General features: G+C 45.4%; 1 protein-coding gene across 1 annotated transcript; it reads left to right on the plus strand.

The window, feature by feature from the left end:
• The first annotated feature begins 12,258 nt into the window (after positions 1-12,258).
• ANKFN1 (ankyrin repeat and fibronectin type III domain containing 1) lies at positions 12,259-233,001 on the plus strand. Its single transcript, XM_048487371.1, has 19 exons — positions 12,259-12,400; positions 12,601-12,730; positions 34,324-34,525; positions 50,224-50,434; positions 62,516-62,710; positions 64,715-64,828; positions 103,311-103,408; positions 110,261-110,351; positions 129,027-129,134; positions 153,386-153,485; positions 165,374-165,506; positions 168,451-168,567; positions 179,098-179,313; positions 184,378-184,544; positions 189,957-190,104; positions 201,906-202,074; positions 214,512-214,678; positions 228,171-228,381; positions 232,031-233,001. Exons 3-19 carry the CDS (start codon positions 34,334-34,336, stop codon positions 232,825-232,827), a joined length of 3,234 nt encoding a protein of 1,077 aa, XP_048343328.1. The 5' UTR covers positions 12,259-12,400; positions 12,601-12,730; positions 34,324-34,333; the 3' UTR covers positions 232,828-233,001.
• The last annotated feature ends 39,679 nt before the right edge of the window (positions 233,002-272,680 follow it).

Genomic DNA, 272,680 nt, shown 5'->3' on the forward strand with positions numbered 1-272,680 from the left:
CCCTAAGCCTCTCTTCTTAGGGCATGGATTCCAAACCTTTTTACCATTTTGGTTGCTCTCCCCTGGACACATTCCAGCTTGTCAATAACCTTCTTAAATTGTTGGTTGTCTCTCATCCAAATACCAACTGAGGCCAACTCTGCTCAGCTTTCAAGATCTGATGAAGTTAGGTTTGCCTGGGCCATCCAAGTCAGGGCATACAAATACCAGTCCCTCTAGTGGTCATTAGCTGCTGGAGGAGGCAAGTCCTGAGCACCAGTGGTGTCTGAACTGAGTGGATACATGGGTGGCTCTGGGCTTACCCCAGTAGAAACATCACCAGCATTCAGCTACCCCCAAGATAAGTTAGTGGGGGGGAGGAAGGGGAGAAGGAGGAGGAGGAGGATGTGGCATTCCCCCCCTCACCCAGGCCCTTTGGGTGGTGTATCCTTCCCTCCTCCCTAACCTGGGGGTTGGTCTCCCCAGACCAGGGGTCTTCAAACTATGGCCCTCCAGATGTTCATGGACTACAATTCCCATCAGCCCCTGCCAGCATGGCCAAGTGGTAGGGCTCATGGGAATTGTAGTCTATGAACATCTGGAGGGCCATAGTTTGAAGACCCCTGCCCCAGACGATGACCTTCCCGATTGGCCCAAGGGGCCAAGAAACCACCGCACCCACAAAGCACTGGGTGCACGGGGCAGCCCTTGCCCACGCCACCCTCCTCCTAGCAGGCCTCCTTGCCTCCCTTCCCCTGTCTGGCTTGAGAGTTCGCACCCTCCCTCTCACTCTCCCTTGTTGCTTTACAGGGAGAGGAGTTTCCAGGGCCTTGTCTCTCCCCTGTGGCCTCACAGGGAGAGGTGTTTACAGCTTGTGGGAACAACCCCCACCCTGTTACTGCACAGGGTGGGGACCAGCTTGAACCGCGGTCTAGGTTCTCAAAAAGGATCTGGGCTTCAGAGTTCCCTCCTTCCCACTTCCCACCACTGAGCTGTCCCTTTCCCTTGTCTCTTCACACCACCACCCACATTTCCTGCTGCTGCGGCAGCTCCAGACTCGCCCTTTCCCACTTCCTTATATCCCTTCTGCCCTCTCATTCCTCTTCCTCGTCCCAGCTGCTTCTTCAGCCCATCTTCTACAGCCGCCTCAGCTGTGGGCTTGCTGGGCCTAAGCCTCCTCTCTTCCCTTCCCCTTTGAACAAGGTATTTGAGGCCTCTAAGGCCTCCACCCTCCCTGCAAGAGGCTCCTCTGCAGCCTTCCCATCTCCCACAGTGCCAGCTGGTGCGGGACTAAGTGGGGTAAGTCCGGGCGCTGCAGCCGAGCCCAGACAGAGGAGGAGGAGAAAGGGGAGGAGGAGGAGAAGGAGCAGCAGCAGCAGAACAAGAAGATATGCCATCAGGGGGATGTTGCAGCCCTCTAGGATGTGCACACATGGTGCTGGGTGCCATAAGTCATAAGTCCATTCAGCATAAGTCCATTCAGCCATGCTGCCAACAGCCCTGTTGGCACAGCAGAGGAATGCTGGAGGCATTCCCAGGGGTGGAGCTGACATTAGTCTGCTTCCACCCCAGCTTTGTGGCCAGTTACCCCATGACCCAGTGCTTGGATATATGCCACCCTTTTGTATGGCATAAGTCCATTCAGCCCTATGGAGGGCTTTCCAGAGGCCGGCCAGGGGAGAGGGTGTTTTGTTTTTCTGCATCTCTACATTATTGGAAAGACCTTTGGGGCAGTGGCATGATAGCAGCACCATCCATGGCCACCTGGGGTTCTAGAATGGGCTCTCTGAATGGAAATTCTCTGAAGCCTTCATATTATACAAATGGACGTAGACTTTCCCCCAAAGTTTACATTTGATAAACAGGCTCCTTTCATAAGTGGGTGTGAAGGAAGACAAAGAGTCAGGCATTGGCAGACAAAATAGATGTTACTTAAATCTTCTTTCATTATTGCACAGTTCTCCGGCTCCTTGTCTTTGAAATTTCCTTAGAAATGTTCGTAAAATAAATACACTGAGGTCAGAAAGCTGTAAATGCTAAGCAGGTTCTTATTTCTTCATTTGCTCCTGTGTCTGCCCCAGCAGTACACAATTGTTATTATTAGGATATTCCAAGTGGTTACTGGTAAAATTGTCACACAGAATAGACCAAAATAATAAGGTACTGGCCAGGCTACAATGAACTGAAAGGTTGAATACAATTGCTTTCTGCACACTGCTATATCCAAAGTGCCCTGAGTTGTGAATTTTACAAAACATATTCCAGGACTAAATAATGTGTTCTGAGCAATCATTCTCCGTTTTTGACCTTCGCTATTTCAAGCTCCTTTGCCTGGGCTGAAGTAGATCCATAGTGCAAGTAAACACTCAATGCAGGGTTTCTTTCACTACGCTAGCAACAACATTAGTATATTACTGCCAGTTGTACTGCTGGCGATGGTGGCAATAGTATTGGCATAATCCAGCCAAAGTTACATACTTCTAATTTCTGTTTATTCCAATGGATTAATAACGCATGTTTGAATATAAATGGGATTTTAAAATGCCAATCTGCTTCCAGGATTGTGCCCAAAGTTATTAATATTATCCTTGCTAAGCATTTCCATAGCACTTCAGACTGGACAAATTTATACACTGTCCAAAATAACCTAGCATCCCTACAGCCCAATCCAGAGGGGCGACAAATTCCCCTCTGGAGCTGGTGCACCCCTGCTCTGGTGTGGGTGCCCACTCCACCAGCACAAGGGGCAAATGCGCTGGGGAAAGGGCAAGTTACCTGGGCTGCCTGGCAGAGTCACCAGCAGAGATATGCCACATTTCTGTGGCATATTTCTACTCACCCCCCATGGGGAATTCTCAAAGCTTAAAAAAGCATTTTTGGGCTTCCTGTGCTGTGGGGAAGCCCTTTGGAGAGGGTAGGGCAGTGCCAAAGCAGTGCCACAGTGGTTCCATCCTTGCCCGCACGGCCCCTCTGGATTGGGCTGTGTGTCATGTATTCATTTCTAATGGAAAGGGGCACAGGTTTGGGGCCATTTCTGCAGGTGCCATTTACAACATTTTAAGGTTGGAAATAAAACATTTTCTCTGTGGAATTCTGCATTGCTTTCCTCATCCCTTTGTTTAGGAAACATTTCTGAAACACTTTTCCTCCATTTATTTTGAAAACGCATTTATCACGTTTTTCGCTGAACCTTTTCCAAATCGGTCTTCCTCACGGCGCAGTGATATTTAAAACGTTTTACTTTTCCCACTGGAAAAGTTGGCCATTTTCCACACCTCTGTGCCATCACCCAACTTCCCCTCAGTGCCCGGTCCACCATTTGCCCTTTGACTTGCTCAGAAGCAGCAGCACAGACTGTACTCTCTGAGACCAGGGGAAAAGAAAATGGGAAAAAAGGGGGAGCTCTGTTTTTGTGTGTGTGTGTGTGTGTGGGGGGGGGGGTATTCGTAATGCTCAATCCTTATCTGGTGTGTGTAGTTTTGAGGACTTGCGTGTTGGTTTTTTGGAGGGCTTGGGGAAGCTGTTTTCTGTGTGGGAGGCTCCATTGTTGTTGGCATGTTGGCCTACGGTGCACGCAGTTCTCCCGAATAAGGTCCCATCTTCGGGGAGATAGCAAAACATAAGGTAGTGACTAGGGGCAAAAGTATTCAATCCTTAGGTCACGGTCTGGAGCTCAGTGAGCAGGGCTGGGTTATAAAGAAGCAAGGCTAACTTGGATTTTTGGTGGTCAAGAATAGAAGGGGACTTTTGAAAGGGACGCCCAAAAATCAAGGAGTTGGATCATCAAGGAGTTGCTGCTGTCACCTGCAACAGCTGTGGAATGTTTTTCCCCCGCGGAAGATATGGGTAGCTAAACCTGCAGCAAGTGCAAGTTGATTGGTAGAAGAGAAGGTACAGCAGCTTGAAACACAAGTATCTACACTTCAGCACATTAAGGGCGATTCCGCACACGAGTAAAATAGGTTTGACCCAGTTCCCTGAGAAGGGTACTAACCTAGGTCGAAGCCATTGTTGTTCCCCACTGCAACCAGCTTGATCCCAGCTCAGAGGGCGGAATCATCCTGTGCCTCTTTGCCGCTCCGTTCCCATTGGCTACTGTTCTACGGCCATGTTCCGTCTATCCCCACACATGTTATACAAAAAACTGCCATAGGAATGGAGGGACGAAGGTGGCGTTTTTTGATTGGCCGCTTACATTGGTACGTGGAAATTGTGCACCATTTGTGCGACCAGCCATCGCTTCGAATGCAAGAAAGAAGAGGGGAAAAAATAGGCGCGATTTTCATCGCGGCGGTTCTCCAGCTGTACGCATGCCTGAAACACTCAGCTGTGATTGACTGAATGGGGGACTCCTGGCACCAGAGATTCCACACTTTACTGGAATCAAGCTGAGTTCGAGCATGGTTCCCTGAAAAAGTAGTAGTTCCCAACCGGAGACGGAAATTTGACCGTTACACGGGGTGAAGCTGGTACAAAACCACGTTGATCCCAGTGGTTGTGCGGAGCACTTAGATCGAACGCAGCTCGAACTTAGGTCGATAACTCAAGTGCAGAATTGACCTAAGAAGAAGAAGACTTTCCTGGACAGAATGGAGCAGTCGAAACTGGTTGGAGAACACACCAGGGACATCTCTGAGGAGTACGGCAGCTCTCAAACAGAGGAGGTGGGCAGTAGGAGAAATGTAACCCATAGAAGCAGAAGGACCAGGGAGCATTCCGTGAATTTGAAACTACAAAATCGTTTGATGGTTCTCTCCTTTTTTTGATGAGGATAAGGAACAGGCACAGGAGGAATGGACTCAGCTCTCAGAGTATGCCCAAGTGACAAAAGGTTCAACCCATGAAATGCCATCTGCAAAACCCCAGAGGAGATGTGTGGTGGTAGTCGAGGACAGCTGAGGGGGACAGAAGCAGCAATTTGCCGGCCTGACAAGATGTATCGCGAGGTGTGATATCTCCTTGGGGCAAAAGTCCATGATGTCACAGAGAGGCTGAGAAGACTTGTCAAGTCCACTGACCATTATCTCTTCCTTTTAATTCATGTTGGAACAAATGACAGTACTAGACATAGCTTTCAGGACATCAAAAAGGATTTTGAGGCTCTCTGAAGGAAGCTGAAGGAACTGCATGCACAGATTGTCATTTAATCTCTACTTCCAGTTGAAAGATATGGGCCCAGGCGGGGAAGAAGAATAGTGGAGGTGAATAGCTGGCTTCGCAGGTGGTGCCACCAGAAATGTTTTGGCTTCTTGGACCATGGTCTGTGGTTTCATGAAGAGGGACTACTGGCAAGGAATGGGTTGCACCTCATGGCTGTGGGGAAGAGCATTTTTGCTAGGAGATTTGACAAACCTTATCAGGAGGGCTTTAAACTGAGTGAAGTGGGGAAGGGAGACAATATTCAAGTGGGAAGGAGTTCACCTAGAACTAGAGAGAATAGGCTGAAGGTTATACAGAGAACTGAATGAATAGATCAAAAACCCAGCAGTGAGGGAGATAAAAAAAACTTAAATAAGCACCCAAGGGGCATGAACCCAAGCCTTAGATGTCTCTACACTAATGCCCAAAGCATGGATGAGAGACAACCAAGGAATACCAGGGTCACTACACAGAGGCAGACAATAGCAAACCACCTCTGTTTATCTCTAGCCTTGAAGACCCAATGGGGTTGCCATAAGTTGGCTGTAACCTAACACTTTCTACCACCATCCCTGGGTACAGCTTGAATGTTGCAGACCACTCACATGGGAAGTCTTTTCTACTCAAGTCCGCCTCTAGTAAAGAGCTGGAGCCAAATTTCAGGTACTCGCGTTTCTGCCAGCTGCAACCAGCAACTGTTTATCAGAGGTGTGTGGCAAATCCTGACTCCAGTCTGGTTGATGGCTGGTCAGGTGGCTGCCATAGGGACTCTGCTCTTCAAAGCACCATCTGACCCACAGCGGAGCCCCCTGGCCTGCTTGCCAGCTGTTTGGCAATGGCCTATTGCAGGGGTCTGCAACTTGCGGCTCTCCAAATGCTCATGGACTACAAATCCCATCAGCCCCTGCCAGTATGGCCAATTGGCTATGCTGGCAGAGCTGAAGGGAATTGTAGTCCATGAATATCTGGAGAGCCGCAGGTTGCAGACCCCTGGCCTATTGCATAGGTGTCAAACTCGTGGCCCTCCAGATGTTATGGACTACAGTTCCCATCATCCCCTGCCAGCATGGCTAATTGCGCATGCTGGCAGGGATGATGGAGACTTATGATCAACATCTGGAGGAACACAGTTGGCCTGGCTAATGGGAGCAGAGGGAAGGAGTATAGTGACGTCCTGGAAATGGGCACTAGTTTCAACCCTGCATTCAGGAGGAGGGAGGGAGAGGGCAGAGTGGGATGTCCTGGCTTTGGCTTCAGGCAGTGCGGGAGAAGAACCAGGGAAGAGTAAGAGGCGGAGGATCACGGTACCCTGCCAAATCCTGTCCCTTCTTTGTCCAAGCCCTCAGGTGCAGAGATCTGAAGGGCAAATGTGGTCAAGTCAACAACAACAACAACAACCTTTATTTGGCATTTAAAAATAGGTTCTAGAGCAGTGGTGGCGAACCTTTGGCACTCCAGATGTTATGGACTACAATTCCCATCAGTCCCTGCCAGCATGGCCAATTGACCCGTGCTACTGGCAGGGCTGATAATAGTCCACAACATCTGGAAGTCAAATTACCGCCACAGCTCTAAGCGTTACCGGACATTTTAGAATACAATACAAAAAATCATGAGAGTACATTCAAAGTGCAGACAGGAGACTGTATATAGCAGTATACATTACTTAGAAAGTTCTGTCCTTGTAAAATAAATGTGCTACTTTTCCAAGAGCATGACATCTGTGTTGTTTTAACAGAACTCCCACAACAGAGCAGTCAGAGTAACTTTTCAGATTTGTCTAGAGCTGGGCCAGCCTGGGGAGAGAAATTCCTGATGCCCACATATCTCCAGACAGTCAAGAATAATGAGCAAGAGTCTCTGCTTGATTTTTTTTACAGTGTGGACAAAACCCCCCGATCCTGGAGAGGGATGGATAAATAACGACCCACTTTGTAATGGCGATGGGAAGGTATTGGATGGCCCTTGTGGTAATCCATCTTTGTTGGGAGTTCCGGGTTAATAATTCCAAGATATTTGGCTATGTGCCCCTGTTCTGGTATTATTCTGACAGAGAGGGGTGAGCATGATTTATTTGCTTGCCCCAATGTGGTCAAGTCATGATTGCCAACTCTGGATTGGAAAATCCCTGGAGATTTTGGGAGTGGAGGTTAGAAAGGGGGGAGCATAATGCCATAGATTCTTCCCTCCTGGCCGTTAGTACGCCCAGGGGACAGAGTCTCTGTGGGCAAGAGATCTGTTGTAATTCTGGGAGATTTCCAGACTTCCTTATCTGCAACTATCTTTTTTTAACCAAAGGGGCATTTGATGATAAAGATTCATGGACACTGATCAGCTAAGGTCCAAAGCCCCAATCAGGAAGTACTCCCCAACAAGACTTGGGGTTAAATAACAATCGCCAGAACCATCTCAGGCCTCATCAGTTAACTTGATCCATCATAATCAGATCAATAATTACATCTGGAGGCCTCACTTCAAAAAGCATGTGGACAGAATGGAGCATGTGCAGAGGAAAGTGATGCGAATGATCGGGGGCCAGGAGGTCAACCTCTGTGAGGAAAGGCCAAGGGATTTGGGAATGTTTAGTCTGGAGAAGAGGGGATTGAGGGGGATTGCTCCTTTAAGTATTGAAGAGACTGTGTATCACTTAGAGGAGGGCAGGGAGCTGTTCTTGTTGGCAGCAGAGGATAGGACTCACAATAATGGGTTTAAATTACCAGGAGAAAGGTTCCTACTAGATGTTAGGAAAAATGTTTATAAGAAGAGTTTTGCAGCAGTGGAATTAGCTACCTAGGGAGGTGGGGAGCTCTCCCTCATGCGAGACCTTGGGGATTTCCGCAGGGCCTGTAAGACTGAGTTGTTCCACCAGGCCTTTGGAGACGGCCTGAGGGTGCCCTGCTCCCTCCTCTTGCCCCACCCCATGGGGCCCTAATACCATCAGGACCCATTATTTCACATTAGGAGGGTTTCGTAAGGGCGCGGGCAATGTTTTAAGATATTACTGTTTTAATTATATGTATGTTTTTAGCTGATGTTTTATCTGTACACTGCCCTGAGTCCTTCGGGGATAGGGCGGTATACTAAATCTAATTAATTAATGTTTATAATAATAATAATAATAATAATAATAATAATAATAATAATAATAATAATAATAATAATAATAATAATAATCCTGCATTGAACAGGGGGTTGGACTAGATGGCTTGTCTGCCCCCTAACAAGTCTATGGTTTTATGATTCCATCCTTTTTTCTATTAAGGTGGAGGAGAAGGTGCTTTTATACTCAGACAGAGGTGTAGCTAGGGAAAATGGAGGCTGGTGCAAAATCTGAGTTTTGAGCCCCCACCCTGGTATGGGTAGCCCCCCACGACCAAAGGCCACCCTCCCCCACTACGGCCAAAGAAAAAATTTTTTGCACCAGGTCATCTCAAAGTCACCATCACATTATAGAACATGCCCCAACTCACAAATCTGAACACACCCAGGGTTCCCTAGTTTAAACAACATTGAAAATTATGCTGCTTTTTTGTCGGGGGGGGGGGATCCCCCCGGAGTATCATTTTCAATGTTGTTTAAACTAGGGAGCCCCGACTCTCCTTTTAAATCCTCCTTAAAGGGAGAATCCATCCTGAAACAGCATCACTTTCAATGTTATTTAGACTAGAGAGCCCAGATTCTCCTAGAGAATTCAGATTCTCCTTTTAAATCCACCCTAAAGGGAGAAGCCGGGCTCTCTAGCTGAAACAACATTGAAATGATGCTGTTTCAGGAGAACCCTCACCCCAACAGCATGTCACTTTCAATGGCTGGTAGACAAGGGATCCTAGATTCTCTTTTTTAAAATCCACGTAAAGAAAGAATCTGGGCTCCTAGTTTTAACAACTTTATTGAAAATGATGCTGTTCAAGAAATGGAATTCCCCACCCATCCCCAAACAAGATCACTTTCAATGTTGGTGGTTGTGGGTTTTCGGGCTGTGTGACGTGATCTGAGTAGATCTTGTTCCTAGCGTTTCCACCTGCATCTGTGGCTGACATCTTCAAGGGTATATCACAGAAAAACTCTGTTATCTGCATGGCCAGACTTCTCTTATAACAGACTTTCTCTGCAATACACCTCTGAAGATGCCAACCTAGATACAGGGTCAAACTATTAAGACAAGATCCTAGACTCCCATGACTCCACAACCGAGGAAAACTCTGCTCTTTCAGATGAATCTAGCTGTGAAAACCTTCAACCACTTTCAATGTTTTTTTATAACCTAGGGAACCCAGATTCTCCCTTTAAATCCACTCAGAAGGGATTTAAAGGGAGAATCTAATGAGATACCTGTCAGCAATGTTTAAGTTAGCAGTACCAAAATTTCAGGCTACCTTCAGGAGACTCTCCTGGTGATACCACCCAGGTTTGGTGAAGTGTGGTTCAGGGGGTCCAAAATTATGGACCCTCAAAGAATTCAGCCCCATTTACTATTAGCTCCCATTGGAAACAATGGGGGGATGGGGTATACCCTTTGGGGGTCCGCGTTGGACCCCTGAATACTCCTGAAACCTGCCTGTATCATCAGGGAGTGTCTCCCTGAGGAAGCCTGAAATGTTGAGGTGCTGCTAACCTAAAACTGCACTTGGCTGGCCAACGAAGAAAAAAACATAAAAATATTTTTAAGAGCTGTTTCCCCAACTCCGGTGCGCCGGTTAGCGATACCCCAACTTCCCTGGTAGCTACACCTCTGTACTCAGATACTTGGCTTTTCTCTGACCAGGGGAGGCAGCTGGTAGCTAGGTAAGTCAACTACTAGTTAACCTCCAATTAGCCTTGCCTCTAGAAATAATGGAGAGGAATATATCTGATTTATATGTATTCAGGTAATGCCACTTGTTTCATCTCCCTTGCTCTTTCTCTGTTCTGTGGAACTTCCATATTTGTTTGTACACAGCATAAACATGTTGAAACATGGATAGTACAGTATCCAAGATCATGTGAGCGCACAGTAGTGACGTAAATAAATACCAGGAGTATGGAGTTGTGACTAGAAGCGCCAACCTCCAGGGAGGACCTGGGAATCTTCTGGAATCACAGTTTATCTCCAAACTTCACAGAACAGTTCTCCTGGAGAAAATGGCTGCTTTGGAGGGTGGAGTCTATGACATTGTACCCTACTGAGGTCACTGTCCTCCCCAGGTTCCATCCCCAAATCTCCAGAAGTTTCCCAACCTGGATCTGATAACCCTACACCCTGTCCCCTGACTGTGGCTGTAACATACAGAAAAGAAGAAGAAGAGTTGGATTTATATCCCCCCTTTCTCTCCTGTAAGGAGACTCAAAGGAGCTTACAAACTCCTTTCCTTTCCCCCCCCCCCCTCACAATAAACACCCTGTGAGGTGGGTGGGGCTGAGAGAGCTCCAAAGAACTCTGACTAGCCCAAGGTCACGCAGCTGGCATGTGTTGGAGTGCACAAGCTAATCTAGTTCACTAGATAAGCCTCCACAGCTCAAGTGGCAGAGCAGGGAATCAAACCCGGTTCTCCAGATTAGAGTGCACCTACTCTTAACCACTACGCCACACTGTTCTACCTGTTTTGGAAAGTTTCTCAGGACCAGGTCTAGATTGGACAGCTTAGCCTTATGCAGTGTCCATAACCCTTGACAAGGGTATAGAAAGCAACTGTGTCTCAGTGAGATGATCTTAGGCCTGAAATACATGGATACCACTTGTATAAATGGTTCTCCAGAAGCCCAGGTGGCAATAACATGACCAAACATATAAAGCAGGGTGCCAGATAGACACAGGAAAAAGCACCCATGATTAAGTGATTTTTCTGCCCATGAACTGCACTGAAATGTGTGGAGAGGAGGGACAGTTGATGGAATTTGAGTTAACAACAATAAATCTAAAATGGGTAAGGGAGGGTGACAGAATTTAGCAAGCGAGAGTTCAGGTTTGCCGAAGACATCCCTGTTCAAAGTGATTAAAACCCCAAGCTTCTGAAATGCAGGCAATTGTCAATCTGCATTTCTGTTTGTTGTGATCGTAGATCAACGAAGAGTGACACACAGCCAGAGTCCTATGCAATTGTCAAGTCTGATCAGATTGCATAAAGATAGAGTGTGTGTCACTGATCCCTATATATGGAAGATCAGCTGATTCGATTGTATTTTCATTGTTCCAAGTTTCAATCTTGTACTCATCCATGAAGATTCGGATCTGTACACCCAAACATTAACTGGAATCTCTGCTTTCTCATTTTCATTTGACATGGTGGCTGAAGTTTATTACAGAATGGTAAATCCACGTCAAGGAATTCTGAGGATGTGCTTGATAAAAGTTTCCAAAGGCAGTCAAAGCTGACAAGATGAGTTGGCTTAGTCTTCGGTATCCAAACAGTTCTGCTTAAACCGATGCTGCATTTGTTATCTCACATAACTGAGCTGTGGAAACCACGCCGAAGCATTATAAACAGTATTGCAGACAATTGAAAATGGCATGCTCCAAAATGAATTTTCTCCCGGCTCTCTTAATTTTATTCTGTTGCTAGGTGCTTAATAGGAGTTGGCTGAAATGTTCCAAGAATGAATAGTACAATCTTGGATTGTTTGCATCGGAGATAAAACACAAAGCTGATTTTATTTTATTTTTTAGCAGTTTGCACATTTTGTAATCCTAGTCGGGCTGGGAGAGGCATTAAATTTTTTGAAGACTTTATTGCTCTTGAAAATGCTGGAAAAAAATGTTTCGGGAGGATTTGCTGTGGCTTTAACTGAAGAGAAAGAGCTAAGGACGATTGGAGCTGCGTTGTTTCGGTTTGCGGGAACAGGTTTCATAACCTTTTTCTGAAAGCAAACAGGTTTAGTGCCGGCTGGGTGCTTTCAACTGAACTTGCAGATATCCCAGAGCTATGGATGAAGTTCTTGCTTTTGTTGCTGTGATAGCAGACAGCTGGATTGGTCGCTTGGCAAAGGAGACATCACTCCATCAGATGTGAGCGGGACGCGTTAGACCGACAGCCAAATCAGATTTGTTTCCTTCTTATGGATTTCACATTTAAGAAACTGATTTTTTTTTTTAAAAAAATGGCTATCCTAATGCTTATTTGACCAGACTGAGTGATGGTTGATTACTCTTCTAGTTCTGTTTACTCTGGGCAAAGATTATTCCTCCCCCCGCACTTCGCGTGCCGATCAGTTCTGTTTAAGAGACACAGAGACAATTGGTAACGGCATATAGCGACGTTTAGCTAGGGGCTTCCTTGACAACCCAAACAAGACTCTTTGATGCGAGGTATCAGCTACATAGCCACAAGGGCACGAAGTGCGAAAGAATCCAATTATGTTCATTTTGATATCGTCTCATGCTGTTGCTTGGGGTTTTGTTGTTGTTTCTTTCCTGGCTTCATGTTTGCATAAAGCTTTTACTGCTGGCAGTCTTCAACTTCAGCAATTGCTTGCAGCGAGTCTGATGTGTGTGTGTTTCATTCGTAGGAAACAGGTTTGATGCCTTTCTATCCAGAAGGCTTAAATGCAAGAAACACCAAAGTGATCTTATCGGATGAAACTCGTGGACATTTGCCACCGACGTCCTGCTTCTCTTTAGCTTCGAACTACTAAATTGGTGAGTGAAATTCAATCCTCCAATGATCACATCTTCTGGCTAATATAGAGAAATGAAAGGGGGGGGGGGAAATCTGGCAAAGAGGTAACTGGAGCGTGTAGAAATGTTGTGTGTGTTATCCTACCTGTTGTGCATGCCCCTTGCAGACTTTGCTATTAAGCTGACAATTCCATGTGCCAATTTGACTCGTATTTGAGAACTGACAACTGTACATCAAATTGAAGAATTTCTCTCTCCAAACTGATTTAGAAAATGATGTAGATTGCCCATCACGGGAAAGACAGTGGCATTGCAAAAATCATATTACAGTTGACATATATATTCAGATCGATATAAGCTGCATATTCCTATTGACAAAAGCTGTATAAATGTTGGCAGTGGGGGAAGGGGCAGGAGACTGTTGTCTCAGATGTTATTTTTTTGCGATGTGTGATGAGTATCAAGAGGTTTGCTGACTGGTGTTCAATTACTGTAATGGTGACAGGAACCGCACAACGCTGTGAGACCTCCCCCCCATCCCAGTCTCCGAGCGGTATAAGGTATCTGCAGTAGTCCAGTTACTGAAATATTTATCAACATTATCACCCTTTATTACCCCTGTGGTATTAATTCTCTGCAAAAGGCAGAGGTTCCGAAAAGAACAGCAGCTAAATGCAATTCACATACGAGGAACTGGAATGCACACCCTCCTGCTGAGTTCTGCAGATGGCCCAGCAATTTGACCTGCTCTGATAAGTACCCTGAGTAGGATGAAATACTGTAATGAGCACGAGGTGCTGCTAGAATAATATACTTGAATCCCGTCTCTTAAGCTGTGGCCCAAGGTCTCCAGGGACAACAGCCTCTTGTTCATTGGCTCGTGGCACCACCTAGCGTTGAGTCAGGTAGGTTTTCATAAGGAACTTGCTGCCAGACAGCAATTGGATCCATGTATGTGTGCAGTAAAATGGTCCATTTGGGGCTAGCAAGTTCACGAAGCACTTGAATGTTCAGTTTGGAGCAGAGGAGATCAAGGGGAGGCGCGCCAGTTATTTCTCACAGAGTATTTGAAGGAGACTGTCATTTAGGCCCGCTCGCACGTAATGCGAGCAGCACCTCCACTGGCATGAAGTATGCCGGTGGAGGTGCAGGGACTGTTCACACACTAGCATGTGTGCAGCCCTGACTTCCCTCTCGGTGGTCCCCCTCCACTCACCATCTTGTGCAGCATCCTCTGGATGACTGAGAACCCTGCGGTGCCCTACATGACCTCAAATTAGCGGAGACGGCGATAGACAGGTAGCCCTCAGAAGGACGTTACCTAAGGCGGTAGATGGAGACAACGAGGAAAGCAGTGGCTTCCCGGTATGGTTTGCACCAGCTGCTGAAACGCTGTTTCTCAATAACCTCGCTTGTTTAGCGCAGCAACAACGCGTCCTGTGCAAACGGCCTCCCAGGGACGGCATTTTTGCCATCCCTGGGACGCTGTATAGAGGAGTTCAGGGAGCTGTTCCTGTTGACAGCAAAGGATAGGACTCACAACAATGGGGATAGGCTGGGCAGCTTCAGTGCGTGGTAAGAGTTTGTTTGTTTTTTTTGCAATAGGAGTTGCGCGAAGTGGAATTTGGTCACTACCAGTCAGCAAAGCAGCGGTTGGCCAACATCACCAGGATAACTCTATGCCTGTGGTAGCGAACCTGTAGCACTCAGATGGTATGGACCACAATTCCCATCAGCCTACCAGTGGCCATGCTGGCAGGGGCTGATGAAGTAACATCTAAGGTCCTGGGGTCGCCCTACTCTATGCTGATCCTGCATTGAGCAGGGAATTGGACTAGGTAGCCTGTATGGCCCCTTCCAACTCTATGATTTTATGCCATTATGGCCAGCAACAGGGCATTGTTTTTGTGCACATTCAGGAAAAGGCAATGAAGTTGTAGCAGACTAGTTAGCAGCTATAGGAACTGGGGTTGTTGGAGGAAAAGGGGGAAAGTGGAGCATCCCATTGACTATTTGGTGAAGGGGGAGTGACAGCAGAGTGCATTAGAGATGTTAGGAAGAGTACCTACAAATGGTGGCATACTCTAAAGTTTAAGGACATTGACCCTCTCTGTTACAGAATACCTTTAAAGGTAGCAAAAATGTACCTCTTGAAGATATCTGAGTGATGCCATAAGATGGGCACAAAAAAGGAAAATGGGAATGAAGTCCTCCCTCTGCAAATGTTTGAAATTTCCAAAGCTCTCAATAGAGATGCATAATTCTGAGCTGGAATGTGTTAGGCCTGGTCTAGGCAACAAATTGGTCATGTGTCTGGCTAGTGACATAACAGCTGGCAAGAGTGCTTGCTATGAGCATTGATTGTTGGACTGGTTGAAGGTGGACAAGTTGAAACTTAATCCTGACAAAACAGGTTCTCTGAGTTAGTAGAAAGGCAGACCAAGGACTTGAGATCCCTCCTATCTTGGAAGGGGTTATACTTCACTTGAGAAGACAAGCGTGCAGCTTGGGAATTCTACCTGAGACAGTGGTCACCTCAGAAAACTGGATGACTTTTATCGACCTTCAGCTGGTATGTCCATTCCGAAGTCAGTCAAGCCTAAGTCAATCAAGTGATCTACACCTTAGTCACATGTAGACTGGACCATTGCTAGGAGCTCTACTTGGGGCTACCCTTAAAAAAATGTTCAGAAGCTGCAGATAGTATGGAATGTTGTGGCTAGACCCATGGTGGCAAACCTTTGGCACTCCAGATGTTATGGACTACAATTCCCATCAGCCCCTTCCAGCATGGCCAATTGGACATGCTGGAAGGGGCTGATGGGAATTGTAGTCCATAACATCTGGAGTGCCAAAGGTTCGCCACCATTGGGCTAGACTGCTAGTTAGGGCTAGTTACCGGCAGCACACAATCCTGATGCTACAGTGATTACCCTGACTACCAATCTGCTCCTGTGCCCAGTTCAAGGTGACGGTCCTTTAAAGCTGTACATGGCTTGGGACAGGGTTATCTTGTCCCATATGTTCCTGCCCCAGAATGAAAATCACAGGGAGAGGCTCTCCTGAATCTCCCACCAGCCACATAAGTTCACCTGGTGGGCAGAAAGGAGAAGGCCATTTCAGGGACAGCCCCACAGTTAAGGACAACCTCCTCCTTCCCAGCCCCCTCAGTTTCAATCTTCAGAAGGCAGCTGAAGTTTTATTTAGGACTGCACTGACTAATTTAGTTTTATTTATTGGCAGTCCTACTTGAGATTTAAGCTGCCATCTTTTACATGTTTGTAACCATTGTAACAACCTAATCCAGAGCAGGCTGGTGGGTGAGGACAGAGCTACTCCAGCATTGCCCCACCCTCTCCCCAGGGCTTTCCTGTGGTGCAGGAAGTCCCAAAATGCAAGAAAAAGAGAGAGAAAACCCAGATAACCCCCACAGGGGATAATAGAGATACACCACAAAAAATGTGGTGTATCTCCAACACCAGCTCTGCTGGCACACAGGGTTGAACGAGCAGTAGGAGCCGACTAAGGTTGGTTCCACCACTCTGTCTGCCAGGGGCGTAACGAGGCAGCCCTGGGCAAACTGTAGCCCTGGGCAAAACCTGAATTGGATGCCCCCCCCCATGGGCAGCCACTCCACCATGACCAAATTTCTTTTTGCACCAGGACATTGGTGCCTGCAGGGGATGCATTTTTAGACATATCAGCACCACAATTTCAGCATATCATCAGGAGACTGTCCTTATGCTACTCCCCAGGCTTGGTGAGGTTTGGTTCAGGGAGTCCAAAGTTATGGACTCCCAAAGGGGGTGCCCCCATTCCCCATTGTTTCCAATGGGAGCTAATAGGAGATGGGGCTACAGTTTTGAGGGTCCATAACTTTGGGCCCCCTGAACCAAACTGCACCAAACCTGGGGGGGAGGGGGTATCATCAGGGCAGTCTCCTGATGAGACCCTGAAAGTTTTGAGACTGTGCCTTCAGAAATGTCCCCCCCCAGCCTGCAACCCCCATGGACAGCAATACAGAAAACTCAATGCAGAACAAAGATTCTTGGGCAAATTTCTGGGATGTTCCTGCAGGGGGTGCATTTTTGGATGTATCTGGCACCAAAATTTCAGGGTATCATCTGGAAACTGTCCTTATGGCACCTCCCAAGTTTCGTGCACTTTGGTTTTAGGGGGGGTCCCAAAGTTGTAATACCCTGAAAGGGGGTGCCCCATCCCCCATTCTTTGCCTTCTAGAGGAGATGGGGGGCTGCCCTTTTGAGGGTCCATAACTTTGGACTCCCTAAACCTGAAGCTGCACCAAACCTAGGGAATGCCATCCTGTTGATCTCCAGATGATGCAAAGAAACGTGGTGCTGATACATCCAAGAATACCTCCCTGCAAGAACATCCCAAAATTTGCCCAAGAATCTTTGTTCTGCATTGAGTTTTCTGCATTGCTGTCCATGGGGGTTGCAGGCTGGCTGGGGGGGCACATTTCTGAAGGCACAGTCTCAGAACTTTCAGGGTCTCATCAGGAGACTGCCCTAATGATACCCCCCAGGTTTGGTGCAGTTTGGTTCAGGGGGCCCAAAGTTATGGACCCTCAAAACTGTAGCCCCATCTCCTATTAGTTCCCATTGGAAACAATGGGGGATAGGGGCACCCCCTTTGGGAGTCCATAACTTTGGACTCCCTGAACCAAACCTCACCAAACTTGGGGGGTATCATAAGGACAGCCCCCTGATGATACCCTGAAATTTTGGTGCCGCTAGCCTAAAATCTGCACCCCCTCCAGGCCACAAATGGAGAACCACTAAAAATACCCAAAAACAAACCCAGCATTTTGATGCCCCCCCAAGGTGATGCCCTGGGCAGCTGCCCACCTTGCCCAATGGGCATTACGCCAGTGCTGTCTGCCCCTGGAATGCCCTGGCTATGCTGGTGCAGTTTGTTGTGCCAGTGGGCCTAGGGACAAGTGACGGCTTCCAGGTCAGGTGCCACCAGAGACGTAGCTGGGCCGTGCTGTGCCCGGCGTGCACTCTGTGTTTTCCACACACACCCCCCCATGGCGCCCTGCCTCCCCATCATGCCCCCCCACACTTATCATAGTGAAACAGTGCAGGCTGGAAAATTGGCCTGTTCCCTTCAAGCTGAAAATGGCCTGTGGGAACAACACTTCCCAGGAGACCTTTGGGCTCACAAGCTCTCCTGGGAAGTGTAGTTCCCACCAGGCCATTTTCAGTCTGAAGGGAACAGGCCAATTCTCCAGCCTGCACTGTTTCACTATGGTAAGTGTGGGGGACGGGGGCACCACGGGAGGGCAGGGGTGATTTTCCACCCCCAAGCACATGTTTGGTGCAACACGCCCTCCCGCCCCCTGGTAGCTCTGCCTCTGGGTGCCACAGAGTTGCATGACACTTGGCTGCTCGGGTAAGTTGCCCCTCTGCCAGTTCATTTGCCCCTTGTGCCAGCAGGGTGGGTACCCATACTGGTGCAGGACTATGCCAACTCCAAAGAGGAGTCCCCCCCTCCAGAGGCGTATCCATGGAAAATGGAGCCTGAGAGCAAAATCTGAGTTTTGTGCCCCCCTTATGGGTGGCTGCCCTCCCCACCACAACCACCAAGCAATTATTTTTTGCACCAGGTCATCACATTATAGAACATGCCCCAACTCACAAACCTGAACACAGCAATAATTCATGCCACACAGCAGAAATAACAATTTTTGACAATGTTTTCAAAATGCTTTCAAAATATATTGTCAAAGGCTTTCATGGCTGGAATCACAGCTGGAATCACTGGGGTGTTGTATGGTTTCCAGACTGCATGGCCATGTTCTAGTAGCATTGTCTTCTAATGTTTTGCCTGCATCTGTGGTTGGCATCTTCAGAGGAACTGATGGTAGTAAAGCAAGTGGAGTATATATACCTGTGGAATGTCATTATATGGTTATATCCAGCACCCCCAATTGCCCCCCAGTATTGAAAACACAGCACAGAGCCAAGGAAGGAAGGAAGGAAGGAAGGAAGGAAGGAAGGAAGGAAGGAAGGAAGGAAGGAAGGAAGGAAGGAAGGAAGGAAGGAAGGAAGGAAGGAAGGAAGGAAGGAAGGAAGGAAGGAAGGAAGGAAGGAAGGACCAGAGACAAATTTCAAGTCATGTTTTTCACAGTAGTTGCACACTTTGAATTTTGATACTAACAATGTAAGGCACTTACTAACATGAACTGACAGTCTTTACAAAATAACTTCTCTTGTAATACTCAGAATAAAATATAAAGATTTCTGTAAGACAAGGTGGAAGTAGTCTTCTATGGTATGAATTTGTTAAAGTCACAAACCTGTATCCTAACCACTCCGTCATACTGATTCTCCCAGTGGTAATGCCTACACAATTCCAGTCTACTTTATTTAATGCATTTATTTCATTCAGTTTACATGCTACCCCTCCCACCCCCAGCGTCAAAACTTTGCCTGTCAGTGCCAAATGGCAGGTAAGTCAGGGGGAGGCAGTGTACCATCCTCTGATGTGGGCCGAAAGCCCGGCATCTTCCCCTTGGCGCCCCCGGGTATCCCGGACACAGATCGTATCAAAGGAAGGTGTGAACTGTTCCCAGGCTCACAATGCTTTGTAGTGAATACTTTGTAGTTTGTAGAGGAGAGTGGGATCCGTTTGGCTCGGTGGTAGAGGGCAACGGGATATAGGTAAGGGGTTTGCGCGGGAATCGCCAGATTCCTCTTTTACGATGTTACCTACACTCTGAATTAAAGGCTTTAGAACTAATCTACAGTTTCTGTGATTTCCAGATCCGAGGTTTGACACCCAGGCTCAGGGCAGCTTCCAGTACATAATAAACAATAAAATAATCACATTAAATATTATTCAAAACACAGATGGCAACTAAAAACATCCATCTTAAATTCATTAAACCTCAAGCAACTATTGCATTGTTGTCAGATCATTGGTTTATCAGTGTAACAGAATAACTCCTTCTCAACTGGGTCAAGGAGCAGCAGTGGCGTAGGAGGTTAAGAGCTCATGTATCTAATCTGGAGGAACCGGGTTTGATTCCCAGCTCTGCCGACTGAGCTGTGGAGGCTTATCTGGGGAATTCAAATTAGCCTGTGCACTCCCACACACGCCAGCTGGGTGACCTTGGGCTAGTCACAGCTTCTCGGAGCTCTCTCAGCCCCACCTACCTCACAGGGTGTTTGTTGTGAGGGGGGAAGGGCAAGGAGATTGTCAGCCCCTTTGAGTCTCCTGCAGGAGAGAAAGGGGGGATATAAATCCAAACTCTTCTTCTTATTCTTCTTCAAAGGTGTACCCTGCTTTTAATACAAAGGTAGCGCAGCCTGCATTTGGCTAAACACTGAAACTTTCAAGGGTTTTTCCTTTCACCCTATAGTCACCAAACCACTTCTTCTTTTTGCAACACATTTATAGCCAATGTGTAGCCACCCATATTCCCTGGCAGAAAAACAAACATTCCATAGCTGTTGCAGGTAACTCCTTGATGATCCATTTTTAGGTGTCTTAAATTCTGGATACACAGGTTGTCCTTTAATCTCTGCTTCCAGTTGAAGGATATGGCCCAGGTGGGAAAGAAGAATAGTGGAGATGAATAACTGGATTCGCAGGTCGTGCCACCAGGAATGTTTGGGTTTCTTGGACCATGGTCTGTGGTTTCATGAAGAGGGACTAAAAGAGCATTTTTGCTAGGAGATTTGACAAACCTTATCAGGAGGGCTTTAAACTGAGTGAAGTGGAGGAGGGAGACAATGGCCATTTCCCCACTTACAAAATGGTGACGATATGCTGCGGTTTCCTTTGCTGCGGGACCTTTTGATTGCGGGCTCATGGTCCCCACTGCAGCGTCCGCCCCCTTGTTCAAATGAATGCTGCAGCCACGCAGCCACTACGCAGGACTCCCAGCAGTGACCCTCCATTGTAAGGAGGAGTTGAGTGACATCAGCATCCGTAGCTCCGTACCAATGGGGCCAGGGTTTGCATGAATATGTTAAATAAAATTGGGGAAAGGATGGCTCCCTGCAGCACCCTACACTTGATGGGGTGTTGCTACACTTGATACATCCCCCCCCCCCCAGCTATCACCTGCAGGAAAGAGGGGAAAACATGCCGACGAGCAGTTGCTGCAGCCCCCTGGGATGCCCAGACACGGCGCTGAGCACTGCATCAGGACTCCTGTGCTGCTGCCAGCCCTATAGAGGGCCTTCTTGTGGCAGGGAGGGGTTTTTCATTTCTTCTTCCTCACATCCCTGAAAAGCTCTCTGGAGGTGGTGACATGACAGCAACAACCCCCCCCCCCCTTGCCAGTGGCTCTGAACTGGCTTTAAGAATGCCAACGATATTCTGAATTTTGAACCGTTGGAATTTATATATTAAAATATATTTATCTTGCTTTCAGCTCATGAGCTCCCTTCACATAAAAGCCATGTCAGAAGGATACATTTTGCCCACTGAGATTACCAGTCTCCACTTTGCCCCCTCACCTCTACCTTTACCTAGGAGCCTGCAACGCTACTTCTCCTTGTCCTTTCTCTCCTTGATTCCTTTTGAAAAATAGTGAAGCAAAGTGTTCATGCCCTATAGGAACTTCCCAGACTCTCATGAGAGTCTCTCCTCTCACAGAAGGTCAGACATAATTTTTGGTTGCCTTGGCAACCCTACAGATTAGGTAACCAAATGATGGCTTCCCTCTCAGGCAGGAATGGGAACAGGGGATCCACCACCCATACCTCCACCTGAAAGCTTGAATGATGAATGAATACTATCTTACTCTAGCTCCCCTCAGTCTTCTGTAAAAACAGTGGGGAAGCTACACATGCCACGTCCTCACAAGATTCCTGCACTGACCCTGTTGAGTGTCTGAGATCTGCAAGATTAGGCTGTAGCTATACCACGTTGTCTGGTGTTCCAGCTGAGCCACAAACCTATTTGGTGGCCCCTGTAAAACTACTGTTGTTGTAGCCTGCTGCCTACATCATGGAAATCAAGTTAACAGTTTGGCCTTTTCCACACAAGTCACTTGGAACATTTCCAGAATGTCTTCTATCTCTCCCCCTGCTTCCCTTAACCATGATTTCTATCCACACTCACCTCCTCCAGATATTTTAGGGGAGGGGGTTGCTTATTCATTGAAACAATTCTTTTTTACTGGTTGTTGTGGGTTTTCCGGGCTATGTGGCCATGGTCTAGTGCCGTGGTGGCGAACCTTTGGCACTCCAGATGTTATGGACTACAATTCCCATGAGCCCCTGCCAGCATGGTCAATTGGCCATGCTGGCAGGGACTGATGGGAATTGTAGTCCATAGCATCTGGAGTGCCAAAGGTTCGCCACCACTGTTCTAGTAGATCTTGTTCCTAACGTTTTGCCTGCATCTGTGACTGGCATCTTCAGAGGTGTATCACAGCGAGAAGTCTGTGTCCAGTGAGAAGGGCCTTCTTTTTTAATCCATTGCTTTGATGCTTTGTGACTCCATTTGATTGATATTTCATTAATTCAACCCCCCCCCCCCAAGAAACCCCTCACAAAATGACAAAAATGAAGAGGCAAAGGGGGGGAAGGAGTGAGGTGAGGGATGTGAAAAAATGGCAGACCAGGTGCTGTTGGGAAAGTTGAGCTTTGGCACAGTCATGTGGGAAATGGCCAGGCTTTTTGGCGGGAAAGATAAAATGTTTCAAATATGACCACACCTCGAGGGAAGCCGGCTTGGAAATGTTTCAATGATAAGCAACATAGTAAAAAAATTTCAAAAAGAATGAGGCAGAAAATGCTAGGAAATGCAACAAAATGGGGGGAATAACGGGCAGAACTACATGAAGAAAATGGAAGTGATGTAAATGGCTTATGCAGAAAAGGCCTTTATTTTGCTGAGTTGTGATAAGGATTACAGACCTAGGGCACATGAAGACAAGAATCTGACATGGTGTGTGTGTGGGGGGGGGGTCTTAAGGGAGGCAAAATGTCAGGTAGGAGCCTGGCAGTCTGGGACCACGGGAGGATGGTAGGGGTACAAGAGTCTTTTCTTCTCTGTAGGTGTCCGGTTATCTCTGCCGCTTGGTGCAGCCTGGGTGACAGGAACTATACTCCTTTACCAAGTATGAAAATGTTGCTTTGTTTTTGTTTTGTAGAGTAGCGCCTTTTGGCTAGGGTGCTGGGGTGCTGAGGGGATTATATACTAGGGGTTTATGTGGACTTTTCAGAAATTTCTTTGCTGATGTTATCCATCAGGTTCTAAATAAAGACTACTGATCAGATATGCAGTTTATTCTATCTTCGGACCCGAAATCTGACATTTGACACCAGCATAGAGTTTCCCTTCCTATGGGCGCCAGTTCCAATTCTTCATGTAAATAACCTCAGAGACAAAAACTGTGGTATGTTTTTGGAATAGAAAACATTACTATCCATAGAGGGACCTTTGACCAGCATGGATCAATCTTACTTTAAGGCTGAGATTGACAATACCAAGAAGTATGGGCGTAATGAGGCAAACTGCAGCCCTGGGCAAAACCTGAGCTGGATGCCCCCCCCCCTCCCATGGGCGGCCACTCCACCATGACCAAATTTTTTCCCCCAGGACATTGGTGCCTTCAGGGGGTGCATTTTTAGACATATCAGCACCAAAATTTCAGCGTATCATAAGGAGACTGTCCTTATGCTACCCCCCAGGTTTGGTGAGGTTTGGTTCAGGGAGTCCAAAGGGGGTGCCCCATCCCCCATTCTTTGCTAAGGGGATGGGGGCTACCCTTTTGAGGGTCCATAACTTTGGACCCCCTGAATCAAACTGCACCAAACTTGGGGGGTCCCATCAGGACAGTCTCCAGATGATATCCTGAAATTTTGGTGCTGATACGACCAAAAATGCATCCCTTGCAGGAACATCCCAGAAATTTGCCCAAGAATTTTTGTTCTGTATTGAGTTTTCTGCATTGCTGTCAATGGGGGTTGCAGGCTGGGGGGCACGTTTCTGAAGGCACAGTCTCAAAACTTTCATGGTCTCATCAGGAGACGGCCCTAATGATACTCCCCGGGTTTGGTGCAGTTTGGTTCAGGGGGGCCAAAGTTATGGACCCTCAAAACTGTAGCTCCCATCTCCTATTAGCTCCCATTGGAAACAATGGGGGATGGGGCACCCCCTTTGGGAGTCCATAACTTTGGACTCCCTGAACCAAACCTCACCAAACCTGGGGAGTAGCATAAGGACAGTCTCCTGATGATATGCTGAAATTTTGGTGCCGCTAGCCCAGGGGTATTGGCCATGCTGGTAGGGGCTGATGGGAATTGTAGTTCCTGAACATCTGGTTCCCTACCCCTGCACTAGCCTAAAAACTGCGCCCCCTCCAGGCCACAAATGGAAAACCACTAAAAATACCCAAAAACAAACCCTGCATTTTGATGCCCCCCACGAGGTGGTGCCCTGGGCAGCTGCCCACCTTGCCCAATGGGCATTATGCCCCTGCCAAGAAGCAGCTTGTCTTTAGGTAGTTCTAGAGGAGTCCCTGTGATTTTCTTGGTCAGTAGGTGGTTCTCTCTAGAGTAGGGATTCCCAAAGTGAGCAGTACTGCCTTCCTGGGGGCAGGGGCTTGGGGGGCAGTAGGGAGGCAGGGATTCCTGGGCCAGCTGGGAGGAGAAAGATCTTGTGCTTCCATAATTGCCATGTGGCGACTAGTGAGTTTTAAAGAAAAACCAGCAGCACTGTCCTCACTGTGTAACCTGGGATGGGGGGCAGGGAACCAAGGCAGAGAGCCCTATCATTGCTGCTTTTCAGGGCCAGATAGGGAGGGGGAATTATATAAAGGGATTAATACAGAAAAGAAAAAAAGAAGGCAAAAAGGGGGATGCAGTAGGAACAATAACAGGATCTGTTGAACTGAAAACCCATCAGTTATTTTCAAAATGGAAAAGAAGCTGAATACGTTCATTTACCAACTTCTATAGATTACCACACTCGTATAAATAATTCACTTCAAATTATTTATGATCATTAAAGCCATGTCTCTTAAAGACACATTGATTTGTGTTCCTACATTTCCCAATTATATTAGCAAAATGTAAGCTTAATATTAATGTATAAAGAAATTAATATAGATTTCCATTCTACTTTAGGATTATATGTCCCAAATAGGCCTCTGCGTTCTGCAGAGGCCAATTTGCTGGTAGTCCCCTGCCCCTCGTTGATACGGCTGGCCTCTACCTGGGCCAGGGCCTTTACAGCCCTGGCCCCGTCCTGGTGGAATGCTTTACCATCTGCTGTCCGGGCCCTGCAGGACCTTGGTGAGTTCCGCAGGGCCTGTAAGACCGAGTTATTCCACCGGGCCTTTGGGGAGGCCAGCCACAGACTGCCTGCCCTCTCTGTAGCCCCCACGACAGTTTTGCCATCTTCAGCATCGTCTGATCGCTGATACCATCCATTTTTGGGCAATGCTGGCCCTCCTGGCCTTTGGGTTGGGCGCCATCTGTGCATGCATCTGGGCATGTATTTTTATTTGCAATCTCTGGAACTGCAATCTCTGGAATTGCTGCTATAATGTATTTTAATGAATTTTAATGTTTTATCGTTATATTGTATTTATGAGACCTTATATTGTATTTGTTTTATGTCTCATTGTACACCGCCCAGAGCCCTTCGGGGGTTGGGCGGTCTATTAAGCTGAATAAAATAATAATGACATTTTCTATTCATAAAATTAGTCAGATTTTTTTTTTTTTGCAGTAGCAGTTCTCTCTATGCTGTTCAACTCTAGTGGGCGGAGGGAGCCAAGGCAAAAAAGTCCCATTGTCAGTACTTTGCAAGGCAAGATATTTTTTTAAAAAAAAGGGAAAAGCAGCACGCTCCTCACTCTGTAGCCTGTAGCAGGAAGGGGTGCGGCATGTGAGCCTCTGTGCGTGGGTGTGCGCATGTTGGTCTGAGCGGATGAGGGAGTGGATTGCCGAGCCGTGGGCAGCTGCGCAGTCATGGTGGGCTAGCCGGCTGGCTACTTTGCAAGGCAAGATTTTTTTAAAAGGAGAATTGGCACCACTCTTCTCGTTCTGTGGCTTGGTGGGAGGAGCCAAAGCAAACAGCCCCATTGCCATTGCTTTGCAAGGCAAGATTTTTTTTAAAGGAGAAGCAGCAGCATTCTCCTCACTATTGTTTTTAATTTGTAGCTGACCTAACACCAAGAAAGAGATGTGTGTTCGTAAGTGTGTGTGTGTGTGGGGGGGGGGCACTAGGGATCTAACCTGGAAGTCAAGGGGGCAGCAGCCGCAAAAAGCTTGGGATCCACTGCTTTAGAGTTTTATGGATTCCCGTATAGATATATCCTTAATGGTTGTCTACAACAGGGGTCTGCAACCAGTGGTGGGATCCAAAAATGTTAGTAACAGGTTCCCATGGTGGTGGGATTCAAACAGTGGCGTAGCGCCAATGGGAGGCCTGGAGTGGGGCACTGACGGGGGGCATGTGCCAGGCATTCGAGGTGGGGCATTAATAATTTCTCTGTTACCTGTGGGGTAAAAGCTCTTTACTTGTAAAAAAAAAAGTTCCTAATTTCCAGCTCGTATCTTTCTGTCCATAATTTAAACTCATTATAGCAAGTCCTATCATCTACTGCCAACAGAAACAACTACTTCTCCTCTAATTGACTGCCTGTCAAATACTTAATACTTTCAAATACTTAATTTTGTTTCTAGAAATCAAAAGAAGGATACTTTCCTTAAACAAGGAACTTTACCATATTTCTAAAACAGGTTTTTAAAACAGCCCAACCGGGAGAATTATCCAGTTTTCTACCTTCGCTAACCAGCCACATAGGAAACAACAGGACTTTATGATTTTTGGACCTAATGGAATTTCTAACGGAAAATTAGTAACCCCCTCTCGACACACACAAATAATTAGTAACCCACTCGGGAACTGGTGAGAACCTGCTGGATCCCACCTCTGTCTGCAACCTGCGGCTGAGCATGGGCTGAGGGAAATTGTAGTCCATGAGCATCTGGAGAGCCACAGGTTGCAGACCCCTGGTCTACAAGGAAGTTGTCTCTCCGTGTGTGTGTCTGTGGATATATATTTTAAATGGTCATTTAGACCAAAACAGAGTTACAGTCAAATGTTATGCAAATAACATGATATTTTAAAAAAAATCTAAACCAGAAAAGCTTGAAATGTATATCACTAGTTTTTTATAAGAAACTTTTTATAAGGAATCCCAGTTTGAAAGGTCTACAAATATTATAAAAGCATTGGTTTGTATCAGCCTGCCATACTGTTACAAATTCTAATTGCAGCCCCACAAAATTTAGAAGTATTAACTGTGGCCAGAGAATTCTCATCTTTCAAATGCTTCTTAATCTGCTCAAAATCAGTTCAGTTCTGAAACTTATTTAATGCTGGGAAGATCAGTTTACTATATATGTCATTATAAATTGGGCAATATCATAAAATGTGATCTAATTCTTCTACTTGCCCCATACCACGCAGGCAGACTTTCTCAGGAATAGGGATTTTTTTATGCCAACTCTCCAAAAGAGCAGATGGCAAAGCAAAGCAAGCAGGTTATGTGAATGATCGCAAAATGTTTTCACATGATGTGCCCACCGGGAGCAAATCACTTGATGCTAAATATTCCTTTGCAGATACAAATATTCCTTTGTATCACAGATGTTAAATATTCCTTTGCAGCTGATCTCAAAGAGGAGTATCAAGGGATGAAGTTCTAGACAGATTAAACGCTAACAAGTCATCAAGGTCCAGATGGCATACCGTCAAGGATTCTTAAAGAACTTAAATGCAAAATAGCTAATCTAAAAAAAAAAAACCTTTCCAAAAACACAACTTATCACTAGTGGCCAGAGGCGCACCATGGGTAGATGGCGCCCAGAGACAAATTGTCTCCAGGATGCCCCCCCAGGCTCTGCCCCACCGCCACCCAGGCTCCACCCCCCACTGACCTTGACCCTGCCCATGTCACCATGGACATGGGCAAGGTGTAGGGTGCCCACTTCCCCTCCCCCTGCCGGCTGGGCTCCCAGCCAGCAGCCTGCAGTCTCTTCTGACTGGGGAGGGGAAGAAGGAAGGAAAGGGGGAGTCCAGGGGGGGTCGAGGGTGCTTGGAGGCAGCAGGAAGTCCTGCTATCTCATCATTTTTGCATGCCTCGACTGACACGGATAGGTTGAGGCACGCGAAAACGACAAGGCAGCAGGACTTCCTAGTCACGTGGGGGGCCAATTTTGTGCCCCCCACGTGACCAGAAGAGTGGCGCCCGGGGACAAGGGGTACCCCTTGTCCCTAGGGAGATACGCCACTGCTAGTGGCTGATTACCCACTGGTGCTCTGGTGCACAGTGGGATCAGAAGCACATCAGGGCAAGAAATCTCGTCCCAATGAGCTTCCTGTTTGCAGCACGCTGAGAGAGGAGGCTCGTTGGGGCAAAACATCTTGTCCCAACAGGCTTCCTGTTTCTGGCACGCTGGCAAGAAGACATGATGGGGCAAGATTTCCAACATGCTTCCTCTTGCCCTGCACATGCTTCTTGCTTTCTGCAAGGAAAGCAAGAGCACTTCTGGTGTGACTTTTCACACCATAGCAGAGCGAGGTTGGGGAACCGCCAGGAGTGGGTAACCAGCCACTGAGATATGCCTCAGATGACGGGAAGGTAGCAAATGTACCTCCAGTTTTCATAAAAGAATCCAAGGCGAATTCCTCATGGGCCAAAAACAGCGGTGTGAAAATGGTGTGAAAATGGTGTAAACCCTTTTACACCATTTTAAACCATTTTACACCATTTTCACACCATTTTTACACCACTGTTTTTGACCCATGCGGAATCCGCCTAACAGAGATCCAGGAAATTACAGGTCAGTTAACACAATGCAAATTGGTGGAAACTGTTATCATAGGTAATATAGTCCACAAAGGAACAATCCCTGCTTTACCTCATTAGGGCTTCTGTAAATAGTTGTTGTTGTTGTTGTTGTTGTTGTTGTTGTTGTTGTTGTTGTTGTTGTTATTTATTAAATTTAATAGACCAAAACAATCAACATTTGAATGCAGCAAATAGTTTCAATTAAAACAATAAATACATGAAATAAAGGGGAGTCATACCTCACTAACCTTTTGGACTTCTTTGAGATTGTTGACAATTAATTTCTTCTTTTGATCTAATATCCTTTGACCTCCAGAAAGTTTCTGGCCATAGCCTTCACCAAGGGCTTTCAAGTAAATGTACCGGGATAAGATGAAAAGTTCTCTTGTGGATTAGAAATTGGTTGAACTGCAGTAATGGTTCTTGGTATCAAAGTGGATTCTGAACAACTCCGAAACTATCCATCTTCTCACTGGTAATAATTAGACAAATTAGTTCCAGTGTCAGTGTGAAGGAATGTACGAGAGGGCAAATGAAATCCCAGTTTTATATATATACAGTGGTGGGATTCCATTAATCTACCGGTTCAGTAGATTCCGCCCCCGCCCCCCGCCTCACACTTACCTGGCTGCTGTGGAAGGAGCCAGACTTCAATCAGTGCCAGGCATCTCCGGGGTCTTAAAGGCCCAAGGGCCCTTACAAACCCCGGAGAAGCCTGGTGCTTCTGCAGCAGGCTTCTCCAGGGTTCTAACAGCCCCCTTGTTACTGCTGCCATGCCGTGAAGCGAGGCGCCTTTGGAAGCCTTGCAGAAGTCGGCTGCCTCGGCAGCCAGCTTCTGTGAGGCTTTGAAAGGCCCCTCGCTTCCTACTGCCATGGCAGGAAGTGAGGGGCTTTTCAGCAGCCAGTTCGGTGAACCAAGCTATGTTTAGCTACCGGTTCTACCGAACCGGTGTGAACCGGCTGAATCCCACCTCTGCATATATAATCTGGGATTTGAACTGGTGGTGGCAGACCACTTGTCTAATGAGGGGGGGCATTTGATAGAATGTACAGCCCAGTCTCATGGAGCAGAGCAAGCATACCTATCTCCGATCCTACAGTGCACTTGCAAAGGTCCGCAATCAGATCTCCAGTAGCGGGTCAAAAGATTACCCTGTGCCAGGTGAAATCTCTTTTGCGTGTGCGAATTGGAAATATTTTGCACCAACCACAAAGCTCTCTAGTGTGAAAGCACCCTGGGACTGAAATATGGCACAGAATAATTATTATATTTTAAAATGGTGATAATGTTTTCCTGCATTTCCCTGCTGTCTCGGCAGCTAGCCAAGACTAATTTCTGGCTATAATCCCAGAATACTCAGAATGTCTACCTTTTTTTCCTCACTTATTTTATTCCAGGAAAGCATCTCTTGCAAAATTTTGTCCCACTGATGGGCACTCTCGTTTGTTTTTAATGCGGTGCTCTTCTCGTCGCATGTCCTAGTTATTGCCTCTCAGCATGTGTTTGTCATCCCGGAGGCTCACTGTTTATGGTAGTTCATGAGTCTTGGGAGTATCGAGGGTTGTTTGTGAACAAATGATTTCATGTTCCAAATGTCTGCTTTGCTGCTGCCACTCAGAACAGAGAGAGGGAAATTAAAGAGGAGTTTGTGAAACTGAAAGGTCCAATTAAGAGGGAAACAGAAGCGATCTGCTTCAACAACAAAAGTGAAAAGTATTCAACAAAGGCAAAGAAATCCTCTCTGTATCAAATAATCCCAAGCAAAGTTGGGACTTGAGCCATGGTCTGGATTGGAATTGAAGGTATCACAAACCTTTTTTAAAGTGCTCTTTTCACGATGGTTGACTGAAGCTAGTTGTTTTGCTTGTAATCCAAAACAAATTTGAAGAGAGAGAGAGAGAAACAACTATTTACCCAGTTTGCTAAACATACTGTCATTTGGATTTCCCCCCATTTTTCCCCATTAGGGTTACTAGCCCCACACCAGGGGCAGGGGCTTACCAGCAGGGGAGGGCAGCCTAAGGGCGATTCTGCACATGAGTAAAATAGGTTCGACCCAGTTCCCTGAGAAGGGTACTAACCTAGGTCGAAGCCATTGTTGTTCCCCACTGCAACCAGCTTGATCCCAGCTCAGAGGGCGGAATCATCCTGTGCCTCTTTGCTGCTCCGTTCCGATTGGCTACTGTTCTACGGCCATGTTCCGTCTATCCCCACACACGTTATTTAAAAAACTGCCACAGGAATGGAGGGATGAAGGTGGCGTTTTTTGATTGGCCGCTTACATTGGTACGCGGAAATTGTGCACCGTTTGTGTGACCAGCCATCGCTTCGAACGCAAGAAAGAAGAGGGGGGAAAAATTAGGAGTGATTTTCGCCGCGGCGGTTCTCCAGCTGTACGTGTGCCCAAAACACTCAGCTGTGATTGGCTGAATGGGGGACTCCTGGCACCAGAGATTCCACACTTTACTGGAATCGAGCTGAGTTCGAGCGTGGTTCCCTGAAAAAGTAGTAGTTCCCAACTGGAGTTGGAAATTTGATCGTTACACGGGCTGAAGCTGGTACAAAACCACGTTGATCCCAGTGGTTGTGTAGAGCACTTAGGTCGAACGCAGCTTGAACTTAGGTCAATAACGCAAGTGCGGAATGGACCTCAGTCACTGTTGCTGGAAATGTGGTGACGTCACTTCTGGTGCATGCCAGGAGTGATGTCATTGTGGCGCAGCAAGACTCTAGTATTTTGAACGAAAACTGTATGGTAGCAGCCATTTTTATGACAGCGTTTTTGGCCAAATACCAGAGTATTGCCAGAGTACTAGTGATGTGATGACATTTCTTCTGGTGCATGCTAGAAGTGGAATCACCGCATTACCAATGTTGGCACTTAGATGTCTCTCCCTTTCCTGGTGAGTCCCTAATGAGGACCTGGGAACCTGGGAACCCAATGCTGGATATTGCTTCACATGTGTATACCTGACAGTATAAATTCCCAATGCGTGTTCTAAAGCAAATATGTGTATTTTTCTTATGTAGAAGAGTTTGGATTTATACCCCATCTTTCTCTCCTGTAAGGAGACTCAAGGTGGCTTACAAGCTCCTTTCCCTTCCTCTCATCACAAGAGACACCTTGTGAGGTAGATGGGGCTGAGAGAGTTCCAAAGAACTGTGACTAGCTCAAGGTCACCCAGCAGGAGAGTAGGAGTGAAGAAACACATCTGGTTCACCGGATAACCCTCTGCCATTCAGGTGGAGGAGTGGGGAATCAAACCCGGTTCTCTAGATTAGAATCCACACTGCTCTTAACCACTACACCACCTGCTGCACCATGCTGTAGCGGTGTGTACCCTTGGCTTTTTTTGCTGCATGAGTGTAAGATCCACAAAATAAAGTTCTTCCTGTGATGTGCCTCTACATCTTCGCAAGAACACAATTTTGGGGAAGACGCAGTAAGCAGGTAGAGCTATCCTGATGACAGACGAGTACTGGGTCATGTTTAAAGTTTTGGTATTGATCTTTAAAGAAGAAGAAGAAGAAGAGTTTGGATGTATATCCCCCCTTTCTCTCCTGTAGGAGACTCAAAGGGGCTTATTAATCTTTTGTTATTCTTCCTTCAATAATTTCACAACAACAAACATTCTTGTGAGGTAGGTGGGGTTGAGAGTTTCTGAGAAGCTGTGACTAGCCCAAGCGTCACCCTGTTGACGCAGAGTACTGCGTTGTCCTGAATTCCCCAGATAAGCCTCCACAGCTCAGGAGGCAGAGCTGGGAATCAAACCCGGTTCCTCCAGATTAGATACACGAGCTCTTAACTTCCTACGCCACTGCTGCTCCTAAAGCCATTAATGGCCTTGGCCCTGCATATCTGAGGGACCGTCTTTCCATGTACAGACCTTCTAGGCCCCTCCGCTCGTCGGAAGTGGACCTCCTGGTGATCTCTGGCCCCAAGGCGATCCGGCTGGCCTCTACAAGGGCCAGGGCTTTTACGGCCCTGGCCCCTACTTGGTGGAACAGGCTCCCGGGTGAAATTAGGGCCCTGCGGGACTTTCGAAGTTTATCCCGGTTCCTGCAAAACGGTCCTGTTAGCCAGGCATTTACGTTCCGTCCAGCGTAAGATCAACTTCTCACCATGGAATGAGTTCTTCCGCATCCGTTCCGTACAAGTCATCGGCAAGGGAGAGCTGCACCCATCAATGAATGATGCATATCGTCGTCCGAATAGGATTTTAGTTATTACTTGTTTTAATTGTAACTGTTTTATGGCTAATGTTGGACACCGCCCTGAGCCCTTCAGGGGAGGGTGGTATAGAAATGTGATGAAATGAATGAATGAATGAAATGGAAACGAATTGTTTAAATGAAATGAATTGAACAATTGAACAATCAAACTTTCTCCAGTGCCATGTTCGAACTTCGCCTTTGCAAGCTGTGGTTTCGCCAGGTCCATAAGGCTGTTCATGCTACATGGCAGTGACGGAAGCGAACCTTTTCGAGACCGAGTGCCTAAATTGCAACCCAAAACCCACTTATTTATTGCAAAGTGTCAACACGGTAAATTAACCTGAATACTGAGGTTTTAGTTTAGCGTCGTCTTCAAGGCGCCGCTAACCAGGTGAAAGCGTTCTGCCCAGTAGTCAGTGGCTTTGCTGAAGCAACCGTGCAACTCTTCCAATGGGTGAATCACGACCCTAGGAGGGTTTACTCAGAAGCAAGCCCCATTGCCAGCAACCGAACTTACTCCCAGGTAAAGGATTGCGCTTTAGTTTAACAGCGTTTAACAGGGTTACCTACACTGCTTCCTCAAAACTAGGTCTTAGGTTTAATGCTAATAATCGAACCCAGCAGCCCAGGCCAGCCTAGTTCGGTCGACCACTCAACCAGTCCGTGCCCGGATACCGAGCGTCGCTGCCGCCCGCACTGCCACCATCCCAGCCAGGTTCGCCATCACCGCCCATGGGCTTTATTTCAGAAGGAGCAGTTAGGTTTAGGAATCAGGCAAGCTTTCATATTCAGTTGTGGAGTCAGGGGATTTAGATTGCAGTCTGGAGAGGAGGGGATATGGATTCATGGGAGTGGCATAAGGGTGCTCCGAAGCAGGTGCCCACTCTGACAGGGTAAGAGGCAAATATACTAGCAGAAGAGCACTGCAAAGCCCAGTGGCATCTAAACCCAGAAGCTGTCATCGTGCCAGTGCTTCTCTGGCAGAGGAGCCAGCCCCAGTACAGGTAAGGGCAGTCTGGGGGCATTCTCAGGGATGGAGAAGCTTCCAAAAAGCTTAACGTCTGGGATCGGCCACTTCACCATGCTGATTTATGCCACCGAAAGTGTGCCCTAGCTTCTTGTCCTGTATGGGATTTTTGGGGGGAGGCTGGGGATTTCTTTCTTTTTCCAGCTTTCTGCATCATCTGAAACACCTTTGGAGGCAGTGTGACTGTGTCGAAGCAACACTGTCCCCAGCCGTTGTGGAGCTGTCCCTTCCGGTGGATTGCACTGTTACAGGGAAATCCTAAGAACCCTTTGCTTGGGATTGAACCAGTGGTGGGATTCAGCTGGTTCGCACCGCTTCGGCAGAACCAGTTGTTAAAATGGTGCTTGTAAACAACCAGTTGTTCAATTATTTGAATCCTCCCACTGGATTGAACCCTTTGGAACAGGCCTGATTAGGATGGCACTGTCGGTGCAGGATTTCAGTGCACCCCCAAGGAACTGAATTAACACACACTGCGTATATTCTAGTGATGAACCTTGTACCTACTCTCCCTGTAGGAACTGCCACATGAAAATGACCCAGCAAATGCAGAGCTTGCAGCTTTCCCAGGCAAAAAAGAACAACCCCCCGTCTTCTCCCAATGCCGCAAAGCGACTCTATCGAAACCTCTCGGAGAAGCTGAAGGGAAGCCACTCATCTTTCGACGAGGCCTATTTCAGAGCCAGGTCTGACCGTCTCAGCCTCCGAAAGGCCTCTGTGGTAATTTCGTCATATTTGCTCAACTGTATTAATAGATTTAAAGTGACTGTTCTTTCTAGGACAGAGATGGGCGAACCTTTGGCACTCCAGATGTTATGGACTACAATTCCCATCAGCCCCTGCCAGCATGGCCAATTGACCATGCTGGAAGGGGCTGATGGGAATTGTAGTCCATAACATCTGGAGTGCCAAAGGTTCGCCACCACGGTTCTAGGATCATGCCCACCAATTCATGCATGTCCATTTCTATCCTGTATCGTCTTCTTCCACTGCATCTTTTCCTGCTTAGCTCATCCAGTCCCTATTCATCTGTGACAGATGATACTTAACATAGAGTGTGTCCATATCTGTCAAAATATGGAGGTTGGTGCTTCAGTGAATTCATCGTAAAGGTAAAGGTAGTCCTCTGTGCAAGTGTAACCTCAGCTTGTGGGTTCTGTGGGGCAGAACTTGGAATGAGTTTGCAACAACCATTTTTAAAAACAAAATGGTTTACTTTCTTAACATATAACATATGACATCAAACATCAACATTTAACATCACACTTCAAGGTCCTGTTCAGGTTGCATTTTCAAGTCCTTATATTTACAGTCTACTGATACTGCCAAGTCCAATTCTTCTTTGCAAGTGGGTTGGCTCCTGAAGACTCCAAGGGCTTGATGAACAGGATTCAACATGATGAAGGTTTCCAGGAGAACTCTCACCCATTACAACCACAAAAAGAAACCCTGAAACAATAAACTCCAACATTTACAACATAGCAAAAACAAAAAACTACCTTCCCACTAGTTCCCAACAACATTGCAGTTACCTTAACAAGGTGTTAAGGGCTTGTACAAATCAAGGTCCAAGTCTGGTAGCCTTGTCTCCTCCAAACTACATGAGGTCTGCAGCCTCTTGCTGCTTTGAGTCTCCACTTCTTACTGGGTCAACCCATTCTGAGCATGGGGTTTACACAAGCACTAGGTCATTATTGACTCATGGGGTGATGTCACATCACATTGTTTACTAGGCAGGCTGTGTTTATGAGCTTCTAGGGGCTTCCTTAGTTGTCTACAGCAAGATGGGTACTCATTTTACTTGGATGGATGGAAGGCTGAGTCAACCCTGAGCCTGCTGCATGAAGCCAACTTCCCTCAGGATCGAACTCAGGCTGTGAGCAGAGTTTTGACCGCAATACTACAGCTCACCATTCTGTGCCATGCAATTGGATTGATTGGGGGTTAGAGTTTCAGTGAATTCTAGAGCAGTCTTTTAATGTGGCTAGTTTTTGGTTTGTGGCTTGAGCTGTTATATCCTGAGAGCCAGTGGGTTAAAAAGTGGGTTTTATAAATATCCCAAATGAAAAGTAATTTAATCGATTATACTGATGGGTCTCAATTAAAACTTTTATCATTGGCTTTGTCAATATATATGTCATTCATGCCACCATCTGTTTCGGGGTGTGTGTGCTTATTTTGTTGTAAAAAATGTTGTAGTCGTATTTTAATGTCTCCTGTTAATGTGGTTCTTAGTATAATTAAACAAAGTCACCAGTAGCTTGAATGGTAGATGGTATAGTGTTCAGTGGAAGATTTGCTTTTGGTGGATTTTAGGTATCAGTTTTACAGTAAATTTCAGATGTGGAGTCAACTTGGAAAACAAGCTTCCAGAGTCCAGTGAAATGGACTTCCCTCCAGTTGAGCCTTTGAGTACTCCTGACCATTTTTGCTGAAATGGCTTTTTGTGCACTTACTGCTTGCAGCCCGGCTGTATGCTTCACTGTGGGGTTCCCCTGCTGTTTTCCATTCCAAACAAAAGTCCCACTGCCAAGTCAATCCAATCCACCATTTTGGTCTAGCAACATTTCATTGGATGATTGACGGATGGACGGACGGACAGGAGAGAGAGAGAGAGAGCTCTTCACTGCTAATGTTAAAAAAACCCCTTCAGATCACTCTTAATATAATGATAGAACTGGCAGAACTATTGCCCACCCACCACTTCCTTGATTCTGTTGCCCACTGCCTTATTTTTGTTTGTTTGCTGATTTCTCTTTGCTGACTCTTTGTTGGCTGATTTCTGCGTTACTTCGCTGGCATGGTCCTTTGTTCCACTAATAGGCCTTTAAACTTGAAACAAAAGATAAAAGAAGCCCTTCCAATTAATCTCAAGTGGTGGAACTGGGGCTGGGGAAGATGGGGTAGAGTGAGAAAACCCAAGGAGAGAGTAACATGCCACCATTGCCTTTGCTTTCCCTATGAAGGTAGGGGAAAATTCACACATTCCCCTCTTTGGGAAGCTGCAGGGATTCTCTCATCTGCAGCACGGTGAATTTAGGAGCAGGGGAAAGCCCAAAAAGAGTGAGAAAACCCAAAAAGAGAGTGATGCACACCATTATTTTCCCTGCAAAGAGAGGAGGAAATCGCATATTCCCTGCTTTCAGAAACTCCAGGGATTCTCTCATCTTCAGCATGGTGAGTGCAGGAGCAGGGAAAACATGTGTTCAATCAAGAATCTGGCCCTTTCCGCACTGCGGAAAGGGCGCCCCTACACCGGCAGGAATCCTGCCAGTGGAGGGGTGGGGGCCATTCGCACGGGAGCGTGCGAGCGGCCCCCGCAGAGGCTGGCACAGGAGAGCCTTCCCCATCCCCCCCACACTCACCTCATCATCCTGCGTCACCCTGCTGGACTACTAAGACCTGCCCATGCTGCCCTCCGACCTCCAGGGGTCGGAGGACAGCGAGGGAGGGGCTCAGCAGTCTGATAGAGCGACGCAGGATGACGAGGTGAGGGGGGACGGGGAAAACAGCGTGTTCCCGGCGGTGCCATTTGCACCATGCCGGCAGGAACACGCTGTTTTTAAAAAACCTCCCTCCAGGAGGGAGGTTTTTTGGGGCAGCCTGACGCCGCTCTGGGGGAGGTGGAGGGAAGCCAGGTTGGCGCTGCTGCGTTTCAGCAGTGCCGCCTGTGCAGAACGTGTGCAACCTTAGGGGACAGCATTTTGCCGGCCCCTACGGCGTTAAAGATTTGGGGCCATCTTGCGCGAAACTTGACCTCCTGATCCAAAGGTAATCTACACTCACTGCAGAGCAGACCACAAGTGCACAAATGGTCATTGATTTTGCCCTTCAAAATAATGCTGTATGTTGACAAGGGAAATCCAGATACGATAAATTAAACTAGCAGATTTAAAAACAAATATGCTCAGTCACTATCAAATGATGACGTTTCAGTATCAAATAAGACATTTGGTTCTATTTTTTTTCTATTTCACAATAGAAGCTAGTGTGGAATGGGATTGAATTCAAACCTTCATTCAGTCAAGAAGTTTGCTAGTAACCTAGCCACAAACACCCCTCAGCCAACCTATCTCATGGAATTGTTGTGAGGATAAAATGTGGGAGAATCACATATGGAGCCCTGAGCAAGATTCTTTGGAGGATAGGTAGGATAAAAATGTGGTACATTAGAATCATTGGAAGAAACTACAAGGGTCACCGAGTCCAACCCCTTGCCATGCAGGAAGACATAATCAAAGCACTCCTGACAGATGGCCATCCAGTTTCTGTTTCTGTTTCAGCAGTGGCGTAGTGGCTAAGAGCAGGTGCACTCTGATCTGGAGGAACCAGGTTTGATTCCCAGCTCTGCTGCTTGAGTTGTGGAGGCTTATCTGGGGAATTCAGATTAGCCTGTGCACTCCCACACATGCCAGCTGGGTGACCTTGGGCTAGTCACAGCTTCTCGGAGCTCTCTCAGCCCCACCCACCTCACAGGGTGTTTGTTGTGAGGGGGGAAGGGCAAGGAGATTATAAGCCCCTTTGAGTCTCCTGCAGGAGAGAAAGGGGGGATATAAATCCAAACTACTCTTCTTCTTCTTCTTCTTCTTCTTCTTCTTCTTCTTCTTCTTCTTCTTCTTCTTCTTCTTCTTCTTCTTCTTCTTCTTCTTCTTCTTCTTCTTCTTCTTCTTCTTCTTCTTCTTCTTCTTCTTCTTCTGCTTCTGCTTCTGCTTCTGCTGCTGCTGCTGCTGCTGCTGCTGCTGCTGCTGCTGCTGCTGCTGCTGTTTAAAAACCTCCAAAGGAGACCCCACCACCTTCTGAGGTCGCACATTCCATTGTCAAACAGCCCTTACTGTCAGGAAGTTCTTCCTGATGTTTAGGTGAAATCTCTTTTCCGGTGCCTTAAACTCATGACTACTTGCCCTAGTCTCTAAAGCAGCAGAAAACAAATTTGTTCCATCTTCTACATGACACCCTTTCAAACATTCAAACATGGCTATCATGTCACCCCTTAACCTTATTTTCTCCAGGCCTTCAATTTATTCTTGTTCCTCTGAGGTTGCCAGCCACAGGTGCAGGTGAAATGTCAGGAGAAAATGCTACTGGAATATGGCCATACAGCCTGGAAACCCCACAATACCCCAGTGATTCCAGGTGTGAAAGCCTTCGACAATACATATTCTTGTTTGATTTGCAACACACATATCTAAGGCCCTATTCACACGCGCACCAAGCAGGGGTGCGTCGGCATAAACAATGCCAACGCACACCCCCGGGATCATTCGCACGGACTGTCCCAGCAAGCCGGCAGGTGGCAGCGCAGCCTTTGCACAGGCTGCGCCGTTGCGGAACGCTGTACCTCTCCTCCTGGCTTCCAGTGTGTCACAGAGGCCAGGGGACACCCCCGCCACAGGCTGGAGCGGCGGCTCTGGAGTCGCAGGCCGGGGGGTGCATCCCCTGGCCTCTGCAATGCGCCGGAAGCCAGGAGAACAGGTACGGCGTTCCGCAACGGCGCAGCCTGTGCAAAGGCTACGCTGCCACCTGCCGGCTTGCTGGGACGTTCCGCAACGGTGTGGGGGGGATGGCGCCTTCAGCTGCTGCCGTTCGGCAGCAGTTGGAAGACGCTGCTTCCGAAAAACCTCGCTCAGGAAGCAAGGTTCAGAAGCAGCACCTTCGCACCGCTTGGGGGTGGCGAGGCTGGCGCTGCTGCAGAACTCCTCCTTGGGCCTATTTGGCCACACATTTTGACATACCTCTGAATGCAATAAGGTGCGTGCTCTATCCTTAAAAAGGGTGGGGGGCTTCCCAGTTTTGTGTCATGGTTCAGATACTCAACGCTTCCTCAAAAAAGTTTATTTGAGAATCTCTTGACAGAGTGCTGAAAAGTGCACTGCAAGTGTGCTTATTTATACTGGATAGTGTGAAAAAAGAAACACTTGGCAATACAACAACAAAAAATTAGCAAGCTTCCTTTTATGTCCTGTGCATATGTTAGACAGTTTTTGTGACAGTGATGCTAGGATTGGAGCATATTGGCTTCCTTCTGCTATTAAACTTGGGAGTCTTGTAGGCTTTTGCCATTATACAGAGATCTTCTCAATCTTGCTGCCATATGTGACAGATCTAAGCAACAGGCAGAGACAGAAAGCCAGAACGTAAAGTATTAAACCCGCACAGAGCCAGAGAGTTTGAGTGACAGGATGGGAGTAGGCAGAGTTTTAGAAGCATTTAGAGCTTCAGACAGGATTTCAGAGGAGTTCAAGTCTGAGGCCCTTTCCGCATGGGCCATAAACGGCGCCCTGGGGACGGCAAAAACGTTGTCCCCAGGGAGCCGTTCGCACAGGCGGCGCTGCAAAAACGCAGCAGCGCCGACCTGGCTCCCCTCCCCCTCCCCCAGGGCGGCCTCAGGCCGCCTCCAAAAACCTCCCTCCTGGAGGGAGGTTTTTGGAACAACAGCGCATTCCTGGCGGCGCGGTATGAACGGCACCACCGGGAATGCGCTGTTTTCCCCGTCCCTCTCCCACTCACCTCGTCGCCTTCGTTTCCCTGCTGGCCTCCGAAGACCCTCCCTCGCTGTCCTCCGACCCCTGGAGGTCAGAGGGCAGCGTGGGCGGGTCTACGGAGGCCAGCAGGGTGGCGATGGCGATGAGGTGAGTGGGAGAGGGACGGGGAAGAGGCGGCTCGGTGTGGTGCCACCTCTCCTGTGCCAGCCTCTGCGGGGGCTGCTCGCATGCTTCTGTGCGAACGCCCCCCACCCCTGCACTAGCAGAATTCCTGCCGGTGCGGGGACGCTGGAATGGCCTGTGCAGAAAGGGCCTGAGTTTCAGAGACAGCAGACATGCTGGTTCTCAGGAGTGGTGATTAGGAGGACACAGAACAAACTGTTTTGAGGGAGAGGGGCTTTGCATAGGTCCCGTCCCCAAAACGAGTCTGCACCATTTTATTTCCCTCAACCTGGGTTTTTTGAAAATTGCTAAACCAGCAATCTTTTGTAAAATCACGGGATGAAACTGCTGCTGAGTAAATAGCCAGGCAGGAGGCTCTTTACTTCCCTGCCCTTTCACCACACCGTCCGCAGTCGGGGAGAATCTGCCTGGCCCAGCAATACATTCATTGTTGCCCTGCTGGTGCAGGGAAGCTCCTTTTTCTTTTTTCTTTTAATTTTGCATGTCGCAAATGTGCAGCAATGCAGGTGCAGCCGGTCAGATTGTGGGACAGTCAGCATGGCTGTGGGAATTCATTCCTGTATGCTTGCACAGCTACTCATGTGCTATAGATTTTTTAAAACAACACATGTTTCCTTGTGAAGGTGCAAAAGCAACCCAGGTTGTTTCCATGGGCTCCAATTGCTGCCTGAACAGCACGCATGTGAACGGGGAAAAGGAAAACAGGTTCCTTTATAATGACTGCAGCCCATTCTACATTTGCTGTGGGGTATCAACCATTGCTACAGCATATCTCCTTCAATTCAATTATGCCAGCAACAAGTATCCTTGGGTTGAGCAGCAATTAAAAAAAATATATGGCCAGAATAGCCCATGGCTGTGCAGATTTTCTGTTTAGTCAAACAACTCAAAATATTGTAGTATTCCACCCACTGAGCCCCTCGCATGCTCAGCTGGGCCTTGCCTTTCAAATAATTCTTGCTGGGTTTTTTTTCTAACTGGAAGAATGGTACCAGCTAATTATCACAAAGGGATACTGAAAAGGAATCCTGAGGAACTTGGCAAGGCACTGCTACAGAGCATTACAATGATGTGCTTGTAAACAAAAACCTGCAGGCCATATTACATTTCTGCACCTGCTTCTCTCCAGTTCAATTAAAAGATGATATGTTTGTTTCCTACAGCTCGTCCTTTACTGCCTAACTCGTATACTTAGTGGCAATGAAGAAGGATATCCAGTTGTTCTTTGCTTGGCGTGGTAGTTTAGCAGTGCAGATGCTCAGACGCGGCTTTATACACTGTCTGCTCTCCCTGCATGGCTAGGATTTGTTGTCCAGATGCTACAAATCTATATCCCTGACTTGGAGGACCCAAGATTGGCTGATCTCATCAGATCTTAGAAACTGAGCAGGCTCAGCATTCGATGGGAAGCCACTAAGGAAGTTCAGGGTTGCTATGCAGAGGCACATAATGGCAAATCACCTCTGTCTGGCACTTCCCTTGAAAACCCTGTGAAGTCTTAAATCACCTGTTCCTTGATGACACTTTCCTCCTCCTCCACCACCACCACCACCACCACCAAAATATTCTCAGTATTTTCTTCTGCAATATCAAAAATCTGGGGATAATGATAGTAATGAGATCTCTCTCCCCCACTAAGGAGGTATGCTGTGTGCTTTCATAAGGAGGTGTCAGCTTAGTGTAGGTAAGTGACTCTGTTGGAGGTGCCCTGTTCTTGGCTGGGACAGAAAAGTCGAGACACAAGTAGGGTTGGAGATTCGGACGGTCCGAATCCGAGTTTGGACCAAATCTGCACTGATTCGGACTGATTTGGATGAGTTGGGTCTGAATCCGAGCTGTCCAAATCACATCTGATCTGAATCCATGGGATTTGGATCAGCAGCTGAATCGCGTTTTTATTTTTTGTGTTTTTTCACGTTTTGGCCTGCAGAGGGCACATGTTTAGATATATCGGCACCAAAAATTCAGGGTATCATCAGAAGACTGTCCTGATGATACCCCCAAAGTTTGGTGCAGTTTGGTTCAGGGGGGCCAAAGTTATGGACCCCCAAAAGGGGTGCCCCATTCCCCATTCTTTCCAATGGGAGCTAAGGAGATGGGGGCTACCCTTTTGAGGGTCCATAACTTTGGCCCCTGAACCAAACTGCACCAAACTTGGGAGGTATCATCAGGACAGTCTCCTGATGATACCCTGAAATGTTGGTGCCGATATATCTAAAAATGCGCCCCTGCAGGCACTCCCAGAAATTTGCCCAAGATTTTTTGTTCTGCAGTGACTTAGCTGCATTGCTGTCAATGGGGAATTTCTGGTGGAGGGCTGTGGGGTGCACATTTCTGAAGGTACAGTCACAAAACTTTCAGGGTATCTTCAGGAGAGTCTCTGGATGACACCATCCAGGTTTGGGGAACTTTGCTTCAGGGGGCAGTGGGAGATGGGCCTTACCCTTTTTGGGTCCCATAGAATTGAACCCCCGAATTTTTCGGATTTACCCGAATTTTGGGGTATATCCGAATTGGCTATGATTCGGACTCAGGCATACAAATCATTTTATGCCCCCAAACATCCAAATCCGAATTTTACCGAATTTTTTGAGTATCGACCAACCCTAGACACAAGCCAGTCTTAACAGTTCTAATAATGGCTTTATTAATAGAGAAAAACAAGACTCTAACTCCTCCCTGGCTCTAACTAATGGGAGTACTTGCTTGTCTTCAGGATGATAGGAGCTGCAGACTGTGTCCTTTTCTGGCTGCTTTCAGATGTATCACGGCCTCTTGCTTCCTCCCGGCTCTGTTGGTCTCGGTCTTTGCTCTAGCTGCTGAGAAACTTGGCTTGCTCTCTTTTGACCACCATATGAACATATGGACTCCTCTTTCGACCACCATATGAACACATGAACGTCACGAATATTAAGGGACCCCAGCTTCCCTTAGTACCTCTTTGAGACTGACAGACTAACTAAAAACAGGGGATACTGGGTAAAGAGAGGAAATTGCCTACTGGGAAAAGTCTTAAAGGGGATGGGACTAACTAAAATACCCTCCCAGGGAAGACTTAACAATAAGCAAAACCATACTGACTGTGGGGAAACGAAATCTTAAAGGGGAAATAACCAACGGCTCTGTGGGGGCATGACAGTAGGTGATATGAGTTATGCTTTGGGTATGCTGTTGTATTGATATTCTGATATTTAAGGAGGTACACAATGAGCTCTTTTGGAGAGCCAGCAGTGGTGTAGCAGTTAAGTGTGGTGGACTCTAGTCTGGAGGACTAGGTTTGATTCCCTACTCTTCCACATAAGCAGCGGACTGTCATCTGGTGAACTAGATTTGTTTCAGAACACAAATATACATCTCGCTAATACACAAGCAAGCCTCAATATAAAGTGCACAGCACATTTATTGTGCTAGTGCGATTTCTAAACATCAACTTATCACTATACCTAACACACTACCACTATTAACTTTTGCCTAATTCTAATACATAAATACTTATTACCAAACATACAACACTTACTCATAACATACAATTAAGACATACAATTCAATATAAAAACATACATGGTCCAAGAAGAGGAGGAAGCCAGTATAATTGGACTACATAAACTGGTGAGTTAAAGGCTAACACCCCCAACCTCTACATCAGTGGTTCTCAACCTTCCTAATGCCGCGACCCTTTAATACAGTTCCTCATGTTGTGGTGACCCCCAACCCTAACATTTATCCATTTTACAGATGGAGAACATTGATGCAGAGAGTCTTAGGCGACCCCTGGAAAGAGTCGTTCGACCCCCAAAGGGGTCCTGACCCACAGGTTGAGAACCACTGCTCTACAGGGTGTCTGTTGTGGGGAGAGGAAAGAAAAGGAGTATTGTAAGCTGCTTTGAGTTGACACAGGAGAAAAAGCGGACTAGAAATCCAATCTCTTCTTCTTTTAAGGAAATGTTGGCTAATTTCGAGGACTTACTGCACTGTTTTGTTCATCAGGAATTGGATTGGTCTAGTAGTAACAAATCTGTTTCACTTCTTTGCCTGTTGCTTCTCTTCTTTACAAATCAGGCAAGAAATATCTTGATAAAATCATTTCAATTGTCAATATTAGTTATTTTCATGGTATCCTTTTTTTTACACATTTCTGAGTTCTTCCCCCCACCCCATTATACCTTTCCACCAGTTTTAATGCAAATCTTGAGAGTTAATGCAAATCTTGAGAGACTGTAGCTATTTCAGACCACAAAATTAGAAGAGCTATTTTCTTGGCTCCGTTAGCCTTTTTGAACTGCCTAGTAAACTTATTTCATAGTGAATGATGCAACTTGAGGCTTTTATGCAAACATTTGGTCACATATTTCACTCAGAATTTTTTTTAGTGAATTATGCAATATAAGAATTCTCTTCAGACCAATCAATTGTCTGTATTTCAGGGCTAACACTGCTCTCAGTAACCATGTCATAAATTCCCCGCACTTACTCCAGCTCTGATTTATTTATATGTAAGAGCTGAATCAGAGATTAAGGTGACCTGAAAATGAGGAAAATATGTCCTGGCAGTTCCAGGGCCTCCTGGAAGCAGAAATACACAAGGAAGCAGTCTCTATCAACCTAAGGCTGTTATTAGTAAATGCAGCATTTCCTCTCACTCTTTGTAACGCATAGCCATGCAAAACTCACATGTCTTGACACTGAATACTTTCCACCTTCCCTCAGTCTGTTCCAAACCATTGGCTGCTACTGTTGGGAGCAAAGGAACATTATGTTGTTGGGGTTTATTTTGAAAAAATTTTTTTGATTATGTACCTTAGCTCAACAAAGCAGTAGAGTTGTGCAGTAAGTAACAAAATTCAGCAGCCAAAATATAACTCGGAATGTCCTCCCTGTCAAACCCATGAGCCTTGGCACCACCTAAGGTGCCTCCTCCTCAGGGTCTGAGGAGCCCTTCCTCCAGCTTCAGCTGAGGTGTCTGGGTGCAGCTTTGCTCCAGTGGCCCTTTTCCAAGGCTACCAGGGCCTGAGTTCAGCCAAAGCTACATGGGAGCATCTTCCTCAGAAGGCCGGGCCCTCACCCCAGTGGCGTACCACCAATGGGGCGGGTGTGTGTGTGTGATGCCCTGGGCACATGCCTCAGCAAGGGCATGCCCAGGGTGCAGCAGGTCATTCCAGGGTGGGACGGGGGTGGGAGGCGCTGTGGCAGGGGAGCAGGGTGCGTGTGTGCCCCATGCGCAGTTCTCCCTTGTTGTGCCCCTGCCTCACCCTTTTTACTATCTCCCCCAAAACTAAGTTCCACACTGTGCCCTTCCCCCCAGCTCTCCCCCAGAGCCTGTAAAGGTCCTCATCCAGCCCACCTGCTCCTACCTCTTCCCTGTTACTGCTCCAAGAGGGCAGAGAACTCAGTTTGGCTGAGGACCTAGACTTCTGGTGCAGCATTGGCCCATGCCTGGACATGGCTTGGCCTGCCTTCCAGGCCTCTTCTGCTGCTGTGTAGCCTTTAGAGCCCAGGCAGCTTCTGGCCCAGTGTAAGGCTCTTCCCTGTGAGTTTCCTTGCCCTGTGAGGTCTGTCCACCTCCACCATTTGCCACCTCATGTGCCCCCAGGGCCTGAGAACATCCTTCTCCTAGGGCCGTGGTGGCGAACCTTTGGCACTCCAGATGTTATGGACTACAATTCCCATCAGCCCCTTATTGGCCATGCTGGCAGGGGCTGATGGGAATTGTAGTCCTTAACATCTGGAGTGCCAAAGGTTCACCACCACTGTCCTAGGGAGTCCTCCTGGGCCAGTTGGGCCCTCTCCCAGTCTGGACAGTAGTCTGGGGGCATGGTCCCTGGACATGCCCATTGATTGGTTTGGTTTGGTTTATGAGATTTATATACCGCCCTCCCCCAGAAGGCTCAGGGCGGTAAACAACAGCTGCTAAATGACAATATGAATTATCATAACACTGAATAACAACCATAAAAATATCATCAATAACATAGAACCAATGAAAATAGCACTATAACATGTTATTCTAAACAACAATGAACATTTTAAACATAACATTATAACAACAGAAGCATCATCATAACGTCAGAAGCGTCAGTAATCATAACATAACATAATCATAACAAAACAGAGGCATCAGTAATCATAATATAACATTATAAATTACGTAAAGCAACAATACTCATCACAACAAACATCACTAGCAGCATAAACAAACAATAACAAGGTAGATGGCGACTTTCTCTTTCAGTAACATACTACCAAAAAAAAATGACCCAAGAACTAGCCCCCAATATAAACTACACTGGAACAAAAAGCCTAGCTTTAAAACAAATCTAAATGCAAAAACATATCCCTAAACTAACCTACACCTAAACTAAACTAACTGTACCTAACGCGAGCTGAATAACTTTGCAATAATCCAATAAACACTACCAAAAATGATAACCTCAGAAACGGAAGGGAAACTCAATACAATCTCACTAGCTACATTCACCCCCCATTAAAGAAACAGCACCTTAAGCTGAACAGTCCACATAAAGGTAAAGAACCCTCGAACTTCAGGAGGTGGGGTTCCGGGTCTTAAATAGTTATTCAGTCCAAAGTGGGGGGCCGGGCCCATGAATAGCTCTATCTGCTCACCAACATGCATTCCATTTAAGGGCTGCTGTTGCTGGCACCACCACCATGTTCTCCCTGGGACACACTCAGAGGTGGGATCCAGCAGGTTCTCACAGGTTCCCGAGAGTAGGTTACTAATGATTTGTGTGTGCCAAGAGGGGGTTACTAATTGGTGATTTTGCCACGTGATTGTTGCCTTAGTTACGCCCCTCCCCGCTCCTCAGCAGTAGCGCGCAGAACTTGAAGCAGTCTAGCAGGAGGTGCACTGGCATGTGTGGCAGCCTGCGCCTGCGTGCATTCGTTTCCCGCCCAAGGACCGGCACAGCAGCTGCGTCCTTGCCACAGCGCCACCCAGGAATGCCCCACCCCCCGGAATGCCCGGCCATGCCCCTGTCGTGCCCCGCCCAGCCCCATTGGCGCTATGCCACAGTTTGAATCCCGCCACCATGGGAACCTGTTACTAAAATTTTTTGATCCCACCACTGGACACACTTGATCTTGAGCAAGAGCACCCCACCCCAGCTCACTCACTGCCAGTGGGGCGCCATTGCTGCCACTGCTGCCATCACCCAGAGGTCTGCATCTCCATTCGGGTCTGGTCAGTTAATTGTTGTTTGGAGGCCTGAGCCCCCAACCCCCTGAGCCAGGCCCACCCAAGGGTTACAGGGGGGCCTCCCAGCTCATCACATCGAAGACATTGAAGATGCCCTTGCCACAAGGTGGCAGCAGGCAGGAGTAAAGGAGATATGGACAAACCGCATCGCTTCATTCTCCTTTGTTCTAAAGTACCAAAGTTTAGTTTTAAGGTTAGTAGAATAATTTTGAAAAGTCCAAATTAGTTCAATAACATCAAAATTATAGAGGTAATGAAAAACGAAACTTAACCATTCCTTGTGTCCGAAAAAGGTTGCTAAATATTCATTCATTCATTCATTTAGCCTTTATTTGGCATAAACAGTATAAAATCACATCTAAATCACATCAAAATACAACTTGCAACATATAACAAATGAAGTTGATTCATACGTACTGTTGCTTATGGGATATTTCCAGCAGAAAGTTTGCAGCCATTTTACAGAATGTAGCATAGGTTGCTAAATATAACTAATTTCCGGAGCTCTGTTACCAATAGACTGCTCTGGGCACCATTGAGTCAGCCTTCCAAAGCTACTGTAGAAAAGGTGGGTCCCGAAGGTCTTTCAGCAGGATCTAAAGAACAGGTGACTCTTGACATCCATGTGGGATGGGAGATTGTTGCATGTATCATGACAACCTGGTCAAGCAAGCTAACTTGATAGAATTCCTGCTCCAGAATCATAAGGTTGCGAACCTCCGGGTGGTGCCTGGACACCTCCCAGAATTACTCCTGACTACAAAGGTCAGTTCCCCTGGAGCAAATGGCTACTTCAGAGGGTGGGCTGATGGCATTATACCCTGCTGTGGTCCCTCTTGGCCCCAAATCCTACCACCTGTGGACCCCAGCACCAAATTTCTAGGAATTTCCCAACCCTGAATTGGCAACTCCCCTTGACTTCTCCTTACCTTCATCTTTGGAAAGCGACCACTGAATTTTGATACCACATACCAGCCGCCGCTTGGTCACCAGGGCCCCAAGCATTTTTGTCGTTTCAATCCCTCTTTTCAACAGTCCTGCTTAACATAATTAATGTTGTGTGCCTTGTGGTTGTGGGAACCAGTTAGAGAGCTCCAGTCCTAGGTCAGCAGTTTGATAAGTATGGGCCTCTTGCTTTTTGAGTTGCACCATTTGAGGAGTTTCTGCAGCTTTCCTGGTAGGCCTTCTAGTTACTTTCCAACTCATGTCCTCCAGTGGTGCTGAATGAAGCTTTTCCAGTCTGAAAAAAAACAACAGCTCTTTTCCACCAGTAGCAAGAACTGTGCCTTGAGAGGCAGTGTGGTGTGGTTAACAGCAGTGGACGCTGGAGATTTGGATTTGATTCCCTGCTTCTCCACATGAGCAGTGAACTCATATCTGGTGAACTCAGCCCCACCTACCTTGCATGGGAGGTGGGGAGAGGAAGGGAAAGGAATTTGTAAGTTTCTTTGAGACTCCTTACAGTTGAGAAAAGTGGGGTATAACTCCGAGTAGTTTTCTTCTTCTTAGCCATGTCCATGGCCCCTTCTGCACATGCAAAATAATGTGTTTTCAAACCACTTCCACAACTGTTTGCAAGTGGATTTTGCCATTCCGCACAGCTTCAAAGAGCATTGAAAGCAGTTTGAAAGTGCATTGCTGCCTGAGGAAAGCAGCTAATGCTCTCCTGCTATTAAAATAACTTTTACTACAAACAACATTTCTGTGTGGTAATAAAACATTTATTAACAAAATTGGTTCAAGGTAAACAGAAGCGTAAGGCGCAGCATGGGGGTCTGATCTTGTGGTATGTGTACTGGGCAGCCAACAGTGCTGTCCCCCAGACACCTAAATTTTTCTCAGCATGCCTGCCAATGAAAAATTATAATGCACACTGGAGCAGCTGTGAGATTCCCAGGCAGGCGATTAAGCCACTTCCTGAAGACTCCTTGCTGCCAGGGGCGCAAGCCATCTAAGCCCACGTCTGGGCAGGTGACCCCTTGGCTTGCTCCACCCCAAACCTCATGAGGAGGTTCCACCACAGCGGGTATTTTGCCCGCTGCCCCCCCAGCTAAAGATCAGTCCCCCATGCGCAAACCGCTGGATAACAACAATAAAGCACATGCATTAAAACAGAACAAAAAAGGGAGAGGTGGGTGGGAAACACGCATGCTCCGACAAATGGGGAGGTGGGGAGGCCGAGCTCCGGCCTAAATAGGCCACCCGGCCACACCTCCCTGGATGACATAAGGGCGCCAAGCGTCACTGGCAAGCTAAAGCCTCGCGAGCCTAGAAGAGCTCGCAAGGCAGGGGGAGGGGAGGAGGCAGCACCATGGAGGCTGTCCCTTCCCCATCAGCAATGGCAGCCGTGGTAAGTCACGGCTGTTCCTTATTCCGCATGTGCGGAATGAGCCTATGTTATAGGGATGTTGGGCTGGGACTAGTATTAGAATAGCACATTTTGGGAGCTGTGTGGAAAGGCCTTAAGACTCATAGTTGCATTAACTGTTCCCTTTATTTATTTAAAATATTTATTTATTTTTCCTGTTCCTGTCTGACAGAATTTCCCATGCAGTGAAGCTCTGTTTGAGGCTGTGGAACAGCAGGATGTGGATACTGTCCAGATTCTCCTCTATCAGTTCGCACCTGAGGAGTTGGACCTCAGCACTCCCAATAGTGAGGGACTGACTGTGCTCGACATCGCCATCCTGACAAATAATGTGCCTATTGCCAAGATTCTGTTGAAAGTTGGGGCAAAAGAGAGTCCACATTGTAAGTATACAAACAGCAGACACCAAATTTGACAGAACACGCCAGAAATGCAATCGCATCGGAGACATACAAAACCAGTTGTGTGGGTATTTACAGACGGTTTGGCAAACCTGCCAAGCCCCAGGACAGAAGAGAAGAAGAGTTTGCATTTATAGCCCACCTTTCTTTCATGTAAGGAGTCTCAAAGCAGCTTACAAGCTCCTTCACTTCCTCTCCCCACAACAGACACCTTGTGAGGTAAGTAGGGCTGAGAGAGTTCTGAAGAACGGTAACTAGCCCAAGGTCCCGCAACAGGAATGTAGGAGTATGTGGGGAATCTTGGTTCACCTGATAAGAGTCTGCCACTCAGGTGGGGAATAAAATGGGGAATAAAATGTGGTTCTTGGTCTGAGAGAGTTCTGAGAGAACTGGGACTTGCCCAAGGTTACCCCGCAAGCCTCATGTGTGGGAGAAAGGAAGCAACCCCATTCACCAGATTAGAATCCATCGCTCAAGTGGGAAGTGGGGAATCTAACCCAGGACTCCAAATTAGAGTCCATGGCTCTTAAACACTGTGCCACGCTGGCCCCAACCTAAGCTTCCATTGCCCATCACGACTCCAAGATACGGTGGGGGGAATGCACCAGGATTGGAAGCATGATGATGTCACTTCTGAGGAAAAGCTGTAAGTGCCATTTGTTGCTCTAAGGCAGAAAGCGCATGTAACTGTAAACTGTAAAAACTGTAAAAAAAAAAACGCTCCCGTTTCCCGCCGTAGCACAAGCTCCAATCACAGTCGAGGAGCGAAACAGGCACCAAGATGATCCCGCCCACTTAGCTCGGTTCCAGGGGGCCAACTCAGTTGCTGTGGGGACAGCCTGGAATCGCCCTCCACTGAAGGGAACCGAGTCGACCTTAGCTCCCTTCTGTAGTGGGGAAAGCCCCTAAGAATCGCCAGAAACTCTGTGGTCATCATGTCCTCACACCCAACCCACAGGTTGTCAGGCTCAACTGGACAACTCAAGCTGCAACTTGCAAGTCTTGAGTGCTCAGTCTGGATTATAAAGAGAGGGTTTGAGGTCCTGCAGTGGTATATTTTAAAAATATTTTCATAATGTTGGTGTGAGCTAGGAGTGATAGGTGTGAGCAAATTGTTCGTCGTACAGAACAGTTTGATGCCTCTGCTTGCCCCACGCAATCTTTCTTTTTTTCCCTCCACTGGGGATTCAGAATGGCTAACACAGAAACACAAAAATATAATTTAGACAATAGCTAAGCAAAAAACGTAAATGTATTGTCGAAGGCTTTCACGGCTGGAATCACTGTGGTGCTGTGTGGTTTCCGGGCTGTATGGCCGTGTTCTAGCATCATTCTCTCCTGATGTTTCGCCTGCAATTTCAACAGGAAGGAAGAAACCATGAAAATGAACAGAATTTGGCTGCCAGTGTTGAAAAACTCTATAATCAAGACAGTGACTGATCAGCTCCACACAAACACAGGACAACTATAGACTATAGCACTCAAAGGGAACAAAGACCAGGATACTTCTATTGACCTTGGTAGCTTCATTGTTACTCCCATGCTACAGACTTCTCTGTGACTCACATGCCAGGCTACTCTATTCAGATGGCCTCACCTTTTCACCTCACAGTATATATATTCCACTTGCTTTCCATTCCTACCATCAGATCCTGTGAAGATGCCAGCCACAGATGCAGGCAAAACGTCAGGAGAGAATGCTGCTAGAACACGGCCATACAGCCTGGAAACCTCACAGCACCCCAAAAAAACGTAAAGATTGTAACTGAAGGTTCCCAATCTCCAGATGGGGTTCACAGATCTTCTGGAATTTTCTCTGATTTCCAGACTACAGAGAAAATGGCTTTTGTGGAGAATAGACACTATGGAATCCTCTGAGCTTGCTTTCCCTCTGCAAACCATTCCTTCCCCACTCGACACTCCCAGATGTCCAGTTTACACTCCTAATGTTTCTCCTGCAACAACAGCTAGCATTTTCAGAGTCATGTCATGGTGAGATGTGACAATTTGCTTCAACTTGCTTCAGCAAATTTATGGCAACTTCAGAGGCATCTTGCCATGACGTGCCTTTGAAAAGGCCAGCCACAGATGTGGGTGAACTATCAGACCACAGCTACACAGCCCAGAAAATCCACAACAGCCAGTCTTCAACAATGCCGTGCCGATTTCTCTGAGCTCTCTGGAGGAAAGGTAGGGTAAAAATGTGGTTGATAGGTGTTATGCAACTATTAGACAATAAGTCTTCTGTACACCTATTAAAGCTTCTTTTAGACACAACCAACACCAAACATTCTGTTAGCACTCCATAAATATTAAGTGGCAGCATTAATTTGTTCATTTGCTTCAAGATGAGCATTGAGGGAAATGTGGAAACGTGCCAAGGGATTGCTACTTTAAGAGGGTTTTTTTTTCTGTTTGCAGCACCAAAACTGCTCAAGAGACTGAGCAACTGTGCAACAATTAAATAGACCAATGAATGTAGAATCCAGAGCCCTGGGACTGTTCTTGGTCTTGGAGGGTCTCAAAAGAAAGCCGAGGGAAGACAGTGAGGCTGTGGCTGGGAGGCAGAAAGCTAATAGCTAGCTGGAAATGAAATTCCTGTCTTCTGGTGTGCGTGCTGGGTTGGGCTGGCTGATCCTGAGGTCAACACTCATCCAATATCAGCAGTAAAGCTTATACACTAAGCGTACTTAGAGTGGCTTATGAAACTCTCCTTTGTCTTCTTTCATGGGACTGTCTTGCTGCATATATATTTAAATATATATATATATTGCTGTTTTGGTGAGGGGAGAGCAAGTGACTTGCCGAGTCCATTAATCACGTTTTAAGCCATGACACACATTCTGACGCCCTTACCTGTGGCTAAAAATACACCGATGGCTACGATTTCACTTGAAACTGTCAAAGCCTATATTTAGGCCTTTCCCAGCAAGCCCATAATGAGACTGTGTTTTCAGGGGTTCAGCTCTAACAGACTCTGCCATTAATTTGGAGTTAGTTAAATTAACAACATTTAGTACTGAGCTGTCAATCTCCGAGCTCCAGGAAATTGCACCTTGAGGCTACTAATATTACTGATTTTTTTTTCCACTGGGCTGAGTGTATATGTAAGGGTGTATACTTTTTTTTAAAAAAAAATCTAGGCTTTCCACGTTGGTGCGCCTTTATTGATTTTTTGCCTCCACAGAACTTATATTATCATTTATCCTGGCCTCCTTTAACCTTCCCTAGGGTGTATTTTTTTTCCTTGCGTAGCATAGCTGCTCAATGAAAAGAGTTGTGTGCTATATATTTATTTGTTTATTTTTTTGTCATGGTTCCTAACTGTGGGGGGAAAAAACCAAGGGTGACAGGACTCAAGGTACGTGATTGACGGCTGAAGCTGCATTCATTAGGGATGACAAATCTACAGGAAACACAGTCTTGAGTGTGCTAAACAGCATTAAAAAAACACTAAACTAATTTTTCATTGACCTCATCTGTAAATAAGTGCAGTCAGATGGCATACAAAAGTGATCGTAAATTAGTATCCATTTCCTGTCATTAATATAAACAAACTTGTGAACACCGAGAATACGGATCTATAACCGTTCTGTTAAAAACAGTGCCTACCAAATATAGGCTTATTGCAGCTTTTTGAATTGGGATCCCAATCCAGCCAAAGGCTATAGAGAAACAGAAGATGGTGGCTGTATGTATAGCTCCAGCTGGATGGGGAGCTATAGCAACAATCTTTTTATCCCACCTTTTCTCTAAGGAGTTTAGGGGATTACACACACGCTTTCCACACAGACACTTTAAAATGTTTTGAGGCAGAAAATAAAACAGTTCCTCTGTGGAGTTCCACATTGTTTTTACCCAAAAAACCTTTTATTTACAGACTCAAAACGTTTTAAATGAATCTCCTTTTAAAACGATTTTCTGGCTGAAAGGTTTCAAAAATGGCTTCATTTGCCTGTGCAGTCCCTTTAAGTCATTCCCCATATCTCTCTGCCAGCCACGCACTTCCTCATGGGTGCCATTTTGTGAGCTCACTCCTTTCCCCCTCACCTGTTTTTGGAGCATTTGGGCCAAGTTTCCTCAATTTTGGGGGGCTAATTTTTGAGGAAAGGATCATAGAAGGTGCAGAGACTTGCAGCACCCTGCTGTGAAGCACTGACACAGCGATTCCACCCTACGAATTCAAAATAAATATCTTCAGAACACTGCCTATGACAGTGATGGCGAACCTTTTTGAGACCGAGTGCCCAAATTGCAACCCAAAACCCACTTATTTATCGCAAAGTGCCAACACGGCAATTTAGCCTGATACTGAAGTTTTAGTTTAGGAAAAAAGGTTGGCTCCGAGGAGTGCGTTACTCAGGAGTAAGCTTGGTGGTAGTCGGTTTTGAAGCAACCATGCAACTCTTCCAACGGGTGAATTGTGACCCTAGGACCGTGGTGGCGAACCTTTGGCACCCCAGATGTTATGGACTACAATTCCCAGCAGCCCCATCCAACATGGCCAATTGGAATTGTAGTCCATAACATCTGGAGTGCCAAAGGTTCGCCACCACTGCCCTAGGAGGGTTCATTAGGAACAAGCCCCATTGCCAGCAACTGAGCTTACTCCCAGGTAAAGGAGCGTGCTTTAGTTCAAATTCAAATTCAAAGACCTTTATTAGGCATCAAGAGAAAATACAGATAAAACTGGCGGTAATATGATCCTGAGTTTGATAGGGTAAAACAACTGCTCATAGTTCATACAGTACAAACTTCAAGAAAATAAGTAAATAAAAGGAGAGCCAGAAACTTATTTTACAATATCGAGCAGGAACTTGGCCACCATTTTCAGCTGCCTGGGATCCTCATTGTTCAAGAGGCGGTTCAATTTGGAATATGGAGGGCACAAGTAAGTCGGTGTTGAGAAAAACAAGCTAGGTCTGAGATCTATGAATTTCGGGCAGACTAATAGAACATGCTCCAAAGATTCCTCAGAGGTTGAGCAATATGGACATGTATGTATTTTCTGTGAGTATGCCATGAATCTCTCCGGGGAGAAGGTAAGAGGGAATGTATTTGTTCTTGCTCTGGTGAATAACCACCTAGACTTTGAGTCGAGCAAGATATTTAGGTAAGCAGCTGTCCTGCAGTTCCCAGGCATGATTTCAAAGTGAAGAGGGGAAAACAGGCTCCTTGCTTTGCTAACTAGGAGTTGATGTTCCAGGTCAAATAGCCGTTCCTTAATACAGTGGTGCAGATCACTGGGGGAAAGCATAAGGAGCTGGTCCCAAGAGAAACCCAGGGAGGGTGCTTTAGTTCTTTGCATGAAAATCAGTGGGGTTTAACAGCGCTTAACAGGGTTACCTACACTGCTTCCCCAAAGCTAGTTCTTAGGATTAATGCTAATAATCGAGCCCAGTGGCCCAGGCCAGCCTAGATGTGGGGGGGGGGGGCTCTGTTTGCACGTGCCCACAGAGAGGGCTCTGAGTGCCACCTCTGGCACCCGTGCCATAGGTTCGCCACCACTGGCCTACGAGGTGAGTTTCAGTTTGGGTTGCCAAACTCCAGGTAGGGCCTGGAAACCTGGGATTACAACTGCTCTCAAGACAACAAAAATCAGTTCCCCTGGAGAAAATGGCCGTTTGGAGGGAGGAGTCTCTGACATCATATCCTGTTGAAATCCCTCCTTTCCCAAACCATACCTCCTCTGGGCTTCATGACAGTTATCCAGGGATTTCCCAGTTTGGAATTGGCAAGCCTAGTTATAGTGCAATCCTATGCGGCATTGCTCCGGTCTAGGTCCCCTGAAATCAATGAACTTAGACTGGAGTAACTCTATTAAAGACTGGAGTAACTCTACCTAAGATTGTAGTGTTAAACTCAGGACCAAAACCAGATGATATAAATGACACAAGTTGAGACAGGGGGTCCCCTAACCTGACTTGTGGACACACATGATATTGGGGAACTGGAACTCCTGGTCAGTTGAGTGCCCAATTTAACACAGGACCATGGCATGGGGAGGAGGGGCTTCAGCCTATTCTCTTTCATCTGAGCCAAAAAAGGCCCCAGCTTGCTTGGGAACCAGGTTTCCCAATGGCATATTTGTCTACAAGGTAGGTCACTCAACCTTACCTGTGTCTCACATACTTCAAGAGCCGGTGTGGTATACTGGTTAAAAGTGATGGGCTCTAATCTGAAGAACCAAGTTCGATTCCCTACTCCTCCACATGAAGCCTGCTGGGTGACCTTGGGCTAGACACAGTTCTCTCAGAATTTTCTCAGCCCCACCTCCCTGACAAGATGTCTGTTGTGGAAAGAAGAGGCAAAGGAGTTTATTAGCCGCTTTGAGATTCTTTATGACTGAGAAAAGCAAGTTATAAATCCAAAGTCGTCTTCTGTCTTCTTTTTGTTTGGCCCCAAGAGACAGTAAGTGTGGTGCAGTGATTAAGAGTAAGTGGACTCTCATTTGAAGAACTGGGTTTGATTACCCATTCCTACATTCCTGCTGGGTGACCTTGAGCTAGTCTTAGCCCCACCTATCTCACAAGGTGTCTGTGGTGAGGAGAGAGTTTGTAAGCTGCCCTGAGGGTCCTTACAGGAGAGTAAAAGCAGGGTATAAATCCAAACTCTTCCTCTTCCTCCTTCTCCTCTTATTCTTCTTTGCAGCTCAGATTCACCCAGTGAAGCCTTATACATGTGGGTTTCCCCAGTTGGCCAAATAGCCTACTTCTGGGACTACTGCAGTTGGGAAATGGTGCAGAGGAGAAAACTGAAGTCCTTTAATCAAATGGGCACCATACACATGAGAATTGAAGAGAACATACAAGTCACGTATGACTGTTGCGCAGGACACTGAGTGGGGCCCCCAGACACAACCTGTGTGCTTTATAATGTGTGTGAGACCCTTGTCTAATCGAGTAGCTTAGACTAGGCACGTGGACTCAGATATAACCGACTGAATATACAGTTGAAAGATAGCTCGATTCCCCACTCACAATTAGATGCATGCTCGCCACTCCAAATATCCAGGTTTCCTGCAGAACTCCCCACTACACCAGCGCCAAATGCGCATTCACCCCATTTCTGTCGCTCCCCCCCCCCCAGCACGTGTTATTTTAGAACCTGGAACAAAGTAGACCTTTTCAAAATACATGTGGTCAATTTGGAGCAGTGGGGAAGTGGGGGGGGGGTGAATCCGAATTCGAGCTACCCACCCTTGTGAGTGATGTGGAGCCCCCCATCCAATTTGGGTGCAGTGGGCTGCCCTTTATTTTATTTTTATTTCACGTAGCTGAAATCCATGTGGATACGTGGTGACATGGAGCTGGTTTGGAATGCTTTGTGTGAAAGGCAACACAAAGGAATGCTACACCTCGTATGCACGTGTATACGAGGAGACAAAGCAGCACAGAAACGGGGCATTGCTTTAAACGCCTGTTTCCCTGTTTCTGTGTGCAGTACTTCTGCGCATGCTCACACAGACGTGGATCCGAAGTGTAAAAAAAAAAGTCCCGCCCCAGCACAATGCAGCAGCCAATCAGGGAGCCCCTGACCAGATCACACGGCAGATCTGCGAACAGTGGGGAATTTTGCCTGGCTCAGGGGTAGGGAACCTGCGGCTCTCCAGATGTTCAGGAACTACAATTCCCATCAGCCTCTGTCAGCATGGCCAATTGGCCATGCTGGTAGGGGCTGATGGGAATTGTAGTTCCTGAACATCTGGAGAGCCGCAGGTTCCCTACCCCTGGCCTGGCTGCTGTGTTGCCTGGAGCAGGGGTCGTTTGGGGGCTGCAGGCTGCAGTGGGGACCATGAAACCATGCTGAAAAGGTCCCAAATCAAACCAAACCAGTTTGTATCCACTTTCACTTTTCCAGTGGGAAATCAACCATACTGTACTATTTTTTTTAAGCTGTCATCAGGTCTCCCATTTTGGGGGATACCAAAAAATAAATTCTGAAACATCTCTGAAATATGTGGGATTAACTGGGCATAACAGGAGTCAGCATTTGCAGGCTCCCAAGATTGTTTTCTCCTCTCCCCCATCCACCCCGACCCTGGTATTTCTGTGACTCCTGGTATTGGCTTGCCAGGTTGATTTAGATATGATTCTGTCAGTTTCAAGGGGTGTTCGCTGTTTTTAACTGGAGGGGGTTTTTTTTGCTGTAGAGTGTGTGTGTGCGTGCGTGTGCGTGTTGGGGGTTCCCCTTTTGTGGATTCCCATGTTGTGCATTGAGGTCCTCATATTTTGCGTAAGTTAAGATTCTTATATTTTATCTAATTTCAGATTCCACTGGGCAAACTCCCAATAACTATCATTGGCCCTGCTCCCTGGTTGTGGTGTTAAGTTTGTTTGTTTATATGTTTGTCTTGCATTTTTAAATTTTATATCTACTTTATTTTACATACTTTTTTCATGTTTCGATGTTTGCCTTCTTGGAGAACCTCTTTGGGTAGAAATGATTTTGATCAATTAATAAATACAATTTTGCAAAATGTTAAATCTGAATGAAATTTTTATTTCTGTTCTGATGCACAAGTTAGCAGATCATTCTGTTCTATCCCACATCACAGTGTTCATACTTCTTGAGCAGGTGGATAAACACCGCAAGTCATAATGAATCTGATTACAGGCATCCCCCACCCCAGACAGAACTTTGGATGGCTAACCACATATCTAAAGAAGAGTTGGAGAGACTCTCTCATAGCCCTGAATGAAAAACTGAATGTTTGTTTGTTTGTGTGGTTATTAAGGCATTTTTATCCCGAGGGATCCAAAATATACTGAAATTAGGGCCAAATTTCTTGATGCATTGCTGAGAGGTTTAAACTGGCAATCCAACCTTGAAAAGATGACATTATTACTATCAGGGCACTGGTTCTTATATTTTTTTGAGACAGTTTCATTTTGCAAAAACAAGAAAAAGTCAGCCTAGAACTCATAGAATGAATTTGCATGAGGGTGGATGTTTTAGGGATTAAAAACATTTTTTAAAAACAATAAAAACGCTATTTTTATTGTTGTGCTTTTAATTTTAACGTTTTAGTGTTTCTCCTGCACTTTTTTTGTCATGACTTCATTTGGCATACTGAAATTTAGATACCAAATTAACAATATATTTTCAATAACACAAATCCTGCTTTACAAGGAGGTCCCCATCCCTCCTCAGGAGTTTTAGGTCACAGAGCTATCATTCCTAGGACAAAAGAGTCGCACATGTCTTGCAGCATGGCAGCTCCACAGCCAAAGGGCTTGTGCCCTCATTGTGGCCATTACTGCATGTGGAAAGGAGCCACAAACACAGCTTAAATGTGGGGCAGTGGGCAAGATGTCCCCTCACAATTCCCTTCCCTTGATGTACAAGTCCCTGGCCAAACAGGCTGTGCATTTGGGTGTCTATGAGTGTTATCACTTCAGTACAAGCCAGGCTAACCATGTGTGTCCCCTTTATGAGGAGGCAAGGAAAAAATGCCTGTCACATCTACTGCACAAAATGACATATTGTTCTGATAAAGTTTGTTGTGAAAAACTATTACAAGATAAGAAGGAGAATATTACTAAATGGGTAGCAAAACTCTGCCTATTCATTATGAAAAAGAAAAAATGATCTGAATATGGTATCCCCCTTAGATATTTTTGTTTTGTTTAGTATTTTATGCTGTTTTGTGTGTTTACAAAGTATAATGATATATAGATGGCTAGTGCTGGAATACGGGAGAGAGATCATTTCTTGTTTGTTTGTAGAATATTTTGGAGATTTATAATATCATCAATTAATTGACTTTAATAAATAAAGTCTTCTTCTTCTTCTTCTTCTTCTTCTTCTTCTTCTTCTTCTTCTTCTTCTTCTTCTTCTTCTTCTTCTTCTTCTTCTTCTTCTTCTTCTTCTTCAGGCTAACCATGTAAACCTAAAGAGAGTTACTTCAGACTAAACCTATTCATTTTAATGGGCTTAGACTGGAGAAACTCTCCTTAGGATTGAACCAAGGATGTAGGTAAAGGGGAGTTCTCGGGTTCAACCCCCCATTAGGTGTACAAAACCCCGCCCCCGTTTGTGGGTTTTTTTGTATTTTAAGGGTTTTTTGGGGTTGCAGGGGACGTGGTTTTTAGGCTAGCAGCACTAAAATTTCAGGGATTTGTTGAGAGTCTCTCCTGATGATACCACCCTGGTTTGGTGAGGTTTGGTTCAGGGGGTCCAAAGTTATGGACTCCCGAAGGGGGTGCCCCCATCCCCCATTGTTTCCAATGGGAGCTAATAGAAGATGGGGCTACACTTTTGAGGGCCCATAACTTTGGACCCCCGGAACCAAACTTCACCAAACCTGGGTGGCATCATCAGGAGAGTCTCCTAAAGATACCCTGAAAGTTTGGTGCTGCTAGCTTAACAATTGCACCCCTGACAGCAGGCACCCCCCCAAATTTCCCCAGATTCTCCTTTTAAATCCACCCCCTTCGACTTTGGATTCCCAAAGGGAGAATCTATAGTCCGCTGTTTCAGCATTGAAAGTGGGACATTTCCCACAGGGTGGGGGATAATCCACGCCCCAAAGCAAGCATCGCAATGTTGGCCTGCTAGGGACCCCAGAGTCCCACTGGGTGGATTTAAAAGGAGACTCTGGGCTCCCTAGTTTAAACATCATTGAAAGTGATGCTGTTTGGGGGTGGATTCCAGCATCACGGTGGCCACCCATTGGGGCCCCCCCGCAAAACTCAGATGTTGCACCGTGCTCCATTTTCCCTAGCTACGCCTCTACCCGGGGGGGAGGGCAGAAGGGACTGCCAGCTGCTGGCTGGGAGCCCAGCTGGTGGGGGAGGCAGAGCGGGGCAGGGGGGCAGGGATGTCTGCCATTCCTTGCCATGGAGAGCTGCTTTTATAAGCACTGCTGGGGGCAGAGCTTGGGGAGGCGTGGCCATGCCCCCAGGGGCAGGTGGGGGCGTGGCCACACACCCCACCCTACCCCTAAAAATCTATACCTATGGCACTGGATTGAACTGTAAAGGTGCCCCAACTGCAGAAGCAACTCAAGCAGTTGCTGAGAATAGTTATATTTTGAGAGCTGTCAATGAAGCTCCATGCAGTCCTTTGACTCAGGTAAGACTTGCGCATCCAACACAAGCATCACTGTCCAGCTATGTATTTTGGCCTGCCAGGTGTCCTGCAGTCCCACACTTTTCATTCTCAAGTAGGAAAAAAGATCAGGAGATAGACTGTGGCTCTGGTGGACCACCGCAATGGCTTTGGTTGAAGCCATTGTAGCACAGCAGTTGGACTATTAGACAAGGGAGCAGCAGTGGTGTAGGAGGTTAAGAGCTCGTGTATCTAATCTGGAGGAACCGGGTTTGATTCCCAGCTCTGCCGCCTGAGCTGTGGAGGCTTATCTGGGGAATTCAGATTAGCCTGTGCACTCCCACACACGCCAGCTGGGTGACCTTGGCCTAGTCACAGTTCTTTGGAGCTCACTCAGCCCCACCTACCTCACAGGGTGTTTGTTGTGAGGGGGGAAGGGCAAGGAGATTGTAAGTCCCTTTGAGTCTCCTGCAGGAGAGAAAGGGGGGATATAAATGTTCTTCTTCTTCTTCTTCTTCTTCTTCTTCTTCTTCTTCTTCTTCTTCTTCTTCTTCTTCTTCTTCTTCTTCTTCTTCTTCTTCTTCTTCTTCTTCTTCTTCTTTAGCATCGCACTTGTCCCTGAAGTATCATTGGGTCAATCTGGGCCTCTATCTCTCTTCCTCGCTAAGACTACTATACCTCAGAGGATTGTTGTGATAATAAAATGGAGGAAGGAAAGGTCATACTTGCTGTCCTGAGAAACTTGAAGGAAGGGTGGGATTAAATTGCAGCTGATTTTTATGTGCAAAAATTTTTGTAGGTCACAGGCTTGTTACTGATGCCTTCTTCCCCAGAATATTTTGCCATATCCTGAAAGGTGTTGGGTGCATCTCTTGAATGGCATTTGTTCAGCTCAGTCAAAAAGCTTCTGGCTAGATCTGGTCAAGATGATGGCTGCTTCTTTCAAAGTGGAATTCAGGATATTTGGTTGTGCAAAATCTCGATGCTTACATTGTTCCCTTCACCTGGCAGTTGTCGATATGGAAAGCCGGTTGATCCTCCTGAGCAACTTACTGCAAGAAGCCCAGCAACGGCTGACTGATTTATCTGTGCAAGTGACGAACGAGGGGCTCGGTACAGACAGTGCAGAGAAAGAGAAGCAGCGGAAAGCTTGGGAGTGGAGATACCGGCTCTACAAGCACATGAAGGCAGGCTGTGAACACTCCAGTAAGAACAACCAAGCACATTCCAAACACCAATCGTGCGTTGTGTGAAGAAATGTTTCCTTTTATTAGTCCTAATTCTCCCCCCCCCCCCCAGGATTTTCAATGTATGCCCCCTGGTTTTAGTATTGTGATAAAAATAAAGCAGCAGTGGCGTAGGAGGTTAAGAGCTCATGTATCTAATCTGGAGGAACTGGGTTTGATTCCCAGCTCTGCCGCCTGAGCTGTGGAGGCTTATCTGGGGAATTCAGATTAGCCACTCACGCCAGCTGGGTGACCTTGGGCTAGTCACAGCTTCTCGGAGCTCTCTCAGCCCCACCCACCTCACAGGGTGTTTGTTGTGAGGAAGCAAGGGCAAGGAGATTGTAAGCCCCTTTGAGTCTCCTGCAGGAGAGAAAGGGGGGATATAAATCCAAACTCCTCTTCTTCTTCTTCTTCTTCTTCTTCTTCTTCTTCTTCTTCTTCTTCTTCTTCTTCTTCTTCTTCTTCTTCTTCTTCTTCTTCTTCTTCTTCTTCTTCTTCTTCTTCTTCTTCTTCTTCTTCTTCTTCTTCTTCTTCTTCTTCTTCTTCTTCTTCTTCTTCTTCTTCTTCTTCTTCTTCTTCTTCTTCTTCTTCTCTGTCAACATTTTCTACCCCATGCACAATTGTATAGACTTCAATCATATCCCCCTTCAGACGTCTCCTCTCCAAACTAAAGAGTCCCAAAGGCTGCTGTGAGGGCGATCTGGCTGCGACATCTGTCACCCCATCGATCACCAGGGTTGATTCGGCTGATCTGGCTGGCTAGGCGGGTGTCCCCTACCTCCCTCACTGCTCCATGTGCGTCCCTCTCGAAGCTGCACACTCGGTGGAAGAGGACGACCATCCCAGATAGAAGGAGTGTACCGTTCTTTGGTCAAGGGTCAACAACCAAGACTGAAGCGATGCAATACACCATATACTCTATATAGCAGTGATTCCCAAAGTGGGCGCCACCGCCCCCTGGTGGGTGCTGCAGCGATCCAGGGGGGTGGTGATGGCCCCAGGTAGAAACATTAATACATATATCTTTCTGTTTAATTGCTATTAAAAATTTTAAAAAAATAATTTCCAGGGGGCGCTAAGTAATATTTTTTCTGGAAAAAAGGGCGGTAGGCCAAATAAGTTTGGGAACCACTGCTATATAGGAATCCACTGGCAATTTATAGCACAGCAATTCTCCAATTATTCCTCGTTAGTATTTATCTTGAGCTGTTAACGTCAATTTTACCACTGCAAAAACTGGTACAGCCTACAACACTGACCATGTTTAAATCTCAGTGGGTAGTGGAAAAAATTATTATTTATTAGATGCATTCTTAAGTCCAGGGCTATTGTTTCCAGCAGAAAGTGAATTCTCCCCCCCCCCCCAAAAGCGGACAACACCCCCACCCCCAAATAATATGGGGTTTCGGCTTTTTTAAAAAAATCAGTTCTTTTAAATTCAAACCCACAAAATACCACTCCAAAAATGGTGCAGCCCCCTAATTGCACTGTGAATGTGACTACCAATCACATTCATGGAAAATGCAAAGTATAATTTGCAAATATTTCATTCTGAATGAAATTTGTTGCACCCTGTGTTAACCAACAAGAAGGAATTTTCTGCAAGGAAATTTTTGTTTCATCAATGTGCTTGCTTACTTGGTGATAGCTTGAATCAATTGGTGAAGTAAAAATGAGCCCTTTGGTTTCTTATCTGTCCCCTTCTTGACCTCTAAGGGTGTACATGTTCTTGATTGACTCATATTGAGGAAGCGTTTGACTGGGATGGGGTGGGGGTATCCAAAAGGTATTAAGGCCACCAGCGAGACAAATGGTGCCCATCAGATCTCATTAGCATGGGCTGCTCATTAGTGTTCAAAAGGTCAACACAAATATCTTCAGAACAAAGCTCACTACAGTTTGGGCTTGCTTCTTTGAAGATCCTGCCGACTGTTTGAACAGTATTTGTTCCACATGAGACATGATGTTTTCTCTTTGCTCCCAGGAGAACCTGAGGCACCAACCAACGTCTGCCTTATGGTAACAAGCAGTACATCACTCACTGTCACCTTCCAAGAACCTCACAGCGACAACTCAGCGGTGGTGACCAAATACAAAGGTACCCGATTTGAATAAATTGTCCGACCTTTCAGTTCCACGACGTTGTCGTTCCCTCAAGACTGATGGTACTGAGGAAATATGTTTTTATATTAATGATATTTATTTTGGAAGCTCCTAAACATTATTGTGTCACATATTTAGCTGAAGTAGTTTCAACCTGCATTTCTCCTAAAAGCACACAGTTTTCAGCCCCTCAGAGCACTTGTCCCAGATGTGTATGAGAATCGTAGAGTTGAAAGAGACCACAGGGGCAACCCAGTCCAACCCCCTGCCATGCAGGAACACACAGTCAAAGCACTCCTGACAGATAGCCATCCAGCCTCTGTTTAAAAACCCGCAAAGAAGGAGATCCCACCACACTCCGAGGCAGATTATTCCACTGTCAAACAGCCCTAACCGTCAGGAAGTTCTTCCTGTCGTTATTGCTTTATCTGTTCCTGTACAGTAAAAAGGCTGGAACTTTCTTCAGAGAACGTCCAATTTGCTCATTTTTTACAAACGATTCCACAAAAGAATGTTTATTCATTTAGAATATTTGTGTCCAGTGGTGGGATCCAAAAATAGGTAACAGGTTCCCATGGTGGTGGGATTCAAACAGTGGCGTAGCGCCAATGGGGCTGGGCGGGGCATGACGGGGGCATGGCCGGGTACTCCGGGGGAGGGGCATTAATAATTTCTCTGTTACTGTAAAAAAGTTTTACTGTAAAAAAAAAGTTCCTAATTTCCAGCTGGTATCTTTCTGTCCATAATTTAATCTCATTATAGCAAGTCCTATTGTCTACTGCCAACAGAAACAACTACTTCTCCTCTAATTGACTGCCTGTCAAATATCTTTTTTCCACCACCCACTGAGATTTAAACATGGTCAGTGTTGTAGGCTGTACCAGTTTTTGCAGCAGTAAAATTGACGTTAACAGCTCAAGATAAATACTAACGAGGAATAATTGGAGAATTGCTGTACTATAAATTGCCAGTGGATCCTATAGAGTATATGGTGTATTGCATTGCTTCAGTCTTGGTTGTTGACCCTTGACCGAAGAACGGTACACTCCTTCTATCTGGGATGGTCGTCCTCTTCCACCGAGTGCGCAGCTTCAGGAGGGATGCACATGGAGCGGTGAGGGAGGGAGGAGACACCCGCCTAGCCAGCCAGATCAGCCAAATCAACCCTCGGTTCCTCCAGATTAGAATACACCTGCTCTTAACCACTACACCACTGCTGCTCTTTAAGGCACTTAAAAGGCACTTAAAAGAATCCAGGTTGCATATCTGGTGAATCTCTGTGTGGAGAGAATTCCAAAGCATACTGGAAAAGCCCTGTCTCTTGTATTTATCCATCCAGCTTTCAAATGCGGGGACACATATTATGGTGCCTTTGAGTAATACCTTATCAAGCGGGTAGATACATAAGGGAACAGGGATCTTTTGGTACTCTGGTCTCAGACTGTGTAGGATTTTATAGGTCCAATTTGATCTTTGAACGGCACCAGTACAGAACTTATAAAACTGACAAAAATATGTAGCTGCCACGTTTTGAACATGAAGTCGTTACGTTCATCGTAAGGAATAGGCGGGACGCAGCGATATCAGGGTCCGGTGGAGAGAAGCCAGCGGCAGGTCAATCTAGCTAATCTGCCGAGCTCTGGTCCCTGGCACCTTTTATTAGGGTTTTCCAAAGGGGGCGGGAAAGCGGGAGAATATTGTACAGTACATGACTCATGGGGTCTGCGTACGTGCGGGAGGAAACATTCCTGTCTGGGCCTAATCCATACCTGGGGGTATGTACCTTTGTCCAGGGCATCCCATGACCGTGAGTCATGGGGGCCTTGTGACAGGTGAGCTCACTTGCCCAGAGGGCAACAGATTGCGCAGGCATCCCTGTGCTCTGTCTGAGGCTCTGCTGGGTTAAGCTGGCTCACCCCAACAGAACAGATTGAAGCTACCAGTCATCATGGTGACTTCCGGCGGAATGGCATTTCACCCTGGCTGTGCTCTTGAGTGCTCCCAAACGACTCTTTGCTGATAGGGGCTTTTTTTTCTCAGCTGTAGATGAAGTTTTTCTCAGCTCTCACCTCCCCAGATATTGAGATCCTTAAATTTGATGGATGGACTGAAAGGCTCTTGATTTTAGACCAACCAGTTCTGGAAAAATCCAGAATCAGCAGTGTGAGTGAGCCATTGAGCTTTTGGAAACAGCCTCCCCCTTCTCTTTGTCTTTCTTCTCATTATGGTCTCTTTCATTTTCTTTTTTTTCTTTTCCTTTTTCTTTATTTTTTTAATCAGCAGTAAGACAGTCTTCATGGCATCCCCATGTAGAGCGCATTACGGTAGTCCATCCAGGATATAATCAGAACATGTATAATAATGGCCAAAGCAGGCCTGTCAAAGTATGACTGCCATTGGTGTAGTGGTTAACAGCAGGTATACTCTTATCTGGAGGAACTGGATTTGATCCCCCGCTCTGCTGCCTGAGCTATGGAGGCTTATTTGGGGAATTCAGATTAGCCTGTGCACTCCAACACATGCTAGGTGGGTGACCTTGGGCTAGTCACAGCTCTATGGAGCTCTCTCAGCCCCATCCACCTCACAGGGTGTTTCTTGTGAGGGGGGAAGGGAAAGGAGTTTGTAAGCCCTTTTGAGTCTCCTTGCAGGAGAAAAAGGGGGGATATAAATCCAACGCTGCTGCTGCTGCTGCTGCTGCTGCTGCTGCTGCTGCTGCTGCTGCTGCTGCTGCTGCTGCTGCTGCTGCTGCTGCTGCTGCTGCTGCTTCTTCTTCATCATCATCATCATCATCACCATCGTCATCTCCTTAAGGGACAGTGCAGTGCTCTTCAATACAAGCAGACCTTGAATTGGCCTGTTCTATCTTATCCAGATTGAGGTTTGGCTTATTAACTTTTGTCCAGCTCCTTTACTGGTTTCAGAGAGACACCTGCCCATATCTACCCAACTGAGCCAGAAAATGTCAGTTTCCTGCAAACAAAAATAAAGATAGTGGCAGAAATACAAGTGAAGCTCTTCCAGACCATCCTTTCTTACTGTGGCTCTGAAAGGTAGATAATTCCTTCCTTTTTGCCACTTCTGCGCATCTGCCTCATCTCTCATTCGTATCTGTTGGCTTCTTCCCCCACCACTTGGGGAAAGAGAATGTTCTGAGCAAAAGACTTTTACAGCTGGATTCAACTGGTTGTGTAGGGTTTTCCAGGCTGTGTGGCCGTGGTCTGGTGGATCTTGTTCCTAACATTTCGCCTGCATCTGTGGCTGGCATCTTCAGAGATGCATCACAGAGAGAAGTCTGTCACACACTGTGTCCTCCATCCCTTAAGGTCACTAGACACAGTGTGTAACAGACTTCCCTCTGTGATAACCTCTGAAGATGCCAGCCACAGATGCAGGTGAAACGTTAGGAACAAGATCCACCAGACCACGACCACACAGCCCAGAAAACCCACCAGAACCAGTTCTGAGCAAACTTTATTTTCCTTTCTAGCACAGCACTGCTTCTGCTATCTGGCCCTTTTGTTCCAGTACTCCGTGTCCTCTTCAAGGCACACACAAACACCTCTCCTTGTTTCATAAGAACATAAGAACATAAGAACAAGCCAGCTGGATCAGATCAGAGTCCATCTAGTCCAGCTCTCTGCTACTCACAGTGGCCCACCAGGTGCCTTTGGGAGCTCACATGTAGGATGTGAACGCAATGGCCTTCTGCGGCTGTTGCTCCCGATTACCTGGCCTGTTGAGGCATTTGCAATCTCAGATCAAGGAGGATCAAGATTGGTAGCCATAAATCGACTTCTCGCATCCATAAAATCTGTCCAAGCCCTTTAAAGCTATCCGGGTTAGTGGCCATCACCACCTCCTGTGGCATATTCAAACACCAATCCTGCGTTGCGTGAAGAAGTGTTTCCTTTTTATTAGTCCTAATTCTTCCCCCCAGCATTTTCAATGAATGCCCCCTAGTTCTAGTATTGTGAGAAAGAGAGAAAAATTTCTCTCTGTCAACATTTTCTACCCCATGCATAATTTTATAGACATCAATCATATCACCCCTCAGCCGTCTCCTTGCCAAACTAAAGAGTCCCAAGCACTGCAGCCTCTCCTCATAAGGAAGGTGCTCCAGTCCCTCAATCATCCTTGTTGCCCTTCTCTGCACTTTTTCTATCTCCTCAATATCCTTTTTGAGATGTGGCGACCAGAACTGGACACAGTACTCCAACTGCGGTCGCACCACGGCTTTATATAAGGGCAAGACAATCTTTGCAGTTTTATTATCAACTCCTTTCCTAATGATCCCCAGCATAGAGTTTGCCTTTTTCACAGCTGCCATGCATTGAGTTGACATTCCCATGGAACTATCAACTAAGACACCCAAATCCCTTTCCTGGTGGTCTGTGACTGATAGCACTGACCCTTGTAGCTTGTATGTGAAGTTTGGATTTTTTGCCCTATGTGCATCACTTTACATTTTGCTACATTGAACTGCATTTGCTATTTCTTAGCCCACTCACCTAATTTATCAAGGTCTGCTGGGAGCTCTTCGCAATCCTTTGTGGTTCTCACCACCCTGCATAGTTTGGTATCATCTGCAAACTTGGCCACCACACTACCCACCCCTACTTCCACGTCATTTATGAATAGGTTAAAGAGCACTGGTCCCAAAATGGATCCTTGGGGGACACCTCTCACTACATCTCTCCATTGTGAGAACTTCCCATTTATACCCACCCTTTGTTTCCTGTTCCTCAACCAGTTTTTAATCCATAGGAGGACTTCCCCTCTTATTCCTTCATTGCTGAGTTTTCTCAACAGTCTCTGGTGAGGAACTTTGTCAAAAGCCTTTTGGAAATCCAAGTAGACAATATCCACTTGTTCCCCCTTATCCACATGCCTGTTTACACCCTCAAAGAACTATAGTAAGTTTGTAAGATAGGACTTGCCTCTGCAAAAGCCATGCTGACTCTTCCTCAGCAGGTCTTGCTTTTCTACATGTTTAACAAATTTATATTTAATGATAGATTCTATTAATTTACCAGGAACAGATGTCAAACTGACTGGCCTGTAATTTCCTGCGTCCCCCTCCCCCAGAGCCTTTCTTAAAGATTGGTGTGACATTGGCCATCTTCTAGTCTTCAGGGATGGAGGCAGATTTCAGGGATAAGTTGCATATTAAAGTGAGAACATCAGCAATTTCATGCTTGAGCTCTTTAAGAACTCTTGGATGAATGCAATCTGGGCTAGGGGATTTGATAGCATTTAGTTTATCAATGGCTGCCAGAACTTCTTCCTTGTCTACCACTATCTTTGCTAGTTCCTCGGATTCACCTCCTAAGAAGCTGGGTTCAGGTGCAAGAATTTTCCTCACCTCCTCTTGGGCTAAGACAGATGCAAAAAATTCAATCAGCTTCCCTGCAATTTCCCTGTCATCTTTTAGCACACCTTTTGTTCCTTCGTCATCTAATTGGCCTACCGCTTCCCTTGCTGGCTTCCTGCTTTTGATGTACTTGAAGAACTGTTTGTTGCTGGTCTTGATGTTCGCAGCCATGCGTTCCTCATAATCCTTTTTTGCCTCCCTTACAGCTAACTTGCTTCTCTATTGCCAGCATTTGTGTTCTCTCTGGTATTCTTCATCAGTTAAGTTGGACTTCCATTTTCTAAAAGACATCTTTTTTTTAATTAATTTCCTCAACCTCCCTTGTTAACCATGGTGCCTTCCTTTTGGACTGGGCACTGCCTATCCTAACCTGCGGAACACATTCCAGCTGAGCTTTTATAACTGTGTTTTTAAATGACCTCCAAGCATCTTGGACAGTTTTGACTCTCTTGATTTTCCCTTTCAGCTTCCTGCATACTATCCCCCCTCATCTTTGAGAAATATCCCTTTCTGAAGGCGAATGTAACTTCGGTAGTGGTTGCCGCTTGTTACATGCAGAGATACTGAATCTGACAGCATTGTGGTCGCTGTTCCCTATCGGCTCAACAACACTGACTTCCCGCACCAGGTCCACATAGAATTAGATATAGGATCACCTCTCCCCTGGTTGGTTCTACAACCATCTGCTCTAAGCCACAGTCATTTAGTATATCCAGGAATGTTCTCTCCTTACTATGACCTGAACCTGCATTTTTCCAGTTTATATGGCAGTGGTGGTGAACCTTTGGCACTCCAGATGTTATGGACGACAATTCCCATCAGCCCCTGCCAGCATGGCCAATTGGGGCTGATGGGAATTGTCGTCCATAACATCTGGAGTGCCAAAGGTTTGCCACCACGGTTATATAGAGATAGTTATAATCGCCCATTACCACAACATTTTTGCTTTTGTTGGCCTCTCTAATTTTTTTTCCATCTCAGAATCCTCTTGTGCACTTTGGTCAGGGGGACAATAATATATTCCTAATGTTAAACTATGCTTCACCCCTGGTATTGATATCCACAGTGCTTCTGTAGAGGAATCAGCTCCCCCTGCATTGTCTATTTTTTGTGACACTATGCTCTCTTTGATGTAGAGGGCCACCCCACCCCCAATACGCCCTGTCCTATCCTTCCTGTAGAGCCTGTAACCTGGGATAACAGCATCCCACTGGTTCTCCTCATTCCACCATGTCTCTGTGATGCCCACTATATCAATGTCCTCCTTCAAAACTCTGTACTCCAGCTCCCCCATTTTAGGTCGAAGGCTTCTACTATTAGCATAGAGACACTTGTATACTCTGTCTCTGTCCCTAACCTGGGATTTATGTGTTTTGCCCTCTAGCCTTTTGTAGACACTATCACTTATCACATTGCTATGCTCCTCGCTTGTATGTGGTTGATTTAGAAAAACCTCCCTCTCTGTCTGCATCCCCATGGACACTGAAGTCACCTCAGCTCCTGTCGGCTTTCCCTCAAGGATCAGTTTAAAAGCTGTTCTGCCACCTTTTTAATGTTGAGCGCCAGCAGCCTGGTTCCTCTTTGGTTAAGATGAAGCCCATCCCGTTTGTACAGGCCTGCCTTGTCCCAAAAGGTTCCCCAGTTCCTGACAAATCTGAAACCCTTTGCCTTACACCACCTTCTCATCCACACATTGAGACCCTGTATCTCCGCTTGCCTAGCTCGCCCTGCGTGTGGAACGGGTAGCATTTCTGAGAATGCCATCTTGGGGGTCCTGGACCTCAACCTGTCACCTAGCAGCCTAAATTTATCTTCCAGGACCTCCTGGCTACATTTCCCAATGTCATTGGTGCCAATGTGGAACACAACTGCTGATTCCACCCCAGCACTGTCTAACAGCCTATCTAGACGAAGCGTGACATCTGCAACCTTCGCACCAAGCAGGCAAGTCACCATGCGGACATCACAAACCCAACTCTCTATATTCCTAATGATCGAATTACCCACTACAAGGAGCTCCCCACCTCCCCGAGGGGTATCCTCAGTGCGAGAGGATAACTGATCACCAGCTAAAGAAGGGGTCCCATCTAAGGATCATCTTCCACCACCTCAGACTGGCACCCTCCGTCCCCAAGACTCTCATTCTCCATGACATCTGAAGAGATGTCACCTTGGGAGTGCGACCCGGCTGTTAGGTCCCTGAAAGCCTCATCTGTCACCCTCTCTGCCTCTCTCAGCTTCTCCAGGTCTGCCACCTTGGCTTCAAGAGAACGGACACATTTCCTGAGTGCCAGGAGCTCATTGCAGCGAGGGCACACCCACAACTTCTGTCCTAGTGGCAGATAGTCATGCAAAACACTGGAAAGCCCCCACCCCCCTGCTGGCTTCCTGCCTTCATATCTAATTTTGTTTAGATATTCAAATACTGATTTTAATTAGTGCCTCCCTCTTAAGGTTTCTATACCTTCTACTATCCCTTAAAATATGTTCTTATTCAGTAAACACCTGTGGGCGCCTAAAGGCGCGCACCGCTGGTTCCAGAGACTAACTGAAATGATTTAAAAATTTGAAAACCCCCACCTCTTAGCAGCCTCAGCAGCCCCCACCAACCAGCAGCCCCAGGACAAGGGGGGAAAAAGAGAAAACCCCTGTTAAAAATACACTGTTTAAAAGATGTGGCTTTGAGAAAAGCCCTCTGAAAAGAAAACCAGAGCTCACTCAGCCCTTTCTGGCCCACTCCTCTTCTCCACTGCTACTCTTCTCTGATGGTTCCAGAGAAATAGACAGAGAAAATGGTGGAGGAGAGGGAAGTAATATTCATCCCACATGTCCTTGCAGATTCCTGCTTGTAAATCTATATTTCTCACCCACCCTTGACATTTTGCAAAGTATCTGTAAACCCATTGCTCCAGTGTCATATAACATGGGCCTACAATTTACCCTTGATTTTCAAGGCTTATTCTTTGATTCCCATTTTAATTACCTTCTTTATACACAATTTCTGCAGCTTATTTTCACATAAAAAGGCATGGCCTTTAAACATGGCCGTGATAATCTAGAGTAGCCTCAAGTGAATGTGGTGTTCCGGTCTGAAAATAATGCAAAAATATTAACTGGCCTTGTATCACATCTGAGAGCAGCAATTAAGCATTTAACATGGGATTGTTTACTATGCTGCAGAGTTTGAAAAAAGCACCACATGAACTGAGAATCCCATTTGGCTCGTATTAGTCACTTGAGCAATCCCAACTTGTTTGATGGAGAGAGTAGGAAATATTCTTCTTTTTTAAAATCCACAAATGTATCAAACTGAGCACAATGTCCAGCGATGTGCAGCAAGCAAGCAAGAGCCTTCTGGCATAACCTAGATAGTCATAAGGGTAGAAAGCTACCGCATGACCATTTTCCATCCAACTTGGGTCAAGGGAAAGGAGTGTTGAAGAATTTGTTCCGCTAGACAATTTCTCACACAGTCCATCCTGTTTTTGTTGTTTTTGAGTGTCTATATAGCAGAAAGTTTTCTGGCAAACACCAACTTAAGCAGTCACCCTATATTATGACAATGTCATGATGTTTTATGAATACAGAGACAAACAAATAGCCCACCTCAGTGTGATTTGGTGCAATCTCCACATGGCACAATTCATGTGGAAGCAGGCTAAGCAAAGAGACTCTGCATACGATTGTCATCATTGCTATCAAGACACGTTGCATGGTCTCAGTTTTTTATTTGACCTTTCAGTATAGCCAGCAGTGGCGTAGGAGGTTAAGAGCTTGTGTATCTAATCTGGAGGAAGTGGGTTTGATTCCCAGCTCTGCCGCCTGAGCTGTGGAGGCTTATCTGGGGAATTCAGATTAGCCTGTGCACTCCCACACACGCCAGCTGGGTGACCTTGGGCTAGTCACAGCTTCTCAGAGCTCTCTCAGCCCCACCTACCTCACAGGGTATTTGTTGTGAGCGGGGAAGGGCAAGAAGATTGTAAGCCCCTTTGAGTCTCCTGCAGGAGAGAAAGGGGGGATATAAACCCAAGCTGCTGCTGCTGCTGCTGCTGCTGCTGTTGCTGCTGCTGCTGCTGCTGCTGCTCCTCCTCCTCCTCCTCCTCCTCCTCCTCTTCTTCTTCTTCTTCTTCTTCTTCTTCTTCTTCTTCTTCTTCTTCTTCTTCTTCTTCTTCTTCTTCTTCTTCTTCTTCTTCTTCTTCTTCTTCTTCTTCATTGAGATGCTGCCATATGGTGATATCAGAAAATCACCAAAGGTAGCTTATGATCACTCAAGGGCCTATTTCTCAACCTAAAGCTAGCAACCCTAGGAGAGATAGTGATTTAGATGCTACCAAATGCTGAGCAGAAACTTTGGTGGGCAATCCAGTCTGAAATTTCTGGAAGACAGAACAAGGTGGGAAGACAGCATTTAGATTATGGGCTACTGGGCATCCCCTCCCCACCAACCAGATTTTTAAATGAAATGATAACATGATCGTTCCTCATCTGCACGCATCCTTTTAAATTCAAAAAGGTCATGGTGTGGAATCACTTGAGTTGGTGTGCATTAAGCAAATGATGATGGATTATGTCACAATCCAAACCATGAATGAATGTGATAGACAGCCCCATCCGAAGGGGGTGGTGACTCAGCCACCAGAGGCCGCGCAGGGTTGCTCCGGCAGCTGTGGCCCTCTACGGTGGTCAAATGCGGTGCAGAATGTGGTGCCAGGGCCCCCCTTTCCACTGTCACTGTCAGCATAGTGGGGGCATGGCTGTGGGAGGAGCCCACTTGAGCCAGTGCACAGGCCTGTGAACTTACGCCATCTTTTTGGTGGCACAAATCCATAAAGCCCAATGGGGCTTTCCAACGGTGGGGAGGCTTTGTTGGGCTTTTTGCCTCCCCACGCTGCCAGAAAGACCCCTTTGGAGTGGTGACGTGGCTGCAGCACCAGGTCTGGGCACCTGGCCCTGTGGATGGGGCTGCTTCAGAGGTGGGATCAGCAGGTTCTCACAGGTTCCCGAGAGTAGGTTACTAATGATTTGTGTGAGCTGAGAGGGGGTTGCTAATTAGTGATTTTGCCACGTGATTTTTGCCTTAGTTATGCCCCTCCTCTCAGCAGTAGCGCGCAGAACTTGAAGCAGTCTAGCAGGAGGTGCGCCGGTGTGCGTGGCAGCCTGCACCTGCGTGTATTCGTTTCCCGCCCAAGGACCAGTGCAGCGGCTGCATCCTTGCCACAGCCCCGCCCAGGAATGCCCCGCCCCCGGAATGCCCAGCCATGCCCCCGTCGTGCCCCACCCAACCCCATTGGCGCTACACCACAGTTTGAATCCCACCACCATGGGAACCTGTTACTAAAATTTTTGGATCCCACCACTGAGCTGCTTTATGTTTTCTAAAGATATACGAAGACAAAAATGTCTATCTTCCTTTTGTTTATTTCCTAGAGAAAGGGTTTTTTCAGTTGCATCCTTCAGGCTAATCAGAGCAAATGCAAAGGCCTTTTAGAGATGTTGCTTGGGTCTGGGGGCGGGGAAGATGGGGGAATGGGTTGCATAATGGAGACGTAACAGATACATAAAGGCGGCAATTTTTAGTTGATGCTTCCTGCCCTCCATAGTCTGAAATAAAGTTGCCACAGAAACTTCACCTAAAGCGAAATGAACAAAAGTAGGAATTCTTTCCCTTTCTGAAGAAATTCAAAGGTTTTTCTGTTGCACCCATGAGATATCCCAGGAAAGGAGGTTCTGCCCCCCCCCCCCCCCCGTGGCTCTTACCAGATTTTACAAAGCAAAATTCAAAGCGAACGATAAGATCCTTCCTCAGGAGAGACATCTGAGGAATGCAGAGGGAAGCCAATGTGTTTTGATGGGATAATCTGTTATTTTATTTTTTTTCACTTCAACCCATTGATGGTCCACGCCTTTCAGGGTGATTGTGCTCTTAGACTCTTAAATAACAACAACAACAACCTTTATTTGGCATTTCTGGAGGGTTTTCTGGAGGACGCATCGGCCTTCGATCCCTTCCAGTCCGGCTTCCGTGCTGGGCATGGGACGGAGACTGTTCTCATCGCCGTCACAGATACGCTCCGTATACAGCTCGACCGAGGCGGATCGGCGCTGCTGGTGTTGTTGGATCTCACCGCAGCGTTTGATGTGGTCGATCACGACCTTTTGACCCACCGCCTGGCCGTTTCCGGGGTACGGGGTACTGTCCTTCAATGGATTGCCTCGTTTCTCCGGGACCGGAGTCAGCAAGTGTGGTGCGGGGACCAAGCTTCCCGGAGGTGCCCGCTTCACTGTGGTGTGCTTCAGGGAGCGCTGTTGTCCCCGTTGTTATTTAACATCTATATGCGACCCCTTGCTCAGCTGGTACGGAGCTTTGGGCTGGAGTGCCATCAGTATGCTGATGATACCCAGCTCATTCTGTCGATGGAGGGGAGCGGACACCGCCTCTGCAGCTCTACAGCATTGTTTGGAGGCGGTTGCTGGTTGGTTGACGCAGAGCAGGTTAAAAACTGAATCCAGCAAAGACGGAGATCCTGTGGCTAGGCCGTCGGGGGGGCGGGGGTTTTCCAGTCGCCGGTGTGGGAGGGGGGGTCTCATTGGCACCGGCCCCCTCGGTTCGGGCAGAAGCCTGGGGGGTCCACCTGGATTCGTCTCTTTCCATGGAGACCCAGGTGGCCCATGTAACCCGGGTTGGCGCTTTTCCATCTTCGGCCAGGCCCGGGCGGCTGGCCCCTTCCCCTCTCCCTCGGGCTGGATCTGGCCACAGTGATCCAATGCAACGGTCACCTCCAGAATTAGACTATTGCAACTCGCTTCTCACGCAGGGCCTACCCTTTGAGGCTGATTCTGAAATTGAAACTGTGGTCCAGCATGCGGCGGCTCAGGTTTGCTCACGGGAGGTGCCTTCAGAAGATCACATCACGCGCCTTCCCGTGTTGCACCGCTTGCACTGGCTCCCTGTTGAGTTCCTCGGAATCGGGCTCTTCAAGGTATTGGTGTTAACGCTTTTAAGGCCTTACACGCGGTCTGGGACGCCGTGCCTTAGGGACCGCCTGGCCCCATATGTCCCACGTCGGTCTCATGCGTTCGACAGAGGCCAATCTACTGGAGGTCCCCGCCCCCTCTATGATGCTTGGCTGGCCTCCACCAGGGCCAACTGTGGGCTTTCTAATGCCCTGGCCCCCCTGCCTGGTGGGAATGCTCTTCCACCAAAGCTGGGTCCTGGCACCTCGCGGGACCTCAGTGAATTCCGCAGGGCCTGTAAGACCGAGTTATTCCGCCGGGCCTTTGGGGAGGCCGGCTGCTGATAGGTGCCCATTAACAACTGAGATCCGCTGTTCCCCCCTCAGAGTCAGAGGAGTGAAAGGTTAGACGCCATCTGCATTTTAACTTGTATAAATTTTAGTATTTTATCTTATTATCCACTTGTATGTATTATGTTGTTAACCGCCCTGAGCCCTTTGGGGGAGGGCGGTATAAAAGTGGAATGAATAAATAAATAAATAAAAATTTAAAAATAGGTTCTAGAGCATTGCCAGACATTTTTGAAATATAAATCAAGAGTACATTCAAAGCGCAGACAGGAAGACTGTATAGCAGTATACATTACTTAGAAAGTTCTGTCACTTGTAAAAGAAATTTTGCTACTTTTTCCAAGAGCATGACATCTGTGTTGTTTAACAGAAGCTCCACAACAGAACAGTCAGAGTTTCCTTCAGATTTGTCTAGGGCCAGCCTGGGGGAGAAATTCCTAATGCCCACATATCTCGGACAGTCAAGAATAATGTGAGCAAGAGTCTCCACTTGATTTTTACAGTGTGGACAAACCCGATCCTGGAGAGGTATGGGGGGATAAGTGTTTTACCGCCTTGTAATGGCCGATGGGAAGGTATTGGATCTGGCCCTTGTGATAATCCATCTCTGTTGGGGTTCAGTTAATAATTCAAGATATTTGGCTATGTGCCCCTGTTCCGATATTATTCCGACAGAGAGTGGTGAGCATGATTTATTTGCTTGCCCCAACAAGATATGATATTCCTGTTCTAGAAGTTTACTTTTCAAGTTTTGGAAAATTTCTCTGGGTGTCAGCATACGGAGATCTTCCAGTAATAAACCTATTGAGTAAATTTTTGATTTGAGAAGTTGATACCATTCGGAGGCAAATAGGTCTGGGCGTGCTGTGTATATTAAACTGTGCATAACTCTTAAATACAGAAGAGCAAGGACCTCTCAGGTAGAAACTACTGGACTCAACTGGTCTGAATCAGTGTAAAACTGCTCCTTTATACCACTAGGTAACAGTAAGTCACATTGATAGGCTGAAGTCTGTGTTCATGTTTGTTTTAGTTTCCCTTGGCTCATCCTTTAGTCACTGAAGCCCATTCATCACCTCAAAGCTGGCACTTTTGATGGAGAAAGAAAAATTTCACCGATTAAGAGGCCCCATGCTGAGGAGAGAATTTCTTTGATCCCCAAGCACCACCTAGGAGTGCTTTAGCAAGAAGGTAGGGATTTCGTGAGAGAAAAGGGGGAAAAATCCTAAGCAGAAGTGCTAAAACGACCTTAACAAGATGAAGGTTTTATTAAAAACAGTATTCTGAAATTTGGAAAACAAATTATTACCTTTGGTGGACTGTTGAAGATGGAGAGAGTGAGCATATCAGTATGTGCTGGGCTCTTTTTCCTTGGAAGAGGCCTCCGTATTTATGCTTGTTTATTGATTTATTTGCTTCATGTGTGTCAATAGGTTGATGGTAGCCAGTTCTATTATCTCTCTGTTCAAATCTCCTGGTGATGGAGTAAAGGTAATCCACTGCCAGAGGGCTGACACTAAATGGCTAAGAATGAACAAACTGAAACATTAAACCTGGCAAGACAGAAACGGTACTGGTTGGGAAGCCAGACATCTCACAGAACATTGTGCTTCCCATTTTTGATGGGGTTCCGCTGACCTTTGCAGACTTGATTAAGAGCCTTGAGTTTATTGTGGATCCAGCATCTGCTGGAGGACCAAGCGAATGCAGCTACCAAAATCACTATTGTCCAACTTTGTTTAGCCTGGAAAATGGCCCCTGGTCTGGCCAGTCTGAACACTTGGATTTATGCCATGATACATAGACCTCTACAAAGGAAAGCAGCTTTGAGATGCTGCCACAGGAGGTGGTGATGGCCACTAACCTGGATAGCTTTAAAAGGGGCTTGGACAGATTTATGGAGGAGAAGTCGATTTATGGCTACCAGTCTTGATCCTCTTTGATCTGAGATTGCAAATGCCTTAACAGTCCAGGTGCTCAGGAGCAGCAGCCGCAGAAGGCCATTGCTTTCACATCCTGCACGTGAGCTCCCCAAGGCACCTAGTGGGCCACTGCGAGTAGCAGAGAGCTGGACTAGATGGACTCTGGTCTGATCCAGCTGGCTTGTTCTTATGTTCTTATGAGATTCCAGTTGGTGCAAAATGCTGCAGGTTGGCTATTATCAGGAGCATGCATGTTACTCCCATTTTGCAGACACACCATTGGCTTCGCGTCAGTTACCAAGTTCAATTCAGTGTTGTGTCTGCATGGCCTTAGGCCCACATATCTGTTGGGCTGCCTCCCTGGAAAGACATTCTTTGTTGTGGCTGCCACCTTGTAAAGAAGAAGGATTTGGATTTATATGCCGCTTTTCTCTGCCTCAAAGCAGCTTATAACACCCCTTCCTCTCCCCACAACAGACATGTTGCAAACTGGGTGGTGCAAGAGAATTCTGAGAGAACTGTTAAGGTCACTCAGCAGGAATGGAGGAGTGTGGAACCAAATCCAATTCACCAGATAAGAGTCTGCCATTCATGTGGAGGAGAGGGGAATCTACCCAGTGGTGGGATCCAAAGATTTTAGTAACAGGTTCCCTTGCCAGCCCCCCCTCAGCTAAGGGGGTAGAGGCTTACCTAGGCAAACCTGAGCCCTGGGCAAAACCTGAGTTGGATGCCCCCCCTCCATGGGCAGCCACCCCACCACGACCCCAAAAAATTTTTTTGCACCAGGTCATTTCTAAATCATTATCACATTATAGAAAATGCCCCAACTCACAAATCTGAACACAGCAATGGTGAAACACACAGATTCTTTGATAGAGACTGGTGAGATAAAAGGTACAAAAGGCTGAGAATCAATGAATTGCAGTACCTGAAAGGGGTTAATCCAGTTCAGGGATTTACATTATTAGTTACAATTGCTATATGGAACCTTCACGTTCAAAGGCAGTGTGCCTCTCGGGGAGGCGAGGGCGTGGAGATGGAAAAGCAGACCCAATTAGTAACCCCCTCTCGGCACACACAAATAATTAGTAACCCACTCTCGGGAACTGGTGAGAACTTGCTGGATCCCACCTCTGAATCTACCCCAGTTCTCCAGATTAGAGTCCATCTGCTCTTAATCACTACACCACTCTGGCGCTCCTTTCCCTTTTAAGGAAGTATTTAAGGGCTATTCTTTCGATACTTTCCAAACTTCCACCTGCAAGGGCATTTTGTACCTGTCTGTCTTTTAAAGTGACTTTGGCTGGAATAGTATTCAGAGATATCCAAAGGAACAGTAAAATAAGGAATCTATTCAGATATGACAAAGATGTGACAGGATTCAATGCAGAATTTCATAAACAAGAACCAGCCACTCATATGGAGGAGTTGGGAATCAAACCCAGTTCTCCAGGTTAGAGTCCACCTGCTCTTAACTACCATGCCATGCTGACCTGCTTGAAGAGTTCATCAGAACTCTCACTCTGCTTGCATTCTGCAAACAGAATTGTGTAGGAGGGCATTTGATACATACATTTCCTACATATTAACTTTTGTTGGCGTAAAAGAAAACGTATAAAGCTAACAGGGCTATACTATAATGAAAGGCTTTAGGAAGGCGATTTTTATAGGTAATGGGATTGGAGACTATACCACGGTGTATCTGTTTGCTGTGTGCATTAACCAGCTCTCCCTGCATTGCTTTCTTATTATGTAATAACATTTTATGCATTGATCTGGGAGACCCAAGGTCAAGTCCCTATTCTGCTGTGGAAGCTTGCAGAGGGACCTTGGACAACTCACACTCTCTCAGCCTAACTTCAACAAGGACATAATGGAGGGGAAAAGAATAGTGTGAGCTGCTTGGTGCTCCTCCTGGAGAAAAAGGGCAGGGAATAAGTGAATAAAGAAGTGCATATATTGAAGTCTAAAGGCATATTCCAGCAAAAGAGTGTTTAACAGCGTTCTGTTTTCAAGGACAATTTTTATCATGAGAATAATAGCTGAACAGATATAAGGATTGACAAGGTGCACTGCCAAGCTAAATGGCCATGAGTTACCCTGCTGCCAGAGGCGTAGCTCCAAGGGGACAGGGGGTGCGCAACGCACTGGGCGCACGCTCCTGTGGGGGTGTGATGAGGGAATTCCAAGGATGTTCCGGGGTGAGGCAGGGCATTCCTGGGTAGGGCAGGGCAGAGGACGCACCATAGTAACTATGCAGCCCTATGCAGTGTTACCTAGCTTAACAAGGGTTATCAATTTATAAAAAGGGAATCTCCACCAGCTGCTAAGAGTGTAACCGCACACATATAGTTTTAAAATAGCAAAGGGGAATGAATACTCAACTTGGCAGTGCGAGAGGAGGCTAGGAGGGATCTTGTAGACTATGTATACGGGGAAGGGATTTGGCAAGGAGCAAGAGTCCAAATGAGTTTTCAAATATTTATATAAATTTGGCTTAAAATACACACATACAGTAAGGCATAAGAGCACACGCATTCAAGTTCCTAGTATATGGAAAGGTTTGAAAGGTAGGTGGGAAAATAGAGAGGGAATTGGGAATTAGCAGGGTGATACGTCACCTAATGATCTTAAGCAGCGCACGAAGCAGTAGAAGGCAGGGATTCCACGCCAGCACAGAAACCCAGTAGAAGACGATATCGTGTCTCAAACTGACCAGACCAAGGGAGGCACAGGCTAGTAATGAGCAATGTGTTGCAGGTGAACTAAACTTTTATAAGGTAGATGTTCCTTGGCGGGAAAAGGAACCAATTGCACTAGGTTTCACATCTGTGCTGGGTTTGGGGTACAGAGCTAGTTAATCAGCTCAATTATTGCTAAGCCCAGGACAATGGGGCCAAATTGCTTTGTTAAGCTAAATGAGGAAACGCTGCAAGGCTTCCATGCAGATTAATTCTTTAGAGTCACTGCCCAAGATATTCAGATTTAGCTGAGACATTAGACCGGGGTGAGGTGAGTGGTTTAGGAAAGTCATAACAATGGGTAGAGGAGATGCAGAGAAGCAACCATCTGTTGCTGACCTGGTTTCCAGAAAAGATAGGGAAATGCAGAATCTGATATTAAGGTGGCTTTCCATATTCTTTGTCTTAACAGTATCTTTGCAAGGTGTGGTAATCAAGCATGCCCTTAAACAGGATGAGGCCTCCATGTTGTACAGGAGTAACTCATTCCCTTGATTAGATCATGTTAAAGCAAACTTTTGACCTTTGGCTTGCTGTCAGGTGAACATGCTGCTACCTACACAGAGAGGTGCTGTGAAAACTGGCTTCTGCCAATATGATTTAAAAGAAAATATATTGCAATAATATATGGGGGTAATTGGCGCCATAACAGCGGAGTACTCCAGTTCAAGTTCACTGAAATCAGTAGACTTACTGTAGTAATTCTGCACATGACTTCACTGCAAGTAAGTGACAGACGACTGATGCAAAATGAGACTTGGGATTTTGGTAGGGTTACCCAGCCTCCAGGTGAGACGAGGAACAAATTAAAACTTAGGCCTTGATCCCATTGGCCCACTGATGTCACTTCCTGAAGTGACATCATCACGTTGCTGATGACATGGGAGATGTTCTGGTGCATGAGCGAAACTCTGTGGTGAAAACAACTTCTACCAATGCATGATAGAAAGTATATTTTTCTTCTTTAACAGAACCATTAGAGTGCTTTTGCCTGTTACCAGACAGACCTGTGGCAGGACAGGGGGTGGAGAGGGGACTGTTTTTAGAGAGCAGTGCTCTACTGTTTCCTTTGAAGGTGTCTTGGCAATACAGGCTAAGATGGCTGCCATCTCCCCGAGTCTGTACTGTGGTGCCTATATGAAAAGAAACCGCCTGGGCAAATTCTCCAGTCTCACATTGTAATGTGTAGCTGCCAGCTACATCCTTTTCAGTCCTAAGTATTTCCCAAGTGCTTGGAAATGGCTATTAGCCCCTGGAAACTGCACATCTCTCTTGCTCCTGGTACAATCAAAGTCTCTTGCCAGTTATTCTTATCTGGCTAATCCTATCACACCTTTTCTGCCTTGCTCCCAGGAGCCACTTTACCTTACTCTGAATTGGAATAATGCCAGAATTGTGATCCCTTCCATTCCACCCTAAATCTAATCCACTGATGGACACTCCCTAGCTTTGAGTCATCAAGCCCTTGTTGACCACATTGTCCTCCTCTGGAGGACAAGAACTTTTTTTTTGTAGGAAGATTAGCTCCCTTAACATTGCTGGAGGGCTAAATTTTCCTATATCTAGGCTGCCCACACTGAGGTCTTTGCCGAGAGTTCTTTGCACTAAACTCTGGTCTAGTTATGCTGCACCCAGTTGTGTTCTGAACTGCCTTGGTTCAATGTACTGTCGAAGGCTTTCACGGCTGGAATCACTGGGGTGCTGTGTGGTTTCCGGGCTGCATGGCCGTGTTCTAGCAGCATTCTCTCCTGACGTTTTGCCTGCAACTGTGGCTGGCATCTTCAGAGGATCTCCTCTGAAGATGCCAGCCACAGATGCAGGCTGAAAGCTATCAGGAGAAAAGGCTCTTCTTAAACTATCTTCCTCAAAAGCTCCAGTAAACCACATAGCACCCCCTGCCTTGGTTCAGTTGCATTGTTTTCTGGACTTAACTCTGGTCTGATTGCATTGTGCTGCTTTACGTCTCCATGGAATTCAGTGTGGGCATTGGACCTCATCTGCTTCAAGACAGGTAGCTATAACCCTCCCCATAACAACCTACTCCATTCCTGGTCTATTTTCCCTCCCTTTTAAAATACTAAGCTTGCTGAAATCCTCTGTGTTCGTATTTTACCATATGTGTAAAATTGTTAAACTTTATTACTGGTTCCCAGAGGTTTTTCCAAGGAGAAAGACCCTGTAAACATAGGTGGGAAAGATCCCAGGTATCCCCTCTCGCATAGCAGGTCTGCCTCTCACTAATTCCCCAACCTAAGAAGGGACAGACCCAACCATTTTAGGTAACATGCCCATAGACTTTCTCCTTGTGGTGCATGGTAGTTTTCTTTATCTTTTCTCACAAAGCAATGAACCCTAGGCCAAAGTGCAAGGAAATTTATTATTATTATTATTATTATTATTATTATTATTATTATTATTATTATTATTATTATTATTATTATTATTATTATTATTATTATTATTATTAATAATAATAATAATAATAATAATAATAATAATAATAATAATAATAATAATAATAATAATAATAATAATAATAATAATAATAATAATAATAATAATAAACCACCCTCCCCCAGAGGGCTCAGGGCGGTGAACAGAACATATAGCTAGAGCACAAAATAAAATCAATAATATCAAAATTAGTTAAATAAATCATTAAGTAGTGGCTCTATACATGTTAAAAACCAACCCCATTAAAATGCAGCATCCTAATATCAGATATACCGATGGCGTCCTACTAATAAATCCCCTAAGAAAAAAGGGGAGGGGGGACGGCAGGGTCCACAGATGTTATAGAAAGGGGGGGCCATCAGCGGCCAGTCTCCCCAAAGGCCTGGTGGAACAGCTCAGTGTTGCAGGCCCTGCGAAATTCATTAAGATCCCGCAGGGCCCGCATAGCTGGGGGTAGAGCGTTCCACTAGGCAGGGGCCAGAGCTGTAAAGGCTCTAGCCCAGGTGGAGGCCAGCCGCATCATTGAGGGGCCAGGGATCACCAGCAGATTGGCCTCTGCTGACCGCAGGGGCCGATTCGGGACATATGGGGCAAGACAGTCCCGCAGGTATGGAGGTCTGCCTCTCTAGAGGAACTGGAATGCCATTGTTACTATTGTAAGCTGGGATGCCATTGTTACAATATTCTTCTTTTGCTTGCCTTTTCTCCAGGCTTTAATGCAAGAAATCTTGCAGCTAGAAATTGGTGGGGTGGGGAGGGGAGGGGAGGGTATCCTATTTCTTCAGACACAGGAGACGGAGCTATGCTCTTCAGGGCTAGGGCTAGGGGGGCTTGTAATTTTCCTGCCAGTAGAACCTGAGGTCTAAGCTGTTTCTTTTTTTCTCTAGACTCTGATGAAGAATAGCAAAGTAGGACACCCAAGAGAAAAAGCTGGGTATTTTTCACTGCAATCAGGCAGCCTAATGTTCTGTGAAATACAAAAATGTACAAATGTCACATTATCCCTAGGTCTACTGAAGAAAAAAAATACTATAATGGTGTCTGCTCTTTGATGACGCCACATCAGAATAGTTTACCCTGTCAAAACATTTCTCTATGGAAAGTTTTGTGGTGGAATAAAAATCCACAACTATGAGCAAGAATCTGGGATAGGCTGACCAGCAGTAGGGAAAGGGGAATTCTGTCACCCTAGTCCAGTGGTGGCGAACCTTTGGCACTCCAGATGTTATGGACTACAATTTCCACCAGCCCCTGCCAGCATGGCCAATTTCCATCAGCCCCTGCCAGCTGATGGGAATTGTAGTCCATAACATCTGGAGTGCCAAAGGTTCGCCATCACGGCCCTAGTCTGACTGAAGGATTGAGTGCGAGTGGTGTCAGTGCAGAGACAGCTAGTTCTATAAATTGCATGGTTTAATTTGGATGATCTGATGCAAAGGAAAAGAAGGCAATCCATTAATTAAAATTTATACCTGTTGAATAATGATGTCAATTATATAACCGAGACAACGGCCAAATTTCTATGTCTCGCCATTGAGATGCGTTTACAAACATAGAGTAAGACTTCTATAGTACTGTAGTAGATTGTCAAGATCTATATTACATATGATTGACTATTCTTCCTTTTTTTCTGTCTTTTATGCTGAGATGCCAATAACAGTTGACTTGACTTGACTTGATTTAAAATTTCATTGCAAAGGTTTCCTTCAAAATAATTTTCAGATAGAATTTCTCCTACTGCCCTTTTGGGTAGTCTTGGGTCGTGATTCATGTGCTGCTTAGGCCAGACTTCAACCCCGTCTTTAGTCCCATTGATTTCTTTGTTAATTTGTGAAGTTCCTCTGTTGTTTCTAAAAACGTGAGGGCATTCCACAGTCTTTCAGTCTTTGTCTGCAGTTATGATAGTCAAAAGCCTATATTGAAATAAGGTCAGAGGTCTGAGGCTGTCTCTTCCAAATCCCCCCCCCCTTCCAACCTTTCCATTTTTAGGCTGTTGACTCTGATGCTCTTGTTAATTTTGCTAATCGTTTCTTTTCACTGTGACATTGTATGGTGTGGTTTTTACTGTCCACGGAGACTGTGAGTGGCCCCCAAAGGGAGCCCACGTTTTTTTTTCCCTTTGGTCAGCAGATGGAAGAAGATGCTGTCTGACAAGACTGCACATTCCTTTTGTTTGAAATTAAATAACCCGAGATAGTCTTCTCCAATTTATGTTGGCACAGTAATGGAACATGTCTGGTTTGGCAGCTTGTATACCCAGCTTTCAGTCTAAGTGATTTACTGCAGCGAAAGTTATAAAGCCCAGAAAATCATGGTTTACAATGGAAAATGTGAAAGGCCATGAAGTATAATGACACTTACAGGCATGCTATAATGAAAGGCGGCTCGACACAGGCAGGACTCCTACAAGATGTCGCATTAACAGCCTCTAAATTTTCATAGTGGCGGCTGGAGATAGAATTGTAGATTCTCAACAAAGCCTGCAGCGCTTATGTTGTGAAAGCCTGGAATCTCGAGATTAATGGACTCAAGGTAAAGGTTTCTTTGACTTGGGAGTGCTGCTTCTCACATTATGTTTGAAAGGTATGGTGCACTATCAAAAGTCAGGCCTGCGTCTGAAGCGTGGTGGAAAACATCATGTTGAATCCTCTTGGCCAGGATTTTCAGTGCCGCCGAATAGTCCTCCACCCCCACCTTGCAAAATCTGCAAAGCTAAAATCAGTCAGCCAAACTAGGTGCTGCAAACATGGCACAGGGCCACAGTTGTCTATCACTTGATTTTTCTTTCCTTGCTCACACTGTCTTAACCTTAACATCTGGCAGCTACCCAGTCAGATTTAGATTACAGTCCTGTACAGAAAACCTCCGGTCTAAGGTAAGGGTATTTCAACACCTCCTGGTTTAGCTTGTATTCTGTATGCCAGTCATGAGCAGGGAGGTGGTTTTTTGATGGACTGATAGTTCATTGACCTGTCCTGGCAGTTCAGCAGGTTGATTTGACTATTTATCTTTTGCAGTATGTGGATTTGTTTATTATTTCTCTTTCGTGAGATTCTATTATTTGGAGCTAGGTTTATGCACAAGTTTATGAGGGGCCTCTCATTACAAAAAAACCCCCTAAAATTATTAAAGGACCATTTGGGGTAACACTTTGAGGCACTAGACCTCAGCATGCCTTATTCTGACCCTCCAATTATTCCTTCCTAATAGGACTGTATAGTAATTTTTGTATACAGTGGAACCTCGGTTTTCGTTGGTAATCCGTCCGAAAAGAATCGATGAAAACTGAAACCGATGAAAACCGAGGCAAACTTTTCCATAGGAATCAATGTAAATCCAATTAATCCGTTCTAGGCACTCCAAAAAACATACCAGAAACACTTTTTTTGGTGAATAAACATAGTGTTTAATGCTGAAAACAGTAACAAACAATAACACTAGGACCAGCTTCAGAGCCAGTGGACCAATGTCGCACCAGAAAGCTGTCCAAAGTTTCTGACGCCTCTTTAAGATTTGTCTGAAATGGGGCAAGACATTGTCATTACACAAGTTGCAGGCACGGCCTGCAACATCTTTGTCTGGGTGATTTTTCTCCACAAACCCCTGCACCTGACTGCAAATCGATGAAAATTGAAACAAATTTTTCACTGAAAAAAATCGATGAAAACTGAAACCGATGAAAACGAAAGGCAATGAAAACCGAGGTTCCGCTGTGTGTGTCTTCTCTCGCATTGCCCCCTATTCTTGGCCATTTCCACATGCACAGCTTACCACAGATTTTCTGAGTGGCCATACCTTTTGTCTTGGAAACATGTTCTTTGAAATCATCCTGAACGCGGCCACACACACACCATCATTTGGGGAGGGGGGAGTGATTTTGGTCCCCCCATTTCTTCTGGCTGAATGCCAGTGTGGTATAATAGTGTTGTGGTTAAGAGCAGTGGATTCTAATCGGCAGAACTGGGTTGGATTCCCCACTCCTCAGCAGGAGCAACAGACTCTTATCTGGTGAGCCAGATTTGTTTCCTCACTCCTACATTCCTGCTGGGTGATGTTATGGAAGTTTTTACTTATTAAAAACTTTACACAAGGATGGCTAATAGCAAGCTAGGTTTATTGACATGTCTGCAGACATGGAGAGAGTAATACTGTGGTACTAACTTTTTGAAGTTTGCATTGCAATGCAGCTTATTTTAAGACATTTTTGAACAGACTTTTTTGACTACTTTTGGCTAATTTTGGCTGGCTGTTTACGCAGGTTTACAATTTTGACTTGTTGCAAATTAGCATATTTTAAGATATATTTTTAAAAGAATACATTTAGCATTATTTGACTTGGTTACGTGTGGGGTTACGTATATTTTTTGTCTAGCAAGCATGATTAGCAGAAAGTTTAAATAGTTGGTTGAACTATTTTTGTATACTTTAGACTTTTAGGTTAGTGCTTACTGTTGTTTTTTTATTTATAAGCAAGTATTTGCTGGTTTTTGCAAAATAGCGAACGCAGCGGTTTTAATAGCACTCAGTCACTGATTTTCTGAGCGCAACCGCAAAATGTATTTTTATATCAGTGATTTCGGGTTAGTCACAGTTCCCTCAGCCCCACCTACCTCACAAAGTGTCTATTGTGGGGAGAGGAAGGAAAGGACTTTGTAAGCAACTTTGAGACTCTTTGCAGCAGAGAAAAGCTGGGTATAAATCCAAACTCTTCTTCTTTTTCTTCAGTTGCATTATTCCACATGCTACTTCTGAAAACATATTATTCCTGATGGTGTGGGATGCTATCTGTGACACAGAAGAACAACCCTACCCCCCCTTTTTTTCTTTTAGGCAGTTGCTCTAGTGTCACCGCGCAGTTACACTTTGAAGCAGCGATTCAAAAATGTCTCAGCCTCCACTTCTACTATTGAAAAGTACTAACACTAAATGGAAGCCAAACTGCGTCCCGTACGCAGTCTTATGTTTGGAATCTGGCCAATATTCTATAGAGGCCACTATTTGGCTGATCATTATAAAATTCTGGTTAAATATTCACTACAGAAGCTCCAGAAACTCATTGACCCAACTTACCTTGAGTGAACTCCACCATTCAAAATGGTGCACAATAGTTACAGCAAAGATCGGGGAACTGGGTTATGACAGTGACTCCTTCAACATGCTAACCTTTACTGAAACTTTTGCCCTCATTAAAGAGAGGCTGTTAGCAATGGACTATCAACAACTGCAGAGCTTGGCAAATAAATCTTGTTCACCAACAAATATGACAATTCCTTTCACGCAGGGATACCCAGCCTATTATATTACAGCGCTCACAAATCCCATACACAGGAGAGCCTATATGCTGGCTAGATTTAACATCATGCCATCTCCACTACATAGAGGAAGACTTAAAGGTCTTCCAAGCGATAAGAGGTTCTGTACCTGTAGCATAGGACAGCTGGATTCCACCCCACACATTCTCCTGAACTGCTTATTATACCAAGAACTCCAATCCAGCCTGTTATTAATTAATTAATTAATTAATTGATTGATTAATTAATTAATTATTGGGTCTTGTATACCGCCCTACCCCCGAAGGGCTCAGGGCAGTGAACAACATAAACACATATATACAATAACCCTTAAATACATTAAAACAATTTAAAAGCAGCGATCAATATCCCAAGCTATAGACTCTATGATTGATTATACTGAATCAGATAAAGTAGTTACGCTTCTAAATTGTCAGGATTTTCATTGTTGCCTTATAGTGGCAAAGTTTTTGTCAGAAGTTTGTAAACTGAATGTATGACAAACGTGAAGTTTTTTACTATTCACTTTTTAACTGGAACTGTATTTTTATACTATCATGTATATGCCAATAAAGGCTTATTGAATTGAATTAAATGGAAGCCAAACAACTCATGCAGCAGGCACCATTGCCTGAAGAAACAGAAACACGTAGCCACCTCACAAAGAACCAGCCAGATTTGATCTCCCATAAATGCACAGTCATTTCTGCAGCAGTTCCCCGACTGCATGCAGTGATCTATCCTAGTATTCTTTTCAATCACCCTCAGCTTTAAAATCACTCTGCCCTAATGTTGCATCAGTAGTTTGATAATGAAATTGACAAAGCTGATCCAGTCGACCATGTTAGTTTGTATCACTGCCTCAATGTTACATTGCTAGTTTGATATGACAAAGAGAAAAAAAATCCTTTTGAAAATGGAATGGGCAGAAAATGGCCGAAGGAGAGGTTGGTCAATTGCAGGGGCATATATAAGGACCAAGTGTTCACACAAAGTGGAAGCAAACACACAAATACCCTGCAGCAGGATCTGTTATGTGAAGGAACAGAAACACACAGTTGTCAGGGGAACGCTACTAGGTGATTGAGATACATTCCCAGAATAGTGCAACTGCTTAAAATAACAAATTACTGTTGCTAGAAAGATACATGTAACCAACCTGCTATATGTATCCACTGTCATCAGTGCATTCTTTCCTTGAAGTAAACTTTATGGCTTCACATGCTTGGTAGACAACTAGGCTTCCCCTGGTACCTCTGTCTCATGGGTAAAAGTATTGTCTTGTAGGGCAGGAAGCCAGGTGGCTTCCTCTTGCTATCTGCTGCCGACCTTGGGGCACCTTAACTCCAAAGTCTGTTTTTCACAAACTCTTGGGAAAACTGGAGGGGGTTTCTCTACAGATATAAAGGGGACTGTGAATGCCAGCTTTGTCAGAACTGAATTTGCTAAGTGTGGGGCTTCGATGCCTATTCAATAAATGCTACTGATCAATACTTCAGAGTCCATTTATTGGATTATGGTTGCAAGATCTAAAAATAACCCACTCACACATGCACACACAAAGAACCACATTTTTTTGGCCCAATTAGAGCTGCAGTAACACACAATTATTACTGCAGTAGTCCCTTGTCAATTTCCTCCTGCAAAAGCAACTTCCCTTGTCAATTTCACTGGTTCCAAATTGCAGATACAGTGAGAACACATCACTAATTTAAGATAAAATTGACAAAGCTTTCTGTGGCCTTATAATTACACTGCTAATGTGATAGAGAATTTTCTTTTTTAAAAAATTCCTTTTGAAAATGAAGGATGGGGGAGACAAAATAGCTGAAGGGGAGGGCGGACGACTATATGGGGATATGGATAATGGTGGAGTGCAGAAATAAGCACAATTTTAAGACAATTTCACGCTCAGGTGAACCTGACCCAGAAACTGATTGGGACAAAAATTGCAGTGAAAGTGCTCTAAAAAACAGTGGAAGAAAAATGAAGGGAAAACATTTCAAGTTCCCAAAGTACAAAATTAAAAGAAAAAAGTAGCTTTTGGCAGCAAAATACATTGTAAATAACTCATGTGAAAAGGCTCTTGTGTTACTGATCCTCTGAACAGCAAATTGTTGAAACAGAAAATTAAATCCATCACGAATGACATAAATACCACGCAGGAACCAGTAGAGAGGAGTAGCAGCAGTGGAGAAGAAGACTTGGCCAGGAAGAGCAGAGTGACCTGCTGGTGTTCATTTTGGAGGGCTTTTCTCAAAGCCACAGCTTTTAAAACAGTGTATTTTAACAGGGGTTATCTCTTTTTCTCCTTGTAAGGCTCCTGTGAGCTAAGGCTGCTGAATCTGGAAGGTGGGGATTAACAGGGGTTAACAGAGTTCATCTCTTGTTCCTCTTTGTCCTGGGCTCCTGAGAGGTGGGGCTTTAGTTCAGTCTCTGGAACCAGAGAGGTGGGGCTTTAGTTCAGTCTCTGGAACCAGCAGAGAGGAGTAGCAGCAGTATAAGGACATATTTGACAGATAGTACGTGCAGATAGCTCCACTGACTAAAAGCTTAATATTTAAATATCTAAACAAATCAGATATGAAGGCAGAAAGCCAGCAGGGGGGTGGGGGCTTTCCAGTGTTTTGCACTGAGTGTCACATGTATGACTATCTGCCACTAGGGCAGAAGTCATGGGTGTGCCCTCGCTACAATGAGCTCCTGGCACTCAAGGAACGTGTGCGTTCTCTTGAAGCCAAGGTGGCAGACCTGGAGAAACTGAAAGAGGCAGAGAGGGTGACAGACGAGGCTTTCAGGGACCTAACAGCCGGGTCGCACTCCCAAGGTGACATCTTTTCAGATGCCATGGAGAATGAAGGTCTTGGGGACGGAGGGTGCCAGTCTGAGGTGGGGGAAGATGCTCCCTTAGATGGGATCCCTTCCTTAACTGGTGATCAGCTATCCTCTCGCACTGAGGATACCCCTCGGGAAGGTGGGGGGCTCCTCGTAGTGGGTGATTCGATCATTAGAAATGTAGAGAGTTGGGTTTGTGAGAGGCGTGATGACCGCATGGTGACTTGCCTGCCTGGTGCGAAGGTTGCGGATGTCAAGCTTCGTCTAGCCTTTAAACAGTGCTGGGGTGGAGTCAGCAGTTGTGGTCCACATTGGCACCAACGACATTGGGAAATGTAGCCGGGAGGTTCTGGAAGCTAAATTTAGGCTGCTAGGAAACAGGTTGAAGTCCAGGACCTCCAAGGTGGCATTCTCAGAAATGCTATCCGTTCCACGCGCAGGGCGAGCTAGGCAAGCAGAGATACAGGGTCTCAATGCGTGGATGAGAAGGTGGTGTAAGGGAGAGGGTTTCAGATTTGTCAGGAACTGGGGAACCTTTTGGGACAAGGCAGGCCTGTACAAACGGGACGGGCTTCATCTTAACCAAAGAGGAACCAGGCTGCTGGCACTCAACATTAAAAAGGTGGCAGAACAGCTTTTAAACTGATCACTGGGGGAAAGCCGACAGGAGCTGAGGTGACTTCGGTTCGGAATACAGTATCTATGGGGATGCAGACAGAGAGGGAGGTTTTTCTAAATCAACCACAAACAAGCGAAGAACATAGCAATGTAGTGGTAATGGGTGATTTTAACTATCCCCATATAAACTGGAAAAATGCATGTTCAGGTCATAGTAAGGAGAGAGCATTCCTGGATATGCTAAATGACTGTGGCTTAGAGCAGATGGTTGTGGAACCAACCAGGGGAGAGGTGATCCTAGATCTAATTCTATGTGGGACCCAGGACCTGGTGCAGGAAGTCAGTGTTGTTGAGCCGATAGGGAACAGCGACCACAATGCTGTCAGATTCAGTATCTCAGCATGCGAACAAGTGGCAACTACTAATGTAGAAGAAGAAGAGTAGAGGAAGAGTTTGGATTTATATCCCCCCTTTCTCTCCTGCAGGAGACTCAAGGGGGCTTACAATTTCCTTGCCCTTCCCCCCTCACAACAAACACCCTGTGAGGTAGGTGGGGCTGAGAGAGCTCCGAGGAACTGTGACTAGCCCAAGGTCACCCAGCTGGCATGTGTGGGAGTGTACAGGCTAATCTGAATTCCCCAGATAAGCCTCCACAACTCAAGCGGCAGAGCTGGGAATCAAACCCAGTTCCTCCAGATCAGAATGCATCTGCTCTTAGCCACTGCTCTTAGCCACTACGCCACTGCTGCTCTCAGTGTAGTTACATTCGCCTTCAGAAAGGGAAATTTCTCAAAGATGAGGGGGATAGTGCGCAGGAAGCTGAAAGGGAAAATCAAGAGAGTCAAAACTGTCCAGGATGCTTGGAGGTTATTTAAAAACACAGTAATAAAAGCTCAGCTGGAATGTGTTCCACAGGTTAGGAAAGGCAGCACCCAGTCCAAAAGAAAGCCACCATGGTTAACAAGAGAGGTTGAGGAAATTATCAGAAAAAAGAAAATGTCTTTTAGAAAATGGAAGTCCAGTTTGACTGATGAAGAATATGCGAGGGAACACAAATGGTGGCAAAAGAGAAGCAAGTTAGCTGTAAGGGAGGCAAAAAAGGATTATGAGGAACGCATGGCTGCGAACATCAAGACCAGCAACAAACAGTTCTTCAAGTACATCAAAAGCAGGAAGCCAGCTAGGGAAGCGGTAGGCCTGTTAGATGACAAAGGAACAAAGGGTGTGCTAAAAGATGACAGGGAGATTGCAGAGAAGCTGAATGAATTCTTTGCATCTGTTTTAGCCCAAGAGGAGGTGAGGAACATTCCTGCACCTGAACCAAGCTTCTTAGGATGCGAATCCGAGGAACTAGCGAAGATAGTGGTAGACAAGGAAGAAGTTCTGGCAGCCATTGATAAACTAAATGTTACCAAATCCCCTGGCCCAGATTGCATTCACCCAAGAGTTCTTAAAGAGCTCAAGCATGAAATTGCTGATCTTCTCACTTTAATATGCAACTTATCCCTGAAATCAGGCTCCATCCCTGAAGACTGGAAGATGGCCAATGTCACACCAATCTTTAAGAAAGAATCTAGGGGGGACCCGGGAAATTACAGGCCAGTCAGTTTGACGTCTGTTCCTGGTAAATTAGTAGAATCTATCATTAAAGATAAAATTATAAAACATGTCGAAAAGCAAGACCTGCTGAGAAAGAGTCAGCATGGCTTTTGCAGAGGCAAATCCTGTCTTACAAACTTACTAGAGTTCTTTGAGGGCGTAAACAGGCATGTGGACAGGGGTGAACCGGTGGACATTGTCTACTTGGATTTCCAAAAGGCTTTTGACAAAGTTCCTCACCAGAGACTGTTGAGAAAACTCAACAATGAAGGAATAAGAGGGGAAGTCCTCCTATGGATTAAAAACTGGTTGAGAAACAGGAAACAAAGAGTGGGTGTAAATGGGAAGTTCTCACAATGGAGAGATGTAGGGAGTGGTGTCCCCCAAGGATCCGTATTGGGACCAGTACTCTTTAACCTATTCATAACTGACCTGGAAGTAGGGGTGGGTAGTGTGGTGGCCAAGTTTGCAGATGATACCAAATTATGTAGGGTGGTGAGAACCACAAAGGATTGCGAAGAGCTCCAAGCGGACCTTGATAAATTAGGTGAGTGGGGTCAGAAATGGCAAATGCAGTTCAATGTAGCAAAATGTAAAGTGATGCACATAGGGGCAAAAAATCCAAACTTCACATACACGCTACAGGGGTCAGTGCTATCAGTCACAGACCAGGAAAGGGATTTAGGCGTCTTAGTTGATAGTTCCATGGGAATGTCAACTCAATGCATGGCAGCTGTAAAAAAGGCAAACTCTATGCTGGGGATCATTAGAAAAGGAATTGATAATAAAACTCCAAAGATTGTCATGCCCTTATATAAAGCCGTGGTGCGACCGCACTTGGAGTACTGTGTCCAGTTCTGGTCGCCGCATCTCAAAAAGGATATTGAGGAGATAGAAAAAGTGCAGAGAAGGGCAACAAGGATAATTGAGGGACTGGAGCACCTTCCCTATGAGGAGAGGCTGCAGCATTTGGGACTCTTTAGTTTGGAGAGGAGGCGGCCGAGGGGGATATGATTGAAGTCTACAAAATTATGCATGGGGTAGAAAATGTTGACAGAGAGAAATTTTTCTCTCTTTCTCACAATGCTAGAACCAGGGGGCATACATTGAAAATGCTGGGGGGAAGAATTAGAACTAATAAAAGGAAACACTTCTTCACGCAACATGTGATTGGTTTTTGGAATATGCTGCCACAGGAGGTGGTGATGGCCACTCACCTGGATAGCTTTAAAAGGGGCTTGGACAGATTTGTGGAGGAGAAGTCGATTTATGGCTACCAATCTTGATCCTCCTTGATCTGAGATTGCAAATGCCTCAACAGGCCAGGTAATCGGGAGCAACAGCCGCAGAAGGCCATTGCGTTCACATCCTACATGTGAGCTCCCCAAGGCACCTGTTGGGCCACTGCGAGTAGCAGAGAGCTGGACTAGATGGACTTTGGTCTGATCCAGCTGGCTTGTTTTTATGTTCTCATGTTCTTAGAGTTAACAATGTTAATGATTGGTTTGGATAACAGCTTTTGGCCTATACCAGGGGTCTGCAACCTGCGGCTCTCCAGATGTTCATGGACTACAAATCCAATTGGCCATGCTGGCAGGGGCTGATGGGAATTGTAGTCCATGAACATCTGGAGAGCCGCAGGTTGCAGACCCCTGGCCTATACTGTTTTGAAAAAAGCCTGATGAGAACCTATTTAGCAAGGGTTTGAATTGTTCAGTGAACAGACCTCATCATGTTCAGCACAAAATGTATGACATCCCTAGTCCACTCAAAAAGTCATCAGGTAAAAAATGAATATCTTTGAACTATCCCTAGTCAATCTGATCTGGGTAGAAATTCTTTTGGGCAGCCCAATCCAGGGGAGGTGAATCCTCCTCTAGAACTGGTGCACCCTGTACACCAGCATGAGGAGGAGGAGGAGGAGGAGGAGTTTGGATTGATATCCCCCCTTTCTCTCCTGCAGGAGACTCAAAGGGGCTGACAATCTGCTTGCCCTTCCCCCTCACAACAAACACCCTGTGAGGTAGGTGGGGCTGAGAGAGCTCCGAGAAGCTGTGACTAGCCCAAGGTCACCCAGCTGGCGTGTGTGGGAGGGTACAGGCTAATCTGAATTCCCCAGATAAGCCTCCACAGCTCAGGTGGCAGAGCTGAGAATCAAACCCGGTTCCTCCAGATACATAAGCTCTTAACCTCCTACGCCACTGCTGCTCACTGAGTGCCCATTCCACTGGTGCAAGGGGCAAATGCGTCAGCAGATGGACAATTTACCTGGCTGGCAGGTGCCATGCAGCTCCGCAGCACCTGACCTGGAAGTTGACTCCATTGCTCAGACCCACCTGCGCTGCACCGGCATGACTGGAGGCATTCTGGGGGCGGAGCTGACCTTAACCAGCCTCTCGGGCTTGACTGGGCCCCTTGTGCAAGCAGAGGTGCCAGCGGAAATACGCCACAAAAGTCTCTATTCTGCCCTGATGTCCAAGTGGCACCATTCTAGGCCTGCTGGCCCCCTTTGGATTGGGCTATCAATTCATTTACCAGTTAGACTTGATTCATGCATCAATATTGTAACATAGTAAAAATGCTATATGAGTTTACATTTGAAATGATGGTATACTCATCTTGCCAATGCTTAATTAAGGCTTTTTACATAATCAGACAAAAGGCTGAAGGGGACACGATAATGGCGGTTTTATGAATAAACTCCCCAAATTTGTTTTCCTTTTAAAAAACAAGTGGCAGCACTTCAATTCAAATGGCTACTCAGAGAGCAAGTGAATGGTCAAAAAAGGTCCTCATTATTATGTCATTAAAAAATGTTAACAGATGCAAATAGAAAGAACTGCACCCTAAACTTTAGAAACAGCATCAGCACATGTGGTGTTTATAGGAACAATTTACATATTTCCAGGTATAAAATATTGTGCTTTGGGTAGTTAGAATATGTTGGGGGTGGAACCAAAACTGTTGTTGAACTATGTATTAAAATTATTTTAAAATATTAAGAAGTGGAATTAGTGGCATTTATTGGGGACAAATTCAAAAAATCCCCTGGATACTTCTTGGGACATGCAAAACCTACCGGTACCTCCTGAAGAACTTTAAAAATGAGTTTTCATTCAAAATTGGTTTTCCTCTTTCATGATTCCACACCCTTGCAAATCACTGCCAAAAACTTCAGTCTGAGGAAAGCAATGTATCCATTGAAGTTACTGTACCAAAAATATGTATGAGTACAAAGTACATTTTATTGATTTATTTTTTAAGACAGAAGCCTTTATTGGCATTTTGAATTACAATATTGAGAAGAAACAACATGTATCCATTAACTGAACCTGTTGAACAGGGACATAGGTATAGCTTTTTATGGGGGGGTTGGGGCGGGGCCATGCCCCACCCACCCCTGGGGGTGTATCCATGCCTCCCCAAGCCCCACCCCCAGCCTCAATGCTTATAAAAGCAGCTCTCCAAGGCCAGGGACGGCAGACTCCCCTGCCCCACCCTCCCATCAACTGGATGCCCAGCCGGCAGCCGGCAGCCCCTTCTGCCCTCCCCTCTGGGCAGAGGCGTAGCTAGGGAAAATGGAGTCTGGTGTAAAATCTGAGTTTTGCCCCCCCACATGGGCGGCCACTGTGATGCTGGAATCCACCTCTAAACAGCATCACTTTCAATGGTATTTAAACTAGAGAGCCCAAATTCTCCTTTTAAATCCACCTTAAAGGCAGAATCTGGGGTCCCCAGTTAAAACAACATTGAAAGTGATGCTATTTTGGAGTGGATTCTCCTCCACCCTGAAACAACCTCACATTAAATGTTTAAACTGGGAACCTCAGATTCTCCCTTTAAATCCATGTCGAAGGGGGTGGATTTAAAAGGGGAATCTAGGAAAATTTGGGGGGTGTCTGCTGTCAGGGGTGCAATTGTTAAGCTAGCAGCACCAAACTTTCAGGGTATCTTTAGGGGACCGTCATAATGATACCACCCAAATTTGGTGAAGTTTGTTTCAGGGAGTCCAAAGTTATGGACCCTCAAAGGTGTAGCCCCCATCTTCTATTAGCTCCTATTGGAAACAATGGGGGATGGGGCCCCCCTTTTGAAAGTCCATATCTTTGGACCCCCTGGACCAAACTTCACAAAACTTGGGTGGTATCAGTAAGAGACTCTCCTTATGATACTTCCCAGCTTTGGTGAAGTTTTGTTCAGGGGGTCCAAAGTTATGGCCCCTCAATTGTGTAGCCCCATCTTCTATTAGCTCCCATTGGAAACACCTCCATGGGGCACCTCCTTTGGGAGTCCATAACTTTGGACCCCCTAAACCAAAACTCACCGAACCTGGGTGGGATCATCAGGAGAGTCTCCCAAAAACTCCCTGAAATTTTGGTGCTGCTAGCCTAAAATCTGCGCCCCCTGCAGGCCCAAAACCAAAAAACACTTAAAATACAAAAAAACCCACAAACTGGGGGCAGAGCTTCGGACATGTAATGGGGGGGTTGAACCTGAGAACCCCCCCTTACCTACATCCCTGCTGTTGAAATACGTTTAAAAAATACATTGAGTATCCACATATATACGCCTATATATAAAATACATAGAGAGATAAATTAACCATGACTATTTTCTAAAAAAAATAATTACGCTTGGCCAGGTAATGTTTCAAAAAGCTCGCAACATTTTCACAAATGAGGTCAAAAGAACCATTGGGTAGAAAATTCATAATAGATGACATATCAATATTTAACCTCTCTATCAAGGGATGGATATACATGGAGCGAGGGCACTCTAAAAGTACATGTTGGACAGTCTCAACCACAGCCATTTTACACTGGCATAACCTATTCTCATAGGAGATATTATTATATCGGCCAATGTCATGACGTTAGGCAGAGCATTGAAACGAGCTAGTGAGTATGCTCTAAATTGTTTGGGATCACTCAGGATATGTTATGATATATAAAAAAGAGTGAAAAGTTCACATGAAAGGTCATTTCAAGTTAGCAGAAAGTTTGCCCAACCCAAGGACGGAGACAGTCAGTCTGGGGGCAAAAGTAGCAAAGATTAACCTTTAAAATGATTTGTGAATTCAACTGTAATTCTAGACCAATGAGAGGCTGTTGCGTGGGCGGGGAAAAGTATCCCTGATGTATGCATTTGTATATGTTGAGTTGAGACTGAGTTAAGTTCTGTGTGTGTTGAACTTTGTTATAGCTGAAGAGTTCTGTATAGCATTATAGTCTTGTATAGCATAGACTTGTGTAACCTTGCAACTGCTAAAGTAAAAGCCTTCCAATGGAAAGAACATCTTGAGTGGAGAGTATTTTTTTCCAAGTGTGATAGAAGGTTGCAGTAAGTGCAAGAAGACTAGACTTCTCATCTTACCACAGTAACTCCGCTTTATACTCTGCTGATAGGCTATACAAATAATTAGCACAATAATCTGACCAGGTGATTCCTAAAGACTGTGGAGAGCAACTCCCCCCCCCCCCCGCATCATTCCCTGTTTCTCTTGTTCAATTAATGCAGATTTGATTTCAGTGTAGACTCTTGTGGCAGACATGTTTTGAAAGTGGTCAGTTGTTAGACCTATGTTGTTGAGCCTCTTATCTATGTCTACTAGCCATTTTACAGAAACGGATTCTGACAAAAGTTAATATAAGAAGTTGGTAGGACTGGCCTCAAAATGAATACTCTGGTTTCTCTTCAGATTGTATAAATCTTTTGCCTTTTACTAAAGATTTATCTCTTTACTGTACTTATCAACTGCTTTTTGTGTTATCAAAGCTCCACAGGTAGATTCCAAGAAAAGCACATTTAAAACAACTAACATTAAAACAATGCAAGGCCGCTTCCGCACGGAGGCGGAAACGGCCGGGTTGGCGTAGTCGACGCCGACCCGACGCTGCTGGGACCGTTCGCAACAGTCCCAGAAAGAACCGGGAAGACGGCGCCGCTGGGCGCCGTCGCCCGGTGGACTTACCGTTCCTGCGGCCATCCGGCGCGTCGCCGGGGCCTGGGGACACGCCTCCCCTGCCCTGCGCGCCTGCTTCAGCGTCGCAGAGCAGGGGGGCATGTCCCCAGGCCCCGGCGACGCGCCGGAGGGCCGGAGACCAGGTAAGTGAAGGGAGGGAGTGGGGGGGGGAGGCGCCTTGGAGCCACTGCCGTTCGCATGGCAGCGGCTCCAAGCCGGCATTTCCCAACAACCTCGCTCTCCCAACATTTCCCAACAACCTCCGAGCGAGGTTGGGAAATGCTGGCTTCGCGCCGGTCGGGCAGCGCGAGGGCGGCGCGGCTGCGCAGCAGGTGTGCCCCCTGTGCGAATGGCGGCCTGGGGACGGTGTTTTTGCCGTCCCCAGGCCGCCATATTCCGCCCGTGCGGAAACGGCCCAAGTTAGAGCAGTTCTTCAGTGAAACAGGCCTCCTTGGGAAGTGGTGGGCTCTGGAGTTTTTTAAGGAGAGGCAACTTAGCCATCTGACAGCAATGCTGATTCTGTGAATTTAGGCAGATCATGAAAGGGAGGGCAGGAAGGGATGAGTCAGTTGTTGGCTCTGATGGTCATTTCCTGCATGCCCAGGGTAATGCTGATCATTACTTTATTTATATCAAAAAAGAAGATGAACTAAAACACTTTAAACTGATTCTGGTGGGTTTTCCGGGCTGTGTGGCCGTGGTCTGGTGGATCTTGTTCCTAACGTTTCGTCTGCATCTGCGGTTGGCATCTTCAAAGGTGTATGCTGCAAGGTTATGTTCTTGCTCTCTGAATTCTGTAGAAACTATAGAGCATATGTTATTAAAGTGTCCCCTTTATGAGGAGGCAAGGAAAAAATGCCTGTCACATCTACTACACAAGATGACATATTTTTCTGATAAAGTTTGTTGTGAAAAACTATTACAAGATAAGAAGGAGAATATTACTAAATGGGTAGCAAAATTCTGTCTATTCATTATGAAAAAGAAAAAAAATTATCTGAATATGGTATCCCCCTTAGATATTTTTGTTTTGTTTAGTATTTTTATGCTGTTTGGTGTGTTTACAAAGTATAACGATATATAGATGGATAGTGCTGGAATATGGGAGAGAGATCTGCATTCTTGTTTTGTTGTAGATATTTGGGAGATTTATAATATATTTGGTCATTGACTGTAAATAAAGTCTTCTTCTTCAGAGGGAAGTCTGTTGACTTTGCTCTGTGATGCACCTCTGAAGATGCCAGCCACAGATGCAGGCGAAACGTTAGGAACAAGATCCACCAGACCACGGCCACACAACCCGGAAAACCCACCACAACCAGTTGAATCTGGCTGCGAAAGCCTTCCACAATAGACTGCTGAATGTTCAGGTGGAAGGAGTCCAAACAGCAGGAGCTAGCGCCAGAAAAGCCCTGCTTGTTTTGGAGGGCAAACCATGAGTTTTCACAGTTGTTGGTATAGTGGATGAAAGGATAGCGTGTATTCCTAAAATCCTCTGTTGAGCTATCTGGTATTCTGCACTGTCTCAGAGGAAAGGTGAATATCTCTTTCTATTGGGTAGTCTACCTATACATATTTTTATAAATACATCCAACTTCATATTGAAAACAGTGAGTTTGATTTTGCTGTTTACGAGACAGGGGAGGAAAGGAGATTGTTCAAGAATTTTACGCTAGTGTTGTTATGGGGAGAGCATTTATTTTCCCTAAATTTACTTCTTTTTTAAAAAGATGTAAACATTGGTGGATTCAGCACAGGCCAAATATACAGGTATAGGACATTATAGAAACTATTGGGGGAGGGGGGCTTTGTACAGGTTGGACCCATTTTATTTCCCTCAACCTGGGATTTTCAAAAATCATTAAACCACTGATACTTTTGCCCAATCCCAGGTTGGAGGCGCTCCCACACGAACACAACAGATAAGGGATGCTTTATTTCACTCCTTCTTCAGTGCCTCATTTGAAATCTATTCCTTCTTTCTGCCCCCGACAAACACGCAGCAGCTTCTAGCATTTAAAACTCCCAGGAATTTTACAGGAGCTTGTTTGCCAGTTTTTATCTCACCGAATAATCCGAATAATCTATATACTTGTTTCATCACAGGAAAATGTCTAAATCCCCTTTCTTTCATATTGCTTCTTCATTACTGCAAATTGTTTAAACCATGTATGCTTGAGTTATTTGAAACAATCTTCTGTAGTCATATAGGTACCAAACAACTATTGATCCTGAAACAGAAGAGCATCTTTCTATCCATACCCAGGGACAATGTAGTCCTGGGAGAGAATGGGGAAGGGAACAGTAAAATGCATACATGTTTTTTTTTAATCTGCCAACAATATCTGACTGATCTTCCCTTGTTTGATTTGTTTTCTAGTGGAATGGAGTAGTTTGGAAGACTTTTCTCCTTTGGCAGGGGAAATGATCATGGATAATCTTCAATCTTTGAGGTGCATTATCACCAACCTAATAATGGTAAATGTGAAGTCATTTGTCAAGATTGTCTCCACTTTCACTACTGCTAAATTTCAACTGTCAGAGGAGAGCGCCTGAGCGCCGTTCTGCTGGCAAGTCCTGCTAGCCACTGAGCCCATTATGTCTGGTATCCAGCATAAAAAAAAAAGTCACAAAATAATAGGCAGGCAACATTGGGGCTGTTTCATATGTTGGTTTGTTACTAGGAGAGATGGGGCGGGGCAAAAAAGGAGTGGAACGAAAGCAACTGTGCCTTAGATCATGGGCTAATACTTAGGGAAGATGAAAGGCTTCGGAGAGATCCAATCCTGGCTCCATATCTGATGACTATAATAACAATTCTACCTCCACTACTTCATTAGGGAAACGCATGCAACTGGCTGCAGTAACTTAAAAGGAAAGAGGTGTTTATACAGGAATGAATGAGAGACAATCGATGGGTTGTTAGCAATGTTCCCTTTATGCCATTTGGTTTTTTTTTGATGGGCCTCCAGAACCCAAGCAAATTGGGTTTTGTTGATCAAAGTAGAAAGTGAGCCTTATTTGGACTGCATACAAATGATTAGCTGTAATGTTTTTAAGAAGAAGAGGAGGAGTTTGGATTTATATCCCTCCTTTCTTTCCTGTATGGAAATTCAAAGGGGCTTACAATCTTCCTTCCCGCCCCCACCCCCAGAACAAACACCCTGTGAGGTGAGGTGGGGCTAAGAGAACTCCGAAGAACTGCGACTAGCCCAAGGTCACCCAGCTGGCATGTGTTGGGGTGCACAAGTTAATCTGGTTCACCAGATAAGCCACCAAGCTCAAGTGGCAGAGCGGGGAATCAAACCCAGTTCTCCAAATTAGATTGCACTTGCTTTTAACCACTATGCCACACTGGCTCTCTTAAGAAAAAAAATAAGAAAAAAAATATTCCAGCAAAATCCCCTAGATTAAAAAAAAACATATTCCCTTCCTTTATGGGGGAGGTTAGATTTAGGAGTGTTGTTTTTTTAAGGGTGTAAAGTATTTCATTTATCCACTTAATCCTCCCACTTGGGCTCTAGGTAAGTCTCACAAATTTTAATGTCACATTTTTCTAGGCAGGAAGAGTTATGATTAGCAATCTTAGTTGAGTTGAATCTTGGGCTGCCAACTCTGGGTTAGGAAATTCCTGGAGATTGGGGAGGGGTGGACTCTGGGGGAGGCAGGGTTGGGAAACTATCTTTGTCACCAGGACATCGGTTGTAATTCTGGGAGATCTCCAAGCCTTTCTTGATGGTTGGCAACCCTAGCTGGATCATATACAGCATCTCCACTGATGGAAGAGACCTTCATCAGTGGAGTGAGATTTCTCTGCTTATGCCCACCCCATGCAGTCTCCTGGTTGCATCTGTAGGATAGGGGACCCCCCCCCCCCGAACATCATGAGGAGAGGAATTGGAGGTGTGCCATGGGAGGAGGAGGAGGAGGAGGAGGAGGAGTTTGGATTTATATCCCGGCTTACAATCTCCTTTCCCTTCCCCCCTCACAACAAACACCTTGTGAGGTGGGTGGGGCTGAGAGAACTCAGAAGAACTGTGACTAGCCCAAGGTCACCTTGCTGGTGTGTGGGAGTGCACAGGCTAATCTGAATTCACCAGATAAGCCTCCACAGAAGAGCGGGGAATCAAACCTGGTTCCTCCAGATTAGAATGCACCTGCTCTTAACCACCACGCCACTGCTGCCTCCAACTTCTGTTGCACATTTTCCACTGGACATTTTCTGTTGGACATTTCCCACTGGATCCAACACAAGTCATTTTAGTTGATTGACAAATGCATTCATCAATTATATTTGCATAGGAATAAAATCACCAGTTCTGAAGCCACAGGGATACTTGGGGTATTTTCTTGGCTCCTATCAAAGATCTTTCTCTGTTGACAAAATGAAAGGCTGACCATCTATGCTGCTTGCATTTGAGCTGTGTGGCATGAATCTGTGCATCTTTATCACGTACCCACTGACACTTTGCCCAAGTGTCAGTGAGTACAATGGAATATGCTTCCAAGCAAGGTTATTCAGAAGAGTCAACTACCCCTGTGCTGAAAATGCCATACATGATTCAGCTTTTTTTGGCTGGAGCTTAAGCCCCCACTCCGTCACCCCCACTTCCATTTCTCAGGTCCATGTGGACTTGGGAAATGGCAGCAATGGGAAGACAGCTTCAACTAAGAGCTCTCCGCGCTCCCATTTCTCAAGTCTTTGTAGACCTGGGAAACAACAGTGGGGGAATCGGGGCTTGAACTCCATCTTATCTATCTATCTATCTATCTATCTATCTATCTATCTATCTATCTATCTATCTATCTATCTATCTATCTATCCATCCATCCATCCATCCATCCATCCATCCATCCATCCATCCATCCATCCATCCATCCATCCATCCATCCATCCATCCATCCATCCATCCATCCATCCATCCATCCATCCATCCATCCATCCATCCATCCATCCATCCATCCATCCATCCATCCATCCATCCATCCATCCATCCATCCATCCATCCATCCATCCATCCATCCATCCATCCATCCATCCATCCATCCATCCATCCATCCATCCATCCATCCATCCATCCATCCATCCATCCATCTATTTATTTATTGTCATATTTATATACCGCTCCATCCCCTGAGGGCTCTGGGCGGTGAACAACAAAATAATATTACATAGACAGTAATAGCAGCAACTAATTAATATAAATAAATAGCATCATTAAAACATAAAATTACAGCGTTCCACATAAACCACTTGGCATCCAGTATTAAAACTATCAATAAAAACCCTCCCAGAGAGGGGACGGTAGATCTAGGTGTCACAGCTCCCAGGATGTTAAAAGGGAGAGACAAAGAGGACGCTCACCATCAGCGGCTGGCCTCCCCAAAAGCCCTGTGGAACAACTTGGTCTTACAGGCCCTGCAGAACTCTCCAAGATCCCGCAGGGCCCGGAAAGTTGGAGGAAGAGTGTCCCACCAGGCAGGGGCCAGGGCCGTAAAAGCCCTGGCCTGAGTGGAGGCCAGCCATGTCATTGAGGGGCTGGGAACCACCAGTAAATTGTGTACAGACGTATGGGATAAGGCGGTCCCGAAGGTACAGGGGCCCCAGGCCGCGAAAAAACCAAGCATGATTAGACTATTTTCCATGGAGCTCAACCCCCCCCCCCCTTCAATTCCCAGGTCTATGTGATTTCATCAACTGCACTCAGAGTCCATGTAGACCTGGGAAATGACAACAAGGGAAGAGAGGGCTTCAACTGAATGTCGAACTCCAGTCCACATGGACCTGAGTACTGCGGTGAGGAGAAAGGTAGAGAATATTTTTTTCTCCATCAATTTCAGGTTTGGGTTTTCAAAACCCTGAAAATTTCCAGTTAAAAAGCCACGTCTGCTCTCGTGGTGCAGGGACAATAATTTGGTCTTTAATACCAATAAGACAAAGGAGCTGATAGTAGACTACAGAAGGAACATCAGAAATTCAGCCCTTGGTTATTAATGGGGATTGAGTGGAGCGGGTGGCCAGCTTTAAGTTCCTTAGTGTTATGATTAGAGAGGATTTGCAGACTGCCGCAGTGGTTGTCCATCAGAGATTGTATTATCTGAGACTTTTAAGAAAACAACTGAATGGAAAACTGCTGGTGACCTTCTACCGCTGAGCCATAGAGAGTGTCCTGACACACTGCATCTGTGCATAGTTTGCCAGTTGCACAGTGGCAGATAGGAAGGCGTGCCGTAGGGCAATTACTACTGGCCAGAGAATAAGTGGATGCCCCCTCCCCTCTTTGGAAGAACTCTATAATTCCCGTTGCTTAAAGAAAGTTCAGAATATTCTGAAAGACCTGTCTCACCCTGCATGCTCTTTTTTTTTGAAATATTACCATCTGGCAGACGATACAGGATCATAAAAACAAGGACAACTAGGCTCAGAGACAGTTTCTATTCCAGAGCTGTGGCTATGCTGAACTCCGTGGTGTCGCGTTGATGTGACTGTGGCTGTGTAGGGACGGTTGGAAGGGGGATTGTGGAAGATGGGGTGTGAGGACTGCAGAAATGTGCATTGGGGGATGTTTGTATTTTCGTTGTGCGTGCACAATGACATTAAAGTTTATCTTGTATCTTATCTCATCAAATAAAGCTGAGTATCGACATTATTTGGCTTTACCGAAAATTTCCAGATTTTTAAAAACCAAATTCAACATTTATCAAGTAAAAGAAATTGTGCTCATCCCTGCTTCCCAGAACTATCTACCCAACTGTGTAAGTGACAGGTTATGTCTGCAATCTTCACACCTGACAGGGCACGTCACCATTATGATCCATGCTCCCACCACAAACCCCGCTGCTTACATGTCTGAGGATTGAGTCTCCCACTAGAGGAAGTCCCCCTCACCTCAGAAGTATATCCTTGGCTTGAGAGGATATATGTTCATCCATCAATGAAGGAGTCCCTTCTAAGGCACCACATCTTTCTTCACTAAGGGCTCCATTATCCATAACTGGCAGCGAGTTATCACCATGGGACAGGGATGTATCTATTGGATGCCCAGAGTCCTTGCCAGTGGTGGGATCCAAAAATTTTAGTAACAGGTTCCCATGGTGGTGAGATTCAAACTGTGGCGTAGGGCCAATGGGGCTGGGCGGGGCACGACAGGGGCGTGGCCGGGCATTCTGGGGGTGGGGCATTCCTGTGGCAAGGACGTAGCCGCTGCCCCGGTCCTTGGGCAGGAAATGAATGCACACAGGTGCAGGCTGCCACGCACGCCAGTGCACCTCCTGCTAGGCTGCTTCAAGTTCTGCGCGCTACTGCTGAGAGGAGGGGCGTAACTAAGGCAAAAAAAACTCACGTGGCAAAATCCCCAATTAGTAACCCCCTTTCAGCACTAACATAGAAATAAATTAGTAATCCCTACTCTCTGAACCTGTGAGAACTCTTTGTTGATCCCAATTTCCTCTGGTCCCTTTTGGCTCCACACTCCCTCTGTCTGTCTCAAATCCTCCAGTTAAGCTACTTTCGTTTCAAGGAAATGAACTTGTTCCTTGAAAGCCTGGAGCTTCTCACACAGAGCACCCACCCCCATGACTTCGCTCCAACAAGCAGTTAGTCATACACATGACCAACTTACTCTCTAATGCCTTCCCTGATGCTTCATGGAAGTTCCAGAATATTGTGCAGGACTGAGCCACTTTAGAGAGTTCCTCCTGCTGGGCAGCCCCTTATCTGCAGTGCACTAATATGGCGGCCATGCACAGCTTACAGGAAATGTTGCAGTACACTGGATTGCCCCTGTCCCCTGCTGGCTTTCTGCCTTCATAACTGGTATGCTGTTTGTTTAAGCTGGAGATGAAAAGAGATAAGTGCCCTGTGCACTATGCCCTGTGCTTCTCCTGTATTGAATGAGGATTTAGCCCTATATGACATTAAAGGTTAAAATTGAAATTGAGGATTTAGCCCTCTGGCTTCCTTGCCCTGCAGCTAAACTCCCACAGATGCTTAACTCACTAGGTTGCCTCTGTTTACAGACTCTTCGTCACTCTCTGCTTTCATATCTTTGACTCTCCCACAGTTAGCCTCAAATATATAGCTCTGTCTATCCCCACTCCCTCCTACTTTAGCCTGTCACCCTGATGGGGCCTACGTGTTGAAGCAGGTTGGGTGAGTCACGTATTCACCTTCCTGAACAATGGATGCTGACTACAGATGAGTGGGGATGGGTTAGCCGCTGTAGAAAATGGAATACTGAACTAGATGGTGCCAGAATCATCATTTGCCTAGGCCAAAAAAGGAAAAACTTAGGACAGCCCTTCATGGGTAACCTCACCAAGTGAATTTGGATTTGTGGATCACTATGGGCCTTGCCCCACTCACCGTTTGCTGCGCGCTACTCTTGCCAAATAGCGCAGGGTCCAGCGGCACTCCCCACTACAGAGGCAGCGACAACGCAGCCGCCCCGGCTCTCGCACCCCCTCAGTGCTCGTCATTTCCGGTACTGCTGAAAATGGGGAACACAATCCCCGCGCTGAAAAGGTCCACGCCGAATGAAACCGACGTCATTTTTAAAAGTGGGGAAAACTGCCCATGTCAAAAAGGTTGGGAACCACTAATCTAAAAGACACACACTGGCCGATTCGGCACAAATTTCCTAAAATGTTTGTAAAACATGTTCAGTCCCCCCCTTTTGTCTGCACTAAACCCCTTCAAACGATTAATGGCTGCCATTATGTGGTTCCCCCCCCTTTTTTTTGTTCATTGATGAATCGGCGCTTCACAGCTTCCTGCTACATTTCTCCACATTTCGCCTTGTAGATTAGCCCCCCAAAATAACAAAATAACTCACAGAAACTCACAGAAATGATTAAAACACTGGTGAGGGGGAACATGGCACCAAAAAAAAGGTTCAGAGACAGCAGGGAGGGTTGAAAAATGTTTTAAAGAGATACACACAGCAGGGAAGCCATTCTGAAAATGTTTCAGCCTCAAGGATCATTTCAAAAGGGGATTCATTTAAAACATTTTGAGCCTGGAAATAAAAAAACATTCTGGGAACCAGGGTTAAAAAAATGTGGCACTCCAAGGAGGAAATGTTTTATTTCCTGCCTCAAAGCATTTTAAATGAATTGTGCGGAAATGGCCACTGTGACAATCGAACTGGTGGTTCCTTTAAGGTTACACTTTGAGGCAGAAGTCCTGGATCCCAGTTCACGGGCTTATTGGTGGGGGTCCCAAATGTAAGCTGCACCGCTGCATCATATTTACTTCAGTGCCAATGATTAACTGTCTGGCTTCAAAATATTGCATGTTTACAAAACTTGGGATTGTCTTTTTCATTACAGGGCCAAAATTATTATGTCCGAGTCTCTGCTTATAACATGAAAGGCTGGGGACCGCCTCAGACTGCTTCACCTTCCTGTGCTTCTCCTTCAAGTAGGTTAAGAGTTTTCACCTCTTTGCAACTTTAGCACTGTAGTTTGACCATCCCTGCCCCCCCCCCTTGTAAGATTGTAAGAAGTCCATTTGGTCAGTTTTCCTGATGGCAAGAAATCAATTTAAACTGAATGCTACCCAAAATGTCATGCTATTAAATGAATGCACTACTTCTGTTCGAATGAATCCTGTGATCTAGACCTGCCTCTGGATATTGTGATAGCATAGAGCAGGGGTGGGCAATTATTTTTTCCATGGGGCCGCATAAGAAACAGAAAATATTGTGGAGGGCCGGGCCAAAAGGCTGAACTCAATTCTGCATAATAGGGGCTGATAAGTGACAGACAGGTGCACAGATCAACTAGGAATCAGTGGCAACAGTTCTGCATACAGAACTATTTGGCACAAAGAATCACAGGCTTAACCTACCTGCATAGTTGTCCACTGTGACAATCAAGCAAGTGGGGAGAGACTTTAAGTCCTTTTGACCTACTTTTTTCATTGATCGGAGTGCTTTGGCGAGCTTCGCAGTCGCTTCGTCTTGGTTGGGCAACAACCAAGGCAACCGGCTTCTGCTGGCTTTTAAAGGCCTCGCCTCCCCAGCAAGGCAGGGTAGGGTATGGCGCGAAAGCCCCCCGGCAGAAGTTATGTTAGCCAGCGCAACCGGCTTCTAAAGACGCCCCTGCTAAGGGCGGCGAGGGTGATCAGCCCCCCAGGCTTAAAGCAGCCAAGGTAACCAGCTTCTGCAGGGCTTTCAAAGGAGGAACGCCCTGCGAAGCCACTGCGCCAGGGAGTGGCCTTCAGAGGCCCTTCTGGCGAGTGGCAAGGTGAGGGAGGGAAGGGGAGGGTTAGTGGAAGAATGAGCAGTGCGGTTCTAAACAGGTCCCCTGTTGTGGCCAGGTCTTGTCATAGTCTGCTGGCACGAGCTAAATTAGGTCATCCGCTGGCTTGATGTACCCACGGGCTGTATAATGCCCAGGTCTGGCATAGAGGTACCACTTCAAACTATGGTGGCCGATTTAATTTTTTTAAAGAATTCCCTCAGTTTAATCCTTCACTGTAAGTAGACATAATAGGATATAACTTTCTTCTCCGATGTGGTAACTTTTTTTTAATGAGTGAGGATTTTTTTTTTCACAGGGAACATTAAAAATGTGATTCTGGGTTAAAGTCTAAAGGGACCCCAGCCTAGTTTGTTGCATCTTTCACCTCTTCCAACTGTGTGAGTTAAAGCATTCTGATAATAGGCTGCAGCATAGGATCGGTGGTAGTTCTTATGAGATTCCAGGATAAGTTATGGATTAAAATTGTTATCATCTCTACCAAGCATGGTCAATTGGCCATGCTGGCAGGGGCTGATGGGAATTGTAGTCTATAACATCTGGAGTGCCAAAGGTTCACCACCACTGGTATAGGATTACTGGAGAGCCAGGATTACTGGAGAGCCAGTGTGTTGTAGTGTTTGAGAACTGGCGGACTGTAATCTGAAATGCCAAGTTTGATTCCCCACTCCTCCACATGAGCGGCAGACTCGAATCTGATAAACCAGGTTTGTTTTCCCACTCCTGAACAAGCAGCCTGCTGAGTGACCTTGGGCCAGTCACAGTTCTCTCAAAACTCTCTCAGTCCCACCTGCCTCACAAAATGTGTGTATGAGGAGAGGCAGGGAAGGGAAGGAACCGTAAGCCTTCTTACGGTTGAGAAAAGAAGGGTATAAGTCCAAACTCTGTTCAGAATTTCCTTTGCTTAATTATTCCTTTCAGTAGGAAACTAACATAGGATGCAATCTTTCTCTAGTTTTGTTCATATCCAGACATTTTTGTATCGATTTTTTTAAATTGAGACCCCCTACTTGCTTCCTGCTTCCTTATGTATTATCCTGCCTTTGGGGTACGTCTTGGAAAAGGCAGGCTACTCTCAGAAAGCAGTGCGGCATGAGATTGTTTCTTCGTTTACTGGCATCCAGTGCCATTAATATGCATGGCTCTTGCAGCAGTACCATAAGCATTAAAAGCCAACAGAGGGTTGCAGTGAGACTGGAGGGCACAAGTGTAACAGGAAGAAAGTATGTACTAAAGACGCCTGTGAATCACCACGAGGCGTGGTTGAGCTACAGGGTAGCGGACTAGCTGATACCTCGCTTCTCAGTATGTGGCAGAAGGGGAGGAGAGCCATGCCAGAAAAGGGCTAGAAGGTCACCGGAAGAAAAGGAGGGCGAAATAAGACTGTCTTAAAACGGCTTGGCACCCTCCTTTGTCTGGGGCCATGTGCTCAGCGGGCTGACGATTTGCTCCACCTGCCCCTCCTATTTCTATGTGCTAATGCATGCTTATTCTCGGTTGTCAGTAGCTTAGTTCTTAAGTGGGTTTGGCTTACGGGTATGGCTCTAAAGGAAGGGCAAGGGGGAAAGGAGCTCAAGGAGCTAATGCCTTCCCAGGAATAGCAAATAGCAGCAAGAGGCGAGACCGCCTCTGCCGTAACCAAATGGCCGGTGAATATCTCATTAGAGCCAGGAGCGCCCACCCGCAGAGTCCTTACATGAAGTCGAAGTCTCGATTGGGGCAACTCGCAAGGCTGAGCTGTAGTATGTACCCATATGACCAGATCCAGACTCATGCTTAGCCTCACACTTCTGCTCAATAAAATGGCTATGACCAATTTATTACCCCAGCAGTTTAGTAGTGTGTATTATCAGGGGTGTACCTAGGCAAACCAGGTAGCCCGGGGACAAAACTTGAGTTTGCGCCCCCCCCATAAGGGCAACACCCTCCCCACCATGACCAAACAATGATTTTTTTGCACCAGGTCATTTCTTAAATCATCATTACATTATAGTAGAATACATGCCCCCAGCACAGCAATAGTCCATTCTCACTTCAGCAAGTAGGAAATCAAACATTTAGGCAATTTTTCAAAATGCTTTCAAAATGTTTTAGCACTGCTGTAGTCCCTTCTTCCTTCACATCCTTCCCTAAAACCTACTCTCTTGAGCTTCTATTCTCTTAGTCATTCAATTGAGCTGGACCCTCTTATTTCCCATTTCTTCTCTCTCTTTCCCATTGTCCATAATGATCTTTACTCGGGCAAGGTAGGAAAATAATTTTTACTTCTATTAATTCTACTCATTTTTACAACTCCTAAGTTCAAAGTGGTTTCCTTTGAAGATAAGTACAGTATAAAATAGCAATGAACCTTCCTACAATGACAATCATGGACAACCTGCAATTAACACTCCACCCACCCCCCCAACATCTTGAAGAAACATGACCTATGCATCTCATTACCTCCAGCTTCTAGTGAAGCACTATGTACGCTCATTCAGTACAGTGTATCCATACTGTGAATTCTTGCCTGGTTATTCTCAGCCTTTACTATTGCCCCTCACTATCATCAAGTGAAGCAATCATTTTGGATTAACCGTATATCACTTTTATTCCCGTGGGAAGTTGGTGGAGATGCAGGTTTCAATTTGCTATGAGAGTTTGGTTTCTTTGGAGAAGGTTAGGCTAATTGCCACCAGTATGGTAGGTAGGTTCTTTCTAGAGGCTTGATTTTGCTGGTGAACTCTCTCAGCCTCTACTGACCTCATAAGTGCAATCTGCTCTGGGGAAAGTGGAAGGATAGGAGCTTCAAAACCATCTTCAGTGCACTCCTTTGCCAGAAGAGAAAGGCAGGGTGTAAATCGAAACCTTCCTTCTTCAAACAAATTTACCAAATCTCCCTGAACAAGACTTACTTTTTTCCTTCTTCACATTGCAGGAGACAAGGCTACATTCAAAAAAGTACAGGAGTCTCTATGGAGCGGCCAAGCTGGACAATTCTAAACATCCTACCTTGTGTTGCATTTCTCATACTGTTCCCTTATTTTAAGGTGTCTTTAGGGGAGCTAGAAGCACCTGGGTTCTATTGGGGATTTTAACCCCCCAACATACACATTATAGGCTTCATCAGCAAACTTGAAGGGTTTTAAATGTTTGGGGAAAGGCTTGTCTCCATTTATGGCTCCAGGTTTTAGATTTTGCTATACACAGATTTGGATCATGTTGTGAATTAGATAGTAATTGATGACCGTGAAATAGCCCACAATTTTACTAAAACTCTGTTCATAAACACAATCATCATCAAAAGCTCAAATATATTCACTACCCAATCATAACTGCAAACCATGCTACCAACAATTTTCAGAGAAAACACCTTCCAGAAATAAAGAGGCCTGTACAGATCCCTTTGCAAAGCCTAGTATGGAAGCCAGTATGCCACAAGACCTCTGGAGGCAATTCGTAGTGATGGTGTAGCAACAACTGAAAGGGACCGATTTCTCGGGTAGTAAAGAGGCTGGCCGGGGCTAACTAGCCATAAAAGAAGGCGGCAGAATCGGATGCTGGGAAACAGATCCTAGAGAAGATGTTTAGTAAACCATAATTCCAGCTGCTGCTCTACTGTTTACATCCGGGTAACTCTAAACAGCAATCTTCAAACTGTTGTTTTTCAGATGCTTTCTTGTTCCTGATCTCTCGAACTCCCTCAGTTGAACTGCATGAAAACAAAGAGGGCTCGTTCCCCTTCCCCACCCTCACAGACACTAAGCGATTGGCAAACATTCTATTGCTTGAATTTAATGCTTCCCCTTAATACCCTTTAGTCACATACTCTTCTCCAGTTCATGCTAAATATGCAAACTTTCTAAATGTCATACCTCGCTTCTGGGTAAAAGCTATTGGGTCTGGGGTTAGATTCCTTCTACTCTCACCTGGGTGCCTGCATAACAGGGAGTGGGATTAATGGCCACATATCCAATCAGGTAGGAAATTCAACAGGAAAAGTATTGACAGCAGCAGTCAACCTGGAACTGGCTGGATTTCTACCGCTGGTGCCAGGCAGAAAATCCCATGTTCAGGGAGAAACCCCAAGCTAGAAAGAGAACAAAGCGCACCCATAACCATATATAAGGATGCGGCTAAGGCGAGGTTTCGCTCTTTGATTAATGCAAAGGCAAAACAGAAGCTCTTCGCTCGGCCTCTTCAGTTGATGCACCATTGCAAATGCAATGACCTGTTACTTAAACCAGCCCTTTCTCTAACCCCGCACTAAAGTTCAGCTTCCACTGGCAAAAGAAGACTGCAAAGTCCGCCTCCTCCATGGTGGCTTCTGGCGGACCAACGCTGGCCATGGAAACTGGCCATGAAAATGCATGAAATGAACCGACACGGCTGTTGCTGCTGTTGGCAAACCATGGATTTAATGCGGGCGGCCAGCGGGAAACGATAGCCAGAACCTTCTCATCAGAGGGAAGGAAAAGCACCTCCTCTGTGCAGCTTTCAAACGCTGCTGAACTTCATACTACTGCTGCACTTTACTGGGGCACCAGTTCAGCGTTCGCGCTTTGCCGCCCCCCTTTTCCACGTATAACGCTTTTACGCCCGAAAGCAGCGAGAGGGCGAAAGCACAGAAGTTGACCCGCGCCTAAGCCGATTGATCTGCCATTAGGCGGGCAAAAAAAAGGCAGGGGAGGTCCGGGAGGGTTGCCTCACCGAGGCGCCAGTGGCCTCCGCGCTTTGCTGCCCACTTTCCATCGCATGCCTCTTTGATGCGAAACTCCAGCAGCAGAGGGCGAAGCAATGAAGCGACCACGGCTTCCAGCTGGTGGTCTGTTGTTAAGGGCAGGCGTACGCTTTGTCCAGGTAAGGAGGAGGAATACCGTCGGCCAGGAGAGGTGCTGCAAACCTTCCTGCTTAGCCTCCCAGGAATACTCTGCTTTGTTTTCGGTTTGATCTTTGCCTCCAAACCTGCTCCATTGTCGCCCGAAATTTCCCCCCCCCCTGGGCAGGCACTTGCTGGCACGTGGCTGCTGCTGCCACCTTGCACCGAAAGTGCGTTTTACCAGCCGCAGCTGCTGCCATGGAGTGGTTAAACTTCCAAGCTTACAATTAAGTGGGCGGTCCTATAGGTTGCGAAGGGCTGTAGCTTCCTGCGAATAGATAACTTCGCAAAAAAAAAACACCTCTCGGTCCACCACCAGACCTGACGGTTGCCGCGGCTGCTGCGCAGGGACACTCCAACTTCTGCTGGTCAGCACTGGCAGGCAGGACTGGGGACTTGAGAAGCCTGGAGAAGCAAAGAAGCTTCTTCGGCAAGGCCCAGGCCCACTTCTTTATCCATCGCAGCTCCTCTGCTGCCGGGTACTGCTGGCTGCTGCTAAGCTGGCTTCCCCTTTCCGCCAATTCTCTGTGAGCACCAATACACCGAAGGCCTGCGCACTCTAAACTAAGGCTGAGCTGCTTTGCTAATGCTATTCACCCAGAGGGCCGGAACCGCTCAGATTAAGTGGGCGGGCTAAAGGCAGCCTGGAGCCGGGCTGCTGTAAAGCAGCTTTCCAGCAAAAGCCGCCCAGCCAGCTGATGTTAGTGCAGTAGCTCTGGCGAGGGATTTTGCCTGGCTTTAATGTGATCTTCAACTCACATGATGGAAATTGATGCGGGGACGGACAAAAGGTACTCCTTGTCCCCTAGGACGGTCCGGCCAGTGTATTATTGGTATTGGCCCTCAAAGGCATGCGCTACAAAAAAAAGAGATCCACCTCAGGATCTTGCAACACCATCCTTAGGCTTAATTTTGCTTCTTGGCTGGGCTAAGCAAGGATTATCAAAGTAAGGGGTTAAGCCAAAAAAGCCTTCAAAGAAGAGGTGAGTTTTGAGGAGGAAAGGGAGAGATCTGGCATCAGAGAGCTGTTCAGGGGTAGGAGATGTCCTTTAAGAAAGGACGGAGCTGTTTCAAAAAGCTAGAAGGAATTTGTAGACTGGACAAGAGGTGGTGTTTTATCATGTGGCAGAGAGGTGGACTCTAATCTGAAGAACTGGGTTTGGTTCCTTGCTCCACCACGTAAGTGGTGGACTAATATCTGGTGAACTGGATTTGTTTCTGCACTCCACATGAAGCCTGATGGGTGACCTTGGGCCAGTCACAGTTCTCTCAGAACTCTCTCAGCTCCACCAGCTTCACAAGGTGTCTGTTGTGGGGAGAGGAAAGTAAGGAAATTGTAAGCTGCTTTGAGACTTCTTACGGGTTATAAATCCAAACTCTTCTTCTTCTTCGGTGATGACAGTGATGTCAAGAACATCAGACCAGGACCAACGAAACTTAAGTCCAAACCCCCTTCTGGCTACAATATTGCCAATATCATTAGCGAACATCAGAGCTCGAACAGGTACTCTTGCACCAGAAAATTTACACTTTCAGGCTGGCTAATTTCCACAAATTATCGCCATGCCTACGCTGGCGGTTGGGGCCGCTGATACGACGATTACCTAACCCGCGGACTTACCGCTCTACATTAACGTAACAGTCCGACGTAACGGTATTAATAGATGGAAGCAAATAAACGTTTCACGCTGTTGCCGCCGATTGACTTGCCCTGCGTATTCCTCACGCGAGTAATTCGCCGATCTCCAGAAGTCGCACCGAGGCCAGGGGCATGTCCCCGCCCCGCGTGGATACTCGGAAGAGTCAGCTGGCTGTAAGTTATTGATCGGAAAAGGGGATAAAGCGCTAACCTTCCAGCCACTGCCGCTCGCGACGCCTTCCCAAATCTTCAAGCCTGCCGTTCACATCGCCAAAAAACGTACTTTGGCTGCTGCCGATTACCGCGACGTTTAAGTAAGCTGGTTTAGGTGGGAAAATGAGTGGCTTCAGCGCAGCAGTTGGGGAGCAAGGGCTGCGTCAGCTGCCAAGCAGATGCAATCCCCATGTGAACATTGGTATAGGGACGGCATTTTTTGCCCGTCCTCATTGTGCGCCTTGGCGTTCCGCAGAAAGGGCCTCAGTCTCAAAAAGGATAGATGAAAAATGAAGAAGGTGATATTCCTAGATAGAGCGATGGAGCTGTTTAAGAGAAAAGACTTTTAAGGAATATAGCCATAGTTGCCAAAGTCTCACACAGGGGTAAGTTGGAGTAAAAGTGATATGCGAGAAAACATTTGAAATCTAAGTTACATTTTGATGTCAAAACAGGGAAGATTAAATTGGAAGTATTTCGATTCTAGCACCGGAAAAGCTGGGGAAAGTGTACATCTTTTTTCCAAGCACTGGAGGCTTGGAAGCCGCAACGGTAGCCTATGGCCTTACTTCACCGCCTCACCACCCACCACCAATCCGTTACTCATATGTTAACAGAATTTGTTGTGAGGGTGGGGTAAAATCAACACTTAGATTTATAAGTGGAGCCCAAATTGAGAATTTGCTCTAATAAGGGACTTCCTTCTTCTCTAGAAGTTGTTCCCCAGTGCACGGAGGCGATTGTGCAAATGTGGTCTTAGCATGTTTTGGGTTTTTTTGCCTCCAAACCTTAGCCTTCTGTTTATAGGCCAATGAGGGTTTCCCTTTTTCCAAGATAGCTTCCCTTGCATAATTAGTGCGTTACATTGAAAGGGGAGGGACTTCAATGATGAAATTTTTAAAAATCCACAGACATAGCTTTTTTGAGAATTCTCACGTTTGCCTCAACCCCTGCTTTTACGTGGATCTAATTCTTTGTTCGCTGCTATCACGCTCCAGGTGGATCTTAAGGCTGACTCATGAAACAATTCACTCTCTTGAGTACTCGTAATACCAACAAATTAACAATTAACTATCAGAAAACTAAAATCATGGTTTTGCTAGATCCCGCCAAAAATATCTCTGGAAACTAAACAATGTTCCTTCTTGAGCAAGTTTATTGTTTCCAAATACCTTTGGCATCACCTTTCACACAATCTTTCCTGGTCCTTAAATTCAAAAGGCAGCGCTCACTCTGTCCTCCCCTAGTATCACTGGAATCCTTCGATTCTTTCATAGCAGAGGGCACTCATTTGTTCGGGCTGCATTAAGGATCTTCAATGCAAAGGTTGAATCCCAACTACTCTATGGGGTCCCCATCTGGATTCAAGCAGTGAACCAAGCTCTGAATGTCCCCCAATCCAAGTTTTTCCACCAAATAATGGGGGTTCCAAACTGCGTCCCTTACGCAGCCCTGTGTTTAGAACTGGGGCAAAACACCCTGGAACCAGTGGTGGGATCCAAAAATTTTAGTAACAGGTTCCCATGGTGGTGGGATTCAAAATGTGGCGTAGCGCCAATGGGGCTGGGCGAACCCGGCAATCTATTAAATGCTGTCGGGCTAATCTCGGTGGGGCATTCCTGGTATTGTTTTGCGCTGCGCTTTAGTCCTGGCGGAAACTAATGCACGCGGAAGCGGTAGCAGGCTGGGCTGCACGCGATGCCGGTGCACCTCCTGCTAGACTGCTTCAAGTTCTGCACGCTACCGGTTGCCGGAAGAGGAGAGGTGTAACCAAGGCAAAAATCAATGCGGCAAAATCACCAATTAGTAAACCCCCTCTCGTCACATACAAATACCGTTCAGTAGCCTACTCTTGGGGAACCTGTGGAGAACCCGCTTCTGGATCCTCACCCCTCTGCCTGGAACATAAAGCTTGTTAGGCAGCAGTGGTTTCATAGAACATAAATTTCTCCAGATGTTCAGGAACTACAATTCTCCCATCAGCCTCCATGCTGCATGGCCTTAATTGGCCAGTGTGCTGGTAGGGGCTGGATGGGAATCTGATGAGTGAATCCTGAACATCTGGAGAGTCACGCGAGGTTCCCTAACCCTGGCTTGGTATAGGAGCTCTTCAGATTTTGGCTCGCGCCTTTCACTACCTGCCATCCGAACGTTGCCCTATGTCTCATTGGACACTACAGGACACGCAGGCTAACCCCTGGTTCTCTCTAATCGAGAGAAAGATTATTTCCATCGGCTCTCGCTCTATTGAATCACTCTTACCTAATGTCCTATTCCAGAAGCAGGTACAATATGCCTAGAGATCGACTCTTTAGATCTAGAGATTTGGCAAATTTACATCTAGCAGTCAAACGAACCTGCTCTCCCAACACAACTCTTAATTCCATTTGAGCAGAGACATATGTGCCTCAATACCTCCATACCTGTAATGAAACCCACCAGCCAGGAGGAGCTCCTACCTATTAATACGCAGCTTTAACGCTATGCCCTCTCGCCCTATTAATAAAGGGTATGGTTCAGCAATTTTAGATGATAAATCTGCAAGGCTATTGCAGTTGCAACCTTAATGTGGTTGAAACCCTGACTCACCAACTCTTTGCACTGCAATTCAGATTTTGATGCTAACAACATCAGATCTAAATATACTCAACTTACATTTTTTTTTCTTCCAATCTGGGCTGCCTGATCTGACTAGGTTATCTCTATTGTTAAACAACTCGGACCCCTGTCTTTGTGAAGAGGTCAGCAATTTCATTGCGGAGATAGTTGAGAGTTCCCAGTAGAACGTATTTGTTGTGCTCCCCGTGGGGCCTTTTATCTATCATGTATTCATGCAATTGTTCCTGATTTATGTAACTCTTTCTGACTATGCCAATAAAGGCTTATGTATGTATGCTTTTGAAATTTGGGAACTGAACAGTTTCATAACTTAGTTCAAATTTTTGGCTGAAGCTGCTGTTTGGCATCAAAATGTGTGATGTGTATCAGTATCCTCACTATTGCTGCTTCTATTTGGAGCCTGGAGGCTCTCTGGGAAATTTTGTTTCCCCCAACATCTCAAAATGAAATCTTAAACTTAAATTTTACTGATTTACATATATATTTGAAATGTACGGTTGCCAACCTCCGTGTGGAAGTGAAAACAGAGTTCTGCATCAATAAGACTCTCAGTTTACAAAGTGCATATAGAAAGAAAGTTTGAATTTCTATGGGACCCTGTCTCTTGATTCTGTTACCATGTTTCCCCGAATATAAGACAGTGTCTTATATTAATTTTTGCTCCCAAAGATGTGCTATGTCTTATTTTCAGGGGATGTCTTATTTTTCCTGTGTTCTGTTCGTCAGGCATGCTTCCAAACAAAAACTTTGCTATGTCTTACTTTCGGGGGATGCCTTATATTTCGCACTTCAGCAAAACCTCTACTACGTCTTATTTTTCGGGGATGTCTTATATTAGGGGAAACAGGGTATGTATTTCAAAAGCGAAAATGAGGATGCACACGACTCCTTTAAATACCATTTACACAAGATTCTAATTCAATACATAAAGCTTACATATGGTAGTAAATATTCAAGGTTCATATTGAAGTTGGACAGTGTCTTTTTCAGTGGACTTAATGAAAATATAGACTTCACTGGTTTTCTATAACTTTTTGGTAGATCTGGAAAGCTTTAAATGACCCAGTACTTCATGGGTTAAATAGACCTTTGAGAGGCAGATATGTGCTTTCCATTGAGGACAGAGGCACAGCAGGGAGTCAAGCTGTAAAAAGTCTGCCCCTGGTACAAAACGATTTTCTTTCTTGGAAGATAGTTATTTTATAGGTGTATGTTTATTTGTTATTTATGATTTTTATTGGGTTTTTTAGGAAAATGAGAATCACGCTGAAGTGCGGATTCTTTTGACTTTAGTTGAAATAGCTTGTGATAACAACCTGAATGGAGTATGTAAGTAACTTTAATTGATTAGTTGGTAACCATTGGTTTATATCCTTGGACTATGTTTCAAATACTTATGGATTTATATGCATATTAATATGCATATTTTTAGACAGATTATGGGCCGCATAGAAGTAATACTTTATCTGGAGGAATACAGTCTATATAAAGTGCCCAGACCTGAAGGCTTCTTTAAATTGACTCAGCGGAACATGGTTTAATGTTGGTTACAATTTAAACATTATGGTTAAATTATACGTTTGGTAGCAACTACTATATGTAACCTTTATGCATTTACTTAGAATCTTCAAATCCAAATCCAAAACCTTTATTAGGCATAAAACCAGTGTGTGTCATGAATTCCAAATACAATAAAAAGATCATTATTGCACAACTTGCACGAGTACATTACAGAGTAAAAAAATGTGTCTTAGCAACAGCTTCAGGAGGATTTTGTAGGCATTTAGAGTTATTTAGAAGCTTAGCCATTTTTAACTTATCAGAAAGGAGCATAAATCCTGTTGGTAATACAGTTCTCAAATCAGTTCTGATGTTGTTGTATTTTGAACAGTGAAGCAGAATATGAGAAAGTGAATCAGTTGTATCAGGACAGAATTGACAGCAACGCTCATTTTGTGGGATATTAGAGAAGCGACCTTGAAGATGTACTGACGGAAAAGAGTTACACCTTGCTCTAGTCATGACCCATCTGCAATTGTAATTAACAAGATGTTCCAGGTATATAGCAGGGCTAGATTCTAGACTTAGAATCTTGTGAAATTGATATTTGAAGAAAACATGTGCATTCTAATTTTTGCTTTTGAAATAGATAAAAGAATCAAAAGACAGGATATGGAAATTCAACCTTTATTTCTCTATATATGCAGTCCTTTCTTGCTGAGATCCTTATTGGTGCAGAATCTCTGTTTACGCTTCTACAAATGTACCTACCCCCTGTTCTAATAGGGTGAACCTCCAGGTAGAGACTAGTTATCTCCTGCTATTACAACTGATATCCAGATAAAAGAGATCAGCTCACCTGGACAAAATGGCCACCTCCATGGAATAATGACCCATTGAAACCTTACCCCTCTCCAAACTCCACCCTCCTCAGGCTCCACCTCAAAATCTCCAAGTATTTCCCAACCCAGAGTTGTCATGTGAAAGTTTTTGTTACAAGTTTCTTTTGAAACTTGTAGCTTGACCTTGGATCTAGGAGGAATTTGATACCCTTAAGATTCCTGTGACCGTGCGGCTCTTATGTGCTGAATAACCAGCCCACACCTTTTCTATTTTGTCCACCATTTTTACAGAAGTTTGTTCCTTTTCCCGCAGCATAATGGCAGAATGTAGCTTCCTTCCAAATAGACAAGGGCCCTTTCAGCACAAATCACCCAAAACGTTTTTAAAACATTTTCAAACCACCACCACCACCCAGGTACAATGATGTGTGTTTGCACTCCCCCCCTCAAAACTATTTATGGCTGCCATTACATGATTCCCCCCCCCCTTTTTTTAGTTCTTCTTAGTTCTTAGTGCTTCAAAACCTTGTGCTGCAAGTTTCTACTCCTTGTATACTCGATGCTTCAAAGGTTGCTCCCCCCCCCCAAATTAAAAAACAAACAGAAATGCTGCAAATAAACAGGCGAGGGGGAGTGGAGAGAACTTAGAAAATGGCTCTGAGGAGGAAGTTCAGGGAAGCAGAAAATTGTAAGAAACAAAGGGCACTTTTGGACATGCGGAATAATACACTTTCAATCCACTTCTACAATTGTTTGCAAGTGGATTTTGCTATTTCACACAGTAAAATCCGGCTGCAAAATGCATTGAAAGTGCATTATTCTCCATGTGTGAAAGGGGCCTAGTTCCAACTCTGCAATGTAATCCACCTCCCATCCCCACCCAAAAAAAAGCTTCACAAAGGCCGTTTCTGCACGGCCGCAGAAGGGGCTGTCCACCGGCATAAGTAATGCCAGTGGAGACACAGGACCGTTCACATGAACTGCTGCTGCTGCGAACCGCAGAGTCCGATCTGTGTGTTTTGTTTACCTTGTCTTCCATCCAAGGCTCCAGAGGGATGAAGGGACATGCCCACGTTGCCCTTTGACCCACGGGGGTCAGAGGGCAGCGTGGGCATGTCCCTTCTCCCTCCGGAGCCTCTGAGGAAAGACAAGGTAAACAAAAGACACAAACAAGCAGCGTCTAAAAGCGGCACCCTCACTGTGGTGCCCTTTGCATGGCGCCGGCAGGAAGATGGCGCTTTCCAAAAAACATGCTCATGGAGCGTGTTTTGAAAGCAGCATTTTCCCGCTGTTGGGGGGATGAGCACAATGCTTCTACGGTGCAGTAGCGGCAGCTGTGTGAATAGCGCCGAAGGGATGGTGCTTTTACTGTACCTAGGGCACTGGTTGTGGGCCATGCAAAAATGGCCACAGTAAATTAAGCAAAACTGGTGGTAGATTATCTGTGTGTCATAACACTGGATGGATATGATTTACTTTGCACGGAGCGAATAAAGAAAGCCAGTTTCTAAAGATCCTGTTATTGTGTCATCTGTTTTTGATGCTTATGTAATTAGTTACAATCATTATGCAATCAGTTGCAATAATTACATTATTGTAAATTCATATAATTTGTTTGCCTGGATGTTACTGGAAAGAACAGATGAAACTTGAGTCTGACTACTTCATCTCACTTCATTAAATAAAGCATATTAAATTCACCCAGACTCTCCATATTTTTAGATGGTGTCTTTAATCCACTAGAAGTCTTTAATCCATTAGATTAGCTGTCTTTCTCTGTGAACATCTCAGCTTTTAATAGGTGTCCTGGTCCTATAATTAGGCTTTTCATCCAGATATTAGGTATTGCATCCAGACTAAAATCATATTTTAAGGAATTCAGAATGGGCAGCGCGTGTAAAAAGTCCTATCAGCAGTGTTATCATCCTGGTTCCCTTTGTAGCATGAAGCACAATGAGGGAAAGTTATTTTCCTGGAATTTTGAATCCTTCCCATGGAATATTGGCTTACAAGCTTGCAGAGTAAAACAACATTGCATGCTCCATTTGAAAACAGTTGACATGTTGGTGGCTCAGAATATATTCACATACAGTGTGCCAATACAGCAAAGCCAATCTGCCTAACTTTTGGATGAATCTGTCAGTACACAAATGCGCTGTGAGCAAGCTTTTTATTTACAGAACTGTGATTGGTTATCCCCTGTATTCTTTTAAATTAAAAAAAAATGGGAAAACTGACATCTAAACTTATTGTAGACTGTCGAGGTCATGATGCGTCCCATAAATCTGATCAAAAAATATCTCTGTGGGCTTCCTGAGAATTTGTGGTCAAGACTCAAAGAGAGGCTTTTCTGGGGTCTTGTTAAAACTAGAGAAATAGTGAAAGAAAGTTCACTATGCTGTGTCCCGAGAACATTGCTGATGGCCAAGGAATGAAGTCTAGTGCATTGGATCCAACCAACCATCAGTGGAAAGTACATACATCTCAGGTAACAGAGGTGTCAGAGGTGTTACCTGCTCCCAGTAGTCCCTCTCGATTCTCCCCACCACTGCGTGGAAGCTCCCTACCAGTGAGCAGAACTGAGCTGCCTGGGAGAGCTCCCCCTGCTGGGCAGCTGCCCAATTTGCATGGCACTGATACGGTGACTGTGCAGCCGCATGGCTTACAGGGAACGTTTCCTGCTCAGGGTTATATCAATAATTTTAGATTGGTCTCATGGTTATATTGATAACTTTGGAACATGGAAATGTAAAATTAGATCCATGACCATTTCTGGTAGATTAAATTGTGTATGGTAAAGCTCAGGGCACCTCTGACAGTTCTTTGAAAAAGGGTTACTTTCCAAAATCTTTAAGAAGAAGAAGAAGAGTTTGGATTTATATCCCCCCCTTTCTCTCCTGCAGGAGGCTGACAATCTCCTCAAAGGGGCTGACAATCTCCTTGCCCTTGCTCCCTCACAACAAACACCCTGTGAGGTGGGTGGGGCTGACAGAGCTCCGAGAAGCTGTGACTAGCCCAAGGTCACCCAGCTGGCATGTGTGGGAGTGTACAGGCTAATCTGAATTCCCCAGATAAGCCTCCACAGCTCAAGCGGCAGAGCTGGGAATCAAACCCGGTTCCTCCAGATTAGATACATGAGCTCTTAACCTCCTACGCCACTGCTGCTTTAAAGGAAGCAATTAAAGGTAGACCATTGCTGGAAACGTCCTCTGTGCCAACAAATGATCCAGTGAGCTACTCTATCATTTTGGGGGTAAGGTCATAAAGTGCTCGTTCAGCGGAGCCAGAGGTGGGATCCAGCAGGTTGTCACCAGTTCCCGAGAGTGGGTTACTAATTATTTGTGTGTGCTGAGAGGGGGTTACTAATTGGGTCTGCTTTTCCGTTAGAAATTCTATTAGGTCCAAAAATCATAAAGTCCTGTTGTTTCCTATGTGGCTGGTTAAGGCTGCAAGCGTAGAAAACAGAGATGTAATTCTCCCCTGTTGGGCTGTTTCTAAAACACATGTTTTGGAAATAAGGGGTAAAGTTCCTTGTTTATGAAAGTATCCCTTCTTTGTTTTCTCTAGAAACAAAAAATTAGAGTATTTGGAAGAGTATTAAGTATTTGGACAGGCAGTGACAATTAGGAGGGAGAAGGCGAAGTTGTTTCTGTTGGCAGTAGACGATAGGACTTGCTATAATGAGTTTAAATTATGGACAGAAAGATACCAGCTGGAAATTAGGAACTTTTTTTTTACAGTAAGAGTTTTTTTTACAGTAACAGAGAAATTATTAATGCCCTGCCCCCGGAATGCCTGGCCACTGCGCCCGTCGTGCTTCCCCCCTCACTTCAGCCCCATTGGCGCTACGCCACCGTTTGAATCCCACCACCATGGGAACCTATTACTAAAATTTTTGGATCCCACCACTGGGCGGAGCAATTCTGTGTTTTCTTGAATGACACATCTGACTTGACCCTTTTTGACCTGTTTTTGAGCCTGTTTTTGTCACTGCTGGTTCTGGTATATATATGCGAATGGCTGGAGCAGGGCAGGAGCAAGGGGGAACTGCACCAGGGGCATGCATGCGCCCTGCACCCCTCCCATGCTCCTGCACGCCCCTGCCATGCCCCCACATCAGCACATGCCTGATGCATTGCGCATCCCCTGCCCCCTTGGCACTACACCACTGAGCTGGAGACAATATTAATTTTTGTTATATCTGTCATTGGGGTTAGATACTGTACATCATGCAGTCTTTCTGCATTGCATGGAATACCAAGTGGATATAATGGAAGCATCCCTTAAATGGTTTTGATATTCTCTCTCTGATAGGATGCAGAGAGTAGTGGAGATCACGTGTAGTGTACCCTGGCTTCTGCCTTTTTTCCTATGGTGTTTAACATCTACCGTGTTTCCCCGAATAGAAGACAGTGTCTTATATTAATTTTTGCTCCCAAAGATGCGCTATGTCTTATTTTCAGGGGATGTCTTATTTTTCTGTGTTCTGTTCGTCGGGCATGCTTCCAAACAAAAACTTTGCTATGTCTTACTTTCGGGGGATGCCTTATATTTTGCACTTCAGCAAAACCTCTACCATGTCTTATTTTTCGGGGATGTCTTATATTCGGGGAAACAGGGTATGTCTCTAGGCACATGGTAGAATTATCCAGAGTTTCAGAGTTGGCTCTCAGTTTGGATTTATACCACACCTTTCTCTCCTGTAAGGAGTCTCAAAGCAGCTTGTCAACTCCTCCCTTACCTCCTCAAAGCAACTTGTCAACTCCTCCCACAACAGACATCTTGGGTGGTAGGTGGAGCTGAGAGAGTTTTGAAATAATTGTGACTAGTCCAATGTTAGCCAGCAGGCTTCAGATGTAGGAGCAGGGAAATAAATCAGGTTCACCAGATAAGATTTTGATGCTTGTCTTGAGGAGTGGGGAATCAAACCCCATTCTTCAGATTAGAGACCACCACTCTTAACCACTGCACCACCAACTACACTACATGACTACATGACCAGCTATATCTTTCTCTGACTAAGGCCCCAGATGTAGCCAGACTAGTTCTGGATCGAGAGCTAAGGGTGAACAAGCTAACAACAAATCCAGACAAGATGGATGTAATGCTGGGTGGAACAGCCAATGTTCTGAGGAGCATACATTTACTGCCATTAGATGGCTGTAGTAGATGCAGTTAAGAATCTGGGTTGTCGCTGGACATGGCCATGTGTCCGGAGAAGCACAAGGGCTAAGGGAGGTTTTCTTTCAGTGACATCTAGCTAGAAAATTGCACTGTGGATATTGCCAGTCTGTCTACACTGATTCTTGCTTAATTGCAAAGTAGAAATTGAACTCCGGTCCTAATGCTACATTGTAACCACTACATAACACTGCCTTTCCACTTGGCTTATATTCTTAGACTTAGGAAGCTCCTTAAGGAAGTTGCTGCTGCAAGGAACTCCTGGGAGACATCCTCTGCAGGCCACCAAGGACTGCGCTGTTTCCACCTTAAATGTATCAGCCTATTACAGATGAGGATTCAAGAAAGCAGTTTCTTATTTAAGAGCTCAGACAAACCAGGCTAAGAAGACGTATCTTGTTCTAGACATAAAATGCAATTATAGGCTTGTGCAACATTTTAGGGGCGGGTGGGAATCAGTATTTTTAAAGCACACATCTCTCTCTCAAAATGTTGATAAAGCAGGAAGCCCAGTCTCAAACCGTGAGGTTGAAGGAGTTAACCCTCCTCCCTGCATAGGCCCTGCATGGACCTAAGGCAAATTGAGTCTGGGAGTCTGGAAGCTGCATTGTGTGTTTGAGTACTGAATGTGGTCTAGTCGGTTCATCTTGAGCCAAGATTGCAAATGAGATCTTCCGTGCTTTTTGCATTCTTTGTGCTTCGCCAACTGTCGTTACAAAGGTAACTAAGAGCAGGATATTGTACACCGCAATCCTTATAATTAACGCTGCTCGAGTAAATGTATAAAGGAGCGGTATAGTAAGTGCAGTAGCAATTTGCAAGGGAAGTAGCTCTTCACAGTATTCCTCTCAAGGACAAACTTAAAAACACTCACATCAGCCAATTCTCTCTGCGGCCAGAAAGCATCAGGAGCAAAGAAACCTCAATGTCTCTCTCTTTCCTCTGCTACATTTCATTCTGTTTATTTCTTTTGTTCAACAGACTGGAAAGACTATGATGGCAGAGAGCCTAGGCACAGGGGACAGATTGAAGCCCTGGAACGCTTACTGCAGCAGGTTAGAGCGTCTCACCAGAGTTACAGTTGCCGAGGTAAGGATAAAGTATCCGTGTGGTGAGGCACTGGGCGAAGCCTCTGCGGCGCCTGTAATTTTAGCAGATTTCTATCTGGGTCATACCTTCCCATTCATCAGGGGAAGCAAGATATTAATATTGGCTCATCTGGAATCACTTTAGCAGACTATCTCACTCTTGCCTCGCTAATGGGAAACTCAGCCAACATTTGGAAATGAGCTTTCACCACAGCAATCTACTCTCTCCTTGCTCCCTGCACTCATTTAAATCGTTTCCCCTGAAAATCATTTGACGTGTACCCCTTCCAGCACCATTCATGGCCTTTCAAAGGTATATTTGCAGGTACAGACTTCCTGAGCTAACTGTGGACTTTGGGGCTCGAAGTTCCTAGTTTCTTTTTCACTACAAGACACAGGTGAAAAAGAAGACAGCAGGTTGGATTTTACCAGTTTTTCTGCTGGTGAAATTGGGAAGAGCGTCATTTTTAGACCACTGAAAAAGCTGTACTGGTTGACTAGTGTGGACAAAAGCCATGCTGGATGTAGAGCTGCCACAAGGACACTAATAGTGGAAATGGAGCAGAAAAGCTGGTAGGCTCCATGGGTGGGTGAGGCCTATGGGTGTACACTCCTGCATACCCCAGCCAAGCTAAGCTAAGGCACACACACACACACACACACACACACACACACACACACACACACACACACACAGAGAGAGAGAGAGAGAGAGAGAGAGAGAAAGAAACATTTCAATTTATTTATTCAACCCTAGGCCAGAATTTTTTTAAAAAAATCTGCATAACATCACAGCATACATACCAAAGCATAATTACAAAATGTTATACTGTTAAGATGACACAGTTAAGATGGCGGAGGGGGGGGGGGGGCTCGGCAATTAAAAACCTACACATTGTTTTATCAAAAGACTGCAATTTTTTTACATAAAAGTGCACAGAATTTCGTCACAGCTTTTGTGATATTGGGGTCTTTGTCTTCAAACCAGACTTTTGCATAGTAGGAATCCATTTCCGCCATACCTGCATGCGTGAACTAGGTCAACAAAGGAGAAATTAGCGAGTTCCTGTTCTCTCTGTAAAATTTGCAGCGGAGAAGGATGCATGCAATAGACTCCACATCCCTTGAACTACAGATAACTTCTTTACTCACGTGAGCACACACACACCAGAGTTGTTTCCAGCCAAGAGGGTTTTTTCTTAAAAAAAGAACACCTGTTTAATTGATATTATAGATTTTGTATATAGAATAATAACATTGGGGAAAAAACAAATTGGTGACTTTTCCTATCCTTTGTGATACTGCCCTAAATTTTGCCACAATTTCCTATCCTGTTATGTCCAATCCTAGATCTCCTCTTGTAAGGGTGCTCCTTTTCTTACCATGCTGTTACCTTCATGTGCTCTTAATTCTGAGGATGACAGGGTGCTTAACCTCCATATTCGGGGGCAGTAAATCTCTGAATACGAATCCCAGGAGGCAGGGTCTCAATGCGTGGGTGAGAAGGTGGTGTAAGGGAGATGGTTTCAGATTTGTCAGGAACTGGGGAACCTTTTGGGACAAGGCAGGCCTGTACAAAAGGGACGGGCTTCATCTTAACCCAAAAGGAATCAGGCTGCTGGTGCTCAACATTAAAAAGGTGTCAGAACAGCTTTTAAACTGATCCCTGGGGGAAAGCCGACAGGAGCTGAGGTGACTTTGGTTCAGAATACAGTATCTATGGGGATGCAGACAGAGAGGGAGGTTTTTCTAAATCAACCACATACAAGCGTGGAACACAGCAATGTACATGTGATAAGTAGTAGTGTCTAGAGGGCAAAGTACATAAATCCCAGGTTAGGGACAGAGCCAGGGTATACAGGGGTCTCTATGCTAAGAGAAGATTCCTTCAATCTAAAATGGGTGAGCTGGAGTAAGGGTTTTGTAGGAGGTAATTGATATAGTGGGAATCACAAAGACATGGTGAAATGAGGAGAACCAGTGGGATGTTGTTATCCTAGGTTACAGGCTCTACAGGAAGGATAGGACAGGGGGTATCAGGGGTGGTGTTGCCGTCTACATCAAAGAGTGCATAGTGTCACATAAAATAGACAATGCAACAGGAGCTGATTCCCCTACAGGAGCACTGCGGATATCAATACCAGGTGTGAAGGATAGTCTAATATTAGAAATATATTATTGTCCCCCTGACCAAAGTGCACAAGAGGATTCTGAGATGGAAAAAGAAATTAGAGAGGCCAGCGAAAGCAAAAATGTAATGGTAATGGGTGTTTTCAACTATCCCCATATAAACTGGAAAAATGCATGTTCAGGTCATAGTAAGGAGAGAGCATTCCTGGATATGCTAAATGACTGTGGCTTAGAGCAGATGGTTGTGGAAGCAACCAGGGGAGAGGTGATCCAAGATCTAATTCTATGTGGCACCCAGGACCTGGTATGGGAAGTCAGTGTTGTTGAGCCAATAGGGAACAACCACCACAATGCTGTCAGATTCAGTATCTCTGCATGCAAGCTACTAATGTAACTACTAATGTAGTTACATCCGCCTTCAGAAGGGGAAATTTCTCAAAGATGAGGGGGACAGTGCACAGGAAGCTGAAAGGGAGATCAAGAGAGTCAAAACTGTCCAAGATGCTTGGAGGTTTTTTAAAAACAAAGTAATAAAAGCTGGAAGCTCCGCAGGTTAGGAAAGGCAGCACCCAGTCCAAAAGAAAGCCACCATGGTTAAGAAGGGAGGTTGTGGAAACTATCAGAAAAAAGAAAATGTATTTTAGAAAATGGAAGTCCAACTCAATGATGAAGAATACTAGAAGGAACACAAATGGTGACAAAAGAGAAGCAAGTTAACTGTAAGGGAGCAAAAAAAAGGATTAGAAAAACGCATGGCTGCAAACATCAAGACCAGCAACAAACAGTTCTTCAAGTACATCAAAAGTAGGAAGCCAGCTAGGGAAGCAGTAGGCCCATTAGATGATGAAGGAACAAAAGCCAATGTCACACCAATCTTTAAGAAAGGATCTAGGGGGGACACAGGAAATTACAGGCCAGTCAGTTTGACATCCGTTCCTGGTAAATTAGTAGAATCTATCATTAAAGATAAAACTATAAAACATGTAGAAAAGCAAGACCTGCTGAGGAAGAGTCAGCATAGATTTTGCAGAGGCAAGTCCTGCCTTACAAACTTACTAGAGTTCTTTGAGGGTGTAAACAGGCATGCGGATAAGGGGGAACCGGTGGACATTGTCTACTTGGATTTCCAAAAGGTTTTTGACAAAGTTCCTCACCAGAGACTATTGAGAAAACTCAGCAATCAAGGAATAAGAGGGGAAGTCCTCCTATGGATTAAAAACTGAGCCCTCCGGGGGAGGGCGGTATAAAAATGCAACAATAAATAAATAAATAAATATAAATAAAAAACTGGTTAAGAAACAGGAAGCAAAGGGTGGGTGTAAATGGGAAGTTCTCACAATGGAGAGATGTAAGGAGCGGTGTCCCCTAGGGATCTGTTTTGGGACCAGTGCTCTTTAACGTATGCATAAATAATCTGGAAGTAAGGTTGGGTAGCATGGTGGCCAAGTTTGCCACCAAACTATGTAGGGTGGTGAGAACTGCAAAGGATTGCGAAGAGCTCCAAGCGGACCTTGATAAATTAGGTGAGTGGGCTAAGAGATGGCAAATGCAGTTCAATGTAGCAAAATGTAAAGTGATGCACATAGGGACAAAAAATCCAAACTTCACATACACACTACAGGGGTCAGTGCTATCAGTCACAGACCAGGAAAGGGATTTGGGAGTCTTAGTTGATAGTTCCATGGGAATGTCAACTCAATGCATGGCAGCTGTGAAAAAGGGAAACTCTATGCTGGGGATAATTAGGAAAGGAATTGATAATAAAACTGCAAAGATTGTCATGCCCTTATATAAAGCAGTGGTGCGACCACACTTGGAGTACTGTGTTCAGTTCTGGTTGCCACATCTCAAAAAGGATATCGAAGAGATAGAAAAAGTGCAGAGAAGGGCAATGAGGATGATTGAGGGACTAGAGCACCTTCCTTATGAGGAGAGGCTGCAACTTTTGGGACTCTTTAGTTTGGAGAGGAGACGTCTGAGGGGGGATATGATTGAAGTCTATAAAATTATGCTTGGGGTAGAAAATGTCGACAGAGAAATTTTTCTCTCTTTCTCACAATACTAGAACCAGGGGGCATTCATTGAAAATGCTGGGGGGAAGAATTAGGACTAATAAAAGAAAACACTTCTTCACGCAACATGTGATTGGTGTTTGGAATATGCTGCTACAGGAGGTGGTGATGGCCACTAACCTGGATAGCTTTAAAAGGGGCTTGGACAGATTTATGGAGGAGACATCAATCTGTGGCAATAAATCTTGATCCTCCTTGACCTGAGATTGCAAATGCCTTAGCAGACCAGGTTCTCCGGAACAGCAGCAGCAGAAGGCCATTGCTTTCACATCCTGCATGTGAGCTCCCAAAGTCATCTGGTGGGCCAATGTGAGTAGCAGTATGCTGACTAGATGGACTCTGGTCTGTTCCAGCAGGCTCTTTCTTATGTTCTTAAGGGTAAGCATCCCCCAACATGTGGGCCAAATATTTATTTACTTCATGTACATCTTGCCTTTCTCTCCAAACAGGGATCCAAAATAGATTACATGGTTCTCCTGTCCTCCATTTTATCCTCACTACAATCTTGTGTGGGTGAGGTAGTTTAGTGTGAGGATGTGTGACTGGCCCAAGCTCACCCAAGAACATCCACGGCACAGCAGAGATTCAAACTTGAGTCCCCCAGATCCTACTTTGATACAGCAGACAGTTTTGCTTGACAAGGCAGAATGTTTGCTCCATCCAAAAAGCAGTGAGCCAAATGAGGCCAGGGCATAGTTTTGGGACATTTGAGTGGGGGGACCTATAACTGTAAGGAATTCCATAGAAGCAGAAATAAAAGGCTTTTGGGGTGTAAAAGACCGTTTATTCAGACATCCTAGAAAGCTCACGTACACGCCGTGGCAGGAATAAGATCTCCCGCCAGAAGCACAGGTTATAACTCTGTCCATCCCATCCCCCCTCCCGGATTCCCATGGGAACGGAGGTCTCATCTCCCTCGCAGAGATAAGGTCTCTGCCGCAGAAGCTGGCCCATCGCCCGGGTTGTGGAATGTAGTCAAGGCCAGGCGGCTGACCCGCTCATCAACACCATTGAATCCTTTACAGATGTCATCAACCTGAGCTCTGTCTGGCCTCACCTGCAGTAACTTGGTGTACTATCAAGCAAGCTGGCTAAGGAGGTTGCTGGCCGCCTCTCTAATGAGCAGAAGTTGCCGCCACTCTGTTCCTCCTTCCAGTGGAACCATCTCTGTGTCCAGTGGAACACTCAATTCTTCCCTCTTGTTTGCTAATGCACAAACATCTTTACAAGTAGATGTTATGTTTTCGTTTGGCACTCAGGACAAAAAGGAGTTTCCTCTCTCCCAGTAGTTCATGCCAGCCAACAATCTCACCGCTGTATGTTACAACTTTTGGTGAGCTGCCAAGAAAAAAGTGTTATGGATGGAGAAAGTTCCAGCTTTGTAATGAGTAATAAGCACCCTAGCCAGGGTAAAAAAACAAAATTGCTGCCTTTTTGAATGCTACCAACCCGGACTTGGGACAAATTGAAATCTTAGCTTGGCACTCTTTATTCTGAGAAACAGACTGTGCCTTTGATACTATGAGAAGTGGAATACTGGCTTGAGAGACCTTTAAAAGCTTTTTAAAGCTCCTGTTCTACATGAACTGTTGAAATATTTTTTTTTATTAAAAATTCCAGAAAAATACAATCTCTTGTAAAAATTATGGCTCCATGGCAAAGCAGCTAGGTTTTTTCCTTGCTGTGGCAGACAGAAGGAATCATTCTGCCTTCCAGTTTTGGTTGTCTCCTGTTCCATCCTTCACCATCCCAACTTGAATCAAATAATTGACATTCGTGCTATGAGGTAAACAAAAAAAGCGTTGTAGATTTTGGATGAAGAAACCTTGAGTCTTTGTGTGGAAATATACCGCAATTATGACGATCAAGAATCCGCCACGCTCCCTTCTTGTAACCATGGCAACATAAAGTAAAAGTATCCTTTGGAAAGGAAAAGAGGCATTGCATGAAAACAAGTGTTTTTGTCTAATTAGAATCTTTACAAATATTGTAGTCTATAGTGCATTTTCCAAGTGGAGTCGCAGATATTCCTCTTGACTCATTAATTACTGTTTTCATAAGCAACTACCCAGGAAGCAGTTTAGCCAAACATTAATCTTTGGTCCTCTGTATGTTCTTCTTTTACCCCTATCATAATGGTACACACACAAAAAATTCCCAGGGATTTATATATGGAATTGTGTTAGGTCTCAATCCTTGAATCAATAAACGGACTCTGGATTGTTGATCAACAGCATTTATTGGAAGGCATCGAAACACCCAGCTTGCAAGAAGCCAAGTCTGGCAAACCTGGATTTTACTATCCCCTTTATTCAGAAACAATCCCCCTCCCATTTTCCCAAAGAATGTGAGAAAGAGTTACTTCGGAGCCTAAGCGCCCCAAGCAGTGGTGGGATCCAAAATTTTTAGCAATAGGTTCCCATGGTGGTGGGATTCAAACGGTGGCGTAGCGCCAATGGGGCTGGCGCTGAGGCACTGACAGGTAGCATGTAGCCAGGCATTCGAGGCATTTTTCAATAATTTCTCTGTTACTGTAAAAAACTCTTACTGTAAAAAAAAGTTCCTAATTTCCAGCTGGTATCTTTCTGTCCATAATTTAAACTCATTATAGCAAGTCCTATCGTCTACTGCCAACAGAAACAACTACTTCTCCTCTAATTGACTGCCTGTCAAATACTTAATACTTTCAAATACTTAATTTTGTTTCTAGAAATCAAAAGAAGGATACTTTCCTTACACAAGGAACTTTACCATATTTCCAAAACATGTTTTTAAAACAGCCCAACAGGGAGAATTATCTTGTTTTTTACCTTCGCTAACCAGCCACATAGAAAACAACAGGACTTTATGATTTTTGGACCTAATAGAATTTCTAACGGAAAAGCAGACCCAATTAGTAACCCCCTCTCGGCACACACAAATAATTAGTAACCCACTCTCGGGAACTGGTGAGAACCTGCTGGATCCCACCTCTGGCCCCAAGGTCAGTGACAGACAGAGATAAAGCCACCTGGACTCCTACCGCCATGGAGCAACAGAAGCATCCCAATTCCCATGGGAGTAGAAAGTGTCAGGGATAAGCCTAGTTATCTACCAAGTTCCCTCCTACTTCAGGTGGTCCCTATTACATCTAGTTCCCTCCTACTTCAGGTGGTCCCTATTACATCTATGGGACCCTCCATTCCCCTCTCCAGGGGTGGGTTTTTAGATTGTTGAACGCTATCTGTGGTATCTTGTATGCTGCATTTTAAACTGGGTTTAGTTATTTTAATGTATAGAGCCGTTTTATATTTATATCTATTTTTCCTGATCATGCTCTTTTTTATTGTTATGCTGTTTCTGCTGTACACCGCCCAGAACCCTTTGGCGGTGGGTGGTATATAAATTCAATTATAAATAAAATGAAATAAATAAGTGTGTGAAACCAGAAAGGAGAGATCAAGGAAAGAATGTCCCATTACAGAGGTTGTAACATATAACAGGCTGAGTACATACATCTTGAAGCAGTTACATTGACAGGAATGCATCTCAATCACCCAGATACAATCACTGTCCATATATTATGTAGCAACCACATTGAGTTAGGAATGCATCTCAATCAACTAGGTGCCATCCCTGACGGATTGGGAGGGAAGTCAGCATGGTATAGACCCGTGGTGGCGAACCTTTGGCACTCCAGTTGTTATGGACTACAATTCCCATCAGCCCCTGCCAGCATGGTCAATTCAGGGGCTGATGAGAATTGTAGTCCATAACATCTGGAGTGCCAAAGGTTCGCCACCACTGGTATAGACTGATCTCATCAGACCTCAAAAGCTAAGCTGGATCATTAATTGCAGATTCTGCACAGGAAGGCAATGGCAAACCACCTCTGTTTAATGGCAAACCACCTCTTTAATAATTTGCCTTGAAAACTCCTTGCTGAGGTCGCCATAAATCAGCTGCAACTTGACAACACTTTGCAAGCACACACATATGTACAACCATGGAGTCTGATCTCTGAGGTAACATGTAACATTCTGGAAAACATATTCTTGTGTTATGAAGATGTGGCAAGTGGGAATGTAAGAGATCTCTGCATCCTCATTTCCGTGGTGTTAATAGAGGGTGGGTGATGGGGGCATCTGATCCAAGGAACAAAATTGGGTGGGAACACAAGAAGGGTATCAAATGTTGACCGTTATGTAACAATGTAGAAAGATGTCACATTTCCCGTGTGGAATCACTGAGCATATTTTCATGATGTAGACAAAATGCTAATTGCCAGAGGCCTAAAGTTGAATAACATGTTATTTCAGCAAGGGCATCCCATTCAAAATATGTGTTTTCTCAGGTGGCATGGAGGAGCCAGAGAGAATTATAGAGAAGAAATAATGGGCTGCAAAAGATGCTTAACCTCCTGTATTCTTGCTAGTTTTGCCCTGAAAAGCATTGCACACAAACACATGGGTAAGCCCAATCCAATGAGGTGGGGGAGCGGCACCTATGCCAGCAGGGAGGACAAACCAAGGACACCAAGCCCAGAAGAGCCTACTACCTGCAGAGCCACGCCTGTCTAAAAGTGAATGCCAGCATAGCTGAGGATGGACTAGGGGTGTTCCTGGGGGTGGAGCCAACTTTAGTTGACTTCCACCAGATTTTTGGTCCAGGAATGCCCCTGGCATAGCCTTCAGATGCATGTCACAATAACACAACGTATAAGACTATTTCCCCAATGCAGTTGTGCTGGCAGCTTGGGGGGGGGGGACTTCCCTTGCTGCTTGATGCATCACCTAGAGATCCATTGGAGGTGGCGCAATGGCCCCTTTGCCACATCACCCCCAGATGCCACTGAGCTCCCTCCCCCCCCCCATCTGGGTAGGACTATCAGGCCATTATTTATTTTCCTGGGCTTTTATCTATAAATGCAGGGGGAATAAATGGTTTTGGGGGGGGCATTTGCATGAAAGTATCAACATCTTTTCAATACATGCATGTGCTGCATGCATGTAGTACAAAGGCAGGGAAAGGACACAAATGTACTCAGTTTATTTTGAGTCACTGAGATCAAAGCTCAAAAATCAATAGGAGCTGTGGGCCAGAAAGCAGGAGTAAGTTAAGATATTTACAGTTTCGTTTTGTCCGTGCTAAAACGTTAAAATTTGCTGAGAAATCCCTCCACCCCCACCCAGTCTGGCATATAGAGCTGAAAAAAAAATCAAATATCGCATCTTCGTGTTCACCATTTATATTCACCCTTCTTGTGTATATGGTGGTGGTGGTGGTGGTGGTGGTGGTGGTTTTTAAAATTACGGTTCAGTTTTTAAAAAGGAAACATTATCTCTGTCAGGTTTACTTCAGCCCTCGCTTATGTGGGTTTTATACACAGGCTCAGTTCTATAATTATGTCTACCATGAAGCCCAACAGAATGAAACAGGGGGGGACCCACAAAGACTTGTGGAGGGGGTGCATGAGATCTGTAAAAAGGAAAGACTACTTCTGGTCTGCTTAGGAAAACCGCTACCAAAACCTGCCACTCCTCAGAGGCAGGACTTGTCAATATTTCCTTGGGGCAGGGGTGGTACTATGGTGGCCCCCACTCCTCAGAGGAGGAGTCAGAGGTGTGCCTTAATTTTCCCACATCCATTGTTTACTTTGGCACCCAGGGGACTACAAAACTCCATACTCATAAAAATCATGTTTATGAAATATTTCAAAACAACATGTGCGTCCAATCTCTTGTTATCAGATAAGACTGGTATTCTTGTTTGTCAAAGTAGCAGGTATTCACCTGTGTCCTGGGTTTTTTTTTTTGCTTTCTCAGCCATCAGCAGTGCATTCTGGGGACTTCTAATGATGAGTTTCAGGTTAGAGTTCAAGAGTATTTCTGAATAGCATGATTATGCGTGTAAACTAGGCTTGCTCAATGCCCTAGAAATTCAGTAAAATTCGGATTTATTCGGCCATAAAATTATCTATCTGCCCGAATAAGACAAATAAAATATTTCGGCCTGCAAGGGGCACATTTTTAAAGCTAGCGGCACCAAAACTTCAGGGTATCATCTGGATGTCACCCAAGTTTGGTGAAGTTTGAGTCTCCTGAAAGGAACCAGCCAACTTTGCTAAAGTTTGCTTGGGAGGGGCAAATGCTGTGGGCACCCAATTGAAGGTGAACCTGATGCCCACAGAACGAATGCCCGGCCATCCAAACCAGTGGCGAAGCTACCAGGGGGCAGGAGGGTGCGCCATGCACCAGGCTCATGGTTTTGGGTCATGTGGGGGATGGAAAATTCCCCCCGACCCCTCCTCCTTCCCTCTGCGGCCCCTCTGCGGTGCTCCCCCCATGGTGCCCCCCACACTTATGTTACAAACTGAGCAGGCTGGAGAACAGGCTTCAAAGGCTCTGGTGGGAACTACATTTCCAAGGGTCTCCTGGGAAATGTAGTTCCCACCAGGGCCTTTGAAGCCTGGAAGGAAACAGGCCTGTTCTCCAGCCTGCTCGGTTTCTAAAGTAAGTGTGGGGGGGCACAGGGGGGCGCCACAGGTAGTTCCCACTTACTTTAGAAACCTAGCAGGCTGGAGAACAGGCCTGTTCCCTTCCAGGCTTCAAAGGCCCTGGTGGGAACTACATATATCCAGAAATCTTTCAGTTACCAGGTGTGTGCCTTTAAGAGTGTGTTAATGGCACTCTTCGTGTTTTTAAGAGTGAGTTAATGGGTGGAGTTAATAGAATCAGGAAAAGCAGAGATCCATGAAAGTTCGGCAGACAAACTGCACAGTAGGCAGCGGACTGCCTCCTCGTGTGTAAATGGAGAAATGTGAGGAGACCTCACTACTCGGCTCAGTGAAGAGCCCTGAGGGAAGCATTCCATACATAATGGGCATCAGAGTATGAGAAGAGCTGCTTATGATTGCTGTTCTCTTAATCATTCCTTCTGCCAATGGACAGTGAGAGCTCTCCTACTGTAGGAGGGCTAGAACTCTCTAACTGGATTCTTAGCCCTCTCACCAAACTACAAGGATTCCCTGGGAAACCCCCATTTTAAAAATGTTATAGATTTATAGTCTCAGTGTTCTCTAGAAAAAGGTAACACAAACAATTGTTTCAAAGAAAAACCTTGAAGATCTCTGTGTGCTCATCGTGTTAAAGAATGCTTGCAAACAGCCACTTTGAACATACTTTGTAACATTGTGATATTACCCAAAGAGAAAGTTTTGCTTTTGTGTATTTAATATTATGGGGTGGAAATCCTGATGATTGCAAACAACAAGGTCTTCTATTTCTCGTCCTTACAAGCATAAACTAGTTACTGCAACTGCAGATACCTTGTCATACTATGAGCCTAAGATCTTTGGAATTTCCTCCACTTTGTGATCATTCAGTCTAAATTAGTTCTTTGTAGTTAAACATTGGGTCATAATGATCTAAGGTAAAAGAGAAACCAAAACTTTTCATTGTAATACTGGCCCTTTCTTTTCTTTTGGTGGCATTTGTCCGCCAAAAGACTGAATGACTAAATGCAAAGTTAATCCTTAAAAATGTTTGCACAGTAATTTGATACTTGATCTCTGGGACCAGCTCTTACCTCGTTTGGCAGAGGGCAGAGGTTCCTATTTGGATGACAGCCAGTGGTGGGATTCAAATAATTTAACAACTGGTTCCAGTGGTGGGATTCAAATAATTTAACAACTGGTTGTTTACAAGCACCATTTTAACAACCGGTTCTGCCAAAGTGGTGAGAACCTGCTGAATCCCACTACTGATTACAGCCTACATCAGTGATGGCGAACCTTTTTGAGACCGAGTGCCCAAATTGCAACCCAAACCCCACTTATTTATCGCAAAGTGCCAACCCAGCAATTTAACCTGAATGCTGAGGTTTTAGTTTAGAAAAAAAATGGTTGGCTCCCTTTTCCTCTGCCCCACCTGTTCGAGCAGGGGCCAGCCTGAAGTTTCTAGTCTCTAGTAAGTCCCCAAGGCATCAGCTCTCAGCCTCTCTAGCATCTCTGCCTCCTCTGTGCCACCCCCCCCCTCGTGCAGCAGTCACCCGGAGCACAGGCACCAGGCCTGCCAGCCAAGTCGTCCCTGCTCACCGCAGTGTGCACACGTTGTGCTCAATGGCCCAGGCCAATCTAGATGCGTGTCTGGGGTGTGTGTGATTTTCCACCCCCTACATGACGAATTCTGTGTGCGCGTGCCCACAGAGAGGGCTCCGAGTGCCACCTCTGGCACCCGTGCCATAGGTTCGCCATCACCGGCCTACATCAAGGCAAGGTTGGAACAGAGTCAGAGCCTGAATACGGAGTCTATTTTCATGTCCTTTTCTGGAAAAAGAGCCACAGAGCTTAGTGGATACCAATTTCATGCCTAGAAGTCTTGTGATGATTTGCATGTTGCGGCAAAATGTGAGCAGATCTCTTACATGTTCATTTTTGTGCATAGCAACAGATTCAGTGCTTTGGAGCATGTGTTGGAGCATGTCCCTCACAATTGGAAAGGTTCAAGAAATACCAACCAAGTTTCTCATCACCTTAGCAAACTACTCTTTGAAATCTTCCCTTTAAAATATTCGCAAAATGAATGCATCTGTTTTGATATCTATGTAATCTCCCTCTTGGATAAGAACATAAGAAATAGTCTGCTGGAGCAGACCAGAGTCCATCTAGTCCAGGGGTCTGCAACCTGCGGCTCTCCGGATGATCATGGACTACAATTCCCATCAGCATGGCCAAGTGGCAGGGCTGATTGGAATTGTAGTCCATGAACATGTGGAGAGCTGCAGGTTGCAGACCCCTGATCAAGTCCAACACTCTGCTGCTCGCAGTGGCCCATCAGATGCCTTTGGGAGCTCACATGCAGGATGTGAAAGCAATGGCCTTCTGCTGGTGCTGCTGCTCCCGAGAACCTGGTCTGCGAAGGCATTTGCAATCTCAGATCAAGGAGGATCAAGATTGATAACCATAGATTGACTTCTCCTCCATAAATCTGTCCAAGCCCTTTTTAAAGCTATCCAGGTTAGTGGCCATCACCACCTTTTGTGGCAGCATATTCCAAACACCAATCACACTAAAATCATCATCCTAGCTGGATGGTCCACAAAAAAAGTCTAACCCTAATTGTTGTTCATTAAAATGTGTTTCTCGCTGACACCAGCGTAAAGATCAAAAACAAAAAATGAATGAATACAGTGCTGAACTAAATTAAAATACGTGTTTTCAAATGAATTTTTGAAAACATACATCAAATGCTTGCTTGACATAGAGTAGGATTAGGTGTTTCAAGTAGAACTCTGAGTCAAAGCTGCTGCTTAATCTTTGCCGCTCGTTTGAGTGTTTGCCCGAAGGTTTTCATTGCAGGGACAAAAAACCGGCTTGCCTTATCATTTATTGATGCGGCTTCACTTGGGGGTTGGGCTTTGCTGCAGTACAATTAGTACCACACCGCGTTATTTATTAGCTAATTAAATGGTCAACTGTTCAGATTCTCTCCTTTTTATTTTCCCGTGGATCCCAAATTATGTCTTAATCCCAATTCAGTATTTCTGTTTATACAAGACCGTAAAAACAAAAGCAGTCAACAAGGTGGGAATAGTTGTGGCGATGCTTGTAATTTGGTTCTTGAGTAGTGGCCATTAAAGGGCTTGTGGAATGAAGCCAAACCATTAGACTAGCCCGACGGCACACTTTCCCACTTTAAAGGTGCCCTGTTATTTATTTTGCTAGTATAATTGCCTGGTGTTTCTTGATGTATTATGGTGTTTTCTTTTTAGAAGGTCAGGTCTTCTGTATATAGGCGTTGCCTTTTCCACTACTTTGGAAGGAATTCATATACTTAAAACTCTGTTCTTTGCCAAGCAGAAAATCAGCATGAAGGAACCTGCTGAGGCACCTGTTACATATATTTGCATCAACTCCCTTCACAAAGCAAATGACAAATCTGTAGACCTGTATATTTCTTTAGCAGCCCACTTTTAAACTTTTGTTGTTGCTGAGCAGAGGGCCTGTAAGGAATCCTGAGGGAAAGCCGACAAACAATTTGGGAATTTCTCTCTGTTTCTCAGCATTCTTATCTGAAATGTGGTTTCCCTGATAGACATTTAACTTATACCTTTGAATAAATCTGGACCAGCCAGATTTTGTTTTGTTTCCTGTTGGATTACTTTTATTGGGTTTTTTTCTTGCAGAGGGCAGGGAGGAATGTTAACTGTTTTAGGTCCCTCTAGGGGGAAAAAGCAGGATATACATTGGTTGTGGTGGGTTTTCTGGGTTGTGTGGCCGTGGTCTGGTAGATCTTGTTCCTAAAGTTTCGTCTGCATCTGTGGCTGGCATCTTCAGAGGTGTATCACAGAGAGAAGTCTGTTAAAACACTGTGTCCAGTGAGAAGGGAATGAGAAGGGGTATATACTGTCCATGTCCCAGGGTAGGGAACCAGTCAGTAAGTGTTTGGGTGGTACTTGCTATGAAAAGGTATGGTTGATAGTATTGTATTGTGGGTGGGGTTTTTCAGTCCAGGGAGTGATTCACATTTGCATTCCCTGCAGCAGCAACAGTCTTGGTGAATGCAAATCCTGTGTCTAGGTGGAGACAGAGGCGGAGCTACAAGGGGGCTGGGAGGTGCATGTTGCACCAGGCGCATGCCTAGGGGTGGAAAATCGCCCCGCCCCCACTCCCCTCCCCCCCAGCGGCACCCCCCTGTCCCCACACTTACTTTATTGAGATGCTGCAGGCTGGAGAAGCAGCCTGTTCCCTTCAGGCTGAAAACAACCTGGTGGGAAATACACTTCCCAGGAGACCTTACGAGCCCCAAGGTCTCATGGGAACTATAGTTCCCACCAGGCCGTTTTCAGCTTGAAGGGAACAGGCTGCTTTTCCAGGTTGAACTAAGGCAGGGGTGTTAAATTCACGGCCCTCCAGATGTTCATGAACTACCCTTCCACCTATAATTTGTACCCATTATTATGAGTCCTATCCTATGCTGACCACAGCTTCCTGCCCTCCTGACAGACTTTCAAATACTTAAAAGGAGTAATCATGTCCCCCATCAACCTCCTTTTTTCCAGACTAAACATTTCCAAGGGCTCTTCCGCACATGCAGATTAATTCTCTTTCAATCCACTTTCAATGCACTTTGCAGCTGGTTTTGACTGTGCGGAATAGCAAAATCCACTTGCAAACAATTGTGAAAGTGGATTGAAAGTGCATTATTCTGCATGTGCAGAAGGGGCCCCTCAGCCTTTCCTCATAGGGCTTGGGGCTCCAGGACTTGGGGCTCCAGGACTCTGATCCTCCTCGTCCCTCTCAACTGCACCTATCCATATCATTTTTAAATGAGACCTTCAGAACTCCACGTACTACTCCAGGTGCAGCCTGACAAATGCAGTGGACAGTGGGACTGTGACCTCTAGTGATATTGGATGTTGATAGACTCCAAGACTGCATTAGCCCTTTTTGCCGCTGTATCACACTGACTGCATATATTTAGACTACAGTCCATCTGTACCCCCAAAATCTTGTTTGCGCACACCGCTACCCAGAAGGGTTTCCCCCATCTGGTGTAAATGCTTCTCAGTCAGTCAGTCAGTCAGTCAGTCAGTCAGTCAGTCAGTCAGTCAGTCAGTCAGTCAGTCAGTCAGTCAGTCGCCATTAATTATAAAATTACATCGCTCAGTTATAGATGAAGCAGCAACAGCAAGACAAACAACAGTAATGCTCAGGAGGATTATTCATATTTCTTATTTACCAATGATAGGAATTTGGCTGTTATCAGAGTTACATTATTGTTATTATTTAGCAGGTAAACAATTTTTTTGCAAATCCAAACTATTTGGTTTCCGGTCTAGTACTGGTAGAAGTAAGTTAGTTCTTAAAGATACGAAACTAGGACAATATAACAAGGTGTGACCCAATGTCTCAGCAGCCTTCAAATTGCATGAACAGGTTTGGTCCTGAAATGGGATGGGAGAAGGGAGCACATTGCTTCTAGCATGAGTAAAAGCCCATCGCTGGCAAGGTTCAAATAGCTGAAGTAAATACTTAGCCATACAACCAATTTCAGGAAGAATTCCAAAGTGCAAAGGAGAGCAGAACTTTCTAGCTTCACCAGTCTGGTATTCTTGATCTGTTAACTTTCTCTTTAGAATTTGTATAATTTCATTGCCTGTGAGCATTGTAAGAGCTTCAAGAGAGAGATATAAAATATTTTAGTTTCAGTGGTATGCTTCTCATTTTTGTTCCCCAGATGTAGAACTCTGCCCTTATCCTTTTTTATTTTAATCTTGTTCCCATCACTATGTTGGTCATTTCCTTCTGTTATGCTAGCTCAACAGTAAAAAGTTTTAAAATGGCAGTGGGGAATAAATCAGCTTGACAGTGATAGGTAGGCTAGCAAGGGGATCTTTAAAACAACTATACCAGAAAATGGCTTTGAAACATTCTGCAGAAGAATGCCAGGAGACCGAAATGAACTTAAATATTTTTATAGGTTTTTGGTAAAAACATTCATACAGTGAGATGTGGAGAAGCTTACACACAGTTACTGAGAGATATAAGCAGGGAGGAAAAATAGGGTTGGGTGAAAGATTAGGAGGGGAGTAGCGGGGACTTATACATTACCTAGGTTCAGATGAGAGGTTCTTGAAGAAGGCAAGGATTTAGATGGCCAGCATGTGAATCCAAGAGAAGGACAATATATCATGACTCAAAATCAACTAGACACAAGAGAGGTTCAGGCTAGTAAAGAGCACTGAGCTTGGGTTGAACTGTACTTTTATACCCTATAGCGCGATCTAGGGTGGGAGCAAAGAGCTGTCTTCCTTAAGTTCTTGGATTTCCATGCTGAGATAGCTGGGTTGAGCTGATTAACAGCCTATCTATTGATTTCTAAATGTCGGAACAGTAGGACCAATTGTCTTGTGATTGAATCAGGGGTAACCTTAATGGCTTAGGCAGAGTTTCTTTTAGGAGTCTCTGTCCAGGTATGTCATGTAGATTTGGCTGAGGCGTGAGTGGTCAGGGAAGGAGTAATTGGAAAGGAGTTGGTTGCTAAAGGCAGGGAGATGCAAACCTTGTGACACGGTGTTACCTAGATTCTTTGTATTGCAGCAACCTTGGCAGGGTGTGGTAATCAAAGACATGTCCAGTCTTTGCTGACTGGATTAACCCTTTCAGTGGTTTAATTTTGCTGACAGGACTTTTTGCACACTTGGCCTGTTTTTGGTTTGGACACTCTGCTACACACACGCACACAGCTGCTGGCATTTGCCAGTACATATTGCATGAAACCATATTGAACCCATTGTTCAATAAAGCGGGGTAAAAAGGGTAGGGCAACACTTCCCCCTTGTGGTGTCAGTTTAAAGCCCTCCTAATGACTCTCCCCAGGTTTCTGCCAAACGCTTCCCTGACATTGACAGGTGAAACGCATCATGTTCCAGTAGGCCATCATCCTGAAAATATAGCCCATGGTCCCCAAATCCAAATAACTCTTTCTGGCACCACCAAAACAGCCAGTGGTTCATCTCCATTATCTTCTGTTTCCCTTACATTTCTCTTCTTCTGACAGGAAGAATCAACAAGAACACCAATTGTGCCCACATTCCCTTCAGTTTTCTCCTGAGAACTTCCCAGTCAGCCTTAATACTTGCAGTGGTGTTCAGAGCCAGGGTGTTCATTCCCACATGGACAATTACAAATGATTATTTGTATTATTTACCCTAGAATTTCCTTCATGTGTTTACACAGTTATCCCTTCCACATCACAATTTTCCCACTGCAATTTTGATATATCACGGGTTGGCATAAGAAGTTAAATGGGAATTTTGGGGGAGTTTTGTGGAAGCCACAAATATAAATAGTTTAGAAACTCAGAAATACATAAAGTGTATATATAATATAGTATAATATCAACATATTTTATGTTTAAATGCCATAAATATACACAAGTTGAAAGGAAAAAGAAAAAAATTCAGACTTGCCCTCTAGTATGAAGGGAGGGCCAAAATATTTTGTGTGGATTTCCAAATCACGGGGAGCACCGCACCTCTAACCCTAGGAATGTAGAAGGAATAACTGTATAACCTGGAACGTACAGGCCGGACTGAATGTCTACTGAAAGCCAAAAGTATAACACATATAGGATGAAAAAAAACCTCCTTAGCTACTTACGGTACACCCAGGCTCACTCTCCAGGTTAAGAGCTATTGGCCAGGAGCCCTCAAAGACTCAATAGCAACAGCCAAAGTTGGGGCCAATAATCATTCCCAGGTGAACAGACTCTCTTCTACCAGCAATAACCAGCAACAAAACATAGAAAAGAAAGAAAAAGAACCAGACAGAAAACACTCTCCACTGGCTATAAACACCCACTCACCCTCAAATACTGTCCTTTCACACAGGAACCTCAGTTAATGATCCTCAGCAATTTAGGAAAGGCAAAAAAAAAAAAACCCCTCTCAAGCAGCTCCTTCTCCCAGCCTTGGTAGCAGTAAAATCTGACACTAAAACCATCCTAATAAAACCAGCAATCTGCAAAAAAACAGCCAGAAGCAACCAGTCAGAGATTCTCTAATCCCTGCCAAATATCCCCTGAAATAAAAAAAAAGGTCTTTAGAAAGTGTTAAGGTGTGCAGTAGCAGATAAGCTTCTGTTGTTGTTGTTGTTCTTGGGCTAAATTCTCCTTAAGGGGGTTAGCACAGACATTTTCTTTGCCAACTAGCTCAATTTGGGGCATTTTCAGGGGTAAGGTTGACAGCGTGTATGTCTTCAGCAATGCTGTCCATCCACCGTTTCTTTGGTCTCCCACATGGGTGGTGGCCACCAAGGTCAAAGTTTAGGACCGTTTTTACAACAGAAGTCTCCTCCTGCCACATAATGTGCCCGTACCACCAGAGCCGTGCTTCCCTCATTTTCTTTGTTATTGGTGTAATTCCAAGTCTTTGTCATATATCTCCGTTTGTAACACAATCAAAAAAAGCCAGGCCAAGCATCCACCGGAGCATCTTCATTTCCATCACAGCAAGAGTTTGTTCATGTTTCCAAGTTCTTAGCCAACATCCTGTTTCATATAGCGCCACAGGGCTGATAGCTGTAGTGTACATTTTTGCCCTCAGATGTTCAGGTATTCTTTTGTCACACAGGACTCCTGTGGCTTGCTGCCACTTCATCCATGCCTCATTAGCTCTAGATCAAGCATCTGGTAGAGTATCCCCATCTGCTGTGACCAGGGATCCCAGATATTTAAATTAGGTGGCCTTTTTCAAGTCCTGGCTGGTAATTTGGATTGCACCATCTGTTTGAGGGCCACATTCGAGGTATTCTGTTTTTTGTAAATTTAGCCGTAAGCCATAATCAGCTAATCTATTGTTCCACTCATGTGTTTGTTGTTGAAGAGCTGCGAGTGATTGGTTAGCAAGAGCAATATCATCTGCATAAAGCAGTGTCCAAGGATGTGGCATTTGTAAATCAGTCCGTAATAAAATCCATGGAGATCCCCTTCCAGGGCTCACTGGGCAGCACAATGTCCTGCAACAATCCATGGGCCTGGAGAAGGGGTCCGGTGGCAGAGACGCCCTAGCTCTGTCCATCCAGGTGCACCTGACTCAAGCAGGAGCCTCTGAGTGGTGGCGACAGCCTGCCAGCTGTGAGTCAGCTGTGAGAGAGCCGGGGCTGGGTGTGACTGGCTGTTTTGGTGGGTCTGGAAAGGGGCCAGGCATGTCTGGGCAAGTTTGGCTAGTCTGGAGAGGGGGGGCAGTGGCAGAGACCCCCCAATACTGACCAACATCGACCATCTGGGAGCAGAGACTATACAAGACAGCAACAGGGGCTGGTGACAGTGGCTCCTGAACAACGCTCGACAGAACACTCTCAGGCAGTTGAGACCGGGTGAACCCCAGAAAGAATGCAGACTCTTGACTATTGTTTACATTGAGTTGAGCTGGGGAGCACTGGAAGAGGGTTAGGTTTTTGGGGCTGAGGTAGGTTACTTGTCAGAATCCCAAAAACTGAAACAAATTAATGTATAAGAACAGTAGTTTATTGAGTATTGAGGATCTTCTCTGGTCATGCCAGAACTGAAGTTTGCCCGCACAAAACCCAGTAGTTAAAGTAGCTTGCACCCCGCATCCTGGGAAAGCGCGCCCAAAATGAACTGTGAAAGAGATAACAGTAGAGATGCCCAGGCACTGACCTTGAGCATCACCTGGTACAGTATAGCATTATACAGAAGACAGTTGAAAGTCAGTTAGAAATGCAATTAACCCATTCCTCCACCCCCAGCATACAGAAAGCAGCAACAGCAAAATCCCCATAATAACAGGCCTCCTGACATTACTCCCCTCCCCCCCTTTTTGCAGTGAACTGTAGTGTAGCTTGCTTTTAGAAGTTAGTGCAAGTTTTAGTCATAACTGTTACGTATTAGGTTTAGCCTAGTTATGTTAACTGTAGCTCAGCAAATAGATACCGTGTTTTAATGTTTTTATTTATTTTTATTTATTTATTTATTAAACTTTTATGCCGCCCCATCCTCTAGGGGCTCTGGGCGGCATAATTGCTAGGTTAATTGCTAGGTTAATTGTTAATTGCTAGGTTAGAGAAACTGTATTATTTATTAGTATTTGCACCCAGATGTGCAGATGCCTTGTCTAATGAATAACCACAGGACACGTTCTTGAAATAAATTGGGCCGCAGTCCTTTTATTATTTACACCATTAAGGCAGAAGCTGGGCGCGCAACAGGAGCACAACCGTTCACTGGACAGTCAGTGCCCCGGCTGACCCCGGTACCAACCCCAATCCCTATTGGGGAGGACAGAAATGTTAGGACCACCAGGGCACACGCCCTTTGTGGCCCCCTAACTGCTGAGGTGTCAGGCTCAACTTTGCAGAGGCCTCCACGGCATGCCCATGAGCCCGCCCCACCCCAAGCCTCTTAAGGAGGCCCCCAAACACAAGGAGCTCCAGGCACGAGCCCAGCCTCCCCACAAGGATGTGCTCCTCTGCCCAAACCGCCAGGGCTGCAACAAACAGAATCGCCAACCCAACCCTAAAAATAGGGAGGGTGGGTGGGTCAATTTTGCTCCAGGCGTCAAAGAAGGTTGGAGCGACTGTGTGCTACCTAGTATATAGGAGCGTGCTCCACCCTTCCAGCTCATGCGTATCACATGATCAGGACTGGGTGTGGCTCAGCCGCCCAGCCGGCCCAGGGCACACATGCTCACCCACCGGAGCTCACCATGTGCCCTGCCCCCTGTCGCAATTATGGCCTAGTTGATTCTAGGGCCGTGGTTGTGAACCTTTGGCACTCCAGATGTTATGGACTACAATTCCCATCAGCCCCTACCAGCATGGCCAATTGTAGTCCACAACATCTGGAGTGCCAAAGGTTCGCCATCACTGTTCTAGGGCCTTTATTAGGCGTAGCGGTTATATATTAGTTTGGCCTAGTTAGGTTTACCTTTAGCTTAGTCAAACGGATATTGTATTGTCAAAGGCTTTCACGGCTGGAATCACTGGGGTGCTGTGTGGATCCTCTGAAGATGCCAGCCACAGATACAGGCGAAACACCGGGAGAGAATGCTGCTGGAACACAGCCATATAGCCCAGAAACCACACAGCACCCCAAATGGATATTGTGTTTAATTTTAATTGCTAGGCTGGAGTAAATTTACTACTAGTTGATTGACTGAGCCTGTGGGGGTTAATTCCTAGGTACTTATTATTTTCTGCAGTTTTATGCTACAGTACAGTAAGTCACCATTCATGTTATCAGGTTTATTATTGTCATTGTTTATTATTGTCTATTTATGTTGATTATGTTGCCTTATAGGTTCGATGTTATAATTATTGCAGTTGTTGTTTATAATGTTAATGTTTGAAATGTTCTGTTCATTGTGGTTAATGCTATGCTTTATAATATCGTGTTTATTGTTGCTTATAATGTTATATCTATAATGCTATTTTATGATGTTTTATGATGCTATGTTCACTGATGTTATATTGTTGATGTTTCATTGTATGATATGTTTATTGATGTAATTATATTGTTGTACACCACCTTTTGGGGGAGGGCGGTATATAAATTAAATATGACATAGCATAAAATAGCCCAAATAAACTCAAAAATACACACGTTGCACTCTGGCTGTGTCTAATCTTATATATTAATCTTATATATAATCGAACAACTTAACACTTCTATTTGTATTTACATTTCCTTATTTCTCTGACAAAGTTCTTAAAGATACAGTATAAGTCTTCCAACTCTTATAACTAAACATAAATAATCACTTTAGTCCATTCAATTCTTTGTTCAGAAACAAAACTTCAGTTCCATATAGTCCATATTTCAATTCTGTAGGTTCTACATAGAAACGTCTCGCGCGTATAGAACGTTTTTCGTGCGTCTTCCTCAGTATGCCAGTATGTTCAAACAACTTCCAACAGTTCTTTGAGGCTTCTAATGGGTATATCTGAAATTAAAATTACACAGATACATATATACTGAAATCAAAATTATGCCTATTTCTCTGTCTTTCTTGCACCAGTCCATTTCATCTGTCTTTCCTGCATAACATAAAATAGCCCAAAGCATGTTCATGAGGTGCTGGTGTCACATTTCCAGGTTCAGGGGCAGTCACAAAACTCACTGGCTCAACATTCCCAGTTGATCTTCTCAAGAAAAAAAATGTCAGAAGGGAGGGGCAGCAGGTAACAAGTTCCTTCTCCCCCATCCCTCTTCTTCAATTACAGGATACCTGCTAGACAGATAAGATCCCTCGTTCAGTCCTTCACACATGTGTTAATCAGGAATTATTTTTGTTGCAATGAGAGGGTCTAAACTCTGTCAAGTTCAAAAAATAGTCCCATTTGCTTATGTGGGTGAGGCAGGGCCAGCGCGAGGGGGAACTACCCCCGGGGCACGCGTGTGCCCTGCACTCCTGCCATGCCCCCACCTGCCCCTGCCATGCCCTGGAATGCCCCTAAAATGCCCTTACACTGGTGCACGCCCAGTGTGTTGCACACACCCCGTCCCCTTGGCACTACGCCACTGGGGTGAAACTGTGGGGAAGATCTTAAAAATCAAGAGCAATCTATATGTTACAGTGCTGATCCATAATTTGCCCTTCGAATATTTGACAGTGTTGCATTTTCGATGCCTTTCACCACCCAAATCAACTGACTGTTGTGAATTTTCCAGGCTGTGTGGCCACGGTCTGTTAGTTTTTGTGAGACCGCAACATAACTCTGAAAATGCCAGCCATAGATGCAGGCAAAACATTAGGAGCAAAAACGACCAGACCATGGCCACCCAGCTTGGAAAACCCACAACAGCCATTTGTTGTTGTTTGTTTTTACATTAAAGGATGCACAATTAAATGGGTCTGACCAAATTTGGTTGAAGCAGTGGCTGTGGAAAGACAGCAGAACCTTATCGCTTTCTTCTTGTACCGTTTTATTCTTTTTGAGGCTGCTGTTAGACCTGCAGAGAGGATAAGGCATCCCACCTCCCAAAATCACTTGCTGTGTTGCCAGCTCTGGGTTGGAAAATTCCTGAAGATTTTAGGGGTGGGGTTTGGGGAGGGGATGGGAGGGATCTCAGCAAGGTGTAATGTCAGAGTTCACCATCCAAAGCAAGTATCATATGTAACCTGGAGATCAGTTGTAATTTTGGGAGAGCTCCAGGTGCCACCTGGAGGTTGGCAGCCATACCTACTTGACTTTATCCTCTTCTTTACCATTAATGCAGTGGCGTAGTGCCAAGAGGACCGGGGGGCATGATGCACCGGGCGCACACTGGTGCAGGGGTGTGGCGGGGCACAAAGCACACGCGTGCCTCGGGCACAGTTCCCCCTCACTACGGCTCTGCATTAGTGTAAAATCTAGAATAGGAGGGGGAGCAGAATTGCTAGAAAGTTTGAATATGCATAATCTTTCCACAGGATGTTGCCGTGATGATGCCGGTGGAGTAACCTTCATGACCTCAGTAAAGAAGCATTTTGTGTTTTTATGAAACCACATTTCACCTTTCTGTCTCTTTTGTTCCTCTCTCTCTCTCTTTCTTATTTCTTTCTCCAGAGAGTTCTAAACTGCAGAATGTGGGTCGCAAACAGTCTGTCTCAAGAAGCCTGAAGCACCTTTTTCATTCTTCAAACAAGTTTGTGAAGACTTTGAAACGGTATGACTCGTTCTCCAGTTGAATCACTCAAGTCTCTCCCTTGCAGACTCCTAGCTCTAAACCCACAAATTGCTTAGCAATAAGAACAAGCATAGTTTTTTTGTTTGTTTTTTGTGGGCATTTGGCATTTGGACGGCATTTCCATTCAGGATATTTGAGGTACTTTTCCGGCATGTTAAGCTTTCTTTCTAGTAGTCCAGTGTTATTACAATAGCACCCCAATCTGGGAACAGAGGCAAATCTGTCTATGAAGGCAGCATGAAGCTATGCCAGCAGATTTTCCCTCTCCAGGGAACTTACCCCTATGGAGGGGCAAATCTGCCAATCCAATCCAATCCAAAAACATTTTTTAGGCATAAACCAGAAGTACCATACATTCCAAATACAAAAACAGGATCATTGTTACATATCATTGTAGAACATGGGTTAAAAATGTAGCAACTGCTTCAGAAATTTCTAGCTTAGACATTTTTTGTTTGTCTGAGAGAAACATAAATTCTAGAGGTAGTAAAGCTCCCAGATCGGTTCAAATATCATTATACCTCGAACAGTAAAGCAGGATATGAGGGATCGAGTCCATAGCGTTGGGGCAGTACCGACAACACTCACTTTGTGGGATGTTAAGGAAACGACCTTGAAGATAGACAGAGGGGAATGAGTTGCACCTTGCTCTGGTCATGACCCATCTGCACTTATAATTAACAAGCTGTTCTAAGTATACAGCAGGGCTAGATTTCAGGGGTGTGATCCCAAAGTATAGAGGGGAACAGGAGCTTTGTGCAGCACTCAGGAGAGATTGGTATTCCTGGTCGTACTGTCTGATCTTTAGATGATGGTAAATTTCCGTGGCGGTAAGCATGTGAAGAGACTCCCATGAGAAACCGAAGGAGAAGATTTTTTTTTCCAATATGGAGCCACCACTTTGAAAGCTGAAGCTCCCTCATTTCTAGCAAAGATAAACTTTTTGGATCTGTGCAGAAGCAGAGACGCAGCCAAAACTTAAATGTTACAGCCCATGCCCAGCGGGCAGCAGCCACGATCCTCCACAGCACCCTTGCGCCCCTGCCACCTTCGCCGGCATAGCAGTTGTGTTCCAGAGGCATGGCCGGGGGTGGAGTCATCTTCCACCGGGCTTGTACCTGCCAGAATGCCCACACTGGGGGCTTGTGGTTACACAACCCTTTGGGTGGAGGTGAGGAGGCAAATCTGCCTATAAAGGTGGCATGGAACTGCGCTGTGCTGTAGGGGCCTACGCTACCTTTCCTAACATTCTGCACAAAAAGTTCAAAGACACGAATATTTAAAATTTGTTTACAGTGTTATTAAAATACGTAATTAAATGGCTTTGAGGATCACTTCATCAACGTTTTATACTTTGAAGGCTTATTGACTCCAAAGGGGGGGAAAAAGATAGGCACGTGCTCTATTCTTCTGATGGAATGAATGGGACTGCTGAGCGCTGGATCTTTCAACTTCTATTCAGACACATCAGCCCCTGCCAGCATGGCCAATTGGCCATGCTGGTAGGGGCTGATGGGATTTGTAGTCCATGAACATCTGGAGAGCCGCAGGTTGCAGACCCCTGATCTAGAAGGAGGCTATCAACTTCAATTGACTTGCTTACAAGTTTCCAGAGTTTTCTGATTGGCCCCTGTTGGAATTAGAATGTTATTTTAGATCAGTGGTTCTCAACCTGGGGGTCGGGACCCCTTTGGGGGTTGAATGACCCTTTCACAGGGGTCGCCTAAGACTCTCGGCATCAGTGTTCTCCATCTGTAAAATGGATAAATGTTAGGGTTGGGGGTCACCACAACATGAGGAACTGTATTAAAGGGTCGCGGCATTAGGAAGGTTGAGAACCACTGTTTTAGATGGACTTTGGCCTAAGATTGCCAGACTCCAGGTGGGATCTGCATCTCTATGAGAATAACCACAGATCTCCAGACCAGAGAGGTCAGTTCCCGTAGGGAAAGTGGCTGCTTTGTTGGGTGGGCTCTATGCAGGACTGGATTGGGAAGTAAAAATGGCCCTAGATCAGGTCAAGCTGAGTGCCCACTACTGTACTACAAGTCAGCACCACAAAGCCATTCACCTTAGTCAGGCTGACAGCATGCCTTAGTTCCCTCACTGCATCATTCGCTGAACTGGAAGACAGTTGGTGAGCTGATATGACTGGTGAGGGATCTGAGAAGTGGTGCTTGTTTCACTTTTTCCAGGGAGGGAGTTCTTCAAATATGGTAACTCATAGGGTACATAGAAGCATGATGAGTGTCATTCCATGGGCTAGATTGTTGGAAGGGAGAAGAGCAAATGAAGGGTAGGCTGTCCTAAAACAAGGGCTCTTGCAAGCTCAAGGCATGGCTATTCCAACAAGAAGGAAACAGTAGGGAATCCAAGAAGCTAATGGGGATGAACAGAAAACTCCATTAAGAACTAAGGAAGAAAAAGGAAAGGTTCACGGAAGAAGAGTATCTGCAGGTTCTAGCAAAGAGTATCTGCAGGTTTCGCAGCACAGTAGGTAAGCCATCTGAGGGCAATTCTGCACACGAGTAAAATAGGTTCGACCCAGTTCCCTGAGAAGGGTACTAACCTAGGTTGAAGCCATTGTTGTTCCCCACTGCAACCAGCTTGATCCCAGCTCAGAGGGCGGAATCATCCTGTGCCTCTTCGCCACTCCGTTCCGATTGGCTACTGTTCTACAGCCATGTTCCGTCTATCCCCACACACGCTATAAAAAAAACTGCCACAGGAATGGAGGGACGAAGGTGGCGTTTTTTGATTGGCCAGCTGTACGCATGCCCGAAACACTCAGCTGTGATTGGCTGAATGGGGGACTCCTGGCACCAGAGATTCCGCACTTTATTGGAATCAAGCTGAGTTCGAGCGTGGTTCCCTGAAAAAGTAGTAGTTCCCAACTGGAGTCAGAAATTTGACCGTTACACGGGGCGAAGCTGGTACAAAACCACGTCGATCCCAGTGGTTGTGCGGAGCACTTAGGTCGAACGCAGCTCAAACGTAGGTCAATAACGCAAGTGCGGAATCGACCTGAGAGACCAAAACTCAGAGTGAGCTGAGGCTGCCCATGGAGATTCACTGCAAACAAGATAAGCATCTTCATATGAAGAACAAACACAGTAAAAGAGGGGAGAGGCCAACTGTTGGGCAGAAATGGTGAAACTATGACAGAGGACAGAGAGAAAGCAGAAAGGCTCAATGCCTGTTTTTCCTCAGTTTTTCCCCTGAAGAAGAGAACAGGCTCACCTAAAGAGTATACTAGGCAAGGCAGGGCATCCAGATTGCTAGTTGACATGACTGTACTAGAAAAGTAGGCAGATGTGAACAAGTTACACTTCAACACAGAGGCGTAGCTGAGCCAAACTGTGCCCGGTGCGCATTCTAATTTTCCGCCCCATGACACCCCCCGCGGCGCCCCGCCTTCCCCCCCTGCGGCGCCCCCCCCCTGCCCTGCTTCCCCCCTTCCCACACTTACCTTAGTTCCTTTCCTTTTTCAGAACTTTTTCAGGCTGCAAAAGGCCTGTTCACAGTAAAAACAGCCTGATGGGAACTATACTTCCCAGGAAACCTGGTGAGCCCCAAGGTCTCCTGGGAACTGTAGTTCCTCAGGCCGTTTTTACTGCAAACAGGCCTTTTGCAGCCTGAAAAAGTTCTGGAAAAGGAAAGGAACTGAGGTAAGCGTGAAAAGGGGGTGGGGGTGCCACGGGGGAAGGGGAGGGGCCTGGGGGCAATTTTTCATGACTCCCCAGGCATGCGCCCAGTGCACAGTGCACCCCCCCTTGTAGCTCCACAACTGCTTCAACAAGGATAAGGTGAGTTCTACATCTGCGGAACAAACTGAGAAGCACACATACTGAAGGGGGTTACACTTCTGGGTAGCAATGTGTGTGAATAAGATCTTGGGGTATGGGCAGACTGTAAGCTGGGAATGAGCAGCCAGTGTGATGTAGCTGGAAAAAAGGCTAATTATATTTTCGGGTGTATCAGCAGAGTATAATATCCACATCACAAAATGTCATAGTCCACTGCATTGGTCAAGCCTCATCTGGAGCATTGTGTAGAGTTCTGGAGGCCTCACTTCACAACGATGCAGACAGAATGGAGCGCGTCTAAACGATGAGGAGAATCAGGGTCCAGAGACCAAGCACAAATAGAAAAGGCTGAGAAACTTGGGAATGTTTAGTCTGGAGAACAAGAGATTGAGAAAGGACACGATTGCTGTCTTTAAGTATTTGAGTGGCTGTCACTTAGAGGAGGGCAGAGGGCTGTCTCTGTTGGTAGGAAAGGACAGGACTCATTACAATGGGTATAAATTACAGGTGGAAAGGTACCGGCTGGATATTAAGAAAAAAAATTATAGTACAAACAGTTCAGCAGTGGACTGGGCTGCCTAGAGTGGTGGTGAGCTTCCCCTCACTCAGTGGCATAGCGCCAAGGGCCTTGGGGGGGCGATGTACCAGGCGCGTGGCGTGGCAGGGGCATTCTGGGTGAAGCGAGGCAGGGGTGCAGGCCGCAAACGTGCCTTGGGTGCAATTCCCTCTCGCTCTGGTCCTGCCCTCACTGGCAGTCTTCAAGCAGTTGCTGGATGACCGCTTGTCAAGAACACTTTAGGCTGATCTACCTTGAGCAGGGTTATGGACTAGATGGCCTATGGTCTCTTCCAACTCTATGATTCCATGATTCTATGGTTGCCAGCCTGAGGCAGCAAACAGATAGGGGACTTACCCAGCGTGCGGGGGATTTTGCAACATGACGTGGAAGCAACATCATGTTGCCAGTGATTCGGTATCATTTGGCCAAAACTCTGTGGTTTAACCACAGAACATTGGTTGAGTGCTAGACTGTCACCCAACATAACTGCTTATTTCAAATGTCTTCATTTTACTATGTTACCATCTAACACCACACTTTTTTACTGCATGTTTTTGGCTCCATCCCATAGGCAATTCAGGCTATGTTTGAGAGTTTCCCTTTTTTCCTGGTTTCCAGCCATCTTTCCCTTTAATGTGGCAACGAATCTGTTTGACTCTTCATGTAAAATGCTTTTCCTGTATTTGTTCTTGGTAGAAATCCAACTGATACCTACTGGGCAAATCTATACCCCTCCATCCCCTCCCCCCATTCCCCCATTCCACTCTGCATTTTTCTGTTCCATTTTTAAATTGCACAATGCATTGGTTAGTGTGTTGATTTGCTGATCTGCTATGAACACAAGCATGCTTGTGTACCCTTTACTGGTTTCCATGAGCCTTTTAAACAGGATTCAGAAACCAAAAATTATGCCCCCCCCCATCCTACAGTGGTTTTTTCCCCATTAACTTTTACCCCCTTCTCCACAGAAAAGGTTACCGAGTGCCATTCCCCCCGCTGTCCTCATCCAACCCATTTGCACTGGGGCATTGGTTTACTGGTCTGTCATAAACACACAAGTGCCCTTTTAGACATTTCCTTCCCACTTCCACCCCCAAGAAATCCATCAGAAACATGTTAAGCAAGACTGTGGAACTGAAAAGGATGCTCCCATATCCTTCTGTGTGTCATAGCATGGGTTTTTTTTCCAGCTGACCTTCTCCACTGTTACCCAGCTTTCACAGGTTGTGAACTTATTTCTAAGGAATCTCCACCAGCTGCTAAGAGTGTAACAGCACACAAATATCTTAAAGTAGCAATGGGGAAAATAACTTGGCTTGGCAATGCGAGAGGCAGGCTGGGTAGGGATCTTTTTAGACGATGTATACCAGAAACGGCTTGAAATGTATCTGCAGAGAATTCACAAAAGACCAAATTGCAGTTTAAATATTTTTATATAAGTTTTGGTTGCAAACAATCACACAGTGAGACGTTAAGGCACATACACACAGTTCCTAAGTATATAGATAGGGAGGAAAAGATAGGTGGGAAGATAGACTGGTATTTGGGGAAGCGTTACCTAAATTCAGTTGAAGAAGATCTTGGAGAAGGCAAGGATTCAAATGACCAGCATCTGAATCCAGGCGAAGGACGAATTCATGTCTCACACCAACAAGACAAAGGGAGGTTCAGGTTAGCGATGAGCACTGGAGTTGGGGTGCACAGTACTTTTATACCCTTCTGCGTGGGTAGGGGCGGGGACAGGTAAGTTTAAGTTTCATTTTCCTAAATTCTCTGGAATTTCCCATGCTGGTCTTGCTGCCTTGAGCTAATCAAAAGCTCATCTATTGTTCTAAGTACCCGGGACAATGGAGTCAATTGCTCTTAGATTAAATCAGGAAGCACGGAATGGCTTTATGCAGAGTAACTCTTTGGAGCCTCCACTCAGGTTATTCAAATTTGGCTGAGGCTTGTGATTAGGAAGGGATTGATTGGTTTATGGAGATTGTATCAATAGGTTGAGGAAATGCAAGGAAGCAACCATTTGTTGCAGAGCCATTTTCTGAAAAGGTGTAGTGAAATGTAGCATCAGATTCCAAGGAGGTTTTCAGTGTCTATTGTGTCAAAGTAGTTCAGTGAGGTGTGGTAATCAAGACCATGTCCATAGTTAATGAGCCTTCCAGATTCTCACTGGAGTAACTCATTCATTGATTTAATCTTGCTAAACAGATCTTTTGCCTGTGGCCTGCTTCTAAGTGGACACACTGCTACACACACAAAAATATGAGAGGTGGCTTCAGCCAATGTAGTTTAACAGGAAATTTTTCTGAAATAATATATATTGGGGTGTCAAGGGCAAGGCTAACACCACAGAAGAAATGGTTGCATGGTCCTCCCCTTCTCCCTTAATTTATCAACAGTGTCCAGCATTACTAGTGTGCCTGCGCAAAGAAAATGAAGGGGGTTGACTTTATGATGCTGCCGAAGACAACATCACTGGTGGCAATGAAGATCAGCCTCGAGACACCCACATATGTGCATAACAGGAGAAAAAAGCAAACCTAATGCATGGGGGGAAAGGAAGGGTGGGTTGCTCACCACCAACTGATTGTTAAGCTTGAAGATCAATCCTGTACAAAATCAGAAGCAAGTGCAGTGTGTAGTATAGCCCAATGATGTCACTTCTAGGTCATATCAGAAGGAAATGCCAGCTGTCTTCTCCCCAATTTCCCCTGGAGCAGCAGTGGCGTAGGAGGTTAAGAGCTCGTGTATCTAATCTGGAGGAACCGGGTTTGATTCCCAGCTCTGCCACCTGAGCTGTGGAGGCTTATCTGGGGAATTCAGATTAGCCTGTACACTCCCACACACGCCAGCTGGGTGACCTTGGGCTAGTCACAGCTTCTTGGAGCTCTCTCAGCCCCACCTACCTCACAGGGTGTTTGTTGTGAGGGGGAAGGGCAAGGAGATTGTCAGCCCCTTTGAGTCTCCTGCAGGAGAGAAAGGGGGGATATAAATCCAAACTCCTCCTCCTCCTCCTCCTCCTCCTCCTCCTCCTCCTCCTCCTCCTCCTCCTTCTTCTTCTTCTTCTTCTTCTTCTTCTTCTTCTTCTTCTTCTTCTTCTTCTTCTTCTTCTTCTTCTTCTTCTTCTTCTTCTTCTTCTTCTTCTTCTTCTTCTTCTTCTTCTTCTGTATTTATCTCTGTGCCCAGGAGGGTGTAGAAGAGAGTGGAAGGTCTCTTGCCAAAGAGAGAGACCTGGCTTCTAAGGTATTACAGATAATTCCCTCCTCTACATAGCCATTGATTTAACCTTCAGACACTGGGAAAAGGCTTTTCCTGATGAACTTTGGGTATAGGGAAATTCCTGGGGGAACAGGCATGCTGTCTAAAACAGCCAGAGCTTTTGGTAAATTAAAAATTTCAATAAATACATTTCATGGAATTGTTTCCTTCAGAAACCCAACCTTCCAATTTTGCCTGGTGAAGACCTCAAGGAGATCTGTAAAACAGAATAGCTAAGGACAAATGCTTTCCAAAAGTTGATTCTTATGTTGCCCTACAGTGAAAACTATTCATAGTCATCAGTCAATTAGCTTAAAAAATAAGTGTACGAAAAATTTAATGCTTGTTCACCAGCATACTCAGCTTTGAGATGCTTTAATATTTTTGGCTGTCCTTTCTGACCCAATTTAACCTCCCTCCCTCTGCATCGTGATGCTTTGGTCTGCATGAATGAAAGTTACACATGCTGGATTAGGTCTTCTTTCATCACCAAGAGTGTTCAGTTTGTTTTCTTCTTTGTGTTTTCATAAGAGGTTGGTTCTTTCCAGAGAGCTCCCTGAGGGTTCTTCAATTCGCCGAGTCCACTGATTAATGTATGTAACTAATTGCAAATGTAAATATTTAAAAGGAATAAATTTTGTAATTGTGTAAACAACTTCGAAGATACGCCGGACAAAATGATGCTCTGATGCAAATCCAAAGTAACTCATTGATTCAGGTGGTCTTCAAGCTGAACCAAATTACTTTAAATCAAAGACTCCCAGGGCTTATGTCAATGGTTTTCAAGCTATGTTCTGGGGCACCTTTAGAAGTTTATTAGAACTCCTTCACAAGAAGAAAATAGCAATAACTAGCATTGCTATAGGGCATTCAGTGTTTAAAGCACTTCTCATACATAATTGCAGAAATCCTTTTACCAGTATTATTATTATTCCCATATTGCAGACTAGAATCTTCAGTGAAAGCATCAATAATAGCAGACAAGCTTTTGTAGAAAATATCCTGCCTTCCTACTCCTTTCTCCTACCATATGTAGCTGTGGAGGGAATGTTCAGTGCCATTTGGATCACATCTCTGAATATATTTTTCATGTGTGGGCAGATCTGTGGATAACTAAGTCCGTGTCAGGAGGATGCTATCTAGCGATTGAGGTGCATTCCTGTAACCATGGAACTGCTTAAAATAACAAATTGCTGCTGCTATTAAGATATATGTAACCAGCCTGCTATATGTATCCACTGCCATCTGTGCATTCTTTCCTTGATATTTGTTTTATGGCTTCACACACTTGTAGACAACAAGGCTTCCCCTGGCCCTCTTGTCCCATGGGAATAATGTTGCATTTGTTATCTCATGAGGCAGGAAGCCGGGTGGCTTTCTTTGAGATGGTAGTGAGGGGGCCTCAGCAAGCCTGCCTGGAGCCTTGCCAGGTGAGCTGCTGAGAGGGGTGATGTGGAGAGGAACCTAAGAGGGCTGCCTGATGCTACACCAGGTGAGGCAGGAAGAGAGATTGGTGGATTCAACACAGCATAAATATCTTTAGGATGTTATGAAAAGATCTTCTTTTCTTACGCGGGCTTGCCTTTAGCCATGATCCGGAAATTAAAACTCATTCAGAGTGCAGCAGCCAGGCTGTTTACTGGCAGTTCGAGCAGGGATCAAATTACACCGATCCTATACCATCTGCACTGGCTGCCGATTGAGTTCCAGATTATGTTTAAATTGTTGGTTTTGACCTTCAAAGCCGTTCGTGGTCTCGGACTTGCATACCTGAGGGACCCCCTCTCTCCATATTGCCCCGGTAGGCTGCTCTGCTCCTCGGAGGAGGACCTACTCGTGATCCCTGGCCCAAAAATGATCAGGCTGGCCTCGACGAGGGGCAGGGCCTTTTCAGCCCTGGCCCCTACCTGGTGGAACAGGCTCCCTAGAGAGATCAGGGCCCTGCGGGACTTACAGAGTTTCCGCAGGGCCTGCAAGACGGTCCTGTTCCGCCAGGCGTTTGGCCAGCCTGGTTAAAAATGCATCTACTGTGTCATCTGGCCTCCCGTGGGCACAAGGGGGGGGAGGGGGGTAGCCAGACGCCATCCACATTTTTAATTGGTTCTGTTTTTATGTAATTGGTATTTAAATTATGTTTTAATGTCTGTTTTAACCTGTTGTGAACCACCCTCAGCCCTCAGGGGGAGGGCGGTATATAAAACTAATAATAAATTTTAAAAAATCTGTCTTGGCATTTTGTGCTTCCACAGCATGGGAGAACATAAGCATTGTCACCCAAAATATTTTTTTCTGTCCACTGCACAGAGCTGTTGTCAGTTTCACAGTGGCACCCACCATTTTGTGTGCTGCAGCAGATTTTCTGTGAAGATTCCCCACTGAGGTTTCCTCTGCTTGCATCTCATCTGTGTGCGATTTCACTGTGTTAAAAGAAGACGAATAAAGTTTGTTTAGCCTTGTGATCCCATGCACATGTCATTTTTCCTTTTTTTTTTGTTTGGAGGGGGATGTCTGCAAAGCTACAGCAACACAAATATGCCCATTTTGCAACTTTTCTAATCGTGTCACCATAGCTTCACAGACAGCCCCCTCAACAAAAAAGGAAAAATGATGCATGCATGGGATTGTCAGCTGTGTATTTCCTAAAATGTATACAGAATCCTCTGCAATGTCCAAAGCTTCCATAACAGCCACTCAGAGATTCCCTGGTGAACAAGCCTGTGAGGAAAGGTAGAAAGTTAGAAAACAATGGCTACGGTTTTGTTGGAAACACCAGAAAGAGTCAAACCATGTGTGGTAACTCATCTGACAGAATTTTTAAGGTGTCTGAGAGAGGGTGGGGTTTTTTTTGTTTCAAGAGATAACACAATATCAAACATCTACTTTTATGCTGAAGCCTGTTCTAAGAAAGAATATGAAAGAGAAATGGCCCACGTATGGGGAATTGCTGAACATTAAAAATGACAAATGGGAACTGAAACCCATCGAGGACACAGCAGATATTGTAAAAAACTGGTTCCATTATTACCAATTACTGGAGACATTTAGAACTGACCAAAAGAATATGGATTTTGATACACAAATGACAGAATTTGAAAGTAAGGTTTGTACAAATGATGAGAAATTGATTACTAAAATATATATGATGTTATTGAAATGGGATACAGAGCTTCTAAAGCCTGTAATGATTAAGTGGGCCAGAAATATCAGCAGGTATATTAATTTGGAGCAATTTGAAACATTATGGAAAAGTTATTTGAAGTAAAAGAAAATCATTATAAAATGATGCATACATAGTGTTTTGCGCCAAAAAAAAGCCTGGCAAAAATGTATAAAGATATATCTAATATATGTTGGAAATGCCAAAACATGAGGGATCCTTTTTTCATATGTACAGAGGCTAAAACCTCTGGTTATGTACAGAGACTAAAACCTTTGGGGACATGAAATACAGAAAAATCTGAATATAACAATGAAGAAAAAGCCTGAAGTTTTTTTCTACTGGGACCAATGGGAGATTATATCCCAAATCAATATAGATTTATGTGTACTGCGACAAGGACATTGTATGCACACAAATGGAGAGAGGGAAAAATCCCAACAAAGAAAGATTGGATACAGAAGGTCACAAAATATTCAGAAATACCAAAATTAACAATCTTATTAAAGGACAGTAATACAGAGAAGTTTGTAGAAAGCTGGAAAACTTTCACGAACTACCTATTGAAAAAATATGGTAGAACAGAAATAATTGCAGATTGGAGATATAAAAGAAACCAGTAGAATAAAATACAATATTAGAAATAAAAAAGTGTATAACTGATAAATTGTTCCATTAAAAAAAATAGATACATGAACCTAGAATGGGTTAGAATTTAATAATGAGATAGTGGGAAGTCATTAATTGGTTATTTTTCTTTTTTGTATTTCATGTTTTTGTTTTATATTGGTGTGGTGGGGTATGAAAGTGTTTATGTTTTTTCTGTATTATTGTTCTTGTGTATGTTAAGAAATTTTAATTTAAAAAAACCACCTACTTTTATAAAACTATTTACAGTAGACCGTGAAAAGATTCAATAATAATGACATTTCTGGTACAAGAAATTGAATTCTATTCTTGCAGTCATAAATTACAAAAACAGATTAGACTAAAGCCGTGGCCCCTTCTGGCTTGCCTGTACACAAATCTTTAGCCTTCCCCAAACACCCCTCTAACTAACCATTCCTTCTCTTATTTTTCCTTCCAGAGGGCTCTACTTAGCTGTGATATTTTATTACAAAGACAACATGTTAGTAACCAATGAAGATCAGATCCCCATTGTGGAAATCGATGACTCTCACTCCAGCTCCATTATGCAAGATTTTCTCTGGTTCACCAAGGTATGGTAACAACCTATCCCCATGTGACTGAATTCCTCATCTGAGTTAGAATGGTGGCCATGTAAGGCCCCTTCCGCACGGAGGCGAAAGGGGTTGGGTTGGCGTAATCCACAGTGACCCGACGACGCTGGGAACGTCCGCATGGATGGTCCCAGAACTGGCTGGGACAACGGTGCCGCGGAGCGCCGTCGCCCGGCCGACCCGGCTTGTCCCTGGCCCTCCAGCACGTCGCCGAGGCCTGGAGACACACACCCCCGACCCTGCGCGCCTGCTTGAGCGTCGCAGGGCAGGGGGGCATGTCCCTGGGGCTCCCTGGGGACGGCGTTTTTGCCGTCCCCAGGGCGCCATTAAACGCCCGTGCGGAAAGGGCCTAAGAGCTTGCGCATATATATTGTTTGCTCCATAAGCAAAGGGCCATATTGTTCTGGATCAGGCTATATAAGAAATCCAAAAAAAATGCCTACTTGAGAGCCAGCATGCTGTAATGGTTAAGAATAGGTGGACTCTAACCTGGAGAAACAGATTTGATTCACCACTCCTCCACATGCGCAGTGGACTCTAATCTGGTGAACTGGATTGATTCCCCCGCTCTTCCACATGAAGCCTGGTGGATGACTGTGGGCCAGTCACAATTCTTTCCAAACTCTCTCAACCCCACCTACCTCACAAAGTGTCTGTTGTAGGGAAGGGAAGGTGGCCATGTGTCAGGACTGAGCCTGTCAGTGACGGACGGCAGGCAGAGCAGGGGGAGGCGGTTCACCATTCTTTGATACTGGGCGAAGGTCTGGTGCCCTCCCCTCGCCACCCCAGGACATCCCGGACACAGATCTTATCGCAGGGAAGAGTGAACTGTTCCCAGGCTCGCAATGTTTTGTGGTAAATGCTTTGTAGTTTTTAGGAGGATAGTAGGAGCCGTTTGGTTCGGTGGGAGGGGGCAACAGGATATAGTCAGTGGTGGGATCCAAAAATTTTAGTAACAGGTTCCCATGGTGGTGGGATTCAAACTGTGGCCTAGTGCCAATGGGGCTGGGTGGGGCACGACAGGTGTGGCCGGGCATTCCTGGGGCGGGGCATTCCTGGGCTGGGCTGTGGCAAGGACACAGCCGCTGCACCGGTCCTTGGGCGGGAAACGAATGCACACAGGCGCAGGCTGCCACACACACCGGTGCACCTCCTGCTAGACTGCTTCAATTTCTGCACGCTACCTCTGAGAGGAGGGGTGTAACTAAGGCAAAAATCATGTGGCAAAATCACCCATTAGTAACCCCCTCTCGGCACACAGAAATAATTAGTAACCTACTCTCGGGAACCTGTGAGAACCTGCTGATCCCACCTCTTGATATAGTTGGTGGGTGTGAGTGGGAATCGCCAGACTCCTCTTTGACAATGTTTCCTATGCTCTGGAATAAAGGCTTTAGAACAAATCTACAGTTTCCATTGTTTTCAAACCTGAGGTCTGACACCATGAAGGAGATTGAAGTTGTGCTACAAATGGTGTTGCTTGCTGTGAGGAAAATGGAGGGTGAAAATAGGGCTCAGGGAAATACATCTGTACAAGAAATCTTGTCGTGACAGACATTCGCTCCTGGTGCACGGCAGATACCTTGTGCATAATGGGGTTTGGTTTTAATGAGTATAGAGCCATAATTATTATTAATTAATTTGATATTTACTGTTTTTATCTGTGCTCTATCTATGTATTTTGTTTAACTTGTTGTTCACCACCCTGAGCCCTCTGGGGGAGGGCGGTATACAAGTATAATTAACAGATAGATAGATAGATAGATAGATAGATAGATAGATAGATAGATAGATAGATAGATAGATAGATAGATAGATAGATAGATAGATAGATAGATAGATAGATAGATAGATAGATAGATAGATAGATAGATAGATAGATAGATAGATAGATAGATAGATAGATAGATAGATAGATAGATAGATAGATAGATAGATAGATAGATAGATAGATAGATAGATAGATAGCGATCGATAGCAATCGATCGATAATGGGCTGTGGCAACCCTGGCTTCCCTTCTTTTCATCACATGATTCTGATGTCATGTGACTTCTTAACACATATTTCAGATCAGTGGGTCTGATGATCAGTGGGTTCTTAGCCTCGGTAGGTTGAACAGTACCACAGTAATGTGCCAACAAAATTTATTCCAAAATTTATCCCTAAATACATGAAAGTACTGCGGGTCAAGCAAAGAGGCAAAGAAAGATGGTTACATCATGAGCAAAATAAGATTTCCTATTTTACAGTTACACTTGCTGTTACTTTAGTAATGAATAAAGGTCCCTTCTGCTTGTGACAGCTTTACCTTCCCATAACTTTTTGAGACCTTTTCTTGTAGTATTTGTAAGCCATATTTAGTTAATCCAAGGTTTAACTGAGGAAGAACTCCTTTCCTCTTTGAGTGAGGAGAGGGGCCTTCCAGTAAGGGTATAGACACCCTGGTTAGCCTTTTAATGCCTATGAACTATTCTATTTGGTATTAGATAACAATAGTAAAAGAGGAAGAGTCAGTGGTGATAGTCTACCAAATACTTGTGAGAGGTAGTGATGCCAGATTGAAAAGTATATCGCCTACCATGAAGCTCCTAGACCAGTGGTGGCGAACCTTTGGCACTCCAGATGTTATGGACTACAATTCCCAGGGGCTGATGCGAATTGTAGTCCATAACATCTGGAGTGCCAAAGGTTCGCCACCATGGTCCTAGACACATGAATAATTATTGCAGGATAGTGCACAGATGGACTATGAGAGGAACGTGCTATTTACAGAAGGTTAGACGCAACACCTTTCTTCCACAACACCTTTCTTTCACAACATTATGACCCATAGAAATGTGAAAATGAACAAAAGCTACTTTTGGAAGCCAAATTCATTCATTCATCCACTCGCTCATTCCAATTATGCCCTGTGTCTTGCAGCTCTCTTGTATGTGGGATGACATCAGGTGGCTGAGGCACAACATGTCCGTCACCATGTCCTCATCCACAGCTCTTCAAGCCAGGCAGAAGATGCTCGCTGCAACAGCCCAGTTACAGGTTAGTGATAACACCATGCATTTTTTTCAATAGCAGGCTTTGGGCAGTTTTGTGGTCCCAGAAGGAAGGAGCTGTCTTTCGCTTCAGCAGTTCCCACTGGTTTATCTTCTGTAGCGCGAGAGAGGGCGTGATCATCTGCTATGAAGCGAGTAGCACAGTCCAGCACCTCAGCCAGAGGTCATCAATAAAGAGCGGCCACAACTTACCGCGGCTGCCATTGCTGGTGGGGAAGGGACAGCCTCCTAGGTAGCTGCCACCTTTCCCATTGCCCAACGAGCTCCTAACAGCTCGCGAGGTTTCTGCTTTGCTGTGCCACGCGGGAGCAACAAGCCTCCAGGGCGCCAGGCAGTGACGCCTCGAAGCCCTGATCGCCAATCTGGAGGAGGTGGGGCCAGGCAGCCTGGCCATTTTAGAGCCGGGCCTGGCCTAATCCCTCCCTATATTTTGCCGTGGAGCTTGTAACCACGTGTCCCACCCACCTCTCCCTGTTTTGACATTTTGTTAATGCATGCCTACTCTGTTGAAGGGTTGGCGGATTGCGCATGGGGGACTGATCTTTAGCTTGGGGGACAGCGGGCAAAAATGCCCATGCTTTTTTGGGAACCTCCTTATGAGGTTAGGGGTGGAGCAAGCCAAGGGGTAACCTGCCCAGACTGGGCTTCTAAGTGGCTTGCACCCCTGGCAGCAAAGAGTCTTCAGGAAATTGTGGCAACCTACCATCTGGAATCTCTCACCAGCGTGTGTTAATTTTTTTCATCGGCAGGCATGCTGAGAAAAATTTAGGTGGCTGGGGGACAGCACTCGTGCTGTGCAGCACACAGGTCATAAGATCAGACCCCCATGCTGCGCCTTACGCTTTGTTGTTACCTTGAACCAATTTAAAATAACTTACCACACACAAAGTGATGTTGTATTTCACATTTATTTCATGAAGAGCTAGGAGGGTTATTAGCTGCTTCCCTCAAACAGCAAATCTTGAGGTTGGAAGAACGAAGCAGAAAAGAAGTGAAATGTGACACAGCAAATTAATAGCCGTTTCCCAAGGAGCACAGATTGAGAAACCCCATCACCCATTCACCCATGGTTGGTGAGGGTATACACTTCACAAAAAAATCATTGGTCACCAACTGAGTGTCGTCCAGCACAAATAACCAGCTCATGAAGATTGACTCAGTGTTTGAGGAGGAAGAACAGGCCCCAGCCCCTTGCCTTCTTGCAGTTGCCCAATGATCTGTGGGATGCAAATGTGCAGAGGAAGTAGTTGTATGCACACAACTACTGTTGGTAGTTGTGCTGTGTTGGTAAGTAGCCACAATCATCCATGCAGTGGTCTCCTCCAGGCTTGACTATCGTAACTCATTACATGCTGGCCTGCCTTTGAATGTGATCTGGAAACTTAAACTCACTCAGCATGTGGCAGCCAGACTCCTCACAGGCAGTCTGTGTACCACCTCTTGTACCACCTCCATGGGCTTCCCATCAAGTTCCAGGTCATGTTCAAAGTGTTGGTTTTGACCTTCAAGGCTATTAGTGCCTTGGACCTACATACTTGACGGACTGTGTCTCCCTATATTGCCCTGTTAGGTCCCTCTGATCTTCGGAGGAGAATCTACTGGAGGTCCCCAGCCCGAAACACATCTGTCTGGTCGCTACTAGGGCCTGGGCTTTTACAACCCTGGCCCCACTCTGGTGGAACAGGCTCCCTAGGGAGATGTAACAGGGATTGGACGGTCAGACTCCCTTTTTGGAGTCTGCCTCACTCCAACTCTCCCCAGAGGAAAAAATAAAGCCCCTGACAAAAATGGAGGGAAACTCTGTGAGAGAGTTTTGGCTTTTACGCAGCCAGACACCACCCTCTGTAGACACACAGGAAAATAGGCTGGAACTCTTTGGTAACGTGAAACAGAATTTGTAAAGTTTATTTGGCTAGAAATGACAATACTCAGTTGACTTTTGAGAGGTTTTAAACAGCTTGTTGGTTACAAGAAAGTAAGAACTTGTTTCTTGAAGGGAGGTTATTCAGTCAGTTACACTAAAGTTTTTCTCGTTTGGTGGTCACTCGCCCAATTGTAGGCCACTATACTCCCTTCTCTTAAAAGAGGTTGTGGTTCTTAAGCTTTTATCATACACACAGGTTCTGATTTACTTCCGCTTTCTCTCACAGAGGTTTCAGCTTTTAGTTGTTACACACACAGACACTAGATTTTCTCTGTTCCACACCCTTTCCAGTTCACATAAAAATCCAAGTCTTAGACTGGAAGGACTCTGGCTTAACACTCGCCACCTTCCCGTTCAGTCCCCTGTTAAGGCCTAACTGCCCCCTTTATGGACTGGTCTTCTGGCTGGGTATTGAACTGGGGTTGGACAGACACTAGTCTGGACAGCCAAGCTGCCAAGCACCTGAGCGGCGGATTCACCTTCCACCAAGCCCAGGGCTTCCCCTCACACTCTTTCAAGCCTCCTCAGCCTGAATAGAGCAGTCTGACTACTGTCAGAAGGCACAAGCAGCGACAGATCTCTCTCCCCTGATCTGCACTCTCAGCTTTCTGGATCTTAGTCCAAGAGCGAACCAAGACTAAAGAACCCTCAGCACTCCTGCTGCCTCCTTTTCTTCTCCCTGGCAATTTTCCTTCAGCCAATCAGGACTGAGCAGGACTTAACTATTTCAGGGCAGTCTCTCCCTGGAAACCACTTAGCAAATATGGCCATTTGTCACAGGAGACAAGGGCCCTGAGGGACCTACAAAGCTTCCTCAGGGCCTGTAAAACAGAACTGTTCTGCAAGGCATTTGGCCAGCTGGATTGATTACAGACTCAGGCAATCCAGGCCTCCGGAGGGCCCGGTTGGGGGGTGGGTGGGGTTTTTTTTGTTACCGCCATCTGTTGTACATAAGTTCCTTTTTAGTATTTATTGTTGTTAGTTTTAAATGGGTTTAACTGAATGGATTTCATGACCTTGGTGAATTCCGCAGGGCCTGTAAGACTGAGTTGTTCCGCCAGGCCTTTGGAGTGTCCAGTGGCTCGAGGTCGCCCCCTCTCCCCTTCTTTGCTTTCCTCCTTGGCTCTTTTTGCTCCCTATCTTTTTATAATTTATTCTTTGCATTATTTATTGTTATTTTTTAGGGAGAAGTCCGGCCGCTCCCTCCTTTCTGGGGTGGTTTTAAAGGAATTGGTTTACGGGCCCCCATTATTATTGTTACTGCTTTTGACCCATCGCTGTTTAAATGGTTTTAATGGTTTTAATGGATTTTAGTATATATGGTCACTATTGTGACCCTTGTTATATATTGTATATAGATAGTGTTGTGCACCACCCAGAGCCCCTTGGGGATTGGGCGGTCTATAAATAAATAAATAAATAAATAAATAAATAAATAAATAAATAAATAAATAAATAAATAAATAAACAAACAAACAAACAAACAAACAAACAAACAAACAAACAAACAAACAAACAAATAAATAAATAAATAAATAAATAAATATTGTATAATTTTATGTTGTTCACTGCCCTGAGCCCCTTGGGAAAGGGTGATCTAGAAATTTAAAATAGAAATAAATAAACAAATAAAATCAATTAGCTAAATAACAAGTTTTGTAAATGGGTAAAATGAATAAATACAAGAAGTCAGCTTCTGGGGTTCTCTGGTATTTAATTCTGAATCCCTCTGCCAAAAATTTTGCTACGTTCAGCTTGATCCTGAAGTTCTTGTCTTTTCAGGTAGTAAATGCAAGCATCCTTTCAGATTTGTCAACGGGGGAGAATCCTTTGTTGGCTGTCATGATGCTAAAACTTGCAAGATAAAAGAATGTGCTGCAGCATTTCAATGTCCTAGAAATTACAGGGATAAACCTAACATGAAGGTTTTCTTATGGGAATTCATTTAACCTTGCTTTTGTAAACAGCTTACGATAATTAAAAACAAGGTCTTCAAATAGTTTGCAGACTTTATTAAATTCTTTGAAAGGAATATATACTGATAAGTCGAGCACATTAAAAAATTAATTAGCACAATAAAAATTTGTTGACCTCCATTTTCCCACCCATCTGAGAAATGAGTATCTTACATCATATCTATCTGACATATGTCATATATATATATATACATATACATATATATATATATATATATATATATATATATATATATATATATATATATATACATACATACATACATACATACATACATACATACATACATATATATATATATATATATATATATATATATATATATATACATACACACACACATATACATATACATATACATATACATATGTATATACATATAGATAATTCAAATAACAAAGATAAAAAACAAAAAACCCAAGTACAGTGTGTGTGTGTGTGTGTGTGTGTGTGTGTGTGTGTGTGTGTGTGTGTGTGTGTGTGTGTGTGTGTGTGTGTGTGTGTGTGTGTGTGTGTGTAAACACTAGCAGGGTACCCGTGCTTCGCTATGCATACTTCATCACAGGCTCTCTATGAATTTCGGGGTGACATTCAGCATACTTCTTTACAGCCTGTTTGTGAACTTTGGGGTGACATGCAGCATATTTCCTCACAGCCTGTCTGTGGACTGATGGGTTTGTTTTCGTATTATGTTGCAGCAGCTTCCTGTAGTTGTCTTTTTCTAATGCAATGTGTTATTGCTCTCTTTCACCTGGTGGGCCCAAGACAGGATGCCCTTACTAGCAAGGCCAGAATCCTGCAAAGGCTCAGTTTTCCTCTCATGTTGCTATTTTTCACTCACAGAGGCTTTTGCCATAATAAGCTGCAATACAGACACTTCTCCTTTTATTGCATTCTCCCTTGCATTCCCTTCTCTGCCTTTGTCTTCTTCGTGCAGCTGGTTCATCACTTAGGGCTGCTGAGGTCTCTGCCAGCTGCACCGCATCTAGCTCAGCTTCAGTCAGCAGAAAATAACTTTGTTCTGTCTGGCTCTGCCTTGGCTAGCAACGAAGGTCTTGGAACTGACTCTATTGTTTACATCTCCTCGCAAGGAACCAGTTCTGACCTCACAGTGTCTTCAAGCTCTATGTCAGAGTCCTCATCACCCAGAGACTTGATCATGACACATTTTATGCCAAATGTGCCATTCACAGTGTTAGAAATTATGTCTCAAGTCCCCAAAGGCTGAATTACAGGCCTGTAGAATTATTGGAGGGGGTGTGTGTGTGTCCTATGGTAAAAGAAATGGATTACTTATTGTTGTCTTACAATCTCTTTAGGGTAAAGGAGAGGAATACTATTTGATTTTCTTTTAATCTTTTCAGGCAGCAAAAGAGAAGAGGGCCCCGTAAGGATACTGTGTGCATTTGAGGGGATGCCTCAAGCTAAAATAGCTACTTAAAGCCATGTCTAAAGGGCATTCACTGTGCTGGCTATTTTGGAGCACTTGGCTTATAAATAATTTTAATAATGCCGTTCTGAAGTAAATAGTTCCTGTTGGGTACAGATAAAGTCTGCTCAAAGTGGCCTTATCTATCAGATGAGAACGTTGTGAAGGTTAATGCTTCCATACTTCTTCTACTTCCATAAACACACAATGTGCCACATTGTCCATTCAGATTTTTCCTACCCGCTTTTAAACAACTCCCACTTGAACCAGCTTACTGCAGATCTTTTGAAAACGTTCCAAGCAGGGAGCATATTTAAAATGCTGGGCATTTTTCTTGGAGACATCTGGGCATCACTTCAGAAGCTGATGGCTGGAGTTAGTGTGCTGGCTCTTATAAGGAGGTACCTTTATTAAGGGAGCAGAAGATGAACCCTGCTGGAAGAGACCAACAATCCATCTTTCCAGTGATGGCCAGCCTGATGCCTCTAGGGCACCAGTGGCCAGTCAGAAGGCTGTGGGATGGTGACACAGCACCACCCAGTCTCCCTCCAGACATCTCATCTGAATGCCCCTCATCCAGTGGTGGGATCCAAAAATTTTAGTAACAGGTTCCCATGGTGGTGGGATTCAAACGGTGGCGTAGCACCAATGGGGCTGGGTGGGGCATGATGGGGGCGTGGCCAGGCATTCCGGGGGCGGGGCATTAATAATTTCTCTGTTACTGTAAAAAACTCTTACTGTAAAAAAAAAGTTCCTAATTTCCAGCTGGTATCTTTCTGTCCATAATTTAAACTCATTATAGCAAGTCCTATCGTCTACTGCCAACAGAAACAACTACTTCTCCTCTAATTGACTGCCTGTCAAATACTTAACACTTTCAAATACTTAATTTTGATTCTAGAAATCAAAAGGAGGCCACTTTCCTTAAACAAGGAACTTTACCATATTTCTAAAACATGTTTTTAAAACAGCCCAACAGGGAGAATTATCCTGTTTTCTACCTTCGCTAACCAGCCACATAGGAAACAACAGGACTTCATGGACCTAATGGAATTTCTAACGGAAAAGCAGACCCAATTAGTAACCCCCTCTTGGCAAACACAAATAATTAGTAACCCACTCTCGGGAACTGGTGAGAACCTGCTGGATCCCACCTCTGCCCTCATCCCCCACTGGTGGCCAGATGGGATCTGGCACCGCAGAAGATGCACGTGTCCAGACGGCCATACAATTCCAGTTGTTTTCAACAGTGGCCTTTTCCACACTCCAAGCTGTTTTCAATCCCATCGCTTACAGCCAAGTACGTCTATACTTCCCTCCTCCAAATGTTGCTTCCTGATAACCATTTTTTCTTCTTTTCACACATGAGTCACCTGATTCGATGGTCCCCCAAAACAGGGCAAAAAATGAAAAAGGCAAGAAACTAGAAATTAAAAGGAGAGGGGTGAAGCGGCGAGGTGAGGGACAAAAAATGGCAGAACAAGCACCAAAGGGGAGGCTAAGCGACCTCACAAGGGGGCATGGATAATAGCCCACCATTTTGGCAGGAAAGAATGTTCAAATATGTTTGCATTGTGAAGAAAACTAGCCCAGAAATATTTCAGCAAAAAATATAATAAAAGTGTTTTCAGAAACAACAGAGCAAAAGCTGCTTGGAAACACTTCTGGAATCAAACCGGGGGAAACTAGTGTGGACCTCCACTGAGGAAATGTTCTATTGTCATCCTGAAAACGTTAGAAGTTACTTGTGCGGAAAAGGCCAGGAGTTGCAAAGGAGAACAGAATTGCCACTTGAATTTTTCCTCTGAACTAATTTTTCATTATGGAATCCATTTGATTTTTCAGTAATTTTTGCCAAAGTCCTGGGAATTATTCTGAGTTATCATTTTTGTCAAACACATGTGCTTTTTTCTCTGTTCCAAAGACATTGGCCAATTCTTTGGGTTTCACTAACAAAGAACATATTTCCATTTTCAAACTTGGATTTCCCTTTAATTAAAAGTGGTTTGCATCCGAGGAGAAAGGCTAGAGCTGTCAAATACGTTAATAGAGGGCCAGCTTAAGACATGTGGAGGCCATAAGCTACTCCAAGTCTAAGAGATCCCATGGCATTATCAAAAACGATGATTAGTCATTTTGGTAATTTTTAAATATTTAGAGTCCCCTCATAATCCAAGTCCCTAAACTGTAGGTTATTTATCCTATGCACAAATCCAACTGTGAACTACCGATACGCCAAGAATGAATGTCAATAGTGTTCAAATATGCATCTAGGTGGCTGCATATGTATTGTTTTGGAAGACGGCATTGACAGGGAGAGACTTCTCTGCGTGTGGTGCTTTCTGACAAGAATTAGAGGCGAGCATCCAGTACAGCTGAACAGGGGGGGGGGGGGGGGCAAAATACCTTATCGGTATTTTTCCTTATTAGTATTTTTTGTAATTTTTTACCTGAAAAAAATGGCAATAAAAAAGAGCAAAAAAAACCCCACATTTCTGGGGACCTATTTAGTTTACCACCTTTTTTAAGAAAAGAAAAGATAACCCTTCTCCACCATTCCTCCATCACTTACCTGCAGCCTCGCTGGGCCCAGTGTTGAACTGTGCATACTGGCTCCAAATTCTACATGGGTCTCAAAAGCAGTAAGAACCAGTAGCATATCTAGGGGGGACAGGGGCTGTTTTTGCTCCGTGGCTTAGCCGGGGAGCATACCTGCTTCTCACCCTGCTTGTAGTTCCCCACTTCTTCCCCACTCTGTCCTTTGCTCAAGTCCTGAATGGTTTCCTACAAGCCCAGGGCTTTCCCATAAGCACAGCTCAAGCACCGCAAGCTCTTCTGAAGACTCTTTCATGCATGCACAGGCAGCCTCTGTTTCCTGCGTTTGGATTGGCTGAATCCCCCCACTCACGTTCACTGTCTTAGTTGTACATGACAAATCAGGCACTGAGAATCGGCACCCTCTAATAGTAGTAGTAGTAGTAGTAGTAGTAGTAGTAGTAGTAGTAGTAGTAGTAGAAGAAGAAGAAGAGGAGGAGGAGGAGGAGGAGGAGGAGGAGGAGTTTGGATTTATATCCCCCTTTCTCTCCTGTAGGAGACTCAAAGGGGCTTACAATCTCCTTGCCCTTCCCCCCTCACAACAAACACCCTGTGAGGTAGGTGGGGCTGAGAGAGCTCTGAAGAACTGTGATTAGCCCAAGGTCACCCAGCTGGCGTGTGTGGGGGTGCACAGGCTAATCTGAATTCCCCAGATAAGCCTCCACAGCTCTACCCTCTTGCCCCACCCCAAGCTTATTGTCCTTCTCATCTAGTTTTCATCAGCTACCTCACGACCATAGGAATCCCATCATCTGCTGACTCATAAGTTAGAACCTTTACAATCTCAGGAACTGGCAATTAGCTGTTATCACCTTTACAATGTTCTCTGCTGATAAAATAACACAAACACGCTCTGACCTGGATTCCTCTGGTATGATAGGGTTGGCAGATGAAATGCCTAATATATCATTATGGACCATTATGGACCATTTCATTATGGACCATTTTGACCTAGTTATTGTGATGGATGTTGACAGGATCATGGGATCAGTGAAGACCACTGCACGCACACTGCACTCTTGCCCATCCTGACAGCTAAAATCATGTGAAAAATGTGTAAATAAGCCCTTTGGTGACTATCATAAATCCAGGCATCTTCTCTCAAGCACTCAAACAGGCGGTCATCTGTCCACTATTCAAAAAAACCATCCCTAGATTTAAAAAGTTTTGCTAATTATCCATGTCATGGTAACAGCAAGCCTGGACTACTGTAATGCACTCTATGCGAGTCTCCCCTTGACATCAATTTGGAGACTGAAGTTAGTTGAAAACACTGCAGCTAGGTTATTATCAGGAGCTAGTGGGAACATGCATATTACTCTCAATCTGCAGTCACTCCATTGACTGCCCATCAATTAGCGGGCTCAGTTTAAAATACTGAATATCCAGTGGTGGGATTCAGCCTATTCGCACCTATTCGGTAGAACCGGTAGCTAATTTTTTTCTAGTTCAGAGAACTGGTTGTAATCCCACCACTGAGTCCTTTCAGAACCAGTTGTTAAATTATTTGAATCCTACCACTGTGAGTATCCCATGCGAAGCCCTCATTGGCCTTGATTTTGATTTACTGTGTAATCTGCCTGAAATCTCAGAGAGAAAAGTGGACTGTAAATAAATTCATAATCACCACCACCACCACCACCACAAATAATTTTGTAATGCTGGAACTGAAATTATTTTGGCCTATCCCAGTTAGACAATTTTTTCAAGACATTTCCAGAATTCTCGATTCACTGGAAGTGATGGAGCCACTCGTGTAGAACTGCGGTGAGGTTTGATCTATCTGTGAAGTCTGAAGAGGCTCCATGTGGATCTTGCAGAGGTCTCCAAGTCCCAGCAGTTTTGCTATCTGCATGTGTTTGGGTGGCAACTGTGACTCAGCAGTAGAGCTTTGCATGCTGAAGGTCCCAGTTTCAATCTGTTAAAAAGATCAGATCAGTAGCTAATGTGAAAGAACTCTACTTGAGTCTCTGGGGAGCTACCACAAGTCAAAGTCTACAATACTGACCTTCAGATTCAGTAGAAGGCAGTTAGTCAGCTGCTATGGTAGTTAATGGGAATGTTCCTATTATTCTCTTAATAAACCCTGTTCAAAGGAGAGCCATAATGCTCGCCAGGTTTAATGTTATGCCTTCTGCCTTGTTACATGGCAGATTTAATAAGCAAGAAAAGGCTAAAAGATTGTGCCCATGTAACGATGGCTCAGTTGAATCTCTGGCCCACCAATTACTACACTGTCTCAGATTCAAGGAAATCAGATCCAAGTATGTGAATCTTACTCCTTTACATTTAATTAGATTACACTACTTGTTGGACAACCCTGATCCTTCTCTCTGTATGATAGTGGCAGACTTTCTCCTGGAAATTACTAAACGCCAGTAGATTTCCTTCGACCTGTATTGTATATGCTTTTTAATCTGTTTTTTATTATTGTTGTACTGTTGTCTATGCCAATAAAGGCTTGCTTCTCTCTATTATTCTCTTCAGGTCACCTGATAGATGCAAAACTCCACACCAGCTGCTTATGAAAATGAGGGAATAATGTTTTGTTTGCCTTCCATTCCCACCAACCTCCCCTTTTCCCAACACAGAATCTGCTGGGTACACACAACTTGGGGCGAGTCTATTACGAACCAATCAAGGATCGGCATGGCAATATCATCATAGTGACCATCAGAGAAGTGGAGACTCTTTATTCTTTTTTCAATGGCAAATGGATGCAAATATCCAAGCTGCAAAGCCAGAGAAAATCCCTTTCGACGCCAGAGGAACCAACGGCATTAGACATCTTGCTCATCACGATCCAGGTATATATTTGGTCTTTATATGCCTAGGCATTTCCAATGACAAAAAGAAATCCGTTGAAATTTGGAAACTTTGGCCCATCATTCATGGAGTGCTTACCTTGAGGCTCTTCAGGAGGGAAGCAGCAGTGGCGTAGTGGCTAATAACAGTGGCTAAGAGCAAGTGCATTCTGATCTGGAGGACCCGGGTTTGATTCCCCGCTCTGCCGCTTGAGTTGTGGAGGCTTATCTGGGGAATTCAGATTAGCCTGTGCACTCCCACACACTCCAGCTGGGTGACCTTGGGCTAGTCACAGCTTCTCAGAGCTCTCTCAGCCCCACCCACCTCACAGGGTGTTTGTTGTGAGGGGGGAAGGGAAAGGAGATTGTCATCCCCTTTGAGTCTCCTGCAGGAGAGAAAGGGGGGATATGAATCCAAACTCTTCTTCTTCTGTATTGTCTTCTTCTTCTTCTTCTTCTTCTTCTTCTTCTTCTTCTTCTTCTTCTTCTTCTTCTTCTTCTTCTTCTTCTTCTTCTTCTTCTTCTTCTTCTTCTTCTTCTTCTTCTTCTTCTTCTTCTTCTTCTTCTTCCTAACTTTTCTCCATTTACACACGAGAAAGTGCCCCAATGCCTACTGTGCGGCTTGCTGCCATTTTGCCTGCCCTTGTTTTCGGTCATTCCTGGTCACTCGCTAGATTACCGCATTTTGAAAAGCCCTGTTCTTTTTTAAAATCATTTTATTGTGTCATCCCTGCTGTGATGGCACCTTTGTCTTTTTTTTTAAGCCACCCATAATTCCCCGTGGAAATGCCTGCAAGGAGTGGGTGGGGGAAGGCAGAGAGGAGTGGAAATGCCAAAGCTTCCATTATGAATGCTGCCAAGTTCCACTTTCCATGCACAGCCAGGGAAAATATCGACATTTGCCAGCTTTCAGGAACCACGGGGCTTCTGGAATCTGCAGCACCATAAGCGTGAAAGGGGGGGAATAGTGTCTTCCATCAAAACTCTGCCCCAAAATGTGTGCTCACCACGGGACAGAGCACAACTCTATAATAGACCTTTGTTATCTGCCAAGCCAAATGTCATCTGCTGTCAAGGCTGTAGTCAAAGCGAGGACCATTTGTTGCTCCCCACCCCTGGTTAATCCCACTTAGGTTAAATTAAAAAAAATTGTAGCGTGACAACTTTTTCCAATGGAAGCCTGTTTTCAGAATAAGAAAAAATTAACTTTGACAGACTCTGCTACAGTTGTTATGTCCTCCCCAGCCCAACTGTTGAAGGTCCGGAATGCCCCAGCAATAATATCCCTCCCCTCTACAAATTGGTGTGATTCTCTGTCCGGAAATGTTGCAATGACGTTGTTGGAGACTACAGTCAATGGCCCTTTCCGCACAAATCCCTTAATATGTTTCTGAAATATTCTCAATCTCCCCTTCCCCTACCCCTTTACAATAATGTATGTCGGCACTCACCCCCTCAAAACAGTCCCTGGCACTGTTATGTGATCCCCCCCCTTTTAGAGTTTGGTGTTGAATAGATACTCTAATGCTTTACAGCCTTGTACTGCATTCTATTCTCCTGGTATACTTAGTGATCTCCCCCCACCCCCCCAAAATAAAAGAACTAACAGAGAAATGCTGCAGCTAAACAGGCAAGAGGGAACTCAGAAAATGGCACCACAGAAAAAGTTCAGGGAAACATAGGCCATTTCCGCATGGCCACAGTGGGGGTTGGGTCGGCGTACATGATGCCAACCCAACCTCCCTGGGACCATTCGCACGAAAGGTCCCAGAAACTACCGGGACGACGGCGCCACGCTGTGCCGTCGCCCAGTCGACCTACCTTCTCTGCGACTGCCCTGCGCGACCGCTCCGGCATCGCAGGGCAGGGGGGCATGTCCCCAGGCCTCGGCGACACGCCGGACGGTCGCAGAGAAGGTAGGTTGACCGGGCACAGGGGGGAGGGATGGCGCCTTCCAGCCGCTGCCATTCACACAGCAGCGGCTGGAAGCCGGCATTTTCCGTAAACCTTGCTCAGGAAGCAAGATGGGAAAACGGCGGTTTCGTGCTGTTCAGGAGGAGCGAGGGCGACGTGGCTGCGAAGCAGCTGCACCCCCCATGCGAACAGCTCCCTGGGGATGGCGTTTTTACCATCCCCAGGGCTCTGTCTTAGGCCCGTGCAGAAAGGGCCATATTCAATATATTGCACAGCCACGGAAGATGTTTTTAATGTGATCCCAGTCCTGTTGTGGGAGGGAAGGCAGCAGGGTATCATCTGACCTTGGGCGCTTTCGCACATGCAGAATAATGCACTTTCAATCCACTTTGCAGCTGGATTTTATGGTGCAAAATAGCAAAATTCACTTACAAACAATTGCGAAAGTGAATTGAAAGTGCATTATTCTGTATGTGTGGAAGTGCCCTTAGTTAATTCTCAGAAACTGAAGCTAAAACTAAACTAAAACTGAAACTAAAGCTAAAACTAAAACTAAGGCCATTTCCGCACGGCCGTAAGGGCGCCTCCACGCCCTCAGGAATTCCACCGGCGTGGAGGCGGAGGCCGTTTGCATGCAGGCATGCGGACGGCCTCTGGAGAGGCCGGCAGACGCATGGAGCCGCCTCTTCCCCCCTTCCCTTTCCCATGTACCTCTCGTGTCGCCGTCCTGCTGGCCTCCTCAGCCCCGCCCACGCTGCCCTCCGATCTCCAGGGGTCGGAGGACAGCGAGGGAGAGACTTAGGAGGCCAGCAGGACGGTGACACGAGAGGTACATGGGAGAGGAAGCTGGGAAACAGCGCCAAGGCTGCCGGGAAAGACGCTTTCCCCTCAACAACAACCCTTTAAAGGGTTGTTGTTTAGGGCGGCCTGACGCTGCCCTGGGGGAGGGGGAGGGCAGTCAGGTCGGCGCTGCTGCGTTGCAGCAGCGCCGCCTGTGCGAACGGCGGCCTGGGGGCGGCGTTTTTACCGCCCCCAGGCCGTCGTTTTTGGCCCGTGCGGAAAGGGCCCAAGTTAAAACTGAAACTAAAAGAAGAGGAAGAGGGAGGTGGCTTACAAACTTCTTCCCTTCCTTTCCCCACAACAGACACCTTGTGAGGTAAATAGGGCTAAGAAAGTTCCAAGGTCACCCAGCAGGAATGTAGGAGTGGGGAAACAAATCCAGTTCACCCAGGTAAGAGTCCACCACTCATGTGGAGGAGTGGGGAATTAAATCTAGTTTTCCAGATTAGAGTCCACCTTCCCCTATACCACTTGGGCTCTCCATTCATATTGACATACAGATGAACACACCCAGAGAGACTGAGGAGGTACTCACTGGTTAATCTCTCCATCTCCCCATTAGGAGTGAGAGCAAATTCAAAAAGCCCTCAGGTTTGGTCTGAGTATCCCCCTTGGAAACTTTGTTTCTTACTTGTGAAAAATTAACCTTGCTACAGTATTTTTTTTCTTTCTTCACACCAACATTTTCCCATTAAATGTAATATGGCTTCAAGAGTTTGTTTTGCATCGGTTGCATATACTTCACGTATAGATGATGTGCAAAGTATAAAATGGCATCAAAATTGCACAAAGGAAACAAAAAGAATCCTAATCAATGGCAATGAAAACTAAAGAAACTAAAATCCACAACAAAATGTCAGCAATTAAAAATGAAGCCAAAAATGGCCATTCCCCATACCCAAGGTGCCATTCGCCCCAAGATAGGTGGGGTCACGACTGTTGATTTTTACAAGTATGGACTCTTCATAGTGAACCTGTCATGTGGACATCTGTAGGGTCCCATGCAAATGAGGAACAGGGAAAGACATGTTTGTGTCTATGCTAATGTGATCATGTGCATGTCGCTTCTGTGTTGGTTCCTTCGAGGCTTTACCATAAATACACAAGCAATCCCTCTTGTTTGTCTGCAAGAGAATTTACTACACTGGAAATGTTTAACAGTATCATCCCATGCATTGAAGTCAGCTAGCTTAGTCAGGAGAAACTTGGCACAGGATTGTAGTGTAAAAGATTTGAAAAGAACGCAGCCCTTCTTTCCGCTTTGTTATCAGAGCCAGGGATATCTATATTGTAAAAGTGAAACCAAGCAAACATGAAATAAGTAAAACAAATGCCTTTTCTACTGGTTACCCATGGTTTTGCTTTTTAAAAGCAAATTTTATTTTCTCACAAAACATTATAACAGAAGAAAATAAATATCCCACCTAAATGGCGACGTTTCTTTTAAATTTATTCCTTGTATAAATTATTAAGCTTAACTCAAATTTTAATCCTTGTGTTTATACTTTATTTTTTATCTGTGTCTTTTGTGGATATAAATTTGCGTAGTATTCCAATAAAGGTATTTCAAATTCAATTCAAAGAAAAGAAAATAAATATCCGAAAAGAAATAATAGCATACAGACACAAAGTAGCTGGCTCAGCACTAATTCTTAGGTTAGTGCAGAGCTAAAAGAGAAAAGAAAACTTAAAAGAAAAGTAAAGCTATCGGGGGTAAAGAAAAACAAAGGAAAAATGGAGGGAAGATTCTGAAGTTGAAGGCAGTTCTCACTTACTGATCATAGATGTTTTTTAGAACTAGTGGGCCTTAGGAAGACTAAGTGCCATAGGAAGGGAAAGTGCCCGGGGCAAAATGGCGGCCACGGCCCCCAAACACCCCTCACCTACCTTTTTAAAGTGAAGAAAGCAGACTGCTGCGGTCCATGGGGGCTGTGGAGGCTGCTGCAGGCTGCAGAGGCAGCCTGAGGGAAGAGGTGGGGGAATGATTCTCCGCCCCCGCCATGCCTGCGCCTGGGGTGTTTGCCCCCCCGTCCTCCGCACTGTTGTAGCTCCGCCACTGGGAAGACCTTATCAAATTCACTTGTTGAATGGAAGGTCTCCAGAACATCTGAAGAGGCTATAGTCAGACCCAATCTTACTATAATGCCAGTAAACACCCCTTTCAGTAAAGTGTAGCAGGCAGCTTCTGTAAGCTCAAACCAGTCGAATCGCCATGTTCCCTAGTATCATTACCCATTGCTTTCTAATGCCCGACCTTCCATTTTGCAAGAAGGCTTTCCCTCTAGTCTTTTGGTGTTTTCTCTTTTCCAACAGGACACACTCTCCTATCACAGAAGAAGTCAACAGCGTCTGGCTCCGGGCCTGTATTTGGGCTATCTGAAACTCTGTAGCTCGGTGGATCAGATAAAAGTACTTGTACTGCGAAAGCTGCCAAATATCCTGTGTCATGTTAAAATCAGAGACAACAGCAATGTGTCCAAGTAAGCGTGTTTGTGTGTGTTGGGGAGGGGGGGATCATACTTTAAGCTTTTAATTTTGCAAATTGCTGTACAAACTATATATTGCTTTTTGCTTTCCCTCCCTACAAGGAGGTTGATTGCTGTTATTCCCAATGGCAACAAAATCTGAAAAAGAAGCAATTTACTCAGTCTCCATATGCCCGTGAAAACATTGTGCAAACGTATGCAAAATGTTTGCAAAACCCCGTTTGTCCACACTAACCTCCTTGAGTCTATTCCTGCCCGCCATTTTGTGGTTGTTCTATTTTTTTAAAAAAACTCTATGGATCTGATGCTACAAGGCTGCACAGCCTCATGCCACAGTTCTCTAGGGGTCATGCCTTTGTACTTCGAAGACATAACCCACCTAAATAAAAAAAATCTGATGAAAATAAAGTGCTAGACGGTTGGCGCACACTCACAAAATGGCACCAACGAGAAAACCCAGGAGATATGAGAAATGTCTTGAAGAGATCGCACAGCAAGTGAAACCATTTTCAAACTGTTTTCACCAAACAATCGCTCAGGAACAGCATACAAATAAAATGTTTTCAAACTGGAAATCAAACGTTTTGCACTAAAAACATTGTGGAACTCCATGGAGGAGACATTTTATTTCCTGCCACAAAATGTTTTATTTGTGTTGTGTAGAAGGGGCCCAGTGCCATGAAATAATCCACTTGCAGAGGCAATCTTCAAGCCATACCTTGCAATCCTAGCTTTCTATTTACAAAACCCCTCTGGCTCATTGAGCTTCACCACAAATCCTCATGAGCCTGCAAAACTTACTTAGATCAGAGGTCTATTTATTTTTGCATTGCTACCTTTCCCTTCTGTGAGGCCTTCTAGAAGAGGCAGAATACTGAAGCTACTTTGATTCATGGGGACAGACTGCACTTAGGGTCAAACAGCATGATACATTTATTTTTTAACAAGGTGAGTCCAGGTTCTTCATACCCCACTTGCTTTCATGTCAGTCACACAACAGCTGCAAGGAATGTCATTTTCAAAGCCACCTGGAGCTGATTTTGCTCAGGACAGCAGTTTGGGGGAGGGGGGCTCCTACCTTCCCCCCTTTCTTTCCTGAGCAGAAACAACATAACTTTGGAAATGGAGATGGATTATTCCCAGTTCCACCTGCTTCAAAGTTAGGCATGTAACTCTTCACTGAGGTAATTTTGTATGAAAAGAGGGAAGAGCACGAGACCGTCCCTCTGCCATGCTTCTGCCATAAACAAAAACATCGCAAACATCAAGAAGTACCCCCAAAAAATGCAAGCTAAGAATAAGCAAAATGAATAATCTAATAAAACCCCTTCCCAAACAATATATTTCACAATTTACCTCAATTAGGAATAAAACATCAAATCCTGATCATCAGTTTGAATAACACCATTTTCACTGGATTGCCCAAGATAATATAAAGAATAGGTCAGCAAATATTATCATGTATCCAACTATGCCGTTGCAAATATTCTAGAGCACTTAAGAGCCTTGATATGCTTTACAAAGTCCTTGCGTTTGGTGTACTCTGTGCCACAAGAAGATGGCAGTAGGGTTGTAGATTCCTCCACCACAGAACAAAGCGTGCCGGACCTTCTTGTAGAAAGCTCAGGGTAGGTCTTACTGCCTACCAACTCTGCTCTCTTCATTCAGTTTAAAAGTGAAAAATGCATGTTGGCATAAATGCTGTTGTATCAAAGTACCATGTTCAACAACGCACAAAATAATGTTTTTGACAAACATTAAAATGTGTATAAAACTGACTGATAATTCTCATGGGACTATATTATAATGCAGAAGTGTACAGTTTTCTCAACTGCTGCACCTCAACTAACCAAACTTTCGTCTTTCTGTGGAACAGAATATGGTGGGTGACACAAGAACTTTGCATCTTACATGTGATGGGAGTTTAGGGCCTCCCAGAGGCGTGCTGGCCCTTTTCCTCTTCGTGAGTGAGATGTGTAGGAAGAAACAGCTCTAGCCTTTTCCCCTGCCCTATGCCTCAATCCAGCTTGTGGAGCCACTATTGGCTGTATTGCAAAAATCATGTTACTTATGTGGCTATGTATAATTTTCACAACAGGCCCAATAGTGACTCTACAGGGTAATTTGAAGATGGCTTGAGATTATAGGGCAGTAACTTCTACTGATACCTCCCTCCCACCAAAGACTCCAACTTTGCTTCTTAGTCTGTTCCTGAGGCTTCACTGACCTCTAGAAATAAAAATTTCAAGCTGCAGTAAGAGCAAAGAGCAAGAAAGTCCAATGTCTGCAGATGATGAATTCAAAATTGTATCCATGTTATATATAGGATTGTCAGCCACCACTTCCCCCCTGGGAATACTCTGGCCCAAGCTGGTGTTTCCTAGCACTGCTCTAGTAATGGGAGAGAAATAAAATAAATGGCTGGCAGCATGACATAACTTCTGGAAAAACCCAGAAGTCACATCTCATCTCTCTAGGAATTACTATATATACTCATGTATAAGTCAACCCGCATGTAAGTCGAGGCACCTACTTTTACCACAGAAACTGGGAAAACTTATTGACTCGGGTATAAGTCTAGGGTGGGAAATGCAGCAGCTACTGGTAAATGTTAAAAGTAAAAATAGATACCAATGAATTACATTAATTGAGGCATCAGTAGGTTAAATGTTTTTGAATATTTATTTCAAAGAAAAACAGTAAATTAGCTCTGTAAGTGGAAAAAAGGGTCAACAAGAACAATATGGTCTCAACAATAACTTTAACAGTACAAAAACCTTAGCTCAATCAGCAACCAAGCTAAAACACAAGAGTTAAAATCCTTCAAAACTGGATTCCTCTTCCTCATCTGTATGTCGAAATGTAACCCAACTCAGATCCCAGAACTCAGAAATGTAACCCAAATCAGAAATGGAAAAGGAGTTCAAGTCTTTGCCAGTGTGATCCCACCTTGTGACCCATAACATTCACCAGACTTACAACAAAAGAAACTTTAAATCTGTTTTCTGTTTCATAAACAATAGTGTGTAGTATAACAATGAAATATGTCAAACCAATACAAAAAACAATAATCAACATGTAATAGTTCTGACCTGCTATGCAAAACAGACTAGCAGGGTCTCAGTCCTTTACAGTTCTCTCCAGCTGTATACAGGCTCCAGGCCTCTTAACTGAACTCTGTGAAGTTGACTGGCTCCAGCTACAGGCAGCACCCATTACAACATTTTATAAAAGGAAACCAAAATACAAACGAATAGTCAATCAATATAAACACAATATCCCCTTCACAACAATTAAATAAAAAATTCTCATACCTGAAATACAGGTCTCTTAACAGTTCTGAGAAAATGGAGCCTTTTCTTCCTTATGTGGAAAATCTGAGCTTATTAGTTCCCCCTAGTGGCACATACAGCAAATACCATATTTCTTATAAGACCCGAATATAAGTCGAGGGAGGTTTTTTCAGCATAAAAAATGTGCTGAAAAAGTCGACTTATACAAGGTACCTAAATACAGTATATACACAGTATATAGGGTACCTAAAACTCCATGGTAAAACAATAGGCCAATTTCCTCATATCACCCCACCCACCCCCACCCCCCACAATCTCCCACTGGGTATGAGATGTTGTGGTACCTAAAGGAAAGCTGTCTTGGTTGTCTTTCTGTTAGTCATCACCATTAGAGACTATAAATCCTAAATATGACTCAGGATATTTGCCTGCAGTTGCTGTTTTTTGGGGGGAATGGAGGCAAGAGGATAAATTACACTTCCCCTTGATAAAATGGAATACTCCTATCTGCATATCAACTAATTGGCAGTGCAAGACATTACGTAAAACACAAAAGCAAACCTTTCTTCATTGTATAATGTATATTGTTTTCAGTGTTTCCAGTAGACCTTAAGAAGGCTTCAGGGAGAATTCCATGACTGCAGATCTACATGAGTCATGTTACTTATGTGGCCCTAAAGAGCCACCAGGGGGAAGTGCTTGTGCCCCAAACCTTAAGCCCCAATAGGAAAAAAGACAGATGTCTATATTATGCATGTCTTTTGCTTTCTTAGGGCTTTAATCAACCTGGAAAGAGGGTATTTTTAATGGGGGAACGTCATGGGTAAAAAGTTTACTCCTCCCCAGCACCGTAGCATCAGACATATTTACTCCTTGCCATATTAGAACCAAATTACACATCGGGCACTCCAATTACTAAACAACACTTCCTTATGAAGTTTGGCCCCAGACTTTCCTGTCCATTCTGAGGCATGGATATATAGCATCCCCCATAGTGGAGGCAGGAAACTGCAAAGGGACACAAATACAGTGGAACCTTGGTTTTCGTTGGCAATACATCTGAAAAGAATCGATGAAAACCGAAACTGATGAAAACCGAGGCAAACTTTTCCATAGGAGTCAATGTAAATCCAATTAATCTGTTCTAGGCACTCCAAAAAACATACCAAAAACACATTTTTTGGTGAATAAACATAGTGTTTAATGCTGAAAGCAGTAACAAACAATAACACTAGGACCAGCTTCAGAGCCAGTGGACCAATGTCGCATGAGAAAGCTGTCCAAAGATCTCTAAGATTTGTCTGAAATGGGGCAAGACATTGTCATTAAACAAGTTGCAGACACAGCCTGCAATAGGTTTGTCCAGGTGATTTTTCTCCACAAACCCCTGCACCGTACTGCAAATCGATGAAAACCGAGGCAAACTGATGAAAACCGAAACAAATTTTTCACTGAAAAAAATAGATGAAAACCGAAACCAATGAAAACCAAAGGCAATGAAAACCGAGATTCCACTATATTTAGCAGCAGCTGCTCCATTCAGGAAAGGGTCTGCACTCATAAGCTCAGCGTAACATCAACAGACAGCAAAAGTCTGGAAGAGCTGTCCTCATGGCTGAGTATAGTCATCCATTGTGCCCTGTGGGCACTATGCCATTGTATACTGTCGGCTGGCATCATGGTCTTTGGATTATCACCGTTGCTAGAGATGAATGTGTCAACCAAAAAAACAAAAGTCGAGATCTTTTCACTGACTCCATTCAGAGCCTGATGAAAGAATTGAAACTCCTAGAAGGAAAATGTCACTGTAACCCAAGACATGTTTGTTAAAAGATTATAGAAACATGGAAGGGCCTGCACATCAAATGTTTCATAGGCATTTTTAAACCTTAGTCTGAAGCAATCTAACACTTCCTATACACACTCCAGAAGAATGAAACCCGAAAGCTGTTTCCCTTTAAATCTACAAACAACCAGACCAGTTATAAGTGTAGAAAATTTTACTATCCAAGACTGAAAACTTTCAACAGCACCCAAACATACGTACCGTAAATTCTTCCTTATGCAATGAACTTTTCTTATATTTCTAATTTTAACTCCGCTCTGTATACAGAGAGGAGTGGGAATGGATCCAAACCCTTTCTGGCTCAGAAACTATGGAAAATATGGATCATTCCGTACAGTGCCCAACTCGGTTGTTCTTTGAGCTCCAGATGGCAGTGAAAGCTCTCCTGAAGCAGATCAGTCTACCTCTACGACAGGTACGAGATGTTGTGGTACCTAAAGGAAAGCTGTCTTGGTTGTCTTTCTGTTAGTCGTCACCATTAGAGACTAGAAATCCTAAATATGACTCAGGATATTTGCCTGCAGTTTGTTGTTTTGGGGGGAATGGAGGCAACAGAATAAATTACACTTCCCCTTGATAAAATGGATATATGACATCACTGTTACCAGCTTTAATTTGTGGCTATGGTACCATTATGTTTTTTTAAAAAAAATAACCTGAAAAATGATGTTGTCAGCTGTAATCTGAGCCTATGATGAAATCCTGCTTGACTGACTGATTGATTTACTTCATTTGTATCTTGCGTTTCTACCAAATGGGAATCCAAATCAGTGTTGCAGGCTGCATTCCCAACGCTTGGCCTCAGGAGCATTGTTGGGTGCAAGGTGTGGTCACCCAGTCCAGTCAGCCCAAGAGGGAGAGAGCAAGAGCCAAAGCCATGGAGTTTCCACGAGAGTTATCAAAGCAGTCAGGAAACCGGGGGGGGGGGCACGCGGGGATGGGTATGGGGACAGAGAGAGAGTCCAAACCAGAAGGTTGACTGAGGGCGATTCCTCATACAAGTAAAATAGGTTTGACCCAGTTCCCTGAGAAGGGTACTAACCTAGGTCGAAGCCATTGTTGTTCCCCACTGCAACCAGCTTGATCCCAGCTCGGAGGGCAGAATCATCCTGTGCCTCTTCACCGCTCCATTCCAATTGGCTACTGTTCTACGGCCATGTTCCGTCTATCCCCACACACGTTATTTAAAAAACTGCCACAGGAATTGAGGGAGGAAGGTGCCATTTTTTGATTGGCCAGCAGTACGCATACCCAAAACACTCAGCTGTGATTGGCTGAATGGGGGACTCCTGGTGCCAGAGATTCCGCACTTTACTGGAATCGAGCTGAGTTCGAGCGTGGTTCCCTGAAAAAGTAGTAGTTCCCAACTGGAGTCGGAAATTTGACCGTTACTTGGGGCGAAGCTGGTACAAAACCACGTCGATCCCAGTGGTTGTGCGGAGCACTTAGGTCGAACGCAGCTCGAACTAAGGTCGATAACACAAGTGCGGAATCGACCTGAGAGAGCATGGCCAAGGCAGTCCGAGGTCACAGCCAGTCCAGAGTCAGGCAAGCAGGCAAGTGAAGGTTACAACGACCAGTAACATGAGCCCCAACAGACATGCTGCTTCTGCAGAAGCCATGCCCTTTCAGCTTATCTTTTAGGCCTAACAGTTGGCTGCTTCAGGTGCAAGAGGGATCATCATTTGGGCTGAGTGCCGGTCGCTGTCATCTGGCTTTCCTCAGGCTTCTCCTTCTTTCTTGCATTTCGCCTCTCATTGGCTGGCACCTCCTTTCCAACAATGGGGGAGAGCCAGGTGGACTGGGAATGGTGGCCAGTTCTGAAGGCCCAGAGTCAGGAGGAGTGGGAGGCACAAGAACACCAAGAGCTGAGCTGCTTGTTTGCTCACTCTGTTAGTTTCGGTTTCAGCTCTGCCAGTAGCAACAGAGTCAGCAGCTGGCACTAAGGACCCATTCCGGGCTTCCTCCTCATCTGTGGCCCACTCTGCACAGGCCATGAAGACCGGTGTGCTGCCGGTAAAACTGCTGTGGCATCTCCCCTGGGCACCCGTCCCCCTGAGGCAAGTGTGCCATCCCACCTTCCTTGACCTGGGGGTTGTCCTCCCCAGCTGATGTTCTAAACAGCCTCGCCCACAGGGCCCCGTAGGTTCGGGCATGCCCTGGCACCCTTCCCGCACCCTCTCCCTTCCACTCGCTCTGTTACTTCACTGAGCGGGGGTCTGTCCGCCTGCTAGGCTTCCCACCACCCCCTTCCCTGTTGTACCCTTACAAGGATGGGGCTCTACACAGGTTCCCCAGCTTGTTTCACTGCACAGCTGGTCTGCAGGACCCTTCCTCTCCCTGCCCTCTCTGCACAAGCACTCTGCTTTCCCTGCCTCTTTCCAGCTCCTTTCCACCTTCCTCTCCCAGCCAATGCCCCTCAGCTTCCTTTCCCACCCCCTTATATCCTTTTCCCCCTCTCAATTCCCTGCCATGTCCCAGCTGTTGTCGTCCTTGATCCCCTACATTCTCCTCAGCTGGGGCTGGGCGAGCCCGGCCAGGCTCAGGGCTCCGCCCCCTCACTCCCTCTGTGATGCGTGTTGGTGGCGGAGGATCAGAGGGTTGATGGGATGGAGGATCGACGGACCGGCGGATCAGCAGCCCATCTGGATCTCAGGGTGATGGGTCACCGGATCAAGGGGCAGCATCTCGTCGAGGTGGAGAGGCAGTGGATCGACAAGGCAGCTTGGTGGGCCACTTGTCCCAGCCGGCTGGCACAGTGCTGCCTCCTCCTAGGAAGCGGGCACCGCCGCAGCCGCCTCCAGCTCCACGGCAAGTCCGGGCGCCGTGCTGGGGCTCATGCCCGGACACCCCCCCCCCCGAGTATAGTGTCAGGGGCCCAGTCATCGTCCCAGAGCTGGGAGAAGTAATCCGTATTGAGGTGGTGACGACCGGGTCTGTAGACGATCGTAAATCTAAAGGGGAGGAGAGAGAGATACCAGTGTAAGACATGGGTGTTGTGGTCTTTCATATGCGACATCCACTGTAGAGGCACGTGGTCAGTTATCAAAGTGAATTTGCAACCCTCCAAGTAGAAGCGCAGCGTGCCCACCACCCCTTTAATACCTAGTGCTTCCAATTCAATCGTGGTGTACTGTTGCTCCGCTGGTTGCAGTTTGTGACTTAAATAGAGGATAGGGTGTTCCCCATCCTCCAGCCATTGCGGCAGGACAGCACCCAAACCAGACCCCGATGCATCGGTTTGGATTATAAAGGGTCGAGTGGGGTCGGGATTGCGGAGGACTGGCTCCCAATGCCAAGGCTTGACGTTGGTCCTGGAAGGCAGTTTCGTTTGCCTCCTTCCATCGCAGTTTCGTGGGGCAGTCCTTGCGCAGCAAGTCTGTCTCATGGGGGCCGCCCGAGCGGTGAAACCCGGGATGAACTTGCTATAATAGCCAACAAGTTGATACCCCTCAGGTATAATAGCCAACAAGTTGATACCCCTCAGGGATACCCCTCAGGGAGGTGGGGGGAGGTGGCTATAATAGCCAACAAGTTGATACCCCTCAGGGATACCCCTCAGGGAGGTGGGGGGCTTCTCGTAGTGGGTGATTCGATCATTAGAAATATAGAGAGTTGGGCTTGTGAGAGGCGTGATGACCGCATGGTGACTTGCCTGCCTGGTGCGAAGGTTGCAGATGTCACGCTTCATCTAGATAGGCTTTTAGACAGTGCTGGGGTGGAGTCAGCAGTTGTAGTCCACATTGGCACCAACGACATTGAGAAATGTAGCCGGGAGGTTCTGGAAGCTAAATTTAGGCTGCTAGGTAACAGGTTGAAGTCCAGGACCCCCAAGGTGGCATTCTCAGAAATACTACCTGTTCCACGCGCAGGGCGAGCTAGGCAAGCGGAGATGGTTGGTGGGTCTCAACGCGCGGGATGAGAAGATGGTGTAAGGCAGAGGGTTTCAGATTTGTCAGGAACTGGGGAACCTTTTGGGACAAGGCAGGCCTGTACAAACGGGACGGGCTTCATCTGAACCAAAGAGGAACCAGGCTGTTGGCGCTCAACATTAAAAAAAAAGGTGGCAGAACAGCTTTTAAACTGAGCCCTGGGGGGGAGCCGACAGGAGCCGAGGTGACTTCGGTTCGGAATGGTATCTATGGGGATGCAGACAGAGAGGGAGGTTTTTCTAAATCAACCACATGCAAATGAGGAACATAGCAATGTGCATGTGACAAGGGATATTGTCTACAAAAAAGACTTGAGGGTAAAGCTAACATAAATCCCAGGTTAAGGACAAAGACAGGGCATACAGGCGTCTCTATGCTAATAGTAGAAGCCTTCTCGACCTAAAAAATGGGGGAGCTGGAGTACAGAGTTTTGAAGGAGGACTTTGATATAGTGGGCATTACAGAGACATGGTGGAATGAGGAGCACCAGTGGGATGCTGTTATAAATTTTCAGGCTACAGGCTCTATAAGCATGATAGGACAGGGCGCATTGGGGGTGGAGCGCCAAGTTGCCCTTTACATAAAAAAGAGAGCATAGTGTCACATAAAATAGACAATGAAAGTTGGGAGCTGGTTCCGCTACAGAATCATTGTGGATATCAATACCAGGTGTGAAGGACAGTTCAATAATAGGAATATATTATCGTCCCCCTGACCAAAGTGCACAAGAGGATTCTTGGAGATGGAAAAAGAAATTAGAGAGGCCAACAAAAACAAAAATGTAGTGGTAATGGGTGATTTTAACTATCCGCATATAAACGCCAAAAATGCATGTTCAGGTCATAGTAAGGAGAGAAGGCATTCCTGGATATGCTAAATGACTGTGGCTTAGAGCAGATGGTTGTAGAACCAACCAGGGGAGAGGTGATCCTAGATCTAATTCCTATGTGGGACCCAGGATCTGGTGCAGGAAGTCAGTGTTGTTGAGCCGATAGGGAACAGCCACCACAATGCTAAGCCAGATTCAGTATCTCTGCATGCTAACAAGCGACAACTACTAATGTAGTTACATCTCCGCCTTCAGAAAGGGAAATTTCTCAAAGATGAGGGGGATAGTGCGCAGGAAGCTGAAATGGAAAATCAAGAGAGTCAAAACTGTCCAGGATGCTTGGAGGTTATTTAAAAACACAGTCATAAAAGCTCAGCTGGAATGTGTTCTGCAGGTTAGGAAAGGCAGCTTCAGTCCAAAAGAAAGCTACCATGGTTAACAAGAGAGGTTGAGGAAATTATCAGAAAAAAAGAAAATGTCTTTTAGAAAATGTAAGTCCAAGTTTGACTGACGAAGAATATGAGAGGGAAATCACAAATGGTGGGCAAAAGAGAAGTAAGTTACGGCAGTGAAGGGAGGCAAAAAAGGATTATGAGGAACGCATGGCTGCGAACATCGCAAACCAGCAACAAACAGTTCTTCAAGTACATCAAAAAAGCAGGGAAGCCAGCAAGGGAAGCGGTAGGCCCGCTAGGATGACAAAGGAACAGCGGGTGTGCTAAAAAAGATGAGCAGGGAGATTAGTAAGAGAAGCTGGATGAATTCTCTGCATCTGTCTTCACACAAAAGGAGGTAAGGAAAATTCCTGCAATACGAACCAAGCCAAGCTTCTTAGGAGGCTTAATTCTGGAGGAACTAAAGCTGCATGATAGTGGTAGACAAAGGAAGAAGTTCTGGCAGCCATTGATAAACTAAATGCTACCAAATCCCCTACCCAGATTGTATTCACCCAAGAGTTCTTAAAGAGCTCAAGCATGAAATTGTTGATCTTCTCACTCTTTAATATGCAACTTATCCCTGAAATCAGGCTCCATCCCTGAAGACTGGAAGATGGCCAACGTCACACCAATCTTTAAGAAAGGATCTAGGGGGGACCCGGGAAATTACAGGCCGGGGTTTGACATCTGTTCTTGGCAAATTAGTAGAATCTATCATTAAAGATAAAATTATTAAACATGTAGAAAAGCAAGACCTGCTGAGAAAGAGTCAGCATGGCTTTTGCAGAGGCAAATCCTGTCTTTACAAAACTTAACAGGAGTTCTTGGAGGGTGTAAACAGGCATGTGGATAAGGGGGAACCAGTGGACATTGTCTACTTGGATTTTCTAAAGGCTTTTGACAAAGTTCCTCACCAGAGACTATTGAGAAAACTCAGCAATGAAGGAATAAGAGGGGAAGTCCTCCTATGGATTAAAAAACTGGTTGGAGAAACAGGAAGCAAAGAGTGGGTGTAAATGGGAAATTCTCACAATGGAGAGATGTAGCGAGTGGTGTCCCCTAAGGATCTGTTTTGGGGACCAGTGCTCTTTAACCTATTCATAAATGACCTGGAAGCAGGGGTGGGTAGCGCAAGGGCCAAGTTTGCAGATGATACCAAATTATATAGTGTGGTGAGAACCGCTAAAGGATTGCGAAGAGCTCCAAGCTGACCTTGATAAATTAGGTGAGTGGGCTCAGAAATGGCAAATGCAGTTCAATGTAGCAAAATGTAAAGTGATGCACATAGGGGCAAAAAATCCAAACTTCACATACACGCTACAGGGGTCAGTGCTATCAGTCACAGACCAGGAAAGGGATTTGGGAGTCTTAGTTGATAGTTCCATGGGAATGTCAACTCAATGCATGGCAGCTGTGAAAAAGGCAAACTCTATGTTGGGGATAATTAGGAAAGGAATTGAGAATAAAACTGCAAAGATTGTCATGCCCTTAAATATCGCAGCTTAATCAAGCATCTGGAGTGTAATTGTGTTCAGTTCTGGTCACCACATCTCAAAAAAAGATATTGAAGAGATAGAAAAAGTGCAGAGAAGGGCAACGAGGATGATTGAGGGACTGGAGCACCTTCCTTATGAGGAGAGGCTGCAGCGTTTGGGACTCTTTAGCTTGGAGAGGAGACGTCTGAGGGGGGATATGATTGAAGTCTATAAAATTATGCATGGGGTAGAAAATGTTGACATAGAGAAATTTCTCTCTCTCACAATACTAGAACCAGGGGGCATACATTGAAAATGCTGGGGGGAAGAATTAGGACTAATAAAAGGAAACACTTCTTCACGCAACGTGTGATTGGTGTTTGGAATATGCTGCCACAGGAGGTGGTGATGGCCACTAACCTGGATAGCTTTAAAAGGGGCTTGGACAGATTTATGGAGGAGAAGTCGATTCATGGCTACCAATCTTGATCCTCTTGATCTGAGATTGCAAATGCCTTAACAGTCCAGGTGCTTGGGAGCAACAGCCGCAGAAGGCCATTGCGTTCACATCCTGCATGTGAGCTCCCAAAGGCACCTGGTGGGCCACTGCGAGTAGCAGAAAGCTGGACTAGATGGACTCTGGTCTGATCCAGCTGGCTTGTTCTTATGTTCTTGTGTTCTTAAGTCCCAGAAATTGCCGCAAGCAGCATTTGGTCGTGGGGGCCATACAGCTCTCGATAGAGGCTATTTTACTGGGTTGAGGCCGGAGGATCCCCTTCCCCACTACATAGCCCAGAAATTTTAGTTCTTGGAAGCCGAGATGACTCTTTTTGGGGTTCACCGTGAGGCCTGCTCGATGGAGTGCCTCAAAGACCTGGTGTAAATGCCGCAGATGGGCATCCCAATCTTCACTAAAGATAAGGATGTCATTGATATATGCAATGGCGAAAGGATGACACATGGCCAGCACCATGTCAACCAGACGCTGAAAGGTTGCAGCCACACCGTGCAATCTGAAGGGCATTACAGTGAACTGAAACAGGCCCTCGGGCATGGCGAAGGTGGTTTTCTCCTTATTCTGCTCCCACATAGGGACCTGCCAATAGCCTTTAGTGAGGTCCAATGTGGACAGATAACGGGCCATTCCAAGTTGCTGGACTAAATGCTCTGCCCGGGGCATGGGGGAGGCGTCAAACTGCGCAATTGCATTAACCCCTCGATACTCCATGCAAAAGCGGACTGACCCATCCGGTTTGGGAACTAACATGATGGGACTGCGCCAGGCACTCTTTGAAGGTTCAATTACCCCAAGAAACACACCACCTCGTCCGGTGTGACGGGCGTTAACAAGATGGTCTTCGAACCCGGCGAACTTGACTCCGTCGTCAACTCCTCCCGGGTGCCCATGCCAAAAGCCAGTAAGTCGGGGAAGCCCGGAACATCCTTCCCCAGCAGCATGGGATAGGGTAGGTCTGGAACACGGGCAACTTCAAGGGGATATGCCTCAGGCCTCCATTTCAGGACTATCTGGACAACAGGATACTCTGCCTTATGCAGGTGAATGCAGGTAACCGACACCCGCTGAAGAATCGGTAAACTTTGGGGCAGCAGGTGATCCCGCACCATGGACATGGAGCTACCGCTATCTAATAAGGCCCATAGGCACCGACCCCTGAGAGTCACATACACTAAATACGGGCCCTGAGCTGCCGAGGGCGCCACACAGTGACAGGCCTCAGGCCATTCCAGGACACACTCCATAAGTGGACATTCCCGCCGGTAGTGGCCCCATTGCCCACACTTATAACAGGGTCCCGGGCCTTCAGGCCCCTTTTCGGGGTACACTCAAGCCCCGGGGGAATTCGATCGGGCCTCACCCCTGCGCTAGCCAATCCTACCATGCCCCGGCCAGTGAGCCAGGATTGGGCCTTCAAAACATTGGCCCAATGAGAAGCCAGGTGCCATGCCCTTAAAGGGTAAGCGGCTCCTATCAGGGCCATATATTCTGCAAACCCCTTTAGCCAGTTGTCAAAGGAACGCTCGGCCTTTTCCGGGCGTTCCCTTTTCTTCTTGGCCGAACGGGAGCCAGACTCTTCAGGATCCTCTTCCGGCCGCAAAACCGTGAAGATGTCCACATAATATCCATCCAAGGCCCTTTCCCTCAGCTTTCTAGGCAAATGAGAACCTGGAGGGTCTCCAGGATCCCATGCTAAGCAAAATGCTAAAGCCCCCGCAGTCCCAGCACTATCCTCCGCTGCCTGCTCCCCTTTTCTCCTTTGGGTAATCCAAAGAGGAAGAGCTGGAACATTTCCCCCTCTCTCCCAGTAGTCCCCTGCTGCCTGGGCAGAATCCTCATCTGTGGACTCACCCGAGGAGGACGAGCTAGGGGACCGATGGGAGGACTTAGAATGACAAGAGGCCTTCTTCCCTCTGTGTCTGGCTCTGGCTCGTGTCCCCACAGTTTGACTAGAAGAACCTGCCGCTGCCTCGACACTGGCCGGCACCCTTGTCGGAATATTGCACCCGGCTGCCAACTCTGGACCCTGAACTATGGGGCCCGTAGCCATCGAAGGAGCGAAGCCTCCTGAATGTGCCTGGCAACCCAAGCTCTGCTGGACCTGACTCCCACCAAAACAGGTGACGGGGGAGCTTTGCACCTGAGAAGGCCATAGACAGGGAGGAACCTGCTGGTCTCCCATAAAACCCCCTGACCATTGGCCAAAGCCAGGGGTGGGGGTAAATTGACCTGCCCACCCCATGGCTGGATTCATGTTCATGCCCATATATGGGGAGTATGGGTAGGGGCATGGCATAAAAACAGCACTTGTAGGAGTGGGTATGCCACTTTGAGCAAGAGGAGCCATAAAAACTGCAGGATTGTTCATCCTGCCCCGCGTGGAAGGTGGCCGGTCCGGTCCAGGAGTGCCAGGCACTGGTTGAGCCGGCAACTCCATGCTGAGCTCCCGTCCCATCCTAACTTGTTCTGGCAGGCTTACTGCAGGTATGACATGCTCCTCTGAGCTGGAAGAGGCGGTAGGTACATCTGATTGCGCAGGAGTGGCAGGGACCCCCAGGTTTGCCTGGGTAACTCCCGCCTCAACATCCCGGGTGACCCCCAGAGAGGGCACCCCCTGCCCCTCTTCTAAAGTCCTGAGAGTTGCTGCCCATCTTGCATTCTGTGCCTTCTTTTTTGTACCTTTTGGCTTTGAAGCCATGGCACTGAATGTTTCTAACAGTTATTAATTGACAAGTTAAACTTAATTGGGCAAAGTTTTTTTTAAAAAAAATATACTAAAGTGGCACAATGTGCTGAAGCTGGCACTGAAACTGCCACTTCCGAGCACTGCCACCTGGCAACCCTTTTAAAATGGTACCTTAAATGGCACCTCAGATCAGCAGGCCCACTTGAAAATAAAATGGTCGTTCGTCTTCCTGCCAACCTACATAAAATGGCCGCCAAAAAAAATTCTTAGAGCCAAATTAAGCTGCCACCCCTGCTCCCTTCAGCCGTCGCTCTAAAACCCCCAGGCCTCAGCCGAGAGGGTGTCGGTTTGCTGTGCACAAAAAAAATAGCCCTTTTTCTTAGTCCCGCAATCCCGACCAGTAGTTGAAGGGGGGGGTAAAAACGAAGGCCAAAATGGCCGCCGCACCACTCCCGTGCGACTATAAATGCTGCCCCACAATCACCAGGTGAGAGGCCGGCACTTCAGGCCCCATCTCCAAAGAAGCGAAGGCTGAAGGATGCCTCTTCGAGCATCCGCTCTGCCAAAAGGCCGGCACTTTGGGCTTACACATCGAAGACGCGAAGCCCAAAAAATGGCCGAATGATAGCCGTTCCAGCCAACAGAACGCACTCTCCCAGGCAAAACCAGGGGTGGAAGGGAAGCCCAAATAACAGCCGAATGATCGTCGTTCCGGCCGACTCAGCAGTCCGCCAATGGAACACACTCTTCCCGGCAAAACCGGGGGCGGGAGGGATGAAGGGAAGGAGGGTTTTCTCCCAAAGCAACAAGGGGCCCGTTCGTAAGAATGGGGGCGGTAGGGAGGGAGGTTTCCCTGATGACGTCCTGCCTCCCCCTCTAGGAGCCCAGAGGATCCCGGCGAAGGCCGAGTCACCCTGCTCTTAACAAGGCCCCCAGGGAGATGGAAGAAACGTCCTCCCTTTGAAAGCAGCTGGCCTCGAAAGCGGCTGGTTCCTGCCGACGCAGCCTTTTATAGGCTGCTTGAGGCCCCTGTAACATGCCGGTACCCGGCCACGTGACAGCCTCAGCCGGCCGGCGGGGAAGGAGGCTTCCAATCATTCCTCCCCCCTTGCAATGGCGCCTCCCGGCTGAAGCCTGGGGCGCGATATATTGCACAGCACTTTTACAACTTCTTACTCTTTAATACATATTTGCAGTCTGTGCTTCAGTGTGTTTTCTCAGAAGCCTGCAGTAAGGTGGCCTATTGTTTTTCCCCTTGTGCTTCTTCACACTGTACCTCACTGGTTTTTAAAAATATTTTTACACACCATCTTCAGGAGCATAGAACATAAGAACATAAGAACTAGCCTGCTGGATCAGACCAGAGTCCATCTAGTCTAGCACTCTGCTACTCGCAGTGGCCCACCAGGTGCCTTTGGGAGCTCACGTGCAGGATGCGAAAGCAATGGCCTGCTGACCTAAATTCCGATCACTGCTATTAATTATTAGCAATGGTCTTCTGCTGCTGCTGCTCCCGAGCACCTGGTCTGCTAAGGCATTTGCAATCTGAGATCACGGAGGATCAAGATTGGTAGCCATAGATCGACTTCTCCTCCATAAATCTGTCCAAGCCCCTTTTAAAGCATACTTTGTTTAGAATGCAACAATGCTTTCAAAAGTATATATTTTTTATTTTCTCCTAAGGTAAGATCTCTCCTAAGGTAAGATCTCAAAATAAAGGCCATCCCTTGCTAAAAAGGGCAACCACAGCCCAAACTGTCTGCATATCAGTTTGGGATCAAATTTAGATCGTATTATACTTTGCAAGTCATTTGAAAAAAAAATTAAGCGTATGGCTTGTTAAATCTTTCTCGTTGCTCTTTTTGGTGACGGGCAGAGGAGAGAGTCGAGGAAGGGGGGCGGGGGGGAGGGCTGGCCAAACAAGCTGCACAGTTTCACTAACCACTTTTAAATTGAATGTTAAAGGTTTTTAATTGAATTCATTTTCGTGTTTTCATATAATTATACAATCATAATCTTGAAAAGCTCATGGAGTGTGAGCGTTTTCTGGTTAATAAGAAACATAAATGTTAGTTTCAGGGGGAGGGTTGAGGGCTGGTACGTGTGCGTTTTAATGTGGAACATTAGCCCTTTACATCTTTATTTTACGAAGTGCAGTTCACACATGTACACACCCTCCATTTATGCTTTATTTTTTTAAAAAAATGCCAAACTTGATGCTGTGCAACTTTGCTTTAATGTTTGATGCCGTTGGGGGGTTCTTTATGTTTGTCCCATGTTGTGACTCTCTTCTCCCCTCCCCCTTCCCCCCATTTCTTCTCTGTGCATGTCCCTCTGCAGGCAAAGCTCTTCCGTCTGTATACACAGGAGGTGTTGGAACTGGGTCACAATGTGTCCTTTCTTCTCCTGCTCCCAGCCTCAGACGACGTCTGCACTGCCCCGGGACAGAATAACCCTTACACCCTACACTCAGGATTCCTTAACCTCCCTCTTCAGATGTTTGAACTCGGTATACTACCTTGTTTCACCTAGAAATATTAACCCAGTCGCCTTATAATAAAATCACAAAGTTGTATCTGTTCCCCCTCCAGCTTTTGCCTCTCTTCCCCCCCCCCCCCACATCCCAGTGGAGAGTCAATAAATCACATGATGATTTTTTGGCAACAACATTTTCTCTGACTACAGACAAGTAATAGAGAGAGTGTAGCTACTAGGTTATATGCTCTGGTCATAACTATCGGAATGCAAAACCCCCAGAGTAGAGTCAGTCCACAAGTTATCAAGCAACACAACCCCTTGAGTGAGGCACAGAGAGTGCTCAAATGGACAGTTCAGGAGATTGCAGTGAAAGCTAGTTGATTCAAACTGTCTTGCTTTCAGTTGCAAAGGTCTGTGGAGAAAGACATTTTTCTTGCATTGGTTGCCCATAGTCAGTGCAGCATAGTGGTTAGGGTATTGGACTAAAAGAGCGATCATAAGCACATTTACTCAGATTCCTACTTAGGTCTATTCGTTAGGGCTTAGTTCTGGGAAAGTGTAGGAAATGCAGACTCAAGTTTCTGCTCAGTCATAAACCTCACAAGGTATCCAAACCCTGATCCTTTCCGCCCAAATCATTTAAAATATTTGGAAAACGTTTTCGATATCCCCCCTTTACTATGATGTATGTCCGCACTCACCCCCTCAAAATGATTCATAGCTGTTATTACATGCCCCCCCCCCCCTTTAAATCTTAGTTGAATGAATAGATGCTTCAGGGCAGTTTCATGCTGTGATTCTCCATAGCTTGTATAATCCTGTTATGAAGATTGCCCCCTTCCCAGAGGTGGGATCCAGCAGGTTCTCACCAGTTCCCAAGAGTGGGTTACTAATTATTGGTGTGTGCCGAGAGGGGGTTACTAATTGGGTCTGCTTTTCCGTTAGGAATTCCATTAGGTCCAAAAATCATAAAGTCCTGTTGTTTCCTATGTGGCTGGTTAGCGAAGGTAGAAAACGGGATAATTCTCCCTGTTGGGCTGTTTTAAAAACATGTTTTAGAAATATGGTAAAGTTCCTTGTTTAAGGAAAGTATCCTTCTTTTGATTTCTCGAAACAAAATTATGTATTTGAAAGTATGAAGTATTTGACAGGCAGTCAATTAGAGGAGAAGTAGTTGTTTCTGTTGGCAGTAGATGATAGGACTTGCTATAATGAGTTTAAATTATGGACAGAAAGATACCAGCTGGAAATTAGGAACTTTTTTTTACAGTAAGAGTTTTTTACAGTAACAGAGAAATTATTAATGCCCCCTCGGCCTCGGAATGCCCGGCCATACCCCCACTGTGGTTCGGCCTTTAGCTCCATTGGCGCTACGCCACCGTTTGAATCCCACCACCATGGGAACCTGTTACTAACATTTTTGGATCCCACCACTGCCCCTTCCCCTACAAAAATAAAGAAACTCTCAGAAATGATGGCAGTGATCGCATGGGAAATGTTGTCAGTAGACCATTTTCGCTGACATTATTGTAGCAGCTGACATTTAAAGAGTTCTTTTAAAACTCAAATTTTATTTTCCAATTTTGGAATACTGTAACTCCATTTTCAAAATTCACCAAATCCCAATTTTCATGAACATCTTTGCTCTGTTTTGAAAAGTGTCGCCAGATTGGAACCCACCTGTTCTTAACCCCTGTATCACACTGGTTAAATATAAGCTGCTGGGGGTCTCCATTGGGTGGTGTAGTGGTTAAGAGCAGTGGACTCTGATCTGGAGAACCAGGTTTGATTCCCCGCTCCTCCAAATGAATAGCAAACTCTAATCTAATGAACTGAATTTGTTTCCTCATTCCTGTTAATGACGCCTGCTGGGTGACCTTGGGTCAGTCCCAGTTCTCTCAGAGTTCTCTCAGCCCCATGATCTCTGTTGTGGGGGAAAGAGAGGAAGAGAAGGAGTTTTTATTTTATTTTTGCAGATCCGCTTGTTATTGTAAAAGAAAAAAAGATTAAAAAAGGATAAAGATCACAGGAAAAAAAAGGACTAATGAGAAGAAAAACGAAAGGTGGAGGATGTTTCCAAGAGCACAGCAGTTCCCCCCCTACTGCTGATTCTGGATTTTCCAGACCCTTCCAGTCTACCTGTCAAATTTAAGGTCCCCAAAATCTGGAGAGGCAAGAGCTAAGAAACGCTGAGGAAAAAATAGCCCCTATCAGCAGTGTGTAGTCTGGGAGCTATCAAAGGCTCAACCAGCTTGGAACACCATTCCACCGGAAGTCTGGAAGGGGTTTGTAAGCCACTCTGAGAGTCCTTACAGAAGAGAAAAGCAGGGTATAAATTCAAACTCTTCTCTTATTATTATCATTGATTTACTTCATATTAATAAATATAGCTGAAGATTGGGAGTAAAAGTTTGGTTGGCTTGTGGCAGTGGTGGGATTCTAATTATTCGGCTACTGGTTCACTCCCCCTCGGCCAGGCCCCCCTGCGCCCCCCCTGCCACTGCTCACTTACCTGGCTACTGTGCCCCCCTTTTGATGTTGGGCTGAGGGGAGGGGAGGGAAAGCAGCAGCTGCGACTTGGCCCACGTGCCCCTGGGCTGGCCACCTCACCACCAAAGGGGCCAGGTTTCTTTCACTGGCTGTCTTGGAGTAGACCACATGCCCAGCTGCTGCCCTAGCCCAGGAAGGTCACCTTGGCAGGCCACGCAACGGTGGCCTTCCCAGCCTAAGGCAGAGGCAGGGAGGCCTAGGTGACCTCCAGCAGGGCAGCTGCCACCCACCTGGGTCAAGGAAGGGCCCCCAGGTCGTGCAGCCACCCCCAGGCTCATGGCCCACTCCAACAGAGCCCAGGGCAGGGAGGAGAGCTGAGCCAGAGCTCTCCTCCCTGCCCTGGGCTCCGAGGTGCTAAAAGCCTCGCCGCTTCCTCTCCCAGGGTAGGGGGAGCAAGGGGGCTTTTAACAACTGGTTCAGCCGAACCGGGCCAAACCGGCTGAATCCCACCTCTAGTATGTGGATGAGACCTGGCTTGACAACAGTACATGCGAAAGGGATCTGGGAGACTTAGTAGACCACGGGCTGAATAGGGGGCCAATAGTGTGATGTGGCATCTAAGAAAGTCAATGCAATTCTGGACTGCGTCAATAGGAGAATAGTGTCTGGATCAAGAGAAGTAACAGTACCACTATATTCCATGTTGGTCAGACCTCACCTGGAATACTGTGTCCAGTTCTGGGCCCCACGATTCAAGAAGGATATTGACAAGCTGAAGCATGTCCAGAGGAAGGGTGTCCAAAATGTTAAAAGGTCTAGTAACCATGTCCTATGATGAGAGTCTTAGGGAGCTGGGTATGTTTAGTCTGGAGAAGAGAAAGTTAAGGGGTGACATGATAGCCATGTTTACATATTTGAAGGGATGTCAGGTTGAAGAGGGAGCAAGCTTGTTTTCTGCGGCTCCAGAAACTAGGACATGGAGTGATGGATTCAAACTACAAAGAAAGAAATTTCACTTAAACATTAGGTAGAGCTTCCTGACAGTAAGGACTGTTCCACAGTGGACTATACTACCTCGGCATGTGGTGAAATCTCCTTTGGAGATTTTTAAACAGAGGCTACATGGCCATCTGTCAGGAGTGCTTTGATTGTGTACTCCTGCATGGCAGAGGGTTGGCCCTTGAAGTCTATTCCAACTCTGTGATTCTATGAGATCAGGTTAGTCTGGACTATCTGGGTCAGGGCTGAATACTCTAATAGAGGGCTATTAATGTTCTAATGGATATTAAATGTCATTTTCCTGGAGTCTTGCTCTGTGTTCCTTATTTTGGAGCTTATCTTATATTCCTACCCCAGTGATTCTCAACCAGGGTTCCGTGGTACCCTGGGGTACCATGAGCACGTCCCAGGGGTACCCTGACAATGCTACCGCCTGCCCCCCCCCCCACTGGAATCAAATGGATTTTGAAGGGGCGGGGGGAGGGGGTTTGGAAACCTCATGGGCTTCCTTTAAACAACATTTAAAACAGCATTGTTTTATTTGCCTAAATGCGGTGTGGATTGGGGGGTAGATTTAAAGGGAGCTTTCCCTTTAAATCCCCCCAAATCCATGCCGAATTTAGGCAAACAAACAACGCGGCTGTCAATGCTGCTTTCCCTCCCCTCCCCTCTCCCTGCTTGCCACTCCCCCCACCTACAGGCCAAAAAAGGAAAAAACCCTTTAAAATGCAAAAAAAAAAAATTCAAATGAACTTCAAGGGTACCTTGAGATATGAAGAGCGAGGTCAAGGGTACCGCGACGTCGAAAAGGTTGGGAAACACTGTCCTACACTATGTACACATGATACTTTCTTATGGTATGTCATACCATTGACCCAAACAGCTTGCTGCTACTCTGATGGACATTTTTTTCTCCAGAATGTCAAGCCAAAGTGTTCCCTTGATTCTTCCTGGCTTTTATCTGGAGGGCCTTTCAATCCAGCAATTAGTTCTTTAACTCTGTAAACCATTGATCCATTCTGCACAACCCAAATAAAACGTCTTGAGGCAGGAAATAAAATGTTTCCTCCATGGAGTTCTGCAACATTTTTAGCCTGAAACCTTTGATTTCCAGCCTCAAAATATTGCATTTGCATGCTGTTCCCTTGCAGTTCTTTTTCTGAAAATGCTTTGAAAATGTTTTCACTTGCTGTGTGATCTTTTTAACCTGTTTCCCATGCCTCCCAAACTTCCTCATTGGCGTCATTTTCTGCGTTCACGCTGGCCCTCATGCTGTATTTCCAACTGGTTTGTTTTTTAGGGGGGGTTGTGGCTTTGAAGCTACGAAGATACAGCCCCTACAGAATCACAGCATGAAGTTTTCAAGCCTTGTCTCATCTGATCTACTGAAGGTTCAAAAAAAAATCCAGAATGGCCCCAAAATTACAGCCAGGAATCATTTTAAGGGCATGAGTGCAAACAAATGGGGGAATTGAAAACGTTTTCAAAACGTTTGCAATGACTTGTGCAGAATGGGCTGGCGATATGCTGTATTCCCAAAGCGTAAACAGAGGTCATGCAAAAAGCATGTTCCAAATTGAAGCCGAGGTGTGCAAAGCATACTACACTAATCTATGGGCCCTCCTGGGATGCTGCAGGAATCCCAGAACATGGTGAAATTTCCAATAAGATCACACAGAGATTTAGCATCAGCCATGGGTTTAGAAACAGGCAACATCCTTTTCTTTAGACCATCCAACATTCTCGGAGACAGCAGTGCAGCTTATTGTGGGGAATGAGGGTTTAGCAGACTTTACCAATTTGTCTCAAGCCGATGAATTAATGGTGTGGGATGTTGCAGTATAAGGGGCATTCCAATAAAAGCTCATACTGACTTTCCCAAAAAGTAACTGATCTCGTGCCCTAGAACAGGGGCCATTCTCCATCTGATTTATAGCACCCTTCTTCCTGGTGCCTATAAAACGGCTGTGATTCACTTCCTAAATATTGGAAGCTTCCATTCCCTGTTAGCTGGTGGCTACCGGATCTCTAATTGTGAAACCACAAAACGTTACATTGAAGTAGCTTTTGTTACTGAAATTTTAAGGGCCCAGCTACCAATCATAGTGGTGAGAAGCTTCAGCCAAAACCACAGCTGTAATTCACTGAATGCCACACAGATGGCACAAGTTGTACGACCTCATGCTAATCAAAAACCTCGATGGAATCTAGACCTGTTGGAGGCATTTCTGGCTGTTCACAGGGCTTAGAGATCCGCCTGTTAGTGATCTGCTGACAAGAAGCCTGGTTTTGTTTCATGTTCTAATAGACATCATTACTACTAAAAGACATGAAAGGTTCCGTCTAGGCTTGGAGATTCGGATGCAACAAATACCAGATATGGCCCAAATCTGAGCAAACTCAGGCATATTTGGGCAAAAGTCAGCCGAATGTGCCTTGCCCGAAAATGAATGAATCCGAATGCAAGGTATTTGGGCTTTTTTTGGTATTTTTGTGATGTTTGTTCACATTTTGTCCTATAGGGGGCGTATTTTTTAAGCAAGTGGCACAAAAATTTCAGGGTATCATCCAGAGTCTGTTCTCATGACACCACCCACGTTTGGTAAAGTTTGGTTCAGGGGGGCCAAAGTTATGGACCCACAAAGTTGGTGCCCCCATTGTTTCCAATGGGAGCTAACAGTAGATGGGGCTACCCTTTTGAGGGTCCATAACTTTGGGCCCCCTGAACCACACTTAACCAAACATGGGTGGTCTCATCAGGACAGTCTCTGGATTATATCCTGGTATTTTGGTGCCACTGTCTTTAAAACTGCACCCCTGATAGGCACCCCAGGAAATTTGCCCAGATTCTCTGCTTTGGTTCCATTGGTTCCATTGTAGCCAATGGGGAATTTCTGAGCATGTAAGCAGGCTGCAGATTTTTGAAGATAGAGGCACCAGACTTTCAGGGTGGCTCCAGGAGGCCCTCCTGGTAATAGCATCCAGGCTTGGTGAACTTTTCTTCTGGGGGTTCAATTTTATGGGTCTCCAAAAGGCTTATTTTATTTTCCCACTCCTGCACATGAAGCCTGCTGGCTGAGTTCTCTCAGAATTCTCTCAACCCACCCACCCACCCTCAGAAGCAAAGTTCACCAAGCCTGGATTCTATTACCAGGAAGCCTCCTGGAGCCACCTTGAAAGTCTGGTGCCTCTATCTTCAAAAATGTGCAACCAGTGCTTACACACTCAGAAATTCCCCAGAATCTGCCAAGCTCTTCAGCAAGTTCTATGGTGGGAAAAAATAACTTTTCCCACCATAGACTTCAATGGGGCTTGCTGTTATGCCCAGCTGGCTCTGTAGTAGAGGTTTCAAAGGGGGCACTCTGGTGGGGGTCTTGCTCTGGGTAAGGGCACTTATTTCCTCCATGCTATATTTTAGGCAGATAAAAGATAATGTTCCTGTTCTATATGTGTGTTGTGCCATCAAGTGACCTCCGACATGAATGACCTCCAAAATACACTATGGTTAAAAGCCTTGCTCAGGTCTTTCAAACTGAGGCTGATTCCGCATGGGCCAAAAACAATGGTGTGAAAATGGTGTGAAAACAGTATAAACCTTTTTACACCGTTTTAAACCCTTTTACACCATTTACACTGCTGTTTTTGGCCCATGCAGAATCAGCCTGAGGGTCGTGGCTTCCTTTATAGAATCAATCCCTCTCGTGTTGTTTCCTCCTCTTTTTCCTGGTGCATTCAACTTTTCTCAGCATTATTGCCTTTTTGAGTCTTTTCTCTTGTTTTCTCATAATGTGGCCAAACTATAACCACAATTCAGTCATTTTAGCTTCTATGGAGTGTTCACGCTTGATTTGATCTAGAACCTACTAATTTGTCTTTTTGGTGATCCATAGTATCTAGAACTGACATTCTGACTGGGATAGCCGGCTCCAGGAGATATGAACTGGCACGTGAATGATTTTTTTCCTCGCTCAGAATTCTAAAACACAAGTGTGTGTTTTTAAAACAAAAACTGAGCATGCAAAATAGGAGAGCTAAACCCTTTCTCCCTTTTCACTTCACTTCATTCAGTTGATCCCAGCATTTTTCTCCACCCTGACAAACCTCCAGAGTTGAAACCTAGACTGGAAAAAATGCTTCAAACTTTGGAGTAAGGCGTAGTGGTAGACAGGGCTTAGCTCCCCTAGCCTGCACACCCCAGTTTCATTTTAAAAGAGATTACTCTCACTACTGCCTTTACATGGAAAGCAGGAGAGTACCTATCTCCTATTCATTTCTGCATCAGGGAACGGGGCAGGCGATTTTACATCATTTTAAAGATGTTGAGAGATCTCAGCAATGGACAGCCCTATCCAAGAGGCTGTATGCCCAGCCATGGCACCACGGCCGGGCTGGACTGCCCCTTCAAAGAGGCTTCCCAATGGCGCGGGAAGGGTGGAAAGGCAAAATAGCCTCCCCACTGCCAAGAAGCCCCCATTGGCCAAAACAGACTTGTAAGTTTGAGGCCCCGCCCACCAGAATAATGCAGCAACTAATGTCAGCTCCTCCCCCAGTCATGCCCCCATTCTACCACCACTATAACAGCGGTGGCAGGAACACAGGGATACTGATGACAGCTTCCAGCACCGCAGCCCAGTGCCAGGGAGGGCCACAGCAGCCGTGCACCAGTAAAATCACCCACCAGGGTAAGTGCCCCAGGGAGGGCAAGTCCACCAGGGCAGCCACACACCACTTCCACAGGCAGATCCCCCCCCCCTTCCCCTTTGGATGGGTCTCTGAATCAGTGGGCTGTACCCTGTGTTCAGAAGGCGGAACTTCCTGAGCCCAAGGAGCCTTGCTCCAGCTTAATGAGAATTCTTTCAACTTAAATGGCTCTTTCTTTGGAGGGGACAAAACACGTGTTGGAAGAAAGCTCCTTTGGATTTTTTTAAAATTTTATTTATGTTTCGATTTATAGACCCAAGGGGCTCTGGGCCGTGCACAACATTAATATGTATACAATAAATAGAGGTTCACAATAGTGACCACATAACAATCAATACATTGGCTAAAATCCATTAAAATCTATTAAAACAGCGGTCAACATAACAATGACAGGCGTCCATAACCCAGTTCGTTAAAATCTCCCCAAAAAGAAGGAGAGGCCAGATCCCTCTCTAGGAGGATAACATAGATGGAACCAGAATTAAGATGGTAATAGATGCATAAAAGCATAAGCGGGGTGGGGGTGGGGGTGGAGGAAGACTTCATAAGGGATGGAGGAAGGCTTCAAATGTTCATAGGCCCCTTCCACACACGCAAAATAATGTGTTTTCAAACCACTTTCACAACTGTTTGCAAGTGGATTTTGCCATTCCGCACAGCTTCAAAGAGCACTGAAAGCAGTTTGAAAGTGCATTATTCTGCATGTGCGGAATGAGCCAAAGTGACATGGTAGACTAGTGGTTTCCCTCATATGTGGAGAAGGCCCTGATCTCTTGCACCTCACCTTGTTTGACATTAGAAGTGTGCGTTCTGCAAAAGCCGAACAAAAAAGCACCCGAAAAATACCTGAACGGTATCTTTCGGTGGGATTTCACACACCCTACCCAATAAAAGAGGCAGTTTGAAGGATCCAAAAAGTGGATCCCAGCTCCAGCTCCAGATGCAGAAATTGTTTGGGTTTATCAGAGCCAAAACATTTTGAACAACCCATACAAATGCCAATATTGGGATTTGGCTTTTGGGGTTTTCAAAAATGTCTAGGACTAGTAAACCTGAAGTGAAAAAATACCAACAAAAATGGTGCACATCCCAGTTTGCCATATAAGTATATGTTTCTGCCTCTGTTTCCCCTTCCTTACTACAAAACTATTCTCTTTATCAAGCTATTGATTTTATCTCTATTCCCCCCCCCCCATTGCATCTGAAGCCCTTCTTGACTTCCAGCTAACACAAGCAAAGTTTTTGCTTTTGCTGTCTTTTACACAGGCTGCCTATCTCCAGAGGAAAGGAAGAGTCTGGACCGCTTTTTCTTTCCCTCCAGTTTGCATAGAACTGCCAGCCAGCCAGCCAGTAGAAACAGAGTTTTGCCCTGCCTGGGAGATTCAAGCCCAGATAATAAAACAGCTTGTGTAAATTGGAACATATTTATAGAAGAAGGAGAAGAGGAGTTTGGATTTATATCCCACCTTTCTCTCCTGTAAGGAAACTCAAGGTGGCTTTCAAGCTCCCAGAGGCGTAGCTCCAAGGGGTGGGGGATGCGACGCACCAGGCGTGCGCCCCTGTGGGGGTGTGGGGGCATTCCGGGGGTGTTATGGGGGTGTTATGGGGCAGGGGCATTCCGGGACGGGGACAGAGGACGCACCGGTGCACAGGGTGCTTTTACCCCTTGCTACGCCTCTGCAAGATCCTTTCCCTTCCTCTCCCCACAACAGACACCTTGTGAGGTAGGTGGGGCTGAAAGAGTTTCAAAGAACTGTGACTAGCCCAAGGTCACCCAACAGGAATGTAGGAGTGCGGAAACACATCTGGTTCACTAGACAAGCCTCTGCCGCTCAGGTGGAGGAGTGGGGAATCAAAACTGGTTCACCAGATTAGAATCCACCTGCTTGTAACCACTACACCACACTGCTTATAGATAAGCAGCAGTCCTTCCCAAAACCATTGACACAGTGCAACAGTTAGCAGTAAGTGAACAGTTGGTGCAAATAAGCACCCATCAGGATAATTGTATTTAACTGGACCAATGACAAACTCTTCTGGTTGGAAAATGTCCAGCCAGTTAGGTATCTGCAAAGTTACCTGTTCTCTTGACCTCACTTCCTGTTAAATTAACAAGGAAACATAGTGCAGACAACACAATATCAGAATCACTGTCAAATAAGAATATCTTGTCATTGCCAAATGTTGGAAATTATTGCAGAGGGCTCTGTTTTAATGTGATTGGTGTAATTCTTGTTGCCATCTGAGGGTGGAGCTTTGGGGGGCAAGTTCTCTAACCATAAACCACACTGCACTCCTTTTGGCTGGGGTAAATCGATCGGCCATAGCTGTATTTATTAATAACAAAAAACAGACACGTGAGGCGCAGCATGGGTCTTGATTCGATTGTATCAGCATCACCGCGGAGCACCAGTGGGCGGATGCCTCATGCTGGAGCTCCACCCCGCCGTGGGGCTCTGTCGGGCGGACGCTCCTGGCAAGAGTTGCTCCCCAGATGCCCTGGTCAGCAGGGCGGATGCCTCTTGCCGTTGTCTGCCATCCCTAGGGGAGGGGTAGCTCCCTAGCTCCCCCCTTCTGCCCTTCCAAATCAACACCCATGCGTGAAAACCGCCAACGGCCATGACAGGGTAGCATGCATTAACAACTGTTGTAATTTGGGAGAGGTGGGTGGGAAAATCGTCGACCGGCCACAGCACATGGCCGAGACAAAGAAGGGGTTGCCCCTTTAACGGTTCGGGTTCCCTCCTCCCCTTGACGTGGCCGGCGGGCTTCCGGCTCGCCGTTGCCCGCCCAAGACAATAATGGCCACCCCTTCACTTCTGCCCTTACCAGGGCCAGAATCAAACTCTGCCCTTCCCACCCCTAGCGGCAATAGTGGTCCGTGGTGATTCACAGCCTCCATATAACATCTGGATCACAGGTGTCAAACTCGCGGCCCTCCAGATGTTATGGACTACAGTTCCCATCATGATGGGAACTGTAGTCCATAACATCTGGAGGGCCGCGAGTTTGACACCTGTGATCTGGATGATCATCCATACCTGATAACACTCTTGTCTGTTTTTCTGCTGGAAGGACAGGTTTGAGATGTGTAAAAACATTGCACATTCAGATGGCATAATTATGTCCCTATTAACATTGCTGCACAATTTTACCTAAAAACAAAATCAATGTGAACTTGGAAGCAAACCACCTGCAAGATTTTGAAGCCTGACAAAACAACTTTGACTGGATCACCAGAAACATTTCACTGTGGTGAAGACCACAAATCTCGTTCGCTGCTGAATTTCATCTAAACTGAAAATCGAGGCAAATTGCTACATTGTCCTTATGGGATACATCTGAAGGAACTGGAGAGGAGGTTTAAAAGAATATCGATAGGACGACAAAAAATCAGGGAGTGGGGATTGCATATCTTCTTAATAACAAGCCCTTCCAAGAATGGTTACATTTTGGCCCCTTCCGCACACGCAAAATAATGCATTTTCAAACCACTTTCACAACTGTTGGCAAGTGGATTTTGCTATTCCGCACAACTTCTGCATGTGCAGAATGAGCCTTTGTCAGGGATCAGTTGATCTAGTTCAGCATACACTTTACCAACAATGTCCAAAGAGATGTTTTGAGAATGTTTAATAAGCAGAACATGTTGATAAAGTAGGGGTATATGTTCATGACAAACATGGATCAGTTTTACAGTGATTTTAGTCTCACAGGACTACAAGTCTTGAGGTTCCCTGGGTAGAGTTTATGATATGGATATATACTCTCTCTGATATACTCTCTCATATGGTTGCCTTCCTCTGCATAGCAACCCCTGGAATTCCTTGGAGGTCTCCCCTCTAAATACTAACCAGGGCCAACATTGCTGAGGCTCTGAGATATGACAAGGTCAAGCTAGCCTGCTTTCTCTGATGCAGGAGGCTCAATATTTTGGATCCCAAAATGTATAAGAAAGACTGCATTCATAGGTTCTGCCGTTGAACAGGCAGGAAACCACCCTGTTGTTAAACACATGTGAGGGGACCCCGGATCCGAGCTTTGTACATCATAATGTGCAAATAGACCTAATCTATCTATGACATTTGTTTATGTTTCGTTGTCTTTTCTTTTGTTTGTTTTGCCTGCAATAGACTCGAGTCTGAAATGATCTGTATTTTGTTTTCTGGCTCAGCTGCACCAATTGCAACTGATCTATAGGCAGCTCCCCCAAAAGGTAGCCGCTTCTGAGACCTGCACGTCTAACACACTGGCTTCTGTGCTTTGTTGTCTCCTCAGTTCATTTTTGCAGTTACAAGGAGAAATTTATTGGTCTGTATTGCCGCCTTTCTGCTGTCATTGAGCTTGATTTTCTGAGCACCCAGCAGTCCCTAAGGGAAGCAATTTCAGACAGTGAAGTCGCTGCCGCTAAACAAAGACACCAGCAAGTCCTAGATTACATACAGGTAAGCGTCTGTTTTCTGACTAGTCAAGGGTGATTTCTAGCAGGGGCCGTAACTTGGAACCTGAATGGAGAATTGTTGGGTAAGACGCAACATAAAGACGTTTAGTGTCAAAGTACAATTTGGGTATTATGAAATAGCCACTCAGCTAGCTCTTCCACCCACTCCCCGGGTTGCTTGCTTTTTGAGATAATTTCATGGATAAAATCATATGACAGTTATACTGGAGTGTTGTAGAGAAATGTGTCAGCTCGGGTTATAAATCGCATTCCCCTTCTAACATGAACGAAACGGCATGGGGCAATTTAGTCTGGATCAGACTTCTACTTTTTAAGTTAAGAGTGTTTGGTTTTTTTTCTTGCTGTCAGTCAGCACTGGAAAAAAAACCTCCTGTCCACTCTGCTTCTTTTGACGGAGGCGGTCATACCATGAGGCAGTGTGAGGCTGCACCTTTAGGCAGCAAAGCATCAGGTACAGTGCTGGATTTTATTTATTTATTTATTTATTTATTTATTTATTTATTTATTTATTTATTTATTTATTTATTTGGCCCCAGTATTTTATGATTTCGATTTATACCGCTTCCGGTTCCCAAAGGGGGGAGATCCAGAAGCGATGCACAACAAATTAATACAAACAAATAAGGAGGCAAACCATGCAATTAAAACAACAACGACCCATAAAGCTCCAATATTAAAATATACTAAATTACATTAAAACAGCGGTAATATCATAATAAAAGGCACCCAATAAAATCCTTTTCCTTTTAGAAGCCACTCCCACTGAGAGCGGCGGACTCCTCCATAGGAGGGATGTAATCTTGATCTTCAGCCGAACAGAGCGCCATACTCAGCGGCTCGGTTGCTCCAAAGGCCAGCCGGGTTCTTCGGTCTTTACCAGGCCCTGTGGAGTTCACGGCGAGATCCCACAGAGACCAGGACAGCTGGGGGGAAGAGTGTTCCACCAGGCGGGGCCAGTCAGCGTAAAGGTCACAATAGCCAGCGTGGAGGCCAGCCAAGCATCACAGGCCAAGGGCCAGAGTATTTTTTAAAGGTAGAATTGCCTCTGCCCGGTTGCTTGTTTGGCAGGTTGAAGCCTCAAAATTTAGGGGGCCTCCAGCCAAGGTGTACAATTTTTTTGACTCTGTCACAGGTCTTTCTTACACTTGTTATCATAACACACTATGGTCTGTGAACAATCTTTCAGTAATTTTCCTTGCACTCCATTTCAGAACAACACTGTCTTAAGATGATAACGTGACACTAGCATTGATTTCTGAATTGATTTTGCCCTTTTGGGGGGGATGGCCTCAAAAGTAGAATAGCGTAGGGCCTTTCTTCATCTAAATCCAGCAATGAGTAGCAGGATGAGAGATAAACCAGACAGGGCAGGATATAGTCTGGCCAGGAATATCATCTGTGTGGGCCACATGGGTCAATTTCACAAAGTGGAAATATAACAGACTGACAAAGGGAAATATCCCGGTTTGAGGAAGTACCCGGTTTGGATCCAAGATGGCGCCTGAAGCAGAGCTAGTAACGTAGCTCCGATAAATTAGGTTTTTAGGACCTAGTAAAGGTTGTTTTTTACACACACACACACACACACTTTTTTACACACACACACACACACACACACACACACTTTTACTACAGTTGTTTCTGCAAACTGAGCATTGAATCCTGTATGGTGACATCGGAATGAGCTGACTGGACTTACTCTTGTCCCAACAAAACATTTTATAATTGTTAGAGAGATACTTTATAAGGTTTTAAAATCTTTATCATTGGTATACTTCTAATAATTTTTACGAATCCGTTTATTATATCTGAAACATTGTTAAATTCCAGACTTCAAGATATTTTGTTTTTACATGGTCAGGTCTGATTGATATGAAAAATAAGGACTCAATTTCTCCTCAGATTCATCTTTTGGATGTCGATTCACAAGGGGCCTTTCCCCACTTAACTTAAGCCCCGCGTTACTTGAGGAGAGTAGTCACGGGGTCCTCCGCACTCTCGAGGAGAGGCGGCAGGCACACGCATAGCCGCCTCGATGCTGCCGCCAAGTGTCGCTTCCCCTCAAGCAGGCATCCCCTGAAGCTCTTGCAAAGCGCTTTTGATGAAACCCCATAGGCTGGCTGGGTTGTGGGGATGCCCTGGCATGCGCCAGGGATGCCGCGCGCTGGAAATTGCATGCAGTGACGGCGGCCGAGGGGAAAGTGGGGAAAGGCCCAAGATTATTTAGTTTGGCCATGATAGCAATTTTTTTGGTGCTCCAAATACATAGCTATGCAAATGCACATCTTTGCATGTGGATGGGAAATACTGCTTTGCTCTTCCTTTTTGGACAATGTTATTATTTTGTATATCACAATGTTAAGAGGGAGGGTTGCATGCTTCACATACTGCGATGTGACATGGTTTCAATCACCCCTAAACTTTCCACACTGGGAGGAAATGGGAGGAGGATCATAACTTGGGCTCCCGGGGTTGCTGTAGATTCTGCACCAATTGGAAGTGTTCCCTTAGCAGAGGATGGGAATGGACAGCAAGGCTGCAGCCAAACAGAAACAGCAGGAACAGCCAATCAGAATGCAGGAAAAATGGGATGCTGGCGCCTGCATAACTGCACATGCATTTGGGTGCTGTGTGGTTTCCGGGCTGTATGGCCGTGTTCTAGCAACATTCTCTCCTGACGTTTCGCCTGCATCTGTGGCTGGCATCTTCAGGGGATCCTCTGAAGATGCCAGCCACAGATGCAGGCGAAACGTCAGGAGAGAATGTTGCTAGAACACGGCCATGCAGCCCGGAAACCACACAGCACCCAAGTGATTCCGACCATGAAAGCCTTCGACAATACATTGCACATGCATTATTTCCCCTGACCTCAACTGAATTCCTTCACAGAAAATAGGCACTCATGCAAAGGAAAAAAAATGGACCTGGATTCAAAAACAACAGCTGCAACCAGTTATTATGCTGTGTGGAACCCACCATTATTGAACAGACATTGCATAGTTCCTATTGCACAGTCCCTATTCAGTTTAATGGGGTTTGTGTCCCAAAAGGATTTTAGGAAGATCCTCCAGGTTCCCCAAGGAACTTATCCCAGCTGTGGAAAGGAGCTCAATAGATTTATGTACATCAAACAAGCTACGAGACCCTAAATGCAAAAATTCCAACAGCCGTCTTAGTGAAAAGGACACTGCTTCCTTTTCCCAGACATTATCAAGAAGCAGATAGCCTCTGCTCCAAACACTAACTTTCTTAACTTCATAACACTTTATCACTTTTTGAGCCTATTCTGGCCCACAGTCATTACACATGAACAGAGGCGGAGCTACCAGGGGACTGGGTGTGTGTGTTGCTTCGTGTGTGCACCTGAGGGGTGGAAAATCACGCACTCCTGTGGTGTCCCCCGCCCCCCTCACAGCACCCTCCCCACACACACACTTACCTTCGTCAAACAGTGCAGGCTGGAGAAGCGGACTGTTCCCTTCAGGCTGAAAACGGCCTGGTAGGAACTACACTTCCCAGGAGACCTTGCGAGCCCCAGGGTCTCATGGGAAGTGTAGTTCCCACGGGGCCATTTTCAGCCTGAAGGGAACAGGCCGCTTCTCCAGTCTGCACTAAGGTAAGGGGGGGCCACGGAGGGTGCGTGTGGAAAACACAGAGTGTGCACCGGGCGCACTCTGGCCCATCTACGCCTCTGCACATGAAGCTGCCTTATACTGAATCAGACAATTGGTACATTAAGGTCAATATTGTCTATTCAGACCGGCAGCTGTCAAGGGTTTCAGGTAAAAGTATTTCACATCACCTGCTACTAAGGTTGCCCACAACCTGGAGAAAAAAATGTCCTGTGCTGTTAGGGTTGCCAGACCCCTGCTGGGGACAGCAAATCCCTTGCTTTGGTCCCCCTCCCCCAGTGCCAACCAGCTGGCCAAATGCAAAGAGGCCTAGACCTTGATGCCATCAGGACGTTGACATCACTTCTGGAGTGACATCATCATGTTGGCAATGATGAAGAAGAGTTTGGATTTATATCCCCCTTTCTCTCCTGTAGGAGACTCAAAGGGGCCGCTTCTCCTTGCCCTTCCCCCCTCATAACAAACACCCTGTGAGGTGGGTAGGGCTGAGAGAGCTCCGAAGAACTGTGACTAGCCCAAGGTCACCTAGTTGCCGTGTGTGGGAGTGCACAGGCTAATCTGAATTCCCCAGATAAGCCTCCACAGCTCAAGTGGCAGAGCGGAGAATCAAACCCGGTTCCTCCAGATTAGAATGCACCTGCTCTTAGCCACTACGCCACTGCTGATGTGGGAAATACTCTCGTATTTGGGCAAAATTATGTGGTAAATACAGTTTCTACCATAGCATTTTTGCCCAAATACCAGAGAAATCTCACCATGTTGTCAGCAATGTGATGATGTCGCCTCCAGAACTGACATCAATGCTCCAATTCAGTTGAGGCCTAGACATAATTTTATGCCACTACCACCACCCCCGCAGGTTGCCAGCAGTACCTAGTAACCCTATATGCCTCTAATAGAGGCTTAATGTGTGGTAATGGGCGACTCAAACTGTTCATCACCTCATAAATCACAGCACGCTAAATTTCTATTAAAGGGGTAGGGCATTTTTCTCCAGGGTTTATGGCAATTATGTTTGCTACCTGATACTTTTCACTGGAGATATCAGAGACTGAACATGCCAAGCAGGTACTCCACCACTGTGTCATGGCCTCTCCCTCTGATTAATTCAGTGGGGATGCCACTTGGATTTTCTGCTTCAGTCACTATAGTCTGTCTCAGAAAAAGATGTTAAGAACATAAGAACATAAGAACTCCCCTCCCCTTTCCCCCCCCTTTTCTTTACATTCTGGGTTCTCCGCTTCTCTGTTTTATTTTCCAGGGTGGATCTATGAAGTTCTGTTTTTATGATTGGATGCCAATATAATATTATTGATTGTTGTTTTAATGGGGTTTTTATTGTAACTATTGTTTTATTGTGTTGTTCACCGCCCAGAGCCCTTCGGGGGAGGGGCGGTATATAAAACCAATTATAAATAAAAATAAATAAATAAACTAGCCTGCTGGATCAGACCAGAGTCCATCTAGTCCAGCACTCTGCTACTCACAGTGGCCCACCAGGTGCCTTTGGGAGCTCATGTGCAGGAGGTGAAAGCAATGGCCTTCTTCTTCTCCTCCTCCTGAGCACCTGGTCTGTTAAGGCATTTGCAATCTCAGATCAAGGAGGATCCAGATTGGTAGCCATAGATCGATTTATCCTCCATAAATCTGCCCAAGCCCTTTTTAAAGCTGTCCAGGTTAGTGGCCATCACCACCTCCTGTGGCAGCACATTCCAAACACCAATCACACGTTGCATGAAGAAGTGTTTCCTTTTATTTGTCCTAATTCTTCCCCCCAGCATTTTCAATGAATGCCCCCTGGTTCTAGTATTGTGAGAAAGAGAGAAAAATTTCTCTCTGTCCACATTTTCTACCCCATGCATAATTTTATAGACTTCAATCATATCTCCCCTCAGACGTCTCCTCTCCAAACTAAAGAGTCCCAAAAGTTGCAGCCTCTCCTCATAAGGAAGGTGCTCCAGTCCCTCATTCATCCTCGTTGCCCTTCTCTGCACTTTTTCTATCTCTTCGATATCCTTTTTGAGATGTTGGTCGGGTTATATATTCCTTCACCATAGAACTCAGCATGTGGACCTCCTTTACCGTAGAATGCTTTGCCTGGGTCCTAGTACCTACTAAGCCACATTCCGCCCTGCCCCTCCCACCCGCTGCTACCCCTATCGCATCTGTTTGAAAATACATTTTGGCATTCAGTTTAATTATATAACATTGTGTCAAAGTACCATGTGCAATAATGCACAAACTAATAGTTTTAACCAGGGCAGCTCGTGAAAATGAATCACAATTCTCATATTAGTTAGGAACTATATTCTAATGCGGAAGCATACACTTTTCTCAACCACTGCGTCTCAACTGACCATACTAGCATTTTTCTGAAGCAGAGTACACCTGTTTTAAGCCAGACCTGCCAATGCTGGATGTTGTAGACCTAAATGCACACTTCACTTACTGCAGAATGCTGCTTTTCAAATCATGCATTTCATGGCCTTTTCACAGAGTTGAAATCACTTGTAAATTGTCTAGGTCTGTGGTGGCGAACCTTTGGCACTCCAGATGTTATGGACTACAATTTCCATCAGCCCCTGCCAGCATAGCCAATTGGACATGCTGTCAGGGGCTGATGGGAATTGTAGTCCATAACATCTGGAGTGCCAAAGGTTCACCACCACTGGTCTAGGTGATGGGCATATTTATGTCATTGCAACAACAAGCACAGGGCAAACAGGGCGATAGAACTGATAGGAGGGGTGTAGATTAGTGGCTAAGCACTTTTTTGCATGTGAGTGGTCTCAAGTTCAATCCCTGTCACCTCTATCTCTACTACAAAGTGCAGGGAAAGCCACAAGACTCCTGATCATGCTGAGCTACATGGACTAGGTAGGGGCTAGATGTAGTATAAGAAATCCTCATATCTCTATAGGGTCACTCTAAAAAACTGGAGTAACCCTTACCATCCACTACTTTCCTTCTGGCCAGTGGTGTACTGTCCATTGGGCAAAACGGGCAGTTGCCCAAGGTACAGAAATTTTTCATCACGTGGAGGCACCTGATTCCTAAGCCCCACCCACTCTGTACGGTGGCCCACAAGCCACCAGAGGCAGAGCATGAGGATGGAGAGCTCCACCTCCGGTGAACTTGGGCTGCTGGGGCCATCCGGGAAGGGTGAGTGCCGCGGCCGGCTGCTCTGCCCATGGCGGGGGCATCAAACTCAGGTTTTGCCCAGGGCGTCAGTTTGCCTAGGTACGCCACTGCTTCTGGCTAATAATGGCCTTTCTGCCCTTTGGACTTCCACATACAAGATGTCATGCTCCCCAACCATCAGCTAGCTCTCTAAGCTGGATTTATACAAGTGGGTGTCACTTACAACCCCATCCGAGGGGCTGAGCACCCAGCCACAATGCTGCAGCCATACTGGGCCACTGCTCCCATGGAGGCCTCCCAGCAGTGTGGGGAGGCTTGCACTGTGAGAAAACCTCCCTGTGTACTGGAAGCCCCCATTGAGTTTAATGGGCCTTTTAGTGCCATAAGTCCAAAGCCCAGGCCATGAGCACAACAGCAGCAATGGCCAGGAGTGAGCAGACTAGCACTGGCTCCACTACGACCATGCCCCTGGACTTCAGTGGCAGCAGGAATGCAGGGATGGTGGTCCCACATCTGGTGCTACGTCCCTGTGTCAGGGACAAAGGGTTTTTTAAAATAATTATTTATTTATTAGAACCCTGTGATGGCTAGATGAATTTTTGAGAACATTAAAGGATCATTGCACTGATGAAGAACCCTTTTTTTTTAAACGCCCACAAAACGCATGTTGTGTTCTGGAGTTCCTTTGGCGTTCCCTGGAGTTTGTTTGTTTGTTTGTTTGTTCGTTCGTTCGTTCGTTTGTTCGTTTATTTATTTATTAGACTTATAGGCCGCCTCATCCCCAAAGGGCTCGAGGCGGCTCACAATATGGCTGTTCTAACGAACAGCAAGTCAGCAGCATAAAACTTAAACCCTTAAAACCTATACAACAATTATAAACAGCAGATATAGATTAAAACAACAAAAAATTTTTAAAACAGAAGTTGTTTAAAAATAGGCACCCGATCTGAGGCCAGAAGAAAGGAAGGGAATAGGCAGGGCTCTTAGCCACACACCACTGTGGAAGTATTGTGATAAACCGTGTTTTTGTATATTTTCCCATGATTGAGGCATTTGCCCAGACATAGTGTGCACGTATATGATTCTGAACAACCTTTGGAATATCTCCAATTTGAGTCAGATACATCATTCTGAGAGCTTCCCCATTAAGAAAGATGAGGAGTCTTCATAAGGAACTTACATTGTACAAAGAATCTGAAATCAGCTCAGTATTGATGCTATCTAGATGAGTCACCAGCACCTTCATATTCCATTGGTTTTCTTGGAAGACAATTAATATTTCACCAATTCCCTGCATTAGACTTTATATTATATATGCGGGACCTTTAATGGGACAGCCAGCTTACGTTTGTTGAGACGTTTAATTCGGACACACTGTATGCATTATATCACTTTATATCACTGTGCATGTTACTTTCATTCATTCATTCATTCATTCATTAACTTTTAATGGTATAGATAAAAGATAATATATTAAAATTGTTCAGTTTATACATTTGGTAAAATAGAGACAAGAAATTTAGCCACATCTTCGGTTCTTCTGATATTACAGTCGTTTCAAAGCATCCGAATCTTGTCCGAATCAGAGATAGGTGAGCATCTGTTGATATGAGGCTCAATAAATAGTCTCCTCTGCTTTTTGTGGTTGGTGTAGTACAATAGAATGTGTTTGGTGGTCTCAACTTGCTTGAGGGAGCAGTTGCATAAACGTTCTTGCAAGGGAACGTGGAAAAATCTTCCCCTTGTGACTGCCGAGGATTACATGTATTTAAGTCTGTTCTGTATTTCCTGTATGTCCGTTTGTAGTGTTGTAGGTTTTGCACAATTTCAAACACATTAAAGTAGGGTGGCAGCAGGAGTGCAACGTGTTAGAACGTCACAGTATCCAGGCCTTGCTGAACATGATCTATGGGACATAGGCACATGGCACAGAAATAATATCCTAAGAATTCCACAAAAGGGTCTCAGTCTAAATTTCTGGGGCAAAGAGACGTGGTTTGTAGAGTTTGTGACGGCTTCTGTCCAATGAAAAATGTACCAGAGTCTTTTTAACCCCTGCATTTTGTACCAAATTATTGTGACAGTGTATTAGACGTGTCAGGTTCCCTCTCAAATTGAAACCAGCTGTTTTCCACCTTTTGGCAAAAACAAAAACATCTCAGCCCACCACATACCACAACCTTCAGCAGCGACCGCAAAACCACAAGAGCATTTGCATGATCCCAGATCTAAGACAGTGCTAAAGTCACTACACAAACCAAACACTGTAAAGAGTGAAGGAGTCCATAAAAGCTTTTCTAAAATGGGAGTTGGAGAGAAACCAGAAAGTTTTTTTAAAAATTATAGCAGATAAGGTATGTTGTGTTTAAAACAGGTCAGCAGGCAATAAAAAAAAGAAGTATATCAGGAGTAACCTGTCAGGACTGCAATTCCCAGCAATCACCAGCTCCCGCCTTTTTGCATTAGAGCGGGAAATCGAGCTGGGGAGCTACGTCAGACCGAAACTATGTAGCTACGTCAGAACCAATGGGAGACCAGGGACCGGGGCAGAGGGGAAAAGCTGATTGGTTACTGTCTGTTTTGAAAATAGAATAAATACTGGAACTGAGGACAAGAATCCTCAGTTCCAGCACCTTGTAGTTAGAGCGACCCAAGTCAATAAAGTTCTTCTTTTAATGTTGACTTTGAGTGGTGTTCAGTCATACAGTAACCAAGCTTGACTTAGGCTGAATGGCAATTAATCCAAAGCTGAATGGCAATTAAATCAAAACTTACACACACAGTAATCTACCTGGCACTGTTAGGAAGCATCACACACACAAGACCTTTACCATAAAGATGTCTTTAAAGCTTTGTTCATAACAGAACTGAAAAATCAAATATTTTCATTAAATATACTGGGCTAGACTTGGTCACAAATGGAAAGATGAAAGACTTGCTATAAATAATCAGTCCATCAGAAGAACCAGCACTGGTTGTGGTGGGTTTTCCAGGCTGTGTGGCCGTGGCCATTGGGGAGCATGACAGCCCAGAAAACCCACCACAACCGGTTGAACCCGGCCGTGAAAGCCTTCGACAATACATAGAACCAGTACTGTTTTTATTTAATCAAGGGGCATGACATGGTGAGTCCATGTTATTTATTTAGCTACTTCATTTTTTTATAACCCAACTCTATTGCAGAAGTTTAGAGTAGGTAAAATGCATTCATGAAAAAATAGCATTTAAAACTTTACATTTCTCTCCCCACCCCCTTCTCTCCCTAATGCATAAACTTACTTAGGCCCAGAACTAAATACTTGCTTTGCTAGAAAAGTATGAGAGTCAGTTCTCACAACAGCTAGATTGCATTTCTCTGTTGGAATGCTGCAAAATCAACAACAACCAAAATAGCCATGTTGGCACGTAGTGGTTAAGAGCAGTAGACTTTAATTTGGAGAACTGGGTTTGATTTCCCACTCCTCTACATGAGCAGAGGACTTAGAATCATAGAATCATGGAGTTGGAATAGACTCCAAGGACCATCCAGTCCAACCCCCTGCAATGCAGGAAAACACGATCAAAGCACTCCCAACATATGTTCATCCAGGCCCGTTCTGCACCCGCCATAAAGACCAGCATGGGACTGATAAAAACACCATTATGGGGAAGAACTTCGCACACCTGCCGCTGCTGGGGTGCAGCTGAAGAGGCGTTTCCCGCCCCCCCCCCAACACACACACAGCACTGGCCCCGGCCTGAGGAAGTGGGTAAGTGGTGGTTGGATGTGAGGGAGGGCAGAGTGATGTGTGTGGGGATGTGTGTGGGGATGTGCTGGATGTATATGAAAGTATGTGTGTTATGTGGTAGCAGTGGGTGAGGAACAGAGAGTGAAAGTTACCTGCGTGTGAGGGGGGGGGGAACCCCACCTGACGTCTCACAGGGCAAAGTATGTATGTGTTTGACTTCCACTCATATTACCTAACAGTATTACCTATTTGCTGTTTTCACGGCTCATCTCTGCCCATCTGCGTGAACATTCTAAGCCCTCAGGCCACAGACAGACAGGATGCATGAACATTCTAAGAGTGACAGTTAAACAGAGGCAGCTTCATGGCCTGGTGCGCCAGGAAAAAGACGTTTTACCTGGCTCAGGTATGGACTTTCGGCGGTTTGAAGGTCCGAGTACCTACCAGCAACAGGGAGGGACGTCCTGTGAAAAATTTGGGGGTGATCCATCCAGCAGCTTCTGAGGCAGGCAGGCAGGCAGGCAGGCAGGCAGGCAGGCAGGCAGGCAGGCAGGCAGGCAGGCAGGCAGGCAGGCAGATAGACAGACAGACAGACAGACAGACAGACAGACAGACAGACAGACAGACAGACAGACAGACAGACAGACAGACAGACAGACAGACAGACAGACAGACAGACAGACAGACAGATAGATAGATAGATAGATAGATAGATAGATAGATAGATAGATAGATAGATAGATAGATAGATAGATAGATAGATAGATAGATATTTGGGGAGGGTTTAAGCAAGGGTTTTGTGGGACGCTGTGTTAGGTATTAACTGTTGTTTTAATTGTATTTATGGTAATTAATTTTGTGATGATTTTATGTATGATGTTTTATGTTGTTCACCGCCATGAGCCCTTCGGGGATAGGGCGGTATATTAAATTAAACAAATGATGATGATGATGATGATGATGATGATGATGATGATGATGATGATGATGATGATGATGATGATGATGATGATGATGATGATGATGATGATGATGGTAATAATAATAATAATAATAATAATAATAACAACAACAACAACAACAACAACTGGGGTAGGTGTTGCATTGAAAAGACAGTAGGCCATCACACTTTCCTGATCTGGATAGCTCAAGCTAGCCTGATCTTGTCAGATCTCAGAAGCTAAGCAGGAATGATCCTGGCAAGTATTTGGATGAGAGATCTCCAAGGATTACCAGGGTTGCAGAGGCAGGCAATAACAAACCACCTTTCAGCATCTCTTTCCTTGAAAATCCACCAGGGGTCACCATAGCTGTGACTTGATTGCCAAAAAAAAAATCACACCTTTTCTTGCCTTGTACTATTTTTTTGCTCCAAGCTTGGGGTGGCTTTCCTTCCTCAAAAACAGCTCGTGGGACACATGTAACAGTTCGACATTACCAGCCTATCCTTTGTGGAAACAAGCCATTTTGCCCGGCTGCAGTACCAGAAAAGTCTCTTTGCTGGCAGTGCCACATAAAGCATATTGCTGCTATGAAATATAGATTTAGGAAATTACAAAATCACCACAACCATTCCCATCACCAGGAGTCTTTCTCAGCAGTCAGAATTGCCAAATGCGTGCTGAGTGTCATGATGGTGCCGTTGGGTGTGGGTGGGTGTGGAATCGCTTTTGCTTTTGCAGGTGCAGTATTATCACTTCTAGCTGGGGCCTTGGAGTTCTGCGGCTGGGAAGAGACTCCAGACTGGACAATGAGAACTGTCTGCCTCACATGTGGGGGTGGGGATCTTACACGCATTTTATCAAGAGTTTGGTGAGGCCCCTTCCACACACGCCGAATAATGCGTTTTCAAACCACTTTCACAACTGTTTGCAAGTGGATTTTGCTATTCCGCACAGCTTCAAAGATCACTGAAAGCAGTTTGAAAGTGCATTATTCTGTATGTGCAGAAGGAGCCTGAGCTACAAAATTGGTGGTTGAGGCACAATAATAACACCTGGGAATACAATACAATTCAGGGAAGGCCAAACCCCTTCTGTGACAGATTTCCTTCTCTCTGCCACCTGTCCCAGGGTACAGGAGCTGCCAGTCATCATTTCCTGTCTTGTGGTTTGATTGGTAACTCATTTAAAGGGACAACTTGAGACAAAACCGAGTATTCTAAAGCTTTGTATGCCACCGGTGTGGTGTAGTGGTTAAGAGTGATGGACTCTAATCTTGAGATCAAGTTTGATTCCTCACTCCTCCATATGAATGGTGGGCTCTGTTCTGGTGAACTGGGTTTGTTTCCCCACTCCTAGACAAGAAGCCTACTGGACAACCTTGGGCTAGCTATAGTTCTTTTTCAACTCTCTCAGCCCCACCTACCTCACGAGGTTTCTGTTTTGGGGAGAGAAAGGGAAGGAGCTTGTCAGTAGCTTTGAGAATCATTGTGGTTGAGGAAAAGCAGGGTATTTATCCACACTCTTCTTCTTCTTCCCCTGCTCCTCTGCATGAAGTCTGCTGGGTAACCTTGGGCTAGTCACAGTTCTCTCAGAACTCACTCAGCCCCACCTGTCTCTCAAGCAGAGGCGGAGCTACCAGGGGGTGGGGGCGTGTTGCACCAGACACATGCCAGGGAGTGGGAAATCACCCCCTCTCCCCCCCACATGGCATCCCTCCTCACACTTACCTTAGTGAAACAGGGCAGGCTGGAGAAGTGGCCTGTTCCCTTCAGGCTGAAAATGGCCTGGTGGGAACTTCACTTCCCAGGTGATCTTGTGAGCCCCTAAGGTGAGTGTGTGGGGGGCAGGGAAGGGCAGCGGGGTGGGGGGGGGGCAGGACACTGCAGTGGGAAGGGGGCAGAAAACACAAAATGCCTCTGCTCTCAAGATGCCTGTTGTTGGGAGTAGAAGAGAAGGAGTTTGTAAGTTACTTTGAGATGCCTCACAATTTAGAAAAGCCAGGTATGAATCCAAACTCTTCTTCTCCACAGCAAATTGATGAGATTTGGCGAGAAATGAGATGGATCAACGAAGCCCTACAATATGCAAGGTACAAACAACCAGCGGCTGGCTTGCCAATAGCGATGATTGTGGATCTGTCTGAAGAATTGCAAAAGAAAATAAGTTCGACGTCCTCTCATCTCGATTGTCTTCCATCCCCTCCCCCCTCACCAGAGACTCACCGGAGAAAAGCCGTGAGTGGTAAGGGAAAGCATTTCCATCCCTTTGGGATCTAAGCAAACCCAAAACATGATTCTCCACTTGCTGTATGCCAGAAGCATATGGAGTTCATAGACTATAGTTGCCTAGCAACTGCAAGGTGGTCTTTCAGCTACACCAGCCTATTGGTACAAAGTCATTTACCCACATGTATGCCTGCATCTGTGTGCTTCCCCTCCTCCTACAGTAGCCAACCCTGCCCTAGCAACCCCCTGGAGCACCTGGGGGCAAATCTGGGGGTGGGGGAAGCATAGCCACCATGATGTACTTCCAGACAAGTAACCAGAAGTGATGTCATGGTGCCTGTGATGCTTTAGGAATTTTCCCAATCTCTTTGGAAGACTATAGAGATTTGGGGATTCACCTAGAGTATCAGACTCCATGATGCCACTTTTGAATGCTCACCTGGAAGTGACATCACAGCATCAGCTCATCCCTCCCATTTTTTTGTGCTTCTCTAGTAAGCAAGTAGGATGCTCTGTCAAATGAGACCAGGGTCTTGTGGGATTTACGCCGATTCTTCAGGGTCTGCAAGTCAGAGATTTTCTACCAGGCTTATAGTTGAGGGCCACAATGGGAGTGGGATGTCCATCTTTCTGACCTTCTTTTCCTCCCTTTTGGTATAAATCGCGGGGGTGAAGTAGTATGTCACCCCACCCTTGGACATGTTTTACCACCATATGCCAATAGTTTACTGATATTTTGATAATTGATATTTTGATTTTTTATTATTTTATATGATATTTGTATGCACATTGTATTTATATGAATTGAAGACCGGGGTATCAAATCAAATCAGTCAATCAATCATGTGTGTGGGGTGGGGTACCATAGGGGTGGGAAATTGCCTTCCACAGGCAGGCAACTGGTAAGCCTCCCTCCCTCCCACCACTGACCTCTCCACAATGATTTGTTCTCTCAGGACCTCAGTCTGTCCAAATAAATTAGAAGCCAATCCAGGGATACTCCTTTGCCTTTTTATTTATTTATTTATTTATTTATTTCTTCAATTTTTATACCGCCCGATCCCCGAGGGGCTCTGGGCGGTGAACAACACCATTTAAACATCAAACAGGAGCGGTCATACAAAATATAAATACATAGGCTCCATCCCATACTCATCAGTAAATAACTTAAAACTCATAAAAACAGCGAATGACAGTAATACATAAATAGACAAGAGGCGTCCAAACCCCAATTTAAAACCTACCTCCAGAAGGGGGGACGGCGGGGCCCCTCAATATGAGTGGACCCTGATGTAACCGCACCAAGGCAAGAGCAGTGAGGAGGCACCGTATCAGCGGCTGGACACTCCAAAGGCCCGGTGGAACAACACGGTCTTACAGGCCCTGCAGAACTCACCCAGGTCCTGCAGGGCCTGGACAGCTGGAGGAAGGGTGTTCCACCAGGCCGGAGCCAGTGCTGTAAAAGTCCTGGCCCGCGTGGAGGCCAGCCGCGTGGAGGCCAGCCGCATCATATACCGCGTGGAGGCCAGCCGCGTGGAGGCCAGCCGCATCATATACCACCAGCAAATTGTAGGGACATATGGGGTGATGCAGTCCCGAAGGTACGAGGGCCCCAGGCCGTGCAAAGCCTTAAAGGTCAAAACCCACACCTTGAAGATGATTCGGAATTCAACTGGAAGCCAGTGGACTTTTAGGACTTCAACACCTCATCTGGTTCCTTCTTCTATCACAAATACATACTGGGGGGGGGGGTCTGATGTTCTTTTGGTTAGACACTGGGTCTGCATAGGCAAAATATAATGGATCCAGGGGTGTGAAAAAAGTGTTTGAGGGAGAAATTCCCACAGAACTCACCCCCAAACGCTTCTAACCTGTTTTATTATGCTTAACCCCAGTTAACCCAGGTTTCACACTTTTCCTGCTGGCCTGTGTGAACTATGGCAAACAGGAAGCATTCTATTCCACCCCCACCCCCAATCCAAAGTTATGGTGGATTTTGTAGGCAGCTGCCATTTTGTGCTGGTATGTTTGTGGAGAAGGATTCTCAGGTGGGCCGATTCTTGGATACGTGTTTCACAGGGAAATAGGGAAACAAAGCATTTCCTATGTAAAACATCCCCAATCCTGGGGTGTTGTGTGGTTTCTGGGCTGTATGGCCGTGTTCTAGCAGCATTCTCTCCTGACGTTTCGCCTGCATCTGTGGCTGGCATCTTCAGAGGATCTCAGAGGATCCACACAGCATCTCAGTGATTCTGGCCGTGAAAGCCTTCGACAATACATCCCTAATCCTGTCACCAGGTTCCCAGCGATCCCGGATGGCCCCTGCCCCCACCATGCAAATGATGAGACAGACAACATGGGTTCCTTTAACCTGTTTGTTCTGCCTGTGCAGAAGTGACCACTGTGTGCAATGGGGGGGCAGGTTGGGGAGGAAAAAGGCTTATGTCACATACATACTAGTCCAGTGGTGGCGAACCTTTGGCACTCCAGTTGTTATGGACTACAATTCCCATCAGCCCCTGCCAGCATGGCCATGCCAGCAGGGACTGATGGGAATTGTAGTCCATAACATCTGGAGTGCCAAAAGTTCGCCACCACTGGACTAGTCCCTGGTAGCCAGGCACACACAAAAAGTACAGGATTATCATGGGATTCATTTTTCCAGGGTTTGGTATATTAGGTCTCAACTAGGGGGATGGAAAAAAGGTTATGAAGAAAGAGGAGAGGTAAAGCACTGCTGCTTGCTACAGTGTGTATTAGCCTACAAGGGAAATGCCCCCACAGCAGCCATTTTGTGGTGATATCCAATATCCTTTTTCAAAATTCGAACGTACCCAAGATTCAACAAAGTGGAGGATCTCTCTGCTACTCATACCAGTGAAACATACTATTGCTGTAGTAAGTTTTACATCTCGCCGTATGTCAGTTTCCTTCCATGACAAGAGTTTCTCTCAGCAACCCAGATGAAATTTGATAGTTATATTGGAAGGGTCTGGATTTTAGACCCGCTAATTGTATAATCATCTCACCCACTAGTTCTGGAAAAATCCAGAATCAGCCGTGTGAATGAACCGTTGGCTCTTGAAAACAGCCTCCCCCTTTCCTTTGTTTTACCTCCTCATTCGTTTTTCTTTTTCTTTCTTATCTTTCCCCCCTTTTATCTCTTTTATTATTGCTTTATTGTTCTATTTGCTTTTTTAAACTTTCTTTTTCCTTCCTGCAATTATAAATAAATGAATGCGTGCCAATTAATGAGCTCGATTTGTGTGGAAAGGGTGGGTTAGAAATTGAAATAATAAATACATTGATAACAAAATAATTGTCTCCTCGCAGGCATATAATTTTCTCAGTCTCTCTCCAAATTTCCCGTTTTGCCAATAACAGAGAATGATTTGAACTTTCAATAAAGGGCACCATCTTAGATTCCCAGTGTCTTCACATAATAGAAATCTTCCATTCAGAATTCAATCACAGAAGTTGCAATATCATCCATAGCAGTGCCTTTCGAAGCCCACCAATTTCCCTGGACTGATAAGAGTGGAACTCTGCTTCAGATTAAACCATTAGTGTGACTCCCAGATTAGCTCAGACTAGTCCCCGGTCAGTCTGTTGTAACCTTCATTACAAGCTGCTCAGGGTTAATCAGTTTCATCCTTTGTTTGCAGATTCCCAACCCTACTCAGACGAAGAAGGCTGTTCTGAAGTATTCCTCCCAACTGACAGTGACTATGACTCTAGTGACGCTTTGAGTCCCAGAGAGCTGGATTTGGTTTATTATTCATCCTCACAGGACCTATCGCAGCAGGCAGTCAGCTGTCTGAGCGGTAGCGCCCCTGATGTTCTCCAAGTTCATGATATCAAACCTTGCCTGACACCAAAACAGAACCCAGGAGGAGGCTCTTTGGAGACAGAAGTCAACAAATCCACTGAGTCCATGCAGAGTCTGTCAGTTGGAGGGCTTTCACCCAAAGGCACTGAAAAAACGCCTGGCTCAAAGCAAACCTTGAGCTTCTTAGGCAAGAAAAAGCTCGGGAAACATCAGCACTACAGCTACTTCAGCCGACACCACCGCTGGCTGCGCGTACATAGCGAGAGCCAGTCAGTCTCCCTCTCTGAGGGCGTGTATACACCACATCTCACACGAGCCATGGAATTCTCACAAGAGTCTGCTTCTGGTGAGCAGATCAGCATCTCAATCGATTGTCCCCGCAGCACTTTCTTACCTCACGCTTCAAGCCTTCCTGAAGAAGGGAAAGGCAAATACCAGGAGCTGAGGCCGAATGTCCGCCGAATATTCGTCGAGCCTTACAAGACCTTGCTGCCCAGTGAAGATGGTGAATCCTGGGCGCTGAACGACCAGCCGGTTGAAAACGAGGATTTGCACAGTCCCATGGGGCAAGGGGTGGTTCCAGAAGATCCATCCAATTCTACCTTTGCTGAAGTATTCAGTAGCAATCTTTAGGTGTGTATGTGGCACAGTAGCACTACTTCTTAAGGCGGCCCTCTGGTTGTGATTGCAAGTATGACTGATTGAGGACCACATTTTATTGTGTTTTCTTTGCAAAAGGATCCTTCAGAGTTCTTGTCTTCACTGACTGAAGATTACAGCTTATGGGTTTCTGTGATGCAAATAGTGTGCCTGATAGCTGACTGATAAAGGTTCTTCTTTGCTATTAGTACAGCTACACTGATCATGTTGTGGAGAACATAATCTTTGTGGGAAAGGATTTGTTGGGCGGGGGAGGGAGGGCCTGAAATAATACCCTAAAGATCCCCATTAATGTAAGCTCTTAAAATGCCAGTATCCTGATATTTGTAAGCCAAGGGCAAGCACTGTTGTGGTGATTTCTTCCTGATTCTTCTTCTTAGTATCAGGGACTGCATAGAGGCAGAATTGAGCACTGGGGGAAAACAAAGCAGGTCAGAGGGATAGACTTCATTTGCCTTCAACTTGGTGTTCCCATTTGCCCACTTTTGGCGGGAAATATCCTGGTAATTATGACCCTTGCTTGGTGATGTTGATGCTCGCCTAGATGGTGGGCAGAAGCTGGGGCCACATGGCGGGACACAACCATACCTGCGAGAAAAAATAAATAGAAAAATTAGGCTTTGTCTTAGAAGAAATTCTGACCATACAGTTCCTGGAGATTCCTGGGGCTACCCTTTGTCCACTTCCAGGTAGTTCTGGGGGAGAACTTTGTGATAAAAATGTCTTGTTAAGTAGCTGCCCAACTACCATCTCATTGATTACCAGGTACTGCCTTGCAGTGGCGTATCACCAGAAAATAGAGCCTGGGTCAAGAACTGAGTTTTCTGACCCCCCATGGGCGGCCACTCTCCCCCACCTTCTCACAGAATCGGGGGGGGGGGGCTCAGCCAGGCTTCTCCTGGCTGGGTGACAGGGAGGCCACACATGGTGGTGGGATGGTTCCTAGCAGGCTCACGGCAGCTCCCCTCTGATGGTCTGATGGCCAGGCGCTTTGTGTGCATGGGCAGGGGGCATCCTTCCTTCCTGCCTGGCCCTTCTCCCTCCTGAGGGCACCCCCCACCAGGCAGGAAAGGCAGCCGCTGCTATCCAGGTCCTGGGCTTCAGCTGGAGGGAGCAGGAGGCGCCTCCGCCGAGGGAGCTGGCCTGTCCTTGCCACCTTCCTCTCCTGCTGGAGCTGGCGGGTGGCCCAACTGCTGCTCTCACACCTGCCCATTTTCAAGTGGGGCTGACTGGTGGCTTGAAGTGTGAGGGGGAAGGAGGAAGGGTGTGGGGGCAAATTTCTGCCCCCTACGTGACAACATGGGTATCGCCAGGGGACATTTGACCCCAAAGCATTAGACCCCTACTTCAAGTGAGGTCATCAAATAGCCACATCTGATTAGCTGCATGACAGTGTCACTCTAGCTAGGAAGAACTCTGCTTTAAGGAGCAGCAGTGGCGTAGAAGGTTAAGAGCTCGTGTATCTAATCTGGAGGAACTGGGTTTGATTCCCAGCTCTGCCGCCTGAGCTGTGGAGGCTTATCTGGGGAATTCAGATTAGCCTGTGCACTCCCACACACGCCAGCTGGGTGACCTTGGGCTAGTCACAGCTTCTCAGAGCTCTCTCAGCCCCACCTACCTCACAGGGTGTTTGTTGTGAGGGGGGAAGGGCAAGGAGATTGTAAGCCCCTTTGAGTCTCCTGCAGGAGAGAAAGGGGGGATATAAATCCAAACTCCTCTTCTTCTTCTTTAAAGAAAAAGTGGCACTGAATTTTCAACTGCATTTCAAATAAGGTTACAGTTGAGTGCTATTGTCTCCTGCTAGGTATGGGAATTCACCCCACTATCTAAATATGAATTGGTGGTGCAGCCTGAATTTGTGTTCTGTTGGTATTACCCACACATCCCCCCCCACACACACAAAGAGAAAATCCCCCAAAAGGGAACTACTTTGTGTAAAAGAGAAGATTTTTTTTAAAAGAGCATCCTTTCAGCTCAGCCCCAGCTTTTAACACCCACAAGGTTTTCCATGTGTGGTTCTTTCATGACACATTGCTCTAGAAGCAAAGGAAGTCTATCTGGATGTTTAAAGGGTAAACAGACATTTACTTTTCTCAGGAACCCCTGGGAATTACAATTCAGCAGAAGGGCAATGACCAAGCGATCAACCCAGAATTTTCTACACCTCACCAGTCTATAATACCCAACACTCTTTGCAGGAAACCATGATGAAATGCTCTCAACATGATAGCCATGTGTAGTGTAACTATGGCCTCTGGCTCAGCAGTTGGCAATTCTTTTGTAGGAAGCTTGTTCTGTACACTCAAATCAGGTGATTATACAATTAGATTCAGCTCTTCAAACATGCCAAATGCCAGGTATACCCTGGAGTTAGGGTAAAGCATTCTGGTTCAGGCCGTTTTGAATATGTGATCCTAATCCTATGGTTTGTTGCCGTTATTTTTCTAGAAACTTTGAATCCCAAAGCTTGCAACCTCAACCTTCTAATGCAAACACACACACATACACAATAAGTATGTGACAACACTATTCTCTGTGTCCCCAGACTGGAACTCAGTAGATCAAGTGAACTGGAATGAGCAGTTCTTCTATAGTAAACTTTGGCCGTTTCCCCACTCACCGTGTGTTGTGCACTACTCTCGCCAAGGAACGCGGGGTCCAGCGGCACTCCCCACTACAGGGGCGGCGACAATGCAGCCGCCTCGACTCTGCCACTCTCGTGCCCCCTCAGTGCGCGTCATTTCTGGCGCTGTTCAGAACAGTGCCTTTTGGATGACCCCGCGCAGAGCGCGGGGCAGTTGGGAAGCCCGGGTGGTTATCCCAGGTTTCCATTTTCCCGTCGCTTGGTGGCGTGGACCCTCCTGTCCAATCAGGGCATGGTGGGGCGTGCGTGATGAGCACGCAGCTGGTTTAAATTTTTTATTTTTAACACAAGGGATCCACATCTGCATGCCGTTTTTAGTGCACATAAGCATAGATGTGTCCACAAATAGTCGTGGATTTGTCAGGGCATTGATTCATCCAATTGAAAATTTAAAAAAAATTCCCACCGCAGCATAACGCAGCAGCCAATCAGGACACCCCCTGAGCGGATCGTGGGGAGTCCTGCCTGGCTGCTGGACTGCCGTGCTCATTGGACAAAGGGGCGGAAGCTGCGGTGGGGAACATGACCCCGCGCTAAAAAGGCCCTGGAGAAAACGAAACCGGTGAGTATCGACGTCATTTTAAAAGTGGGGAAACGACCTTTAACTCTTGGTTGCACAGAGCATTTTGAACCAGGAAGTAACCCCTGAAGAGCACTGAAAAACAAAATTAATCTCAGTTAGCTCTACTAAATTGAAAATGGAGTAAACTTGTCTAGATATTAATTTGGCACTAAAAACCAGCATTCCATGGTATGACTTTCTAAAGATCATATATATCTTTAGCAAAAGGCAGGCCTCTCTTGTCTCACCCACTGTTGACTTTTTAATATTGTTTTTAGAAATACAGACATCCCTAACTTACAGAACCTGATAGTCTTCACATCTACAGCCCTCGTAGATAGCATGCGGCACCACTGTGGTGCCATCCTGCTGCTTCCCAGAGAACTTTCCAGCAGTGTGGGGAGTGAAAAGTGGGGGGGGGGACCACCTACTCTTGGAAAGCCCTTCACAGGGCTTAAAGGAATTATGACACTCAAAGAGTGGCTGAAGTCCAAGGACCGGGGCACCATGCTCCTGACCTTAAACCCCTGGAGGAAGCTGACTAACATCAGCTCCATCCCAGGAACACCCTGCCTCCCCACACACAGACTCATGTCCAATTGGGATGCCAGCAGAGCCCCGCAGCAACCCAGACTTCCAGGTTTCATTGTCACGGAGCAAGAGAGCAGCCACCCACAGGTGCGCCTGCCTCCTCCACAGGTGTTAATGCCCCAGGGAGGACAAATGCACTAGTACAGTGATGGCGAACCTATGGCACAGGTGCCAGAGGTGGCACTTGGAGCCCTCTCTGTGGGCACGCATGTGGGGAGTGGAAAACCACGCCCCACACATCTAGGCTGGCCTGAGCCACTGAGCACGATGTGTGTGCACCGCTGTGAGCAGGGAGGACTCAGCTGGCAGGCCTGGTGCCTGTGCTCCGAGTGGCTGCTGCCCGCGCGGGGTGGGGGGCGCAGAGGAGGCAGAGATGCTAGAGAGGCACAGAGTGGTGCACGTGGGACTTGCTTGAGGCTAGAGAAGGCTGGCCCCTGCTCGAGCGGGTGGGGCAGAGGAAGAGGGAGCCAACCAGTTTTTTCTAAACTTAAATCTCAGCATTCAGGTTAAATTGCTGGGTTGGCACTTTGCGATAAATAAGTGGGGTTTGGGTTGCAGTTTGGGCACTCGGTCTCAAAAAGATTCGCCATCACTGCACTAGTACAAGGCTGTGCCACTCCCCCAGGCCCCTTTGCTTCCCAGATGGGGTATACACCATGGACATGCCTCCATCATTTAGTGCTAGGAATTGCAATTGACAACAAAAAGCAGTGCTTGGTAGGAGATGTTCCAGACTAGCCCCAAATCATTAGAAAACATCTCAGTCATATAAATTGGCTGCTAGCACACAAAAAAAATCCAAAAATCTCCCCATAATTCTCCTCCGCGGGTGTTAATGTTAAATATTCTCCAGCTGTCCTCCAAAGGCTGCCGTATTTGCTGAATAGTTACCAAGGATTTAAATGTTCACATTTCACATCTAGCACTTGACATAACGCTTGGTCCTGCAACAGGACTTCTTATTTGATATTTTTTGACAGCTGATGAGATTTCATCTATGATGCCTGTCAAAAGGAAATAGTCAAGACATTTTGAATTTTGAAATAACTTTTCAAGTTCGGAATGTACCCTGAGAATTCAAGCGAGAGATGTCATTTCAAATTCAAATGGCAAAAGGATACATTTCAGCAAAGTCCCAATATTTGGGAGTATTTGCTTCTGCTCTAGTTGTTGCTGAGAGACAAATGTGCACCTTGTGTGGACAATAGGAGACAGTCTGTGTAAAGCACTCCTGAGCTTCTCGTTAACAGGGGAATTAAAGGTATATATAATAGGGTCTGAGAAAGATATGAAAGTGTTCAAGTCACTGTGTAATCCTATGTGCACTGACACCAGTCTAAGACCATGAATTTCATTTGAATAAACTCTGCACTGTGAACATATAAAGAGTTAAGTCAGTCTGCTTAGATTTAAGCCGAATTAATCACGCCAAAGCAACGGGGACTGATCTGGCTTAAATCAAGTATAAACTGGCCCTTTCTGTACAAATCACCAAAAACATTTGTAAATTCTGCCCCCCCCCTCCTTTACCACGATGTATTGTCTGCGCTCACCCTCTCAAAATGATTCATGGCCGCCATTACATTTTTCCCCTTTCTTTTTTGAGTTCGTTGGTGAATCAATGCTTCAGCACCCCAAAGCTCCTTGCTATGATTCTCTATTCCTCCTGTAATCAATGACTTGAATATTACCCCCACACAAAAAAAATTAGAATAGCTCAGAAATGAGCAAATAAACAGGTGAGGGTGGGAGGACAACGAGCTGGGGAAATGGCACCATGAAGGAAGAGGAGGGACAGCAGAGAAGCATCGGAAACATAGGCTGATTCCACATGGGTCAAAAACAGCCGTGTGAAAACAGTGTGAAAACTGTATAAACCCTTTTACACCGTTTTAAACCCTTTTACACCATGTTCACACCGTTTTCACACCACTGTTTTTGGTCCAGGCGGAATCAGCCATAGTAAATAAATTACACAGCAACTGAAAATGTTTTCAAAATGGTTCTGCCAGAGAACCGTTTTAAAGGGGGATTCATTTAAAATGTTTTGAGGCCAGAAATAAAACATTTGAGGGTAAAAACCATGCGGAACTCCATGGAGGAAACATTTTATTTCCTGCCTGAAAATGTTTTAAAAGTTTGTGTGGAAAGGGCCTTTGTCTGACTCTGGATCTGACTGATCCTAGGTCTTAAGAGTTTCCACATTAATTGTGGGCTGAAATATCAGAAGTTGTGCTCTTTCTTCATTGCTTGCACTGCCCTGCTGGTCCAAGAAACAGTAAAAAAAACCACACCTTCTCCTCTGTTCACCTTGCTACATATTTATTAGTGTGCAATTCCTATGGAAAGGGCACTCACACAGACAGCTCTAAATCATTACATTGCTGAAATTTAAATATTTTTAAATAGAGCCAATGAAAGTTTGGAAGTGGCAGGGAGGTAAAATAAAGGAGCTCATGTGCGTAGGGAATGGAATGTTTTATCCAAGAGAGACCCAGGCATTTTCCCCACGGCCAATATATCCTGGGATAAGGAAGTGAACCATCCCGGTTTGGGCATGAATTCCGCATGTTTTTCGGGTCTAACTCGGGTCTACCCCGGGAGATTTCCCTTATCCCACGCCTTTCAAAAAACGATAAAATTGGTGGTTCTTTTTTTTAAAAAAAAAAAACCCACACCAATCCCACTCCCATGCAAACACTGCAGGAGATGGGCCAGTTTATTTTTCCCGCCTCGCTGGCTGCAGCCAATCAGAATGGCGGAAAAATGGGACAGTTTGCGCACGCATGGCATCGTCGGTGAGGAAAATGAAAGAAAACCGGGGGGCATGCATAATCACCTGGAGTTCTTCCTCCCGGCCTGAATGCACTGACGGGCTGCCATGCGGAGGAAGGAACCAAGATGGAAATATCCGGTATGTATGATCCCGGTTTCCCCCCGGGATGTTTTGGCTGTGAGGAAAACGTCCCCGTGTGGTATAGTGGTTAAGAGTGGTGGACCCTAATCTGAAGAACCAGGTTCAATTCCCTGCTCTTCCAGCAGCAGACTCTAATTAATCTGATGAACAAGGGTCGTTCCTTCACTCCTCCACATGAAGCCTGCTGGGTGACCTTGGGCCAGTCACCGTTCTCTCAGAACTCTCTCAGCCCCACCTACATCTCAAGATGTCTGTTGTGGGAAGAGGAAGGGAAAGGAGTTTATAAGCTGCTTTGAGACTCCTTACGGTTGGGGGAACCAGGATATAAATCCGGACTCTGCTTCTTCAAAAGTTTATGCTTAGGGTATTTATTTTCTGAGAAATATTTTGGAAAGAAATGTTCCCTGAGTTCTATTTCATGAGACGCACTCCCACCACACACACACACACCACACACACGCACTGAGTTGCTGGCCAACTCTTTTTAAACACATGGCTCATGACTGTTATGTACAAATTTTTGAAAAAATAAATCCAATACGGCCTTACCAGCAATGAGAACATAATGTGTTCGGGGCATTCCATGCAGTAAAAAAAGAGAGAAGAAAATAATGCATTTCTTTCTGTTTCGCTGATGCAGCATTAAAAAAAAAAAGGACCTTCCCCATGCTGGTAGAATATGGACAACCCAATCCAGAGACCCTGGTGGCGGGATACAGCAGCATTTTGGTGCTGCCCTGCTGCCTCCAGGAGGGCTTCTCAGAAGCATGGGAAAGAAAAAACAAAAGACAGCCTCTCCATCACTGAAAAACCCTCCATTGCGTTCTATGGGCTAGGGTGGCATAAACCTTGGCACTGGCATTCTGGTGGGCAAAGGCTGGGTGGAAGCCAACTAATGTTGACTCCACCCCTGGCCATGCCTTCAGAATGTCCCCATTATTCTGGTGGAAGCAGCAAGGGTACAGCTCCCCACTTGTGGATTTGCCCTTTCACCAGGGAAAGTGCCCTGGAAAGGACAAATCCGCTGGCACAGCCCCATGCCACCTCCCTAGGCAAATTCAGCTTCAGATTGGGGTGTAAGAAGCTCTGTTACAAACATAAACTGATCATTCTCTCTTTATTTGTTTGTTTGTTTGTTTGTTTGTTTGTTTGTTTGTTTGTTTGTTTAAAGCATGATGACTAGGACCATGCTGCAGAAATACATCCAGGACAGAGCTGGGATCCAGCAGGGTCTCACAGGTTCCCGAGAGTAGGTTACTAATTATGTGTGTGTGCCGAGAGGGGGTTACTAATTGGTGATTTTGCCACGTGATTTTTGCCTTAGCTACGCCCCTCCTCTCAGCAGTAGCGCGCAGAACTTGAAGCAGTCTAGCAGGAGGTGCACCGGCGTGCGTGGCAGCCTGCGCCTGCATGCATTCGTTTCCCACCCAAGGACCGGCGCAGCGGCTGCGTTTTTGCCACAACCCTGCCCAGGAATGCCCTGCCCCGGAATGCCCGGCCACGCCCTCATCATGCCCTGCCCAGCCCCATTGGCACTACGCCACAGTTTGAATCCCACCACCATGGGAACCTGTTACTAAAATTTTTGGATCCCACCACTGATCCAGGGTCATGATTATTCTTTTCTTTTTTAAAAAAATCTCTTTTAATTATTTTATCATTTAGGAATACATATTAATTGGCAGACAATCTGACTTAAAGTGGTTCCAGTAATAACAGAATATGATCACGCTTATTCTTGAAGCTACGCATGCCCTCTGCCAATCAGGATTTAGAATATTGATTTTCTGTGGGCTTTCAAATGGGTTTCTGTGCTGCTAAACCGTCGGCGGGGGGCTATGACTAATGCTTTTGCGTTCTCCTTTGTGGTAGCAATGGGCTATTGCAAAGTTCAAAAGGAGTTTCCAGCTTTAAGGGAAGAGAAAACAATGGCAGTGTCAAACTTACTTGGGCAAACCAGACGTGGTGGCATCCTAGGCTGAACCTGTGGGTGCCGACGCCATTTTAGGGATGAATTCGGGCATGGAAACATTCAGTGAGGAGGATCGGGCCCGCAGCATCCATGGGAAGGCAGACTTCAGGTCGATCCACTCATCTCCAGACTACAGAGATCTGTTTACCTGGAGAAAAAAATATATCAAAAGGGCATTTAGGTGATCAGGGAGGCATGGATGGATTTTGTTATTGTTTTTGACCACCTCCATTTTCTCCTCACAGCAATCATGTGAGGTAAGTTAGGACGAGAGAGAGGGAGTAGCCTGAGGTCACTCAGTGAGGTCCATGACACAGTAGGGATTTGAATCTAGTTCTCACGAGTCTTAGGTCAACAATGAATGCCTGACACTCTCCCTCAAACAAAACCTATGTGCCCTGGGATCCAGCAGGTTCTCACAGGTTCCCGAGAGTAGGTTACTAATGATTTGTGTGTGCCAAGAGGGGGTTACTAATTGGTGATTTTGCCACGTGATTTTTGCCTTAGCTACGCCCCTCCTCTCAGCAGTAGCGCGCAGAACTTGAAGCAGTCTAGCAGGAGGTGCACTGGTGTGTGTGGCAGCCTGCGCCTGCGTGCATTCGTTTCCTGCCCAAGGACCGGCACAGTGGCTGCGTCCTTGCCACAGCCCCACCCAGGAATGCCCCGCCCCTGGAATGCCCGGCCACGCCCCCATCATGCCCCACCCAGCCCCTTTGGCGCTACGCCACAGTTTGAATCCCACCACCATGGGAACCTGTTACTAAAATTTGTGGATCCCATCACTGGACATATATGATCCCAAATGTAGGCAAATAGAAAGACCCTGTCAACACATTCATTCATAAATATGAAGAGGCCACCGTGAATATTTTGTCTCCTGCTGGAAGCTTGATTGGTCCTTTTTGCAATTCTCAGACTGATACATGTCGCCCCCGTCATGCTCTGCCCAGCCCCATTGGCGCTACGCTATAGTTTGAATCCCCCCACCATGGGAACCTGTTACTAAAAATTTTTGATCCCACCACTGCCCTAAACCTTCCTGTTTCTGGCACCAGCTCCTTGATCTCTCTCTCTCTCTCTCTCTGGCCTCATTACAACAAGCTCTGAAAACTGAGTGTAGTTTAAACCCACATTTTCTCAAAGAGGAAGATGGCCCTTTTACAACCCCATTCAAACCCAGAGGTGGCAGGACACAGAGCCTGCAAGAGGGCTTTCCAGCGACACAGGGAGCTTGGATAAGACCCAAACCACCATGCACTCTCCCGCCACTAAAAATCCCCATAAGGCTTACAGGACTTATGCCACCAAAAGGATGGCATAAGTCCAAGGGTCAGGAAGGATGCCACTCTCCCAACCCTCAACCCCTGGAGGGAGCTGATGAACATTGATTCTGCCCCTGAAAATGCCCCCAAACTCCCCCCCCCACTGGTGTCTGAGCTGGATGTCAGAACAGCCCTCCTACAGCCCAGACTTCTGGGTGCTGCAATGGTGGGGCTGCAGGACGGGTGGCCGTTCGCACTTCTGCCCCCTTCACCGGGGTCAGTGCCCCAGGGGGTGAAACGTGTTGGCACAAGGTCACACTACTCTCTAGAGCCTTGGTGGCCAACCTTTGGCCCTCCAGATGTAATGGACTACAATTCCCATCAGCCCCTGCCAATGGCCATGCTGGCAGGGGCTGGCAGGGGCTGATGGGAATTGTAGTCCATTACATCTGGAGGGCCAAAGGTTCGCCACCACGGCTCTAGAGCCCTTTTGCCTCCCCCCACCCATTTGGATGGAGCTATTAGGGTGTAATCCAAAGGGGGAGCGAGCTGCGTTTGAAGCAGTGTGACCCCAGCGCTGTCTTCCCTGTCAGTTTGCAGGGCACAAGTGGCATGGATGCCAATGATGAGAGCATTAGACTGGTGCAGGGAAGCAGTACAGCAATCCCCAAACCTGGAAGTCAGGTCAAATGCTGTCACTGCTGCACCAATCAGGCTTGTGCCAGTGTCCAAGGGAGCCTAACAGAGGCGTTCCCAGGGGCAGAGCCAGCTGTAGTTGGTTCCTAGTTCTGTTTCAGCCTGCGAACATTGGGTTGTTGTTTTTTGCAACGTAGATTTATGCATGCAAAAAGCATGGCATGAGACATTTGAGAGAATGAACTACCCTGGGAGAGGTGAGTGATTTCTCCCTCTCCTCTGGCATCTGCTCTGCCGATTCCTCCTTTGGAGGCGACGCCACAGCGCTGACCCTGGCCACCGCTCTACTCTTAAAAACATAAGAACAAGCCAGCTGGATCAGACCAGAGTCCATCTAGTCCAGCTCTCTGCTACTTGCAGTGGCCCACCAGGTGCCATTGGGAGCTCACATGCAGGATGTGAAAGCAATGGCCTTCTGCGGCTGTTGCTCCCGAGCACCTGGCCTGTTAAGGCATTTGCAATCTCAGATCAAAGAGGGTCAAGATTGGTAGCCATAAGTCGACTTCTCCTCCATAAATCTGTCCAAGCCCCTTTTAAAGCTATCTAGGTTAGTGGCCATCACCACCACCTCCTTGTCAAGCATATTCCAAACACCAATCACCCGTTGTGTGAAGAAGTGTTTCCTTGTATTAGTCCTAATTCTTCCCCCCAGCATTTTCAATGGATGCCCCCTGGTTCTAGTATTGTGAGAAAGAGAGAAAAATTTCTCTCTGTCAACATTTTCTACCCCATGCATAATTTTATAGACTTCAATCATATCTCCCCTCAGCCGTCTCCACTCCAAACGAAAGAGTCCCAAACGCTGCAGCCTCTCCTCATAAGGAAGGTGCTCCAGTCCCTCAATCATCCTCATTGCCCTTCTCTGCACTTTTTCTATCTCCTCAATATCCTTTTTGAGATGTGGCGACCAGAACTGAACACAGTACTCCAAGTGCAGTTGCACCACTGCTTTATATAAGGGCATGACAATCTTTGCAGTTTTATTATCAATTCCTTTTCTAATGATCCCCAGCATAGCCTTTTTCACAGCTGCCGTGCATTGAGTTGACATTCCCATGGAACTATCAACTAAGACGCCCAAATCCCTTTCCTGGTCTGTGACTGATAGCACTGACTCTTCCCCCCACTTTGGATTGGGCTGCTAAGAAAGTCTAGAGGTGGCTCCTGTTGACCCATTTTCCCTTGATACCATTTCCAGATTGATAGAAAAGGTGAAGCACCAACTTATTCCTCCATTAGTGCATGGAACATAGTTGCATGACCAGCCATTGGTGGCGCGGCCCTTCACCACCACCACCAGGTACATCCCCAAGAGTAATCTAGACATAAGGAAGGAGTTTTCCCCACGGCCAATATATCCTGGGATAAGGAAGTGAACTATCCCAGTTTGAGCATGAATTCCGCATGGCTTCTGGGTCTAGGGTGCCCGTCCTGCGAGATTTCCCTTATCCCGCGCCTTTCAAAAAATGATAAAATTGGTGGATCTTTTTAAAAAACCACGCCGCTCCCGCTCCCATGCAAACACCACGGGAAAGAGGCCAGTTAATTTTTCCTGCCTTGCCAGCTGCAGCCAATCAAAACGGTGGAAAAACGGGACAGTTTGCGCATGCATCATTGGTGAGGAAAATGAAAGTAAACCGAGGGCCATGCATAATCACCTGGAGTTCTTCCTCCTGGCCTGAGAGAGGAGAGGAACCGAGAGAGAAACATCCCAGTATGTATGACCCTAGTTTCCCCCCAGGATGTTTTGGTCTTGGGGAAAACACCGAAGAGTACTTTTCACTTTCTTTCCCCTCTTACCTTGGAGAAGCTAGTTAACGTTTTCTTCTTATGTGTGGTTTTCTCTTCACATATTGCAGAGTACATGGGTTTGGGGACCCTGGACCTAACCTGCGTCTTGATCATAACAGCCACAAATGATGTTTGGGTTCTCCTGAATTCCTGTATTGACGGTGCCTGATTCAGATCGCAACTGTGGCTGGCCCAGAGAAGGGACTTAATCCTCCCCCTACCAGTCCTGGGAGTGCATTACTTAACCCATTTCCCCCCAAAGTGCCTGTTCAGTATTGTTTCAGGTCAGTAAAATGGAATGGTGAAGAAATGCCTTTTTCATGAATCCCATAGATATGATCCAAATCAGGCATTCTGCACAGGAATTGAGGGCAACTTGGAAATCACATGTGGCTTTTGCCCAGAACACAGGATGTGGACCCTAGACCTGACTTATGTGATCTGTAATGTGCAAAGAGGTTGTGTTCAATGAGGAAAAACTGGACTGTGGTAGTACTATATGCATTCTTCAAAAATGTGATCTATGTAACCAGCAGCCGATTTTATAGTCTGCCGGACAGAATTCATGGCTGAATTACCCTTAGAGAAGCAAACTTATTTTGTGAAATGTGTGGGATGCATTTAATAGGGGGACCAGCCTGATTGTAGAAGCAGCCCAAACAATTGCTTGAGATGGCAATATTTTGATGGTGGGCCCTGAACCGCCGTGTTATATAAGAAGTGTGCCCAGGATCCTTTGCATGTCCCCAAAGATTCCAGGACACGACTCTCGAATAGCATGTCATGTCACATTTTGTGGCATTGCATCATAGGACCCGCCTCATAGGTTGTGCAGTGAAACCACTTGTGGGAGACATCTTGGAACCCCACTGAATGCCATCTGACCTTCTCTGTACATATCAATGTAGCTGTTTATTGGTTGTCCTTGTACTGATTCTCCTTGCAATTTGTTGCTATTCATGCGACTGAGTGTATGTTTCAAAAGTTTCAACTTTGGTACCTTAAAATGCACAATTTTGTGTGCTTAAAAAACTGTACATATATAGGTGAACAATGTGTTAAGCGTCACCTGGGGATTTTGCCTCCCGAACAATATTTTCATGTACATGTCTAGAGATACTGTTGTATTTTACATGCCTCTTCGCTGGTGCATCTTGGGAAGAGGTGTGACTCTTGCGTCAAATATTAAATGAATATAATTTTCAACGATAGGTATTTTTGATAACTTGAAATATGCGAAAAACTATTTTAAGGGGAAAAATGACCAGTATAAGGAATATTAGTTCCGTTTGGGTATTCACAGCCATGGAGCTTTTTTTAAACAATTTATGTGCATGTCTTATGAGATATCGGGGACATGACATCATTTTCAGATGCTGAAGACATGAAAGTTTGTTTCACTTCTTGTTTAAACTGAGATTAGTTGTCTTGCCACAGTTTAAAGCAGCACGAAGCATAAAGTCGTTTCTCAGATCGTTTCACCTTTGCAAATCCTGTTCATTTTGATAGAATTTGCTTTGGTGCCATGTTTTTAGACACATGCTGCATGTTACCATGTATACTTCTGCAAACTCCTACAATAGCCCCCCACTCAGAAAAGGGTATAACATGCTATTTGCAAATCGGTTTATTGAAGAACATAGAGGACATGTGCTATGGCCCAAATCCACATGCACAACAAAATGCTGAATGCTCATCGTTAGCTTTCTAACCACTGCTGGTGATGTTTATCCTTAGACATTCCAGTGAGCTTCAAATGTCTCACTCTGTTCAACTTGTCAAAAGAAAGAACTGTTGTTGTGCTATACTTCAGCACCATTCCTATAAATGATGAGGGTGGCATTGTAGCTACTAAATTAAGCAGTGATCAGCTGACCTTGGGCCAGTCACAATTCTCTCTGACCTCTCTCAGCCCCACCTACCTCACAAGGTGATGTTATGGGAAGAGGAAGGGAAAAGGAGCTTATAAGCTGCTTTGAGTCTCCTTACAGGATAGAAAGAAGGGATATAAATCCAAGTTATTATTTTTCGTGTTCCTGCAGATCTCCTAGCCCTCAGGTGTCAAACTCGCGGCCCTCCAGATGTTATGGACTACAGTTCCCATCATCCCCTGTCAGCATGATAATGGCAGGGGATTATGGGAACTGTAGTCCATAACATCTGGAGGGCCGTGAGTTTGACACCTATGTCTTAGCCCATAGCAGTCAGGTGTTTCAGTCAGGTGTTCTGACTTTGGGATGCTTCAATTATGTCAAGGCAGCCGTACAACTGATGACAACATGCACTGAATTCCACCAGAGTCAGCTTGTTACGTGTCGCTGCTAAAAGCTCCCCCCAGATTCGGCAAGAGAAATCAACTAAAATAAGCAACCTTCTATACCTATTGCTGATTATGAACATTTGATTTCCATCCTCATTTGCACTGTAATGTGTACTCTGAGCCCCATTAAACGATCTGGATGATGAGAATGGAAAAACACACACGCACATCTGAGACTGCTGGTCAGTATGCATGATCCGTTGCCCACAATGACTGCTAGGTCACAGCTATGGCTTGCGACGAGTGGAAAAAAGTAAACACGTGGGTTCGATAACAGCCGGATTTTTTACTTAATATCATCCAGTTCATCTCCTTTCAGTCACTCCCATCCAATATGGCTTTTGTACATATGGCTTTTGTACACAATGCCTAGGCTCAGCATACAAGGCATTGTGGGTGGTTTCCTCCTTCCTTTTCCATTAGCATAAAAACGGGTTGGATCCCACCCTGCATGTCTAATCACAGTCATCTTTCTGGAGAGAATACCATGAGTGGACAGGTCTAGAAACAATGTCCTTAGGAGACTCAGGGATCCTTATACTCCAGATACAGGGAATGGACTACAATTCCCATCAGCCCCTGCCAGCATGGCCAATTGACCATGCTGGCAGGGGCTGATGAGAATTGTAGTCCATAACATCTGGAGTGCCAAAGGTTCGCCACCACTGTCCCAGAATCTAAATGACAGCACATTAAAGTGCCATAGTGGTGATAAAATGAACTTAGGCCCCTTCCGCACATGCAGAATAATACACTTCCAATCCACTTTGCAGCTGGATTTTACTGTGTGAAACAGCAAAATTCACTTGCAAACCATTGTGAAAATGTATTGAAAGTGCACTGTTCTGCATGGGTGGAGGGGACCTGAGATACACCATATGAGAAAAGTGTGTGAGAGGAGGAGGGGGGTGGGTTGTTTGCTTTTGGAAACTGAAGATTTGCATATAAGTATACATGGTAACAAATTTCCATGCCGAAATCACCAACACTGTAAGTCTCACGGGCAAATCAAGTATGTGCACCGTAGGCTTCAAAACACCATAAATTGCCTGCTCCAATACGCTGGAAAAGATGTTATGCGAAAGGCAGCCAGAGTCTCTTGAGCGAAGACCTCCTAACAGAATCGTTTGTCCTTCCTTGTGTTTCTGTTTTCCAAAGAGGACAGTTTTTGTTGCATGTTCCAAGCTAAGCAAAAATGGGTAATGAAACCCCAAACCCAACAGTCATGCCACTCGAAAGAAAACTTGTCTTTGTGTGCATGTGTTTTTAATGGGTTTGGTGCATTTCTGCATGGCCCATGATGCATTTGGGGGGAATCTGGTAGACCAGTTGTTTTTGCTGACTACAGCTTGCGATTTCTTCTTTGCACATGAAGTAATCTAAGGTGAGCATTTGCAACCTCTACAACACACTCTTTTTCCAGACTTGTCCTGTCTCTTGTGAAGGAAGGACTGCACTGTTTTCTAACTGCCTCTGTGTCGTACACCGAAATGCTTTAAAATCACCTGGAGAAAAAAAAACACAAGTATGAAATGGACTGGCTTTTCATGGCATGTTCGTGACTCGCTCTTCTGACAGCAGCAGCTGTTCTGACTTTTCTGTTTCTTCCTCAAATGTGTTGTCTTTTTCCAAGTCAAATATTGCGTTCTCTTTATAATGCGTACTTTATTTTAAATTTTGCCTTCAAATTAAAAAAAAACTTTTTCAAACACACCTGCGAGGGATGTTAAATTATTTCGCTGATTTTTCCCCAATATCCTTTTGTCGGTTCCCTAAAATGCTGTTTTCAAATCTGAGTTCATGGAGGTTAGCACAATGATCATTGAATTCTTTTGCAGGCCTGGATAAATCTCATAAGTCCATGAAAGTAAGAAAAAATAGAAGAGTCTGGAATCCAATTTTAGGCATGATCAACAGACCCTCTAAGGTCATTTCCGCCAGGTCAAAATACCCTGGGTTGAGCAGGAAAAATACCCCTGTGCAGCTGAGATGTTCACACGGTTCCCGATCCTAAAGAGGTTTGCCCTGCGATATTCCCTCATCCCAGGGTATTCAAAAACAACTAGATTGGTGTGAAGTCGTCACGGGCGACGCAATGAAGAGACGAGACGCAGCGATATCATCCGGTGGAGAGAAGCCAGTGGCGATATAGCGTGATCCGTGGATCTGGCTACTCTGCTGAGCTGGCAGTCCCTGGCACCTTTTATTAGGGTTTTCGGGAAAGCGGGAGAGTGGGAGAATGTTGCACAATACATGACTCATAGGGGCTGCGTACGTGCGGGGGGAAACGTTCCTGTGTGGGCCTAATCCATACCTGGGGGTATGTACCTTTTGTCCCTTTGTCCAGGACATCTTGTGACCCGTGAGTCATGGGGGTCTTGTGACCGGTGAGTCTGCTTGCCCAGAGGGCAATAGATGGCGCAGGCATTCCTGTGCACTGTGTGAAACCCTGCTAGGTTCGCTGGCTCACCCCAACATTGGTGGCTCTTTTCAAAAATCCCGGGGTGAGCCTGCTAAAGCTTGCTACTGTACGAACACCAATCAGGAGCAGAACCAGGACAGTCCTAACCATTGAGGATTCCAGATATAGAGCCAAAACACTCTGCCATGTACCAGGCAGAGCTACCCTTCATTCTGTCTGCCCTTCTTCCTGAGCCAGATCTGAGCTGTCAACATGAGGTGGCGCTCAGCTCCCCATGCTCCTGTGTTCCCTCCAACTTCTCATCCCCCCTTCTCGAAGGAACAGCACTCCTACGGACTCATCTGAGAGACTGATATTTCCCTCAGGGACAGGACCACGTGCTGTCCAACACTCACACACATATACATCCCAGTTGTTCAGGCCTCCGAAGCTTTTAGGCCAAAACATGAGTCTCCCAAGAGACCCTCATTGGAATACAACCTCTGGCTTGTCAAACTTAACTCTAGCTAACTAGGCAACAAAAATGACATAGTAATGACTCTATTTTAACCTGCTGGAGCCAAGCCAAGGGCTGGAATTCAACTGCCAGTACAAAGGGGTCTCTCTAGTTCACACATAGCCTTACCTCCCCTCTCAAAAGATGCTGGCGTTCTTTCTTAAACTGTGCAAGCTCTTTTACCAAGCCTGACTCGCCATCATGCAAGTTTCAAGCAAATGCTCACCGTTAATGTGAGTTATTATTCCAGCATGTGCATAACAAAAGAAGGTTTGCCACATGTGGTCAGGCCCCAAACATTGATGCTCAGTTTGTACGCATTCCAGGTGAGGAAAATGGAACACACCTTTCCACAAGGGATATTCAAACACCTGTCGGTTTTCTTCATGCCCTATACACTGACCATGAACAGGGCGTCGATTTTTGAACTATTAGTCTATTCATCAACAGGTTTAGTGAAAGTTCAGCAGTTGCTTCCCTGTATTCCTTCCCAACAGTTTGTACAGTATAACAGGCTTTTTTGTGTGTATATACACACAGCCAAATTGAGCTCTCCTCTGCCCCCAGCCTTGCTGTGCCACAGCAGTTGTGTAAACAGGCAGTTAAATCAGACACAAATCATATAAATCAGCCATAAATAAACTGTGTTTTAAAAGCTAACCCTCCACTGTTGGCTTACATAGACTTCAGGGCTGTTACCAGCAGCCTATCTGTTTGGGTTGGCATAGCTTGAAAAAAAGCTGATACAGACTTGTTCAGCTGGCATTCAAATTAATCATTGCCAAACTGAACAGACCTGAGGATTTTGCCTCACATCTGATGCTTACAGACAAATGTGAAAAATTTGACTGCCAAACATGTTCAACGTGAAATTCGCATCATCACTACTCATCAAACAGCGTATGCAAGAGTCCATGTCAGGCCATTTTTTTAAAAAATATTTTAATATTTTTTGTTGCCATATCCACATTCTGCCCCCCCCCCCCCCCGCGGCCCTGATGGTTTTCAGAGGAAACCATATTTCTGTCATGCTTGTTTTCCATCCAGTGGATGAATTGTTCGGAGACTGGCATATGGTTTTCCTATAACTGAAAGGAGGTTAATAGGCCTATAATTGGGCGGTATCAGGTGATTGCCCTTCTTGTGAATGGGTACAACTATTTCACAAGTTCAGGCTGGAGGTACTGATCCTGACATGCTGACATTTGTGAAAAGGACTGCTAGAAGAGGCACCCACCACTCCATATATGCTTTGAATAGTTCCAGGGATAAAGAATCAGGGGCAGGGAATTTGGATGGTTTTCGTTGGTCAATCAGTCATTCAATTTCTGCTGATGTAACAGGGGACCATTCTGGTGCATTCTCCAGAGAAACTTGTACCTGCTCAGCTGGTTCCTCACTTTCAAAGGTATATAGGTTCAAAAAATATTGACACCAAGTGTGGACCAGGATAAGGACATTGAATAGTTGTTAGAAAGGTTAGATCCAGACTCTTAGTAGCATTGTTCGATATTGTTGCCTGGATCAGATTGTCCCATTGTAGATTGATGGCAGTGAGCCTCTTTTCATTTATGAGTTGGCTAAGTTGTTGTCTAGAGTAAAGTATTCAGGAGGTAAATTCCCTAAATCCAAGGTACAGGCCCCAGATTTGGTCCTTTAAGCATCTACTGATCGAAACCATCATCGGGATATCTTTGGGCCTTTTTTTGCAATGATCTCTGAATGTGACACCAGGAGGTCTGAAATGATCTGCACTAGCTCCTCGTGTAACTGGAGCATCTCAGTTGATTCACTTGACTGGGTTATTGCAGATCTAATTTTCATTAAGGCTTGGGAATGTAATAATACTTGAATGACCTTGTGCTTGCATTAAAACAAATAAACTCACATTGCCCAAGACTAGGTAATGTACATATTCCAATCTTGCTCTACACTGATGACACAGTCCTGCTCTCTTGCTCCAAGATAGGCCTCAATTGTCTCCTTACCTGTTGCAGTGAATATTGTACCAGTGATAGTCTTGCTTTGAACTTCGAGAAATCTAAGATCCTCATTTTCAAGGGCTTGGAGGCCTACCCATAGGTGCTTAAATGGGAATTTCCTGGAGCAAGTTAAGCAATTCAAATACTTAGGGCTGCATTTCCATCATGGAATGGGCTGGGCAACTTATTGGGACATAAAGATTTTGATAAGCAAGAGCAGTTTTGTACCGATAATCCACCTTTTCGATAACAGGGGCCGCAAATATGTCCCTGCTGCCCTTAAGGCCTTGAATGCCAAGGTAGGTCAGCAGTTGCTCTATGGTGCACCTATATGGATTAGTGCTTGGAACTGCTCAGTTGAACATATACAATCCTGCTTCCTATATAAGTTACTTGGTTTGCCACATTGTGTGCTGTACGCTGTCCTTTGTCTTGAAACTAGTCAACACCTTTTAGAGACCAGAGCCTGGCTTGCTACATTTAGGCTCTGGCTACATCTCTGTTTTTTTTATCTTGAGTCAAGCTTTCCATAGGGATCCCAGGTGTTTCTCCAGATAAATTCAGGAGCTCCACTTCCCATCAGCCCCTACTAGCATGGCCAATTGGCCATGCTGACAGAGGCTGATGGGAATTGTAGTTCCTGAACATCTGGAGAGCCGCAGGTTCCCTACCCCTGGTCAAGACTAACATACCAGTCTCTTCAAAACTCTAGTTTATTTTATTTTTATTTTTATTTTATTAAACTTATAGGCCGCCTTATCCCCGAAGGGGACCTTAGTAGAATAAAAAATATTAACATTGGGATTTACACTAGAGTCACTAGCTATGCTGTCCTCCCGAAAAATCTTTCGCTCCTTAAAGCAAAGATTGGTTGATCAGGGATTCCAGTATCTCAGCAGTGCAGCAAATAGGTCCTGCTCTCCCCTTTCTTTAGGAATTCCCCTTCACATAGCTAGGGAGGCCAAATACCTGAGTCAATTAACTTTACCCAATCAACAAAGAGCTCTCTCTGGCAAGGTGCAATATGCTTCCTTCAGCTATAACAACAGGAAAACGTCTTAAAATTTCCTACCAGGACAGAATCTGTGATGCAGCATGAAACAGACTGAATCTGAAATTAATATTGCCCATTTTATAAGACAATCAGGTCCAACTTGCTGATTCCTCTACTCACTAGTAAAGAAGGTCTGTCAGATGAACATTTTATCTTTTAAACAAACTATCTCTGAAATGGTGGTTAAGTACCAGTGCTACGTCATTAAGTTGCAACCATACTTGTTTTACTCTGTGATCACTACTAATCTGTATTGTTTATTATGCCAATAAAATGTTTGATTTGAAAACAAACAGCATTAACAGAGATTGCAGCCCTCACCCATAAGATCCATCCTATCACATTTCAGACAGTTGAAAAAAAGTGGTATTTTCTGCACAACCAAAATAAAATGTTTTGATGGAGGAAATAAAATGCTTCCTCCGAGGAGTTCTGTCATGTTTTTTAGCCCAAAATGTTTTAATTCCAGCCTGAAAAAGATTTAAATGCATTCTGTCTCCTAGCAATGCTTTTGTTGAACCATTTTCCGGGAAGTTGAAGGGGCGTGGCTGGGCCTCGGCGCGACGTGCGCGCAGTCCGGGCCAAGGCCTGCCCAGGTGGTGTGCTCACATTGCACAGAGAGCCAGCCATGCCCCTCTTTCTTCCCAGAAGTGGCTGGGCTTTTGCCCTCCCACAGCACACACACATACACACACACACACACACACACACACACATGACTACAAAAAGCAGCTGGCTGACAAAGTAGCCTGGTGGGAATTACATTTCCCAGGAGACCTTGCAAGCCCCTCTCCAGAGAGGCCTCTGCAGGAGTTTGGGCTTCGAAGGTCTCCTCAGAAGTTCCCCTGAGGCAGTTTCCACCAGGCTGCTTTTTCAGCAAGCTGCTTTTTGGAGGGCCCCATTTTGCCCCCCTACGCCACCGCTACAGTCCCCAGAATTCCTCCTTGGTGCCATTTTCTCAGTTTGCTCCATTGTCTCACCTATTTATTTTCATCAGTTTTTTTCTTCATTGGGAGGTGTTATCTTTGAAGCTTCAATTGCACAACTTAGAAAGGGAATGCTATTTAAACTTATGATCAGAGCGGCCCATGCAGTAATAGCATTAGGGTGGAAGGACAAAAGAATCTGGACAATACAGAAATGGTTGGAATATATATGGGAACAAATACAATTAGACATTTTTGACATAATGTCAAGAAACCAAATACGGCAAGAAAAACAAAAAGATATGAAGTGGATCTGGACTGAATTCGAAGACTGGTGAAACGAAAATGGAATCACAGAAGAAAACTGGAAAAGAAGATTAGAAAGAATGGACCTGCTGCTGCACATTTAAAGAAGAAAGGAAGAAGGGGGGAGGGGGGAGAGGGGGTAAAAGGATATGGAGTAAGAGATCCACTAATGGTGTAGAAGGATACCAATGTCTGATGCTTTTAAAACACAACTTCTGTCATACAGTTCGCACTAGAGCCAGACATGACCTTGGACTTGTCACAGTTCTCTCAAAACTCTCTCAGCCCCGCCTACCTGAAGGGCCAGAAAACCCACAACAGCTGGTTGCCATGCATGTCTGATTTAAACTATAAGCCTTTTGTGGACCTAAATGAATTTGGGGAAAAACTGTTGTAAGTCTAAGTCAATGTGATCTGCCTGCAGGTACAAGCAAAACTTTGTATTTGCCTGCCAGGTGTGCCCCAGATAATTAAACAATTTTTTGAAAATGAGGTAATGGCAATGTAGAATCAGAAAGCCTTCCCAAAATTTAAGACAGTCCAATGGCCATCTTTAGGATGTTATCAATAACATTCTGGGGAAGAATGTTGCACAGTTGTCTTCCCCAAAACAAGTTCAGCCCATTTTGTTTCTCTCAACCCAGGTTTTTCCAAAAAAATCACTAAACTAGCGATCTCCCCCCACCCCAAACCGGGTTGAAGACATTTCCTGCCTGCTGAGCAAACACAAGAAGGCAGGAAACACTTTATTTCTCCCACCCAAACCTCTTACTTTAATTTTTGCTGCTCAGGCCTGCTATTTGGTGTGCTACAGCGGATTCTCTGTGAAGAATCCACACAGTTTCCTCCTTGCAGCCCATCCAGGCATGAATTCGCTGTAAAAAGTCGATAAATAAAGTTTGTTTTGCCTAGCAATTCCACGCACATGCTGTTTTTCCTTTTTTTGTTTTGAAAGGAATGTCTGCGAAGCTACAGCAACACGATTAGAGAAGCTGCTATATGCATATATTTGTGCTGCTGGAGCTTCACAAACATTCCCCTCAAAACAAAAAAAAAGGAAAAACAGCATGTGCACAGGATTGCTGGGCAACAGAAACTTTATTCATCTACTTTTTAAAGTGAAATTGCAAGCAGAGGAACCCTCCGTGGGCAATCTTCATGGATAATCTGTTGCAGCATACCAAATGGTGAAACTGACAAGAAGTCCATGGTGCAGGCAGGAAAAGAAGATCCATTTTGGCTAGCAAAGCTTGTGTTCTCCCACACTGTGGGAACACAAAATGCCAAAACAGATCTTTTTATAACATCCCAAAGCCATTATATTTATGCTGTGTGGAATCCACCATAGTGGATAAGTGGGATTTTGTAGAACTGGAACGAGTGGGATAGGATCAATTTTCAGTTCATAAATAATTACAAAACTAAACAAGGTCCTGCTGATCTTGGTGTGTGTGTTATGTATGTAGAGAAGCATCTCTAAAATGAAGAGTTTGAATCCAGAAAACCACAGCCAGAGCTCTTTTCACGGAATGGATCTTTGTTTACTTACCTGAGTGGTTTGGTTAAGAGCAGGTGGACTCTAATCTAGAGAACTGAATTTGCTTCCCCATTCTTCCATATAAGCCAGTGGTTCCCAAACTTATTTGGCCTACCGCCCCCTTTCCAGAAAAAATATTACTTAGCGCCCCCTGGAAATTAATTTTTTTTAAATTTTAATAGCAATTAAACAGAAAGATATATGTTTTAATGTTTCTACCTGTGGCCATCACCGCCCCCCTGGATCACTGCAGCACCCACCAGGGGGCGGTGGCGCCCACTTTGGGAATCACTGATATAAGCGGTGGACTCTTATCTACTGAACTGGATTTGTTTCCCTGCTCCGACACATGAAGCCTGGTGACTAGTCACGGTTCTCTCAGAACTCTCTCAACTCCCCCTACCTTACAAGGTGTCTGTTGTGGGGAAAGGAAAGGAAAGGAGTTTGTAAGTCGCCTTGTGTCTCCTTGCAGGAGAGAAAGGAGGGGTATAAATATTAGCAGAGGTGTTTTAATGCAGCGGTAGTACTTGTGGCAAGGAGAGAATGATGTAGTCTACTTGCTCACACAGGGACCTTCTTCACATATGGAATAAACACTCTCCACACAGGATCTTCATTCCACAAAAAGGCTTTTACTTGAGAAGTTGCAAGACTATTTAAGACTACCTATACAAACTAATATAACTATACAGAATACTTCTGATTAAATATAACACTCTCTATCAGATCTATACAGCATATATAAGCACACAGCTTTCTTAAGCACACAGCTTATTATCAGAGAGGAATCATCAAGAAACAGTACTTCACACAGAATGGTTACCAACTCCAGTTCAGGCTCAGATTCATACAATGGATACATTATTCTGCCCAAGCAACAAGCCCCTGATTGGTCTAAAGTTCTCCACCAATCATATCAAAGGTTAACACTTGTTACTTTTCTACTGAAGCCCAACTGTCACCTGAACTTTTCATAACTTGTGATAATTTTATGATGCTTTCTGCTGAACTATGAAGCTGAACACACCTTCAGCCATTTTGTTTATCTGTCAGCCATTTTATAAATCCTGACAATAAATCCAAACTTTTCTTCTCCTTCTCTTCGTTCCTCCCTGTGGGAAAGGATTTAATAATAGGTCGCCGGGCGCCACTCACACTTATAATTATTAGTATTATAGTTAGTCTCCCGCTGCTTTTATAGGTTTTAACTAATTTTAACTAGTTTTATGACTGTATTTTTACCATATGCTGTGCACCACCCGGAGCCCTTCGGGGATAGGGAGGTATAAAAGCCCAAAGTATGTATGTATGTATGTATGTATGAATGAATGAATGAATGAATGAATGAATGAATGAATGAATGAATGAATGAATGAATGAATATATATTTTTTTTTTTTCAGGCAGAAGCCTTCATCTCCTCCCTAAGCTGCTCCTGATCTTTCTGAATGTCACTCACCAAATACAACAATGACATTTCAATACAGGTTTATTTCCATTTCCAGAAAGGTTTTCTGCAGCAACTACATTCTAACAACAAGAACATCTGGTATTTAGCAATATCATGCTAAGTCTCAGAACTAGTTTGGAGGAGCAGGAGGAGTTGGTTTTTGAACGCTGCTTTTCTCTACCTTAAAAAGCCTCAAAGTGACTTACAATTCCTTCCCTTCCTGTCCCCACAACAGACACCTTGTGAGGAGGGGGGGCTGAGAGAGTTCTGAGAAAACTGTGACTGGCCCAAGGTCACCCAGCAGGCTTCAAGGGGAGGAGTGGGGAATTAAAAACCCAGTTCTCCAGTCTACCACTCTTAACCACTACAGCACATGGGTAAGAATTGAGCTGGTTTATATTTTCATGAAAGCAATCAGGGGTGGCTAATACACAAATCCAACATGATTAGGTGATCATATTGGTCTTCAAAGATCTAAAAATAAACTCTTGTTAGGGAGGAACCAATATGATTGTTTCCAGCTTTTTTTAAAAAAAGAATTTATTGACTTTTTTCTTGATTATGCTTCATTTATTTTCCTCTGTTGTTAGTTATTCGAATATGCATGCCACTTGAAATGCATTGTGTATGTTATGTATACATAGTTGATGCAAAATTGAGGAATGTGTTTATTTCAACAGGAAATATAATAATAGAGGAAAGCCTCTATCTTCAGAGTAAAGGACCACCACAATTATTTTCCATGTTTGTTTATTTAAAATATCTACATACCTGTCTTTCTTTCATGCACCTTGGGACCCAAGATAGACAACAACAATATAAAAATATCGAAACAATTAGATGAAATAAACCTACAAACATACACTGCACATTAAAAGCATGCTAAAACCCTATCTAGAAACACCTTATAGCCCCACTTGGAAGATATTTCCCTTTGCCCAAGGTCAGGTTGCCATGTTACATACATCCAAAGGGTTATGAAAAACCTACCATAATTTTTAAAAAATGACCCCAAGGTTACAATGCTAAGCAATTGCAGTGCTCTATATGAAGTGGAACTATCCAACTGCAATATTATAAAAATACAAAAATGCAGTGTACAAAATGCAGTCACAGTATAATAATAAGGAGCAGCAGTGGTGAAATGGTTAAGAGCAGGTGCATTCTAATCTGGAGGAACCGGGTTTGATTCCCAGCTCAGCCGCCTGAGCTGTGGAGGTTTATCTGGGGAATTCAGATTAGCCTGTGCACTCCCACACACGCCAGCTGGGTGACCTTGGGCTAGTCACAGCTTTTCTGAGCTCTCTCAGCCCCACCCACCTCACAGGGTGTTTGTTGGGGATGGGGGAAGGGCAAGGAGATTGTCAGCCCCTTTGAGTCTCCTACAGGAGAGAAGGGGGGATATAAATCTTTTTCTTCTTCTAATATCCAGCAGTACAAAAAAAGTGCATTATTTGGCACTTAAGGCTGTGTACAATATCACACTAGACTGCAAATGCACAATGTTAATGTTCTTCATAGCAAATGCCAAATAATTTTTTCCAAAGGTCAGATACACCGTCAGAGCAAACCAGCTTTTTGCCCTAAATTTCATCAAAAGACTTCTGCAGCCTACTCCAAAACTTTTAAATGAACAAGAGACTCCATAACTCTTCACGTCTTTTGCACAGTGACTCTCTGGCTACTGCCTGGAGTGAACTCTCTCTGGGGTTATTTTTGTGTTGTTTTTTGTTATTGTTGCAAGCTCAAATTGCTCTAAAACAGAGGTGTCAAACTCACGGCCCTCCAGATTTTATTTATTTGTTTGTTTGTTTGTTTGTTTGTTTGTTTGTTTGTTTGTTTGTTTGTTTGTTTGTTTGTTTGTTTGTTTGTTTGTTTGTTTGTTTGTTTGTTTGTTTGTTTGTTTGTTTATTAAACTTCCTATACCGCCCTATCCCCGGAGGGCTCAGGGCGGTGGACAACATAAAGTCATACAAAAAACATAAAAATCTTAAAACAGGTACATTATGCATTATGCTGCCAGGGGATGGTGGGAACTGTAGTCCATAACATCTGGAGGGCTGCAAGTTTGACACCTGTGCTCTAAAAGGTCTCACTGTAATTCTGACATAGCTTTGATGGAAGGCCCGCCACCCCACCCCAGAGGCTGTTCCACAGACATGGGGCAGTTACTGCAAAAGCCCAAGCTGGGACTGTGACAGAACATATCTTAGATAATGGGGGTACTGACAATGTGCCTTGCTGGGAAGAATGGAAGCTTCTTTTAAAGACTTCCACCTTTTGTCAGGAAAAAAAAATCACCTGATTGTGTTCTGTCTCTCAGTTACCCATCTCTTATAAGATAACTGAGGGGTAACTGAGAGACTGGGGAAACAATGGCCTTTTTCAAATGTTTGGTCTCTTCAGGTCAAGCGTACATTACATTTTGGGTCAGATTCTCAAGAGTTTCTCCCTCTTCAAAACTCACCACACTGCAGATCAGAGAAGCCCTGCAGTTTTCAAGAGCAAGCAAAGAGTGATTTTTCCATTCCTTCACAGGGAAAGTGGAGCAGAGTGATATGCAATTGGTTTCCTTCAGCTTTTCCGCTCCTCCCTGCCTTCCCTCCTCCATACTGGAGCAGTTTTGCCAGCATTTCTAGGGAATTGATAAGGGATCCTTTTTTGAATATAAACACTTTAAACCTACCTCCCAGGAGCAATAGATTAACAATGGCCTTTTTAAAATAAAAAAAACATAAACAGGTGGCAAACAACCACTCAAAACCAGAAGCATTCTCTTCAGGGGTAGGCAAAATGGATCAGAAGCAGTGGAGCACTTCCTCTCATGTAAACAAGGCAACATGGGAAGGTCCCACTACAAAGCAACCAGCCACACTGAAAGCTGGAAGTGCCCAAAGGGGCTTGTGAGCCATCTTCCATCACGTTGACTGCAAATCCTGACACTGTCATTATCCATTTCAGAATCCAGTTCATATGATCCCCTCAACTTACCTCTGATCAGCCCTGTAACAAATGTTCGAAACCTCAAAGTTAACTCAACAGGGATAACCCTTCTTCAGTTAACTGGGGGTGGGGGTGGTTCAGCAGAACCAGAGAGAATCTCAATAAGACAATATAAAAAGATATAAGGAGACATATATGACCCCAAATGTATGCAAATGAATGTCAACACATTCATTCATAAATATGAAGAGGCCACCGTGAATATTTTGTCTCCTGCTGAAAGCTTGATTGGTCCTTTCTGCAATTCTCAGGGTCTTTCCCCACTCTCCCCTATCCCCCCTATGCTGCTTCTTGCCTCCTCAGTGTGCGGGTATCCTTGAGCAGCAGGCAAAGCTCCTCGCATCCCCACAAGAGCTTCAGGGATGCTGGCCTCTGCTCTCAGTGTATGGCATCCTCATAATGCCTGCATCCCCACAAGAGCGCTTGTGGGATGCTGCGACTTTCGAGGGGGGGGCGCGACAGCAGCAGCGTCAGGGCGGCTGCACTGTCGCCGCCGCTCTCGTGGGGAGTGCCGGGGGACCCCACGCTACTCTCCTCAAGTAGCGTGGGGCTTAAGGTAAGTGGGGAAAGGCCCTTAGACTGATACATGGTGTTAAATTGAGAAACAACTGCAATGACAGATGACTTAATATCTGCTGAACGGAAAGACGAAATGGCAATGATGGATCTTGTGAGCTGGTGATTGCTTTCTGCCACTCAGACAAAAAGTCTCCCCTCTCAAAAGGCACAAGATGAAATCATTCACCTGATCCAGTCAAAACAAAAGAACGTCCACTGCAAGGTGTCTCTTCTGAAATGTCTCCAGGAATTTGTTGCAGAGGCTTCCAATAAAGGAGAGTAGGAAAATGTGCTTATTTTGAAGATGCTTCTGCAGCTTTAGTCCAAACCAAGGACGTGGGGGGGGGGGGTTTCCTCGGGTTCAGACCCCCCCCCCATTCATGTCCGAAACTCCGCCCCTCCATTTGTGAGTTTTTAAAACATTTTTAGTGGTTTTTTTGTTTTTGGCCTGCAGGGGGCGCATTGTTTGGGTTAGCAGCACCAAACTTTCAGGGATTGTTTGGGGGACTCCCCTGACAATACTACCCGGGTTTGGTGAGGTTTGGTTCAGGGGGTCCCACGTTATGGACTCCCAAAGTGGGTGCCCCATCCTCCATTGTTTCCAATGGGAGCTAATAGAAGATGGGGGCTACACCTTTGAGAGTCCATAACTTTGGACCCTCTGAACCAAACTTCACCAAACATGGGAGGTATCATCAGGAGAGTCTTTTATTGATACCACTCAGTTTTTGTGAAGTTTGGTCCAGGGGGTCCAAAGCTATGGACTCCCAAAGGGGTGCCCCATCCCCCATTGTTTCCAATGGGAGCTAATAGGAGATGGGGGCTACACCTTTGAGGGTCCATAACTTTGGACCCCCTGAACCAAACTTCACCAAACCTGGGTGGTATCATTAGAAGAGTCTCCTAAAGATACCCTGAACGTTTGGTGCTTCTATCTTAACAATTGCACCCCTGACAGCAGGCACCCCCCAAATTTTCCCAGATTCGCCTTTTAAATCCACCCCCTTCGGCATGGATTTAAAGGGAGAATCTGAGGTCCTCAGTTTAGAAGAAGAAGATGAGTTTGGATTAATATCCCCCCTTTCTCTCCTGTAGGGAGCTTACAATTTCCTTGCCCTCCCTCCCTCACAACAAACACCCTGTGAGGTGGGTGGGGCTGAGAGAGCTCCGTAGAGCTGTGACTAGCCCAAGGTCACCCACCTGGCATGTGTGGGAGTGCACAGAGCAGGGAATCAAACCCAGTTCCTCCAGATTAGAATGCACCTGCTCTTAACCACTACACCACATTGAAAGTGATGCTGTTTCAGGGTGGGGGATAATCCACCCCAAAACAGCATCACTTTCAATGTTGTTTAACTACTTAGTAAGGTTTTGCAGAGTGTATGCAGCCATTTGGGTTTGTGTGTCAGCTCTGTTAAGAGACAAATAGGAAAATTATGACTGCTAACAGGGCTGAGAGAGTCTTGACAGAACTATGACTGGGCCAAGGTCACCCAGCAGGCTTAGTGTGGAAGTGCTGGGAAACAAATCCAGTTCACCAGATAAGAGTCAGCTGCTTATGTGGAGGAGTGGAGAATCAAACCCAGTTCCAGATTAGAGTCACGCTGCTCTTAATTACTATACTATACGGCTCTCAAGATCTCTGATCCCCAATGGAGAAACTATAGTAATGAGTTGTGCTTGACAGACCACCGGTTCTTTCGGTCTACTCCTGCTCAGAAGCAGGGAGTCAATCATACCGTGAACTGTTCAGACACGTCTGAACAAATATGGATTCCTTCTGTTTGTACAGACAGCTTAATGAAGGCACTGTCTGAACTGACCCAACGTGTCCTTCTTGATAATAGACTGCAATAGATGTTTTGGTTCAAGGTCATCAGGCTATTGGCCTCCTGTAGCTACTGGGGAAAGTAAATAGCACATTGAGCTATCGATGCACACCCAACAAATACAGAAGTGAGAACTGGCCTGCAAGAAGATACAACATTCATAGCTCCGAATCATTCTTTCCAGCTTACCTGCCACCATGTGTGCGAGCCATAAACCCGGCACAGTCACTTCAGCAAAGGCACTTTCTTTGTTGTTGTTCTTTTTTTTGCAAATGGACTAAATTCCACTTTAAAATAATCTATAAAATATTTATTAAAAGGATGGGGGGGGAGAGAGAGATTGAAATGTTTTAGTGCATAAGAGGGAGCAGAAAGTGGTGACCAGAAAGAATGCTGATGTGGTCGTTTCCTTTGGCTTACTCGTTTTTATTTCCAATGCCGTAGGGGTCCGGCAAAATAAGTTTGGAAACAAGGTCTCCATACAAACGCCAGCCACTGACTTGCAGGCATAGGAGCCAGCTTGTTTGCAAGTCTTTTATTCGATGTTCTGCGCACCTGTGTGTTTTGCCCAATCCCCCCCCCGCCCCGCCGCCTTCACACACACCCCAAGTGCACCTTAGCACACACGCCACCACATTTCTGCTTTGGCAAATAACACAGGCATTTTTATATCGATGGAAACCAAGCTCGACTTTCAAAATTCTTTACCTGCCCTACATCTGAACAGGCCATTGTCTACTACAGAAACAGTTCAAATTTTTGTCTTTCTCAGGAGGGTCAGCTCAAACTTGGCATCTATGGGATGGTTGGAACGGTGCAATCTTGGAAGAGGCTTGTCTGTGGAATAATAGGTTACAAGACACCAGGGGACTGCTCCTATCCTACCACTCACTGAGCAAAATTTGTTTAATCTTTTAACCCACTGTTCCTTTTGGCGGAAGCATGAAGCTCTGTTGGAAGGAAAAGCCACTTAAGATGGAGGAAGGCTACTTGGAAGATAATTTGATCCAATCACTGTGTAACTTTGTAACTGTGCAACTTTTCTACCTGCATGTTGCCTCCTTTTCTTCTATGGCTAGCCTGGAAGTTGGTTGGTTTAGAATGAGGAAATTCTGCTTATGATTGTGAAGAATAAGAATAAGAGGAAGAATAAGAATAAGAATAAGAGGAAGAATAATAAGAATAAGAGGAATAATAATAATAATAATAATAATAATAATAATAATAATAATAATAATAATAATAATAAGAAGAAGAAGAAGAAGAAGAAGAAGAAGAAGAAGAAGAAGAAGAAGAAGAAGAAGAAGAAGAAGAAGAAGAAGAAGAGGAGGAGGAGGAGGAGGAGGAGGAGGAGGAGGAGGAGGAGGAGTTTCTGTCCTAAGGAGACTCAAGGTCTCCTTTCCCTTCCTCTCCCCACAACAGACACCTTGTGAGGTAGGTGGGGCTGTGAGAGGTCTGAGGGAACTGTGACTGGTCCAAGCAGGAATGTAGGAGTGTGGAAACACATCTGGTTCACCAGATAAGCCTCTGCCACTCAGGTAGAGAAGTGGGGAATTGAACATAGTTCTCCAGATTTGAATCCACCTGCTCTTAACCATTACACCAGGGTGGCTCCCGTGGTGTAGTGGTGTGGAGCATATGCTTTGTCTACCTAACCCTAATCTAACAGATGGTGCTGAGGTGGTGCATGTTAGACTGAAACCACTCAGACAAAGTTTACTTAGAAGGAAATCTTTATTGATTCGGCTCGCCCACGCTACATGGTGCCGGAACTAAGGATCCCACCCTCGGTTCTAGAATTTATTGCAGGTTCGAAAGGATGGTGGTCCAATCATCTCTTCCCCTTTTCCCCACCCTTGGCTCTCCTAGACTGTTGTGTTCCCACTTTGGAACCAGGGCGGCAGGAGCTGGTGCATGATGGGAGTTGTAGTCCTGACAGTGTACTTTATCCTGAAGGCAACAGGGGAGACACAACGACATAAAAGAGGCATAACATGGCAATAGTGATTAAGAGCAGGTGCACTCTAATCTGGAAGAATCGGGTTAGATTCCCTGCTCTGCTGCTTGAGCTGTGGAGGTTTTTCTGGGGTTTTCTAATTCAGATTAGCCTGTGCATTCCAACACATGTCAACTGGGTGACCTTGGGCTAGTCACAGTTCTTCTGAGCTCTCTCAGCCCCACCTACCTCACAGGTGAGGGGGGAAGGGGTTTGTAAGCCCCTTTGAGTCTCCTTACAGGAGAGAAAGGGGGGATATACAAATCCAACTCTTCTTCGTCTGCTAAATATAGCACCAGATTTAGATGAAGATAAGCCCTAGGGCTATTCCACTCTTGAGGCTCCTCTCAACCCCCCACCCTCATGACTAGAGGAAGATGGAAGAGAATTTTAAACAAAATTGAGTAAAGTTGAAGATGATGAATTCCGCAATTTATAATTCCTCCTCTGAAGTACATAATATGTTATTGTTATGCTTTCCAGACCGAAAAGAGAAGAAGAAGAAGAAGAAGAAGAAGAAGAAGAAGAAGAAGAAGAAGAAGAAGAAGAAGAGGAGGAGGAGGAGGAGGAGGAGGAGGAGGAGGAGGAGGAGGAGGAGGAGGAGGAGGAGGAGGAGTTTGGATTTACATCCCCCCTTTCTCTCCTGCAGGAGACTCAAAGGGGCTTACAATCTCCTTGCCCTTCCCCCCTCACAACAAACACCCTGTGAGGTAGGTGGGGCTGAGAGAGCTCCAAAGAACTGTGACTAGCCCAAGGTCACCCAGCTGGCGTGTGTGGGAGTGTACAGGCTAATCTGAATTCCCCAGATAAGCCTCCACAGCTTAGGCGGCAGAGCGGGGAATCAAACCCGGTTCCTCCAGATTAGATACACGAGCTCTTAACCTCCTACGCCACTGCTGTTTCCCACCCAACAGTTTTGCTCTCTGGTCAGTTTCCCTCTCAGCTTGCACCCAGCATTTTGTGTGCAGCTGAGGGGATTCTCCCTACCGCCATTTACTGATGGTTGCCCCGGGACATTTGCTCTGCAGACGCCAATTCTGGGAACCTTTTCAGCCCAGAGTACATAGTTGTACTCAGCTGGTCCTGTTGATTCCAGCAATCTACAGTTTCCCTATTTTTTTTCTTTTTGAGGAGCTATCTCTGTAGATACACCGTCACAAGTACAAGCATCTTAGCCACTCGGAAGACCTGTCCATCTCCCATCGAGAAGCATTGGGTAGACTTTCCTTCCACAGACCTTTCCTTTCTGTGCAGTAATAAAAAACTACTAGAAAAAAACTACTAAAATACTGAGTCGCTCTGCAGAAGGAAAGTCCACCCAGTGCTTCTCAATGGGAGGTAGACCAATTTACTTCCCACTGAGGAGCATTCGGTTGACCTGCCCTCTGCAAATTGATTTCGTTTTTCTGTGCAGGAAGAAAAACCTGCTAGAAAAAAACTACTAAAACTACTAAGCCAATCCGCAGGGGGCAGGTCAATTAGTCTTCTGAGCAGCTAAAATTCTTGTATTTGTGACTGCATAGCTACAAAGTTAGCTCCTCAAATTTTTTTTTAAAAAGCGGGGAAACTATATATTGCTAGAATCAGAAGGACCAGCTGAGTATAACTATTTTCAGGCTCCTAAATCAGCAAGTATTAGAGTCAAATACTCTAGGTTGCTCTCTATGATACCTAGCGATCCGGATGAACTAAGCAGACTAGTGTTCTTATTAAATAATTCTGATGCTACATTCTGTAAAATGGCTGCGAACTTTCTGCTGGAAATATCCCATAAGCAACAGTATGCATGAATCAACTTCATTTGTTATATGTTGCAAGTTTGTATTTTGATGCGATTTAGATGTGATTTTTATACTGTTTATGCCAAATAAAGGCTAAATGATGAATGTATTTTCAGGCTGAAAAGGCACCCAGGATCAGATCCTACAGAACAAACATCATGGGGCAACTTTCAGCAAATGGATGCAGGAATAATCCCTTCAGCTGCATGCAAAAGGTTGGAAGTGAAGGGTGAAAATGACTAGAGAGCAAAATGGTCGAGCAGAAAAAATAAGCCCCCTCCTGAGCTTTGCATTCTGCACAGTCAAGAAGAACATAAGAACATAAGAACAAGCCAGCTGGATCAGACCAGAGTCCATCTAGTCCGGCTCTCTGCTACTCGCAGTGGCCTACCAGGTGCCTTTGGGAGCTCATGTGCAGGAGGTGAAAGCAATGGCCTTCTGCGGCTGTTGCTCCCGAGCACCTGGTCTGCTAAGGCATTTGCAATCTCAGACCAAGGAGGATCAAGATTGGTAGCCATAGATCGACTTCTCCTCCATAAAGCCCCTTTTAAAGCTATCCAGGTTAGTGGCCTTCACCACCTCCTGTGGCAGCATATTCCAAACACCAATCACAAGAAGGAGACCTCTTGCAGGCAGTCAAAGGGGGGAAAAGGTGCACTTCAAAGTGTTCTCCAAAAAGAGACACCTTGAGCCAAAATAAGGTATCCTGAGGATGTCTTGCGAAGCAAGCTGTGTGGAATGCCTTCCTAGGACACCTTTTTTAGCATCTCCAGGACATCTTAATTAGGCTGTGCAGAACAGACCATTGATGACATCCCAGTCCAAAGCTACAATCCAGCTGGGTGAGGGAGTGTATGTAAATAATAAAAACCATTGGGGAGAGGACTGGCCCCTGAGGGGCCCCACACAAAAAGGGCGTCGAGTTTAGACCCTATCTCCTAGTGCAGTGATGGTGAACCTTTTAGAGACCGAGTGCCAGGGTCGGAGCAAGGGGAAACTGTGTCCGGGGCACATGTGCACCCTGTACCCCTGCCATGCCCCCATCCTCCCCCGCCCCATTCTAGAACACCCCTGGAACGCCCTCGCCACACCCCCGCAGGGGCGCACACCCAGTGCGTCGCACACCTCTCGGCGCTATGCCACTGCCGAGTGCCCAAACTGGGGTGACGGCACACGTGCCCACAAAGAGGGTTCTGAGTGCTATCTCTGGCACGCGTGCCATAGGTTCGCCACCACTGTCCTAGTGTCACCGTCTATTCCCCCGTCCTGAAGAAATGAGACTGGGCGAGACAGTGGGTCAACAGATAGTGGTCGACCATGTCAAATGCTGCTGAAAGGTCTAACAGCAGTACTGACCTGCCTCCCTCCAGCTGCCTCCAGAGGTCATCTGTGAGGGTAACCAGCACATGGTCATGCTGGAAACTGGACTGAAATGAATCTAAGGCCGGTGTATCTGCCAGGAAAGTCTGCAGTCATTTCACCACTGCAGAATTTACAGCTTTGTACTGCTAATTATCCCACGTCTAATTTTCTTTTTATTTAAACTACACCAATATTATAAAAATTAAGTTTAAAAAAAGCTACACATTCCATGTGAGAACCGAGCTTTCCAAACATATCATGCTTTAAATTTATGGAAAGTTAAAAAAAAATTCAATATTGGTAACTAAATGCTGGAAAGCAAGAACAAGCTCTGGGAATTAAAATGGCACAGGAGCAAGCCAGGCTGTGGCGGAGTGGGGTGGGGGTGGGGGGGTAGAATCCCCTTCCCTCTTTTATCTCTACAACATGAAAAGCTGCTTGTGAAGCCCAGAAACAACATAGTTCACCCAATGGTAATAATAAGAAAGAAAGAAAATTTGTATTTATGCCCCACTTCTAACTACCTAAGGAGGTGGTTTCTGCACAGTCAAAATATCCAGGAGAGTGGCATACCTAGGCAAACTGGAGCACTGGGCAAAACCTGAGTTTGATGCCCCCCCCATGGGCAACCACCCTCCCCTACCATGACCAAACAATGATTTTTTTCCACCAGGTCATTTCTAAATCATCATCACATGAGAGAATAAAAGAACGAAAGAAAAGTATTGGCAGGAAGGGGGTGGATTTAAAAGGAGAATCTGGGGAAATTTAGGGGTTGCCTGCTGTAAGGGGTGCACTTATTAAGATAGCAGCACCAAAATTTCAGAGTATCTTCATGAGACCCTACTGATGATACCACTTAGGTTTGGTGAAGTTTGGTTCAGGGGGTCCAAAGTTATGGACCCTCAAAGGTGTAGCCCCATCTCCCATTAGCTCCCATTGGAAACAATGGGGGATGGGGTCACTCCCTTTGGGAGTCCATAACTTTGAACTCCCTGAACCAAACCTCACCAGGCCTGGGTGATATCATCAGGAGAGTCTCCTGAAAAATCCCTGAAATTTTGGTGCTGCTAGCCTAAAAACCGCACCCGAAAAAAACACTAAAAATACCAGGAAAAACGCAAACAAACCTGCATTTTGGTACCTGCCACAAGGGGGCGCCCGTGGGCAACTGCCCACCTGGTCCATAGGCAGATACGCCACTGATCCAGGGTTGAGCAAGAAAAATATCCCTGAGCAGGCGAGATGTTTGCACGGTTCCTGCTCCTAAAGTGGGATTGGCCCGTGATATTTCCCTACTCCCGGTATTCAAAAACCCTGGGTGTGAGCCTGCTAGAGCCTGCTACAGTGCGAACACCAATTGGGAGCAGGGCCAGTTTATTTTTCCCGCCCAGCTGCCTGATCTCCCCACCTGACCTTCATTCAAGCTGCCACTCAAAATCAACAACCAATCAGAACACAGTACACCGGGCATTTTCAGATATGCTTACAGTTGCCACTCAAAAACAACAGCCAATCAGAATGCAGGACACTGGTCATGTTCAGATATGCTTGCAATGTAAATACAGAAGTCCCAGGCTCGTGTGAAACAAGCTGGAGTATTTCCTCCTGGTCTTCTCTGGATTCCTTCAAAAAATAGAAAGCCATGCGAATCGATACACCGGAATAAAATAGACTCAGGTTAAAAATAAACCCAGTGGTACACAGGTATAATTTTACTGTGTGGAAACGAACTCAAAGTGGCTTACAAACTCCTTCCCTCCTTTCCCCACAACAGACACAGACACCTTGTGAGCAAGGTGGGTCTGGGAGAGTTCAGAGATCTGTGATTACTCAAGGTCATGCAGCAGGCTTCATGTGTAGGAGCAGGGAAACAAATATGGTTCACTAGGTAAAAGTTCACCACTGATGTGGAGGAATGGAGAATCAAGCCCAATTCTCCAGATTAGAGTCCACTGCACAAGGAATACCTAAAACCTCTATGGTAGAAACCTTAAACTGGACACGAAGCAGAAGTCAGTTCCTAGTTGCTAGTTTGTTCCTAGTTTCCAGTTCTTTTTTCACATTTCATTTTCATAGATCTTTAATGGCATAAGTAAAATTTTGCATCAAGAGCTCAGTTAAAATACAAATTGAAACAACGAAGGCAAAATTGAAGCAAGGAATCCAGCAACATCATCGGTCCGTCTTTTACTAGTATCATTAGAAGCAGTCTAGTCATTCTTAAATCTGAAGTAAGTGGAAGGCTATTAATATGGGGTTCTATATATTGCCTTCTCTGGGCTTTATGTTTAGTACAATGCAGTAGGATGTGTTGGGTAGCTTGGGTTTGATTTCAAGAGCAGTTACATAGGCATTATTGGGAAGGAATGTGAAGGTATGTTCCTCTGATAACAGCTGAGGGTAAGATGTTGAATCCGGCCTGCATGAAACTACAGTGTTTCTCTGGTGAGGTTAAGTTTGTGAAATAAGTAGAGCCAAACGTGACTCTTTCTTACAAGCCATGCAGTCCGATCAGGGGCGTAACGAGGCAAACTGTAGCCCTGGGCAAAACCTGTTGGATGCCCCCCCGCCCCCCCAGTCGGCTACTTCACCACGACCAAATTTTTTTTGCACCAGGACATTGGTGCGTGCAGGGGGTGCATTTTTAGACATATCAGCACTAAAATTTCAGCATATCATCAGGAGACAGTCTCCAGATGATATCCTGAAATTTTGGTGCCGATACGTCCAAAAATGCACCCCATGCAGGAACATTCCAGAAATTTGCCCAAGAATCTTTTCTCTGCATTGAGTTTTCTGCATTGCTGTCAATGGGGGTTGCAGGCTGGGGGGGGGGCACATTTCTGAAGGTACAGTCTCAAAACTTTCAGGGTCTCATCAGGAGACTTCCCTAGTAATACCCGCCAGGTTTGGTGCAGTTTGATTCAGGGGTGCCAAAGTTATGGACCCTCAAAACTGTAGCCCCCATCTCCTATTAGCTCCCATTGGAAACAATGGGGGATAGGGGCACCCCCTTTGGGAGTCCATAACTTTGGACTCCCTAAACCAAACCTCACCAAACCTGGGGGGTAGCATAAGGACAGTCTCCTGATGATAAGCTGCAATTTTGGTGCCGCTAGCCTAAAAGCTGCGCCCCCTGCAGGCCAAAAATGGAAAACCACTAAAATACCCAAAAACGAACCTAGCATTTTGATGCCCCCCACAAGGTGATGCCCTGGGCAGCTGCCCACCTTGCCCAATGGGCATTATGCCAGTGAGTCCGATACTTTTTGCTCCACTTGGGACCAACACATTGTAAATAAAATTCCTTTTTCACATTTCCTAGTACCTGAATTTTGGTTTGGACAATTTAAAAGCCCCCTGAATATGGGGGTGTATGATGTATGGAGATCCAAATGTCACGTTGGGGTACAGAGCCTTTAAAGCATCCGAATCAGGATTCAGGAACTTGGAAATTCAAATAAAGAACTGGGGATTAGGAACCAACTGGGAACCAACTTTAGAATCCTCAACTGCAGTCATTTCTGAGTTTTGCAATTCCCCCTCTCTCCCAACCTACACGCACTTTCTCCTACCTTTTTTATTTTATAAATAATTTTTATTTTATCAACAGAAAAACATAGAAAAGAAGAAAAGCCAAAAGATAAGAAAAAGTAAATATAAGCAAACACAATACTAATAGTCCTGACAACTTAAAAACTAATTATAATAAATACATATATTGACCTATATTATCAAAATCAAATATTATATATATTAATATTAAGTGTTTACGTGGATCTACATTTATAATCTTGTAAACATAATCTTATTAATAAAGATAAACTAACATTGACTAGTGTACTGACCAAGAACATCCTCAGTCATTAATCATTTAAGCAATCCGATTAATTTTTGCTACATTCTCATTATTTATATTTGGAAAAGAAATTAACAAACAAATATGTATAATTTTGTGTATATAAGAAACGAAAAGATATTACAATAACCCAAGATGTCCCTACTCTAATCAGGTTATCAGAATGATATATCCAGTTAATTTTAGCTACATTCTCATTATTGATATTTGGAAAAGAAATTAATGAACAATTTGATTTCCTTGTGTATATAAGGAAAAAGATATTACAATAACCCAAGATGTCCCTACTCTAATCAGGTTATTAGAATGATATATATGCTGAACCTATGCTTATCTATCTATCTATCTATCTATCTATCTATCTATCTATCTATCTATCTGTCTGTCTGTCTGTCTGTCTGTCTGTCTGTCTGTCTGTCTGTCATCTGAAAGAAAGATGTGCAATATTCCTCAGTATATAAGCAGTAACATCATAAATAGCCATGTATATGCCTAAATAAGTCTCTCC

This window comes from Sphaerodactylus townsendi, linkage group LG03, assembly GCF_021028975.2.
Source record: "Sphaerodactylus townsendi isolate TG3544 linkage group LG03, MPM_Stown_v2.3, whole genome shotgun sequence".
Taxonomy (NCBI): domain Eukaryota; kingdom Metazoa; phylum Chordata; class Lepidosauria; order Squamata; family Sphaerodactylidae; genus Sphaerodactylus; species Sphaerodactylus townsendi.

What these genes read in the sequence shown, in the direction of transcription:
- ANKFN1 (XM_048487371.1), top strand. Translation starts at nt 34,334, where the DNA reads ATGAAAATGACCCAGCAAATGCAGAGCTTGCAGCTTTCCCAGGCAAAA. An exon ending in TTCCTGTGCTTCTCCTTCAA is followed by an intron (nt 110,352 to 129,026) that starts GTAGGTTAAGAG and finishes TTTGTTCAACAG; the next exon opens with ACTGGAAAGACTATGATGGC. An exon ending in CCAGAGTTACAGTTGCCGAG is followed by an intron (nt 129,135 to 153,385) that starts GTAAGGATAAAG and finishes TTCTTTCTCCAG; the next exon opens with AGAGTTCTAAACTGCAGAAT.